The sequence below is a fragment of the Aulonocara sp. 'chitande type north' Nkhata Bay genome, linkage group LG23, assembly GCF_057382095.1.
Source record: "Aulonocara sp. 'chitande type north' Nkhata Bay isolate Kocher_YH1m ecotype deep benthic linkage group LG23, A_spYH_male_GT1.1, whole genome shotgun sequence".
In the NCBI taxonomy this organism is placed as follows: Eukaryota; Metazoa; Chordata; class Actinopteri; order Cichliformes; family Cichlidae; genus Aulonocara; species Aulonocara sp. 'chitande type north' Nkhata Bay.
Genome location: NC_141365.1, coordinates 9351838 through 9588834, shown reverse-complemented (window position 1 = coordinate 9588834; position 236997 = coordinate 9351838). Strand labels below are relative to the sequence as shown.

Sequence of the window (236997 nt, the reverse complement as noted above, 5' to 3'; positions counted from 1 at the left end):
GGCAGTTACTGAAACAATGACCTAACAGGCTTGCGTGGCAGTATCGGTACGGACTGTGCAGATGAAATTTGAAACCAAGCGCTCTAATTATTCTCCTCAGCCTTGAGTATGAAATTGAGTTCTTTGCAAGCCCCTGAAAAACATGATTAAGGGCTGAGATGATTGGGTTCAGCGTGATGACAGCTTGTCAGGGAGAAACAACTCTGCTAAGTGAATTAGCTGTAATTATTTCTAATGGCTGAAATGAGCAGGCGGCTTTGTAAACAGACTTGGAGGAAATTTTTCTAAAATGTGTTATCATTTGCGCTTTCATTCAATCAAAATATCTCTCTACATTTGTATGCTATCAGTTATATTTTCTGAAGATAATGAGCGCAGATAAAAAAATTTTTGCATCATAATAGTCAGGTTCTGCTGGTGGAACCAAATTAAAAAGTGCCTGTATGAGACTTGGATATATTTAGATAGTGGTCCTTTGGTGCTTAAAACCCACTTCAAAGCATTAATATGCAGAATGTCTTTCCAGAGATCGAGTGACACAAAAAGGTGAGGTGAGACAAAATCTCACAGGAGGGAATGAGTGGTAAATGCTCTGAAAGACATTCAAAATGTGAAAAGGATGTCTATTTAACAGGCTAGAAGTGTGTGCCAAATGCACTGGAGAAAATGGATGTGGACTGTGTTGCAACTCAGTAAACTCCATTTTATTAAGCAGTGATGTATGATCGCATTTCTTGGAAACGATGAAATGATTTGTGAAAGATCGCTATTGAGATGCATATTCAACAGGGAAATGAATTAAGGCTTGCAGGGACAACCTCGTTACTGTATCTCCATCATGATGGAGCATTACAATTTTAAAAATACTGGGAGTGCATGCAGAAAAGAAAAAAAATTAGTAATTCGAGGATTTAAAAATACTGGCGTATTCTTCAGACATGGATCAACAATCTTCACATGTGGGGTACATTCAAAGTCATGATCATTACACAAATCCCCATAATTTGTTTTAATGAAATGTGAACTGTACACATTTTATTTCGAGGCTTCTTAAACTAAATATAAAAATATACATTCCAGAGTTAAAGCAGTCATCTGAGACGTCATTTTGAAATCCCAGATGATATTTTATGACCTTGAATGAAAACTAAATTGCTAGAAACCATTTGTCTTCTAAGACACATCTCACATCTCTTTCTAAAAACGAGCTTTTCGTTGAATTCGACATCAAATACTGAACGTGTGCTTGAAAAAAGTTCTTCATTTTTCTTCTGAAATTCACTTTGTCTTCTTGCCTTTTGGCCTTTTGGTCTTTAGTCCTGATTTGTTGGCCTCATCCTGTGAACCAAGAGGGGAGGATTAGAGAAAGAATGATTGTGTTACATTAGCACTCTATTTAATGGTGCCAGAGCTTTTTCCGTGCTTAATATCTGAGTGCTTCTTTACAGCTCATGATAAACTCTTTTGCCTAAAACTCCCGCTGTGTTTGCAAATGTGCAAATTGCAATGTACTGATTGACATGCACCATGCTGTTTTAATGTATTCCTGTAATTGCATCAAACAAAACATTGCCATCCTAAGTACTTTTAGGAAACATCCTCTGCTAATTATTAGTCTGGCAATCCAGACTGCCAACTTGTAGAGAACTCTGGAACCTCTGTTACATAGTACAGGGTGAACAAATGTTCACTGAGTCTGTCTTGATGCATCAATTTTGTCTGAGTTTGTTTTTCATATTGGCGTAGAGCTTTATACAGCAGGAAATTGCTTTGATACCATTTTTAATAAGTGACTCATATACTGCAAAGTAACTGGCAGTGACCTGTTCCTCCTCAGGTGTGAGACTGATTCAGCTCTTTTTCCCCCTCTTTTTCTCATAAATCAAATCCTATCCAGGTATTCAGAGACTTTATGCAATTTTGGATTTAGCTTTTGCAAAACTGATCTCACTCACCTTACCAAAAATGATTTTCTCCCATTCGATATTGTCTCATTGGTTGTTGGGTAAGTATGCTGACTTTTGTAAAGGCTGTACACTGTTAAGAAGGAGCCCTGGGACACTGATTTCAGGGACTGACTGTTTCCTCCTCAAAGAATAAAAAGTTCCAGATTTCCACCAACATATCTTCATAGACGAAATTAAATAAGTGTGCCACAAGGGTTCGGGTCCTGTTTTTTAAATGTATTTTTTACATACACATCAACCCATCATTAAAGCTTGACTCAGGAAATTCTTAACAGTTATGAGTTTAAGGGACGTTATGAGGCTGTAGCTGAGAAGACCTCCTCGTTTTCTCTCTTTATTGCTTTCCGGTGTCCGGTGTACACACGGCACAGAAAATAACCGGCTACTCTGAGGTTAATGTGACATTTTTTTTAAATTCATCATGTCTTTGAGATGAATCTGACTTAAACAATCCATCCTACCGCCAAGGGGACATTTGTGAAATTTCTCCATATTTAGTGAAATATAGTGCTGTGCAAAAATCGGCCCTCATTTCTTTACATTTTGCTAGGAAAATGCAAAATGGGTACAGTGATTTAAACATGTACAAAATTTGTTGCCACTGATGTTCAGTCGAGTTCTTCTATAATTTGGTGAATCTCAGCTTTTTCTTCCTTTTTCCTAAGAATAATTTATGTCAGCCACCCTGTCGATGATGAGACCTCAGCAAAGCATCTCTCAGGCCCTGTGTCAAGCCTTTGCTGGATTTCTTCCTATTTCGTAATGGCTTTCAGCTACTGCTCATCTGATTTTAAAAAAATAAAAGAAAATAAAAATCTTTTTTTAGGCCTGCCACTTTTATCCTCCAGTTTTCTTCAATTTTCTGAGGACACACAGCACACCATGCCAAGTGATTCCCAAAGAATTATCAGGCTAACAGCTCTTTGGGAATCACTGTCTTTGTTAAATATGGCATTTGTTTTTATAGATTCAGTTAAAGAAACTGGAAAAATATGTGGTTTTGTGACAGGCTGCTAGCAACAAACCACCTAAAGATATCATTTAAAATTTTCTGTTATATGTAAACACTCTTTAAACTGGTGTCTCTTTTATGTTTGAACAAATCATAGGTAGGTGAAACTAAAAACAAATGGTCAAACTCAAAAGAAAACTTTCAAAAACCTCAGGAAAGCCTTAAAACTATTTACTTACAGAAAAGTCTGGCTTCAAAACATAAAGGAGGCTCAATACTTGTTCCCTCCTGGGGCAGATGGCGGGTTGACTGGACCAGCGCAGACATGCTGGAGGACCGGATGCACTGTCTACACCAGCTCTCGCTTACCTTTACCCGCCCCTGTTGCCTATCTTGTGTTTCTATGGTCTATTGACAATCATGTGCTTTTTGTGCTGGGGTATTTTTTCTGTTCTCAAACTGTTCTCCCATTAGGTGCTCAGTCTGAGTGGAGTTTTTTTTTTCTCCTCCTCTCACCTCATGTTATGTATTTTTGTTGTTTTTTCCTATCAGCCTACCTCTCTGACATGTCTTCCTAATGTGATGTTTGTGTAAAGTTTGGTCAGAAGGTTTCTTTGTAAGTGCGCAAGCGCCATTAGCATGCTGCCTGCTGCAACCTATAATTTCCTTCGGGATTAATAAAGTATTCTGATTCTGATTCTGATTGAATAATACTCAGGCACAGTGAAAAATAAGAATGTCATATATGAGCTCATGAGGTAATCACAAATTACACCTCAGTACGAGATATTGAGGAGGCTACAATGTTAAACTCAAGCTGATATTTTTTTTTTAATTCAATTTAAACAGAGCCAATTTTAAAAACAAGGATGAAACCTCCTTAAATGCATTCATGTCCCTCCCTTATATAGATGAGGGCTCCTCAAAGCTTTGGTAACTGAGTGTCAAGTTGGTGCTGCCTAATAGATACATTATTGGATTTAATGTATCTGTTTAGCAGCACAGTACAACCTGAACATAGATCATTATAATGACCTGGTGCTTAAGTTTCAGAGGGCACAGTTTGAAAGCAGCAGTGTATTACTAGTGTTAAAAAAATGTATGGTATGACATTACTTTCATGTCTCAAAGTGCAAGTGTTAATTTTAATTATATTTGCAATTGTCCGTTAAAATTGTTTTTTTAACTGTAAGTAAGATGACTTACATTTCGTCACACCAGCCAAATCTGGAAATATTAAAAAAAGCTTAGTATGTATGGACAAATTTCCCCAATGCTCCACTCCTGTGTCTTACTATAGAAATGGTCGAATGAAATACAGTACAAAGCGGTATAGTTTTCATGAATTCTGGCACTGGCCTGTGGGAGGACCCTTGTTCTAGATTTTTGTTAGGTTTGAATGACTTAAGTTATTTGAATGTCATAAAAAATAGTTTTGAGTCATACTTCACATGTTCTAAAAATAAAGTGTTTGTTTTCAATCCAATCTAATCATCTTAAATTCTTATGCAAAGTTTTAGTAGACTTCATGAAATGGAGTGATTCTGCAGAGGTGTTAAGTTCTCCTTCCACAGGCAGCAAATTCTAATAAGTTGGAATAAAATAAAGTGCTGAGTTTTACAGTGAGTTGATGGGGTTTGGAAGAAGGACAAACTTTTAAAAATGTAGGTTTGCAGTACCTTTAATCTATCTGTTGCAGCCACTCAAAGGTCAATCATGTATCAATGGAATAACTTTGGAGAACACAAAGGCGACTTCAAAGCAGACTGGACCTAACTTCAGGCCGGTGAAAGCGTGTTTGATCTCCAGAACATGTTGCAACCAGACACTTTGTAATAAACTGACGTCTCACTGTAACTATACTGTGTAACAGTACAACCCCAGCATTCTGACTCTGCTTTGGATGCCAGAAAGGCAAAACCTCGCCTGCAGTCAATCTCTTTGTTTCCAGATAATTGGAGGAACACTGGGTGGTAAGTCAATTAAACTACAAGAAACCAGGCGGTCTCCTGCATCAGAAAACTGGCAGCAAAGTCAAATTTGACTGATGATGTGTCAGCAGAAGATGACAGAGCAATGTGTAAAAGGCTCAGAGTGTGTCTCACCGTAGAGGCAGTGTATCCCTCCTCCACCAGGATGTTACGAGCACAGTTGTTGATGTGTTTGAAGCGATCGGGACCTAACAAAATGCCCCCGAACCACCTAGACACGACCACCATGACATTACGCACGTCCAGGATCTGTTGTGAGAAATAAACGTGTAAAATGAGCTGGCTGAAAGCTTTGATAGCTGTTTTCAAACTGCATCAGATATATTTTACACTATATTTGATTTATAATAAACAGATGAATCTTCATGAAATGCATCTGACTAAGCTTCCAGTCTAAAGCCAATAACCTATAAATCTAAAATGGATGTATTTGTGGTGTAATTTCTTAGAGTTAGACAGAGATTTATTTTACGTTCAATTTCGTGTGTTCAATATGTGGTTTAAGGACACAGTTAACTTACATTAGGACAGAAACAGAAGGGCTTGATGTTCAATTAATTCATTAAATCACATAATTGAAATATTCTACTTAAACACAAATGAAATAAAAACTACAATAAAACTAAATATCATCTCAAAAAACTGAAATAAGACAGTTTTCTAAGCAATAAAATACCATAACAACAGAAACGTTTAAAAGACCATTCAGAAAAAGTACAATAAATCAACTGTCTACATCTACATGAATGGCATTGCACCCTGCAATGAACATATGGATAATTATCACCCTGCTGTGCTGGAACGTTCAACTATAAAAAGCATTTTGGCACCTTTTACATGATTGCTTTGATTTTCCTGTCAAAAACTGTCAAGTCCAGCTGCAGCAGGTAGCTTTTTGCAGCGCTACCTGCCTTGAACCAGTACCAAACTGCAGACATGAATTTGGCAAATGTGTGAAGTACTTGGCAGCCAACGAGTGCATTGTTCCCCTCGGGATTTGCCATAAACTAAAACCCCATAAAAAAGAGTGAATATTAGCCTTATTCAGTAAGTTCAATATTTAATTGTTCTCTCTCTACCAGTCTAATAACAGTTTTATGTTTACAGTTTGTTTACAGTTTGTTTACAGTTTGTCATCTTGATACCTCCAGATGGAAAACGAAAAAAAAATGCTACAGCAGCTTTACAGGAGCAGCCAGAAACGTCAAAGGTGCACTCTCATATCTCTAAAGTTTGTTTGCAAATAAGATGTGCAATATAACAAATGTGTAAATATATAAAACAGGAAAAGCCTTAAGATTGTTTTTCTTTTTAATTGAGACTGTTTCCCCATGTTCCTCTTCAGGTTCTGCAACTCTTAAGTTTGAGCGCACAAAGATTAAATTGAGATTAATGAAATTCCCAGTATATGGCAAAAGGCATATTTTCCAAAACACCAGACTGTGGTCTTAAAATGAAGTGGAGAACTTTACTTTGCACTGCCACAAAAACCAATCTGTCATTTGAAGGGACTCATCCACATCTGACTGCCAGCTCTATCAATAAGATCCCACTTTTATTCATCGCCACACACTTCCACATTCACTGCGAGCGTGCACACATTTAAATGAGGAAATGGGAAGAAAGCCTTATGAAGAGGAATGAGATTAGAGGAAAATAGATTTGGGAAAAGCTCTTCATGTAAATTGCTCACTATGCTGAGAGTGTTGCGAGTAGGAGATTAATCACTGTGTTGCTCAGAAAGATGGAGGACAGCAGATCCAGTTACAGGTCAGACAGCTACAGGAATTTACCTGATTTCTTAAATCTGCTCTCATGCCCGCGAGTTAGAAAAGAAATCTATAAAAGGCTGATAGCTTGAATCAATCTGGTTTTAGGATTAAAAGCACTGATTTTCCTTTATCATTCTCCCCATTTACTATTAGGAATATTAGTGTCATGGTCCTGGGTCGTGCGACCCAGTGTTTTGTGTTTTAGCCTATTTTGATGTTTATTCTTTGTTTAGGGTCACTAAGGCAGTCCAGCCATTTGTACATATTACCCGTGTATTAAGTCTCCCTTGCCCTTCGTGTGTTTATGTCTGCGTGTCTTATATTGTCAAGTCCATGCTGTCGGTTATGTCATCTCCCCTGTACTACGTCTCCCCGGTTCATGTGTCTTGTCTAATCTCCATGTTTCCTGTTTTACTTTGAAAGTCTGTATTCACGGTCAGTGTATTCAGTTTCACTCCTTCTGTCCTGTCGTTAAGTTCATGTGTGTCAGCTGTGTTCCCATGTGTGGCCACTTCCCCTGATCATCCCTCATGTGTATTTAGTCTCTGTGTTTCATACAGTCTGTCTCGCGTCGTCTGTGTTACCACCTCCTGTGTTCTGTACCTCCAGCCATAGTCTTTCCTTAGTTTTGTCCAGTTTAGGTTTTCTGTTGAGTACTACACGTATGCTGCCCTCATTCTGTTTTTGTTCTTTTCATCAGCCATAATAAAAGGCTCGTTTTGTTGGAATCCACTCCTGCATCCTCGTTTGTGTTCGCACCTGGGTCCACCACACACCTTTCCGCACGGTCTGCGGAGGCAGACCGTGACAATTAGAAGCAGTGGGTGGCTTCCATGCAGCGCCTGGAGACTGACCTCTGATGTGAGCCAGTCGTTGGTCAAGGACACAGTGACAGCAAAATTAGCCTAGCGTTGTTTGGATGAAAGAAACCGAAGAGGAGCTTTAAAGCTGCCCCTGCGCTCGGCCAAGGCTCTAACTCAGAACCATTTTCCCTAACTGAAGAATGATCTTTTTTTCCACTCTAAAAAATATTTCCTCTGCAGCTTAGCTTTTACTTGCACCTCGTAATATCTAGCATCATAGTTAATGGATTGGTTCTTACCTAGTGCTTTTCTACTACGTGAGAAAGTCTCATTCACCTCCATTCATACATCACTTTGCATCAGATCAGCCTCCAGAGCCACATAGCACTTCTTTCCTCCCTTGTAAAATTGGATCTGTCACTATGAAGCACTCCTGTATCACTCACATTATTCTCTTGCTTATTTTCAATATAAATATATAGATTATTATATTGATTATAGCTACACTCTGTTGGTGTCAAGAAAGCTTTAGAATAGAAGAAATAAAGCTTAATGCGCTTCCTTGATAGCAAATATAGAACATATAATAACACAGATGCAGGTAAATTAGATTTTCTTTGAATTCTTTTAGCATTTAAAAGATAATTTAAAGCAAAGACTGGCTGAGCAAGTTTTTAAAGCGAACATATGAGCGCTTGATTCATCTGAATTCAGTGTAGCAGATCTCAGTTTCTGACATATCCACACCGATAATCCAATGCACCATTTCACAGTGATTTATCTCTCTAACAGGGCCACACTGGCAGCGGCGACTGCTGTCATCCTATGAATGAAAATGAACTTTGACACGAGTCATGGATTTCATCTGGAAAAGCTCTGACACGACGCAGCACCTAGGAGTAATGAGTAATGACACAACTACTACAAGTCACTGCTGAGCTTTGTGTTATAGGAAACTTTTTGTTTGGTCACAAACCTTTTACTGGCTTTCATTCAACGTTACAGGGAAACAAAAACTGTGTGGACAATAACACATTTTAGTGTGATGTGGGTGTGTGTGTGAATCATAGGGCCATCTGACAGTAAAACCCAGTGACAAGGGCTTCTTTGATATTTGAAATAAAAGGATTAATGACTGTGTGAAATTATTATAGTGGGACCATAGCTCCCAGTGGAGGAAACCTAAACACCATTTAAACATTAGAAGCGTGGTTTATACTACTGCAGCCACATCCCCACACAAAACAATCTCATTTCTGTTTTTCTCAGCAAGTACACTTCTCTGAATCGATGTTCGGCTCTGCCTTAGAGACCGGCAGCTTCAGTATTTCCACATCACATCATCTCAGTGTCTCAAAATCAACCCTGACAGGCTCAAAGAAATTCATTAGATAGCCTGTCTAATTTAAAAGAGACGCAGTTTTGACGCTCTGTTATGGACATTAGTCTGAATTTTATAAACGTCCTGAATTGATTTTCACTGGAGTTTTGAATACATATTCTTAAAGCTTTATGTGACACCGTCAGTAGATTACTTACTTAATCTATTAGAAGGGTTACTTTTCACAAAACTGAATTAATACTTCTTCCTCCCTATACAGTTGGCTGTGGTTTAAGGCCATAACTGGAAGGTCAGTGGTTCGATCCTGGGCTCCTCCATTCTGAATTTCAGTGTCCTGAATGCCAATGCCCTTGACACATTACTGTTTGTGTGTGTATGTGATAGGAGTACAGATTATACTTATATTAAACACTCACAGTATAAGGCACCTTTTTAATTTAGCTTTTACTTAGCGTTTATTTATTTTATGCTTATTTATTCTATCCTGTTATTCTATTATTAATTTAGACTTTACCTAATATTTATTGATTTTATTCTTATTCATTTTTTAATCTTCTTACTCTATTTATATTTATATTTATATTGTATCCTGTTCTTATTTATTTTATCATTTTACCCTGTATATATCCTATTGTGTCATATCTCCAGTGTTTCCTCAGAGGGCGCTCTCTGCACTGGGGCTGTGATCGACTGTGGCTGCTGGGTCTCTGGGGGTCCTCTCAGCCTGGCTGGGGGGCTCCTTGGCCTCCCTCCTGCTGTGTGCCCAGCCTGGAGGCTGCGGTCTGTGACCGGCTCCCGGTGCAGACGGCTCCCTGTTATAGTGTTTCCTCACTTGGCCCAGCCCAATTTTTACTCTTTAAGTGTGCTCGTGTGTGTGTGTGTGTGTGTGGGGGGGGGGGGGGGGGGGGATATGTGTGTATTCACATCATTTATGTTAATGAGAGTGTGGGGAGTGAGTTGGAGGGTGGGGTGGGCTGTTTTTAACTATGTAAAGCACTTTGTGCTACATTGTTTTTTGTATGAAAAGTGCTTTATAAATAAAGATTGATTGATTGATTGATTGATTGAGTGGTAGGACTGAAAAGGTGTTAGAAAAAGTGCTATTAAAAGTATAAATGAAGTCACTTCAATAAAAAATGGCAGGTGTGCTATAAGAAACTGCAACAGAATTTAAAATAAGGCCTAGCATTCAGTGTATAAACATTTTTATACCAACAAGAGAGACTAGCATGCTCAATAAGCTGTGACATTTCTATAATCCTTATTGTCCATTAAGCTGAAAGGCATTAAAAAAACATTATCATTAAAATTAGGAGCATCCTGTTTCAGAATGATGCTGACTTTGAGGATTCACGGCTATAATATATATGTCAGTATGTCCTAAAAGCTCTCTGACAAAGTACAAACAGTACTGTTTATGATGCTAACCTCCATTATACCTCAAAATGCCTTATAATATGAAAATAAAGCTCTCTGCTTTCAGGAGTGCCGGCTTACTTGCTGTTATGAGAAGCAGAAATAGATGTAGAACCTTCATTTATTAGGCTAATTTCACAGTTTAGGTTAAAGTCAAATATCCTGCGATGTTCCCAGTCTGCTAAGGAATCTACCATAATGCACTGACCAACTCGTTTACACATGCATTCACTGTTGATGGCTCTACTGCATGTCATTAACTAATCTTTCTGATGTGTGGTTTTTTTTCTGTTTGTTGATCACGGTCTCTCTGTGCTTCTCTTTGTTCTCTTCTCTTTCTCTCACCACCCAACTGGTCACTGCAGATGCCTTACCCACCTTCTGCCAGAGATCTCTGCCTGTTAAAAGGGAGTATTCTTTTTCTCCACACCAATTTAAAGTGCCACTCGTACTGGATCGCTGGATCAGTCAGCTTCTCCTAGCAAGGTTGTAGCATTGTCTACCTTACAATATAAGGTGTGTCGTGAAAATTAAGATTATGTTTTGGCACTATATAAATAAATCATAAAATACATTAAAATACCCTCAAACCACTTAATGACATCAAATCTGTCTTTAGTTTCAGAACACCTCACCCAAAAATGCCCCCATTGTTTACTGATACAGAGGATATAGGTTACAATACCAGGACCTTGGAACTGGAGAAGCCAAATGTAATTCGGCCGTGTTTTTTATTCATATTATTCGCACTTATGCCTTTCCCGCTGTGACATGTTATTATTTTCAACAAAAAGGCCTAATCTGCTTTGGTGGTGTGACATAAACTGTCAAAACTGTCACAACAGCTACCCTCATTAAGAGTAACTTATTTTGAATGCCAGTAAACACGAAAAAAGTGTCAAGTTTCCAATTTATGCTGCAAAATATGATATTAATAAGTGGTGGTTATCACCACTACCATACTATATGTCTACAAGTGCGTGCATTACGTGAAAAACATTTAGGTTGATATTGTGGGAGTGTGCCTTACTGATAACAATCTTAATTGCAAAATCACAGCAGTTTCCATATTAAACTGTAAATGGTAGCACGTAATTTCATCCATCAAGGGACTGGTGCTGGGTATTAGCTTCAGCTATATGCAAGGCTATGTAGATCGGACACAACTGTCAGTGTCCTTTAGAAATAAACTAAATTATGCATACTGTGAAAATAAACAGGGCAGAACAGACTCCAATTAAGCAATGCAAAAGCCAAAGGAAAGCTCAAGGCAGCCAGCAGATTTAACAATGTGGCTGCCGTTACTGGGCGGACGCTTTTGTGCATTCGGCTTTGGCTAACTGACTAGTTCTTTGGGGATTTTTACCTTTTTAACAAACATAACATGCAGTTTTGGTATGAAGCTGAAAGAGTTATCTGTTGGACCAAAGCCAGCATTTTTTTTTAATTAAATGATAACCTGCAGTAAATGGAGCAATCTCCCCCCCGCGGCTGTCTCGCCGTCATCTTCACAGTCCTGCAGGAAGCTGTGCTTGTCCTCGCAGTAAATCCTACAACAGACAGAATCACAACAGCTTGGTTTTAGGCGGGAGAGCATTAAGACGTTGTGGTTAGTGTGACACTTAAAGCCTCTTCACCGGAACATTTTTGTCAGTGGTCTAAATGTCACAATATCCTCCCCGTGAGTAATGACCACCCAGGCAGTGCACCAACGACGCAACATCGACCTCATTAGACGACACTTTAAAAAAAAAAAACACCACACATCTCACACACAGGCAATGCCTGAGAAAACACAAACACACACTGAGAAAGGCCACACACACATACACACATCTTTTCACATTATGCACAGTACTGTCAGAAGCCGTCATTTTCTCTGGTGCTTTTTTGACCTTTAATTGCAGCAATGAGCCCTTTGGGGAAGACAGATCAGCCTTGAATCTTTACTTATCTCATGCTCTTCTCCACTGTGGGCGTAAACACATACAGACATATATACTTTATTTATATTAGATCCATTATATATTAAACTAAATAATGTATATTAATTTAATTTATTAGATTGAACCCCCTTTATTAGATGTTTCCTGTAGTGTCCTTTTAATCACAACTGATTCATTTCACATTTCTATACCCACATCTGGGATGTCTCTTTTAAGTTGGACCCTCACTTGCCATCCAAAAGCTTGAATTTTATTCTTTTCCCATTGAAGCTGTTTGGGTAATTGCCTTTTTGAATCAGCCAACCTTTCATAAGCTGCCATTCAATTCTCAGAGAAAAATTTGGTTGATACAATTTTAAATTCAGTGATTGCAAGACGTGCAGGCCCTGAAATAGCAAAGCAGGTCCACGCTGTGGTACTCCGTCGTGATATTTTAGTTCAGATTAGTTTCAGCTGGTTTCCAGAATAGATTTTCCTGTTTCACTTTAGTTTTTATTGTTTGAAAATGTTTAATTTTACTGTAGTATTATCGTACGGATGCTATGTGTGAGGAGAATCAGTGAAGATATTACAATAAACACACAGAAGGATTTGAAAGCAGCTGGCTCACAGTCATGTAGATATCTCAGTCTTAATGAACACATTCATCGATCATTAATCAGGCAAGTTGTAGTAAAATTTTGCTACCCAGCTAACAAATATTTAAACTAAGGCTTTTCTAAGTTCACAAAGTCATTTCATTTAGTTTTTTTGATTTCGTTCTATTTGTCTGTCTCATCATAAGCTCATCATAAGCTTGTTGCTGAATTTCCCAACATTTTTGTGGTCTTCCTCTATTTAGAAAATTCTTATTCACTATTTTTCTTGCACAGATCTCTGAAGATGCTTTACTGTTACAATTGCTTTCTTTTACACCTCTTATAGGATTCCATATTGTGCTCCTGCTGTGATCAACTGCTAAGAAAAGCAGCAGTTTTTCATACTGTGGAATATAAAACTCACAGGGCATTAGAAATGCTTTCTCTATAATGTCACTTCTAAGGTTCAGGGAAATTCATGTTTAAGGCACGGTTTACATCACATCATCATTCTTTACATTTAGAGAAGGACAAGTCTACAAATCACACTCCCAATCTTATCTGATCTACTGGAACACTTGAGACTTTGCAGTCTTTAGCACGGTGGTTCATTATTTTTCCAACCCACACTCAAACAGTAACTGCTTGTCTGTTACTACTTCAGTGTGAATGTGTTTGTCTATAATTACAACTTAGATGAAGAGCAAACCACACATTTTGAATAATCAGTGTAGAAATCCAAGCATTACAAAGGGTTTATACATTTTTTTAGCAACTATATAAGCGATATGTGACATTACTAACCTGTATGCATAAATATTATGAGTGGCACTGGCAATCTTCTTGTTTTCGTACAGCTTCTCCAGGACCATTTTAACCTGTAACAAATAATGTGGGGAGTAATGAAATGTCACTCTCAGATGCATTTACACTGACTTTACTGCAGAAGCAAGGCATCTCCTTTTCAGCACTGTGTTAGCGGCAACCTGCTTTCATGCTAAAATCCTGATTGAAGGTATACTAAAACAGCAGTGATGTCCAAAAGAAGGTCAGACTAAAAATGATGCTGTATTTGTGCAGATGACAACTTGTCAAGTCAACATGCTGTCTAACACTGCTGACTAATGCACAAAGCAGCATTACTCAACTGTTTATGAAGCTAAATCACCTCATGTATTAATTAAACAGACACTGAAAGGCTCAAAATAAAACTGAGGCTTGACTACAGTGTGACAAAAATTGGTTTTAAATTCATGCCTCCCCTGCCTGTTCCATTTTTGTAGTGCTGTCACCGTCGTGTCACCTTCGAGTTAGTTACCAAATTTAGCCAGTTGGCTTCTGTGCTGGCAAAGGCTACAGCAACACTTCAAAAGTTACTCTAAAACAGTTAACACACTGTATGTAACAGACAGACGTAGCTTTCAGCTCTGAAAGATGATGGCATCGTGCCTTAAACCTGCACTCCCTTTAATGACCAGAAGGGGGCAAAGGGGGTCATTGCTTAAATAACCCATTTAATCGATGACCTCTGTAAATGCTGTCGGAATGAGTTAATCACTAGTCTCAAATCTTCTTAAATACAACATTTCAGACATCATGGTCCGCATTAGTCTAAAAATTTCAGATAAAGCAGGGTGTGTTTTAAGGAAGGGCTACCTTGAAAGTTACAGGCTGCCACCATATGAGTGTACAGTGTCCCTCAGTTACCCAGTCAAATCCACCGTCACTGGTCACATCCATTTCCATAACACCAAAATGCAAAGAGTGAAAGCAGCACAACAGGTTCACCAACGGGTGACTTCATTATGGATACTGTGGGTTGATTACTGATATATTCATATATATATATTTATACAGGTCAAATGACCCTAGAGGACACAACTGCAGATAATCACAGTATACAGAAACAGTAAATAAGTTCAGATTAGATTTGTGCAATAGTTACTGCAGACTGGGAACTCTGTTGACTCTGGGACTTCATTGGCTCTAGCACTTTATATTGTGTGCAAGTGGTTTTATGGAGTCCTTAATGTTTTTTAATATCATATTTTCTCATATGCACCAACCGGGAGTCTCACTCCTGAATGCAATGACAATGAAAGCCCTTTTATCTTATGCCATTTAGTACTGACCAATTTAGAAGAACAAAAAAATAGGCTATACTGAAGTTGAAAAAAACTAATTACGTGCCCAATTTGTTTTTCTTTATATCTATAAATGAAATCAGTCACTTCCAGATCAGTATATAAAATTATGGAAATGATGTCCAGCTCTTCGTCTATTTGGTTTATGTCCTCTAAAGAGGACAGCTGTCTGCGTAAATATTTTTATACAAATTGCAATTCACAGCAGGTGGAAGCTTTTAAGATAAGCTGGTATGTTACCAGAGACTCAGAGAGTGAGATTAGCATGCAGGAAGGAACCAGATGATGTTTCAGATATAAATTATCTTCCACTCATCAAGTATTTCTGTTGAATTTTGTATGAATTGTTGATTGCAGAGAGGATTCATCATTCATGAAAAAAACGAGGCACAAAATTCAAACTGTACACCGTTGGAGCTCCATCTTTTTATGCATATCATTTTTTATTATGCTCATTTCCATGCTGTACCTGTCTGGGAGTCACCACAGGCGCCAAATGGGGCTGGAAGGTACTGCGTCGGTCTGTGATCGGATTTCCATGTTTAATTGGAGGCAGCTCCTCATCTACAAGATAAAATATTATCCGTAATAAGACAGAGACTGATTTTGTCAGAAATGATGCCATCGTAGACTAAAATGTGCTTTTACCATTTGCCTGTTCCAGGAAGAGGTGCACATTTTCTGTATTCAGTCTGAGACTGCTGAGATCTGGAATGTCTTCATCATCATCAACATCCTTCTCAGCCGTCATGTTCACTTTTTCTGGTTCTTCCACTGAAGGAGGTAATATAAGAAATGTTATGTCATGTTAATAAGAAAGTTGATTTTTTTATGTCCCTGATGCCTGTAAAGGTCTTCACCGAGCTGTCTGTAGTCTCAGGGTGCCTGGCACTGAAATGACACCTACTGAGCAAATCATCCCCAAATTACCATTACATAACCTTAACATTGGCATGTGAATGCATGATAATGCTAATATAATCTTCAACCAGAATACTGTAAACGTGACTAAGTAAAGTGCCATCGATAAAACAGGAAGGATGTGACTGCAAATTAATTACAACACATCTGACAACATCTAATAAACAAGCCAATGTCGAGAGATCAAACACCAAAAGCCGATCTAAAGGTGCTGACATTAGAACCCTGTTGTTATGGAAACAAAGGTGTGCCATGTGTGAGGACGGCCTTCATCAGCTGATAATCTATGCACATATAGATCATGTCTTATACGCGGTCTTTCAACACAATCATAAATAAATGTTCCATAGCAGTTAATAAAATCTGCTCTTTGAAAAGTCTGCCAGCATTAATATTTAAGTATCCTCCAACAAAAGTTGGGATTTTAGAGAATAAGCTTTGTTACCTGTCTATATTTTTGTAAATCCCATGAAAATATCAAACCAGCGATGCATTAATAATAACCATGGCGAGCCAGATGGGTTGTTAAGCAAAATCAATTGGAAAGCCTTTGGAAAAGGGCATGCTCTTGTTAAAAATACCAGGAAAGATGTTTCTGTTCTTCCACACCAATCTGATTAATAAACCATAAGATGTATCTATAAGAAGCATGTAGCTTTTAGGCCTGAAACATGTACAAATGTACAAGTGCTTGAAACTTGTATTTATTATAAATGAGCTGTATGACGCATCACCTCTAATTGCAAAAAGAAGAAGTCAGGCAGCACAATAAAGCCCTCTTGGTCAGTTTTTCATAGATTCATTTGCCCGTTGCATCTGAATTTCAAACACCAAGGTGTCGGTGGCCAAAGCTGTCGTCCCAAGGTACAGTGGCCATGCCTTTCTTTTGTATACAGTCTATGCTTCAGACTCAGGTCATTCTCAAATGCACGACCATGTCATCTAGTGTAAGTGCAGCTGAATTCTCTGAGCACATGTGTGTTTTTCACACACTGTGAATTTTCCATTAGCGTGAGAGCACCTACATGTAAAAAAGCTGCAGTCCAAGGACTTTCAAGCATTAGCAGTCAGTGCAGGTAACGATGTCTCTTATAGGTTCTTTATTCTTCAGCACACAGAACTGACAAAATAAAAACCATTAGGCAGATATTTATGTAGTTAGACCCGTTATCACTCTATGATAATTAACTGTAAGCTGCACATGGAGATAAATATAGATTGTTGAATGATAATAAACTGAACTAATTACTTAAAGCATTAAAATACATATGTCTATGCTACAAATCATCACAATTAATTATTTCTAAGCCTAAATAGCCTTAAGACTAAAAACATTACAAGCTTATAATTATACATTTAAATTAATTTCAAAATTTGACTTGAAAATGTTCCTTCAGTTATTGATATAATGACCTACATCTTCCTGCAGTTATCCATTTAAAGAGGTTAGTGGTAGTAAAGTAGCTGCTCTTGTTCATTTTCTTTTACCACTCAGCTGATGCTAAACTCAGCAATGCCAAATAAGTCTGAACTTCTCTACTTTGTTTTTTTCCATCCACTAGTATTTATCTTAGAAGTTATTTTTAACTCAAAAAAATGACAGAACTCTGTGTGTTTGCTGGGCACTATATTCAGCTGTGGATTAGCACATTTTGTTTAGGTGTTCTTGAGTATTCTGTACGCATGAACTACTTAAAACAGACAGTGGAACATGTCACCAAGTGCGATAGTGTGACTCACTCTAGTATTTGTAAGAGTATATCAGCTACAATTCATTGCCTTGGAGAAAATATGCAAATGCAAAATTGTCATAAAAAGCACGTACCTTTAAAGGGAACTAAAAAAACAACCTTGTCAACAACAGGGGTCTGTGGCACAGAGGATTTGCTGCAGCAGGCTTGGCATACACAATACTTTTTAGTAGAATTAATCCATCGTTGCTTGTGTGTGTGTGTGTGTGTGTGTGTGTGTGTGTGTGTATGTGTGTGTGTGTGTGTGTGTGTGTGTGTCTTTTCCTAATAGGATTTGATAAAAAGGCAAATAAAGACTTTAATATGTGTGTTTGTGTGTGTAGTAGAAGTATATTTTTCAGGGAAATAAAAGCTAACAAATCTTAGAGGACCAGAATAAAGAGAAGAAATGGCAAAGTTGAGCTGCTCATGGATCTAGCATGTTTTACGCTAATAAAGGTTCACAATATTTATTCTATGCCTGCACACAGCACAAACAGGACAGAAGCACATACACAAAATTACAAATCATTAAAATGTTCTATATTTAGATGAATAAATTCTGTTTTTCTACCTTTTTTCCTCCTGTGCGATCTAATGAATCCAAACTTCATCATCAGAAACAATATTCTGTCTGTACTTTTCATGTCTTTTCTCATGTTTACCCACTTTTCATTTCCTTTTCTGTGAAGTGTACATCTTCAGACTCATCATCCCCCTCTTCCTCTTGCACACAATGTCCCTGTCTTTTGAATGAATGAGCTGTCAATCCCGCTCCTGAGCTGAAGTGCTGTGACCAGTTATACTTATTACCACATGAATTGCAGAAAGGGGAATTATGACACGCAACAATGGGGAGGACAGTTAATATTTTTCAAGCTTGTTGCTCAAAAGAGACCGTCTGCCTCAATAATAGATGCTGCTCAGCGCTAGATAATTGAGACAGACAAGAAAGCCCCCTTCTGAAAATCTGATTCGGTGTGACACTTGTAGAGAATCTTTAATTTGAGTACCTTTATGTCTTTTTACACTTCAAAAGACTCTGCCGGGGTAACCAAAGGTATTACACTGATATCGATCTCAATTCAGCGCAGTCACTCAGAGTCTTGAGGAGTTTTTAATGCCCCTACAGGCCTCATCTTATCACAGCTTTAGACCGCACTACAGTTGTCTTAGGAACGGAGGAGTGTTCTAACAAAAAAGAAGAAGCATCAAGTGGGTAAGTGGGTTCATCCAATAACTGACCTGCTGGTAATCAGTGGTCTAGATCCCGTCCAATGTGTGGATTATCGTGTAAACAAGTCCTTGGAAAGACTGAAACTGACATTTTTCTAAACCCACTGCCAAAAAGTTTGTCCAAAGAAAAGGTCAAATGAACTGCCTCATTGACTGTCACCCACTTGCTCTAACCCCACTATAAATAAATGCTTTGAGAGACTCATCCTTGTTCGCATTAAGGCAGCCATCCCTGCTGACCTCGACTCACGCCAGTTTGCATATCAAGAAAAATGATAAACATAGGATGCAGTCATCACAGCTCTCCACACAGCTCTTACACAGTTTGTGGGTTTCAACTCGGCTGTAAATATAGTTATCCATCACAAACTAGTTCACAAACCTAAGCTTAGGCTGTTAGTAGTGCATGTGTTCACTGGACATCCTGAGCACCCAGAATGTCAGGATGGATGATACTCTTATCCTGAACACTGGCACATCACAGGGGTGGGTTCTCAGCCCCCTCTTCTACTCGCTGTTCACTCCTGACTGCTCTCCCATTGACACATAAAATTTGATGATGATACCACCATCTGATATATGACTGTGATGAAAAAGCCTGCAGGGAGGAGGTCAGGCATCTCACACACTGATATTATCCCAATAATCTGGACTTAAACACAAGAAAAAATAGCAGGGAAATCAAAGTGGACTTCTGAAACACACTGATTACTCTGCCCTTTACCACACAAAGAAGAAATAGAGAGGTTAGCAAGCTTTAAGTTCCTTTATGTTTGCATCTCGGCCAACCTCACCGGGACCACAGACATCTCCCATCAGGTGGGGAAGGCCCAACAGAGGTTTTACTTCTTGGGGAAGTTAAAGCACGCTCACCTGACCTACTGTTGCACAGTGTGGTTCGTCAGCTGCATAGAAGAGAACAGAAAGGCTTTGCGACAGGTGGTGAGGGTGGCAGAATGTGTTATCGGTGCCACTCTACCCTCCCTCTGTGACACTGGTTGACTCCAAAGAAAAGCCTTTTGTTTTATAATGTACCACACCCAAACCAGACTTCACCTGTTCTTCCCTCTGCTCTATGGGAAGAGATTCAGATCAATCAGGACCAAAATCAGCACCTTAAAAAACACTATTTCTTATTCAGTAAGAATAGACTGTCCTCTAATATCTGGAAATTTAGTTTTAAGCATCTTACTCGTATCTCTTGCACCGTGCAGTGTTATTCTGTATGTGCTACCTCACTGTGTTTATCTTTATTTCTATTTATTTTATGTTTATACTGCAGGCTGTTTGTCTTTTGTTGTGAAAGAGCTTTAGAGCCGCTGAGTGGTTTTTCATTGTTTTGTGAACAATGACAATAAAGATCTATTCTATTCTATTCTGTTCTAATTTATCAGTCGCAGCCACCACTTGACAGATTAATAACACAGTGAGCTACTTTCAGCTACTTTCACTTATTCATGTGGTGGCTCCACATGTTTGATTTGGCAGTTTGTACCCTTCCTGACATGACTTTTCCTGTGAATGTGTAAACCACTACACTATGTAGACAACTAGTCAATGAGATAACACAAAAAAGCCAAGAAAAAAAAAGGAGTACAGTTCTGTCAAGGATAGATACATGCAAGTATAAAATAAGAAATTTAAGCTTAAAATGTGATATTTCAAAGTCAATTTATCCGACATGTCTCACCAAAAATAACCTACAAAACCCATATGCTGTAAAAAAGCAATAAATGATACAGCTTGTTTGGGTGAAGCAGCCCAGGAGGGTCATTTAACTCTATAATCCAGCACATGGAGTGTCGTTTTTACACCTTTAACTTCATCAGTTTGTATATAGAGACTGTTAAGCCTCAGTCCTTTAATATGTATTCAGGAATCACGTGCAAGTTTACAGGAGACAGTGCATACACACAGACTGTAAATAAAAGATTGACATAGCCGCTGTAATGCCACCGGTGGGTAAGGCCCTAATTACACCGTCCTACAGACTGGCAGGTGACCCCTGTCAACCAAATATTGGCCCCTGTCAACCAAAGCAATGACAAGGAGGCTTCTGGGGCAGCACCCTCTCATTTCCAGCAATAACTTGCCAACCAGTTAGAGAATGCACATTGCTCTCTGTAGTTGCCAGCAGGTCAAGAGGCTTGTGTGACTGAGGCCTTAGTGGTTATTTTACTTTGTTGTATTTTGCTTGTTTGTTTTTTTCTAACATATGTGAACACAGTTTAATGATATGTTAACTGGTGAGTTATTAGCTGAAGCTAAAGCATTCTCAAACTTGGGTGTCGCCGTCACCCGCTCACCCAGCAGGGTGACAACAATACCCCAGTGTTTTACAGCTAAGGGATACAAACGAAACCAAAACAACACATACTCACAGAAAGACACTATAAACTGAACAGCTGACTCCTTAGCATCTTTTAGTAAAACCAGACAAGAACGTGAAGAAACCCCTGTAACCTAAAGTGGCCACACCCTTAATTCTGCATAACTTAACATAGTTCCCATGGATGAATTATATAAAAACTAACCAAAGTGCATTCACTATCAAGGTGGAAATGATTTACTTTTTGAATAGAATAGAATAGAATAGAATAGAATAGAATAGAATTCAACTTTAACAACTTCAACAACTAATTTTTGTACCAGGGTGTAAATATAATTATTTTGAGAGTTTGAGACTAAAATGTCTACAGTTACAACTCTATGAATTCAACGAAGCACTTCTGGAGAGGTCAAGACTGAGGTGGTCTGTCAGGTCTTATTCCGAGTCATTAAAAATGGCCATAAAGTGGGACATCAAGTGGGAATTTCCTTTTTTCACACCTCACCTGTTTCTGAGTTCTGGGACTTCTCAACGAGGAAATCTCTAACTTTTTCTACCCACAGGTAGAGGATGCTCTCCCCCGCGTGCTCCCTATAAAAATGAAATATTTTTATGTGAGGGTGGGTGAAATAAGAGGCATGTAAACTACAGTGATATTAAATCATGGAAAACAATGACAATGAAAGCTTTTGATGTGGCTAATATCCCTCTACGGTATCTCTTCATGAAGTCAAAAATTATGAAAGGCACTCACACATAGATGTCTTCCAGGCTGTTTGCCAATTTGGCCCTCTCAGGGCCTCGCAACCACACTGCACTACAACAGCCGAGAACAAACACGGGGTTATTGAGTAGGAGTAGGAGTGGGCCGTTGAGTGGGATGCTGTTCTTTCAAATCATCAGAGCTCTTCCATATTAAATTTGAAAGGCAAATCAGACTTACTTGATCTGGTATATGGGCGGAGCTGCGCTTGGATAATCAGGTGGGAGAATTATCTGATCAATAAAGGGGGAAAAAAATCAGAACAGCATTACAAACAAAAATGCATGATGGACACTAATATGCAATTTTCTGCACCTGCAAACACGCCGTCAGTTTTGGCTCCTCCAAGTCGGCGGATATTTTAATGCAAAATATCCTGGATGCTTCATCAATCACACACCATTCATCACCATAGATAGAAGACAAAGCCTCAACCTCTTCAATCTAAGAGAGAACAAAGAACAACAAAGCAATTAGATTAATCATATCAGACTCGGTGGTGATTGTTTGGACCATGGATGCACAGAAAGCTTCACTCACTTTATTTAATCCGTGTGTAACTGACATTTAATTTGATTCACAGAGGTACTTCAAAAAAGCATTAATTACCCCTTGAGTAGAGGCAGTAAAGTGTTTAAATACCTGGGGTCAACCTTCCAAAGCAACAGATAGTGCACAAGAGAGGTGAAGCACAGAGTGCAGGCAGGGTGGAGTGGGTGGAGATGAGTGTGGTCTTGGTACTGACAAAAAGACAGGAGGCTGTGTCAGAGATGCTAGCTGAAGATGCCAAAATTAGAAATGAGTACATGAGCACCTCAGGTCAAACAGTTTGGAGCCAAACTAAGAGAGGAAAGGCTGAGGTGGTTTTCGACATGTGCAGAGGAGGGATAGTGCATATACTGGACAAAGGATGCTGCAGATGGAGCTGCCAGGCAGGAGAAAAGAGAAAGACCTCAGAGAAGGTTCAAGGATGTCGTGAATGAGGACATACAGAGAGTTCATTAATCACTGTGGTGGAACTTACCAAGTGAAAGGGGCAAAGATGAAGTGTATTTAATAAGAATATTCAAATTAATGTTTTTGTTTTTACACTCTTCTGGACTAACTTTGGAATAACCTTGGGACCTGGAGCAGCTCCTCAGCTTGGCCTCGGCCATAAATTAGCTGTTGCAGCTCTCATGCCACTCTGCGTACGTCAGTTTCTTTTTGACAGGCAAAGAAGACTTGAACATCAGAGGTGCAGAGCTGTATGTCTGAGATGATAATAGCAGGAGAATTCTTGATCATACATAGACAAGACTAAACCAAGGGTGAGCAGTTAATTTTTCCAAGGGGCAACATGGGAAATTGGGCTGTTGCAAAAAAGTTGAACTCAATTCACTTCAATGTTAATTTTTATCTCTTTGTAAATGCTACTGGTAAGAGTAAATATTACAATTAGGCCCTAATTGTGTACACTTGGGAAATTGAATTGGCCAGCCCGGCTGTAAACTGAGTCCTTAGAGCTGTTTTAAGAAGGCCATTGTCTCACTGGGATTACTTGTACTTAGATTGATCTCAATAATTAAAACTTATTGGCCTTTCTTAATATGAGCAGCTGTTATTGTAACAGTATCTACACTCAGCAGCCATTTTATTAGTTACACCTTGCTAGTTTCAAGCCCTTTGCTTTCATAACTGTGTTAAGTCTTTGGGAAATAGATTTAAACAAGGTGCTGGAAATATTCTTCAGAGATTTTAGTGTGTATTGACATGACAGCATCACACAGTTCCACCTGCACATCCAACCAACTCTCCTGTTCCAGCACATCATAAAGCATGTGGATACTATTGGATGAGATGTGGTGACTCTGAAGGCTATTTGATTTTGTGACGTTGTGAGGTTCAAGAAACCAGTTTGAGATGATTTGTGAAATGGTGCGTTATCCTGCTGAAAGCAGCTGTTAGAAGATGGGTACACTGTGGTCATAAAGGGGTTATAACATTTAAATGATGCTCAATTGGCACTAAGGGGCCCAAAGTGTGCCTAGTAAATCTCACTTACACCATTATACCACCACCACCCTGAACTGTGATATATGGCAGGAGGGATCCAGGCTTTTATTCTGACCCCACCAGCCGAATGTTGCAGGGTTGGTGTGTTGCACATTTAGAGATGTTCTTCTGCATTACTCGGTTTTAATGAGCGGTTATTTGAGTTACATTCCTATCAGCTGTAAGCAGCTTGGCCATTCACCTCTGACCTCTGGCATCACAAGGGACGTTCACACAGAGAGAACAGGATATTTTCTCATTTTTAGACCATCTTCTGTAAACCCTAGCAGTGGTTGTGTGAGAAAATCCCAGCAGATCAGCAGTTACTGAACTGCTCAGAGCAGACCATCTGGCACCAACAACCTTGCCACATTCAAAGTCACTCAAATCACCTTTTTTCCCCATTTTGATGCTCAGGTTGAACTTTAGCAAGTCATCTTGACCATGTCTAAATACCTAATTAAAATGAATTTCTGCCATGTGATTGGCTGATTAAATATTTGCGTTAAGTAGTCATTAAATAGGTGTACCTAATGAAATAAGACAAGTATCAATATGTCCCCTTAGAATATGTGAAGAAAAGCAATGGGACAAATCTGAGCTGTAAACTGAATGACAACACACACACACACACACACATTGTGAGATTACAGTTAGTGATCTCAAGACAGTATATGTCATTATTTTCTTTATGATTCCCAACTTAGATGCCAATGTTTACTTTCCCTGAATATAAAGACAGTGGGTACACAACTGTATAGCAACAAAAATTAAATTATGTATGCCTGCGATGGTGTTCACTTTTTTCCCTTTTTTTCTGCTGTTTTGACACTTTGCGTTGATGTGTGGCCTCTGTGCACCCTGCTGCACCTGCTGCGCTTCAAACATCACTTCCAAAAGTGTTAATGAATCCAGACACCTTGGGAACAACCTTCAGTATATGTGTGTGTCTGTGTATGTATGTTTATTCAAGTTTTTTATGTGCTGCTCATGTATATTCATTTTTATCTTAAATAACGCAGCAGGGCTTGTTCAACCTGTCAGCTCTACATCTACCGCATTTGGCTTACGTGCTCTCACCAGGCCAGTTGAAAATATTACAACAAACAAGACATTTCGCACAAACTGACAGGATTGCCTAACTTTTTCTGAGGATTAAAAAAGGAAGTACTTTGTGCTTACTTGAGTCTGAAGATCCTCATCATCCCCCGGAGTTATGATATCCGCCATTTATTCTTCTCATGACTAAGTGTCACCTATATTAAATGTGTTGATTATTCAGTAAACCACAAAACTCATAAGACACACGTACATGAGTTATGTGTTGACGCCCAGCTCTGAGAAACTACTTCCTGGTCAAAGCAGTTTGACTCGTCTATGCGTATTTTAACTTCCGGGTTTTGCATTGGAAACCAGGACAACAATAAAATCGTAAGAAGAAAGAACATAAAAAACCGAGAGCGTCTCAGTTTTATTTTAATTTAAGACAGCAGTTCATCAATTTTATTTATTTATTTGTTATTCATGCTCTTTATTTGCAATAACAGTCTTTTATTTTGAAAGGAGTGGGATTGGGCCAGGGCGAGTTCCGCTGCACGATAATCAGCTGATCTAAGTGTAAACAGTGCACGGAGGTTGTGTCATGTGCTGGGGGAAGAGACAGGGGCAGTGATAGTTTTCGGCTGTCGGTCAGCTGGACGATAAATGGGAAACGTATGAAGTGAAGAGCGACAGCGTGATGTGTTCCGCTGTGTTTGCGCTGCAGTGAGACAGCAGGAAGGGCTTAAAATATCACATGCAGCTTCACAGAGGGCCTGTGTGAGCAGCTCTGCCTGAAAACACTGGATTTTACCTTCACGGGACTGCATTAGTTTAAGTAGTAAGTGTGTGTGTGTGTGTTTCTGTGCGCGCGCTCGGTATTTATTCAGTCGCTGCTGTGTTTATTCTAATGACACATGAGGAATTTAGCTTGCAACTGAGACGATTTAAGTTGAGCAAGAAGTGAGGTTTGAGGGTAAAATACTACATCAAGTAAGGAAATAAAGGTTCAGGTAAATTCAGTCTAACTGTAGAAAATTGGTCATTGCGACTAATATGTTATCTTTATCAGTGGTTTCACAGTGTAGCTGCTCGACATGGAGACGGTCTTAACAAATTTTTGTACACTCAGGTATTTTATCCACACCGAGGGCCTCGTCTGAGGAGTTGTAAGATAAATGGAAGGGGTCATGAGATAATGAATGGGGGGGGGGGGGGGGGGGGGAGAGTCCTCCGCAAATGTGTGATCATTTGCCGACTTTTCTCCAAATTATTATTATTATTATTATTACTGTTCCAATAATTAATATTTTGGGTAAATAGTGGATGGGATTGGATTTTGTTCATCAAAAAGGTTTATTTGGAATCGCAAACAACTCCTAGACAGCCATAGGGACAATGCTTTTTAAGGGGTTGTAAGAAGAGGACAACTTTGGAAAAAAAATGTTGCATTTATTTCTTTAATGTAAAATCTTTCGAATAACTGTAAAAAGTAAATTGCCTGGTAAATGTAGTACTTTTGCGTGGAAGTGTAAAGTAACACTAAATGGAAATGTAAAATTAAATCCATATTAAACCTCATTATACACAAGTAAACATGCTTTCTTTGCACACTGAAACATAAGCCTTTAAAAAATATTTTATGATATGTTTATCTTATTAAAAGATTATAATCAGCCCTGGGTGTTACCGCAGCAAAAATAAACCTCAAATGAGAGAGTGGATTGAGCATTAGTGAAAGAAATTTTAAAAAGCTGATTGACTTAAAATGTTTCTGTTTGTTTTTTTTATTAAGAGACATCAAACCAGGCTTTGCAGGTTTTCTGATCAGGATTGGCAAATGATTGTTTTGTTTTTTTAAAACATGCTTTTCCTGAAATTGCAGTGTGCAGTTTGAGTCAGGTCACTTAACTGTTACTGTCACATGTTTTTCAATCCCAGGTAAACCTGTTTCATTGCTTCTTCAAACCACCCCGGTGCCCTGCCAACGTCATAATTGCACAGTCTGATTTGTCTTGTCCTGTCGATGTGATTCACGAATCCTTGCTCACAGCCACATGACATTTAAAAACATTGCTTAACTAAGCTTTTTGTCTATCTGTTTTTCTTTCCATACTGGGATTTAATTGCAGATACACTAGAATGTCATGTCATGTGGACTTTTTTTCAGAGAAAGGCAAGATGTGTTTCCTTCTTGTAAGGCTGGTCTGGTGACTGCTGCCTTTTGCAATAATTTGGATTTCCTTCTTCTCCCTTATTGTGTGACATAACAAACTCCTGTGACTTTTTCTTCACATGTCCTAAAGCAGGAGAAATGATGACTTATTAAGCAATATGAGCCAACCGCTGACTTTACACTTGTAGCTCAGTTTACTGTTGTCCCAATCACATGATATTGTATGGACTGTAACTTGCCTCAAGATGACTTCTATTATGAATCGGGTGAAATGAATTTAATTGAATGTCGCACGTATGTCATCAGGTCTTTTTATTGAATTTAGACACTACCCATTTTTTTAGCATTAGAAATTATAGGCAGGAATGGTCCAAATAATAATTTATTCCAGTTTCAATGCAATGATTTCAAAGTATATGCTATGATTAGCAATTCTCTTTAGTTCCTGGGTGTCTTTTAGGTGGATAGGTTTTCCTTGAAGCACAATTTTATTCACAAAAAAAATTAAAAAGCCTTAATGTCTTCATTCCTTTTCTTTTTCTTTTTTTTTGGGGGGGTTTTCTATGCAGGGGTCTATGGAGGAGCTGGAGCCAGAGGAGCAGTTCCTACGATATGCCCGGAATGGAGATCTGCCCGGGGTTCAAAGGCTCCTCCTGTCCAAGATAAGGGAAGAGATACAGCTCAATATCAATTGCAAAGGTCTGTGATTTGTGTATATCGAGAAAATATATGTGCCTGCTGTGGGCTGGTTTATTTCATTATGTCCTGTTTTTTTTTTCAGGAAAAAGTAAATCTAACCTGGGATGGACACCGCTTCACTTGGCCTGCTATTTTGGACACAAAGATGTAGTTGAGGAGTTGCTCAAGGTAATGTTTCTTTTCTTCAAAGCATGGAGATTTTGAGTAACTGCAGAGGTAACACATGTGTCATCACACCCTCCCCTCCAGGCAGGGGCAGATGTTAACTTGCCCAATAATATTGGAGATACGCCGCTGCACAAAGCTGCTTTCACAGGAAGAAAGGTATGTTAATGTGTCAGCAATTTTCATTTCAGATTTTGAGTCCTTTCATGCTTTGCATATCATTGACAGTAGTATTTATGCAAATATTTTATTCATCAATCAATCACATATTGATCAGGAGGTTGTCATGCTGCTGCTGCACTATGGTGCGTGTGCTACTGTCATCAATGGGACAGCACAGATTCCCAAAGACGTGACACAAAATGCAGAGATCAGAAGCATGCTGGAAGGTGAGCCAGATATTCTGTCAGCAAAGAGATGGAAATGTGTTAATTAATTTTTTTCATGCAAAATGCTTATATAGTACCTACATTTTCTTCTTTTAAATCCTGCCTTGTCACTGAAAACAGCGGCTGAGAGAACAGAGGAGAGAAAGCTGGAGGAGAAACTTTTGGATGCTGCACGGGAAGGAGACCTTTCAACGCTAACTCAGTTGGTAAGTACCAGATAACTGAAGCCTAACAATGTAGAAGTCTGAGTCTTATAGGGCTCCCCCTATAGCTGCAGATTCTGCAGCTATAGGGGGCGCCCTATAGTCTGCAGATTGTGTCCTCCCCACTATGTGATTCTGCGCCAGGCTCTTTATCATTATATAACTCTTAAAAATAGAAGTCTGAGTTTTACATTCTGTCCTGAAATAGTTTGGAATGTCTTTAGCTAATCCGGGCAAAGATCTTTGGGTATCATGGAAGTTTGGTAAAGGAATGTGTTTAAAATCAGTTCTAGCTTGTTAGCCCTGGTCTGAGGTCTGTAGACCCACCACAGACCTCAGTTTCACTAAAGCTTTTGGACAGATGAGGATAAATTCCTGTTCAGTAATGCCTAGAATATGATTCATAAATCCTCTGTAACATTGTGACACTCCTTAAACGGTGTACATTTTACTTTTATTTTATCATATTGTGAAAGCAAAACTCATAAACTGTTACAAATTAAAATATGCAGTAACATGATATATGAGGACAACTGCCATTAAATGACTTGACAACTATCATAATTATGTAATCATTGCAAATGTCTGAAAATTGATGACTTCAGCATTCAGTGGACATTTTCTGCAGTTCTCTCTTTATAATAATCTTTGAATTTAAAAAGCAACATTTGTTACTTTCAATCTACATATCAGTAATACGAGTTTATCACACTGGGGCTTGGAATCAGTGCGATGGCATTTCTAACAATTTAGCGAAACCAAAACATCAACATGTTTTAGACTATAACAAGACATTATATTTTGTTATTTAGACACGTTATTTCTTTATACGTTGTTTCCAGGCAGGCAGATTTTTTTAGCAATACTTCTCCAGTTTTTTTTCAAGATCTTTCAGATTTCTTGGACATTAGCTGCTTCGTCACTTCCAGTCCTCGTACGTGACAGTTTTCTGAGGAATTTTTTATTTTTCCTGTAAGCAACTGAACACACCTATAAATCATTCAAGCACAAAAAGACGTCTAACTGTGTTGTATCAGTGTATCAGATAGTTACAAAATAACAACCCAACAACAGACAACTTGACAACATTTAAACAGTGTCCTTTAGGCACTTTGTTACTACCTGCCTGTCACAAAAACCCATGATCTTCATAATGTGTAAAGTGTGTCTTTAAAATAAATGAGAAAACGGGTAAAAACAAATGTTGCAAGCTTAAAAAACAAATACAGCAGATTACCAGTATTTGAACATATGAAAGTAAGAAATAGGAGAAATCCCAGTCATGACCTGATGGATGATCGCAGAGATTCATTCATCTAATGATGGCGCCGCCATTGCGTGCAATAGGTCGGCAGCCTTATGAAATTATGAAATTTCCCATTGTGGGACTAATAAAGGTATATCAAATCAAATCAATCTTGAGCAGAACACAAACACAGAGGTGTTTTTCTGTATTAGATGTAATACTTTAAGTGCATTTGCCTAAATATACTTGTATTTTATAATGGTATGCTTCACTGAAGTAAATGGTGGCGTAATAAGTGAAGGTTAGTACAATAAAGCTAAAATGTTCCATTTTAGCAAGTAAGAGTACTTGTTAAACAGCCTGTTGGCACTCACACTGTAAGCAGATTAGCGTGATTACAGAGACTTTTTGTGCCTTAACTGACAGTTACACCCTAAAGTATCACACCGTGTTCACAAGACCATGTGAACACGGTGCCATCAGCTACGCCCTTTGAAATCCAATACTTCACAAAAGCCTGAAGTGAGAAACCACTGGACACAAATCAATATTTTCAATTGCAGTGTTCAGAAAAATAAAGGGAACAGTGGCAGTTCAGTTTTAGAGAGCCATTGCAGTCTTAACTATTCCAGCTCTCTGTGGCTGCATCAGAAATCTAAGGAGTCATGCTTCAGTTCTTAACAGAATAATAAGGAGCATCAGGGCACTTGGGTTCACACAGCACACCTGTTTCTGTCCTGTGTGTTTTCTGTAGCTCTGCAGGAAGAAGCCTCCAGACATCAACTGCACAGATCTGCTAGGTAACACTCCGTTGCACTGTGCAGCCTATCGAGGCCAGAGGCAGTGTGCCCTGAAGCTGCTCAAGGGTGGAGCCAACCCCAACTTCCAAAACAAGAATGGTATGATTCATCAGCCACAGCTGGCAACCATGAATAACTGGGAGATATTCAATAATTTTCCTTTTTGTCACAAATACCAGAAGCAACAATGAACTTATTGTCTTGCCAGGACTGTCTGCACAGCCAAACTTAAGAAATTAAAAGGAACTTGTCATGCTAATTTCCAGCTCCATTTTATGGTTCTTGGACTCTATTGGTCTCCAGTAGACTATTACATGGTTCAAAGTTTAGAATAATCTTTATTTGGCTTTTCTTGGTTTCTCTGCAGCCCATCTGTTCACTTAATGTCAGATACAATGCTTTTGAGCTTCCTGCGCCTTTCTTTTAAACCCGCTTTCTTCTGATTGGCTGTCCCTCAAAAACAGAAGGCCTGACAGAATGTGGGGGCGGGGCTCCTGTGCTCACAGCTAGAGCTGTGTGTCTGAGATGACCATGTTAGAAATATTCTCTCTCTCTGACATCATATAGAGCCAAATGTAGAAAAAAATGTGAGTGTTTAACAGGGATTGCATGTACATGCAATGACCTCATTGTATGAAACATTTGCTTTGTTTAATATGACCTTTCATCTTTGTAACAACATGTATGTAACAGAAAATAAGAAAATTTGCAGGTTTACTTTAAATGTTCTAAAATCTAACAAAGGACTCAGCTGGATAATGCCTTTTGCCCAAAGGTTCATTTGTTGCCTTAATTATTTCAACAGTTTCTAAGCTTTGGTTTTTGTTTATTTTTTTGTTTTGTTTATGAGCAGAAACCAGTCAGAGGCATAATTTTTATTACTACAGGGAGTGCAGAATTATTAGGCAAGTTATATTTTTGAGGAATAATTTTATTATTGAACAACAACCATGTTCTCAACGAACCCAAAAAACTCATTAATATCAAAGCTGAATGTTTTTGGAAGTAGTTTTTAGTTTGTTTTTAGTTTTAGCTATTTTAGGGGGATATCTGTGTGTGCAGGTGACTATTACTGTGCATAATTATTAGGCAACTTAACAAAAAACAAATATATACCCATTTCAATTATTTATTTTTACCAGTGACACCAATATAACATCTCCACATTCACAAATATACATTTCTGACATTCAAAAACACAACAAAAAACAAATCAGCGACCAATATAGCCACCTTTCTTTGCAAGGACACTCAAAAGCCTGCCATCCATGGATTCTGTCAGTGTTTTGATCTGTTCACCATCAACATTGCGTGCAGCAGCAACCACAGCCTCCCAGACACTGTTCAGAGAGGTGTACCGTTTTCCCTCCTTGTAAATCTCACATTTGATGATGGACCACAGGTTGTCAATGGGGTTCAGATCAGGTGAACAAGGAGGCCATGTCATTAGTTTTCTTCTTTTATACCCTTTCTTGCCAGCCACGCTGTGGAGTACTTGGACGCGTGTGATGGAGCATTGTCCTGCATGAAAATCATGTTTTTCTTGAAGGATGCAGACTTCTTCCTGTACCACTGCTTGAAGAAGGTGTCTTCCAGAAACTGGCAGTAGGACTGGGAGTTGAGCTTGACTCCATCCTCAACCCGAAAAGGCCCCACAAGCTCATCTTTGATGATACCAGCCCAAACCAGTACTCCACCTCCACCTTGCTGGCGTCTGAGTCGGACTGGAGCTCTCTGCCCTTTACCAATCCAGCCACGGGCCCATCCATCTGGCCCATCAAGACTCACTCTCATTTCATCAGTCCATAAAACCTTAGAAAAACCAGTCTTGAGATATTTCTTGGCCCAGTCTTGACGTTTCAGCTTGTGTGTCTTGTTCAGTGGTGGTCGTCTTTCAGCCTTTCTTACCTTGGCCATGTCTCTGAGTATTGCACACCTTGTGCTTTTGGGCACTCCAGTGATGTTGCAGCTCTGAAATATGGCCAAACTGGTGGCAAGTGGCATCTTGGCAGCTGCACGCTTGACTTTTCTCAGTTCATGGGCAGTTATTTTGCGCCTTGGTTTTTCCACACGCTTCTTGCGACCCTGTTGACTATTTTGAATGAAACGCTTGATTGTTCGATGATCACGCTTCAGAAGCTTTGCAATTTTGAGACTGCTGCATCCCTCTGCAAGATATCTCACTATTTTTGACTTTTCTGAGCCTGTCAAGTCCTTCTTTTGACCCATTTTGCCAAAGGAAAGGACGTTGCCTAATAATTATGCACACCTGATATAGGGTGTTGACGTCATTAGACCACACCCCTTCTCATTACAGAGATGCACATCACCTAATATGCTTAATTGGTAGTAGGCTTTCGAGCCTATACAGCTTGGAGTAAGACAACATGCATGAAGAGGATGATGTGGACAAAATGCTCATTTGCCTAATAATTCTGCACTCCCTGTATTATTTTGAATCAATCTGAAATCGTTTTGCTGCTGGAAATAACACGGTGACAAATACGTATGAATACACAGGTATAAAAAGTCCACCCAAAAATGATCTATGTACATGTGCAGTAAAAAAGGAAATCCTCAGGTCTGGCAGCCAAAGACAGGATAGGAAATGGAAACTATTGAGAATGCGTTTCAGCATGTTTCACAAGGTCTGTCTGAATTCTTTCACCCAAACAAAAATAGCAACCGCCTAGGCGGTTTCTCCAAAAATGTTCAAAGTTTAAAATTCTAATCAGTTTTGGCAATTGCAGCAGTTCTTCCTGTGACTCGAACATGATTATCGAGGCAAAAAATTTAGAAACTGTGATTGCATGAGAAGCACAAGCTGCTCGGATGTAAATGAGTCCTTGATATTTATAATTGCTGTCACCAGCATTTAAACATTCTTGAATCCTGCAGTATTTTTCTCCCTCTGTAAAAATGTGCTCTGTTGTGTTAAAGCTCCTCTTGTCTTGTATGTCCATAACTTGTAGGCCAAACAGTATTTGATCTGGCCAGTGATACAGCAATGAAGCAGATTCTTGAGGGCAACATTCATCGAGTGAGTATCCAGCTGATAGTTGCTGTCCTAATTAACTATTTGTTCTCTTCTGTTTTTTTATGTTTTATTTTTTTAAACTGATTCATCTTTGCTCTTTGTCTGCCTGGCAGGATATGACCCGACATGTCAAGAAGTATGAAGGACCTCTCTGGAAGGTAAAATATGGGAACTGGCTTTTTTGGTAGCTCTGAAAATCCAATCAGCGAACGAAAACGCACAATTAAAGAAAAGGAGTAAGGCATATATATCTCTTCCTTGCTAAAATACTCCTCACAGCATGTAGTTCAGTGGTTCTTAAACTTTGTTGGCACGTTTCTCTTAACACATTCACTGCCAGCCATTTTCAAATCAGGTAACTCCCCACTGCCAGGGTTTTTGAGCATTTCTACTCATTTTTGAAGAGCCACAGAAAACTGTGTGTTATGATCATATAAACGCTGAACCTACCAAAATGAAGAACAGACCCTCTTCTTTCATCCAAAAAAAAAAGCTTGTTTCTACCATTTTCCATTCTTTAGTAATCAGCTGTAGAAGAGAGGTGGGTTCCACCAAAAATGCCTGTTTTGACCAAAAAAAGGGAGAAAATGAGCTTTTTGTGAAAAATACATTTCAAGCAGAAAAGTGCCTTTGACACTAATATTTCTTGCTTTGTGACACCTCTAACATATAAAATAGTTTTTCACTTCTATAAAACAGAAATAACACTGCGAAAGGTTATGTTTTATCAAAACAATTTATTTACAAATATATGAAAAAATAAAATTCACTGACAAGCTGCCCGAGGTTGTATTCTGGCCCCTCCCATTGAAAAACGTAATTGACGTCTATAGACGTCAATGGCAGTGAATGAGTTAAGAAAAAAAACGTTCTCACCTCCTACCAAACAAATTTTTGTCAGTTAACAATAACAAAGCATCCAAGTTGAAAACTGGAGAAATAAAGGTCAACAAGATAGCATCAGCAAACTGTTGTTTGTTAATCTTCCCCAAATAAATTACATTAGTTCAACTTCATTTCAGTCTGTATTTTACCTCCGGTTGACCATCTCCCTGTCTGCACTGGCTCTAAGCCCCACCAGGGGGGCCTGCCCCACAGTTTGAGAGCCAAAACTCACTCCTGATTGCTTTTACAGTACCGATCATACTCAGTGTTTATATGCTTTTATTATAAAAATAACTTTGACATGTAGTCCAGAAATCTGTTTTTTTTTTTTGTCATTAAATTGAAATGAGCATTTAAAAATCCAGAACTCCAGAGGTGCGGTGTGTAACTACACCGTCAGCTCGCTGCTTCATCAAATGTCGTGACCGTGAACGCAGACAAAGATCACAGTAGCAGATACAGCAGGCTTTACAGAGATTGCGATTGTCAGCTGACAACTAAAGAATAATCTAAGTGTTAATCATTTTTTAGTTATGTCATAGTGGTAGGGAAGGAAATCAAGAACAGGCTGAATTTTGCAGAATTTTCCTGCATTCTTATCACTCCCTTTTATCATTGCTGGAATGTTTCCTGGCAGTTGTGCATTGTGAAACATTGACGTCAGGCTCATGGCAGTGTAATTTTGTGCACCTGACAATTATGCAAGTCCGACAGACACAGAGATGATAACACAGAAAATGTGTAGAGCGTTTTCCACACTGAAAAACCGATAAAGAATCAATAAGAGAATTGCTAAAGAGTCTTACGCCTCTGGGGTGGCAGTGATGCCTGCTTTTGAGTTAAGCAAAACAGACACAAGCATCAAATCATCAGTGATCAGTGTGAGCCAAACATTATTGTACTGGAGAAAAACACAGTTTGCATTCCACACCTCTGACTGGCTTCTGTTTCTGAGAAACAAAGTCAAAACATAAATTCTGTGAAACTGAAACTGAAATATTTAAAACTCAACCTTACAGGTTTTTTAAATTATCTGGAAGAATCCTGTGTTTAAGTTTATTAAACTTACATTGAACTTATTTATTGCTCATTTTGCTTTTAAGTTATATTCAATATACAATACCCAGACTAAATAAATAAATAAAAACTGCCTATGCAAACAGCTAAGAAACTTCCACTGCACAATTACTGTTGTGATTAATATGTTTCACCTGGTAAAATGTTATTTAACCCAATCTGATTCAGAGAATAGCATCTCATTTCTTAAACAACCATATCCTGCGTTCATGTGAACAAAGGTTACATTATTGCATCACACAAAGAAAACGTTTTAAAACTACAAAGAACTGCGTATCACATTATTAAAACCCAGAAGAAGAAATGCAGTCAAAACAAAATATTGAATGATCATGATCATGGATTAGTTTGAGTGCCTTACAGTGAAATCAATCATTTTCACGCATCGATTGATCGACACGGAATCCTGAGCTTAATATGGAACCTTTGGGATGTGCTGGTGAAGACATTAGGCACCGGTCCGACACTTCCATCACCAATCCAAGATCCCCAGATTGTTATGTTGCATCGCTGCAACGCTAAAAGAGCTCCAACAAAATGCTGTTTTGTGGCTTTACAGGTGCAAATGTGTGATTGTAGGATGCCCACACACACACTGCTGTTCAGACTTGTTGTTAACATTGGGACGGCAAAGAAATCTGTTTCACTTAGTGGATGAACTGAGGAGCCAAGATAAGATAAATAAGGATGATTTAAATGTGAATCGTGTGATTTAGTGGTTTGCAGCAATGAAAATATCAAGCTGGAGATGAATATAACAGGTCCACTTTGCTGAAATCTATTGTAATAAATAGTCTCTTTCAGCCACTAGTGAAATCAGAAAAGGCTAAAAAATATTTAATTGAAAAATTAGACTGCTGATTCTTCACTTGTGTGGCTTCCTGCAGAGCTCCAGATTTTTTGGATGGCGCTCTTACTGGGTCGTCCTTCAAGATGGTGTTATATCCTGGTACTCAAAACAGTAGGTGCATCCCTCATTTTGTCTGTGCTCCTTGAATCAGACGTGTGAAAAGGTCTTAGCTAGAGATAAATGGAAGTGCTGCACAGTTTTGATTAGAAAGGTGCTATAGATCAGCGGTCCCCAACCCCCGGGCCACGGACCGGCCCATGAGTCGTTTGGTACCGGGCTGCGAGAGTTTAGGCTCGGGTGTGAAATTCATCGTTTTTAGGGGTTTTAATGGTTTTTAACATTATTTTTTTTTGTCTGTTTTATCATTAACTCGGTTTCCCTCGGTCTTTTCCCGTGTGTTATGAATAAATCTTCTTTTTTGTTGTATTTATCCGCGACAAGGCCAGTCCGTGAAAATATTGTCAGATCATAAACCGGTTGGTGGTGCAAAAAAGATTGTGGACCGCTGCTATAGATGAGAGACAAATGAGTAAAGAAGAGGAGAATTATTTCCCGTATACCTTTCCTTCTATCATCTATCAACTGTTGAGATTCCAAGTGAAATGGAAAAGGCCTCAATCTGTTTTTCTTTCTTCTATGAAGGTCAGAAGCAGCTGCCGGTGAAAGAAGGCAAGGCTGTAAGTCCCTCACAAACGCTCACTGTTTGGTAAGCCAACATTCAACATTGCGTTCCCTTTTTTTTGACCCCTGTGCTGAATTTGTCTTCGTGTAGCTTCTGCTTTTCCACAAATGAAAGCTTCTGATGTTTCTCATTTCCAGATAAGAGCCAAAGATAACTGCTTTTTCACTCTCAAGTGCTTTGATGACAGTGTGCACCACTTTAAAGTATCACCTAAAAATGACCCAGAGGGAACAAGAAAAGTAAGTTTGGTTTCTCCTCGGGTTGTCATTTCAAACACTTTTTAAAAATTCCTGTTATCTCCTGACCTTCGTTTTCTGCAAAGTTTTTGCAATAGCTCTGAAATGGGGAAAAAGCTAAGTTGCAATCTTAACTAATAACCTAACTTACTACCTTTCCTTACACTGTAAATGTTCCACATGTGTGGAATCCATTGGTAGATGAATAAAGTTCTTCTCTTTACTGGGTTACCCCAGTGTTCTTTAAGTGCATTTAAACAAACAGAAATTTATTAACAGTTCTCTAATCATATGTTTTGAAATCTTGAAGTAAAATGTAATTTTTAGCTTTTCTCAGGCTTTATGCAAAAGTGTAAAATCTCAAATGCACCCCAAGCTCATTAATTAACTCTTTGTTTGTTTAGTCATTATAACAACCCAGGTGTGAGAATTTGCATCATTACATTGAGTTATTCACAGGATTATTACTTGACTTTTGTAGTTGTTATGCGAGCTGTTCAGATGCTAAGACGTTGTCGCTCTAGATGAGAAATCGTTGTCTACTTTGTCTCTTGCATTGCTATGAATTATGTATCAGCGTAAGTAGCTGATAAAGAATGTAATTAAAAGTCCCGGCCATTATGTAAAATATACTACTAAAATTTGAAATGCAAGCTGTGTTCTAAAAGAAAATTTTGGCAATTTGGGAAAACAGTCGTTAGCTGGAAATAAGTACAAGTTTGTTTGTTTTTAATATATATAACAAATCACAGTAAAATTTGTCAGCTAGTAAATTTTAGAGGCAGATTATATATTTTATGACCTTTACAGAGAGAGCCTGGCTAGCTTATTTTCATCTTCTCTCCTGATGCTCCTCTAAAAAGAAATAATAATAATAATAAACATGTTTCCTATAGTATTTCAAAAACACATAAAGGTCAAGATCAGTCAAATAACTAAGTAAGCTTTTTGGTTTTTCTGTCCTTTGTTTGTCTTTCTTTAAGGCATGGGTTGATACATTGGAGGAGCACGCAGCTTACAGCACATACTACTGCTCCCAAGAGCAAGGGAGCGAAGAGGAGGAATACGAAGAAGTGATGTCACTTGGAGAGCTAACAAGTTCACTACAGGTGGCTGCAAACAGAAAGCGAGCCTAATTAGCATGTTGGCTTAACGACCCATAGTGTTTTCTGTGAACTAGTCCACCCACCCCGTGCTACTTTTTGTTGATCTGCAGTCTTCTCCCATCTCTCTAAATCACCAGGTTGCAGATGTCAGCCAGAAAAATCTGGAGAAGGAGGTCGCAGCGCTCCTGTCCATGCTGAAGAATGAAGAGCTGTCAGAAAGTAAAGCCTTTTATTTCACTTTTCTTTGTTATGTAATATACAGTACGTAGACGAGGAGAAACACACTTACACAGGAGGTGAAATGAAAACCTTTTGATTTAAAATTACAAGAGTCTTCAAACAGATTTAAATGCACAGTAATGTCTGAAAGACTGTTAATTAAGACGCAGCCATCTGGCACTGTCATTAGAGGTTTCTGCAGTGTGCTTGCTCTTTATACATGTTCTAAGAGCGTTTAAAAAAACAAACAAACTGTAATAGCTCAAAGTTGTGACTTTTCCATTGCATTCATTACTTTATGTGTTTTATCCCCTCAGAATTTCCATCAACAATACTGCAAAAGATGCAAGAAATATGTGAATTATCCAGCGAAACCACTTCCAATCTCAACATTTGTCTCAGCCTCTTCTCCAGACAGGAAGGGGTGAGTGTGACCTTCCAAAGACAAATTTAAACTTTTATTTGAGAGCCTAGTGACTGTGACTATGTTTTTCAGCTGATTATCAGCATTTTAGTCACCATTAACTGAAGACGGTTATTATCTAAGTTTACTTGGATCATAGAAAGGAGATAAATGAGATTACAGTGACATTTTAAATAACTTGATATCTGTAAGTGTTATATTGAGACTGTTGGGGCTCAGTAAGATGATGTATATCTTTGGGATGTAAAAAGAAATTATCCTACACAAAAAGATGCTGGAAAAATTCACTCTAACAAAAGCAGCTCAGCGGACTGAGTGGAAGTGATTATATGCTTACACATGGGGTTTTTTTCTTTGTTTTTGATTCAATGGATTTGATTAAAATGGAAGGATTCGGGGGCTAGAATACACCCCCTCATGAAAACAGGTAGATTATACCGCTTATAGCAACCTCAATTTTGCAACAATCTAGAAGAGAATGCAATAATCATTTAAAACCTGCAATTGATTCAAAATACCGTAAAGACAATGAAAGCATAACACATGTTGAATAGGAGAAGGGTTTTTTTTGTTTTTTTTGTTTTTTTTGTTTTGTTTTTATGAAATATGCTAATTTATGAACTTCTAGCAACACATTTCAAAGTGATTTGGGAGGGGCGGCATATGAAACACTGGAAAAGTTGTATTAAAAGCAACAACAACAAAGAAGAAAACACCTGAAAGAACTTCTCACAGCTAATTAGGTTAAATGGCAAAAGGTCAGTGCATGACTGGTATAAAAGAAAAGCTTTACAGCAAGGATGAGTCTTTCAGCAATAAATGTGGGGAGGGATTCGCCATTCTGCAAAAGTCCAAGCAACACGTTGACCTATAAAGCTCATTTATGTATGCATATTTTTTATTACTCTTGAACCACATTAAAGTAGCTTTGCATGACTGACCGTTCAAAAGCTGTTTTAAACAGCTGTTCTATCTTCATAAACACATTTTTGTTATGCCAACTTTCTTCTCATTAGCTGTTCCTCACAAACAAAAGATTTGAACAGCAGTTGGGTGGATGTCCTCTGCTCCAAATTAGGGGTTATGCTGTTGAATTGGCAATATTGGCGATATACACTTTCTTTAAATTATGTAGAGCAAAGAAAAAAAGGAACAGAGTGTTTGAAACAAATTTTGCCTTCCTGATGATGTAAAACTTGTTTTTTATATTAGTATCGACCCTACAAAGATTGGGGGATTTCAGCCTCTGTGCTTCATAATATTTTTAAAGATTCAGAGAAAAATTTAAAATCTCTGTACGCCAGGGACAAGGCTGAAAGCAGATTCGAAACGGCTGTGATCGTCAGGCTCTCAGGCAGCACATTTGAATTTTGTTGCTGTTGGGCTCAGAACAATTACAAAAACACTGTCAGGTGGGGACGGTTTGTTTACACATCAATAAATTAATGAATATTTGATCCTCTTCGAACGAGATCAGAAAAAAACAACAAGAAAAAAACTTTTTCCATTAAAGCAGTGGTTCCAAACTTTTTTGCTGGGCCCCCCTTTGTTTTACAAGAAAACTGTTACACCCCCCCCCCCCCCCCCCCCCACACACACACACACACACACATTTTGTTTTCAAACTCCATTGCAGTTTATTTCAAACCTCAAACATTTAGTAAACAATTAAGCAAATACAAGTAAACTGCAATAAATTACAGGCAGCAATAAAATACACTAACTCTTTTACGCTGCGTCCACACCTACACGGGTATTTTTGAAAACGCAGCTGTTTCTATGCGTTTGGACCTTTCGTCCACACGTAAACGGCGTTTCGAATCACCGAAAACGGAGAATGATGCTAGCAGTGTCCAAGGGTTCGTTCTTTGTTTTTGCTTTTTGTTTTGTTTTTCATACCGCGGGCCCCACACTTTGGGAACCTCTGCTTTAGACATTATGGGTGTTTGTTTTTTTTTTGTGTTTGTTACTTGGTATTTAGATTTTTTTTTTATGAGTTTCTATTTTTGTCTTTCTAGGCACTAACCTTTCAAAGTTATTGCAGAGCCAAAATATATTACTTTAAAATATGTATTATATATGTACGTAAGTAAAATTTTATTTGTATAGCACCTTTCAAGATAAAACATAAAAACAGAAATCAACCAAAAGCAAGTTTTAAAAGATGAGTTTTTAGCTGTTTTTTTTTTTAAGTGAAACCACTGAGTCCACAGATCTCAGGCTCAAAGGAAGGGAGTTCCAGAGTCTGGGGGCCACAGTTACAAACGCTCTATTGCCTTTTGTTTTCAGTCTCATATGTTGGACGACCAGCAAGCCCTGGTCACATGACCTCAGGGACCTGCTGGGGATGTAAGAATGTAAAATATCTCTGATATAGGTTGGTGCTTGTCCATGCAGAGCCCTGAATGTCAAAGTCAAAATCTTGAAGTGGATTCTGAATTTATTTATAAATTGTTTGACCTAAGTAACATGTGGTTCTGATTGGGTATTATGGGGTGTGGTTATGTCGCCAATCACAGGTGATTTAAGATAGAGACCGCCTTGTGTTTCATTATCTGAAGAGTGAGTGTGCTCGAAATGTCACCCTCTACTAAGATGTAATAAGATAATTTGAAGTACTGAAGCGTGTGAGCTGATGATCACTTTTATTGTGCTCTACCTGAACACAATTACAAGGAAAACCTAGTAGCTTTTTAAGATAATTTATAGAACAAATAAATATATATCCATGTGTAGAGTGTATATATATAGCACTCTTAGCCTCAGATGCTAGTCTTGCAGATGTGGTGGGGTTTTTTTTTTTTTTTTGCACTATATCCATTTAAATACATTCTTTATATATTTGAAAGTAATTGAATTCCATTTTGTTACATTTATGCAACTTCTCATCTTTCTCAGATTAAAATAAGTTTGTAAAACATGTAACACAATTCATAATCTGCTCTTTAGTGCACGAGGCTTCGCCAGCTGATGTGGATTTTTTTTTTTTTTTTTTTGAGTTGTGAAACGTTATGAATGAATTGCAGACTTGCATAGAGTAATTCAGTTGAAACTAAACTGAAGGCATCAGGTTGTAAAATTGGATTAGGAGCGCAAAGACGAGCAGGGTGTTCAGCCAAGTTATTACACTGGCGTAAAGCCCGGTTGTATTCAGGGTCAAACATAAGCCAAAGCAGTAGACTGATAATTTCTCAGTAAGGGGATATACTGCCACAGAATATTTTGGTTCAGTGAAACTGATATTGTCAATCAAATGTAAAATTGTGTGTGGTTAAAAAAACAGGACTAGAATGTCTCATTTTCTATGCACGATTAAACTAGAAGAAATGGTTTTAAACATATTTGGTCTTAAACCAAATATTTAACGGGCTGATAATGGCATTGTGAGAAGGACAAAAGTCAAAGGAGTCACCAAAGTAAGTAGAAGTCATGAATGGATTGCAATGACACTGCTATAATATTCTGGGTAAAAGAAATGGATTGCCAGCCTCATATTGCCATCCCTATATCCATGCTGTGTGCATGGCTCAAACTTTTATTACATAAATCAGCAGCCAGTTAATACAATATAAACAGTGCGGCACAGTCATTTGCAGTACATGTCTTTAATGCAAATACTAATAATTCTCAGTGTTTATTTAACAGTCGAACTCTGTAATCTGTGTGGGTATGTGTGCAAGTTCTTCAGTGGAAGCAAGAGGGTTTTGGCTGTGATTTTAGAACTGGCAGCGAAACAATGAATGATGTAAACACAGATATATGTGGATACAGCAGAGACGGGGCCGATGTGTTTATAGATAATTCCGATTTAATCTGGTTTTTGATGCAGAAGAAAAACCACTATTCATTGATGATGCATATAATTTACAACATGTCAACGACTGCATTTCTGATTACTATCGTAATGTGAAAGTGCCATCTTTTTTCTTTTTTTTGTGCAGTAAAACACTGAATCTGTAAAAGTGAGAGTGTTAAGTTGCATCCTGTCACGGTTTTAATTTGCAGCACTTTCTGAATCAGATTTGTGTTTGAATGTTCCACCAGAATAAGAATTTGTCCCTCTTTTGATTGTGAAAAATGATGTCTCGTAGTGCTGCTGCTTTTGATGCACTGCTGTGATAAATGTACACTTGAGATGCTGGCTATGTAAATCAAGGCATGTTTACCTTCACATCAATGCATAGATTCAACCCTTTTATGCATGACATTCCCACTGCTGCTCATTTTCTGCAGCACATGAAAAGACCAGACAAAACCAAACCCTGAATATAATCATTAGATGATGGAGAAAAAAACCCTCTCTTCAGTCACAATGTGTATGTCCTTTTTTTCCCCCTTTTTTATATAGACTCCGTCTCTTCACAAATGCTCAGTAACACAACTTCAATCATTTCTGTGGGGATCTTTAAGAAGAAGACAGCAGCTGATGAAGCTGGGGCTGCCAGGAACAGTTTGAATGTTCTGAGTTTAACAGCCAGTCCAGTGCATTCAGTCTTTACATGTGGGCCGGGCCTCGATCGCTCAGCTGCACAGCCTTTTGAACTGCAATCTGCAGAGGCAGAGCACATGATAAAAGACTCACAGAATCTCAGAACTCACCATGAATAGGCCTAGTCTCAATAGGGATAATTCAAACTATACAGTATAGCTCCGTCTGTAAATGATGGTTCGCCGGCTAAATGAAGAAGTTGGGCCTATGCTTACTCCCCCTGCAAAGGAAATATACTGACTCACTTCCAGGCCCTGCAGCCCTTCTTTGTATTTAAACACCACCTGTGGAGGGGTCAGCAGGAGGAATTTCCTCTCTAAGTTCATAATTGTGCAGAGATGTCAAGTGATCTGCACTCTGTCATCATACAGCACTTCCACCCCACTTCATTTAGCTTTCTCTTCTCTTGTGGATGATCATTTATAATCATTTCTCCCTCTTCTGTTACTTTGACAATCCAAAGTAAACCCCTGCCTCATCAGTGGACTTTAATTTTGCATTTGCACAATGTCAGCCTTTCCGTGGAAATAGTGAAGTAAAAGTGAGCACACCTTCATATTATCAGCACTAATGTTTTGTGTAAAAGGAAGGTTTAGCTAATGGTTTATATCGGAGTCCATTATCCGTCATTTGATTCCCTCTCTTCTACGGGACTCGTGTTCTCTGGCAGGCTATTTGAGACGGCAGCATCAAGGCTGCTGGCCTCCATTACAGATAAACATGGCTCAACCCTCTCAGCTCCATCTCTGTCTCTCTCGCCATGGGTCTGATAATGAGAGGACAGAACAGAGGGGGGATCAGTCAGTCAACATGGTGTTTACTTGCAGACCTGCTGCCATCAAAGCCTGTCTCATAGTCATGCACATTTGTCCTCTGTTTTTAATGAGACTTTGAATAAAATTTTGGTAGCCTGGAGAACGCTTGGCCATCTTTTGCTCGTGGTTATCGAGTGCAGAGGATAGAATTCATGATGGTTTCTGTTTCTGAGAGTGATTAGCGTGTTTCCTTTTGTCTGTGTGTGTTTGTGTGTGGTGAGCTCAGGTGCGCAGTCTGAAATTGGAGCAGGAGGTGGAGAAGAATAAGATCCTCTCTGAGGCACTGCAGACTCTCGCCACAGAGCACCACGAACTTGAGCAATCCGTCGTCAAGGGATCTTCACCACGGAGTGCCCTCAGCGAGGATGAGTTCCACGACGCCGTTTCTGGTGAGTTGACAGGTTATTAAACACGCAGGAGACTTTGTGGCAAGCTCCTACTCACGCTCAATGCTCTTTCATCCACCTATAGGACACTGGAGTACTTTTTCCTGTCAGTGAATGCTTTCGGTATGTTTGCCGCTCCTCGAGCCCCAAGTGGTTCTGTTGAAAATGAATATGCTGTGAAAAAGTCCTGCATGTTCTACAAACATAAAAAATATATACCAGTAATGCTTGCTAAGATTAAAAAAAAAAAAAAAAAAAAATCTACAAAAGAGAAAATTTCGGACTTGGTGGTGTTTTCGGTTGTTTTGAATTTATTCAAACTTTTTTTTAAAATTTCATTTGTTTGATTTTCCTGATGAGTTATCTAACCAGCTTTCATAGATAAAAGGGAGTCATGGCTGAAGAAAATGAAATAATAACAGAGCTGCATGGGACATTTGCACTGATTGTTGTGGAGCATGACTGAATGTTTTTTGTGAATAATGGTTTAGGGTTTTTTTTTTTTGTCTTTTTTTTGTAGCACAATCAAAGTGTTAGCATAAAATTAGTTTAAAAAAAAAGAAAGCATCCAAACAAGAAAAAAATGAATAATTGTATGTTTTGTATACTAATAACACAAAAGTGACAGAATTACACTTTGTTTTTTGGTTACTCCCTTAACAGTGGTTGTTGAGTAATCAGTGTATAATTTGTTCTTTTCAACTGAGAATAAAAAATCAGAAAATGATAAATGCGGCACAGAGAAAAATCAAATAATGCAGTGTTTTTCCTTTTCGTCTTTTTATTTTGAATGCAAAACTGGGAAACAAATATCCGAGTCACAGATCTGATTTGATTTTATATACTTCATCAGGAAGTAACTAACTTCTTTGTATCGCACACTTTACCGGGCAGCTACGAGTAAACAAGTCGCTGCCTAAATAAATATCTAATCAGTCAATCACATGGCAGCAATTCAATGCATTTAGGTGTGTAGACATGGTTGAGATGACCTGCTGAAGTTCTAACTGAGCATGAGAACGGGGAAGAAAGATGATTTAAGTGACTTTGAATGTGTTGATCTGAGTATTTCAGAAATGGCTGTTATACTGGGATTTTACTACACAACCATATCTAGGATTTAGAAAGAATGGTCAGAAAAAGAGAAAATGTGGTAGCGAAAATGCCTTGTTGGTACTAGGGGCGACAGTAACTCAAAGAATGAATTGTTACAACCAAGATACGCAGAAGAATGTCTCTAAATGCAAAATACTGTGAACCTTGTAGAAGATGGGTTATGGCAGTTTGGGCTTGGCACACTTTTGGCTCCTTAGCACCATTTGAACATCGCTTAAATACTATAGCTTATGCCGAGCATTGTTACTGACCATGTCCACCCTTTCTGCTTCTAGCAGGCTGATGCAACATGTCAGAAACCATTCACATGATCTCTTGAACATGACAATGACGTTAATGAGCCCAAATGGCCTTCATAGCCACTAGATCTCAATCCAATAGAGCACTTTTGGGATGTGATGGATAGGGAGATGCATATCATAGATATGCAGCTGACAAATCTGCAGCCCCCATGTGATGAAGTTATGTCAGCTGTCAGTGCTTTAGATCATTCACAGCAAATTTAAGCTGCTAATGATGCGTTTTGCAATTCTAATTTTCCAAACTGCATCTAAATTATAAGATAGAGCGCTTGTTAGACTTTTATTTATCTGTTCTTTCGTAAGTTGATAGCTTTCCTTTTCGTAGGTTGTGAAAGTCACTTTTTTTAGCATTCTTATATATTTCACTTGATGCTCACGTTTTCATTACTTCAATTACTGAGACAAGGAAGCGAATGACTTCTCAATCACACAAAGCTGTTTTGTGAAATCAGATTTGGTCCTTGATCAGCTTTTTAAATTTCTATTTGATGCATTCAACCAAAAGTCATTCATATTTTTTGTGCTGTGTATCTGTTGCAAAAATGAATACTTCCAACTCGTAGTACATCTTTTTTTTTTTTTTCAAAATTTTGGACGCTGAGCTTATAAATTTAGTTTTGGAAAACAATATAAATTTTACAACAATATATCCGTATCAATTAAATTTGTCTTTGGTGTTTTGTAATCAAACTCACGGCAACACTGTTCTCAAATGTACAGGCACATTCATAATGCCCATAAATGGTTTTTTTTTTAATGGTGGGTGTTTTACATCGATCGGTCAGCTTACAGTAATGGGAAGGAAACTATACTGTCCTTTTAACATTTGATAAACAAAAAGTATTTCTTAATTTTGAGATAATACACAATTTTCTGTGCCTTCTAATTGACAAACTATCTAATAGCAATACTTTTTTCTAGATACTCAGAGGATATTCAGTTGAACAGTAATCCTGCAGTGACTCCTCTACATGTGTTTGTCTCCACCAGACTCAGAATCTGAGCTTTCCCTGAGCGGCTTTGAGACGGTAGCCAGCCAATCCTGTGAGGAAGACGAGGACGAGGACGAAGGCTCTGTCATGTTAAGCAGCACTTGCAGCAGCCCCGCCAGCACGCTGGAGCAGGATCACCATGGTGACAAGGCTGAGACTCAACCCAATGGGATAACAAAGCATAGGTCAGCTCTGCAATACGCCATCACAGTTTCTTAAATGGACTGTTGACCTCTGGTTCTTTTAATCTCACATCCAAAGATGAACAAGCCCATCAAAGTCACTGCCCTTTCATACAACATAGCAGCCTAATATTGTTGAATTTTTAATTCTTTAATTCAAATTTGTTATTAGTGTCAGATATGTGTAACAGCATATTAGGTTAAAAAAAAAAAGAAAGAAAAAATTTAGGGTGGCCTAGGCAATGGGTCATATTCTCAGAAAATTGATTCTGAGGTTCTGATTGTACGATAGATTACAAATGCACTTAATGCCTAATTTGACCATTTAGTAGAAGAACTGACTGCAAATTTATAGAGTTATCAGAGACTCCATTAGCTAACACATGAAAGTATTTTATTAAGCTGTCCTTCCACTTTCTTAAACACTTGTCCAGTTCAGGGAATATTTAGTCAACTGTGTAATTTAAAGACTAAAGAGCTGATGCTGATCTAATAAAAACATACCCGAGGGAAACCACTAACATATGTTCAGTCTGTCAGGAATTGGAGAATTTTTTATTTTATTTTAAAGCAACACTTATTTTTAAGTTAAGAGAACCTAATTCTTCTTGAGATTGTGAAGGTTTATGAAAATTGATTTAACAGCTGGTTTAAAAAAATCTGTGTTTTGACCAAGAAATTCAAGTGCCAACCTGTAATTGAACAGAAAGTAAGGATAAAGTAGTAGGACTGGTATTTTTCTTACTTGAAGATCCTCATACTATGAATTCTGAGTCTCTTTAACATAATCTTAAAGAGATTATTTCTTCCCAATAAGCTTTAAGCTAGTTTTGAGGCATGCTTGAAAAACTTAGAGGAAGTTGAAATTGCACATCATGAGCATTCTGGAATGTCCGCTCTACTGTCAAACGGATGTTCCACTCCAGAATAAAACCTTTTCCAGTGCCCGTTCTTATGAAGTGGAACTTTGTGGAATGCCTGCATGGTTCTGTTCTAAGACCAACAATCTCTTGCAGATATATTATGCATATATTATTATATTATTATTATCAGATGCCTACTGTATAAAGTGTCATTTCTATGCTGATGATGCAAACATTTATGTATCATCACAGAAGGCTGAAGAGTTTTTCAGTGATCTGTTTTTAGTTTGCAAAATATTAAATATAATTTAAAGTAAAATATTTACTTGTATCTTATTGAAAATCAGTCAGTACTGATGAGAAGGGACTAAATAAGACAATAGATAAGTGAATACATAAAGTAATTTATGTATGTATAATAATTTTGTATAGCTTGGTGTTGTCTAGGATTCCAAATTAGAATCCCAGTCAGACTTTGGGAAATATTTTTCATTTTGTATGTTTGAGTGGAGGTAACCAAAATAAGACTAAATATAACCATTAATAAAAAAAAAATAAACCATTATGCATTTCAAAAGATATATAATTTATTCAGCTCTGAGAATTTGATACATTTCTTGTTCATAAAATCTTTTTTTAAATCTGTGAAGGGCCTTACCCACATAAAATAAAACTTTAAAAATGGGCCACTACAATTAAAATCAGTTTTATTTTATTTACTAGTACCAGTTCAGAACCATGTTCACCTCAAAACAGTTTACATTATAATGTAAAGACCCTCCAATATTAGAAACAAACCCTAACACTCACATGACCCACAATAAGCATGTACTTGGCGAAAGTAGGAAGGAAAATCTCCCTTTAAACAGGAAAAAATCTCCAGCAGAAAGAGGGAGGGGCAGCCACCTGGGACCAGTTAGAGGTAAGGGAAGAGAAACAACACTATGGGAGAGAGGGCCAGAGTTTAATGATTACTAATGATTAAATGGAGTACAGGTGTATAAACACTCACAGAGTGAAAAGAAAGCAGTAAAGAAGAAACAATACATCACATGAAGACTCTGCAGTCTAAGCCTACTGCAGCATAACTAAGAGAGGGTTCAGGGTCATCTGATCCAGCCGTATCTATGTGCTTTATTAACAAAGAAAGCTTTAAGCCTAATCTTTAAACTAGAGAGCGTGTCTGTCTCTCACATGTAGACAAGCTAGTGTAAATAAGCAAAATCTAAACTATTGCTGCCATCACATATAACGACATTCACTGACTTTAAAGTTCTATATTTGTACAACACTATGGTTTAAACTAAAGCAAATATTTCATCACTTAAATCAGTTTTTAATGCATGCAATGTCTTGGGGGGGTTGTTTGTTTGTTTGTTTATTTGTTTTTGTTTTCAGTCTTTATGTCCAGTCTTTATCATTTTTGTTATAATTACTGTTTGCGTGGTTGTTTGTCTGTCTCAGTTTATAGATGGTCTTTATGTTTATATTAGAGTGCTGTATCTTTAAAAGCCTAAGGTATAACAGTCAGTTGCACTTTCATTTAAATGTAACAGTGTTTACATGTATCACTCCTGTCAAATGAATTAAATTTCTTTTATTTAAACATTGTAAATTTATTTTAAAAATTTAAATTCAAATATTTTCAAGAACACGGTGAATGTATTTTAGTCACTGCTTCACATTACAAGGATGGATCAACCTCATCGTACCACCGATGTCACCACTTGGTTGGATTAAAAGCTTATTTAGTTGATGTAACTGAAAAGCAACGAAAATTTGGCCGGGATGATATTTTTTGTTCATTAGGAACTACAAAGCAAGTAGTAAAGAAGCAAAGATGTTCTTGGTAACATTATTGATATGGTTGCACTTCCTCCCATTTGAGTTTATGTGACATTGTTAATGGCGTAAGGGGTGTGATCACGTTAATCCAACGTTGCTAAGCAAAACAATGTGGTTTTCTGATAAAAAGCAAAAATAAATCAATTTAAAAAGTGTCTTCACAAAAGTATAAAAGTTTTTCTCTGAGAAATTTGAGGGTTTTTTTCTTAAATGTATCACTCTCATTTAATCTTTACTACTACCACTATAATCTATAATCTTTTTTCCATAAGCCTATTTTCATCAAATCTATATTGTTGTTAGACCTATGCAGTGTTAGATATTTAATAACCCACTCGAACAGTCCTTTTTTTTTTTTTCTCAGTGATCTTTTTAACTTCTTGAGGTGTTTCCACTTCACCGTGTGAATAATTTAGAGTCATGGGCAGCCTGGTAAAGGCACAAGAAGGAGTTGTAGTATAGAAAGGACTCCGCTCTCTGTTGGAGCCGTTAAATATTGATAAGGTCACAGTGTAATGCAATAATCAGTTTGCAGTATGATCCCTTGTTGGCTGATCCCTCGGGCAGCTGGGGAGTGCGGTTCACATTATTTGGGTGATTTTTTAAATGTCATCATTACGCTAACGCCTCAGTTTTTACATTTTATTTTTGTACTTTAAACGAATCTCCAGCCTGCACACCTTATTAGACAGTTTGAGACAGACAGGACATAAGTGCTGCTGGTGGATGATTCCTGCTAACCACCTTTGCTGCTGGTATTGTCTGTCTGGGCTTTGTTCCAGTGTGTCACATAATACATTAGGCTATTGTTGACTATATTCACTTGATGTGATGCTTGCAGCAGGTATTGTATGTCTGGCACATTTACTCCAGTGGAATATTTTTAGTGCATTAGAACAAAATGAAAGCATCACATACACTTTTTAGAAGTACTGTAATTTTGTCATTTTAGGACAAGCTTACCGGCGCCAATGTTTTCGAGAAATGACTTCAGCATTTGGAGTATTCTGAGGAACTGCATTGGAATGGTGAGAATGGTTTTCTAGAGTTTTTTTTATTGCCCATCCATTATGATGACGAGGATCATTCCACCCACTGCTTTGGTATTTATGGTCTTGTCATGCAAAATAGCCTTGTGCAGGTGCAGACAACACTTAGTTACACTTGTGGTGACTCTTTTTCCGATAGTTTGCCAGTAAGTTGATTTATGTCCTGATACTAGCAAAAACAAATACATTTTTTTAGCCTAAGCTGCATTAGTGCACACTAAACTTAAATTGACTGTATTATAAATCTGCAGCTCTGAACCAACCCTTAGGTTTAGTTTCCAAGCACCGCAGAAAGCAGCTGTGGAAAAAAACACAATGTACACTATTTTCTCAGCACTAAAGAGAAGAAGAAGAAAGCTAGACAACTGGTGGTGACAATAGTTGAGCGTTTAGCTACTTAAATTCCAAATAGAGGCCAGAAGAGCTAATGGAGAATGACTCTATATTTATCAAGTAGCCAAACATATAATTCCAAACCCTTTTTTATAAAAAAAAAATATGACATCTGTGTAACTAACCTACTCCTAGCAGAACTTGGGAGATCAAGCAAAAAAAATCACATATTCTGAAAGTCTCAGGTTAAGTGTCAGGGTATTCATGAATCATGATGACTTTCATCTCACAAGGTCACTCTTCTATTTGAAGAATTTTCTGAAGCTTTTTCTTTTATTACCAGCAAATACAGCAATAAATACTCACCTTAATGCGGTAGATACTTTGGTCCAGAGCAACGTAAATGCTTGTATGTACCAAACGACCAAACACTGATCCTTTTTAACACTCAGCAGCTCGATGCACTGCCATGTCAAAAGACCTTATTTGCTCTTTGTAATGAAACCTTGTCCTTCAATTCTCCTTGATGTCCCTTTCAGGAGCTCTCCAAGATTACAATGCCAGTGATTTTCAACGAGCCGCTTAGCTTCCTGCAGCGTCTCACAGAGTACATGGAGCACACGTACCTCATTCACCAGGCCAACGCATCTTCAGATTCTATTGAGAGAATGAAGGTAGTTCATAGGTTTTCTACTTAAACTGCCCACAGGCACAGCTTAACAATTTTTTGCTTCTAGTTTAGTTTCTCTGATTTGGTGTGTGTTTTTTATCTACTGTGGCAGTGTGTGGCTGCGTTTGCAGTGTCCGCTGTGGCCTCCCAGTGGGAGCGAACAGGTAAACCATTCAACCCTCTACTGGGAGAAACCTATGAACTAGTCAGGTAAGTGAGCTGGTCCAGATCATGTCTAAACCTGACTGTATGAAAAATTCTGAGCAATATCTTTGCAATTAAACATTTTGAAGTACCCAGTCTTTAGTGTAGGATATTAATTATGATGATAATTAACAAAATACACTCACTGGATACTATATTAGGTGCATATTGCGAATAGCAGATCAGATCCCACTTTAACTTCAGATTATTTATGTTCAAAAAGACAGCTTGCGATAATTTGAGCTTTGTGATAGGGTCGTTACCCATTTTCTGCTTCCAGGAGAGTATACTGTGGTCATAAAGAGCTAGAATTAGTAAGCAACAATACTCAGGTAGGCTGTGGAGTTTAAACATTGTTCAAAGTGTGCCAAAAAAATATCTGCCACACCATTACACCAGCACTAGCAGCCTGAATTGCTGATACAATGCAGGATGAATCCATTCTTTTGTGTTGTTTACACGAAATTCTGACCCTACTATCCAAATGTCACAGCAGAGATGGAAACTCATCAGACCAAACAATATTTTTCCATTCATGTATTGTCCAATTTTGGCTGTGGGAATTTTAAACTTAGTTGGCAGGAGTGGTACCTGGTGTGGTCTTTTGCTGTTGTAACCCATTTGCTTCAATGTTCGACATGTTGTGCATTCAGAGAGCTAACGCTAACTGGATGTTTTCTCTGTTTTGGGCCAAAAAAATCCCAGTAGATGAGCAGTTTCTGCGACACAGTCAGACAGTCCCATCTGACACCCACGATCATGCCATGTTGAAGTTCAGCAGGTCACGTGCGCCTAAATGCACAAAGTTGCTTCAGTGTGATTGACTGATTACATATTTGTGCTAACAAGTGGTTGAGCAGGTGTGCCTAATAAAGTGGCCACTGAGTGTATTTTATCTAGCAACAAGTTCTTAAATTCTGCTGTGCAGCTTACCAAACATACACAGCTGTCTTCAAATGCCTCCATTCATCATAGCTGTGTCCCTGGTTATTTCAGGGAGGATCTGGGCTTCAGGCTCATCTCAGAGCAGGTGAGCCATCACCCTCCGGTCAGCGCCTTCCATGCTGAGGGCTTGAAGCAGGACTTTGTTTTTCATGGCTCTATTTATCCCAAACTCAAGTTCTGGGGCAAGAGTGTGGAAGCTGAGCCGAAAGGCACAATCACACTGGAGCTGCCCAAGTAAGAGCTGCTAGCTGTTTTTAAAAAGGAAATATTACCTGTATCAATATTTATCCTTTTACCAATTCGCCTATCGCCTTTTCTATTACCATTTTGAAAGTGCACATTGTGCCAAACTGTTTTGGTTTTTTTCCCTCCAGGCACAATGAAGCCTACACATGGACAAATCCCACATGTTGTGTTCACAATATCATTGTTGGTCAGCTGTGGATTGAACAGTATGGAAATGTGGAGGTGGTCAACCACAGGTAAGAGGATCAGCATGTAAAATGCTTGTACATAAAGTACTTGTTGAGAATTATTGAAGCATTAAAATGTCTTAATTAAAATAAGGCAAAGAAATAAAGGGAAATGTGATTCACAGTGTTATACTGTCTGCATTTGCATTTTAAACATGTTTTAATGTGCGATAATCAAATAGGAAGCAGCCTTTGGTCTTTATTACATTATTTCATGAAAAACAAAATGAAACCATTGTTATCACTGGCACATGCAGTAAAGTTAAATTGAAACAATGCTTAGCCAACCAAACAAAAGAACTGTGTTTTATGTTGTATTGTTAAGAGCAGTCTGACGTTTGTGTTACAAGATTTAAAATGCTGTCATTAACTTTCATGGGAATTTATAACAGAGGTTTTTCTTTCTTAGATAAAGGCAAGTAAAGAAAATAAAGTGGCCTCAAGCCATGATGTTTCACATCAAACACTTCTTTCATTAGCCAGCTAAGCTACGCTACTTAATAACGTGTTCCTTTTATTCATGCTTCCATTATAACACAATGCATGCAGCCATGAAAAGGAACACGTAGCACTGACCTAATATCTAAGTATCATGTGTTTCAAATTACGGCTAAAGAAAAAGTGTGATACAACTGATAAAATATTTTGGGGAAGCGTTGCTCTTGAAGAAAACAGACAGAGCAAATGAGGAAGTCTTGTGTGACTCATCCTGTTTCTCTTTTCACTTAGAACTGGTGAAAGGTGCTACTTGAACTTCAAACCATGTGGCCTTTTTGGAAAAGAGCTACACAAAGTTGAAGGATATATTCTGGATAAAAGGTAGAGCAAGATGTTCAGAGATGTAAATAATGAGCCGTCTTTGCAGAGAAGACTGATTTCAGTCTTGAATGTTGAATAAAATAGTGATGTGAGAGTGGGAGAAAATGCCTTCTCTTTAACCTTTAAGTCTGAATCTACATCACACATTGAAACATACCATAGGACACTGTGAAACATTAGTTTTCTTCCATATTACATGGAATGACAGTGAGTGTCAGATAGCTTATTTATCTGCCTATACTATCAATTTTTCCCTCATCCACCCCTCCCCATATGTTTGGGTGGATATGTCTGAATAAGCAGCGTTTTTTTAAAGGTGCTTCATTTGTAAATTAGGATCTACAAAATGTAGTATCAACCTATTTTAAAATTGAATCATTGTGCAAATAATCACTTAACAATTCATATGGTTAATAACTCATTGCAGTGTTAATTGCCTTTTTGACAAAATAAAAGTCAAAATACTCGAGTGTGGGAGAGGCGGTTAAAATCAGCAAACGGTAAAAACAAAAACGGGGGCAGTTCGATTAAAGATGGAGGATAAGCAAATCCAGTGAGTCATCGTAAACATAACTAGTGTGCATGATCACAAGAGCCAGACCAGATTTATATGCTGATAAATAATGTGCAGCAATAACAGATGCTAACAAGCAAGAAGATGGGAAGAGCTTGTGTTTTTTCTTGTTGTTTTTTATCTCAACGTGATGTCCAGGCCAAAAACTAGATTTTTGGTTTCATTCAAAACATTACATTTCCAGAAGTCTCCCACTCGCAAAAGTGTTGTGTGGGTTTTTTCTCTCTTTTTTTGAGCTTTTGTTATGTTGACACTAAAAACAGAATGGGGGAAAAAAATCATTACAACTGAAATCATTACTAGTGTTTGTGCCTCGGGACATTCGTGTGTGTTTGTGTGGTTATGGTTAAGGTTAGAGTACGTATTCACGAAATTACAACAACTCCTCTGAAGTCTGTGTGTGTTTGACAGCAAAAAGAAGCTGTGTGCTCTCTATGGGAAGTGGACAGAGTGCCTCTATGTTGTTGACCCATCTGCCTTTGAAGCACACAAGAAAAACAACAAAAAAGGGGCAGAGGACAAGAAGGGCAGCAATGCGGTATGAATTACTGAACACTGTGGAATCCCTTCACTTTACTGTTGTGATGTTTGCATGAGTAATATCATCCAGTGGTAAAAATGGCAAGCGACCGAGATCATTAGTGTTCATATTTAACACGTTCTGTAATGATGCATCTTGGCTGGAGCTCATCTGTCTGTTCAGCATTATTTGTGTTTGTCGTGCTGTTCAGGGTTGCGCTGAGGATCAGGAGGAGGTTCCTTCACCACCTGCAGACACTGTGGAGGTGGTTCCTGGCAGCCAGCTGCTGTGGAAAATAGCACCCAGACCAGCTAACTCTGTCCAGGTCCTGCTGATTAATGCACCATTAGATCTTTATTGGGTACTCTTAGAAGAAATCCAATGTTTTAACGTACAAACGCAATCTTTAATTGCAGATGTACAACTTCACATGCTTTGCGATGCAGCTGAATGAGTTGCATAAGGAGATGGAGGGAGTCATCCCTCAGACTGACTGCAGGCTCAGACCGGACATACGAGCCATGGAGAACGGTGACATCGGTAATGATTGGTGGTACTTAACCTAAACTGAAACTGGGGGTAAATTTTCATTTGCTTCCTCAAAAAATGTCAAATATTTTGATAGATCTCGCCAGCGAGGAGAAGAAGCGACTCGAGGAAAAACAGCGAGCTGCTCGGAAAAACCGCTCCAAAGCGGATGAAGAGTGGAAGGCGAGGTGAGACTGTTCTTCTTTCTTTATACTTTGACGCAGTAAACATGAAACCATGCAGGACTGACTAATTCCAGGCAATATTAAACCATCAGCCTTTGTTAGTGCAGATAAAATACCATTGCCTTTCTATTACCTCATATGAAGTTTTCATGGCGTATGAATGAATTAACAGTTCTTATCTATATGGTGTCATACTTTGTGTGCTGAAAAAGCTCAAGTTGTATCTCCATTTTATCTTCACTTGTCTTTTTTTTCTGCTGCATCCTCGCTTTGACGTTAAGAAGCCCTGCCCTTGGCCCGAGGTTAGAGCTGTTCGCTGTTCGCATCCGAAATGTTTGATGTGATCACGTGACCTTAACACATCTGAGTCTCTAAATTATCTACCACTGTGTGTATTTTCTATCCAGATATGATAGAGACAAATTTAATAAATCCGCTTTTCCTTCCACCAGCATGGCAGCTCCTCTTAATGGCACCAAATGCAATTACTCAATCACCCCATCTTCCCTCCGAATCATACATTTCTTTCTCACTTTCTCTTGTTTGTATTCAGTTTTGGCTCGCCCTGCTGGGATCTATGAATGCTGATATTTCTGTGATGTGTTTTTTAGGTGGTTTCAACAGGGGCAAAATCCCCACACCAGTTCCCAGGACTGGCTCTTCTGTGGTGGATACTGGAACAGGGCCTACAGCCAGATGCCGGACATTTATTAAAGGACTTTCTCTGCACAAAGCATGAACTGTTTTTATTGGAAAATTACAAGACCAAGCAATATGAAAAAAGTGTACTTAAACAGTGTGGCCTTAATCTACTTTATGGAGGTGAAGCTGTGCAGGAAATGTTTGACAGTATAGCATTTGCATTGACTTAAAGAGGTTTTTCTTTAAAATGGACTTTTAGCACAGTGGATAGGGTTTGTGATTTTTACTGTCCACCTGTCTTCTTTTAAATATTCATAATAGTGTTTTGTCTCCAGTTGTATATCTGTATATACTTTCCATAAATCCAGCCGTCAGTGACCTCATGTTATTTACATTCGCTCTGGACTCGCATTGCACTCGAAAACCCACTACTCGTCTAATGTGGATTGTGATTATTTTCTCCTGTATTTTGCTTTGTGAAGGAAAAAAGATTACAGAACAAAACCCACTGTAAATTTTCTGTATTAGTCTCAACCTTATAAAGATACATTAAGAACTGACTAATATGATTTTTTTATTATTTGTGTTTATTTTTTTCTGACTGCTGAAGACATAGATTGATATAAACCATGAGCAAAGCCTCAGTGATGGCAGTTTGGCCACTGTGATTGCGTTTTGAGCCAGAATATCCATATTTAGACATGAGGGCGAAGTCATGCAAGCTTATTGAGCAACTGACTGAGCACAGAAAAGAGACTAACATTAAAAAAAACAAAAAGAAAATAATTTTACTCAGCAAAAATTAAGATTTTGGGGGGGATGGGCCACAAATACAGTGCAGTCCAGTTCAGTGCTTCAACTTGAGCAGAGATGAAGCTTTCTACAGTGATGGTCCACAGCCACCTGTAAATAAAGTGAACACACACATCTAATGCTAGGCCTCAACAGAATCTGAATAGATGGATATTTAATAAATCGTGCCCCCATACGGTTACTTTAAGGGGAAACTAGAAAGTGCATTTTCTGAAGAAACTGCAGTGTGAATGCTTGAATCTGAATGTATGCATTGAAATGAATTAATTGCTGAATTTTAAGTTAAAAATGTTGAACGAGATGAAAAATACAGAAATTTGCACATGAAAACAAAAAAGCTGAACTGCTAAAAGCTGACAATCACACAGAGAAGAAGTTGGAAAAAAGCTGAAAATGTTTAAAATGTAAATTAGAAAAAGATGAGTAATGAGAAAAGAAAATTTAGAGTCAGACTTTTTCTATGCTTAAGTGCTTTCTATCTAAGATTCACACACATTCATACTCTGATGGATGCGGGCTAACGCCAAGGATCAAACTGCAATCTTCCAATTAGCAGATGACCTGCTCAACCTCCTGACCTACAGCCACCCCATAAACCATAGCAATTTGATGACATCCAGCAACTTTAAGGGGCAAAATAACCACTGACAACGCAAACTGGGTGGGTCCCAATACTAGAACTGTACTATACTAATTCACAATGAACTGTTATTTGTTAAAAGTCATCTGTTGCCTATATAATAATCTATTTGTAACCCTAATTGATTAGTCATTTAATGCAGCCCGCTTGAATGTGTAGTAATTTACATATTGCACATTTAGAATAATTTATGACTATTTCTTAGACATTTAAAATATTCTGTCACTCATTTAATGACCTCTATGAGTCACTTCTAATTAGCCAACCATTTAAAGTAAAGTTTCACATGCATATTGATGAACTGCAAATATATCAGAATATACTTACATTTATATTTATATCTGTTACACATTATTGTAATTGACTGCAGTGTTTAGTATCATTTAAAATAATCTGCTGTACATTTATTGTTATTACTTTTTATGACATCTCACTTATTTTAAACGTAGAGCAGATTATTAGACATTTAAAGTGATCTTATTCATATTTTTCGTAATAAAAGTATAACTACACTATAAATAATAACTATATATTTTCTTCTGTACTTAGTTACCCACTCTCTATGTGTGTGAACTGTATAGTAATATCAAAGGGCAAAAATAAAAATAAACAAAAAAGACAAACTTCATTTCATATGACTTGAGCAGCTTTACAGTGCACTTGAATTACAGGGCAGAATACAGTCTTCAAGCCTGTGTGTGCTAACTACCACTACTGCTACAGACAGAAAATAAAAAGCAATTTGTGGGGGGAAATCCATCCATGTCATTCACTTGAACCTTGACACCTTCAAGTTCTTGGTAATGTTTTGCTGCCATCACCAGCTGAGAGTAAATGTGAACTAACACCTCGCATTACATGAAGGGAAGCACTCCATCTATTGGTCAAACGTAGGGCAGACTTAAGGCTATTAGTATGAGTAAGGTGCGTGTGTATGTAATATTTACCTTAATTTTAAACACGGGAATGAACTGATGCTGTTTCTTATGGATCCTGTCTGTTCCTATACTGATTAATAAGGTTTTGTGTTAATGTGAAGCGACTGATATTGCGACAGATAAATATATCAGATGTTTAAAATTCATTCATCTATTTTCTCCAGTGTATGGAAGTCAGGGTCATGGTAATGCCGGAGCTTATCACAAGTGTCATTGGGTGAGAGGTGTGTTGCACTGTGGACAGATCACAGAGCTAACGCAGATAGATAAACATCCATTCACACTCACGCCTGCAGCCAATTTAGAATGACCAATTAACATAACATGGATGCCTTTGGAATGTGTGAGGAAGACAAAGTACCTGGTGAGAACCCACACAGACATGGGGAGAGCATGCACACTCCATGGGGAACAGCCACAGAGTCTCGGGATTCAAACGCAAGACCTTGCTGCGAGGCAGGGTGATTAGCGCAGCTAATAGATGGGATTGGGGTGGATTTGTTTAAAATCCACTGCTAAATTTATGGCAAATTTTGCTGTTGTGCTCTTAGATGGTGTTGTGGCTGCATTGAACTGAGTCTCTATCAGTTTTCTCACCTTATCGGTGTTCTGTGGGGAAATAAAAGTAGACCGTAACAGGTTTTCAGCTTCAGGGCGACTATTTTAATATCAATGCGTCTGGAACAGTGTAGGGAGAGTAGAAAATAAGCTTGCAGGTGATTTACAACTCGCTATCATGAGTTTGGCGTCATTGCTTTGTAATGAGCAAATATCAGGAAAACATTCCTGTGGTGGAAAAAAGGAACTGAAGCTTAGAGAAATACAATTCCGTTAGATTGGAAAAATTGTTGCTTGATTTCAGCCTAACTAGGTTTACTATTCCCATCCCTGTTTGTAATGATGTATTTCATTAGTTTGCGGGGCATCTGTTGATGCTCACTGGACCGACCACTCTGGAGGCTTTCGCAAATGCAACCGGCTTTCCATTAAGCTTCACATTTCGCAAGCAGCCCACAAAAGGTGAAGGCACAGGGGCTCCATTTTGATTTGTTGTCCCTAATTCAGGAAAGGAAAAAGCACAAAGAGATTCTGATCAGATTATACGACAAAAAGCTGAAACTCTCTGAAAGATATAATGCCCAGCGGTTCATGGATTTACCCCCAATGTGAAGCGATTCCAGGGCCGTTGAATATGACGTGGATTTGGGGCCTGCTTTCTCCTTGGACACGGAGTCAACCACTAGTTGGAATGCGTTCCTTTTTTTGGAGACTGAGAAACAACAATAACAGAAGAATTTTAAAAGCACAACTATCAACATGTGACTCACGTTCTTGAATGTTTTTAATACACGATGTCCTACCTGTAACCTCGTGAAATTTTCCATCACAGAGGCTTTTACGAGGTGTTACTGAGACACTAACAGCTCCATTACCATCATTTGCTTTGACGCCCACCTGGTAAAACATAACATATTTTGTCATCTCATGCAGCTTTTCTTTTGAATTGCTGCCCAATTAGCTGTCACAAGAGCGAGAGGTTTTACCTTGTTTTCCATTAAGAACACATTAAGGCTGGTCTTATCACTTTGAACGTGGAAGAGAAGACCCGTGAGGTGTTGAGGGCGCAGCTTGAAGGACAACAAAAAGTGCGAGCCAACGGTGAAGTAGTTATCTAGAATAGAAATGTTCTTTATGAGTGTGCGGATGATTGAAACACATCAGCAGCATCAAGATTTTTGAAATACAAGGCCAAACCTAAGACGATGTGACCGCCACCAAAGTATGTCCCTTCCTCTGCAAGCCCATGAAAGCACGGTAAGGCTTTGTGGCTCACCTCAGCTGCACCAACAAATACATCATTCATTTTGAATTCCCTTATACAGCTGATAACACTGTCTGTGGGGATGTTGTGTCCCTGATAAAGGACAGGAAGAGAAAAGAGAAGCCGGTCAGTGTGCAAACAAAAAGATGTGGGAAAATATTTGCCATAGCTTGAGTCTGATACAGACTTTAGTGTTTTTGCTTTTTGTACCAGCTCCCAGATACACAGGGTTGTGCAGGTCTAAAGATGATCCCTCATTGTTTGGTAAGCGGCCATCAGTCACACGGATCCCATCAACCAGAAGATGAAAAGTGCTGTTCTCCACGCTGAATTGAACCTGCGCACACGCAAACAAACTCAGCCATCCACAGAATATAACTTCACCATCACTGTGATATGATTGTGATATGACACACAGATATGAGAAAAGAATTACTGCATTTTTTCCCCTGCATATTAAGAGTTATGTCCTGATTGTTTATGATAAAAGTGATTTAGAAATTAGTTGTTCCTCCTGCTTTCCATTTATGCTCCAACAAACTTTCAAAAATCAGTTCCATTATGTAATTGCCCACTATGTCATTATTTTTTTTAATGTATTTTATATATTTTGTATATATATTTCTTGTTAGCGGTGTTTGAATTCCCATTGGAAGCTTTCTGATATCAGTAATTTTCTTTTCTGCACCATTTAAATCCTTAACGCTTCATTTTGGCACTGCCCGTTGTTTAGGGAAATAAATACATTTACTTTTTGAGAAGAATAACATATATATTTTCTCTGCCTGTGAGACACTTGGGAACAACAAAAAACAAATTGGTTTTTGTTGTTGTTAATTTTGTCATCCAATCAAAGCTTAATTGGTGCTGCTGTAAAGGTTATATTTGTTTGCTCTAATGAAAGATACCTGCTGCCCAGCTGCCAACAGTAGTAATATTAATTATTGTTTTTCTTTATTATTATTTTTTTATTATTTATTTTGTTTATTCTTTTAGTTTTGGTTACCTTTTTTTGTTCCATTGATCTCCTCTTTAGAGATATCGTCTCCTCCCTCATGTTTCTTAGTGTTTGCCTTTTTCCTGTGTTTCTTTTGCTTCTTTGTTCAATCCGATTAGTCTGACTTGCATTTTGCTGGTTTTCTAGTTTTCTAGTTTTATCCTACTGCTGATAAAATCTATGTGAGATAAGCAACCGAAATTCCCATATATCTGCAACTGTTCCTTTGAAATCAGGAGTCCAATGTTTAGAGCTTTGCTGCTTTTATCACTTAATATTTGTAATGAGACTTGGTTACAAACTCTATGCCAGTTGCCATCATTGCTCTTCTCCTTGTGCTGGATGATTCTGTTTTGACCAAGTGACATCTTGATCTTGCCGTTGGCCATGTACAGAGCCAGGAGGGGGACGGCTCCTCTTCCTGCGACATGGAGGATGAGCCCTTTGGACGATTTGGTATTGATATCAAGAGAGAAGTGAGGCCTGAGACACATGAGAACAAGAACAAAGTCCCTTTAAATGTTTATGAATGAATTCACAGCTGGATGAAGGTTTGACGAGGCACTCTAAAGGTTACCAAACCAAACCAGTCATGGAAAATGCCATTATAATTTTCAGGTTTTAGTATTTTACCTATAATTAAGGTTTTCTTGTGGGAGGTTGTAACTGACCCAGCTGTCTTTCTCATAGAGTTGGTATGCTCTCTGGGGTCTACATTGACTGCCAGCTGGAGTCGTAATCTGACACGCAGCAGAAAAATGACTGCTGTTACTATGTCATTATCCAGCAATAGGGGAGCTGAAAAAAATAATAGTTTGATGTGCTTACAAGGTTGTGCGTCTGGGGCCTTTTCATTGTAGAGTGCGGTGGGGGAGGCTGACTGCACTGACCAAAGATAATGTCTCCAGTTTGCGATAATGAGCTTAGATCAGCAGGTAAAATACTCGGCCTGTGTGAAATGAGGAGATTTTGTTTCATCAAAATTGAATCGTGTTATTGTAATAAACAGATATATATTGTGAGATATATTATAAAGCAACTGAAAGAATGTATAACAAACCTGCTTGTATAAAGATTAGCAATGCAGCCTTTGAATTTTCCTCTTTGCATGCTGATTTGGTCTGAATGTGCCGGACTCACATTTACATTGTCAATGCTAAGCAGCAGCCTGAGAAAATCACGACAACATTAGCGACGTGCTGATTTTAAATTTTAATTGCAATAAAATCCAGGTATCAGCAAAAAGCTGACAGATCTTACCCTGATGGCTTCCCCACTGCAGACACGTAATGCCAGACTCCATCATTATACCTTTCATTTGACCTCAGGGTATAATTAAAACTATAAAAAACCACAAAGCCATCGTCCAGGGACAACTGGAGATTGTGGACAGGTTTGGAGCCCTGCAGTGAGAGTACTACTAAAGTCATCTTGATATTTTCCTTTTGATTTTCTTTTAAATCAAAAAGTGTGGCACACGAGATTTACCTGAGAGCCGCTCTTCAGAACAACGCCCCGCTTGCCTGTGCTCCTGAAGCCTAACGAGACTCTCACTGGCTGTTCGTCCCAGGCAAACAGAGAATCGACAGAAAGAGCCGAATTCAATGTAGCTGCACGAACACCCTATACACAAGCCAGAAACACACTAGTATTAGACCCCTGTGTCTACAGGCTATTCATTTAGTGTTTTAAAGCTAGACAGAGATTGACTTTTGAAATAGGAAATGTCACATTTTTCCACCTACAAATGAAAAGTTAACTTTTTAAGTAATAAAGCGCACTATTGTTGAAGTTGAATACACTACTATATCCTTAATGAGTAACCACTGGCAACTAATTTAAGCCCGTGACAGTTATATTATTTTAATATGAATATAAGAAACAAACTGCTGCTACAGTCTTTTTTCCCCTGTTATTTCCAGGTAGGTGTGATAGCTAATATTGGCCACATCATGCTACTGACTTCATGATTATTCTTCACAATAACGATTGGTTCATCATGGTTCATGGATTTGTTAAGTGAGGGGTGTCTCTGACTGGAAAACTGAGATAAGGGGTTTGTCAATCACAAGGTACCTTGCCGTGAAGCGCCTCAATTAAACATCTATTTTACACTTAATGGTGCCATAATTTTCAAAAAGAACACGCTGCTATGTTACATAAGACACAAAGTTAATAAGGCAACAATTTGATGGGGTACTGAGATCTAAAAGTGAGAAGTAAGTACATTTGTACGAGCAGGTACAAACACACTAACGAGGAGTTTTCCTCCTGCTGTGCATTAGAAACTAGGCACATTCGAAGCACCGCTGCACAGGCATCAATTCTCATACTTAGATACTTAATTGGGCCATAATTTTAAAAAGGAACACTCTGCGTTATTATATAAGACACAAAGTTATCAAAACAACAAGTTCTTGAAGAGCTAAAATGAAGTGAGAAGTAGGTACAATTTCTCATAAACTTTTTAAAAGTCTGACTAAGGAGAATTACCCCCCTGCTGTGCATTAGAAACCAGGCAGGTGCCGTGCACTTCTGCACTGGCTTCACTACTCAGACTCTGCGGTTAAGTCCATCTTTTATTTAAAAAAAAAAAAAAAGTTTCAAAAAGTCTATCCTCTGATCATCTGAGAGAAATTTTAATGCAGATTTGTAAATGGTAAATGGCCTGTATTTATATAGCGCTTTTACTAGTCCCTAAGGACCCCAAAGCGCTTTACATATCCAGTCATCCACCCATTCACACACACATTCACACACTGGTGATGGCAAGCTACATTGTAGCCACAGCCACCCTGGGGCGCACTGACAGAGGCGAGGCTGCCGGACACTGGCACCACCGGGCCCTCTGACCACCACCAGTAGGCAACGGGTGAAGTGTCTTGCCCAAGGACACAACGACCGAGGCGTCTCGGTCCGAGCCCCGGACCGAGACTTACCAGTGAGGAGACTGGACATCCACTGCTGACACCTATTGTCCTGTTGTACTCGACAATCTCAGCATCTGCTTTCAGGTTATCCACGCATCCCCTGAGCGGTGCAGCTGTGATGTTGTGTCTGAGATTCAAAGGCAGACAGGCTCATAGAAAAGGTCAGTTTGATTAGCTGATACTGTTTTCTTCTAGACTACTCAACACACACATTGGCACTGGCATTTATATGTCATATAGTAATGGTCATGAGAGTGGTTTGATTTTTTTGTAAGTCTTTCAGTAGGGAATTATTTGTTTCCCTCCCAGAGGAAGCTGAGTTTGACATGATTTTAAAAGCATCGTGTGTTGCATTACCTCTCTCTGAGCTCTGCTGGAAGACCCCCAATGTAATAACTGATGTAGTCTGTTTGAATGTGATCTGTGGAGACCGTATTTTGCCCATAGTACACAATTAATTTATCTGCAATGGCAATTGCAAACTGCGTGTCCTGAAACAGGAAGCATATGCTTAGAAAGGCATGAATTTAACAAAAAGACTTTCAAGTTTTTTAAAGTAACTAATTGTATTGTTGTTCTTACAAACAGAGACACTCTTTCAGCACTCCGAAGTCTAATCTCTCTGTCAGCTTGTTGACCTTGTAGCACAAGGAAGCCTCTCTCCACAAACACACAGAAAAAGGACTCCTAAAACAGAAGAAACACATGAATTTTAAATCTTTTTTTGTTTGTTTTTTTGTTAAACATGCAGTTATATAAGTGCTTCAAGCATCTATTCAAAAATTAAAATCCTACGTTGTTTCCAATGTAGAATAACAAGGCATTTGTTTCTCGGCTGTTTGTGTGAAATCTGAACAGTCGCCTCTTTTTCCAGTCAGGATCCTTTATGAACGCCATGCGGTAACCTCTTCCTTCATAATAATCAGACACCTCTTCCTGTGCAATCCTAAACACATAATTTAATCATTATTTGACCTTTTCTAGTCAACACAATGTCCGACCTTTATTTTTAATTTTTTGTTTTATGCTTACTTCACAGTGTGCTGTTTTGCATCCATATTGACAGCATGTTTGAAGTTAAAAAGGCAGACAGGATTATCATTCAGGTAGGAGAGTTTTATGGCTCCTCTGTACTTGGGGTAACGCAGCTCCACTGGAGGCTATGAGAACAAAAGAGGACTGAAAATTGGACTGAAAAAGTGAACATGTCATTTACTAATGCAAATGATTTTGTTGAGTACACTCCTGTTCTCTAGGGCTCAGAAGCTCTAAGCTATTTTTCATTAACCCATTCCCACAAAAGGATGATGACAGACTGTGATAGGGACTTTGTATTTCAACTTCTTCACAAAAAGTACCTTTCTCACTAAATTGTTCAATTTCAGTCTCTGAATAAGACTGTTGTATGTCATTCATGCAGTCTATGGAACCCTATTTCCACAAAACAAATATTGTCATATATACTATAAAACAGTGATATAATATATAAAATCAAATCCATATCAAAATTGGGAGATCATGGCTTCCATCAAAACACTTCTTTCAGCATCAAATAAATTCCAAATAGTTTTCAAAGAAAACTTAGAAAATCATGCAATACGTTGAGTTACCCCATGAGTCAAAATCTTGACAATAAACAATACAATAAACCTTTTTCCGTACTTTTTTCTTTACTTCTTCCACCCATCAAGTCAACTGAAGCTGTGTGTGCTGGAAACTAGTTTTTATATGTTAGCTTTTCCTTTATTTAAAACCCATTATCTTTGGCTAAACAAATGAAAGACACAGTGTCTAAACTTTCTGTGTGCTTGCTTGTGTGTTATACAAAAGTTATCATTGCTATTGCAACGTTTACAATTTTACACAAGCTTATTAAATGAGTTTGAATTGGCTTTGAGTCGTCTTTCAACTCTCTACCCCTTTAAACACTATAAATTTGCAGGCAGGATGAAATGAAAGCAGAGACTTATTACAGTGAAGTAATCGGGATAGCCCCCCACGTAGAAAACGACACTGCCTGGATCCAAGTCGAAGACGCCTGTCATTGTGTTTGGGAGGTTACGTTTAGGAGGGAGACTGACACGCTCCTTTGACGTGAAGTTCTTTGTGACGTTCACTTCAGCGTCCTGGTAAACCCTGCAGGAATTGTTGGCACGAAGATAAGAAACATGTTGGTGACATCATGTAAACTTTCAGCTAGCAAATCCATGTTCATTTTAAAATACACTTCTACCATATGTACTCAGTACCTGTGGAAGATAACTCTGTCAACGGCTGAGGAGTTCACGCTTCCGAGTGTTATTTGGCTGGTTTCTATCTCATGAACCACTCCACCCAACTTATAGACACAAACCAACACAGCGTTTCTGATAGCCATTCCAATGTAGTCTCCAGAAGCCTAGAAATGTAATAAAAGAAACCTAAGGTATATTAAAGAAAAAAACAAAAAACTACATCATGCTTCCTGTGTAGGCCGGTATGCACGCTCACATTCTTGCTGCCCAGGTAGAAAACGAACAGGTTGGCATCTCTGTGTTCATCCTGGTGTCGTTTTCGTCTCACATCAGACTTAGCCGGGATTTTGTGATGCCGATTGAGGAGAAGATCGACAGCTGTAAACGCTTTAATGTCCTCAAGGTCTCTTGGAGGGTGAAGCTCAATGTGGCTCTTTCCATTGAAAGTGGTGCCAAGAGAGAGCTGTGACAAGAGACGGTAGAAATTGTGTGTGTCACAAAAACAGATGATCTATGTGTTTTTAAAAAAATAAACTATTGTATTCATACATTTATTATTTTATTTTTACAACTTAGGGGTAATGGAAACAAGGTTGCACTACTTTGAGTTCTATTTTTGCTCCACCAACTCAAGCAGAATTTCTGGGGTTTTTGGGTATTTCCAATGTGAATGTTTGCATCAGAGTTACTAAATGAAGCAGCTTCCCACATGTAAATAATTGTAATGTCACCATCCAAGTAGTAATTCTAGCTGGTAAAGTCTGTTTATTTCTGAAAGGTCAGACTCAGCAAAAAAAAAAATGTAACCAAGTATATTAGCTTTTTGACTCAGCACCAGCATTTAAGGCCGTATTGTGTTCAGCAGATTATCTAAAACTTCCTGAGAGCAGTCGCATGTAGCTGACCGTGTAACCTGGTTGATCCTCCAGACAACAGATGTCAGTCTGGGCTGTGCAAAAATTTAGTTTCCCATAGCTGGCAGCCTTGTTACTCCTGATCAGAGGGGAAAATACTTTCAGCTTTGTCTATGAATCAAGCCAAAATACAATCCAGCTATCATGCTCTGTCCTCCTTTCACCAAAAACAAGGGAAATACTGAAGATAATCTCTGCACACTCCAAGGCCAAATGAATTCTCTTTGGATAGTGCTTACATAGCACTTAATATATAATGTGTTAATTTGAAACAGCCTTAAGCAATATATTAGTACTTTTGAGAGTTTATAATGACTCTTCTATATTGTCAATGCTGATCACTCATCTGTTCTTATATTACTTGATCTTACTGTTGCATTTGATACAGTGAATCATGAAATATTAATTTCCTATCTTCAGCAGTGTAGTGATATCAATGGCACTGCTCCAAACTGATTAAAGTCATATCTGATTAACGGTTCTTTTTCCAGTAGGATTTGTTCTAAAGCGTCCACTTTGACCCGTGGAGTACCACAGGGGTCGATTAAAGGCCCTATTCTGTCTCAGGCTTCATACCTTAATGTCATGTAAAGAAACCTGGTGTAAATTGTGATTCCTCTCTGAAATTAAAGACAGATTAAATCTGTCACTATAGCTAGCTCCTTTTAATAATGAAAGTCAAACCTCTTGTTTAGTTTATTAACCTTTAATAACCTTTCATCATATTATTATATTTTCCTAATTGTTGTATCGATTGTTGTGCAGCACTTTTGTCAGGGTCTGCTGTGCTTTAATGTGTGAAATAAATGAACGTCCCTTGACTTGAAAAGTAAATTGCAAACATAATAAAATATCTGTCTCGGTAATAGCAGGTAACACTTTACATTAACAATCATTAAAAAATTGTAAATATCTTGTAATTAGATCAAAAGTTTGTATTATTGTTTTTGCTCGTATTGTTAATACTCCTGTTTGAGTTACTTCCTGTTTTATTGAATAATATTTTCTTTGTGATCGTTAATAACATCCTGCTTCCCTCTATTTTCTGTGCCACTTTTATTCAACTAGTTAATCACTCGCCCCAGCATATGTACCACCTGTTGTTCATTTTTCTGTTGCCACATGGTCTTTTAATGTCTTGGAGTCAAGCATTTAATTTAGTGCAATTTTTTGTGACATGATTTTATTTATTTATTTATTTTATTCATTTTTATTATTTTAAAGTTTTTTTGAGAAGTGTGGATTTTTTTAATTAGTTTTTTTATTTCACTTTTGTGTATTTGTTTGGCCTTTCTGAGTTATTTGATTTTCTTGTATTGCATTTATTAATGAAAGCAATGCAATACTGTGAATTTTTACATTTTAGCAGTGCTAATTTCTCTTGAAAACTTGAAGATACCTGCAAAGAACCATGAAGCTGAGGAAAACTGCAGACACAGCCGACAGCTTCATAAGGTTCAGTCTGCAAGCTACACATTTCATATGCACACTGTACTGTCATACACTGTGAGGCTGTTCCAGCTTTAAATCAAATCTGACAAGTCAATTAAGAAATTAATAGGAAAGATGAAATTAAAAAGAAAATGTTACCCTATTAACAAAGTTTCTTGTCTCCTCTATTATGTCCTTGATTCTCTGGATGCTTTCTGTCATGTTTGGGTGAGGTGACATCCTCCTACCAAGAGCCTTGACTTCTGCGAGCTTGTCACTCATCACAGGGAATGCTTTGTTGAAGCTTTTTACTTAAGCGGATAAAATAACAACACATAAAACCTTTAAATGACTGTATTTTAATTGCAAGAATATGTTTAAGGAATTTAAACACTTACCAGCCTGGTCTGCATCTGTCAACATGTCATTTATATTCACACTGATATTGGTTAAAGTTATTCTTCCCACTTCCTCGCTGATATTTCTCAGTCTCTCTTTCACACTGCTGACTGTAGCGTTAGCATCAGAAGCAGCAGTTTTCACAGACACTATCAGTGCCGCTGTGTCATCTGAAATACAAAAGAAAAACTATCATATGCAGATACAATAACTAATTTTACGTTTATTTTCTGATCTGCATCAATTCCAAGTGCTCTACAAACCTCTTTTGATCTCTTTGAGTTTGTCACCGATGGATGAGGTGTCGATTCTCAGTGATCTTCTTTTTTTCTTTTGTTTATTTACACGATTCCTGTGAGCATTTACTGTACGTGACACCGCTGTTCAAAAGAAATTAGAACACCTTTTCATTTTGCACATTCAAACTCAATATATTTGTCTTGATACTTGTTTTGTTTTTACATACTTTTAAGGTGACTTTGAGTGTCTCTGGTTTCCCTCCATAGATAACTTGAGTTATCTTTCAGCTGTTCAGACCTGCTGATCAGACCTCCCTTCTTCACATCCTAATTTATCATTCAAATATTGCATTAATATTTTCTATAAACACGTAGATTTTTTAATAACTCTTACTAACAGCACTGAAGTTACCTTTAAGGTTTGATCAGCAGCCCTTTTGGACTCCTTTGCTGCCTTCTCAGCCATTTCTACTGCCTTAATGATGCTGTCATAGGCCCCTATACCCAGGAGGCTGACCAGTGAAGTGCTGTTAGTAGCGGTATGAAGCGCTCTGTAACAAAATCCAAGATGGTCTATTATGTTAAACAAGAAACGGGGCCCAAGCTAATCTAAATCTGCCTTGCTTCTTTATTTGTTCTTGGGATTCACACTCACTGTTGTAATTCTGTCACCACTCTTTTGAGCTCCTTTGCATGCTCCTCTGCCTGGGCTATAGCTTCCACCTCTGCTATTTTTAAACTGTTGTTTAACTGCTGAAAGTGTTCCAGCTTGGCACCATCCAACTGAGCTGCTCGCTTCTCAAATTCCTGCAATTTAAACAGTAAACTTTAATGCAAAGTCCAATACTTTTGAGAAGTTATAAAAAGCTGCTTATTACTTTTTTAACTTCCTTAAGTATCGACAAATTGTCAGTAATGTTCTTTAGCAGATCTTTAGTCATTTCAGTCCCAGGATGGAGAGTGCTTTGTTCTTTATCCAGCTGAGCTTTAAGATGCTGGAAAAAGAAGAAAGATAAAACAGTGTGTCATCAGAAATGTATGACATGGCCAATGAGAGCTTTATTTCCCATTACCTGCAGCTCCTGTAGGGCAGTACGACTCTTGAGGTTAAGACCCCTTGCTCTGTCAACTCTGTCCTCTGCATCCAACAGCAGCTCGCCCAACTCTCTCACAGCAGAATGTGAGGCCATGAGAGAGTCTCCACTCTGAAGCAGGATGAGTTGTTTCATTTCTGCAGCAGCTATCATGTCGTTGCTGATGAGTTCTAACACTGAAGAGAGTATGCAAAATTTAGATATCAGAGTTATTTGATATTGGCCACAGAATGTCTTCTAACTCTAATTTTGACAATTATATTTTCATTAATTATGAAATTATTAATCTGCAGTTGTGTTTCTGAAATGGTTTGGCTGATTGTTCATGTCCTCTGTTCTGTTTAAAGATCTGAGACGCATTCCTGCCACTACAGTTAGGTCCATATATATTTGGACACTGACACAAGGTTTTATCATTTACTGAAACATATTCCAATCATAGTTACATCATGGACTTGGACATTATCTGTAGACTCAGCTTTCATTTGAGGGTATCCACATTCAAATCAGATGAAGGTGTGGGCAGTTTCTTCATACTGTCATTATCAATTAAACAGAGAAAAGACCTGGACTTAATTTGAGGTGTGGTGCTTGAATTTGGAAGATTTTCCTGTGAAGATGCGGTCAGAGGAGCTCTCCATATCTTTTTGTTCAACCTACTGAACGAAAGCCAAAGGCCTGCACTTCAACTGCATCTGAGTTGTTTTGTTGGAAATCATTGTTGTAAAGTACAGAACTAAAATTGGAAAAAAGTTGTCTCTGTCCAAATATTTATGGAGCTAACTGTATATCTGCCACATATTTGTGTTTGCTCTGGTTCAATAAACGGTGAGAGCCTGGGTCACATACACTATGGGAGTCAAAACTATCTCCACATCCAGACTATTTGATTTGCACACACAGATTAATCTTGCTGCCAGTCAGTCAAGAGTGGAGGATTAAAGTGAGAATCACCCCAAATATGGAAGTATAGGTCAAACCAAGGAAGTATACTGGGCCTGATGTTTTCATGAGAATAATTCTGCTATCTGGGCATAGATGGATGTATCGACCCATTCGGTATAAAGGTACATGCTGGCTACTTAGCCTAGCATAAATACCGTAAACAAGAGGAAGAAGAGAACATCTGTAGTGTGTAAAGTAGTCACCTTTTTAGTTATTGGTGGGTATTTGTTCCTATTTCCATTTGATTTCAGCAGATATGCTGCAGTTTCATTTTTAGCAAACGGACATGCCAGTTGGTTATTTCTTAAAATGTCAATTAAATCTTTATACAGTCATTTTTATATAAAAACATTAGTGAATTCTCAACTGGTGAAAGGGGGTTGGTCTTTGTGGAATAATTTAACATGAAACACAATGTTTGTATTTAAAATACTAAATGCCAATGTGTCCATTTTCAGCCCCACTCTCTCTCCTCATAAGCATACTGTAATCTCTATGCTCAAGGAAAAAAGATCTCTAACATTTATGTGCCTTCTCCTGCTCGCTTCCTGCTTTGTCCCTCTGAGCAGTGCAGCCTCTCTTTCTCATTTCCTGCATGATGCGCTGAGCTTCTTCCATCATCCTGCCTTTGTCCTTTTCAGAGAGAGAAACTGAATCTTCAGGTTTCGCCTCAGTTAGCTGCTTTATCAGATCTGACAAGAGGAGAGACAGTGCTGTTAAATGATATAAATGGTAAAAATGGCCTGTATTTATATAGCGCTTTACTAGTCCCTAAGGACCCCAAAGCGCTTTACACATCCAGTCATCCACCCATTCACGCACACATTCACACACTGGTGATGGCAAGCTACATTGTAGCCACAGCCACCCTGGGGCGCACTGACAGAGGCGAGGCTGCCGGACACTGGCGCCACCGGGCCCTCTGACCACCACCAGTAGGCAACGGGTGAAGTGTCTTGCCCAAGGACACAACGACCGAGACTGTCCAAGCCGGGGCTCGAACTGGCAACCTTCCGATTACAAGGCGAACTCCCAACTCTTGAGCCCGATGCCCACTTTGACATAACAGGTAATTCGGTTTCCTTAACAAGTGTCACAAAGTCTTTGGCAGGAGAGGCAGGAAAGGTCTGCTTGTACCTGATATCACTGAGCAGAAATTATTAAAGTTAGGAACACTCCAACTTCACGCTGATAAGACCACATATATTTTCATATTTCAGAGATGTACCTTGTATTGGTGTGAGAAGACCTCCTGTTTTAAATAGATCTTCTGCCTTTAACTTCGTTTCATTTGCAGACTCCAAGGTCTTCTTCAAATATGATGTAATGTCAAGGTTCTGGTAAAATTTTGGAAAATATTTAAATATATTTAATAATAAGCCAACATAAAGAGCTGGGAAAGCTCCCTGTGGGTTCTCTGTCTTTCATTCTATTTGGCTATCCTCTACTATTCTAATATGAGTTTGCATTTACAATTAAAAAGGAAAAATTATCAGTCTCTTGGATGAGTTACATTTTGATTAGCATGGGAAAATTCACTCCAGGTACCTCATCACTCAGTTGAGACAAGTCATATCTGTCAGCAGCCACATCTGCTTCCAGCTGTTCAACCTTTGGATCCAGGAGTCTCACAGCAGTACTGTGCCTCCCCATCTGTACCTAAGAAACATTAGATAAGAAGTACTTTGAACTTGGATAAATGTTGCTGCATGATCTGAAATAGCAAATATTCTCAAGGGCAGTGTATTTTCTCAGAAAAACACCTATTCCCTGTGTGAATCGCTACCTTTGCTTCAGATATGTTAGCCTCCAGGTTGTTCAGAGTAGATCGTGATACAGGACTATGACTGATGTTCTGCAGCTGCTGCTTCAGCCAAACCAGATCATCATCCATCTTCTCCGAGTCCACCAGCAAAGTGTAAGTACAGCTGTCACACTCTGCTGGTAAAGGCAAGATGAAATGTAGTGAGTCTTAGTTTTATAGGTCAAAACACGACTGCAAGATGAACTTTCAACACAGACTCACCATGACAGTGATCCCCACAGTTACTATTACCAGATGTGATGCACTCTGTTGAAAGGAAAAAATAGTAAAGTTGGATCTCATCACATGAAGGCCACTTTAGCTTTCATATTAGCCCATGTATGCAAATCCATATATGGAGATACAGGCTACAAAAATATACAGTAAGTATAAGTAAGTTGTAGGAAATCAAACAAACAACAAACAACCAAAAATACATAAATAAATAAATAAATACAATTTCATTTAAAATGTATATATACAATAATATTAATTTTATGCCTTAAATAACTAAAATTACATCAAGAACATGTAATTAAATTAGATGCTGAGGAGCATGCCCGAGAAATATGAGAAGAATTGAAAGCAGACCTTCATTAAAGCAAAATAAATTGCAACCAGACACTCTGTACCCATGGAGGTCATGTTTAGTCTCTCACAGCTCAATGACTACAGACACCGTCCTTCAGCAATGTTTTCACTCTATGTTACTGAGTGGTGATTTCCTCAGCTGTATTTGTAGACTATACATTACAGATGCATTGCAAAGTGAACCTGGAGAAAACATCGGTGCACTTCTGGCACAAAGGGATTGAGATCTTTTTTTTCTCAATGAGTAATTATCTATTTATTCATTACTTATTATGTATTTCTTTATTGCATAAATAGTCACCTCCAGTCAGAGAATCACACATGTTCAAACCATTCTTCTTGCAGTTGCAGGGCTTGCACATGCCCCCATGCACCATGGGATTGCCATAATAACCAAATGCACATCTTAAAAGGGGGAAAAAACACGAGAAAAGTAAATAAGTTTGAGGGTTGGGGCGTTTGCTGCAAAGATGAAGATGCAAATGATGTACGGTTACCTCTCACATCTGACTCCACTGTAACCATGTTTACACAAACATTCCACCACTCCTGAGCCAACATCGAGGCAGGCCAGTGCAAAACTAAAACAAAGAGTGAAGGTCTTCATATTCACGCAAAACAAGGAAAAGGAAAGCTGTGCAGGAAGAGTAGGACATAAACAGATACTGACTTGTTCTCTGTAAAGGGACATGGACAGGCACGACAGGTTCTGTTCACTGGATCTTCAAAATAACCCTCCTTGCAACGTTCACAGCGATTTCCTGCAGTGTCGAACTGACATTTCTAGAGGCCAGTTAGATCAAACAAAAGAAAAGGAACATGGTTTCCATCTGGCCCAGCAGCGTGACTACAAATGCTACAACACTGACATCTGCTACAATATTGTTTCTCAGCAGCAGAGACATCACTTGTATCTGAGTAATTATTGTCTTTTTGTGTGTGCATGTGTGAGTCAGCACCCACCACACAGTTCCCTGTACGCTCATCACCCTCATCGGAGAGCCCATTGCAGCTGCATGGCACACACTGGCCCCTGTTCGGTCCGGCCCACTCTCTGTAGAAGCCAGAGCTGCACTTCTGTAATGACACAGCGAGATGAACAGTCGACTATGGGGCGATTAACATAATGGAAAACTCCAGGGGTGCTTGACCTACTTTAAAGTAATGCATTACCACAAATCAATCATTATACAAGGTGTAAATGCAGTTCTTGCTGTAGTATTTGCTGTAAAGTGCACTGTAAGAAAAAGTCCTAATATAAAAGTATTTTACAGTTTTGATCTGTTCTTCTAGAATATCATTAAATTTACATAAATAGACTGTGATTTCACATTTCAAATGTAAATTAATGTAAAATCACTGTAATGTAATAAAACATAATTTCCTTGTTTTGTAAATGTATTTGTCTGTACATATGCATATTTAGATTGTTAAAATACATTCACAAATGCATCATGATTGCACAAATATTTGTCCGTTATGTGAAGGATTGAACTGTTAAATTCAAATGTAATGCTATGGAAAAATATATAACATGATTCCTATAAACTTTGTTTACATCAAATAATTATTACTATTATTGCTATTTAGGGTGATCGTGGCTCAAGAGTTGGCAGTTTGCCTTGTAATCAGAAGGTTGCCAGTTCGAGCCCCGGCTCGGACACTTTCGGTCGTTGTGTCCTTGTTAAAGACACTTCACCTACTGGTGAGGGGCCGATGGTGCGATATGGCAGCCTCGCCTCTGTCCCAGGGCATGCAATGCATTATTATTTAAACCAACTGTTAACTGTATATTTCTGTACATTTAAGTATTATTATTCATATTGCCACATTCATTGACCTTGTTTATAGGTAATTTCATTGTTTGATCACGTTAAAATGCTCCTAATTTAATGTTTAAAAGCACATGAAAAAGGCAAAATCCCATGTAAAATTAGGGCAACAAACTGTATTGTCATTACTGAAAATAACCATATTTTTATGGGAAAGTTATTTTCTGTTATTTCATGGTATTATTTTGGCGCCCCAGCTGCCGGAATATTACTGTTTTTCTAGGATTTTTTTTTTTTAACAGTGTGGTGTGCGACATAGAGATACGTATTGAAGAGCATGTGCATGTTGGAAATGAGTCTGCTCCAGGTTATTATATATCCAAGTAAAGGTCTGGTGAGCTTAGGATATCTGGCACGTAAAAAAACTCATGTCTGATAGTGACTGCACAAGAGTTAATAGTAGCTTTATATGCTCAGATCACAAAAACCGAGTCACTAAGATTTCTTGACCTTGTTTTCTCTCACTGCACATAATGTAATAACAAACAGTAGTATAGAAAATAAGAAGGAAAAACACAGTGAGTAACAGATAAGCCAAAAAGCAGCTGCATTACCTGAGTGGCAGCACCTGCTGTCTGGTTGCTGAAGGAAGGATCACAGAACGTTTTCCTGCTGTGCTGCTTCTGACGGATCTGAGTGCGTCTGTCATGCCAACACTTTGGATATTTCTGAGCAGAGGGACAACTTGGAGCAAAGCAGAGCAAAAACAAAGGCGCTGCAATGCAAAGCCAAGAAGCAGCCCACTGCATTTTAAGTCTTTCAATGAGCCCTGTGAGTGTATTAAAAAAATCCTCCCTGCTAGGAGGGAGCTTCGACTGAACCTTGGAGCTTTTTGTGCGAGAGAGTTGCAGAAAAGCTGGATTGTATAAGTGACTGAGAGTGTAACTATATGTGTGACTTAAGATCAAAGTTCAGTGAGGTGTGGTTGCACACGAAGGAAGACGCAGTGTGTGAAATAAGTGACAAATGAATCTAGAAGAAATCACAACTTTTGAACTCATATGGAATATAGTTTATTAAAGCAAACAGGAGTACCAAAAATATCAAACAGAAACAAAAAAAACCACAGATGTAAAAGCTTTATTTGCACTCACTTTTAAAATAACCATTACATTTGTTCTGTTTGCTCACAGATTCTTGTTGAGGCCAGGCTCAGTTTTTTCTTTTTAGATTTTCAATTTTTTCTCATTTCAACCTAACAAAAATAACGAAAAGTTGCAGTCTGGCAATGAAAGTTACAAATCAACTGTGACTAATATTGCTTACACAGGGTACCCTGATTTGCTTTATATGGTCTAATCTACAAAATCTATATGTTAGTGTGTATAAGGTAGCCCTTTAATCCATGAGGAAAGTGTTTATTGAGGTTACAGAACACAGGAGCCGAGGACCATTTTCCTACTGACTTCTGTACAATTTTGAGTTCTTTTTTAAACCAGAAGAGTCGCCCCCTTCTGGCTGTTAGAAAGAATGGAGATTTTAGTTACTTTCACTCTGAATTCACTTTTCAGACTAAGAAACTACATCTATGTTTAACACAAAGTCTATGAATGAAGGTCACACAAAAAGGAGGGCAACAAAAACAAAACAAAATCCAGTATATGATGATATGTTGAGGGTGGGGGCATTACTGCACAGGGCAAAGGCTCCACTAATTTTGGACAACATCTAAAGGTTTTGGAGCAATATCGCCATCTAGAGGATGTCTGTTTCAGGTAAGACTTTGACAAACTACATTTTGCACATAATGCAACAGCAAGAGTTCAAATCTAAACTGGTCTGCTTCCAGTTTAGTCCTATCAGCCAGTGAAAATATCAAAGGCGGCTCTAATCTTTTGAGTTGCTGAAGGTGACCCTGGTATTAATCACACATTTATTTTAGTTATTTTATTATATTTTTTTTATTTACCTCACAAAGATGTCCCTGAGAGAAGCGACATGTTCATTATTAAAAGTTTTCAACTTTTCATAAACATTTACTAAACTGTCAGAAAGGTGATTTGGGCTGTATGAGCACTGACTGTTGATTTGTGGAGATGAGGTCCAATGGAAGAGCGTAGCCGTGAGACTGCCACATCTTATTAAATCATAGAATAGGGTACAAGGCGTAGCTGGCGAGGCCACAAGTGTTTTGGCCATTCCGGACGATTCGCATAAAGCCGCCTTCACCCCAGCCAGTTCCCCAACTATTGGAGAAAAAAAAAAGACATTTTTAGGTGAAGAAAAGTGGAGGTTTTGGTCAGATGCTATCTTTTTCTTTGAACAATATTGAACAAACCTGTTCTTGATGATCCAGTAGTCTTGGCCTTCTTGTGAGCCATAGCCGACCAGCAGCACTGCATGATTCAGATTATTGGGGTTGCAGTTGGGCTCGTCATATATTCCTGCAAAGGAAACATGAACCTACTTAACTGATTTTTGGAAATTTGTGGGAAGCAAAAACAAACTGATAACACAACAGTGACATAGAATAACCCTTAACTCAGAGAAGGAAAATTCTTAGTGACCAGTTGTTAGGGAACATTACTTGTGGTATTTCTTACTTTTTACATGGTGGCTTCTTATACATAAAATGCACAAATTTTTAAAAAATGAGGTCCTGTGAATGTAAGCTTTTTGCTTGGGGAAGTTTTTTTTATTCTGTGAAGAAGAGGATATCCTCGGTATGGCACAAAGCTTGGATTGTGAAAACTGATGAGCAACCCACATGCTCTTCACATTTTATGTTTGTGAGGTGTAGGCAACTCAGAATAAAGTTAACCTAAAGGGAATGTGGTTTTTAAGGGGGAGGCACTTAAATTGCACTTTTTAAAGGCAATTTATGAACCAGAGCACCAGTATAAGAGAAATGAAGCTCATCTTGAACCATCAATCATGCAGAGTTACTCAATTAGACTCCAAAAATAAAAAACATGAAGCTGAAACTTACCATAATAAGTCCTGTTTAGCATTTAGTTCAATCTCCAACAACTCCTAATGGGAATTTCTGGGTCTTTAGTTACTAAAAGCTTTGTTGTGTCCCCAAGATAGTTGCTAACTTTGTTTGTCTGCTCACTGTTGCTGAGTATCCGATGGGATTATCAAAGCTTTTTTGCTGAAAAAAATAGCTGCCATACAATGAGAACAAAAACAACTAACAACAACAAAGTTGCACTTTGTCACTCTTGTCATATGTGGCTTAATGTGGCTTTGTTAATCTAAAAATTCTCATTATAGCAGCTCTGAGTTTAAAAAGTCCTCTTCTTATCAAAATCGACTTAAGATAACATAACTGTTATTTTTAAGGCAGTTAACCTGAGCTGTAGAACAGGAAGCTTGCATGATCTGCATCAATAGCAACTGTTATTGGTCCAATAGTTGCCAGAGCATCAGCCATAGCTTGCTCATCTCCCCTGGGAATGAACCTGTAGTCCCTGATGTGAGCAACTGCAAGCCTGCTGTCGTAGAAACAGGGCTGAGTGTCCTGTTAAGAGAAATAAATGTTAACCACAGCATGTCCGCAGAATTATTTACTTTTTTATGATGTAGGATAAGACAGCAGAGTCCTACCACTGAGGTGTATGGGTAGGTGTTTGAAGACTCCAGCCCGTTGCTGACCACATAGTCATAAGCATTGGCCATCCAGGCACCACTGCACCCATAGGTACCAAAGGATTTAGAACAATCCACTAAGTTTTGTTCGCTCAAGGATATCAGCTGACCTGTCTTTTTGTACAGCTGTGCCTCTATAGCTCCCGTAGTGCTGAAGGCCCAGCATGACCCACAAAAGCCCTGCAAAGAACATTTAAAACAAAGATCTGATTGTGATTCAGTCTGAATATACCCACTCATGTGATGGAGGGACAGTCTTACCTGATCTTTAACCTCAGTCACAAAACCCATGTTTCTGTAGTCAACAGCATAGCCATCTAAATGCCTTGCATTGTTACGCAGTCTTCGAGCTGAGACTTCTTTCCCTCTCTTTACAAACTGAGCATTCATCTTGGCACCTTGCAAAACCCGGTATTCTTGTTGTGTCTGCAAATGTAAAACAATTTTTGTTCACAGTATCACAGTATTCACAGTTTGTTACAGCAATTAATCAGACAATTCTTTTTTTTTAAGGTCTTTGTGGAAAATAGTAGGTACATTTAGGAGCTGGTTAACTCTGGTTAAGTTCTTTGTTGAAACAAAACACTTCTACTCTACTACTAAATTCTACTAGAACAAAACAATACTCCTTACTAGGTCTCCATATCTATTCATAGCCATACTGAATGACTTCATCCCCATGAGAAACCTTCGGTTGTTGTCTTCAATCAACTGCTTATTCTCCTCCCAGATGGCTCTCCTTTCCATGTCATCCTGATGGTTAACACAGGAAAAGCACACGCAAGAAAAACTCGAATAAATTAGAGAACATGTGGACTTTTCGTTAGAGAACATTTGCACTTATTGTTGTTGTGAGGATTTTAGATGTGGAGGCTGTCTCACTGATTCATCATAGCTTATGCCATATCTGCTTTTCCAGATCTCCCACTCAGTCGGGGCCTCCTCATCTGAGTCTGCCAGCACGTGCTGCAGGCCACTTAGCAGGACGGACAGCAGAGCAGCTTTCAGCAGAAAGCTGGCCTGCTGGACTAGAAGGACCAGAGCATTGCACAGTTGCATTGTGTATATGTATAATTCATCATATTTCATCATATCATGTTGAAAGGATGGCCTCATGAGCCCTCTGACTGCAACTGTATTATCAATCAAAAGAAAAATGGAAATCTAGTCAATATAAAAAGTGTTCTCTGAGCTTATGTTAGCTTAGGTTAGTTTCTTTAAAAATCAACAGTGAAAATAGACTTAAGGGATTTTATAGAACAAACCAACATATAAAAGAGACATATAACATTATATAAGATTAGTTGTTCTTTTGATATTAAACAAAAAGCTCTGGTCAGCTTACCTTCATGCATGTGAGTCTGTTTTGGTCCCATATTCTGAGAGCAACTCTGAACAGTGACACCGAAACAGACCTGCCTTATAAAGCTTGTCAGTAAGTACATGTTACTACTATACTTTAAGTTAATCCCTAAATCAACACTCATGACAGCAGCTGAGAAGGACATTAGTCAACAAAAATAAGATGCTTATCATGCTCCTCCTTGGCCATAGTGCTGTAATCATTTAGAGACAGCTAAAGCAGCAGTTGTGTAAATCCCTCAAATACTGGTTTATAATTGAGCACAACAACCGTCACATAACTGTGCAAAACAAACTGTGAAAGGGGAACTTTATCTAAATAAAAGTGCCAGTGAACTGATGTAAGAAAGCTGAGGGTAACATTTCTGCATTCAAGAGTGCATACAATAAACAGTAGTTAAAACTTAACCAAAAGCACAGAGCTTGCAGGCATACAGATCCGTTGTGTAAGCAGGATTTCACTGCCATATTCGGCTTCATTTTAAGTCATTCATACTCGGTATAATAGTTTATTTTAGCAAAGTTCTGCTACACAAATTTGTATTCTGTTTAGACATTTTGGATCTTTGTTCTGAGAAGATGAGGGATTTATCCTTTCTTTCTTAGAAATGTGAACTAAGGATAACCACAGCAGACTTTTGCTCTCTGAAATAATTTAGGACTAAAACACAAACAGAAAGTTTCAGAGAAAAATCCCCAAGATCAATACAAGGGCTTAACAGAGAGGGATTTCTTTTTCAGTTGCTCCAAATCTTTGCTTACTTGTTCAAAGTTTTAACGTTTTAAACACGAACCACATTATTAATTATTTATTATTATTATTATTATTAATAATAATAATAATTATAGTTTATTTCATTTATTTAGACTTTAAGATTAGATCCTTGGTTTAATTTTTAACAATGATCTCCTTATATGTATGTCAATAGTGGAGTAAAAGGCGAAGTTTTTTTTTTTTCAGAAATGTAGATTACAGTGAAGTATAGTAAAACACAAATGCTTTAAAATTAGTCTTAAGTGCAGTATTGAGTAAATGTAGGTTGCTTAATAGCCATGGCTTCACGCCATAAATCTATATTTATATACAGTTCATCAGTGTGAGCAGCAGCGCCCTCTGCTGGCCCACGGTGTTGCTCCCTCGCAGGACACACTGCAGAGGATGAGCTCAGCTGATTTTGTGCCTCCCCGTTATTATGTCCGCGATCGGGCGCCGCCAACACCCAAAGTCAGTGCGGCAAAACAGGCGAGTGGCGCTCAACATCTCGTCTAATGAATGAGTGCGCAGGAAGAAGTATGAGTCACGAATGAGGTCTGCAGGATGTCTTTCAAGGTAAACCAGCTTTCTCCGTCCATCATTCTGTGCACGCAGCCTGAGAGGGCCGCAATAAGGTAATTGATCGCACCCGCTTCCTCTTGAAGTGCAGACTTGTTTATTTGGGGGTTATTGAACGATCTGCTATGTTTCACTATGAGCCCGGTGAGGTAGCACTTGCTCTGACATTTGAATGGCTGCTTACTGGCCTGGGCGATCATAGAGTCCAACTCGGTGTGTGTGCATCCGGATTTGCTGATGTAATAGCATGTCAAACGGCCCATGGTACTAGCGTGCACGTGAATGTGCGTGCACAAGTATGTCCACATACCTTTTATTACCGGTACTGAGAGGAAACAAATCATTTTACGCACATTTTGGACATGTCCCCCTCTTCTGAGGACAAAAAGCAAGTCCCCATTATTCATGAGTAACTTGTTAAATTTTATGGTAAAGACTTAAAGTTAGCACAAACTTTAAACCCTAACTTTGGTTGAGATGTGATGTGATGTCATAAATATGATTATTAATCTCTTGGCACACTTTATTGATGACTCACCTGTCATTCATATTCAGGTGCATCACAACACTGAACAGTAACACCTGGATGCACTCTGCTGTCCTTACTGTCTGCTCTCAGCATTCCTAATGCTCTAATGGTAACTTTCAGGTCAGTTTTTGTGTTGTTGTGTGTATTTATCCTCCAGAAGGAAACACCCCTGGCTAATGCTGTGTTTTGGGCAGCGAGGAAGGGGAACTTGGCTCTGCTTCAACTGCTACTCAACAGCGGGCGAGTGGACGCAGACTGCAGAGACAGTGTATGGACACTGCATGCTGTGGCTGCTCAGATGCACACTTTAACCATATTCCACCTGTGGTAGGGACACAGAAAGCTTCAAGCCTTACCTGTGGGGTTCATGTAGTGCATGTGTGTACCATCACAATTCCTCATCCATTAATTGTTTTCTCTCTCTCTCTCTTTGTCCTATAAACAGTTGAAAGTTTTGCATGTTAAGCCAGAAATATGCAGAATTCTGTGGTTTCATCCCTGCCATCACTACACTGTTTACCAGGTCATTGCAACAAAACAAATATGCTCATTAATGTTTCTTTCCAGTATGGAACAACAGCGCTGATGGTGGCATCATACAGCGGCCATTATGACTGTGTTAAAGAGCTTATCATGCAAGGGGCTGATATCAACTACCAAAGAGAGGTATGCTGGGGAAATGAAACCCAATGAATTAACTAAATACTCTTACAGACTCCAAAACATAAAGTGTTGGTAAAGGTGTTTTTACATTGTCAGAATTAGGCAAATACAATATTAGTGAATGAACTTGACAGATGTTGACTGTCCAGGCTTTAAATTTAGATGTGTTGACAGATGGATTTATCTTATTTCAATGGAAGCATACTCATGCTAGCTTTACCCCCTTTGTCCAGCCTTTGTGCTGAGCTAAGGAAACTCACTGTCTGCTACCGCCGGTGAATTTAGAAGGTCACTACAACCTGCTGGCACATAGCTCCTGAAAACCCACTAATTGTTGTTTTTACACTTTCCAGTTTTCCAGACATGGATTAGAAATTCGTCCAGACCAAAAGAAAAATATTGAAGTTTTAAATTGAATAAAGTTTTTAGTCTAGGACTAGACTTCCGCCATGTCTGGAACACTGTGCCTTTAACTGTTAATTACTGAGCAAAGGTGTGCATATGTGGATTGTTCTGCTGGAAGACCCAGGCTAGCTTTACTCCCTTTGTCCAGCAGTTGTGCTACGCTAAGCCAGTACTGCATCATCTGGTAAATAATGTCTTAAGATCTTGTATTATGTAAATTCATGTGCTTTAAATTTGTTTATACACCCTCTGGCCACTTGATTAGTTACACCTTAGTAGTTCTGGGTTGGACCCCCTTTTGCCTTGGAAAACGTTCCTAAGAGATTTTGCTCTCTATTGGCATGACAGCGTTCAAGTCGCTCCAGATATGACATCCGTGATACAAATATCCAGTTCTACCACATCCCGAAGGTGCTTTATTGGATTGGGATCCTGTGACTCAACTAGAGGTTGTTTGAGGAAAAAGGCAGAAATTGATCCATGCTGTTGTTGTTCGTACTAAATTCTAACTCTACATTCTGAAAGTTACAGCAGACTGTTGTCCTATTTTGGTGAGCCTATGTGAATTGTTGCCTCAATTACCTGTTCATAGCTGATAGGCCACAGCAGCGGGTGCTAGTTCTATCTGCTTAAAAGTTAAGGTTTTGTGTTCAGAGATGCACAACATGTTTATGCAACCTTTGCATACCCTGAACGCCTTAGTTGTAACAAGTGATTATTTGAGCTACAGTTGCCTTGGTTTCAGCCCAAAGCAATCTGGCCATTTAATCTGACCTCTGACATCAAGAAAGCAATTCTTGTTGATGTCAGAGGTCTTGCTGCTTGCTCTTTTTTTTGGGACCATTCTCTGTAAACCCTAGAGATGACTGTGCCAGAAAATCTCAGGAAATCTGCAGGTTTTTTTTTAAATACTTGCACAAAGTAACTTAAATTGACTTTCTTGATTTGAACTTCAACAGGTCTACGTGCCTAAAAAGATTGAGTTGCTGCCATGTAATTGGCTGATTCAATATTTTTGTCAATAAGCAGTTGAACAACAAAGAGGCCAGGGAGTGTAGTCTATCAATTTAGTATCTTTTGGATGTGTTTATACGCGGATTTCTCTCACCTACAGGCAGTAGGTCACCAAGGTAGTTTTCTTCCTTTTTCCAACCGTTCTTATGCTAACCGGCTGGTGTTTCACTGGGAAGCGACAGCAAGTTGCTGCTATAGGTTTGGTGCATATAGTCCTCATTAACTCTCTGCCCTACACTTTGGTTATATTTCAACCTTTGTGCTAAGTTCTTTTTCTGTTTTTTTCCCCGCCAAATAAAACTTTCTATAATGTTAGTTTTATGCTTGAGTAGAATCTTATTTGTAAGAAAACAGGGCCATATGTGCAGCAAAATTCCCCCAATTGGACACTTATTTATTCTATTCCTCATGTCAGATATTCATGAAAGGTTATATTGTGTACACCATTAGGGTAAAGTTGAGGTAAACAGCGGTGTCTTTTTTTTTAAACTTTCCAGACAGGTTCTACCGCTTTGTTCTTCTCCTCCCAGCAAGGACACCATGAAGTTGTAAAGCTCCTCTTTGAATTCGGTGCCTCCACTGAATTCCAGACAAAGGTATGCAACAGGGTGCAATGATGTGTATCATGGCCTTTAGAATACTGGGTGTGAAGGAGAATGCTGCAGTGCTATCATCAGACTTCAGAATGTGGAGATAAAGAGACAGCGATGCACAAACAGTGCTGCTGTGACTTTAAAGATATTTTTGTTGTTGCCGAACACTTTAGTCATTCTTGTGCATCCATATGTGTTTATGTGGCAGGATGGTGGCACAGCTCTCACTGTCGCATCTCAGTACGGTCACTCCAAAGTGGTGGACATCCTGCTGAAAAATGGAGCCAATGTTCACGACCAGCTGAACGTGAGGCTCTTTGCATTTACGTCTGCAGCCTCTCGCTCTCAGTACGCCGTCACTGTCCTGTCTGTTAAGTCTATTTGTCTGTCAGAAACACAATGGTTAGCTGCACACATTGTCCCAGCAACTGGAATCTAGCCTCTCAGGTTTCTGCAGACTGCTGAGTCAGACATGAATCATACTGGGCAGGATAACTGTGTGTTTCCTTGGTGCCATGGAAAAACAACCTGCTTACACAAAAATGTGCTTATAAATAGTACTGATGGAATCTTGTTTTAGTGATGTAGTCTATGCCTAATTGGAAGATTTTCCAAGCAGATTTCGAAAATCTAGTGTGAGGTAATTCTTGTTTTGCAGGATGGTGCCACCCCTCTTTTCCTTGCTGCCCAAGAGGGTCATGTGACTGTGATTCGTCAGTTGCTGTCATCCGGTGCCAAGGTCAACCAAGCAAGGGAGGTAATGTCCTCGCCAAACTCTGCCTCTTTAAAACAGAGCTCTAAACATGTTGTCACCTACTCCTGCTAATTGTCCCTCAATACCTACAACCCCCCTCTTCATCAATTCCCTCCTCCAGGATGGCACTGCCCCCCTGTGGATGTCAGCCCAAATGGGTCACAGTGAGGTGGTGAAGGTGCTGCTCTTACGTGGTGCTGATCGGGATGCTGACAGACAAGTACATTGATCTTTTAGGATTAATAAAGTACATCAAAGTGTACATAAAGGGATTTTTACTATTGATTCCTGCCATTCTGGAGTGTGGAAAGTGTGACATTACATAAGACTAGGAGGCTGCGATCTGTCTTTATAGAAACATTTCACCATAAAAGGTTTTTGATTTGTAATTATATGGACATATAGATTGAATTTGCAACTGTATGCAGATACTTACACTTATATTTAACATTTCAAAGTTGGATGAGAGATTATCTGTTGGTGGGAAACGTGATATAGTCAAAGGCTTTTAAGGATGTGAGTAACTGAAAATGGACTCGTGATTTTTGTGATAATTTTAACAATTGTATGCTTTTTTTTGTGTCTTTCAAGGATGGATCAACAGCGCTGTTCAAAGCAGCGCTGAAAGGCCACAATGGCGTCATTGAGGAACTCCTCAAATTTTCTCCATCACTTGGCCTTCTTAAGGTAAAACATGCTGCTGTAGATGTCTGTTTTGGGAAATAGCTATGGTTAAGGCACAACTTGTCAAGCTCTCAAGCTTTTCTTCAACACCAAAAAAATAGTCTGGCACAAACACAGTGTGTTCTTTTACAAACTTAAACATATAGAACAAATTGTTTTATCAGCAATGTTTAGTGGGCTTGTAGATAGATTTTGCATGTTTTGTAGGATGGATGTTACCCGCTTAGAGAAAGTCAAGATAGTGATTTCCTCTTTGTAAAGATTTGAAGATTTGACATCAGTAGAAGCACAGAGAGTAACTTAAAAATATTTGCAAACTATTGATCCAAAGAAACAACATCCCTGGGCAGGTAAAGCTGTGTTTTCATTCCCAGGGATTGCAGATGGAAAATGGCTAATAGCTAAATCTAATACAATATACAACAGTGATATAATTTTTTTTATACATGGACACTAATAATAAAAAGGTTTAAAAAAAAACAACAACACTGATATCTTTATGTAGCAATGAGTAACTTGTATGTACAGCACATGACAGTACTGTTGGAATGTAATCAGTAAAAAGGAAATCAAATAAAAATAATAATAACAATAAAAATCACTGTCTAGGAAAAAATGAATAAGCCTATAGTGTCAAACCAAAATAACAGTGCTAAATTTTATACCTAGATAAAAAATTATTTTTACATTTCCAACTGCTCATAAACAGAACAAAAGAGGATCTAAAAAAAGCTGAACTATCAAATAAATACTATTAAAAACATATTACTAGTAGTGTCAGACAATCCCAAAAATACCACCCACATCACGAGTAGCTCAGTGCTCAAATAGCAAGGAACACTGGTTCAGAGGCTCTATATCCAGCTCCACTAACAATCAGATGAATTTCCTCCGTGGGCAGCCGGGCAGTCAGAGTGGGTCATGGCTGACAGGCCTGAAACATGGTTACAGAGACAGCTCTCTTCCATCATCGTTATATTCATCATCGTTTACTTGTATAGCACTTTACGAACACACCAGGCAGACCAAAGTGCTGAACAACACAGATCAAAACAACAACCAAATTAAAAATACCATAAAATCATTACATACAATAAAATAAATAAGAAGGTGTCAGTTTCCTACAGAGTTAAAAGCCAGGGAATAAAAATAGGTTTTCAATTTGGACTTAAAGACCTGCACTGATGACGCTAAAAGACAAAAAGACACAAAAAGAAAGTCAGTGGACCTGCCATCCCCATTTCCGTTTTTTGTGTTAAACTACATTATCTGGCTGCTGGCTCTTTCTTTTTATTTAGTGTCCCAATATTAGAGCTGTTAATCAATCTTGTAATCTAATGCTGAACAAGAAAAGGAAGATGCATGCTTGTGAAATACCAGATACTATTAAAGGAAAAGTAATAATATTAAAGAAGGGTAGTTCATATTTGTGTCTTGTCTACAGAATGGCTATACTGCCCTTCATGCTGCTGTTATGAGTGGAAATCTTCAATCTGTTCTGCTGCTACTTGGAGCAAATGCTGACCCAACGCTACTCAATAAGGTGGGATAGCAGACAAACAGCAGACAAACAGCAGACAACCTAAGTATATAATCTCATTAGATATTATAATCAAAGTGTTTCCCATGTATCTTTTGCAGAATAGTGAACTCCCTGCAGATCTGACAAAGAATGATCGCATCCTTAAGGTTTTACGTCCAAAAATCCTGAATGGACACAGCTGATAATGGCACAGGTTCCTGCCTTCACGCCTGTCTGTGTAAGGAGGGGGAAAGAAAACAAGTGTCCAATCCACCCAATTACAACATGTACTGTACACGGTGCTTGCTTTTGGTTGAAATTAAGCTGTCGTATGCCGAACAAACCTGGACAAAGTATAGCGCAACACAAAAAACATTTGTCTTCCATGTGCATCATCCCCTACTGGTCTCCTGTTTATTTGTGTTTATCCCAAGTGTTGTCAGATTTCTATATATTTTGCACTCTTTATTTGCCTTTTTAATAAATGTAATAAAGTGTAATTTTATTTATTAATGCAGGAGTATCTGTGTGGATGTGTAATATTTTTTTGAATTACATTTTATTTGCGGTTGGAAAATGAGCAGTCATGATAAAATAAGGATCAGATATTACGTACACATTTTAATAATACAATGGTATGCTAGTTATGTGACGAATACCCACTAGAGGTCACTATTATCCCTATTAACAGACACCTGTAGCTCACCTGTGCTGTGATTTAATTACATTAATTCCGTTTTTTCCCTCAAAAACGTTAAAGCGGTTATGAACGTACACGTTTATATGGTAAGTTCTATTAATTAAAATAACTTTCAAATGTACGGATGAAACACGAGAAATTACAGCCGCTGTTAAGCCACTTTATGTCACGTGACCATCGCGGAAGTGACTGGAGCTCTTGTTGATGCGGAAGAGAGACACTTGGGATGTTTGGCTTCTAAAGTTGTTCGACAGTAAACCATATGTGATAGATAATAGAGAAAAAGAAGAAGTGAGCGAGTTTACGGTTTTATTTAAAGTCAAATACTAAACTTTGACCGACAGAAAACCATCTAATGGCGGGCGGTAATTTACAGGTAAGTGGCAGACATTTACTAACAATGATTACATAAGACTGCCCAAATCAAAGAGATGTTAACTCGGCTTTTAATAAACTCAGCCTTTTATTAAATAAGCAACTAGGGATTTTATATTGTATGAATGTCTAATTTAGAGACTAACAATAAGCCAACTTGAATGTATTTAGCCATAAATTCAATTATAAGTAATGGAAAAAAATGGCACTACTGCGTAAGGAGTGTAAATCACTACTAATGCTTCATAGATGAAGAAACTCTAACAATATTTAGTTGGGGCTTTATTGTCCCATAGTGAAACATATTTTCTAGCTGTTTTCCCTTTTCCAGTGATGAAAAGTAGGAAAGTAAAGAACTAAATTACTTTATTTACATAAAAGTTAGCTTTTTGCTACTTTGTTTCTGTCTCAGGGAATTTAAATGGGCAGAGTTGTACTTTTTACAATTAGAAAACAATGTATAACTTAAACTGTACAGGTAATTGTTGCTATGGATAGCAAAAACAACAAAAACAAAACTTGGCTCATTGTTTAAGCTGTCCATGAACTGTTAGCAAGTCACTGAAGTAGCTTTAATATCCCCCAAATTACCCAGTATTTCACAAACAGAACAAATATGATGTACAAGGAGGCCTGAATGTGTATAACATTTATGTAATCATTTTCTTGGTTTCTTGTTTTTTGGCCCTGAGGTGTTTCTAGTAAGACCCCACCCATTGGATGGAACAGCCTAGACTGAATTATCAATATAGAATAATTATGTCTAATTTTAAAATGCTGCATATGTAATCACAGGACACCACAATTTAGAATTTTAATTTATGGTGTTAGTAATACTTTTGAATACTATCTTTTTAAAGTGTATTTTATAAGTTTAAAATGGTAAATGGCCTGTATTTGTATAGCGCTTTTCTAGTCCCTAAGGACCCCAAAGCGCTTTACACATTCAGTCATTCACCCATTCACACACACATTCACGCACTGGTGATGGCAAGCTACATTGTAGCCACAGCCACCCTGGGGCACACTGACAGAGGCGAGGCTGCCAGACACTGGCGCCACCAGGCCCTCTGACCACCACTAGTAGGCAACAGGTGAAGTGTCTTGCCCAAGGACACAACGACTGAGGCTGTTGGAGCCAGGGCTCGAACCAGCAACCTTCCGATTACAAGACAAACTGCCAACTCTTCTCCACGATCGCCCCACCATGCTAAACAACTTACCTGCATATATGACCAAACAAGAAGCACAAACAAGAACCAAAAAAATTCATATAAGTTCTATAAATGTGCAATAAATCCTTCTGTTTCATCTTGTTTGTTTTCAGAAAGCCATAGATTTGGCCAGCAAGGCCGCAGAGGAAGACAAGGCCAAAAACTATGAAGAGGCCCTCAGATGTTATCAGCACGCAGTGCAATACTTCCTTCATGTTGTGAAGTGTGAGAAACTTGTACCACTGTTAGATTTGTACATCCTTTTTGCTGTTTTAAACTCCACTTCGGTTCCGCATGAATGATCTAAGTCAGTTTTTGCGTTGCAGATGAGGCCCAAGGCGATCGGGCGAAGCAGAGCATCAGGGCAAAGTGTGCTGACTACCTGGACAGAGCTGAGCAACTGAAGCAATATCTGAAGAAGAAAGAGAACGCTCCTCCAGCCAAACCCGTCAAAGAGTCTGGTGACAAAGGGTAGGAGCAATCAATAAATCTGAGTCCATTTCACAATGTTTGTTGCTTTGTTTACAGTTTAGACTTTGTTCTGCAGGCTGGGTAATTTCCTGAAAGGAAAGCTAAATGTAATTTGGTCTGAATAATGGACAAAGTTGAGAGTTATTGTTAGTTGCCTTGAAATTCCATGTGCAATTTTTTTAACGGACTGAGACAGAGATCAGTTTAAATGTGTACAAATATATATCCATTTATTTATTAAATTTAAAGTTAGATCTGTGACAGATATTTTAAAATGTTTTTGCGTCATTGTAAATTCAGCGGACTTTCTTTGAGTCTTAAACTTTACTCTCACAATCGTTCGCTCAGAAGCACATTGCTCAATCTGCATCCACTTTGCGGATTTAATCAATAAAAACAAGCAAAGTTATTGGAACAGTTGTTCAACAGTAAATACTTATGTATAACACTTAACGCGTAAATAAACCATTTTAATGAATCACTTTCCAGTCAGCAGATGCATTTAATGAACATTTAATGCAGCTGAAGCAGGAACATCTGTAAACCAGCCTGTATTTATCTATAAATGGATGAGTAAGTCCCATTTAATGAGGTGTCAACAGCGTTTTTATACTGCATGAAAAATGTTTCATTCAGTTCATTAAACCTTTCCATTCAGCTGAAGGCAGCAGAACATGTATGTTAATGAATTTGAAGCCTCTGAATTTTTATTTATTATTTATCTGTTGAAGTGTTGCTCTGATAATTTGCATGACGACCCACTTACCTTTACAGTTGTTAAATCACCTGCAGATGTCAGCCGGTTGCTATAACTTAATCACACTCACTTGTATACACATCAGCCAGGTTGTTCTACCAGTTATGCTTTATTATTGAAATGCATTACATATAAACACTTTTACATAACATTTTAACCACTGAAATACAGAGTTATTACTTGATGTGCTCGGTTCCATCTGGTTTATAACACGACTTACCAAAGAAATGTCTTTTCATCATCTGCAGCATTGCTGTGTGATTAGCTCAGTCTTATAAAAAAAATAGGTCTAAGGATGGGATTTTCTTAATTTCCAATTGCTCTGATCTCTATTTAACTTCAGCAGCTTTAATTTAGTGGGTTTAACAAAAATACTGCATAATACTTTGAGGAATTAAAGCATTTTGTAATACAACTCAAAAGTAGTTGAATTAAATAATTGAAACTAAAATGTTCATTTCTAATACTTGGTTGAAAACCCTTTTCTGGCAAATACAGCCTGAAGTCTTGAACTCGTGGACATCACCAGATGCTGGGTTTCCTCCTTTTTAATACTCTGCCCAGACTTTACTGCACTGATTTCAGTTGCTGTTTGTGAGCCTTTCTGTTCAAAGTTTAGTCTACAACAAGTGAAATGCATGTTTGTTTTGGTTAAGATCAGGTCACTGACTTGGCCATTCAAGATTATTACACATCTTTGCTTTAGTAAACGCCTGGGTTTGGCTGTAAGTCAGTGTCCAAATATATATGGACCTAACTAGGGCTGTTCGATATAACGATATATATCGGATGATGATATAAAAACGTCTATCGTTTCGTGGTGTCGCAAAATAAACTGTTTACAGCAATATTTTTTCATCGTTTTGATGATCACTGTAGTGGCCATATTAATTTCTTAAAGTTCTCTCTTTTTCTTACATTTAATATAACCACAGCGCCTGTTTTTATGCGTTGTCGTTAGCAACAACGACGGTAACACCATCGCGTGTCCACTTGTTTATGTTTCACATAAACCTTTCACAATAAAGCTCAAGATCCTGTTGAGACTTTTCAAAATAAACTGAATCGCATGAAAGAGCAGATTATTTACGGATGAGAAGTAAAAAAGAGCCGCCAGGCGCTAAAAAATAAACCTTAGACTCAAACGTTAGAACAGGCTTTTCCCCGCAGCATGCTGTGTAATAAATACTCACAAAGAAAACGGCGGCCGTTACAACTTGTGTCTAAAAATGTATCGTTTCATGCATCTGTTAAAACACTCGACTCCAGCTACATGACGCGCAGCTGGAAACACTTCCCGCAAGACGAGCTGCCCGAGATTCACAGAATTTACAGAAAATGTTACATTTGTGTGATTTATATCGTTATCGGGACGAATTCTATCGTCCCGATAACGGTATAAAGATTTTGGTCATATCGCACAGCCCTAGACCTAACTGTATTATTCTTTAAATCTTTGTCATAATTTCCCCAGAAGTGTCTAACTCTGTGACTGTTGCTGTAAAATTGTTATGAAAGTGTAAGTGACATAGTGTCACTATCTAAACATGTTTTTCTTGTTGAATTTTGGTTTACTGTATGGCTCTGCCTTTGTTGGTAAAGTGTGCCACCTGGTGTTCTGATTTAGAAGTCACACATAAGAGAACCATTAGTCAGTAGTTTGTAAAGAAAGGATGATTCCCGAATTTAGGTGGATCTGTACAGCTTTTTATTTTTACAATTAATTTGTAATATTCTTTACTAAGTTTGTTTTTATTCTTACTCCCATGGGTTCTACAGTTGTTCTACAGAAGTGTTCTGTCTTCTTCTTGCCCTATGCTTATAACCCCCTGACCTCCACCTCTCCCCACCACCACCTTTTAGGAATGAAAGTGATGAAGGTGAAGACCAAGAAAAAAAGAAGTTCCAAAATCAACTGTCAGGTGCATATCACTGACATACAATTTCTTGAAAAGCCAAATGTGTTGGTATTTCTGAACCTCATTTATTTTATAGGTGCCATTGTTATGGAAAAGCCAAACATAAAGTGGGACGATGTAGCTGGACTCGAAGGAGCCAAAGAAGCCCTTAAAGAAGCTGTTATCCTGCCAATCAAATTCCCACATCTGTTTACAGGCAGGGATTTTTTTTTTTTTTTTTTTTTTGTGAAAAAGTTTTGTGAAAGTGAAGTTTTTCGTTTCCTTGTTTTTTTAAAGACTGAAACTTCTTTTGTAGGCAAGAGAACACCGTGGCGGGGGATCCTTTTGTTTGGGCCTCCAGGAACAGGAAAGTCCTACTTGGCCAAAGCCGTGGCCACAGAAGCTAACAATTCCACCTTCTTCTCAATCTCATCCTCCGATCTTGTGTCTAAGTGGCTAGGAGAAAGTGAAAAGTGAGGCCCAAGTTCTTTACCTAGGGGCAAAATTAAGACTATGACAAAGTTACTGTTAAGAAAAATGAATCTATTTTTTCCACTTCTGTCTGTCTTTAGGTTGGTGAAGAACTTGTTCTCTTTAGCCAGAGAACACAAACCATCGATCATTTTCATTGATGAGATCGACTCCCTCTGTGGCTCCAGGAGCGAGAATGAGAGTGAAGCAGCTCGCAGAATCAAGACGGAGTTCCTCGTTCAGATGCAGGGTGAGAAAGAAGATACTTACAGATTTGAACCAACAGCTGGAAAGACGATACGAAGTGTCATGAACTATGGCTCATAGTTCAGTTATTCATGACAACTGATTGTTTTAAGCATTTATTTGTCTAAAAATCATCTGTAAGCGCCCGCAGCCCAGTGTCACCTATTTTTTCTTTATTTTGTTGCAACAAAATCACAAAAACCTGAAAATATTTAGTGCTCAGTTGACTAATTGTGCAACTCTTTTCTCCTGTCAGGTGTTGGTAATGATAATGACGGAATCCTTGTCCTGGGTGCAACTAATATACCATGGTCGCTGGACTCAGCTATCAGGAGAAGGTCAGATCCACTTGTTTCTATACAAATGATCCCTACCTTTTTATCTATGAAAAGCGCTATATAAATACATTTTACTTACTTTTACTTACCTAATCACCTCTTATATTACCTAGTACTGTTCATCAGTGTTTTTGGGCTAACAACCAGGATTTAAGAGGTTTAATGCTCGTTTATGTCTCAGGTTTGAAAAGCGAATCTACATTCCTCTGCCGGAGGAACATGCCCGCTCCTCCATGTTCAAACTGCATCTGGGCTCCACCCCCAATAACCTGACAGAGGCGGATTTCGTGACTCTGGGCAAAAAGACAGATGGCTACTCCGGAGCTGACATCAGTATAATTGTCAGGGACGCCCTGATGCAGCCAGTCAGGAAGGTTCAGACAGCCACGCACTTCAAAAGGGTAAAACCACAGTAACCGTTGCTTGACATGCTCTTTTTGTCATATTTCTAAATGCAAGAAAACCTGGTTCAGGGATCCAGTGGAAGTATATTATTCCAAAATCAAACTAACTGTCATACTTGAAATTCATACACCTGACAAGGTGCTTATCTCATCTTTACATACAACTGTACTCAAAGAATTTAAAAACGCACCACTACATTTCTTTGCAAATGCACTGGTGTAGTTTGTGTTATATGCAAATCAGCACTCATATATTGCTTGTCATTACCTTTTAACTTAATCAGTGATAAAAACAACCTGGAAAAAAGACCAAAAAAATGTCCAAATTTGATATATCACTATATATTGTGTGTAATATAACTACAGGTTACAAAAAAAGGCAATCCATAATTAGTGTACCCCCCGTCTGCACTGACTTTGGCTGTAATATGCCTCCTCATGGTCAGGTGTCATCCTGTGGGATGGCAGCTTACTCTTCAGTCACTGTTGCGCTGAGTTGCTGCTGAGTCCACGTAGGAGGATTACACTGTTTTACTCTGTTACTAAAATGACTCCACTGGTTTTCTGTGGAGTTGAACTTGTCTGGTGGTTCACCCTGCCTCCAGCATTCCAGTGGGAAGATCCCAGTCAGATTGTACCAGTCGTGGCATTCTTACAGATGTAATTTTCTCCAAAGCCGTAGTGCCTTTTTATAGGCTTGGGTGTATTTGACAGAGGAGTGGTCATTTGGGATTAGCTGGTTAAAGGCATTGTGACTTCTTCCCCAAATTTGTGTTTTGAGACACATAGCTGCTCACAATAAACAGTCAGGCATGTACTTTAATTGTATACATATCAAGTTTATGCCTATAACTTGTGTTGTTATGTCTGCAACTTTTCTTGAAGCTCATCCTTTGGGCAGGAGTCTTTCTTGTAACTCCAAAATAAACTTCTATCCACTTCCACTTATCCTTATAGCTGTTGGAGACTATCCCAGCTCATAATAAATTTATCAATCTAAAATATAAATTCAACCAGAGGGAGGCAGCACTGTGTGGTGTTTCTTTTTATAATTTTTTATTCCTGTCCTTATGCCCATACTAATTCAGGTTCGAGGGTCAACATGGAACAATCCTGGCGTTGTGGTCGATGACCTGCTGACTCCGTGCTCACCTGGAGAGCCCAACTCCATTGAAATGACATGGATGGAGGTCCCTGGAGAGAAACTTCTAGAGCCAGTTGTATCCATGGTAAGAAAAGGGCTCTTTCATCAGTTGATATTCGGAAAACCACACCCACTGGATAGAAAATAATCCAGCCCAGCAAAATGTAACCGAGAGCTGAAAGGTTAACAAAGTCATATTTGGTGGCTAAAAATGTTTGATTTTTCTAAAATGTATCTCGAATGAGTGACTAAACATTTCTCTCACTGAAACCAGATGAACAGAGTCTGCTTTCTGGAAGAAAAAAAACATAGTCTGTTTTGTACATTTTTGTAATGTTATAGAGAGGAGTCTAAGCAGTTAGCATGGATACTGTTACCCATCATTTTCAATGCTTTACATTGAAATGAAATTAACATTTGCATATTTGACTTGCCAGTGACACAGTGTTTGCTGGTTGGATCCTGCTGATTGTCAGGATTCTGCTTGCATCATACATTATTATTGCTCAGAGAAAAAAATCTTCAGTTACAGGTTATTGTGTTCTTTGCCCTCTTGTTAGTTGTTGGTCACATAACAGCAGCTTACTGGCATTTAACAGTGTTTTGCTTATGGATGAAATTGACCAGAAGGCACCATCAAAGTCAGTGAACAATTATGAAATGTTTTTTTTTTTTTCCTTCATTGTGGTTAACAATGAATTCCAATCTGTCTCTGTCAGTTCTCTCTCTGTGTTATTGACAAACCCAGTGACTGTAATCTATTCTGACCTACCTAATGTTCTCTATACAGGCTGACATGCTGAGGTCACAAAGCAACACCAAGCCTACGGTGAACGAGCAGGACTTGGAGAAGCTGAAGAAGTTTACTGAAGATTTTGGTCAAGAAGGCTAATAATATCTTTGTACTCAAAAATAGGACTGTACTTAACAACTATCTTTACTCTCAGTTATGCTTCAGATCATTTGATTCGCCTTTTCAACTGCTGTGTCAAAAATGGTGGAAAATGTCACAGGTTTAATGGACCAGAGGTTGCAGCAAATCAGTCTTACAGCTGACAAAAAAACATTTATCCTTTTGTCACAATCATAGATCTTTTTTTTTTTTTTTTTAAATCAACCAACCAGTTGAGGAATCGCCTCTTTCAGCCACATTAACCTATCGATCCACCGAGGCTTGTGTTTACGTTATTTTTTTAAGGGTTTTTCTTATTATATTTCAAACGGAAGCGTTTTTTTTTTCTGAAACTGCATCACTGTTAGAAAAGTATGTGCAAAGGCTACAGTGGGTAGATCCTGGCATCTTTCCATCACTACATACTTTATGTAGTCTAAGGCAGATTTTAATACTTTGATTAACAGAACTGGTGTTGTGGTTGACATTTAACAGGAATTTATGCAATGAAGTCTGTGAACACTGGCAATCTTTTTTTCACTACATACAAATCATTAATGGCATCCAAAAGGATCTTCTGGGATTTAAACTGATGTAGAGAAAATGAAAGAATTTCTTAATTCTGATATGCCGTTGCACATTTTCTTTCAGCCTTCTCCTGTTAGATTACTGACACTTTACTGTGTTCTAGTTATGTTCTGACTTATTTATAAATGATTATGCTCTAGCTGTGTTGCCTTTGGGTTTTAAATGTATTTAAGAATTTCCTTTGGGTTTACAGGGGTTACATTAATAAAAAAAAAGGTCAACTTGTACTTTTCTTGTATTCTACTGGATATGTTCTGTGAACAGAAGTCTCAGGGCTAAATAAAGGAATTAAAACATTAACTTTGTAAATATGTTTATTTGTTAAAATACATCTCTTAGTTAACTATCATATTTCTATATTTCTAATGCAGTGTAAATCACAATTTAATTTCCTTATATGATAAGTGAATATTAATTTCACAGCAACAAACAAATTAAGACTTGTAGAAAAAATTACATCAATAAGCTGCTTGCAAAACATTTCTTATACATCTCTTAATTCAGTGTCAGTAGTGATGAAAAAATCTGTTTGAAATGTAGACCAAAATGTTTTCTATTGAGCAGAAGTTTGGATTTTAAAAGCGGTCATAATTTATATGCTGAGAAAAAAAGGGTCCTAGCCAAGTGAAATGTCTCAAGAGATTTACCTGCTAAGGGTTTTTTAAGTCCATGGAGATTTAAAAAAACACTTTAAATGAAAGGTATGACTGAAAAGCTGCCAATGAAAAAAACATAAACCAAGAACTTATAAATCTCAAGGAGTGATGTCCCATTTCACTTCATGTAAATGCCAGGGTTACAATATAACAGACTATATAATCAAACCAATGTTCATCAAACGGGTCCCTCAGAAAACTATGCTCACCTGAAGCTAGCTCCACCACTAATTACCTCAGGAGTCAAAGATACGATGCAAATTCACAATCAAAACAACAAAACATTAAAATAGAAAAACATACAGTAAACGGAAATAAACACAAAAAAAACATCTGTGCACCGTGAAGTGGAAGCAAATTGACAGGAGAGAACCTGAAATGTGCATGAAAGGAGTAGTGTCTTTTCTGTCATTTTGACAACTTTGAAAATTAAGTAATGCTTATATTACATTATGTTTTTTGGTTAAGAATATTCATATTCAGATAACACAAAGATGTTGGTAAACAGCAACATAGACTGTATTTGAAAGTGCTGAGTATACATGGTGAGTAATTCACTGCACATCACAATTATGCGTCAGATAGATGTAGCCCATCAGACACGTTTCATTCTAACTCACGTGATGATACAGAGAGGAGGCCATATAAATACAGGGGGAGGGAGTCACTGGCTGCTAGAAGTACATTAGTTCTGACGCTAGAATACAGAGAAGAGAGAGCCGAGTGCTAAACCGGTTGCCGCTCCAGCGAGCATGCCCAAAGCCACATCGCCTCCGTCGTCACGCTGTCGCTCCCGAATGATGACATGGTTCACTCCAGGAGCAACGTACCCACCTACAAAACACAAGTTTTATAATAGTAAGTTCATACAATTTAAACTCTGTTAAACTATTCTACTTTTTCACTTTATCCTCTGGTCACAAATAAGAACATCTAGATGGGTTTTTGTGACCCATTTGTTTAAGAATGAATTTAAAGTCCATGATACATTTTTATCTAAGTACCTGAAAAACTAATAAAGATTTTAGACTAAGCTGCATGTTTTTCTATTTGTTAATGAGCAAATGTTCTTATAGTAACTAAGATGGTATGTAATACTCTTGTTAAGCATCAGGATGACAGCACTGGTAATTACTGTGTCAGAAATCCCATTCTATGCACCATTTCCTCAGTATGGGAATCTCAGAAGTATGTTGACAACCACTAAGTTCAGTCACGTTCTGAAATGAGCCAGTTACGGATAAACAAATATTAGGCCTTTCAAAGTGGAAAGATTTTACTTTTATACTGAAGACTTCTTTTATAAGGATCAAATCCAGCCACTTTACTGCATTATGGATATGCATATTGTGAAGATGTCCGCTTGTCGACAATCAAATTTAGGTCAGAGTTTAGTTAGTCCGCAATTTTGTTGTACATCTACAGTGACAATAATGGGCTATTCTATTCTATTCTAGCTACCAGGATTCCTATAAACTAGTGGTGGGCAATGTCCAGCTGTTTACCTTGGTATTGATAAGGATAAGCAACTGTGTAGGGCTGCCCATCAGCAGAGTATACGACCTGTGTGACCTGTGGGGGCGGTGCAGTGTAGTCTCCATATGGGCCTGGGGCATAAACCTGGCAAAAAAAATTACATTTAACAAAGTGACACAAAGGATGTTACTGTATTAATAAACCCTTTGTATTAGATGGCTTATAGAAGAAAGACTGGATTTGTTGGTTTTTGTTTTGTTTTACATTAATCACTGAGTTGATTTTCACTTGAGATAGTCATGCTAAACCACAGACAAATGTTGTAAGTAGCACTATTTTCATAAAAGACTTTAGACCTGAAAAAGTAATTTTATTCAGTTATGAACATGAAAAGAGATGTATTAATACTGTTTTTCACCGGTTGGGGAGGATATTCCGAGTAGGGGGGAGGAGCAGATGCAATCACCTCCTGTGCAAAGCCGATCTGAGGAGCAGTGACCACCTAAAAGTATCAAATAACAAAAATCAGCAACTGAAGCTTGCCAACACCAAAAAAACTCAAGCACATAACATTAAGATAAGTGAAAACAATAAAAAAAAAATCCAGTTTTCCTCCCAGGAGGACAGTTCTTCTGCTGTGCTCAAGTCACTCTTAGTTCAGCTTTATTCAGAGCTTATTCAGGTAATGTGACAGAAAATGACAGACCGTCAGTTACAACAACACTAACTTTAAATAACGTATAAAAATCTCACCATATTAACTCTGGCATCTTGAAGTGCCATTGTCCATGCCCTGCAACAAAAGCAGACATTATGTCATCTTGAGTTAAAAATGTCTGTTCTAATTACCTGTACTCAAATACATCTAACTAATTTTATGACTTGGTGTGTATGTGCAGTCTTACAGAGCATCATCTGCACTGTCTGCACACAGGCTGATGACCCGTCCATCTCTGCACACTATCTGGAACAAGGCATCACACGTCTTTCCCTCCGGTGGGTTCAGCTCTAAAAATGCAAGTGGGGTGGTGAAACATTTAAAATTAGTGCAAAGAGGTGGGTAATAATAGCATAGGGATCAGCCGCATGAGATCAACATTAAGCGTAAGACATGTACCCTGACATCCAGCGGAGTTGCGGATGTTAATGCAGTTGACCCTCATGTGGATGTCGTCCTCCATGTCGCGCCGTTGTTGATCGTTGTAGAACACAAGTCGTCCGTCAGCCCATAAGTCAAACCAGTTTCTTTTCCATCGACGCAGTATGGTACCTCACATAGTAAAGGTAGTTTGTTTATTTTTAATGTGACATCATCTTAACCATCTGAGTATCTGACATATTTATGGCTATATTGCTTTCTTATAGATGGGTGACAAATGAAAAGAAAAAAAGACCCCTCTTTACTGGAGTAATGAAATATCATTCTTCCAACAAATATTCTGCGATTAGGTTGAGATCCAAAGTCTCCTGTGTTATCATTTTCATATCTCATCACTACTATCAGGCTAAAAATGTTTCATTGTAGGATACAGGTCATCTAAACCACACAATTGCCCCCACTTACAGCATAAACACTAATAGATCCATTACTGTGGAGGTCAAGCATTCATGTTTTTCCTTTAATGTGTCTGGATACTCACTTTGTCGATGAAGCCAGCCACTCTTTACCATAGCCATCTTGGAAGTAACACCTACAGAATAAAATGTAAACACATTAGAGCGCATCTGTTATTACTGAGACACTAGGAGCATATGACTGGGTGTCGCATGTCCAACACAAACCTCGTGACTGTTAGCACTATTAGCAAGTTCACAAATCTATTTTCAGAAACATAAGCTTATATAAGATAAGATAGGATAGGTTACAATAACAGCTCAAGGTAATATGGCCACATGGCCAGAAATATTAACACCATGTTTAGTTACTCTGTAGTCCCCCCATGCTTAGTTAGACAATGTTTAGGACATGACATTGGTGGAAGCCAGATAACTGACAGTTCTCCTGCTTTAACCAATGTTTAGGCTATTTACTTAGATGTCATCCTGGTTTTAAGTCAGACTAGGCCAGTTGTGAGTAGGTCGTCCTCATGTTTAATAACTGCTATGCCACCCATAGCAACCCTGTTATAATGTGGATTTTATATGATATAAGTTATTTGATATGTAGGTTATCGCTAACCGTTAGCGGCTTTTTAATATAAACACGTCGCCATTACAAAGCTGACCTATCGGTTAACCGTGTTTATAATACGCTAAAACACCACAACTTGTCGTTTTACCCGTACTTGTAAACGCATTGGATAAATTAGTTACCTACTTGATTTCTTGTATGCTTTTTGGGGGGAGAGTGATATCAAGCTTTTCGTGGAGAAACAGCAAACACGGAAGTGAGATGCAAAAAAAATAAAAAGAAGAAGACTCCTTCCACGGAGAGGAAAAACCCTGACCGCTAAACTTAGCTGACACTGTTACTGTCCACAACGGAGGCCTTAAGCCACGCCCACAGAGCATCTTCACGAATGTTCAGTCTTTCCGCGAGAGGGAGGTTTTTGTTTTGGATGACGTAACCTATCAGCTGACAGTGGTGGAAAGTGCTAGCAAACGGAGCGAGGGCGCGCTTGTTGAAGTTCGTTTCTAACGTTTGGTAATCACATGGCCGACGGCGAGGCTTGTGTTAATATTCCTCATGTTTATTAAACATGATTCCATTAGGAGTGTGTGTGTGTAACGAATTTGCCTGTTGGTTTCTTCATGTCTTGTCTAATGTTTTCATGTGTGTGCGCATGCACGGGTTTGTTGGTATGGGTATATATGTATGTGTATATGTATGTATATGTATGTATGTATGTATGTATATATATATATGTATATATATATATATATATATATATATATATATATATATATATATATATATATATATATATGTGTGTGTGTGTGTGTGTATGTGTGTGTATGTATGTGTATATATATATATATATATATATATATATATATATATATATATATATATATATATATATTATATATATAAAAAATATATATAAAATTGTAGGTTGTGTATCCTTCAGGTGTTAATAGGGTTATTGAAAATGTGTATATGTGCGTATGTGTGTATATACGTAGGTATGGATAGATAGAAACATATATGTGTATATATTAAAAAAAAAAAAAATTACACATAACATATAATGTAATTACAAGGAGGTATTTCTGTAGTCTATTGATACTAGATAGTGGAAAAGGGGTGGGATTAAATAAGCTTATGCTTCTTCCTGCTCCTTTTTGAACATGGACGTTATTTGGAGTTGTGGTTGCTCGTTTTCCTTTTGTTTGCTTTGTTCATTTGTCTCTTTTAATTCTATTTTTTTATATACTTTTTCAACATGTTCAAAATAAAGATTCAATCAATCAATCAATACATTTGGTTAATTATGCATTAAATTGGCATAGAACGCGTATAAACTAGTATAAACACAGTAGCTGAGGAGATTGGGAGCAAAGTTACGTGTTCGTAATACTTGAGTAAATGAATAGTACTTAGAAACTTTTTTTTATTACATGTGAGGTACCAAACTTAAAAAGTTGTGCCCTGTCCTCCAGCACGCATGTTCGGAGTGAAGGCACGCTTGGGGTAAACTGTCACTTCCTGTGTTTTTGTGAGCCTCGCTTCATTTAATTCGGCGAAGCCTGTGACTGCAGACAAACTCGCATTACGCCAAGCCAACTGACCAACGGGCGACCCAGGGTTACAAAACAAACCCAACCTCTCTGGCCAACAGTTTGAGGAGCTAACGAGGGTAACGCAGAAGCTAAACAGCTAATTCGAAATGGCGACTGCAATATACTTGGAACATTACCTTGACAGTAAGTATCCAGAATGTGGTAAATTTCTGTCAACAGATAGAAAATGCAACTTTTAAAGGTTTAATTTATTATACATTTTTGGACGGCGGTTTCAATGCAGTGCGTTTGCAACTAACAAGCTGTTAGGTCATTAGCCCGCCAGCTAACTGGTTAGCATTACCTTAGGAGTGATAAAGGTGGGGTAGGTAAGATCTTAATGTGTCTTGTCAGATTCAGTCAAAGGGGAATGTAATAATTAACTGTTCTCACATATTTAGGAAAACTGACTATAGGTTACAACCGTTTCTGATTCATGCGCTAGCAATGTTGGAGCAGCCTGTAGCTACGCAACTAGCATTAGTTATATAAGGGCATTTAGAGATAAATTGTTATATTAACAGTCTTTATATTTAAGCTAGGTTCATTTTAGTCACAGTTTGTGTTTTTATATAGGAAATAATTTACAACCTGTTGGTTGCCGCGTTTCCCGTAACAGTTTACGCGCCTGGGCGGGGTGTTTGAAGTGTGTCACATGGCATACAGAGTGTATTTACTTGACAGTTGTTGTTATAATGAGCCCTTAATAATGTCTGCTTTTGGGACAAATGTAATACATGTGAAGCGTTATTTTGTACAGACAGATTGTTACACGACAACATTCTGCAATTCATGCACACGTGAGTGTATGGTTGTGATGGTATTTGTGTTGTGTTTAATGTGCAGATTTGACCTCAAGTATTTTAAATGTTGTATGAAATGTTATATAAGTATAATGACAAAAGTAATTTTAGCCTTTAGCATTAAAGGTGAAGAAGAGAAAGCAGGCAGGATGGAGTGGGCAGAGACAAGTGTCAGGGCAGATTTGTGACAGAAGGATAGCAGGAAGACTGAAAGGGTTGAGTAGGTGGTAGTGAACGCTAACAAAAAGATTATGATTTGCATTGGGAGTGACCAGGTTGGACAGAATTAAACTCATAAAGAGAGGAAGTAGAACAAGAAGGGCTTCAGTGTAAAGCTTAATGATTTCTAAGTTGTAATTAATGTCATAATAACCTCTGCTCTTTACTTCTTATTTATATTTCTTTGATTTTAAAGCATTCAGTTGAGTTTGTGCATTTGCCTTTTTAAAAGGCATTACAGCACAGGTTATAATTAATTAAGTGTGATGATTATGTTCAGAAAATGTAATTGGAATGAACTGTTAGGCATTAATATTGTCTAATCTTTTCTTTAGGTATTGAAAACTTGCCATGTGAGCTACAAAGGAACTTCACTTTGATGCGGGACCTGGACAACAGAACTGAAGGTGATCATTTAATCTCTTAACATTACAGTCAATAAAACGCTCTGTGGACTTATACAAAATAAACAAATGGCTCTGACAGTATAATCTGTGATACCTGAAAACCCAGTTTAGCCAGGCTCCTTATGTATTAGGTTGTGCCACTTACCAGTAGTCTTAGACAAACAGTTGTCAATAGTTTACATCCACTCACTTTCGACCCTTTGTGACTAGAGAAAATCCAAAATATATTCAAACTTGTGCATCCAAGTCTTGTTTGATAAGGGTATTAAAGATTTATGCGATGCAGTCATTCCACCCTGGAATAAGAACAGTTCAAGGAAATCATTTAAAGGAAATTATTAATTCATAGCAAGAGATACGAACTCTATATATACATTAAGGTTAAAGGCATATTAAGTTGGCAGATTCTAATTTCAGTATAATATACAGAAATGAACAGGATTATTAAATTATTAGATTTTGCTATGGGGTTCAGAGCTCTTGTGGGAAAGTGACCTACAAACCAATCAGATAACAGTATTCCTTGTTGCTGTGGTAAATCTTTTCCCACCTTAATGTATATCAATGTTACAAACATTAGGTTGCAACATATTGATATGTTAGATTTGCATGAAAACAAATAATTTATTCAATACAAAATAATTGATTTTTTTTTAAAAATAGTTTATATTTTTTTATATTTTTTAAATATCAAAATTTAAACTTAAATGAATAAAACATTTGACCCTGTTTTAGCTCTATGCAAACTTACCATGGCATTCATGCCTACAATAACTGTATGAAAATTTCTGACCATAACTGTAAATAGGAAGCTTACATGTAATATTTTATCACTAGTTTTATTCAGCACTTTAATAATCATGTTGTTGTGCAGAAAAGAAAGGAGAGATCGACAAACTGGCTGAGGAGTACATCGCAAATGTCAAGAATCTAGCTTCTGAGCAGAGAGTTGAACACCTGCAAAAGATCCAGAATGCCTACAGCAAGTGCAAAGAGTTCAGTGATGACAAAGTCCAGCTCGCAATGCAGACATATGAAATGGTTAGTCCGAAACAATGTGTCTCCTGTCACTGTCCAGATTCTAATGTCATATTATTTTTGTTTTTTGTCCCTGTTTATCAGATTTACATCATCAATGTGTACATGTACTCAGATTTAAATATGCACAATATCTTTCTACCGTAGGTGGACAAACATATCCGCAGGCTGGATGCAGATCTGGCACGGTTTGAGAATGAACTCAAGGAGAAACTAGAAGTGAGCTATGACAGTACAGAGGGCAGAGGTTTGAAAAGTAAGCTGAGTGACTGCACGCCTTTGATCATAAACGCAACAAAAGACAAGAGTTTTAAGTGTGTAATAATGTAAAATTTTTTCCCAGAAAATGATGTGCGGGGGCTGAGAGAGAAGCGTGGATCCAGGGGAAGAGGAAGGAAAGGTTCAGATGAAGATTCTCCCAGAAAGAAAAAGATGAAAAACAGGTAAGTTTGAACCAGTGCTTCAATCAAACTCAAGTTTACTGGATAATTGGCTCATGTTTATATTTAGTTCTAACCATGCTCTGTATGTTGGTCTTTTAGCCCAGACTTGAGTGACGCTCTCCTGCCTATGCAGCCATCAGACGTGTTGGACATGCCGGTCGATCCAAATGAACCTACATACTGCCTGTGTCATCAGGTGTCATATGGAGAAATGATAGGATGTGATAACCCAGATGTAGGTTTTCACTTATAATTTCTTCTTAAGCTTTATTGTAAGAACCTTTTTGACTGAGCAAGTTTAGGTTTAATTTTTAAATTGACATTTTTCTTTGTTATTCTTGGTTTTAGTGCCCCATTGAGTGGTTTCACTTTGCTTGTGTTGATCTCGCCACAAAACCCAAAGGAAAATGGTACGTTTTTGAGTAGTAACAGTGTTATTCTCTTTGTCTGTGATGAGAATATAGTTATTCATGGAATCTTACGCTTTTTCTTTCTGCAGCAAATTAACATATTCCCCTCCTTTTACTCTGTCAGGTTTTGTCCGAGATGCACCCAGGACAGGAAGAAAAAATGAGTTTTCATATTTCCAGAAGTGCTTCTCTAACATCTGTACTTTGGGTAGAGTTTCGTAATGTCATAAATATATAAAATATTTTAGTTCGTACAGCGCACCATATAAATGGTGGATCATAAAGCTTTCTTTAAAGGCCTAATCCGGAGTTGGAGTATATCTATACTTGTTGCTTTACTATGTCCGTGTTATTGGATTTCAAGATGCCTGTCTTTGTCCAGTAGCTCTAAAATGACTAGTTTACCTATGTATTGTTTGTCTAATCTGGGTAAATCTGGGTAATCTTCTGGGTGTAGTTTTCACAAATTGTCATTCAGAAAGTTGTTCCTCTTAAGTCATTTGCTTTGTGTGTATGTGTGTGTGTGCGCGCGTGTGCATGTGTAAAGACTAACTCAAAAACCCGGATTGTGTCTTAAGCATACTTGAAATGTCAGTTTTATAAATGACTTTTTAAAATAAATTAACAGCCTGCTGAGAATTTACAATTCAGATGCCCTAATCCATGTGTAAATGGTGATGGGAAAAGGAATTGTCAGTTTTTTTGTTACTACCTCCTTAGGGAATACATCGGCACTGCAAAAATGACTGCAATTGATAACAATGTAAAAAACTGTTTTGATTAGCTTAAACCAAACTAGCAAAGCAATGTAAAGTCATTCTGTATTGCATTTTAACAAAAACCTGCGACATCTTTGAATGTATTGTGGTACTTATGGTCAGTCAGTCAGTCAGTGTCTATTGTCAACTGAATGAGGTATTTAAGCACTTTGAATGACATTTTCCCCTTACAAGGTTTGATAATGCAGGCTTAGTTTTATGTTATAGTTTATCTCTTTTAAAACTTTGCCATAGAACATCATGTCAGACCATATATATGGAAGTGTATATATATATTTTGTATGATATAAAACTATTTTGTGCACACATTTTTTTCCCCCAAAGATATATTTGTTGTATTGCTTACTTCCTGGTGTACACTCAGATTTTATTTAATAGGATTTTAGAATCTTCATATTCAACTGTGAATATCACTCATCTAGGTGTAAGCCACAAATAAAAGAACCAAAGTCTTTGTATTTTGTAAAATTCAGTATTTTATAACAAATAAAGATTCACTATTATCCATGCATGATTTTGTTTACTGCAGCTTAAAATGGAATTAATGTTTGTTATCAGGTTGTTCTCAAACATTGTTTGGTTTTGTTTCCCCTGATTTAGAAATCTTCCTCTAAACTCTGCCTGTTTCATTCCATGAATGAAGTCTAGGTGTTGCTGGAGGCCTGTTCCCAAAAGCAAGTTGTTAAAATGGAGTTTATTAACCCTGACCTGAGGGAAACTCTTAACAAACTTAAACTATGGGTTAGTTAGTTGGGTAACAGTATTTCAGGTGCAGTAATTTGCCTTAACATGGGTGCTTTGTCATCAGTGTTAGAGACTGCAGTCACTGGATGTCATAAATTTAATATCTGTCTTTTGGTTGTCACAAAGGCTACGTTCACACTGCAGGCGAAAGCGCATCAAATCCAACTTTTTTTGACCCTATGTGACCCATATCCGATTATGGTATGACAGTGTAAACAGCACAAATCTGATATTTTCACATCCGATCTGGGTCACTTTCATATGTGGTACTGAATCCGATACATATCTGATGTTTTAGAAAGCGACTGCTGTTTGAATGGTCATGTCGCATTAAATCAGTCTTTTACGTCACTGACACAAGACAGATGCCAATTATCAGCGCCCGAGAAGATTTTACAGATAAATGCTATGGTACACAGACACCAAATCATAGCTCTAGTTTCCCTTGATTAACAGGCTTTGGTCTTTGCTTGCCATTAACGGAGGTTCAAGGTGGTTTTTTGTTTGATTAAAGGCATAGTATTTCTACTATATTGACATTTATTGAAGCATTGCCATCTACATCAGTTGGGTTGTATGTTCCTGCAGTCTCACTATAGATTTACAATCTACATTCTTAATTAAAACATTGGTAAAAAGAGAGTTTCAAAATCCATCATCTGATTCATCATCCCAGCTGCACTTTTCTAAGGTGGTCTTAGTGAAATCAACTTCAAAGTCGTAAACAAAGTCAGGATCATCTTTGCGTCTCCGGTTTTTCTCAAACAGTTCGTCCATTTGGCCTTTCTTGCGTGCCAGGTCCTCATCGTCCAGTTTGTTCAGGTCTTCGTCAGGGTCCAGACAGAACGAGGAGAGGCTGTGCTCCAGACTGAAGCCCTGCATGTGATCGCGCAGGATAATGTGAAGCTTCTCAAGCTGGCTTTGAGAGACACCCTCCAGGTAGTCCCTGTGCCGAGGGTTGTTCTTCAGCCTTTCAGCAGCCATGCTGTAGTCTGGAAGAGACAGCATGAGGTAATAGGTTGGTTGTAGTCCTGCCCAGTTACTTTGTGGCAATCTACAAGAACAAACTAAGCTACATACATATGTTAATGCAGTGTGCATTCATGACTCCAGCTCTGATCACAGCAACTATGTCTCAAAAAATGGGCTAACAAGAAAACAAAACAAAAACAGGAAGGAAAAAACGCAGTACGATAAAGGTAGATTTCCATGTATTACATATTAGTTATTTATTATTAACATTCACTAGCAATGACCTTAGTTAAACAAAGTAAGATGCTCCTATTTTAGTCAAAAATAGGAGCCTGAGGCTCAACAGCTTGCAGGTAATCTACCTGCTGCTATCCACAAGATATAGAAATTAAAACTTCAGGGGCTCATGACTCTGACAGGTTTGTTAGATTTACTAGAGTATCATATAATTATTAATATACAGCAAACGAGGCTAAAATAATATTCTCACACTGATTCTAGCTATTTCTATTCTTATATCTAGCAACATGTGACATGGAGCAAAGAGAACGAGTCCCAACGTGTCCGTGGTGCCTTACCGGAGTATTTGGAGAAATTTCGCACAGGTATTATTCTTTTTCGCACCTTTTTGGTTTCCGTGTGCTCATAAATTAAAACTATGGATGGAGGGCTGAACTGCACCCCGCAGCGCTTTGCCGCAAAACGCATCCTGTACTTCTATTACAACAAACAAACTTAACTCAATCCGACCATCAATTTAAACATGTTTAAAACAGAAACATCCCAGCCATAATTGTTGCTACTAGCGCACAGTATGAATAAAAAAATTGAGCAGCGGCTTCAGGGATGATTACGCGTTGCCAGGTTGCCAGCAGAGCCTTCACGTAAAGACGCTTCTGTCTGTTGGGATGCCTGACGTTAAATTTCGGATTTAAAAAAATAATATAAAATCATTTAACTTTCACGTATCATCATTATTCATTTTATTCCTGAAAACTACTTTCTATGTCTATAAATGTTACTAAATGTTTCCTTAAAAGCTTGTGTTTTTCAATCTCTACACAGGCACATTTGCAGGCTCCTTGAAACTACAAAAGGGGCCTTCAAAAATCCTCTTCCGTAAACACTTAAAAGAAGCGCTTAAGCGGTAGTAGCTGTGCTTGAGTTAAATAAACACGCCTCAGCGTTGGCCATTATATTTTTTAATGTATTTTAAACTGTTCTATGTTGTTTCTGCGTTGAGCTTATTCTCGAAATGTCTCTGTTTGGGCGAAAAGGGTACGTGAACTAGGTTTTACGTGAAAACTCGATAGTCATTCAATAAGCTCTCATTATTATTGATTGAAGGTCATTTAAATTAAGTTGTTGGGTTTTTTTGTTTTTGTTTGTTTGTGGGTTGTTGGGGTTTTTTTTGGGGGGGGGGGTTAAAGTTTGAAGGAAGCAATAGTATTTTTACAGTAGACAAAAAAGTTCTGTAAATATACCCCTGTATGGATAACATGACTTAAATAATCTAGCACAGTTTGAAAAACAAATGCACCTTGTTCAAATTCAAAAAGCTTTTACCTGATCAGTGTAACCTGCTAATTTGTGCAGATGAGATTCAGAACCACTGTGATCTTCTGAGGCAGTGGCTTGCGCCCTCATCAGTGAGAGTGGAGCTCAACAAAAAGGGTTTCCACAGGTATTCGGTTGTTTGTTTTTTCAAAAGAAAGCTGTTCTGCCTTTGGGGATGCTTGTCAGGAAAACCAATGATATTTTCTAATATGTTTTAGGGAGGTGACAACTACAGTTGAGTTCAGATCCAAAGAGCTCAGTAGTGTCAAAGTTTTGCTGATTCATAGATGGCCCAGAGATGTCTATGTTGATCCATATCAACTTGCATCCCTTAGTGATCAAAATAATTGGAAGGTAAGATGCCGAGCAACTAGATATAGCATAACACAGTGTAAAATTCTACTACAAACCACAGTCATGTACAAAACATGTGTATAGTATATATATATTTTTTATTTAATTATTTCTGTGTTAAACTTTGTAAGATATTACTAGATTCAGCCATTGACCTTGAGGTTCCTGCTCACAAAGCTTCAGGATTTGTCACCTATGTGTATCCTTTCTCCACTGGACCAACTTCCAAGTTATTCAAAGTAACAATTCCAATACATGGTCGCTACCACAAGCCCTCGTTTGATGGAAAAATGTTGAAATCTGTTGACATAGAAGTTCCAGAGCTGCTGCTGCGGTCAGAAAAATGTAAGTGGATTCATTTCATTTTATAGCAATTTCTGACACTGTGTAAATCTATACAGACGGAAAACAATGTTAACCAAATGTGATATTTAAAATACAATTTTGTGTCATAATGTTTAATGAAACAAATTAACTAAATACATTAAATCAACCTTACTGTTCACAATACAATTTTACCTGACTGCATAATTAAACTAAATGATGTGGGAGCGTAAAAACCTAAATCTGTATCTGTTTTCTATGAAAGTGGAGTGTCAATTAATATTACCAAATTATTTCACTTTTGTGGTTGTGGATACAACAGTCATAGGTTACATACATATAATAAGTTTAGTGATCAAAACTTTATAGTGTGAAAACAAAAACGTGACTTAAAGCCTTTTCACGTTGGCTTTCTGAAACACTTTCTTCTAAAACTATTTCTCTTATCCAGGCGCACAGCTCAGCAGCTTAGAGCCTCACACAGTTGTGGATGCACCATGCACTGCCAGCAATTCAAGCACTTGTTCTTGGGTTAAAGTCAAGCCTCAGCAGGTGATTGTGAACAATATTTCAACAAATCTTGAGTGAAAAGGTGATAAAAAAAAAAAACAACAAAACTCAATTATTCGCTTGTTTCCCTTTTGCCTTATAGGATCTCAATCCAGTGAGTTTCCAGCTCCCAGTGGGTGATGGGTCTTTGGTGGCACACGTATGCGGAGGGACTCTTCTTGTCACAATGATCTGCTGTGTGGCACTGTCCAAATACATGTGGAAACATCAAGTCATTTAAATAGCTAAAATTGTACTGGCATTATTTATTTTTTTATCAAACTGACAAGGAAGAGGCACTTTCAGTGTTGTCATCTTATCTGCAGAAATGCTGCAAGCAGAGAACAGGACTAATTGAGATGGGAAAGAATACTGAGATATTGCTGAAACAACAGATAAATGCTGAAAGATATCAGAATTTATCTTTTTCCATTCCAGCTAATGTAACTATGTTTATCTTCGTGAATCCTGCAACCTGTGCAAGCATTTTTCCTGCTATGACCTCATTTTGGGAGGATCATGATTCTTTATCTGTTCAGTTTAGCGCACCTAATTAAGGAACATGTTTTTATCAATTAATTTGTTCAGTTTTGGGCTATTTGGTTGTGATTTTCATTTATTTTTGACTGTAAAATGGGCTATTATAATAACACAATTATAAAACTGGAGTCTACAGTAGTATAATCTGTATTTTAACACTGAATAAAATGTATATAGTTCAGATTGCTATAAATACAATATAACAACAATGTTATCAGTATTCTTTTCTTGTGGCAGTTTAAAGAATGCCATGATGAGGTAAAGGTCATATCCATTTGAGACAGAGTACCAGGTGTCATCCTGTGCCAACGTTTGGATGTTTGATTTATGAGTGACAAACTGTGCTGCCGTGCATGCTGTCAGGAAAAACTAAGTTTTTTATTCTTTCAGCTTATGTCTTGTCTTATTACATCTGTTATCCAATTTTGGTCTCCTACAAGGCTCCATTTGTAGTTGTATGTTCTTGACCCTGTTGGGTAGTGCATGTGGCACTACACAACATGGAACATGGAAACGCCTTCAAACAATGCAGTCAATGAAGAGCCAGTCCAATATTTTTCTTGTTTTGCAGAGAAAATGCTTAGGGTAATTTAGAAATTGTATAATCACATAGTTTGTTAAAAAGAATTAAGTCTGCAACATATTATGCATCACCAATGAGCAAAGAGAGGCGCATAGTCACACAGTGTCAACACAGTAGAAGTGTTTTTTGAAGTCACCCTCTGTAAAATTTAACTAGAACTTTCACCACCAGGTGCAGCATTTTACTAGAAATACTTCATGTAAGTATCAGCTCCTGCACAGCAAATTCAAAAGTGTTAAATTTTTTGGTGTTAATAGTCTCCTTGCAAAAGTAGAGTTAATTTTACTCTAAGTAGAGTCACATTCTTTTAATGTAACTCTGAGGTGTAAAATGATAGTAGTTAAAATCGAGTGTTAAAAATGAGTGTTTCGCTGTCAAATCTGGAGGTGTTAAAATGGAAACATTAACTCTTGACCTCTTAACTCTGAACTCCTAGAGGGGCTATGACACCAACAGAGTAAATTCACAGACTCCGCCCCCAGCACGGCTCCAATCGAAGCTGAAGTGAAGCCGTTTCAGAACATTTTGCTCTACATATTTGAGTTGTTTGCCATGCTTGGTAAGTCATTTTTTCAAAGATTGTTTCAATTGTTATTAGCTTTTACTTCTGTGGCTCTTTGGAGTTGAGACAAAGCTGTGTGAAAGGCATTAGCCATGTTGCTCGCTGATAGCATAATATTCTGTTTTAGCTAGCTGAAAGGTATTGTTTGCAGGCAAATACCACAGCCTTGAAAAAAAGCTTGCATGTGAATTTTCAGTCAAATCTTTGGTCAAATACACCTAAAACAATGTCTAGAATGTGAAATGTTGGTATAATGGTGCTACTTGAAGCCTGAAAACGATCGCCCATAAAAAACAAACAAACGAGCAAACAGCAGTAGCAGACGTCCTGACTGGATTCTACGTTAGCATAGATCCCTCCAGAGTTTTGTGCACACGGTTTAGGTAAAAATGAAAAAGGTTGAGGTTTTACATTTAGTTCAGTATTACCTGTTGCCTGTGTCCTTGTCTTTTGGGAAAATACTTTACACAAGTAATGGCTCAAAGAGGATTCCTTTTTTTTTTTTTTACTGTGCTGCAATTGTTTACTGGATTATTTGTGCCATTAATTAATGTCAACTAATTTTTATTCGATCTCCGCACAGGATATGCTTGTGAAGATGGAATATGGGGGAGAGCAGAAGTGCGTTGAAGTTCCACAAAGTGATGAATGAAGGACATGCATATTGTATTGAAGAAATAAGTGATGAGAATGCTGTTATTTGCATTTACCATGTCAGACCTTTTGATAAACAAAATTCTAATGAAAGTGAGAACATGTATACTGTTACATCTTTCAGAAAATGTTTTGAAATTGTGGTGCACAGTTCAGAATAAATGTTTTTCAACAACCATTGCATCTTTTTAGTAAATGTTTATTTCCAAAAGAAATTTCTAGAAGATCAGAACAGTAAAATTCCCACTTTTTAGAATGAATTAGAAGATAACTCTTACGTAGTTAAACTAAAATACTCTTTGAGAGTTAATATATAAACTCTTAACACCAAGTGTTAAATGATCAACTCCAGACAGATTTGGTGTTTAACACTAAATCAGAGTTAACGTACCAACTCTCCAAAAAGAGTTAAAGTAACACTCTCTGGTGTGGACCCATATAGACACTTTAATAGTGTTGAAATCAAATCCGACAGTGTTAATTTGGACATGCTGGATTTGCTGTGTGTGTAGTAAGAAAATGTACCTGAGATCCCCCAGTAAAGATCTGGATATGCTCTCTACCTGAGAGGATCACAACTGTCTTTTGTCTAAATCACATATCAGTAAGAGCACACGCACTGCAAATAGCATCTGCTTCATAGCTATTTTTGACTGGGAAAATTAGCACCAACAGCTTTTATCATACCAGTAATATACTCAGCATCCTCATTAACTCCTCCTCTTGTTTTACTTGATTTCCCTCTGGGAGGTGATGCTGCTGCTGATAACGGTTACTTTCCAGGTGCTTCCTCTGCTTCTCCATATTTCCTCTTCCTCTCATGTTGACTTTCTACACCATCTTGTGGAACAAACTGTTAATACAGAATAGTACGATCTAGCCCTATTTTAACTTCAGTTGATAACTATATGCACAAAATATAGACATTTTTGTTGTAAAGTCAGTTTTATCTGTTGGAGTTGGTGGAAACGAGTGTCAAGGGTGATTTGTGACTGAAGGATAGCAGTAGAGTGAAAGTGAAGGTTTACATGATGGTAGAGAGACCTGAGACGAGATGGCACTGATAAAAAGTCAGGAGGCCAAGCTGGCGGTAGCGGAGCTGAACATGTTTAGATTGTCATTAGAAGGGACCAGGAAGTGCACAGTCAGAAATTGAGGAGGATGTTGGGATAGGGTGAGATGGAGGCAGATGACCCACTGTGGCGACCCCTAAAGGAAGCAGGGGAAAGAAGATGAAGAACCTTATAAGTTCTAACTAGTTTATGTTCTAAGTAGTTTATGAACTATACTGCAGGAAAACTAATAAGTAGTTAACCCATCATCTTCCTTTTTCAATATAACTAATATATTATATGTCTATATTGTTTTTCCTCTCTCAAAATAGGCCTTTGTTGTTGTTATAAAAATTTTGCCCTCATTTGGAATGAGTCTTTGTTACTTAACATAAGTCTGTACATTTTTCTGTCGTTTCTCACAGCTTGAGAAACAATGATGCGTGTATAGAAAGTAAATTTGCTAGTATGTTATTTGCTTTTTTTCATTTACGCCATAAAAATCTGAGTAAAATTAGGCTTTCAAAATTAGGCCATTTAAAATTTCTTAAGGCAGGAAAATAAACAAACGTTACATTAATGTCAGATTAGTGAGAGAAACCTGCCACACTTCATTTATAATTTACAAAATAATTGCTCTGCAGCTGGAAAATTACGTCTGTAAATGCTGAACTACATTACCTTAAACGTCCACTTTAATAGGTTTCAGCATGTTTCACATTTTTATTATTCTTAATGCTTAAAAACGTGTTATTGGAGCTCCGGGTATGATCTGTGTGGTTTTGCACACGGGCTCTGATTTTTCTTTTCTTTCTTTTTTTCTTCTTTGCTTCAGATAGCTGACTGTCTTCGCCATGTAGTTAATGTGTTGTCTTGTGTGGTTAGCGTGTAGTGTCAGAACAATGAGGCGACTGCTGTCTTCAGGTAGAAAAAGGAGTGATACACCTCCTGCTGTCAGACCTGCAGATATCAGGCTGTGATGTTCTCCTTTATAGTGGACAGAAATATTTGGAGTGGCACAAATAATTTGTGTGGCATCTTATTGAATGCAGAACAGCTGATTGTTCTGTAAATAGTTTGAAATGGTTATTTAAAAAATCAAGGTAAAAGGTAAATGGATGCAAATAACTTTGTTGTTTGCAAAACTTGTGCATAGGATTTTAAAATTGACAATTTATATTTGCATTTAAAATTATGAAATATGATTCATTAAACAAGTTTGTGGTTGTTACAGTAAAAAATATAACTTTTTTCTACTCTGATTTTATGTTTTTTGTCTGATTTTAGATCAATTGTGTTAATACAGCATGTCAAAATGAAAACATAACTGTAAATTCAGACACGTGAGGTTGTGCTGAAAAGGATGATACCAAACAAGGCAAAGTAAATAGTTTTTAAAGGTAAAATGTAGAGGGAAAATCAAAAGTAGTTAAAAATGGCCAATTATACCCTGGACCCCAGAGGGTTAAACGTTTTTTTTAAAGTAACACAATAGTTACTTTTCAAGTAATTAATTACTTTTAGAATATTGTAACTCAGTTACTAACTTGAAGAAGTAACTAGTAACTATAATTAATTACTTTTCAAAGTAACTTGCCCAACACTGGTTTTCACACACCATTCATTTGAAACATTTTATTGAACAGGCCAGGGCTGGGTCGGTAGTTCCGCTTCCCCTTCGCCATAGCGGAATTATCCAAGGGCCGAAAAGATAGAAGAAAAGTTGCACTGTAAATAGTTGGAATAACCTTTGTACTAAGTTATTTATACGCCGGCTGTACCACCGGGGAGCCCTTGTTACGGGGGAATAACTTTTAAAGGATATACAGACGTTTTGCACACCGTCGAGGATCGTTCTGGACTGAAGTTCCAATCAAGTTTAACTGGTGTGGATTCTCCGGTAAGCTTCTCTGCTCCTGCGTCGCCTTCTTTAGCTAAATAAAGCTCATTTGTGCGGAATAGTTTGTGAATTGGTATGTTTAGTGATTTCTAAAGCACCGCTTAACAGTGTTATTTTTGGCGGATCATGGGGAGGAACCTTCAAGCTTGGTTGTCAAGTTAGCGTTAGCTGAAAGCTCTATTTAAGGCTTGCAGTCGCTGTTATAGCTTGCTAATGTTAGCTTCTGGCTAGCACACTTGTTGGCCAAGTAGTTATCCTAGCGTTAGCCCGCTAGCCGCCCCTGTTGTTACTCTCTTGAAGGGCATTTTGAGTAGACATTACAGTAGGAACACCGTTATATGGAAATATGTGGGTCATTCATGAGGTTGTGCTCGTACTTTATAAACCTTAAAATGAAGAAAGTAGGTGCAAGCTTTTCATTTTTGTGCACTAGATAAGGAGCAACTTCGTTCTTTGATTGTCATCTGGGCTCCTCTTCCACCTTTCAGATGTTAGAATACGAACTGATTATTCGAGTTAGTCTGCTGTGTATCATGCTTATGTTTATTCTTGGGTACCCCTGTCGACTCTATGCGCAGTTAACTTTGTAAAGTTGGTGCAGCAGGTCTCTGCAGCAGCTTTTTCACAAGTACAGAGAAAGTGTGATGTCTCTGAAAACATGTCAAGCTTTGTGTAGGCTTTTCTGTCTGCTCAGGGTTCTTACGAAACATTACACCTTCCAATGTTCCTACTTATTGAACCTCTGTAGCAAATTTAACTTATTATTTTATTATAGAGGGTGCTTGCTTTCTTGTCACTACACCCTGTTGTATTTCTAGCTTTATTACAGCGTAGTTATACTCTTTCATATATCTGTTTTTTATCCAGGTACTTCTTGGTGTTTTCTTTCTCCTGCAGTGCATGAACACACTAGTGTCTCATGCTGATGTGAGCGCCGCCTTCCTCCCTCACCACTTACTATCCTCACACGCTGTATTCCTGTCCCGGTTAGCCCTCTGAGGCTTGTAACCACCTCCTGGCCATGTGTGATAACGGAGATCCTGAGGATAAACCCCCTGCCCCTCCGGTCAGGATGAGCAGCACTATCTTCAGCACTGGCTCTGGCAAAGACTCACTTTCGGCCAACCACAGCTCTAAACCGCTGCCTTCTGTGCCTGAGGAGAGGAAGCGCAATAAGATCATCTCAATCTTCTCTGGGGCTGAAAAAAGTGAGATAAAAAGATTAAAAGTTTGGCCTAAAATAAGTTCAAGTCTAGTGTTTGTAGCGAGTGTTGTCCTGGTCAATTTGGATAAAGGTTCATTTAATTTCAGGTGGTAGGAAGAAAGATCGAGACAAAGAGCGACCAGAAATCTCACCGCCTTCAGATTTTGAACATACCATACATGTTGGGTTTGACGCTGTAACAGGGGAGTTCACGGTGAGTTCGCTGTTTGGTTATTTTCATTTTTCACTCACTAAACTCTGCTCTCTTGTTACCAAAGCACAGCATGTCCTTTAGATTAGAGCTTACATTATTGGACACATTTTCCTTTCTGTTTTTAATACATAGGGTATGCCAGAGCAATGGGCTCGACTACTCCAGACGTCAAACATTACCAAGTCAGAGCAGAAGAAAAACCCACAGGCTGTGCTTGATGTCCTTAAGTTCTATGACTCTACAGGCAACGGTCGTCAGAAGTACCTCAGCTTCTCATCCTCTGGTGAGAATGTTATGTTTTTGGTACCCTATTTAGGGGTAAACTGATCAGTGAGTGTCACAGCTTAATGACACTCAGACTTTAAGTTTTAAATTGACTATACCTCCATGGTTACTAAAAACACACTTTTTTTAAATTCACAGAAAAAGACACATTCACAGTAGGGCCTCAGTCTGTAAGTATCTTGGGACTTTTAAAAGGTATTTTTTTATGTATTTGTTTTGTCTAATACATGTTAACAAAATCTGCTGTGACTTTATACAAGGCTGCCAAAAAAGGCACTGAACCCTCATCTCCAAACATCAAAGACATAGATGATGATGACGATGATGAAGCGCCTCCACCAGTTGTGGCACCAAGACCAGAACACACAAAGAGTGTAAGTCACCTGCCAGATGTTGGCCTTACTGCGTAACGATTATTATCAGAATTCATTATAAGATATTTTTATTTCAACTTCTAATTCTAATGATTTTGTTTTTCCTTTTTTAAATAACAATTTAAAAATAATCTTAATCTTTGGCTAATGTTTGTTGTATTTTGCAGGTATATACTCGCTCTGTCATCGACCCCATCCCTGCTCCAAGCACGTGTCCGGACGGAGATGTGGCCTCCAAGGCTGCAGACAGGCAAAAAAGGAAGGGCAAGATGTCAGACGAAGAGATCATGGACAAACTGAGTAAATTTTTCTTACTTCATCATTAGTCTCGCATAAATACAGTAGACATAATTCATTTTTCCTGTCACTTCCATTTGCCATTTTCTTTTAACACGTTTTAAATGTGGTTTACAGGAACCATAGTCAGTATTGGGGATCCCAAGAAGAAGTACACCCGATATGAAAAGATTGGCCAGGGGTGAGTTACTTTTTATATTACAGTTTTAATTGTTTATGTTATAAAACAGGCAGTTGATTTTCAATCTTTATTGTCCAGACCTAAGTAAATATTTACAGCGAATAGCCTTTTTGATATCAGATTGTAGGGCTTGATCAATATTATCCATTTGCATATACATAACATTTCGAATGACTGAAATGCAAAATAAGAAAGTGAGGAAGCGATAGGCAAAACACACTTGGTCCACGTTAGTAGTGCTGATACTGAATAGTTTATTCGTCAGAGGCCGCTCTACAAGTTTCCTCTTGGGAGCAAGTGTTTGGAATGCCACAAGCAACGTAAAGGAGTAATTCACATCTGCTTGTAGCTGTATGAACAAGTTTGTTTTTAAAATGGACTGTTATATTATCTTGGCAGGGACTGATACATTAACTAATAAATAACAATGAAAGTTTGTTTGCTGTATCTGAAAGAAACGGTATCAGTTGATATGCGATATGAGATTTTTAAATCACCAGAGATTGGTATTGTTTAGTCTCTTGTAGATACTCACAATAGGAGGAGCTGAGTTTTAAACTGGTGAAGTTATTTACTGGCAAATTTTGCCAGGAGGGCGGTCTTGTCTGTAACAGTTTCACCATTTCTAGTTTGACAAGTTCTTTTTTTCTGTTGTGAAAAGGCCCTGGAGCAATGTTACCATGAGAAAAAATAGTAGTAGACTAATAACTTTCATTATTAATAGCAGATGTGTCATATTATTAATGTTGATTAATATGTTTAATGTTTTAAAATCCCTTGTTTCTCCAGAGCAGGATTTTTAAAAGCTTTTTCCAGAAGGTGTTATAAAAACAAAACAGTATAGCAGTTTGACTCTGTTTTTACTTCTGATCATCCCACCCAAAAACAAAGTGAAATTTCACAACCAGCTTTTAGGTCGGAGAATCTTCAGCATCGGGTTTCATGTCAAAGTTTAGTTTATAAGATTGACAAGTTATTTATAAGTTACACATGAATACTTGTTTTTCTCAGGTAGTACATTCCTAATCAAGATGTGATTCCTCTCAACTCATACAAACATAAATTCTCTTCAGTATTACTGACCTTAAGTAAAACATTTAGTGAGTAAAAATGCATTTGAAGAATAATTGTGAGTATATAGTTTCTTAGAATATGTGTTGAAGTAAATAAATAATCTTCCTCTTTTTACAGGGCATCAGGAACAGTATTCACAGCCATTGATGTATCCACAGGACAGGAGGTAAAGACTAAATCAGTAATGGACTAGGTGGTGTCAAAAAAAGAAAAATAATATGGATCATAGCAAGCGGGGCTGAGTGACAAGCTAAAGCCATTTTTGAAAGGATTGGACTGCACCTTTTGTTTATTTTTTATTATTCGCTTATAAAAATGATTGTGAGGCAGCTGGTAGTTACTAAAAAGATTATTTGGGTGGTAATACGTAGGTGCACAGTTTTAGTTTATAGTGAGCAGATGAACACTGAACATGTTGTAGCTAGAAAGAGCTTTTAGGGAGTTTTACTAGAGAGATAACATGGTGAAGGTGTTCAGGTGGTACATTTGAGACGTTGCTGTGGAGTGAAGTTTGTAATGATCTGGGTTGCCAGGAATTTTGTAAGTGTTGTGAGTAGTTGGCTGTGTAGCCAGAATAACAGGGAGACCCATCCAAACAACTTTAAAGTGAGAACTGCAGTGCATTGGGTCTCCATCAATGCACCTGACAAGTAGATCTGATGAACGATGTACTTTATTTATCCCCAGAAATGATAAATTATTGTGTCATAGTAGCCACAAATATGAAAAACAATCTAGCTCAATAAAAAAACAAAGTTTTATTATTTTAATTGTAGCCAACAAAAAATGAAGAAGTTGAATTAAGTTAAACTGAGCAAGAGCTATCTGTTATGCAACAAGAAGTATCTAAAGTCCAGCATCTGCACCAACCACTAAATCCACTAAACTGCTTAGAAACTCATTTTATCTCTTAAAGGCATATGCGTATGTGTTTTTTTACTTTGTCTTTCATAGGTTACTGTGTGACGCTTTACATTAGGAGGAAACATTTTTGAATGTTAAACCTAGAGTGAACTAAAGGTCATATATGTTTTTTCACACTGCCAGGTCGCCATTAAACAGATCAACTTACAAAAGCAGCCGAAGAAGGAGCTGATCATCAACGAGATTCTAGTGATGAAGGAGCTCAAGAACCCAAACATTGTCAACTTTTTAGACAGGTGAGAGTGAACGTAAACCTACAGCCTGGCAGGTTTTTAAACTTTTTTACAGTACTTTTTGTCTGATTGTTCACATGCGTTTGTTTTATGTGCCAGTTTCCTGATGGGGGAGGAGTTATTTGTGGTGATGGAATATCTTGCTGGTGGCTCGCTGACAGATGTAGTTACAGAGACCTGCATGGATGAGGCCCAGATAGCTGCTGTCTGCCGAGAGGTACGTTACATTTTGCAGTCCTGTAAAACAAACTGACCCCCACTTTATGTAAAAGGTATAATAAAAAACGCCATCTTTCCCTCTCTCAATTCTTTTTTTCACCCAGTGTTTACAAGCATTGGATTTCCTACACGCAAATCAGGTCATCCACAGAGACATCAAAAGTGACAATGTGCTGCTTGGGATGGATGGTTCTGTCAAGCTGAGTGAGTCCTGTGCTGTAATTATGATAAATATTGCATTGTTAAATCCTTCCGGTGTAAATTGTTTCACTCTTCTTCATGTCTTCGACAGCCGATTTTGGCTTTTGCGCCCAGATCACTCCAGAGCAGAGCAAACGCAGCACCATGGTAGGCACGCCTTACTGGATGGCTCCTGAAGTGGTGACCAGAAAGGCTTATGGGCCTAAAGTAGATATTTGGTCACTGGGTATTATGGCCATTGAGATGGTTGAAGGAGAACCTCCCTACCTGAATGAGAATCCACTACGAGTGAGTGCAGAACACTTTCACACATTTTAGTTTAGACACCTTTAATATAGTGTAGAGCAGCGTAGGGAAATATATACCATTTTTAAATGAAATGTTTCCAATTTATTCATCTGTACAGTGTCTACAAGGTCACAGTAAATCACTTAAAACTGAATCGGTGATTTGTGTCTGTCGGACTTTTGGTGTAGTTAGAAAATAACTGTGGGCCATAGACTCCCATGATTCAACAGAAAAGCAGGATAAACACTTGCCTTTGTTTATTTTTAACGTTTTCTGATTTTACACCCTGCTCCTTTTTACCACTATAATGAACTTTATTACCCTATATTTCACACTTTGCTTTTTCTGACTTTGTCGCTCTTGGTCTGTTTACTTTATAAGTGACAAGCTTCACTTCTTGTGTGGAATGTGCTCATGTGGATTGGAATATCCCCAGGCAAATATAGAAAGTTGTGCAGCATTAACTTTTGTAGTACATTTCCCTCTCAGCCAGTTTGACTTGATTCATTTCCTTTAAGTGTGTTGTTTCCCAAAACTCTGCTTTTAAAGTTTTTGTTTGTTTGTCTCTTCCCCTTTGGCAGGCATTATACCTAATTGCTACAAATGGCACACCTGAGCTTCAGAATCCTGAGAAGCTGTCTCCAATTTTCAGAGATTTTCTAAACCTGTGCCTGGAAATGGATGTAGAGAAAAGAGGCAGTGGCAAAGAGCTCCTGCAGGTTACAAACGATTCCAGTTATTGGCTACTCTTTGAACTCTTCAGTGTTTTACTATATTTGTGTTTCAGGCCAGTAATATTCTCTTTTCACATCCACATCTTTTTCAGCATCCATTTTTGAAGCTGGCGAAACCCCTCTCCAGTCTCACACCTCTCATCTTGGCAGCCAAGGAGGCCATGAAGAGCAATCGTTAGCTGATGAAAGTAGCTATCCTGCCTTCCCATGCTGTGCACAGATATGTGCCAACTATTTAGATTTTGTGCCAGACAATAGGCTGAGAGTGGTGTGCCACTCTTGATGCACCAGCCTTATAAGCCCTGACAAACCTCACTGTGAAGAAGACCAAAAATCTAGAGCACAACCCCACCGCTGTCCATATGAACTCTATTCATTCTCAGATGTCAGAAGACAAGTCAAACTCAAGTGCGTAGTATCAGAGTCGGGCATAGTTAATTTTGTACATCAACTCTTCTGGTGATAAGTTAGGGCTAGGCTTGTATTTAACTTGGAATGAAGAAGATGCCTAGTTCTACTTAGTTTTTTTTAATCAACTGCCTTAAACAAATGCAAAATGTTGCCTAATGTATTGTTGATTGTCTCAGTGTCTCTCTTCCCGTGATTTTTACTACCTTTGTAATTGATCTTTTCAGCTTGTTGGTGTCTTAGTTATTTTGATACTTGAATTTTATGTTTGTCCCCCTTCTTGTCACATATTGTCTCATTCAGTGAACACTTGTGCTATTTCCACATCCACCCATTGTTTAAGGACATTTCTTTTATTGGTTTTATAGGAAAGATTTCAGTGGAGTCATCATCATGAACATGTGTTGTGATTATGTCGTTCTACATTTGTTACACACAACAGAGCTACTGTACCTGTTCTTCCCCTGTATCTTTATAGTCTCCTGATACCAGAGGCGCACCTTACAGGTAAATTAAAATGTTAGATTGACAGGGTTTCTACTTTCTTCTCTGTTGTTATTAAAAATGAGTATTGTATGTTGAACTTTGTCCTTTGTGTTCGTGTTGACTAAACAAATGCTCTTGTTTTTCCATGTGTATATTGTGTACTTAACTAGTTTGAAAAACGTGACCATATGATACTGGTTGGATACAAAGGCTGGTAAAGACAATTTGTTAACGGTTTCTCTTCTGGACAACTAACAACTTTGTCTGCACACTCAAATAAATTCAACTGTTTTTACTTTTGTGATTTGGATGTGAATGTGATTGATGTGTAAAGAGATCATCCGTTACTTCTTAAACCACACAAAGTCAAAGTAGTATAGAACAAGAATTACAAGCCCTGCAATTAATTGGTTGTAGAATCAATGAATAATTTCTCTGTGATATCGTTTGATGTAAGATAAGATAAGATAAGATAAGATAGAACTTTATTAATCCCTCGGGTGGGTTCCTCTGGGAAATTCGATTTCCAAAAAAGCACAGCACCGACAGAAGTTACAGAGTTATACACACACACATATATATAAATACAGAGACAATATAAATAAAATATACGAAGGGGATAAATAGAATAAATAGGAATAAAAATAAAAATACAAGTGAATTGCACATTTCAAGTATTGAGTCTATTGCACCGTTGACTATTTACAAAAGTATTGCACAAGGTATTGTACAGTGAGGTGAAGAGGCACTACAGCTTAGTTGTTCCCTCCTTTGTCCTCCTGTTTCCCCTCCCTCTCCCCTCCAGAGAGGAGTTAAACAGTCTGATGGCGTGTGGGACAAAGGAGTTTTTAAGTCTGTTAGTTCTTGTCTTTGGGAGAAGCAACCTGTCACTGAACAGACTCTTCTGGTTGTTAATGGCCGTGTGCAGAGGATGCCTGGCATTGTCCATAATGTCCATCAGTTTCTTTAATGTCCTTTTCTCTGCCACTGTCACCAGAGTGTCCAGCTTCATGCCGACCACAGAGCTAGCCCTCCTGATCAGTTTCTCCAGCCTGGATGAGTCCTTCTTTGCTGTGCTGCTCCCCCAGCACACCACAGCATAGAAAAGTACTCCAGCAACCACTGACTGGTAAAACATCCTCAGGAGCTTCCTGCAGATGTTAAAAGACCTCAGCCTCCTGAGGAAGTACAGTCGGCTTTGGGCTTTTTTATACAGGTGCTCTGTGTTGCATGACCAGTCCAGTTTATTGTCCACCCACAGCCCGAGGTACTTGTACTTGTTGACCACCTCCACCTCCTCCCCCTCTATCTGAACCGGCAGTGGACCTGCTCTAGACCTCCCGAAGTCCACAACCAGTTCCTTAGTCTTTGAGGTGTTGAGTTGCAGGTGGTTTGTGTGACTCCATGCGACAAAGTTCCTCACCAGACTTCTGTACTCCTCTTCCTGATCATCCCAGATACACCCCATGATGGCCGTGTCATCTGCAAACTTCTGAATGTGGCATAATTCAGAGTTGTAGCAGAAGTCAGAGGTGTACAGGGTGAAGAGAAGAGGGGACAGCACAGTTCCCTGTGGTGCTCCTGTGCTGCTGACCACTGTGTCAGACGTGATGTCCTTCAGCCTGACGTACTGTGGTCTGTCGGTGAGGTAGTCGGAGATCCAAGCCACCAGGCAGGGGTCCACCTCCATCCTGTTCAGTTTTTCCTGAAGCATACAGGGCCGGATGGTATTAAAGGCACTGGAAAAGTCAAGAAACAGTATCCTGACCGTGCCTTTTCCCCCATCCAGGTGTGAGTGGGCTCTGTGTAGGAGGTACAGGATGGCATCCTCCACTCCGACACCCGCCTTGTATGCAAACTGTAGTGGGTCCTGGGCATGTTGTACCTGTGGTCGGAGGAGGTTGAGGAAGAGCCGCTCTAGAGTCTTCATAAGATGTGACGTCAGTGCCACCGGTCGGAAGTCATTCAGCTCATTGGGCCGGTTCTTTTTGGGGACCGGGACGATGCAGGATGTCTTCCATAGGGCGGGCACTCTCCCCAGTCGCAGACTGAGGTTGAAGACTCGTTGTAGACTCGTTGATGTTGATATAACTAAACTACAAAGATACAAGATGCTTGTCGGGTCTTTGAATGGTTGTAGACAGTTAATTCCTAATCGGATGATTTTGTATTTTTGATTTTCCGAGGTGTAAATCACGTTGTGTGCCTTTATTTTGAAGGATTAACCCGGAAGTATATCAGTTGTAGCTACTTGCAGAGGGTCATACTGCTGTGGTTAGAAGTAATCCGCTGTTACTATTAGGGCTAATTTGTTATCTGACTTTGGTTGTAATGGCGCTCCACTTGAAAGACAAAGAAGCTTACCAGAGACTGAACTACCTTTACCAGGTTGGAGAAAGTTTTAGTTAATTATCGTCACGATGCTTCCAGCTACAGTCACATGCTACATAAATGCTAGCATGCTCTCTGTTTTGAATGTGGTCGCTCAGCTGGTTTCTTACGTTTTGTCCACAGGCTGCACATTGTGTTTTAGCTCAAAATCCGGAAAATGTGGAGCTGGCTCGTTTCTACTGCTTCTCACAGAAGACGATTGCAAAGCGTCTCGTTCTCAGACAGTAAGTTGAGATGATAATCACGTGTACTTAAATACTGATTTTTAACAAATCCCGTTGATCACATTGTCTGGGGAGCAAAAGAGTAATGCAGGATATTTCGGCGTGCCACAGAGCTCCCTTTAGATCAAGTATTGAACTACTGAGATGAAAATGTCACAGTTAAAAAAACAAAACAAAACACAAGTTATTGAAATAGTGTTAAATATACGATACCGTACGAACTACACAAGCACACATAAGGACCAGAGATCGTTTAGTGGGCCCTGTGCTCACAGACCAGCAGCTCAGTTGGCATTTGTCTGGAACATCTGCCACGTTTACCCTGCTGTATTCACAAATGAGAGCAGTCTCACACTGACAATGTGTGGACAAGTGTTATGATGTTAATGTGTAGCTGTGTGAAGATTCACATATATTTACATGAAACTGGTCTAGGAGCTGATGGACAGTAGTAAAATCAGAATGTACTTAAAGATGGACTAACATTTTAATCTTTCAATATATGTAGAGATCCATCGGTGAAGAGGACATTGTGCAAGAGGTGCTGCTCTTTGCTCATTCCAGGTGTAACTGCTACAACAAGACAAAAACGTAAGCCCCTATTATCTTTCAATCCCTACTTAATGTAGGCTGTCACTTTCTTGTTTCAGAAATGGTTGATAATGAATAAATATTAAAAATGTACTTATTTATTTATTTAAACTGAATTTCTTTAATAAGGAAAAAACAGCAAGACTCGTTTTACCGTGATGAGATGTCTCAGTTGTGGACAGAGGAAGACCTTACTGAATAATCCAGATTACTGTTTATGGGCAGACCGAGCCGAGGCTCAGCTGGAGCAGCAAAAGCAGAAAGGTGACAAACTTAAAACTTATATTTAAGACGAAACATACCCTAACACAATATGGCTTATATAAGCATGCTGCCAAATTCAGTAATTAAGAAATTCATGTTTGCTTGCACGGGACTTTTATGACAAAAAATTTGTGCTGATTGTTTTTTCTTTCTTTCATACAGATTCAATCACTTCTGCTAAAAATCAGCCAAAAGACACAAAGAATGACGGGTCACAGACATCAAAACTCAGTTCTGCTCCAGGTGCTACCAGCACGTAGCAGCCATGGCTCTGCTCTATTTGCTTAAGGAAGTCAGATTGAATTTTGACATGAAATTATGCCAAACTTTTTTTTAGAGAATTTGGCTATATTCCATTCAACACAGTGCAAATGGCTTGTAACTGAAAAACTAAAAGGACCAAAAATGGTCCCAGGGCCTAAGAGGGGTTAACATACAAAGGACTGTTCTTAATAAAAGCTAATATATAGTTTTGTTGTGTCACATCCACCCACAGACTAGAGAAGGTTTTTTTTTTTTAAATGTTATTTAAATGAAATTACTTCTTTTCATTTTATTGACAGCTTGTTTGTTTGTTTTTTTACTTTTCTGATTACAAAGGGGGGGGGGGTTGTTTTGTTTTTTATGCTAACACTCTAACATTGCTAATTTTTTTTTCATATGTATCTTGTAAATTGTTTTTTTTTTGTTTTTGTTTTTTTCAAATAAAAACTTATGTCATGATTAAAAAAGAAACAGAGGACAAAATTTGAAGATTTTCTTTCTTTCTTTATTTTTGATAAATTGTTAAATAAAAACGTCTCTTTACAGCTGAGCACTTGGTAAGTAAAGATTTGCATTTCTGCTTTGTCTTGGGCACTCTGAAACGTGTCTTCTGGGAGTATAGCAGATTTTTGGCAAAGATTCTGGGAATATGGCCCATGTACAGGAGAACAGCCAAAGTCATACCTAGAAATCAAATGTTTATTTTATGTATTGTGTTAATTTTTTAAGACCTGAAAGGACATGCACATTTAATCAGTTTACCTGTGAGAGAGCCCAGCCAGTAAACCACTGCATACTCTGCAAAGGTATATCCAGAACAGTGGAAGGTGAGTCCATATGCCAGTGATGGATTCATGTAAGCTGAGGTATAACCTTTGGCTGAAGAAAAGAATAGGAAAATACAGTTTTCGTTAAATTTCCAGCTTTAAGTCCTCTGAACTTTCAAAGTAAAAAAAAAAAATGCAAATAATGGATCCCAAAAAGCAGAAGGTAAAACGTTTAAATAAAAGGAAAGGAAAAGGAAAGCCAGTTATTCCCAGGCTTACCTGAATGGGACAGGAATGTTAGGAGGACAGCAATCAGCGGCACTCGGATCAGAGCAGATCGGCAGCATAGGTTTAAGTGGATGATGTGCAAGACGAGGGCACAGGCAAACTCGGTAAAAAATCCCTGAAGCACAGAAACCAGCAGAGATGTGCTGCACTCACTGATCATCAGGTTTTTGATCATGTGCATGTCTGTCAGCTCCAGGCTCCAGTAGTATTTGGCTGCAAGAAGGCCTAGGTGAGCCCCAATAAACTGGGCAGCAACATCAAGCAGTGTGGTTACGGTGGTGGCCTCAAGCTTCATGAATTTCTGCACAGCCAGGCTGGGATTCCCTGATGCATCACCACAGATTATACCGTGTGTGAGCAATACCACAAACAGTATGGTTAAAGTCACATCAGGGCCCAAACCCCCGGCCCACTCGCCCACCTCCACGATGGTCTGCACCTCCAGCCAACATGCCACCAGCATAAAAGAAGATGTAAACTCTGAGATGAAGCTGAACCGTGGCCGTTTTTTAAGGAGAAATCGAACTGAGACTACAAAAGTCACAGCAGCCACAAAGTATCCGAGAGACGCATTCAGTCCAGACATGGCTCATGCGAGATGTCCCCTTCTGTGTTTTGAAGAAAATGAAATTAGTGAGGGGCTGAATTTACCACTGTACTCGCTGTTTGACAACGTGGCACATGCACAGACACAATTCTTATCAGAGACACGTCAGGGTTTTTATCCCGCAACCACCTGCCAAAATACACAAGGGCTTTTTCAAGGTAAGGTCACGAAGCTGGCCTTTATTCAGTGATCATTTATTATCATCATTTTGTAAAAGCTCAGGTTAAAATGACTCCCCACTCTGTCTAGAAGAAATAAATATACTGTGAATTTCTTGATACTGAAAGTCTTGGGGGGTTTCTTGTTTTTGTTTTTTTATTTTTAGATAAAATTAATATATGAGGATTATACAGCTTGGAGTCTGTATAGTAAATTGAAGCATGTATTGGAGATAGTTATAATTTTTAACACTGAATCAGTGTAGACCTTTTTCCCTGAGGGACTCAAGCTACTGTGAGCTATTGCACAGAAAATACATTTTTGCAAGCAGGTTACCATAAAACCCAGATTTCATCTCCCCAGCTACCTCCTCCATCTCACCTTGGTGAATACTGAGGTGTTCCCAGGCCAGCCAAGAGATGTAATCTCTCTGTGGCAAGGGTGTACACCCTGGGGCGTCCTTCCGTTTGGACATGCCTAGAACACCTCGCCCAGGAGGCATCCTGATTAGATGCCTGTCCACCTCGGACGATCTGATTTCCTCGTGTCAGCATTGTTCCCACATCATCATAATTAATGTTGTTCCAGGTTCAACATTGCAAGTGACCAATCACCTTCTTAAACCGCCGCCTGTCCGCCGAATTTGAAGTCAATTTAGGATACTTTCCTTTAATAAACGGTAAGCATTATACATATGTTCCTCACTTGGCTTGCTGTTTGTTTGCTAGCGATAGGCTACTTGACGACAGCATTAGCTAACCAGTGTTCTCTAGACCAGCGTTCCCCAACTTTTTGGGTGTTTCGTGGCCCGGGGGTTGGGTCAGGCAAAATTGCAGTAGCTTCCCTGATCATTTTACAAACATAAGTGAAGAGAATCTGGACTAAAAGGCCTAGACTTATGGTTGTGTGCTGAATCTATGAATCAAACTATCACCTGGAAACATAATTAACTGGTCCATAGCTGTGAAACTGGACATGAGTTCTTGATTCTATGGAGATTAACAGTAATCCAGAAATTTACAAATTTGTCCTGGTACATCGCGTAAATGTTGTCCCTGAGACATCGCGTAAATGTTGTCCCTGGGACATCGCGTAAATGTTGTCCCTGGGACATCGCGTAAATGTTGTCCCTGAAAGGAATGACGTCACAAGAAGGCGATTGGTCACTTGCAATGTTGAACCTGGAACAACATTAATTATGATGATGTGGGAACAATGCTGACACGAGGAAATCAGATCGTCCAACCACCTCAGCTGTAGGAGCCATTCATATGACCCCTATGGAAAAGAAAACATCAGATGGAAAGAGCACCTGGTGGTTACACCTTAGCCCATGGGGGTGCACATACACACACTTTTTATATGTCTATACATATATAAATAAATGTAGTATGTATGTCCTAAGACGGCAACATGATGACGAGTAATGCTACAAGAACTCTACCACATACATAGCAGATATAAATGGCAAAGGACAGAAGTTCAAGACATTCCTGATCATAGGACAGATATGAGGCAGCAATAAAACTCTTAATCTTATCTGCACATATCTTAACATTTCCCTCGTGTGCGTTAATGCTTTATTTCAAGCCTTTATAATCTACAACCCTCAAAATATAGGAAAGAAAATTAGGTTTAAAATACAACCTGTTAATTAAAGTGACAGAAAACTGTTAATAATCTTTAACAAGAGTCAAAAATATAAAACACAATTCAAGACAATCCATCCAACAATTAATGAGATATTACAGCCAGGCATTTTTTCTTAAAACTAGACTGAAAGAAAACAAAAATTATCTGCTTTGAATCAAATTCACCTTCACCAGTTTTGTGTAAATCTGTGTGAACTCTAGCTAACCAAACTCATTATCCAGAAGACTTTTAATATCCATTTATGTTTGGGATAAAAGCATCACGTTTTTTAATCGTCCCAATAGCCGTGGCCTCAATGCTCCTGCAAACTAATCAGGAATAGCCCAAGGAAGAAAAGTAAACCCCCATCAACAAAGGCCCATCTTGACAACCTATTCCTTTTCTCCAAGGATCAACAAGTTATTGTTGTCTGACAAATTTCAGCTTATTACTTCATCATGATGAAGGCAATAAGCTGAAAATATGTTAGTCAAACAATAAAGTTATGACATTTCCTACACATGTTGCTGTAGCTTTAACCTCTGAACGTGCACCTTGGAAGTAGGTGAGGTGAGCATATTTCGGCACAGGGGACCCTCAGAGCTCTGTTGTCTCCAGAACATACTTGTTCCTGTCATGTGCTGTGTTTAATGACTGAAAACAGCCCACTGAAGGAACAATGGGCTGGGAGGTCAGTTCCTTCATCATGATTATATGCAAATTCTCATGACTGTTGATCAACAACAGTCATTATGCAAATGTACTGTTTAGAAGACCGGGGAAACCTGTAGTCACCAGAAACTGAAGAAGTCACTTGGATGAGTGACGAAATGTTTCTCCCACTGAAAACGCTACGTCCAGATGTACAGAATCAACTTTTGGAGATACATTTTATACTGCTGCTGCATGTGATCATAGTGTGAAATACGATTCATGCAATTAATTGCATGGGTTACTTATAACTTTATATCTGTATATGTAAAACCACAAATCTAAAACTTGTGTGAAAAATCTTGGTGCAACAATAAAAGAGGGCTTTAGTTTCACTAACTATATTTGTGCTGTAACTAAATCAGCCTTTTGGGATCTTAGTAATTTGGCTAAACTGGGATATTTTTATCTGGAGAAGCTCATTCATGCCTGTTTTTCTGTAGACTGTTGCAATGATCTTTTCCTTGGCCTCCCATATCACTCCAATTGTCGTCTCCCTGCATTGGCTTCCAGTAAAATACAGAATTAAATTTAAAATATTACAGATTGTTTATACATCTTTGAATGATTTTGGCCCTAAATATAAATCTATAGTGTTTAATGTATACAAACCTAGTAGATCTCAAGGTCTGCAAGATCTGGTTACCTAGCAGTTCACATATGTACATTTCTGTTTTTTAAATGTATTTTTATTATAATTCTTCCAAACAACCCATTGCCCTGTAGGAGGCAATGCCTAGTTATAGCCTTCGTAGTTGCCACCATAAACATTTTCAATAAATATCTATTGCATTTGGGCATTTTGGAACCAGCTACCCATTGCGGTCACATCGTCTCCAACCCTAGCTATTTTGTAAAGAGCACAGCTTTAGATTCACGGTTGCTTTTAACTAACAGTGTAGCTATGCCATCGCCCTTGTTTTAATTTTTGTTGTTTTTATTGTTATTGCCGTTATTATCTTTTATCTTGGATTTTGAATTTATCTTGACTAGCTGTGGTGTTTGAAATGTGGTGAATAAATAACTTATCTCGCCTAACCCCCAATTACATGTAATAAAGAACAACAACAAAAACCTTCTAATTTGTGATTGGACTAATCGCATCACATGTCAGGTTAAAAACCGGGAAGTGCCGACCTGCCTGTAAATCAGATGTGTTTGTGAAAGCTGGGGGGATAATAAAGCTGCAGGAAAGATCAAATATCCGTCCGATTCTTGCTTTAAGTTTAATGCTCCATGTCAAAAGAAAGTAGAATGCAAAAAATAAGCTAAGCCTGGCTGGTGATTTCATTCGCAGTGCTAGATTTGTACAAACAAACAAACAAACAAACAAACAAAAACAAAAAAACTCGTTCATTTCATGGTTAAATTTCGTGGTTAAATTTGTTGCGCGTAATGTGATGCTCAGACTTGGGGCGGAAGTTGTGAAACGTGTGTGTGTGTGTGTGTGTAGGTGGGTGAGCCTACAGTGAAGAAGTGATGGGCAGGGGAAGAGCCGACTCTCAGAGAGGAATGAGAACTTGTCGGGGATGGCGGACAAACCTCCGACGCTGGTCGTGAAGCTGTTTGCCGCCGGGTTTTACGGTCTCAGCTCGTTCCTGATCGTCGTGGTGAACAAGAGTGTCCTCACTAACTACAGGTAACGGCATAGCGGTAACGCCTGTAACGGTTACGGTCGATAAGCTGTTTCCATGCTAGCTAACCTAGCTTGTGGAAGTTGTGCAGGCTGAGCAGAGCAGGCAACACCACGGTGCTGATTAGCCTAACGGCAACTTTTATCCAGTGATGGTAATCTTGTGGTTCACACTGCAGGGAGCCTCTCTTTCTGTTGCCTGTGTTGGGCAACATTTTAACCCTTGAGTGTTAAGTACGAGGTTAGCTTACTAACTACAGTGTGCTGAACTTCTAAAGCATTAAAATTTACTGGAGTTTCATCTACTTTTTCAGGTTCCCGTCGTCGATATGTGTCGGAATAGGACAAGTACGTGATACGTGTAACTTCTTCTTTTACGTTAACCAAGCTGACACCACACCTTAAAACCAGGCAGGTATCGACACTGATTTCTTCATGAATCTCTGTGCAGATGTTAGCCACCGTGATTGTGCTGTGGGTGGGCAAGGCTGCAAGGGTGATCAGCTTCCCAGACTGCGATGAGACCATACCTCGCAAGGTGAGATATTCTAAATGAAGAGTACCAGTCATTTATTACTAGTTTCCAGAGGTCCATATGCAGTCTGTTCATCTCTTAATAAACAGTCCAAATATCAAATGCAGAGGCCTAACATGTATAATTTGGCCAATATAAGCAACTATTTTCCCATTAATAGCATATCAGTATTGACATATATTAAAAAAAAGAAAACAGATTCATTAGAAATAGTTTAGCAGTGTCTGCAGTACCTGAAGTGACTGTGGTTTAGAAAGTATACAGAGTTATTATCTTTTAATTGGAAAGGTATAAATGTTTTTGGGCTAAATATTGAACCCCAAATTGTGTGACACATTAAGCACTGTACACATAGAGTAAGTGGCTTGTAACCTCAAAGCATTTATGCATTAAGTCAAGCTGTGTCTAACTAGATTTTGAAATATATTGCTGAAAACTAGCATACTCTATATGCATTAGATATATTAGCCTTTATTTTTTTCTTCACCCTTTGAAAAATGGCATTGCCCCCCCCCCAGAAACTGGAATAGGTCAGGTTTATGGTGATCGCTGCCTGTCCATCAGAAAATTCATTTAACCATGCTGGAGCTGTTCCTACTTAACAAAACCTCCCTATCCTTTTTTTCCTTTTTTTTTCCTAGACATTTCCTCTACCTCTCCTGTATGTGGGAAATCAAATCACTGGTTTATTTGGAACCAAAAGGCTAAAGTAAGCTCCACATTTTGTAAAAATTCACACAGTTAAAAACTATTTGGCTATTAATGTTGATGTTTTTCGTTTAATGGATTTTCTGTCACCGTTTACGCCCTGGTGCACCAGTCTGCCCATGTTTACAGTCCTCAGGAGGTTCTCGATCTTATTCACTATGCTGGCCGAGGGATTTCTGCTCAAGTAAGATCCCACACAACAGATAACCTACTTTTCTTCGCCATTTACTGGTCCTTTTTTTGTTCGGTTCCAGTTCTAAGTGGTCATATTGAATTTCTTTACTGTATTTAATTTGTGGCAGGAAGAAATTCTCCAGACCAGTTCAGCTGACAGTGTTTACAATGATCCTTGGGGCATTTATAGCCGCGAGGTAAGTTCTACTAAATCCAGGTGTGCTGGCTGTTAACCAAGATTTACCTTCACTACAAAGAGGTGCTTTGTCGGGATATAGGTCCAAGTTTAGTTGCCATTATCTTCAAGGAAGTTGTAAAGGAGCCCTGCCTAAATGCAGCTTAACTACAGCTTAAATGTTAGCCAACTGAACACATTATTTATTTTCTTGACACTTTCGATTGCCCTTTCTTCTTTCTGATCCTAGTGCTGACTTATCATTTGACCTGCAAGGCTACATGTTCATTCTCCTGAACGACATCCTGACTGCAGCCAACGGAGCCTATGTAAAGCAAAAATTAGACGCAAAGGTATGTGATGGCAGCATCTGATGAATAGTGACCATTGTTGGGTGGGAGCTGTATTTGGCATTGAGCTGATTACGTGTGAATGTAGAGAACTCGAACTGTCCTTCAGTATCTTGCTCAAAAGAACTTGGCGTGTGGAAATACATTGAGTCAGTTCTTTTTACTCCCACTAATTTGATTAGATTAAGAGAAAATATTTGTGATTCATTGTTTTGGTAAAATATCATTGTGCTTAACTAAACATTTTTTTTTTTAGATTAGTCTTCAGATCTGTTTGGACTGACTCCGAAATGTCTTGTTTAAGCTCGTTCAAGTCATATTTAATGTCACAAGGGCAAACTGAACTACTCAGTTCTCACGTTTCTGCAAGGGCCGATCCAAATTTAGTGTATGACGCCTATGGAGCGCCATCTCCTAGGACTGAGCTCCAACTACGAGAGGGGTGTGTATGAGTGAGGGGGTGAAGCCGATGAAGCCATGTGAAACAGAGCATACACAAGAAGTCTTAGGTGGTGCCATGCATGACATCTGTATGCTACTTAGTGAGGAATGCACTGAAAGACCTGTGAATAGCACTCTGTTCTGGCTCTGCATATTACTTGTGTTTTCCTGTTGCTCCCTTCCCACCTGCTTTTCTACCCTTTTCATTTTTTCAGGAGTTGGGGAAATATGGATTATTGTACTACAATGCATTATTTATGATAATTCCCACTCTGCTGTTGGCTCATGTGACTGGAGATATGCAGAAGGTGAGGAGTTAGCATTTATTATTCTACTTCTACTACTTTAACACTATATTTGTTAAATTAATGCTTTTTTTTTTTTTTACCAGAGCTGTTATGATTTCAGTACCGACCGGTTATTGCTTGGTTTAATTCTGCATTTAAGTGAGCGAACATATGTCTAAGCATGGGTGTGTGCCGTAAATATGAGCTGTCTTTTCATTTGGTCAGTGTTGGCAGACATTCTGGGTTGCCCAGCTGGGGCCCAGCAGCCAGAAAGGCACAAAGATGCTATTATGCACCTAGCAGAGTTATTACAGCAGCATCAAGTACTTCCCTTGACTGAGCAACCACCATGGATATAAACTAAAACGCCTCAGTTTTTAGGCTGCTCACTTTCTTTAAGTGAATGCGTGACATTACACATCAAAAACCACTAATGTAATATTTTACTTTACTAATCAAACGTGTTTCAATCGTTTTTTTCTTTGCTTTTAATGCTGACACAAATATAATGTTTAATGTATTTGTTAGTTGTCAGTTTGTTTCCCATACTCTGCTTCTCCTTTCAGGCAGTGGAATATGAGGGCTGGTCGGATGCATTGTTCCTCACCCAGTTCACCCTGTCGTGTGTCATGGGGTAAGTTACAGGCTTGAGATTAAATGTGGCATGCGTGAATTCACTATCAGTGCAACATCTGGATGATGGCAAATTTCTGTGATTTGCTCTTAGATCGGTATTGCAGTCTCAGTTCTGTCTTGCAGCTTGTCTACAATGTTGCATTAACATTTTGAAATCCAATTTCAGGCTCCAATAAACGTTGAGTGATTTACAACATGATTACTTATTTATTTTTCCTAGGTTTATTCTGATGTATTCTACTGTGCTGTGTACACAGTACAACTCAGCATTAACAACTACTATCGTGGGTTGTATTAAGGTGAGCTGCGTGCTTGAGGGAACTGTTGAATACAAAACAATGCAAAATGCTCAGGTTTGTTAATGTTTTCTCCATTTTTACAGAATGTCCTGGTGACATACATTGGAATGGTACTCAGTGGAGACTACATTTTCTCATGGACTAACTTCTTAGGTTTGAACATAAGGTAAACAGATCTCATGTTTCTCCTGAATCTGAGGGTTAAATAATGTCACCCCCTCCTCTCTGATACCCTGGCATAGACCTTCCCCTAGGGGAGTGAGAACTCAGGACCCGTGTAGTTGGAGCATATTCTCTGGTAGTAGTAGAATGCAAGTATATCCAAGTTCAAGTTCAACTTTATTGTCACTTCAACCATATACAGTTTAAAAATACACAGTGAGGCGAAACAACGTTCCTCCAGGAACCAAGGTGCTACAAGACAAGTTAGTGCAAAAAAAAAAAATATATATATATATATATATATATATAAAACACCCAGCACGCCCCTGCGGGCGGTTTATCCTTCAAGCTCGGGTCCTCTACCAGAGGCCTGGGAGCTTGAGGGTCCTGCGCAGTATCTTAGCTGTTCCCAGGACTGCGCTCTTCTGGACAGAGATTTCCGATGTTGTTCCCGGGATCTGCTGGAGCCACTCGCCTAGCTTGGGAGTCACCGCACCTAGTGCTCCGATTACCACGGGGACCACCGTTACCTTCACCCTCCACATCCTCTCGAGCTCTTCTCTGAGCCCTTGGTATTTCTCCAGCTTCTCGTGTTCCTTCTTCCTGATATTGCTGTCATTCGGAACCGCTACATCGATCACTACGGCCGCCTTCTTCTGTTTGTCTACCACCACTATGTCCGGTTGGTTAGCCACCACCATTTTGTCCGTCTGTATCTGGAAGTCCCACAGGATCTTAGCTCGGTCATTCTCCACCACCCTTGGGGGCATCTCCCATTTTGACCTCGGGACTTCCAGGTTATACTCGGCACAGATGTTCCTGTACACTATGCCGGCCACTTGGTTATGGCGTTCCATGTATGCCTTGCCTGCTAGCATCTTGCACCCTGCTGTTATGTGCTGGATTGTCTCTGGGGCATCTTTACACAGCCTGCACCTGGGGTCTTGCCTGGTGTGATAGACCCCAGCCTCTATGGATCTTGTGCTCAGAGCTTGTTCTTGTGCTGCCATGATTAGTGCCTCTGTGCTGTCTTTCAGTCCAGCTTTGTCCAGCCACTGGTAGGATTTCTGGATATCAGCCACCTCCTCTATCTGCCGGTGGTACATACCGTGCAGGGGCCTGTCCTTCCATGATGGTTCCTCGTCTCCCTCCTCTTTCTTGGGTTTCTGCTGCCTGAGGTATTCACTGAGCACTCGGTCAGTTGGGGCCATCTTCCCAATGTATTCTTGGATGTTCCTTGTCTCATCCTGGACTGTGGTGCTGACACTCACCAGTCCCCGGCCCCCTTCCTTCCGCTTATCGTACAGCCTCAGGGTGCTGGACTTGGGGTGAAACCCTCCATGCATGGTAAGGAGCTTTCTTGTCTTTATGTCAGTGGTTTCTATCTCCTCCTTTGGCCAGCTTATTACCCCAGCAGGGTATCTGATCACGGGCAGGGCATACGTGTTGATGGCCCGGATCTTGTTCTTACCATTCAGCTGACTCCTCAGGACTTGCCTGACCCTCTGCAGGTACTTGGTGGTTGCAGCCTTTCTAGCGGCCTCTTCATGGTTCCCATTCGCCTGCGGGATCCCCAGGTACTTGTAACTGTCCTCTATGTCTGCAATGTTGCCTTCTGGTAGTTCAATCCCCTCAGTTCTGACTACCTTCCCTCTCTTTGTTACCATCCGACTACACTTCTCCAGTCCGAACGACATTCCAATGTCATTGCTGTATAGCCTGGTAGTGTGGATCAGTGAATCGATGTCTCGTTCACTCTTGGCATACAGCTTGATGTCATCCATGTACAGGAGGTGGCTGACAACTGCTCCGTTCCGTAGTCGGTATCCGTAGCCAGTCTTGTTAATGATCTCACTGAGGGGGTTCAGGCCTATGCAGAACAGCAGTGGGGACAGAGCATCTCCTTGGTAGATCCCGCACTTGATGGTAACTTGTGCTATGGGCTTGGAGTTGGCCTCTAGTGTTGTACGCCACATCCCCATTGAGTTCCTGATGAAGGCTCTTAGGGTCCCATTGATCTTGTACAATTCTAGGCATTCCAGTATCCAGCTGTGGGGCATTGAGTCATAGGCCTTCTTGTAATCAATCCAGGCAGTGCACAGGTTGGTCAGTCTGGTCTTGCAGTCTCGGCTGATTGTTCTGTCTACCAGTAGCTGGTGTTTTGCACCTCTGGTATTCTTGCCAATTCCTTTCTGTGTCCCGCTCATGTATTGACCCATGTGCCTGTTCATCTTAGCCGATATGATACCTGACAGGAGCTTCCATGTAGTACTGAGGCAGGTTATTGGTCGGTAGTTGGAGGGGACCGGTCCCTTCTTGGGGTCCTTGGGGATCAGGACCGTCCGGCCTTCAGTTAGCCATTCCGGGTGTCTTTCGTTAACTAGCAGCTGGTTCATTTGTGCTGCCAGACGCTCGTGGAGTGCAGTCAGCTTCTTCAGCCAGTAGGTGTGAACCATGTCGGGCCCTGGTGCTGTCCAACTCTTCATACTGGAGACCCTTTCTTGGATATCTGCCACTGTGATGGTTACTGGACCCTGCCCTCAGATCCTCTAGCCACTGAGCATTGCCGTTATGGGTTGCATCCTTCTCCCATATGCTCTTCCAGTATTGTTCTGTCTCCAGCCTTGGTGGTGCTGTTCTCTTATTGTTCCCTTGCCACTGAGAGTACACCTTTGCTGGTTCTGTGGAGAACAGCTGGTTTATTCTCCTGCCTTCTATCTCTCTGGTGTACCTCCTCAAGCGGCTGGCCAAGGCTGTGAGTCTTTGCTTGGCAGTTTCCAAGGCCTCAGGTATGGACAGCTTGCTGTATTTCTTAGGCACCTTATTTGTCGCACCTTTCTGCAACTCCGTTAGTTGGCTAACCTCCCTCCGTGCTACTTTGATCTTGCCCTCTAGCCTCCTTCTCCATGGAGGGTACTGCCCCTTGTGGCTATTCAACTTGTAGCCAAGCATCTCACTGATCACTGCTGCCGTATTGTAGATCAGCTTGTTAGTGTCGGTAACCGTGGTTGTAGGTATTGTCCGTAGTGCTGCATTAACATCATCTAGCAGACCTTCTGAGGGTACTTCACGTAATCTTGGTAACCGGCTACGGGGGATCCAGGTTTCAAGCTTGGCCATGATCCTATTTTTCAGGTCAGTTCCTCTCGCACTCAACGATCCTTCTCCTATCGCACTTGGGGCTATGTACCCAATCTCGGGTGGGGGTGATGATATCTCCCCCCTGACCTGGCGTCCTGACTCCTCCTTGCCGTAGCATTTGTGTTGTACCTCGTCAATCTCTAGCTGTGAGAGCAGTCCCTTCTTTCGAATGTTGGAACACTGAGCTACTAGTTGTTTCGCCGTCATTGTGGATGTTGGGTATCGAAGAATCCATAGGTCCCTCATCCTATTCATGTAGCCCCTTCCGCCGGGGTTACTTGCGTAGTAGCATTCCAACAACGCCCTGTTTTCGTCCAGTAGCCCACTTTTCGTCAGGGTGCCCTGGTTCCTCAACACCTGACGCGGACCTTGTTGATCCGGGCGACGTCCGAGCCGGCATGCCTTCATATTTATCTGTCTCGCTCATGTCTGCGGTAGGCTTGCTTAGCATAGGGGGTCTAGCCTTAGGACCCTTACTGGATACAGACGCCCCAGGCAGGAATTGAACTTGCGATCCTCTGTTCCAAAGGCGTGTAGTTTAACCACTACGCTATCCAGCTGCATTTATTTATATTTTTTTTATTTATATATATATATATATATATATATATATATACACACACACATATATATATATATATATATATATATATATATATATATATATATATATATATATATATATATATATATATATATATATATACACACACACACATATATATATATATATATATATATATATATATATATATATATATATACACACACACACACATATATATATATATATATATATATATATATATATATATATATATATATATATATATATATATATATATATATATATATATATATACACACACACATATATATATATATATATATATATATATATATATATATATATATATATATATATATATATATATATATACACACATATATATATATATATATATGTAATCTGATCTGGGACACTTCCAAAGTGGAACAAAGTCCAGCTCTTCTGTAAGAAACTGGTTACAGATCCCAACTATATGTAATCAGTATCTCAACCCCATACACCACAAGCGTCACCAGAGAAGTTACAGTCCATGTATTGCTAGCTAGTCCTAGAAACTGAGGATTGGGCCACTGCCCCTCTGTGAATTGCCACCTTAATGTGGCAGAGGGGTTTGTGTTTTCCAAATATCCCAGAAACTATGTTGTGAATGGCAATCTTCCCCTGGTTGGGTCTCCTAAAGGAAACTTGGAGTGGTTCAGAAAACCAATATGAGCCAAAAGATCAATGGACCAGCTTATCCTGCCTGGGACTTGGTTTCCAGGGTCCCACCATGGAACTGGGAATGGCCCACAGGGGCCTGAACAGACTTAGCCTGAAGTAGTTACAAGTCTGCCCTCCTGTGATCCCACCACCTACAGGAGGGGCTGTAGGGGTTCAGTTTTATGCAGATTGGGCAGTGGTGCACAAAATGTTACTTCTGTTGAAGTATGAAAAATCTGATACAGAATCAGAAATGAAACAGTCTGATTAAATATAGCATGATGAGCACTAGCATGATAATTCTTGTTTCTCAGTTTAAATACAAACTGTTCTCAGCATCTGTTCTTCTGGTGGGAAAATAAAAAGTTTCTGTTAACACAGATAATATTGTATTCCAGCCCTGCGGGAATTCAGATGTGTCAGCTGGATCTTATTTCTAGTTCTACAACTTTGATGTGCTGTAGCATGTTGTTTTGATACAACATTTTCATGTCACCTCTCTCAATTTTGTTGCAGTATTGCTGGCAGCCTGGTGTACTCGTACATCACTCTTACAGAGGAACAGTCCAGCAAAGCAAATGAAAACACCAAGCTGGATATCAAGGGCAAGGTGGTTGTATGACAGACACTGGATTGTTTTTTTGTTTTTTTTATTCTTATGCTGATGAACAAAAAAAACTCTATTTTTTAGTAAAAGTGTAATTTATGGAGTATTTTGGCAGTAAAGGCATGGGATTGGTGGGAACAGTGTTTCAGACACTTCCGCAGTGTGTTTTTGTGGAAATGGAGCAGTACCATTGCCATGCCTCTCTGCTGCTACCATGGTGACGAAACCCTCCCAAGTGTTTGTAGGTTGATTTTTAGATAAGCTTCTTTGTTGTTTTTTTTTTTTATGTTGTATTTTGATACTGTTCTTGTGAGCTTTGAGAATAAGGGAGCATTAGGTGAAAAATATTTATACAAACATTTGATATTTAGACAGAACATTTAAAGTTAAATGTTGAGATTATGGAACACAGGCGCGATCAGCTGGTTTTACACATTGGTGTGTACTTATGAGTCAATGGGAATATTAAGGAAGTTATTTAAAAAGGCACAATCCTTGTTCTTGCCTTTCAGTTTTGCTGTTTACAAGGAATGTAACTATAGATGCCTTTCTGAGCACAGTGAGATGCACTGACACTGTCATTTTCCGTTTAACTCTTTGTCTCCATACTTTATTTTATTTTTTGCGCAAACACTGTCACACGCTTGTTAAAGACACACGTAACGACACTGACCGGACCTCATCCTTCAAAACAACTAAAGCGGATGGGCAGCAGGCCATCAGTTCTCATCAAGGATTGTGGCTTTAAATAGTATCGCCTTCTTTTTTGGGGTGATAATTTGAGATGACAGTTTACATTTTGCTCCTTCAGTATTAGAGAAAGTTTGTTGTGGACTCTTAAAGCTGTAACTGGTTCTCTCTATGCAGAATTAACAAACAGTATATATGGTTTGTTATTTGTACAAGGGGATCATTCGTTTGTGTTTTTTGACAAAATGTGATCGCACTTTTAACTGAGGTAGCATCTGCAGAAGAGTGACTAACAGCCACGCCTCCTGTTACAGTCATTGAGATTAATGTATGTTCCTGAAATTTGTTTCAGGGTTTTTATTGTTGTTGTTGTTTTTTTAAGTACTATGAGAGGAACTCTTTTTTTCCCCCTTCTTTTTTCAATTATCAGGTACAAGTGTCTGCTTTTAAAAAAAACAAAACATAAATATCATCAGTTTATATTTATTACTTTTTTTTTTTAGACTTATTAATTTGTAGGTGGAGTGGCTAGTGAATTGTAGATGCTGATCACATCTCAAACACAGTACCCATGATCTTGTAGCTGGAACACAATGTATTTTTTACATTAAAAACTCTTGACTTAATGCAGTGGTTGTTTGCATTGCTGTAATGTCATTCCAGCATCTAACAGAATGTTCAGAGTACACACTTGAGTGTTTTGTAGGATTGCGTGGTAAGATAGCATTTATGCTGAGTAAATGTTCAAAGTTATGATGAGTTACTTTACAGTCTTTGTACTTTTCAGACTTTGTTACTCCCTGGTGGGGAAAGTGCCACATTGATTACAGCAATGCAGGATGAAAAGACTAAATATCTGCCAGTTTACCTCACAGGTTGATAAGTTATCCTCCAAGGCTAAGTCCAGCTTCTCTAGTTCAGCTCCAACCAGAGACTCTTAGCTGTGTGCCTTTTTATGACACACCATAAAAATGTTAGCCAAACTGATGTTTTTTAACATCTGCATCATTAGCATTCCCTGTTTAGCCAGATTTTGTGTTTCTAAAGTAAAAACATTTTCTAGTTTCACAGAAACTATCAAAAACAAGTTTAAAAACGTTGATGCTCACTCCAAGTAAATTCAGCGCGGCTCTATAACTGACTGTTTAAATATTACGTTTCCAGCTCTTCACAAACTACAGTAGCATGATGGCGCCCCCTTCTGCAACACCTTTAATAAAATGCTGTTGGCCCACTTTTAAAGTTTTATACTAGATAATGTGCACTGAGATCTACTCTAAAACACTGTTTTCTCAGGAACGATTTAGCATTTTAAAGGCATAAATGTAGAGTTTAGTACGCACTAAGCTTAACAAAAGGGCTTCTACCTTAATTATTTTCTAATTTGCCACCACTAGGAGGCAGCAAATGCTGTAGAAAGCAAGATTTTGTTTTTCAGTTACCATCAAAGCCCTCACAAATCCCACTATTAACTCCTCTTAATGACCAGACAGTACAGAAGTATGAGTTGGCACTCTATGGAAGCATGTGGTTGGTACAAGTCTGTAAACCAGTGCTGCTCAATCCAAATATGCAAAGACTCCCAGAGTCAGTAATTTCAAAGTCGTTTCAGTCATACTTCAATCTAGTGCATGAAGCACAGAAGCAGGCATTAAGGATATATTCTCTCACGGATATAAAAGGCCAAGAGGAGAAAAACGATCTAACACAGCAGCTGAGCTGTTATGAATTACTTTTTAATAAGTATATTCACTGTTACATTGGCAAACTACAAGAAGTCTGATGGGCAGTACCACACAAGATCACCACAGCTAAGAAGAGGGCCTTGTGTGCTGCTGAATGTGGAATCTGCCAAAGGACCTCCCTTACCTAAAATCAAATGTATTTCCAGCACAAAGAACATCTTAATCAACCCAAAGAGCCTAGAAGAGAGCATATTTCTCCAATATTCAATTCATAGTTGAGGCTGGATCAGGTGACACTGAAACCTCCCTCAGTCATAGGCTGAGGCTCTGCTCTCTCCAGTGTGTTTTTAGCCTCCCCCCCAGCCAGTTGCACCAGTTGGTTGCAACTACCTGAGTCTGGTTCTGTCTGAGGTTTCTTCCTGTTAAGAGTTTTTTTTTTTTCCCCTCTTGAAGCTACTCCTATATAAATAAAATAAAAGTGAGTTGAATGGAAAACATCTTACATTGTGTGCAACATATTAGTGTACAACTTTGGAGGGATAAAAGATAGATAAAAGAAAAAAACCAGCAAGCTTTGGTTGAGGCATGAAATTTATAGAAAATAATTTGAATACAAAAAGTCACATGCTGAAACATCATGGATACAAACCCACTACCATTAACAACTCATGACCTTCTCTGACCTTGCAGGTCATAACTTAAATGAGTACAACTAAACCCATTACCTCAAACTTAAACTGTCATAAATATCCACAAATTAATGTAAAAGGTAACCTAAACTAAATACTCATACCACATTTAAATTGATATACAATATACACATTAAAAATCGGCTGAACTTACAGACAGCAGTGTCCTGTCTTACATGTGCAGCTATCAAATGTTGCATTGCTTTGTTTTTGTTTGTTTTTTTAAAAGTCCCACAAATGGGCACATAAAAAGGCACCTTCGTCAGTCCAGTCTGAACAAAACAGCAGTTTTAACATCCACACTATGCTGTAAATTCTCAATTATGGAAGTGCTGGTGTTAACGGCAGTTTTACATAGACATGTGCTACAAACAGAAGAAAGATGAAACACATTGATGCATTTCAACCAGGCAGGTACAAAAAGGAGCGACCGTCACTGGCAGGAAGGGATTTAACATTTCAATGTGCAAAGACACAGCTTAAAAGAAATGAGCACAGATCCTCAGTGTTCAGAGTGTGAAACAAAGACTTCAGAGATATTCAAACTATGACTAAAACAGCCTGATAAAACTGTAGTGGAAAAACACAACTTAAATATAAATTGATTTCACTTCAAGCCTACATAATTTTCCCCATAAAGAGAGTGCATAAACACCCTAATGTACAACAAACTGAGGTTTTATAAAATAAAGCACAAGGAATTCAAGATACAGACCAAACAATACTTTAAATCTTCACCATTATATACAAAATAATATTCTCCTTTTAGACAAAATGCAAGGTTCAAATTTTTACAGAGGCCATGCTTGGATATTAAGTGAAAACATCAAATGCAGAGATTCATTCAGGTCTTCAGACATTTGCTTACGGGTCTGAGTCTGAATGTATTATGATGTAATAATTATGTAAAGTGTTAGAGCTGCTGATTATAACCACAAGTAGGCAGAACCCTTGCTGGCAAATTAATACAGACCTGCCTGAGCTACAAGTCTAGATGTACTAGAACCATAGTAGTGTGTGCCGTGTGTACTAGCAAGTCTCCTGCCATATCGGATAGAAGAAAAGGGGTCAAATGAGTGTCTGCTCAACCAGCATCACCTGTGGTAAGTGCCAGTACAAGTGCCTTTCACACTGAACACATGATATCAAGTAATGTAGGATGCAACACCTTGTAGGATGTTTATCGGCCAAGGGAAATTCAAGAGGTAATGGAAACGTTACTGCACATGTATTAATGTACGTCTTTCAGTTTCATTGTGACATTCTGGGGGCACTATTATTATTACTATTACAGACATTTAGCCTAAGTAGACCCACATCAACTCAGCAAATTCCAATACTTTCAACCACATCAAAAAACATGTCCCCACACTATTTTCTGGATCAATGCATCACTAGACAGCAGATCACTACAACCATCAAAGCTGTTAAACAAAAATAGTTATTTAATGCCATTTGTCACCACTGATTTACACTGATCAACAGAACAATTATCTCAGCAGGAGATCAAGGGTCTACCTGTTAGACGACTCTCACAACTAGACTGACCTGCTGTACGGCAGAATAGTCTTCCTCCCTCGCCTCAATAAATACAAACGAGCTGTTTACAGTTTAACTAATGCACAGCACAGCTAAAAGCAGCGCCGAATGCATACCACAGTAAAAGTGTTTTTTCATCTCAACAGGAGCTAGGAGAACTAAAGATAGTACAACCTTGCACTCTGAAGCATGAAGCACACACGCACACCCACACAATCTTAAAGCAATTTAAAGGGAAGCTAAACAAACCTGTGACACTACCCTAAATATGGGATAAAAACTCCACCCAACCAGAAAGAGTGGGAGTGAGCAGAATTGGAGCAGTTTCCCTAACTAAAGGGGCCCTTTTGTTGCATACTTATAAAAATATCAAGTGGATTGGGTTGTTTTCTGATGTGGCCTCTTCTGTATTGCTACAACAAAGCTTAAAAAAAATCCACTGGCTCGATGTTACTATTAAGGCAACTGTTGTAGTGAAAGGAAATCTACAGGCTGCCGACACCGTGAACGCAAACTAGGTGAAAGTTGAGGCATTCCACACTGCACTCACTGACTCACCTCTCCACAAGCCTTATGAGAGAAACAAGGCAGTGTCCTTTCATTACTCCCAAAGGCGCTAGGCAGAGGTGGGACCAAGTCATTGTTTTGCAAGTCTCAAGTAAGTCTCAAGTCTTTATCCTCAAGTCTCAAGTCAAGTCTCAAGTAATGTCAGGCAAGTCAGAGTCGAGTCTCAAGTCACTGGTGTAAAAGTCCGAGTCAAGTCACAAGTCTGAAACTTTGAATTTCAAGTCCTTTCGAGTCTTTAAAAAAAACAAAACGAAAAAATAATGTTGCAGTTATGCTAAATGTAAATATTAGACCATGTAATTTTAAAATCTGTGTTTTTCTCAACACATGACAAAATAGTGAACTTAGAAAATATACACAAATTGTGAAATTGCACCTCTTTAAAATGCAGCTCAATTAAACCTAGCTCCAAGAATAATTTTCACCGACAGTTCTGAGATAAGCTGCATGTTATTCTTGGATGCGGTTGTAGGACCGGCTTTAAAATCGCATGACAAAAATATCATACACATTAAAAAAAAACTGTATCACCAACGTAGCCTGGACAACATTTGCTAGTTAGATGAAGTCAGCTATCTCATCTTAGCATATTTATATGCATATTTATAATCATACGGTTCTTGGAGTGAGTGCATACACTCATGAAGTTTAGTAACTTCAGGTCACTGCAACAAGCCCAGGTACAGTTTACCGACGGATGGGTGCAGGACCTTGAAACGCACCGTGTAGAACATAGGTGTCAAACTCTGGCCCGCGGGCCAAATTTGGCCCGCAGCCTAATTACATTTGGCCCGCGAAGCCATACCAAATTACTATCAGAGCTGGCCTACTGGTATTATACAGCTAATATATATATTGTTTAGTATTAAGCTTTGCTTGTTCCATATTCAGTTTTTCAGCAAAACGTGTTTGAGTCCATAAGAAAAGATTCATTCAATAAATATTAACGTTAGCCCGCGACTTTGTTCCAGTTTTGAAATTTGGCCCACTGTGTATTTGAGTTTGACACCCCTGGTGTAGAACGAAAGACCATCGTACGTATCATAAGTTTACCAGTCTCACAAATCGTCGTCATAAATACACATTCCTTAACCGTTTATTAATAGGACCTTTGAGCTCAACGGTAATTAATTAGTAGTGGAAATAATTTCTGGTACCCATCACAGAAATGTAGCAGTGACAACAATATTGTATGCTGTAATCGTACTGGGCAATTAGTGATACAAAAAACCTGTTTTATCCTGTGAATAAAAGTATATGTTTTTGTCAATGTACCATAATAACAGAAGCGAAACGCAATATTGTGTCAGGACAATTCACTATTTATGCACAATAAACAAAGGAGCATAGCGCGACAATTTCTGTTCAGCGCCAGACTTGCTTGTAACCTATATCACTAATTATGTTATGAAAATGACGTATTAACTACAACAGCAGACTGACCTTCGTGTAAATGCTTGGAGCAGACTAACCTATGAGCTGGAGTGTTCTGGGACGTTATATTTGATCTTTGAATGGCTGCAATCCAGGCCATCCGTCGCGTCTTTGTTACTTCGGAAACATGGCTCGAACAATTTCTCTTCAACGACGTAATCCGATAACAACCGATCTCTTTACCCGTCGGCTTCCCGTGGCTGTCATGCGACCGGCTATTGCAGTTAATAATACAACGGCTTCTTGACATTTTTGTGTTTCTTTTTATCGCTGTATAACTGATTTCAATTGAAAGCCTGCGTGCGCTAGTACCGCTTGCCACGAGTTCCCAGAATCCTTTGCGGTTCTACCCGTGAATGACGTCACATTTTCAATCTCTATATAATATGCATGTTAAATTTTATATTTGGGGTAAAATATCAAGTCTTTTCAAGTAAACCGGTTCAAGTCCAATTCAAGTCCCAAGTCATTGGTGTAAAAGTCCAAGTCAAGTCACAAGTCTTAGAACATTTTTTCAAGTCAAGTCTAAAGTCATAAAATTAATGACTCGAGTCTGACTCGAGTCCAAGTCATGTGACTCGAGTCCACACCTCTGGCGCTAGGAGGGGCAACTAGGCTTACCTGACATTTCATTGCACACTTTACAGAGGAAGACAATATGAATTAAATATATAAGTTATAGGTTCAATTAAAAAATGAAGTGTTTGTCGATTTGTAAGGGACTGATTTAAAGGTTCCAACAGTCCTGATGTGTCAGCTTTATAGTGCAACAAGGTTCTCGGCCATGTAACATAGGCTGTAGAAGTTACAGCCAATGCAGCAGAGGTTGCACAGAGAGGACAGCAGTCTGTAGAGCCAAAGGCGGCTGCTGAGGTGTCTGTATTTGACATCCGTCTCACATAGTTTAGCGTAAGCTTCACGGTTGGATGACAGCCCGATATCCTGACCCAGTCCGCATGCCTGCTCAATAAGATGCATGTCAGCCATAATCTCTGATGTCATTTGGCCAAACCACTGAGCATTGACGGCCGAAACCGTCACGGACACAAAGAAGATGAAGATCTGGTGGCAAAAGCAGAGAAAAAGATTTAGGAAATGTTTCAAAATGAGTGTCATGCAATGTAATGATATGATAAAACAAAACATACCTGAAAGGCTTCTTTGTCATCCAACATGTCACTTGGGTGATACACAGCATAGATAGTGAGGTTAAAGAAAGCACAGGCTGAACCGAGGTGGAGATAGAACGGGACCAGACGACTCTGAATAAAGCCGTACGTGTGTCTGTTCAGGTGGTTGTTCATCACAAAACCTGAGCAGAATCGAGGACATTAACTCCACAGGCAAAATCAATACTATTTTATTTAAAGAAAAAAAAAAAAAAGTTTTTTTATTATCTCACAGCAGTAACAACAAAGTCTGAAATCAAGTTTCATCTCAAAATTATAATTATATAATATAGATACAGGAATAGATTTACATGAAGAGTTTTTAGTGGCACTGACATAATATGACCACAGTTATACTAAAGAAAAGAAACATACTGCAGCGTTAAAGCTAACAGGAAGGTCAGGTCACAAGTTTGTGAAGGGCATTCCTCCATAAGCAAGGAATGTACACACCTTATAATAACAAATTCAATATGTGTAAACTTTGCAAGCTACAAAAAGCCAGGTGCAACCAATGTATTGCACTTTAAAAGCATTGTATGCTTGATGATTCTGAAACTAAAAGTGTGTCACAAACATCCACGGTATTGTTTTGTCCTCATCTTTCTGTCCCATGATATGCATGTGGTGGTGTTAATGAGTAATCTGGTGAAAGCAATCATGTTTAGAGACTGTAAAGTTACCAAGTGAAATTCAAATATGTCAGAATAGTGGCACTAATTTCTTTTAGTCATGGCCAAGTGATGGGCCTGTAAGAACCAAAACCTAAAAACCGAAGTATGACATAAATTGGGGTTTTGCAGAACTGTTACAACCCCCCCTGCCCCCGGACATACTGAACACACACTCTGATCCAATTGTGTCACATTCAGGATGGCTGAGACTACACTGATACCAGGGTTTTTTCTCCAGTTTTCACTAGAAAAAAATCTGTGCTTCAGTAATGATTATAAACTAAACAGGTATCTCTTTATTGACCACTTGTACTTCCTATCATTCTCTTATCCTGTATTTGTGTGCATGTTTATACCCACCTGAAACGAACGTGACCCAAATCTGCATCCCCCAATAAGTGGAGATCAGAATCAGCTGCAGTAGCTTCACAGTGAAGGTGGGCTCTTGGTCAGTGGGCATGCTTTCTCCACGGCCTCCCTCTCCTCTAGGATCAAGTGTGCAAAACAGGTAATGCTTTTTCTCCCACCACCTGGGGTTTTCCTCTTTTTCCCCCCTGAATGGAGGACTAGCAGGAGTACTCAGCTGCAAACATGCAAAATCAAAGTGCCATTAGCTACAAATGTTGGCTTTAAATGCCGAATTATCAGCAAATTATTTGCTACTGTGGCAAATCTTCCACAGTAGCAATAAACTTTTGACACAGCTTTACAAACAAAGCTTATCGATCTTTCCAAATAACAATACATGCAATAAACGATTTTAGAAACTTTCCTGTTAGGTTGCGGAAACTAATATATTTTCAAAATTAATAAAATTACGAAAATCGTACTAAATACAGTAAACCGACAACAGATACATCTTATTTAATACGTAGTTTATTTTAAGGAGCTGCAGAGGCGGTGTCTAATGTGTTGGGCATGAAAATATTCAGTTAATCTGGAACACCTCTGTTGCACATAAAACTACACAGGGAACTTCAGCTACAACTCAGAAGTGCTGTGATAATTTTTCACTCGAAGGTGGTTCGATAGCTTTAAGTTTTAACGAGTCGTGTGGCTTCTACAAATCGTCAAAGTCACCTTTACAATAATAAGTCACGGCTAACGAAAATTGCTGGGTAGCTGTAGTAACAAAACTACACTGACTGACAGCTAACAGGTAGCTAAGGTTAACTGTGTGACTCACTTTATAAAACGTTTACTGAATAGCTAACTGAGAGCTTTATAATGATAAAAGAAAGAAGACTTAATGCTATAAACAATGTGAAGAACCTACCTGTGCTGGCAAAAGACTGCGGGCGCCTTGCTGCAGTTCACTTTATAGTAAACTTACCAAACCGGCTGGCAGCTACTATCGCTGTCTGTAGAAAGGGCGGACCCGCGAAGATGTCCCCTGGAAAAACTTCCCGTGTAGTCTTAACAGCAGATACTCGTTCCCCCTCAACGGGTAAAAGTTTCCATACACTCTGCAGTAAGAAAAAAATAAATTAAAAAAATTAATTGTGGTAACTAGGATGACTTTGGAAAATAGCCCACTCCTCGTGTCCCTCTAGAAGTAAAACGATGTAATTTAATAGCTCATGACACTAGTTTTAAAGCATGATCTTCAAAATTAGCAAACCACAAATTTACAGACCACATAGGAATGTAGGATTGGATATTCTGCAGACACAGTCGGTGACCCCCAACTGTCTAAGTATGTGGTGAGTTCATTAATCTACCTCTGCATGTCTTCTTTTGTATACTTTGCAGTTGAAGGCAGATATTTTACTGCGGCTACATTTATCTATGATGTGGTTTAAATTGTCTCGTTTATCTTGTGTAGCCTGTAATTGTATTGGAATGCCTCTTGCAGTATTATCTTTAATGTAATCAGGTCTTACTTTGCATTTCAGTATAATCTCTGTTTCGATTATCAGCTTTACATGCTCTGCCCTCTGGTGACAGTAAGCAGCTACAGCATGTAGATGGTAGTCTGTAAAGTTGTGCATAGGTTTGGGTAAATGGTAAATGGCCTGTATTTGTATAGCGCTTTACTAGTCCCTAAGGACCCCAAAGCGCTTTACACATCCAGTCATTCACCCATTCACACACTGGTGATGGTAAGCTACATTGTAGCCACAGCCACCCTGGGGCGCACTGACAGAGGCGAGGCTGCCGGACACTGGCGCCACCGGGCCCTCTGACCACCACCAGTAGGCAACGGGTGAAGTGTCTTGCCCAAGGACACAACGACCGAGACTGTCAAAGCCGGGGCTCAAACCGGCAACCTTCCGATTACAAGGCGAACTTCCAACTCTTGAGCCACGATCAGTTCACAACCACAGGAGCAGTTCACAACCACACCTGTTCTTTTGAGTCTTTTCCTCAAGGAGAGGAACGGGACGTATTTTGGACACTCATTAAAGTAAACATTCCAGCCTCAATGTTAAATAAAAACAACAATGCCTCCTCAAACTCACTGTACAGACTTTTACCAGAATGACAAAACTAAATATGTTTCTGTTGTATTTTTATTTAATGTATTTATTTCAGATAGTATTTTTTCACACGTAGTTTTAATTCCTAGTATAGTTTCAGTTGATTATAATAACCTTGTTAAAAACTAGTTATAAAATGGGTGGCTATAATTTATCTGACATTTCAAATAATGTGAAATAACTGATGGGAAAAAGGCATGGCAATGAGCTTTATTGTAGGAAAAGTTATAATTACATGTTATACACACCTGGAAATATAGTATAACCATACACTGATATCAAAATAAGTTACAATATATACTTTTTAAAACTGAAAAACAGGAACCATGTATTATACATGTCTTCAAAGTGTATGGCACTTAGGGGAACAATAAGACAAAATTGCCAAACAGGGAGAAGTTGCATAATATGTGCAGTATTAAACAGTTTGAAGATGAACTAAGCATTGCATTTTCATATGAAGGCAAAAAAGTCATAAAAAACCCTTCATAATAAAATGCTTCTGCTTCTTTGTCACACTGATAAAAATGTCCCCACAGGCTGGTTTCCAAAATAAGTATTTCAGTGTGATTAGTCCCACTTTAGAAAATTTTGAGCTCTCTTTTTTTCCTAGAAACATTCAAAATGTAGCAGCTTTCACGAAAGCGTGAGCTGCCGACAGAAGCTTCGTGTATCTGCGACACGGGGCTGAATTCAGGCACCAGGTGATGGGAGATAGGGGTCAATGTCGGGCAGATTTACAGATTTTGTCATAGACTTCTGGAAAGGCTTCTTTACAACCTAATTCATCTCTCAATTTGTGGTACAACTGTCCATCAAACATCTCCCAGAACTCCTCTCGTTCCATGTAGACATCTGCATACAACATCTGGAATCTACATGCCAACGAAACAGCAAAAGCAGTGTGAATTAAAGCAAAATATTTCATATCACTTTTGTTTCAGATGCTTCAATTTGTTTGCTTAATTTGAGACTCACCCATGAACATCTCTGACAAACTTCTCCAGCTGGCTTGTTGACGATTTAGCTTCAAAATGTTTGACTTTAGGTTCCCCATAAGCCCCGATATCTACATACAGCTCCTCCTCTTGACCTTTGGGGTGAACCATCCCTCTGCCTGGTGGCAGCAGGAATGGACACAGCCACAGTGGGTACACCTAAAACAACACAAACAATTTCAATATTAAAGCACAAGTACCTCATACATAAACTAAGTGCCCGGCACACTGATCCATATCCATATCCACATCTTACTTCAATGTCCTTGTGGAAGCGTGTGATGGCATCCTGCAGATGTTTCATGGGTACCAGCATGTCCTGGAGCACGTGGTGCTGCTCATAGAGACGTCTGATGGTTTCTCCCTGGGTGAGCTTCAGCAGCGAGATCTTGGGAGGCACCATCCAGCCGAAAAGCCAGCGGAACACGGGGTTGTTGCCAAACGGAATAATATCCTGCAGAAAAGGCACAAATGTACGCAGAGATACTAAAACGTCCCTCTGTAATAGAGTGCTGACTCTTTTTTTTTTTTTTTTTAAAGTGGAGAATTCCCTGTACTTGATTTTCATGATTCAATGTCTGATTTTAAAATCACAGATCACATCCTTTTTTTTCTGTTTATATATTTTTAAAATTTAAAATTCAAAAGAAACAGAACATGTAGACACACAAACATACGTAAAAATAAAAGAAAATCAGGTTTTAAAAAACTCTTCTTTCTTGAAAGTTTTCTTTCTATCACAGTGAGAATTTTAATTAAATATGACAGTCCTGAAAATACAGTATACCACGACTCTGCTATCAAAATAAGTTACAATATATAAAAACAGGATTTTAGGTGATAGGTTTGTAGCTTGAACCCATCCGCTGGAACGTTGAAGACAATATAATTACACTGCAAAGCAAGACACAAGTAGGCAAAGTTCTTCATGTTACTCATGCATGAGGGAGTCCTGCCTGGAGCCAAGTGTCGTTCCACCACTCGACCTCCGTCAGACTCTCAGCCAGGTTCCCCATAGCACTCCTTTTATTGTGGTTACATGAATATGCATAGGGTCATTAACATATAACATCTTACATAGGTATACATGTAAACAAAGAATAGTGTGTGTGTGTGTGTGTGTGTGTGTGTGTGTGTGTGTGTGGTCAAAGTGTGACCCCATAAACGACTTCCTTAACCTGCTGGTCTGGAAAATCCAACAGTTCATCTAAACAAAAAGCACTTAGACTAGAACAGACGTAGCTACGTTAATCCTACCATAAAACAATAAAACAAGGTACGACCTCTCCATGCTCCTAGGATGTAGGTGTGCATTCCAGTGTGGAATACACACCAAGCCTTTGCAGCCTGCTAAAGATCACAGTCCTATCATTACACAATTGATTATACACCTCTAAGCATATATGGTTAAATATTTCTAAGCATAAATGACAATCAACAATACAAAACCTAACATTAGGATTCTTCTTATTAATCACAGTCTGTAGCCCAAAATTAGAAGTAAAAAGTAATTGCTTTGAAACTGTAAGCTGCACAGAGAACTGATTCATAATCACAGACCAGGGTTAGAATAGCAAGCTGTGACCAGATGTACTAGGATATTGTGATAACTGTTGACCCTACATTTGACATATTATTGATTCTGACATATACTGATCAAGCATAACATTATGACAACTGTTTGTGATGGCTAGACGACTGAGTCAGAGCATCTCCAAATCTGTGTATCTATCAGAAGTGCTCCAAGGAAGCGACAGGGTCATGGGCCGCCAAGAATCACTGTCACTGATGCATGTGGGGATCGAAGGCCTGCTCATGTGGTCTGATCAAACAGACAAGCTGTAGCTCAAACTGCCCAAAAAATTTAATGGTGGTTCTGATGGATGGCCAGATGTGTGTGCATCTCTTATCTGATGAATACCTGGCAGCAGAATGTGGTATAGGGAAAAGGGAAGCCGGCAGAGGCTGTGGGCATTGTTCTCCTGGGAAACCCTGGATCCTGCCATCCATGCGGATGTTACTTTGACAGGTACCAACCTACCTAAGCAATGTTGCAGAGCATTTACAGCCTTTCATAGAAACAGTATTCCCTGCTGGCTGTGATATCTTTCAGCAGGATAATGCGTCCTGCCATAAAACAAAAATGGTTTAGGAATGGTTTGAGAAGCACAACAAAAACTTTGAGTTGTTGACTTGGCCCCCAGATTTCCCAGATCCAATCAAGCATCTGTGGGACAAGCAAATCCTGGACAATTAAATGCAATCCATGGAGGCCCCACCTCACAACTTTCAGGATTAAGGATCTGTTGCTAACATCTTGGTGCCACAGTACACATTAGGGGTCCAGAGGAGTCCATGTCTCGACTGGGCGACCAAATATTAGGCAGGTGGTTATAATGTTGTGCCTGATCAGTGTGTCAAATAGCATGGTAGCATCAGTACTGGCTTTAGTCTTCTTACTTTCCACCGGAGGGCAGTGTTAACCTACCAATCACGGTCTGACGCCACCATGTCCAACAACAAAAACGATTCCTATCACAGATTGTCAGTTAGCGATTTAATCAAATCATCATTAAGCCCTGTTTCTGCCTGCTTTTCCCTGCACTGTCAACAAACACAAAATCCTTTGGAAAACAGAGCATCCAAAAGCCCAGAGGTGACTCAACTAAATCTGTCAAACCAATACAATGCATAATTCATCACACCATTTACTGTTACAGAAACAAAGGATGCCAAGCCCTCCTCACTAATGGCTAATGGTGTGTGAGGGTGAGGGATAGGGATAGAGAGACAGAAAGAGACAAAGAGCATGCATTAGAGCCTACTAAAGAGAAGTAAGACAGCAAATTGGTAAGATGATGACAAGCTAAAATGTGACAGATTTATGCACCCCCTCAATATAATCCTAAAGCAGATAAAATCTGTTGTGTGTGAGTACCTGAAGCTCCCAGAAGATACTGCGTGTGTGTCTGTGATAGTAGTGTCTCAGAGGGATGTACTCAACTCCAACGCAGTCTTTCTTCAGGTAGCCCTCCACGTGTTTAAAGAACCAGGGTTTAAAGTGCAGGCCGATTCTGTTAATCTGATGTTGAAGAGGAAACGGGAAGGTTAATATGATAAAACAAATGAAAACAAATCGCAAGCACAGTCAAAGATGCCTTACCTTGTCAGGCTCTGCGTGGTCAGTCATGGTTCCTGTCATGATAACAGCACTATCCAGACTATACTGGAGTCCCTCAACAAATGTGTTCTGCTTGTTCGCAGAAGCTTCGGTGAAGCGTTTACAGATGTTCTCAAGCCCTCTGACTGGCTCATAGTGCAGTTTCACCCAAGGCTTAGCTGGGACTATTTTAATCTCAGCGGCAACCAAGAAGCCCAGAGTGCCACAGGACCACGGGACGGCGTGGAATAGATCCGTGTTCTCCTCCTTTATGAAGAAGAAAATTTTTTTCAAAAGTGTGTGGCCCTCTTCTGAATATGACGGTGAAGAGCCAGGCTTTCTGAGATTAGGCTATTTGTCTCAGTTTTTCTCACATACTTCACAGTAGCGACCAGTTTATCTTCTCACAAAGATCACGCTGTCTGCTTTTGGGGTGAAAAATCATAACATGCAAGTGTGACAAACCAGAAACGGGGCTTGGAACACAGTGTATTTGTCTTTGATGAACCACATTACTGTGTTTAGTTATTTTATTTTACCAGCAAACAGTTGTCATCTTTTGATTCTACATTATAGAACAACGTCTGATAAATAGCCTATTTTTAGCTCGAGAGCGTTAGAGGGAATTACGCAGGAATTTTTACTCAATTCTTGCCCATTTCTGGTAAACAGAAGGACTTAAAATAGATAATATTAACTAGAATAGACTAAACAGAGACAAAAATGATAATCATAACATCAGTGACATAGTAGCTCACCCCAATTCAGAGGTTACTGAAATGTATGAAGTACAGAAAGAAAACTATAGTTTGTGTTGTTATTGGTTGGCTGTATTACACAAACTAATGAGAATACAAATCTATTGTCAATGAGGCTCAGAATCATATCCAGGACAAATGAATTTCCTTTAGCTAAAATCTAGGACTACTAGCGATTGTTATGAAAAATGTAAAACTGCCTGTAAAATGACCAATGTGACACTGATCTTAAGCACAATTGGGATGAAGACTCATCAGGGGTGGGCAATTAATTTTCCCAAGTGGCCACATGAAAAACTAGGCTTGCTGCAGAGGGCAAAACCATCAAACTTATAAAGAGATGAAGTTATTATTTAGCAGAACTGAGTTCAGCTTAAGCTGGGATAGGCTCCAGCACCCTCCTATGCGACCCTGCTAAGGATACGTGGAAGAGAATGGAAGAAACAGTCGTAGTTTCTCATGTGGCCTATTAGGAAAATTAATAGCCCACCCTTGCATTAGGTGATCAGTGTGCACAAGTTTCACTTGATCATAACTTGAGGAGGAGTACTGATTTGTGAACTGTGCAGAAACAGATTAGCTCACTGGTCCTTTGACCAGGTGAGCTAAGAAGGAGAAATGTTTCTATCCACTGAAACTGAGGGTAAAAGTTTCCATAGTTATTTTTCATGGTGGAATTTTAGTGCTTTCTTGCTAATGAACCTTCTACCATGAATTAAAACCATGCTAATATAGTGAACACCAGATACTCCATCTGAGCAAAGCTGATTTCACTGCCTATGGATATTTCTTCAAATATAAAAGCAGAGACAGCGTAATTGAAATCATAATTTTGTTATCTCAAAAAGCAGAGATAATTTAGTAACGCATGAGTGCAAGGATGGCATACTAACCCACAAAACTCTCTTTAGAATACAAGCTCCTGGACTCAGACATATATCATCTATCTACTTAACACAAAATCAATACTCACCTCTGTGCAGCGTACTAAACTGCCATCAGCTAGAACCAGTTCATAGGCAACACAGATGTGCTGAAACAGCCCATAAATATGGGATGACGACTCTATGCCGGTACCCATCACTAGCCCACCTGAGAGAGGACAGAGAATCATAAACGTCCTTTACTAATTCAATTTCTACCCGGGTGAGTACAACACCAGGCGGACACATGAGCAGACAGGAACATCTGCCTGCTGTGAGTGTGCGCGCGTGTGTGGACATGAGGATAAATGAATGTACTGCAGCCTGATTGGAAAACATTAGACTGTTGATGCGTTGTTTATAACATCAGGAAATCCATTATGAAACCCAATCCAGGGGTGTTTCCAACACTGCAGCCATTTCCTCCCAGTTTCGTCTTTTGAGCTACAACATCAGTCCTCTAATGCGATTAGAAAAGTCGTTGAGGCTCTAAACAGGATGCAGTGACTGACAGAGGAAATGCAGGATTTACATCAGTGAAATCAGTGTCGACATCATCGGTACATCTCTCTATTTGCAGAAACCACAGAAGGTGCCGATCCATGATTCCAATGAAAATAAAGCACAACGTACCCACAGTGAGGTCATCCAGCTCTGGCAGCACTGGCAATGTCCAGCCGATGGAATTGAGGAGAGCGGTGACTTGACCCATGTTTGCCAGCGGTTCAACTCTAACCACCTAAAAAACAAATATATTTTTAAGTAACAATCCACCAGCAGGTTCTCCTGCTTCCATCTCACCCTCCTTTGTCACACCAACCCCTCTGCATGTCATTCTTCACTACAGCTTCCTCTTTTGCTTCTGCCTGCCAACTCTATATTCAACACTATCCCTCCTCAAACACATGTCCAAATCATGTTGCCTCTCTATCTTTGTCTCAAAAGATAGATCCTCACAATTTACGTGGAACTCGTGCCTGCATGAAAGTATTGAGCCAAATAATTAGACAATCTGCCTTGCAGAAATAAACACTTTCTGTGAATGTAAGAAATGGCCTCAGTCTATCCATCCATGTACAAACTGTTTGATTCCAACACTGTCTGGACTATTTGGACTGCATGGACTACATGGACATTTATAAACTGCTCAGTCTACCTTAAAGACTAAGGGTTAAGGACGATCAATAATTTTCAGTCGCTGGTCGAGAATAGTTTTCCACTTTTAATTAGGTCTTCAATTTCTCTCAAAGTTTTAACACTTAACATTAATGTCTGGTTAAGATATTGCAATAATTCACTCAACTTTTATCTGATTGGCTCATTGTTGCTGAGTTTTATAAATAAACAGACAAAATCAATCAAATAGCTGCCATTCACATCATAAAACAAGACGTGGTAAATTAACATAGCCATTCTTTTCCCTACAGATAGAAAGTTTTTATTATTGCGGTAATATGTTTTAATGATAGATGTCAAAGTGCAGTTTTTTAAAATAATACCTCTATTGTATTTTCATTACTATCTGACTTACTATCTGGGGAACTTGACAGAACTGAGCCCAGGTTGATGCTGTTTCATCAGTTACAAATATTTCTGGTTGAGTTCACAGATACGAAACACTTGGAGTTGAGTTTGTTGCCCCCTCATACCTGCCTCTTTGTGTCCACCTCTAGAATGTCCATCATGTTGATCATAATGTTCTTGTGGGTTTTCTTGTACTTGCCCACTCTGAGAGACACGGTGAGCCAGCCGGGGCGACCTGTACACATGTAGGTCTTAGTGCCCTCCTTTCTCCAGTCGCGCACCTGAAATGTCACATATGGAGATGTCATGGTTGGTATCCATTAGGTGACAATGTATATGAGAGGACATTTTTCCTAAGATAGTTTTCCTGTATATGAAAGCCTGCATGACATGGGGATAAGCAAAATCCTTTTAGTGATACAGCTGTTGAGTGATCAGTTAATAAGTTTAAGTTATTGAATAACTGATTCCCTTTAAATGAGTCTAATTAGTTGAGGTGAAGCCACACCACTGTTTAACTTTACAAAGCTGCTTGTAATCCACAGAATATACACACACAGTACATGTTATCCCATCTGAATCAAAAGCAGCCTGTTAAAGTTTTCACAAGCATGACTCACTGCAAACAACACATGAAACTTTATGATCACTAACTATTTGACTGTAATTGTTATTGATCATTAAATATCACGGTGGCCCAAATTAAAAGGGACGACTCTGCAACATGAATGAAACATTGAGATGTAATAGAAATGAAGCTGCGTGCCTTATTAGTTTAGTAATGATGGATTGCATTTATATAGTAATGACTGAAAAGGACAGTGCAGCTCTGACACCTGTTCACGCGGACACGCTCACCTGTCTCTGGATGTCTCGCACGCGCTGGTCGTGCAGTTTGGGCGCAGAACACATCTTGAAAATGAGCCACGCTCTCGCATAGTAATACGCATCAAATATAACGGAGAGCGGCAGCAGGAACAAGCACACAAATATCCACCTCTGGTGAACTATCACGTAATCTAGACCTTTGACTTTGATCCACAGCAGGAACAAAACCACCAAACCTCCTAAATACAACAGTGGAACCATCGTGTCCGGGCAGATCGGCACTCACTCTCCTCTCTTTCCAAACTAAAGATATCCGCTTCACTTCTCAGCTGGGGAAGTAGCGCTTTGGTGAACTCTGTATTGATTATCCCAACCCTCAAAACTCGATTTCTGATCACCCCTTCGCTGGGATAGGTGAGCAGGCAAGTAGGCAAGCCCCTCCCCTGCTTAACATTGATTGGGCGATAATACCAAAGGGGCGGAACCTGTCATGTAAGCTTTAAGTTAACTGGTCCACTAAGTGACTGAAGGGAATGCCAGAAAAGTAGCCTTTTTGTTGTTTACCCAATCACGGAGCACGCAGGCTGTCACACCATGCACCCTGTCCTCAAGACTGTGTTACAACACTGTATTTACACAGTATCACAGGTTGGACCCTGTAGTTTAATGCGGACACTTTAAGTTTAAATTAACTTCTGTAGTTTCTTGCAGAAGCAGGCTTTGTCATAATCAGTGCATGAATGCACTCCCAACATGTCCATGGCTGTAGGTCAGTTACATGCATTGTTTTCCCCATCTTTTATAAAGTAACTGGTCCATTTGATACATGTTCATTTATAGTGTGCGCATGTAAATCAGTGGATAGTAATAAATCTAAGTGCGCCTACCCCCTTTGGTGCAGATTAGCTGTTGAAAGGAGAGACATTAATGATCCTTTCTGGTCGAATCAAAGCAGCCTACCTTTCCACAGTATTGGCATCATTAGGTTAAATGTCTGGAGTTTGTGTTTACTACTAATAGCAAAATTAAAAAGCTAAAATTGTCACAATTACACCTTTTAAAATAAAAGCTGACCTATATCTGAATACATTTTCACAAGCATGCGCTTAGCCAGCTATGAGGCCACCAAGGTTCACAGTGTGGTCTTTTTTAAATTCATTTTTTTAAATTTTATTTTGGAGTTTAAAATAAAAATTGAAGCCAAATGAAAGTAGACACTCAGTTTCAGATTATTTTTGGCATTTAGATTGGACATCCCTTTTTTTGGTCCTCTCAGCCATACAGCTGTGTCTGTGAGCTCACAAGCCCCACACACTTGCTGTTCGAACTTTCTGTCTCTGAGGGGCAATAGGTGGTGGACTTGATATGGCAGACTTGAAGATGTTAAGGCTTTTTTCTACAGTGGTCAAGATGGACAGATTAGAAATGACATCGAGCCAGCTCAGGTTCCAGCGGTTTGGAGACAAAGTTAGAGAAGAAAAGCTGAGATGGTTTGGACATGTGCAGAGGACAGATAGACTCGACAAAGGATGTAAAAGATGGAGCTACCAGCCATGAAGAGACGAGGAAGACCACAGAGAAAATGTAGTGAAGGAGGACAATCCACAAGATTGTGTGACATAAGACGATGTGAGGGATAGGGTTAGATGGAGGCAGATGATCTGCAGTGGGGATTTAAAAGGAGCAGAGAAAAGAAGAAGGGGAAGGAGCTTAACAGCCAACTTTTAGACAGACTATGACTAAATCTATCATCACGTTAAGTTTTAGGATGCATTGGTGCAAATGACTGGGATGTCTTCATAAAGGCAAATCAAGTAGCTTCTATTGTCATTTCTGATCTGAGCGCCCTAACCTCATCTGAACCTCATCTGCTCCTGACAAATACCTCCTACAATATAATACCAGATTGACAGGTCTCAGTCCATAACAACAACCTAAAGGTCCAGGTGAAAATGGCTTGTTTATATCAGACGTCAAAGGACTATGGCCAGACTGCTTCAAGTTGATAGTCAGGCAACAATAACTCAAATTACCACTCGTTACAACAATGATATGCAGCAGAGCATCTCTGAATGCACTTTACATCCACATCGAACCTTAAAGCAGATGGACTGCAGTATAAGACCACACCAGGTGCCACTCCTGTCAGCTAAGAATGGTAAATTGAGGCTGCAATTCAGGTACACCAAAACTGCATTACATAAGTTTAGAAAGATGCTGCCTGCTCTAATGAGTCTTGATTTCTGCTGCTTTCATTCAGATGGTATGGTGAGAATTTGGCATAAATGACATAAAAGCATGAATCCATGCAGCATTGTATCATTGTTTTGGGCTGGAGGTAATGGTTTAATGATTAGGGCATTATCTTGAGCCCCTTAGTATAAACTGAGCATCATCTGTACACCACAGCCTGTCTGAGTATTGTTGCCATCCTTTAATGGCCACAGTGTCCCCATCCTCTGATGGCTACTTCCAGCAGGATAACATATCATGTAACAAATCCCAAGTCATTTCAAAAATGATTTCTGGAACACAACAATAAGTTCAGTCTCGTCAAGTGGCCTCCACTGTCACCAGATCTCAATCCAATAGAGCACTTTTGGGATGTGGTGGAACAGGAGATTCCCATCATGGATGTGCAGCCAACAAATCTGGAGCAGCTGTGCGATGCTGTCATGTCAACATCGGTTAAAATCTCTGGAATGTTTCCAGCACCTTTGCCATAAAGAACTAAATTTACTCTTAAAGCAAAAGGGGGTCAAACATGGTGCCAGCAAGGTGTACTTAATAATGTGTCCATTATTAAGTTTACATTGGTCAGTAATTAACCCTGTAACAAATTCAGTAGGTGTTTTTCATCAAACTATGTGGTAAGCAAAAATGGAAAATCCTCTTCCAAGTAATTTTTTTTAAAAGGAAGCATCCTTTATATGTCACTCTAACTTGTTCACGATCTGCTGCTGTGATGTGGATTGTTTCATAATGTGGAAAACATATTATTGTTACAGGATATAGGACTGAACTTGTGTCTATTTTACATCAGTACGTCCATTTATGTTTAGAGAAGTGGTTTTGGCACTCTCTCTCTCTCCCTCTTACTCTCTTTCTCTCTGAAACACACACACACACACACACACACACACACACACACACACACACACACACACACACACACACACACACACACACACAGGGCTAAAGTGGTACCCTTCAGCCTTCAGACACATTAGACAGAGGGAGGGTGGGGCGCCAGTAAAGATTTCTTAATGGGCTCGGCCGCTCTCTCGTCCATCTGCCTTGATGATAAACACACAGCTACTCAACATTAGCTTGATGCGCCTCAAAGCAGTCGACATTTTATTTCTCTTTATTTTTCAACAAACTGTCACTTTTAGGACTTTTCCGCTGCTGGAGACCAACAAAGCAAGAACCAACACACATGGTGAATGATCAGGAGTATTTTATCAGTAATGGAGATGGAAATGACGGGATCAAAAGAGTAAAAATTAGGAGGAATTCCATGTCACAGGATTTCTGGAACTGTGGAGTAAATTTTTTGGATGCCTGGTCAGTGTCAGAGCGCATGGGGAACACACTTTGTGAGTCTGTTTATGTGTGAGTGACACTAACCAGCCGGTCACAGCCACACAGTAACCTCTGAAACAGTTAACAGTCCTGGAGAAGGATGCCTTCCCTGCATCATGGAGCAATCTTCACCGGAGCCTTCCTCATTGTGACTGGGGGGTCCACAGCCTTCCTGACTTCATCCCAGAGTCGCCTGCAGGCTTTCTCCCTCTGCTGTGTGGTGCTGGGGGTGGTCATGCTCATCCTTGGGTTATTTTGGGCTATGAACAGCAAAAGTGCTGCTAATTACAACCACAGCGAGTACGACCAAGAGTGCCCGCATTATTCGTACGAATACACCAACTACCCCGGCCAAGCCTACTTCACTTCCCCAGGGAATCGGTTCCCAGAGTCCCAGTCAGTGTTTCTGCCCAGGTGGGTGAAAGAAAAATAAGCTCAGTTCGTATTATTAGATCTGCTTTTGTTGATCTTGTTACCATAAACTAGAAATTATGAGTCCAACTATTCATAGCAGGTTTTCTAAACAAACAAAGAAATGAAAAAAGACATTTATTTAATCCAAAGAGTAGATCTTATCGTGAGACAGTTATCTACACGGCTAATGTCTGCTTTGTCTTGTTGTCCACTTCCCAGTCATCCATGTCCTTTTTGGACAGAGGCATCCTTCTATACAATTAAATGTCAAAGAGGCTTAAATACAATGACAGTACATTGTCGTCTATTCTAGACACACCCTTTTTGTACTGTTTTTTAATTTTATTTTAGCCAAAAAGCACAAACAAGGTCGAATAAATCTAAAGAGAAAGAAATGACATCTTTCACACTGATGACTGTGAACAACCTTGCAAAATACCCGATTACTTTAACACCATAAAGACAAGATAGAAAATGGTCTAAATAAAGTGACTACAAATTAAAAGAAACAGACTATTTGTTCTCAGGCTCTTTAGATGAGAAGACTCAGACTCCAGACTGGTGTCTGTAGCTAAAGGTACATTTAGAACCAGGAGATTAATTCAATTCAATTCAATTCAATTCAATTCAATTCAATTCAATTCAATTCAATTCAATTCTATGCTATTCTATTAGATTTATATAGCCCCACTTCACAACACACTCTCCTCAAGGTGCTTTATAGTGTAAGGTACAGACTTAACAAGAACACCCTACTGCCTGTTATAAAGACTATACATGTTGGTTACAGCTATGCTGACTCATGACTTGGCTGTGTATAAATATAATGGGTTTTTCCACTGAGAATTGCACAGATAATTTCCTTACAATGCAGTGTTTTTGGTGGGAAAACCCGAATCCTCTGATTCATTTGTGTGTTATTTCCTCATTTTCCAGCCACCTAAAAGGTGCAGAACAAGCACACCTGGCAACAGTGACACACTGTTGCAGGACAGTGTTCCCTTAGTCCTAGACCTAAGGCTTGCATTGGTCTCCAACTTCCCAGATATAGATGCATTTAAGCATCCAAAGGATGGGCCAGAAGAAGCACTAAAAACCCAACCCATAATTATCAGGTTGCAAATGATCCACTACCCCAGTGCCAGACACCACAAAACATCCCAAGAGAAACTGTGTTCGAACTGAGGTGGGCCTATGGAGAACGTGCTTTTTCAATCCACCAGGGGATAAAGGAAGTAGCTTTACTGACTGATTAGTATAAGTACTTGTTTGCACTCTGATAAATGAACACGGAAGTCACAGTTAATGATGTTGGGCAACTCAAGGCAATTGTCTGTTTATTAAGATTTAATCCTACATCAAGTAAAGCTCTACAATTAACCTGACAGAGAAATGTGTCTTGAAGGGGGTTGGTTGATGCAAAGTGTGTGCAAAATGTGCTACCTGCAGACTAACAGTTTCCCCGTTTATGTCTTTATGATGAACTAAGTGTCTAAGTTTACATTTATACATCAGAAATGACAATATTCTGATCTTAGATGTCTCTCTCCAAGTATGAATACTCGTGTTGTGCAAAGCTTCAAATATTGCTTTATTTTAGAAAGTTATGCTATTTCTTTAATCAAGCATGCCTCAGGAATAAGCACCTTAGTGATCCAAAGGCAGCCAACCTGCTGCTGCTGTTTGATTAGAGGCGGTTAGTGAAATAAACATGTGCAAGACTCAAGGCTACAGAGGTGACTAAAAAGCTTTTCATCACTTTAAACATGTCAATGTGACAATTAGGCCTCTGTTTGGCAGGAAGCAGCACTAGAGACAGTCTTGCATATCATCTCTACAACCCCTGATACCTCAGAATTCGGTAATACATATCAGTTTATGGTTACATGTGAATGATCTCACACGATGTCTTACTTTCTCTGAATGTAGGACGATGGAGCGCCACAGGCATGCTGCTCGAGGTGAAGATTTCGACTACCCCCCAATGATTATGGAATCTGGTGGTTTCAGTCCAACTCCTCATCCTCCTCCATGGCTGGGACCCCCACCTCCATATGAGGTTGCCATCAAGACAACATGTAGCTCCACACACCTGCGGCGTGCATACTCAGACACACACCTGGCATCAGAGCCCTTGTTTGGACAGTCAAGGGAGATCAGCTTTGAGGTGTGATGACTGGGGATCCTGCTCAGACTATGCTGTAGTTTTCTTTTCATAGTAACAAACTTTTTCACTCACTTGAAGCATGGGTCTTTCTTGGTCTTAGCATGCTTTCTGCAAGTTTCCTGTAATTTAAATTATGCAATGATGCTAAGGTTAAATGCATTGAGAGTATATATAAAAGGGGCTGAAGGGATGCCACACACTGGTTTGCAAAGTCCCATTTTGAAGCCTCAACTTTAGCACAACGAGCACAAATAATTTGCTTAAAATGCTCCAAAAGGCACAAAACCTCATAGAGAGATTTAGATCAATGGAGTGACTTGAATTATCAGAGCTGAAGCCAAACACCAAAGCGCCATCTGCTCACCCCCACCTGCAATAATAATTACAACTTTAAGCCTTAACATGTACAGTTGATAAAAGGCGAGATTTAGAGATGAAGATCAAAACCGTCTGCTCTACCACGATGAAAACATTTACTTTTTCCTCTCATGTTCTCATATTTCATCAACAAGCATTTCAACATGGGGACCCCTCAGGTTTGGAGCCAGCCTTATGTAGTCTTTAAAGGAACTTCCATGTGGCTTCATTTTTCAACCCATGGTGTTGCCACTTGGTTAAATTTCTATCCATCATTGGAGGCTGGAGCTTATTTCAGTGGTCTTGGGACAAGAGGTGGGGCTAACACAAAGAAACATTAAGCTAAGATGCTTTCATAGTCTTTGGACTGTGGGAGGAAACCGGAGTACCAGGAGAAAACTCACAAAGGGAGGCACATGAAAAACATGCACACTCCACACAGAAAGGCACCAGCTAGATTCAAAACCAGGACCTTGTTGCTGCAAAGTAAAATCTGAATAACAGCACCATTGTGCTGGTCTTGGTTAAATGCATAAGATACCAAATTCATCTTTATTTGACCAAATTAAAGCTTTTTAAACTAACACTGATATATTTATACACAAGAAATTCAATGCCAGGTCCTGTGGATGTGATGCAGGCAGTCACCCATCTATGCCTGGACTACCTAAATGTCTGGATCTTTTGCTGAGGAATTGCTCTCCATTCCTGGATGAGTGCAGTCTGCAGCTGCACAGTCGTCCATGGTTGTGGCTGCCTCTGTTCAACATGTTCACCCAATAGTGCCAATATTGCATTTTGTTGAGTCAAAATGTACACAAAAGTCATGGTTTTATGAGAGGCTACATGTTAGTTTAAATTCCAGCCTTTATGCTAAGCTTTCCCACACCAGAAACATTAAGCGCCATGGAGACTTAATGAAAAAGAAAACCTACAAAGTACTGGGAATGCTGTATTCATCATTTCTTTAAATTTCTGTTTAACTGATCTGGACAACTGGATAATCCTCCTCTGTGGGATGGGGATTGTGGCTTTCAAACAATGCAGATGTTCTCTGGGAATAGCAATCCTTCAGTTCATGTGCCACACATGTACTCATCAGCTCGGTGAGGGCAGGGGAACGATGACTCATCTAACCATATGAGTTTTTCCACTGCTTGATAGACCACTGCAGCTCACTGGCAATGCTGCATGAGTTTCAAGGGTTACAAAATGACCTATTGTGCCCTCACAGTTGCTGTCATTAGTAGGATCCCTTTGTGCGTTCGCATTTTTAAAACATTTTAACATGACTACTGTTGTTGTAATACAGTGCAACATGGAAATCAACTATTAGAGGCCTTAAACATATTTCTCTTTAAGCATGTGACATTCAGGTGCTGTCTGAAATCTACAACTTTAAAGATTTGAGGAATGGATCAACCCCAAATGCCTTTATATGCTTTTAGTTTTTTAAATAGAATAAAAATTGAGCAAGGAAGTTAGGGAAAGGAGACTTTGAGCAAGAAAGACTTTTCAGAACAGTTCAAACTCGGAAGCAGAAAAGTACCCTTCTGTGTTTATAACATATCAATCAAAGATAGTAAACTAGACAAAACTATGGTGTTAATCATGATTATGTTTGTGTCTTTTGTCTCTCCAAGTTCGTTTTCATTCTATCGTAAAATAAAAAAATAAAAAAAAAAGCCCTGGATTTTTTTTCTGTTCTTGGTCATCTGCCGCGTATCAGACTGCTCGTCATTTATTCTTCACAGTTTATTATATTATAAACTACAGTGACATATGAGCACCTCTCAAACGGAACATGAGTCACAGGATCATGGTTGTCTCCCCGTGTAGCTTGGAACTGTTTGTTTAGCTCTGAATATGCATGTATCTGCTATGCGCTTGGAAAAGGCAACTCAAGAGAGAACTGTGCATTGATTTCAGTCTCTGTGAGAGTGTGATTTCAACTTTGTTTAATAAAAACAAAAAAGCTGACAGTCTCAGATGTTTGATTGTCTCATTAACCAGGAAAGATGACAGGATTTAAGGCTGTACTGCCACACTGCCGTGTAATAACTGAAAATAAAGCATTTAGCATTTTTTGGCAAGTATAAGCGTGTTTCCAAAATACTGCATTTATAAATGCAATTTGCAGACTTTTTTGTGTGATTGATACATTTGATAGAGAACAGATCAGAAAAAATAGCAGCAGACGAGCATATAAATGTATGTTGATGTGTTGTCTGATGGGGTTTCACTAAAACTATCAAAATGAATGTTTTTAATCTTTTAATCAGGAAACAGTGTTATCAGCCTGAAACACACTGGCTTCCCCAAAATGCCCTGTTTACATCACAGCATACTGGCTGAGAGCCACTGGTCTAACTTTCAATAAATCTTAATGCAGCTTGATGTTGCTGAGCTTTCAGCTGAGACCACTATCAATACCAGTGATTGCTTAGAGCAACCTTTACTCACACAGTGCTGCATCATTTGGCTCTCACCGTTTCTGTTGCACTGAGACTTCCATTTAATCTGTTTGGAATCAAAGTTCAGTCACCCAACTGATTTATTCAGGGAATTTAATTATGACCCTAACCATTTATAAATAATAATACAAAAAAGAAGAAGAAAGAAAAATAAAAACAAACTTTTATTACAGGCTTGCAGGGGCCCCTCTTGCCATCATCCTGGGTAGTCTGACCTACCTACTTTCTCCCCATATCATTAAAGCCCCTGTTTCCAGGCATCAAGTAGGCCAAATTGGTCTACTTGGGCGGGTAGTTTCTGGCCCCTGGACTGCATGTTTGACACCCTTGTTTAAGACTTGTGCTTTAGGTAACAAGTTAGATCAAAGATAATGATCAGTAATGGAGCGATTACTAACGCAGTCGTGCGTCACGGAGCTGCATTTTCAGTTTTTTCCGAATCAATCATTAATAATAAGCCAGTCGTTTCCTCCACTATCAGCCTGTATTTCATTTGTAGGCTGTGATCATCCTGCTCCCCACCAGGCGCTTCTTCAGCTCGGCTTAATAGCCTACCCTATATATCTTGCTTTACGCAGAGTTTATCGCCCCGTGTATAAGAGAGGGCTATAACTGTCTCTCTCTCTCTCTCTGTGCAAACAGCTTTACCAAACATAGGCTAAGTGACAATGTTCAGACCCAGTGGACGCCCTGCCCTCCATTCCTCGTCACCGAAACCCTTCCTAGTGAGGAGGGAAAAAACACACTTCCTCACAGCGCACGTCCCTGCTGCTGCTGCTGCTGTTGCTGGGGCCAGATGAAAGCCACACAGTATTCTTCAAGCATGCGACATCAGCTGCTATCCAACAGATTTTCGGTATCGTAATCGTTCCCCTCCAAAAAACAAAAACGGATATGCTTCTTCCGGGAGGGAATAAAGCAGAGACGCAGAGGAGCACATCATGAGAGAGGCGCCGCGGATTCTCAGGATATACGGACTGAACCGGACGGACTGCTTTCCCCACATTTTATTCACAGATCGGGAAACAGGCACACGTGTTAAAGTTGATGGCAAGGAGAAGAGTGATGGTCACACTTTCAGTCCACGCATTAGCTGAACATCTTCTCACCGCGACTTCCTATCAGGTAGAGAGGGGATCGATGTTTATCACAACGAGAACGCACGAGAGATCATTTACATGTTGCACGCAATCCGGTTTTTCCTCTTCAAGTCGCTTTCATTTTGTAATGTTGCATCTGTGTAGTTTCTCTTTTGTAGTCTTGCATCTTAGCCTTTTTGTTTCTCTCCCCTCAGACAGGTTGTGGTTGAGGTGAAGGTACAGCTGTAGCTGGAAGAAGTAAACACCTTAACGCAGAAGCTCTGGAGATGTCGGTCCACCATGGCACGCTGCTTTGTCTGGGCGTGCTGATGATGACTGCTGGGGCGGTCATGGCCCTTGGTGGAGGGGTCCAGCCGCCAGGCCTGCTCTTTGGACTTGGGCTGCTCCTGGGATTGGGGGGCATAGGTCTGCTGGTCAGTGGACTCTGCATGGCCATGAAGAATCTTCAGATTGCTGTGCCTGGACACTTTCTGCTGCACCCACGGACAGGCACACGCTTCAGCCCACAGCAGGCTCTGGCAATACAAAGGTACCTACAGAGCTGAAAGAGACAGAAGCTCACAGTCGTTTGGACACAGATGTTCTTTTGTGGTGTTGTAATATTTTTTTTCTTTCTTTTTTAAAAAGGTACTTTAATTTAGCAATACACACAAACAAACAAACCAACAACCCCCCCCCCCCCCCCCCCCCCGCCCCCCCAGAAAAAACCCCCCAAACAAACAAAGATACTACGCTCTAACAATAACATAATGGCACAGTGAAGCCCGCAGATCTGCTCGGTCTGGGGGAGCTCCCCTCCACCTCTTTACAGGTCCCATGTCGTTAGGTTTTTACTACTGTCCACTCAGCACTTTACAGTCCATCCCTGATCATATTCGGAAGGGTATTTCCAGTCTCTTTTATAAACTACCTTTAAAAAAACAAAACAAAACAAAAAAAAAAGTGTGAGGGATATCCTGGAGCAGTGGTTTTCAATACAAGTTCCATTTGTGATGATAAATTAGAAATAAGGACAGCAAAGAACACAAGACATGCTTTTGTTTGTCGAGTGTAAAATATTTGATATTTCTAACGAAGATTAAAAAACATGGCAACTTGTGACAGCATCATAAGTCAACAATACTAGAAATCTACAGTTGTAGCAGCTCAGTAAGGCTGTGCTGAGTGTCAACGTCAGCATGCAAACATGCTCATCATGCTTTTAGTCAGCAGGTATGTGTAACATGTTGACCATCTTAAATAACAGTGCTGTCATTAGTTTTTGCAGGAACTTGATAAGCCAGAGTTGGGCAAATGATTCAGCTCTGCTGATAACGAGAAGCGTGTGTGTATCAATTTATGTGCTAATCTGTCCAGTCTTTGTCGAGATTTTTATCTCAGAACCACAAATGGGCCTAATGATGGCACTAAAGGGGATTCGGTGGATTGTAAAAACTTTGCTAAAAGGGAGCAACATTATCTCAGGAAAGAGAAAAACTCTCTTTTTCTGTAATCCTGTCGCTATTCAGACTTCCCTTTCTCTGTTGCTGGTGACAAATGAGCACACTTCCAAACAATACACAAACACACCATCCAAGTGTCTTTTTGTTGAACAGATCTCTTTGTGTTAGTTTTAGTGTGCAGTCTGACATGCCAAGAACTGGAAAGCAACAGATTCTCTGATTATGTGCTGATTGTAGAAGTAGGTCATGGAGAAAACAGCAAACATGTAAATGTGGAGAAATGACTCCCCTTGGCACTGTCTGCAGTAATCTATGATAGCTTGCAAATTTAAACAAGATACAGTCTGGTCTTTGTCTGTGGAAGAGAGATGACAAGAGCAGAGTTTTCATCATCAGGGCCTTTTCTCCCCCCAGACACTGACAAAACTCAGACTGATAAGTATTTCTAAACGCAAAGTAACGCTTCATTGTGACAGCGTACTGTCTGAGGGATTAAAGAATTCGGGGTTCTACGTGCAGTAATGTTATCTACATAATGTGTTTCCCAAAAGGAAGCGAACACCTGTAGTTGAAACACATTGCTGGAAAAGCAGTGAGATAAGAAGCAGCTGTGGAGTGTGAAAGTGTGAAAGGAGATCAAATGTAACCCACTAAAAGCATTTGAAGTGAAAAGTGAAGTAAGAGTCGACCACAGAGCTTTCAATTAATTTATTTTTGATAACTTCTCATTGGCTCTCTTTCTCCATGTATTTAGGAGATTGGACAGAATACGTCGCGAGATGTCGGCGGACACTGTCAACAGGTCACCAGAGCCTGAACCCACCATGCCGTCCACCCCTCCGCCGTGGACCATGGAGCCGCCTCCATCCTACGACGCAGTGATGAAAAGCCAGGAGCGCAATGAACAGCTTTAAGCTCAGGTGGACATGCTAAATTCATGTCAGTGCCTTTTGTGTCCGCGGTTCTCCACAAGGACTTTGAAAGAACAGCCGGTGCTATCAGTGAACTCGTTGCAGCGGGACGTTTAGGTGCCTTAGCACAGACACGCTGATCCCAAACATAAGACAAAAAACAGCGACAGACTGCAGCTGGTTAACAACTTAATATTTTTACAGACTGGGCCCCAGTTTGGCCTTTTTGTCTAATAACTATGTGTGTTCTGACTGATTGTGAAAGAAATTGAAATGATTACTACAACTGCTTTTACTCTTTGTACTAAGGGGGGGGGGGGGGCTTTCTTGAGACCAACATGTTGTAGGCTCAACTTTTACAACCAAGTTCATGGATGGATTTTATTGGCCTGCATGAATTTATGTGACCTACTACTGTGGCTGCATGGCACTCTTCTCCACACGTAATAACTTTCTTTTCCCCCCCTTCTCACGGCTGCACAGCTCCTCTTTGTATCTGTAGAATATTCCAAAGCAAAGTGCCTTACCAAACAGCAGCAGAACCTTAACAGGGAAGTGTTGTTCATCACTCAGCTTTGTTTATACTGTTGTGATTTCACTATAAATGTGAGTGAATTATTAGCCACGAGGCTCCCTGCGAGTGGTGTTGCACTTATAAATGAGAGATTGTTTATTTTAAAAAGAAATTAATGCCAGAAAGGCAAAGAATGTAAATGTCTACATATTTAAAATCATTTCTAATCCAAGCAAACATAAATGTAGACTCAACTCTGTTCCCAAGCAGAGCTGTGAGACTCATTTTGCCAGCAGCTTGAGGCAAGGTGACTTACCAGGTACAAGTACACACCTGCAATTGTATACCCGACCTGGGCAGGCTGTCTGCAGGCTGTAATAAGCAGCAGAGTGGAACTCTAACTGAGTTTTCTCCACCCTCACCTTCAAGCCCTGAAACTGTACCAGACAGAATTTTTCCTTTCTGCGTGACAGGTGCCTCGCTTTGAGACAAGGCAGCAGTGCGATGGTAGAGGGGAAACCATATCGTTATGGACTGATAGTGGCCGGCCTGTGTGTCTTGGCAGTTGGCCTCTTCATCATGATGCAGGAGCGGCCACATGTTTTTGCTACTTTGTGCGTTCTGGGTGTCACTATGGTGTGCGCTGGGACTGTGTGGAGCCTCTGCCAGTGCTATCCTAAGGTATATGCTATGTGTGTGTTTAGTGGATAGAGAGACAGGAAATATGTGATTGTTGCCAAGAAGAAATAGATTTGGTAATGGAGATTGTGTGTTTATTAGGTCATTGTGGCTCATGAAATTCAGGAAAAAAGCCTAGAAAATATCATGGGTCCTGTGGCTGAAGATGAAAGGTATGCTCCCTAACACACACACATACACACACGCTCACTTTGTATCCTAATGGGCCACAGACAAGTGGGTGTTGACTGAGGCCTTAATGATTCCCTTTGGTCTGTCAGAGTAGCTCAGAATGCTAAGTGCCCATCGAGTAGTGGGTGAACATGGCGACAGCAGCGGTGTGTGTGGGCAGGCTGGTGCTATGGGTCTGCACTAAATCACTGTAGATATTCATTTTATTATTGTCCTGTTTGCTTAATGGAGAGAGGTTAGGAAAAGTGGAACAGAGGGAAAGGAAGAGCCACTAGACAAAAGGTTGGGACTGAAAGGGGCAGATTAGTTGGAAACTAGGGCTGAAAACCATTAATTCTGAAAAAAATCCTTGAGCCTCATTTATTCCAGCTGCAGTCAAAAAAAGAGGTTGTACTGTGCAACTCCTGCATGAGTGTTTGCAATTACAAGAGAGTTCTGCAGCCAGATAGAGACATGCATGCTCAGCGAAACCCTGTCTCTGATGCACCAAAAAAAAGTAAGAAAATGAGGACAAAATACTGGAACCAGACTTCTATTTCTGTACCCCCACCCACCCAACCCCCACCCCTTCTGATTTAATTTTAGACACACTGAGGTTCTGCCAGGTTTCTGTGGCCATAAGCTGAGCAGCGTCAGACTTCTCCCAGAGACCCTGAAGAGTCAGTGTCATAGCTGTCCCACTCTGCATCTGGTCTGAGGGAGGGACAACACTACCAGAGGACTCCTCCAGGGTACCACACTGCTCTCAGGATAGTGAGGAGTCCCCTCGATGAATTTTTATACTTCCTTTCTGCATCGCTCACACATCTTGCTGTTTGAATGTGCCTTTCTTTTGTTTTCTTTTTACATCTAATGGAAGCAACTGACCATGTATCAGCGGTTTTGCACCACTTGTCATTGTGAAATGCTTAATAAAGCTAATTAAGTGTTATATAGTATTTCCAGAAGATGGCACTGTTTACTGTATGAAAGTATGTCTGTGTGTCTGTTAGACAGAGTGCAGCACTGGATTTATACGGTGTACAATAATTCATTTAAGACATTTTGGCCCCTCAGTGAACTTGTGCTCTTTTATAGCTGGATAAGCTATAAGCCTGCGTGATGTGACAAATCTCCATGTGTTTCTTTTCAAAACGCTTATCTACACTGCCTGTTGAGACATTACTGCCACCAACTGTTGAAGAACAAAGTGAAACTGGTAGCAGGAATTTGTAGAGTTCTGCATGTCTCTCTTTGTGGATACGCTGTTTGCATAGCAAAACGGGCGTTATTACCAGTCTATTACCAGTAATAACAGAATAATTCCACAATGCAAGAATTTATGATGTATAGCAGAGAGGTTAGATATTTTTGTAGCTTCTCTGTTGCTGTAAAATCAAAATGTACATTTCATCATTCTACTTTGGTGTTTCTGGTGTGAAATTCCTCGGGCTCAGTCCAAACCAACCTCAGTGACACAATCAAGCGGGTAGCTTTGTCGAATTTGGGCTCCTCCAGAGCCCCAGAGGGTATTATGTAACAGTTTCCTGAGTTCAAAGAGAAAAGGGATCATGCTTTGAAAAAATGTTTTTTCAAAAAACATATAACTCGTCGTAATAATTATTACTTTTCTTATTCTTTTTAAATGAAAGTGTATGAAACTGCTAACAGTTTTGAGTGCTTAAAGTTAAAAACGCGTACAGTATGTCAGAGTAAAATAGAGACGCACGCGTTTTGCGTCGCATTCTGCAGTCCTGCGCACGTATTAAATAAAAAACAAACAAACAGTAAAGATAATAAAACAACATAGATAACCTATGAAAAATAAACGTAGCCTCCCTGTGAGTGCGCAATCACGGAGAATGAGTTTACGCGTACTTAGACTTTCAATCACAGCTCATACTGTTCACTATAAGTGCGCGTGCTAAAACGACATCAACAAATCAACTTGAACTGAGAGGAAGTGTTCTCTCAGATTGACATGCAATAATTACAGGGTGGTTTGGGGGGGCATGAAACATGACTCCTCCACAGTAAGAGGTGTTTTAAACGGAGGACAATCATTCGATACAAAAGAGGTGGCGTGAGCCATGGAAACGTCACCAGTCCCCGCCTTAAGTTATAAGAATCAATTGTTGGATCCCCCCCCCCCCCCCCCCCCCCAAAAAAAAAAAAATCAGAATAGATTGTTGGAGGCGTTATCTTAACTGCCAGACACAGAGGGCACGCGGCTGTTGGAGACTTATCATCAGGATAAGTCAGACTGAAATAAAAAATAAAAACATCAGTGGTGTAATTTAATAGCTCTCTTTATCATTTTACTGGGGACAGTTCAAGAGGTGTGAAGAATGCGTTGCACCTCAGCCTGGATTGGCTGGGCTTTATGTTTGTGCGCATCTCTGGCCGTGCGTGCAAAGGACTACACCGAGGACGACGGGATGATCCTGGACCTGGTCGGCGAGGACAGGACTGATCCTGAAACCGGAACCGACCCGGCAGCCGAGTTCATCAGGTGCAACAAGGTAATGGCATAGTGATTGCGTCAAAGGCATTAAATGCGCATTAAATGCGCATCTTCAGTCATCAGCACCTGTCATTATTCCAAAAACGGGTAAAATATTTGGTCAAATATTTCAACAAACAATCTTTGCTGATGTACCTGACAAGCTGCCAGTTTGAGATACAGATTCGTTAAAATGTGCGCTCACATGCTGGGAGATAATACTTATTCATGTGTTATTGTGAAAACAGCGCAATACACACAATATAGATATATATATAAATCCAACTTATTGCACGCATGCTACATTTCTCCTGTGCACGTGGACATGAAGATCACATGTGCGCTGCATTATTTTTACTGTCCAGGTAGCCTGGCGCATTCCCGGACAGTACATAGTTGTATTGCGTCAGGGGACGCACGAGTCTCAACTCCAGAGGACCATCAGGAGGCTGCGAAGTAAAGCAGCCAGGAGAGGATACCTGGTGGAGATCCTGCAGACCTACTCAGGAGCACTGCGTGGCTTTCTGGTCAAACTGAGTAGTGACGTCCTTCACCTGGTAATTGCGTCACTTCACTGGATGTGTTCGGAAAAAGTGTGATTTAAACCTTTAAGGCAAAAGGGGGAACACAGGGAAATAGATGTCAAATCATAGCAGATCCATTTTCTAAAGGTTAAGACATTCCGAACGGGACATCCTAAGAGCTTATAGGTGGAAGGCAGATCTAAGAAAGCAGCTATAGTCTTGAATAACACTGTTACATTGTAACATTGTATACTGGCACAAGACGAGTTAATGGCAGAAAAGATTGGAGTAATATGGATTTTCTGACTGCAGCTTTTTGCAGAGGTCTGTGCAGTCTGTGTATATTTGACCTACTTGACCAAAATAAAGTGAGAATACGGGAGTCTGGAATGAATGATAGACAAAGTGTACTACTTTCGGTTAAATATTGGCGGCGTTTTCAGGATTATTTATTTCGATTATTTATTTATTATATATTTTATAAAATGGACCGAGAATGATGAGAGGTGTGTGTGTATTTATGTGTTTTTTATTTTAAAATCTGTAAAATTATAAGTAAGTATAGATTTAAAGTAAAAGAACTCCTCACCCGCCTTTAGAATGTTAACAAAGAGGTTTTGTGGAGCATTTGAAATCATTCAGCTGTTGGAGTTGAACAAAAATAATCAGAAACTTTGCTGAAAAACACACAGAAAACGTGAATTAGTTGAACTCTGTATAGTATGAGTGCTGGTGGTAATTTTAGACAGAGTTTCTTGACAGTTGAGAGGTTGTAGACCCACCTTTGGTATCTGCGCATTCTTGAATTATGTCAAAAAATAAAAATACACAAATAAAACGTGAAACAGTGAAACAGACTTCAAAGAAGAATGGTCAGCTTTACCCCCACCTGATTTAACAATCAACTTCCTGTTAATCATTCCTTACCACCCACAGTTAAGTTTGATTGTGTTCCTGTCAGGTGGCGAAGCTCCCTCACGTGCACTACATAGAGGAGGACTCATCCATCTTTGCTCAGAGCGCCCCCTGGAACCTGCAGAGGTTACTGCACCCTTACGGTGGTTTCTCCGAAAATGGAACATACAGACCTCCAAGTGAGTTTGTCTCTGTCCATGACTTATCTGTATTTTTCGTCAAAATATAGGAAACCACGTGCGCTCTTAAGCAATGTAACTACCGAGGCAAACAAAACATTTTGCATTAAGAGTTTCAGGAGTCATTGGGGCGGTTGGAGTAATATACAACTACCCCAATGTTTCTATTGTAAACAGCTCAAGAACAGCAGAAAACACGACTTTTCTTATTTCATTTTCCACATTTATGACAACAGGAACATTTATTCTACAGCAGCATATTCAGCAGTATCATCTCTCTTATTATATCAAGCTGTAAACAACAAGGAATTCCTGTCTTTGTGCAATAAGCCTGATATTGAAAGGTGCCTCTCAGTTTAATTTCTATGAAGTCACCCGACGGTCACCATCACCATGGCAACCTTTAATTGCAGCCGCTTCAGAAGAACTAATTACATGCTAATATCTGTGTTGTGTTAGTTCAATTCAAGCTAAGCTTAAATACAGTTAAGTCCATAACTTGCTGGGCCAAGACACCATTTTTGTAGTTTTGCCTTTGTGCACCGCCACAGTGGACTAGCATTCAAATTAGCATTATCTGTTAGGGAAGTAAATCCATTTTTTATATACAGATACATTTTCAGAGGCTCAATAATAATTGGAAAATGGACTGACAGTTTCATGGCCAGGTGAGGCCTGTTCCTTGGTATTTCACATGAAGTAGTATATAATATCTGTGGTTGAACCAGGGTGTTGAACTTGCATTTGGTAACTATCTACTAGAAGTCTCAATGCCAATGCAAGAAACATTAATTTGTATAAATTTACTAGCCCTTAGACTGTGATGGACAGGAGCTCAAAGAACCAGGTCTTTCTTTCTCATCTTCCCAAACATTTGTCACTGGAACTAAATGCTTATGGGGCTTTAAAAATGATCTTTTTTCCATTTAAATGACATCTGAGCCATTTGTGCAGTTTAGCTGTCAGATATCCATCAAGCAGTGCAGCTTTCCAACAGCAACCACACTGAGATTTCTCCCCTCAGAAATTGCATTTTCTAATTACATGTCAAATTCACCATCTGTCCTCTGCAGATGATGGAGGGAGGACGCAGGTGTATCTGATGGATGGCAGTGTGCAGAGTTCTCACAGAGAGGTTGAAGGACGGGTACTCATCACAGACTTCAATAACGCCCCTGAAGAGGATGGAGTCAGAGTTCACAGACAGGTTAAACACATGCACGCACAAATGAAACATTTCAATTCAACAGCACTTATGTATTTGCAATTGCAGCTCAATAACATTCTAAATCCTCGTTCCACTACAGGCCAGTCAGTGTGACAGTCATGGTACACACGTGGCAGGTATTGTGAGTGGATCAGATTCAGGTGTTGCTCGAGGGGCTGCTGTTAACCTAGTGCGTGTGCTCAACTGTCAGGGTAAAGGGACCGTCTCAGGAGCTCTGGCAGGTAAGACAGAAACTGTTGAACTGTACTTTGTACTAAAGACTACCAGAGCCAAGCAAAAACTCTTGAGTTTCTTTCTCTTGGGTCATGGTGACACAGCTTGTGGATGGCATGAAAAATATTTCAGTTTTATCAAAACATTGTCTTCCAAAGGACATCTTCTGACTATGACTCTGGCCCTTTCCCTCTAGATATACATGGGGAGTGTCATAACTGAGTTATTGCAAGAACATGAGTGGGTCATATGTTTAATATTTTGGCTGTTGACTGGTTCTTTGTGGGCACAGGTAGTGCAACCATCATCTACAGTGTACAGAATTCTAATCTACATTATGAGCGCCATGTTTCACTCTTACAGCAACTTTGATTTAAAGCTGCAGGTAGAAAAAAACGCCCATATTTGTAGAAAAAAATAAAATTAAAAAAAGACCCCAACTGCAGCAGTTCTTCAGTCTCTGTTCACCAGACAGAAGAACCAGACTTTTCTCTTCTTCTTCTAAAACCTGAGAAGTTCAGGTCAGACTGCTTGTGTTAAAATATAAATAATTATGGGTAGTATGAATCCCTAGGAGACCAATGATCCCTAACCATGCAGCTATAAACTCTTAGTCTGGTTTTAAAGACTTTTAGAACACACTTTCATTTCATTAACTGTATTGAAAGAGAAAAGGAAGATGACCACAGTGTAAAACTTCCAATTTTTCTTGAGTGTATGAGGTTTTAGATTGTCCCTTTCCCCTTTCTGTCAGGAATGGAATACATTCGAGCCACTTTACTGGCCCGCCCAGTGGATGCAGTAGTCGTGTTGCTTCCTTTTGCCGGTGGCCTCAGCCGTTCATTAAACACAGCCTGTCGAGACATGGTGGCTAACAGCGCTGTGGTCATCGCCGCAGCAGGCAACTACAGAGATGATGCCTGTCTCTACTCACCTGCTTCAGAGCCTGAGGTAATTTAACACTGAAAATGCAATCACATTCTGGCCCACCTACACGCGACCCTCACCTTTACCTCCTTTCATGTGTGTGTGTGTGTGTGTGTGTGTATAGGTCATCACAGTGGGGGCAGTTAACTCAATGGACCAGCTCATGTCACAGGGAGCAGGTGGTACCAACTTCGGCCGCTGCGTTGATTTGTTTGCACCCGGCGACGACATCATTAGTGCCAGTAGTGACTGCAGCACTTGCTTCACCTCCCGCAGTGGAACCTCACAGGCTGCTGCACACGCTGCAGGTACGCAAACACACACACGCGCGCACGCAAAAGCAATCTGTGTATGCTGTTGGTATATCAATCATTCTTTTATTACAGACTCAATGATCCTTACAAAAAAAATCACATAAACACTAGAAAAAATATAATTGCATATTATAGATCATTGCAGGGAAAGCAGCTGTAGCAGTGTCTCCACACCTGGGATTGGTTGCATGTTGTAATACATCTTATATTTGATAATCCCGCAATGATTTTCAGAGGCATTAAGCCTGCAGATAAATTTATGCATGAGATTTCTGAAAACAACTTTAAAAGTACTGACTTGTGCATCCACAAATATTTCACTTGCGCTGACAAATCAAGGTTTTCTCTCTAATGATCACTCAGAAGACTTTCACTAGTTAGCATACAAGTATGCAGTGTACAGATGTGTACAGCTTGCTTTAAATAGAGATATCTTCACTAAGGTTGCATAAGAAAGGTTGTGCATAAATCATTTTTGCACATCAGTATCGTTACCATTTGTCACAGCACAATTACTTCATAATTTGTTTTTATCTGTGTAGGTGTCGTAGCAGTGATCCTGTCGTCCAGTCAGATTGCATCACCAGTGCACGTCCTCCATATGATGTTGCATTACTCCATCAGCAACACTATCGACTTCCTATCTCTGTCCGAAAGCCATCGGCTCACTACACCAAACCTGGTAGCAGCCATGCCTCCGGTTATTAAAACGTCACCAAGTTAGTGACTCACATTCCTTTATCACACACAGACTTATAGTATCTATATGTGGTTCACATATGCGTTCCTATTTCTACAAGCAGATGGGGAGCTACTGTGTCGGTCAGTGTGGTCAGAGAGGTCAGGAGTCGCGAGCACCGACAGGGTCATCAGCCGCTGTCGTCAAGGGGAGGAAATGATGGGCTGCAGCAGTTATGCTCCTGAAGGCGTCCGTGTGGGGGAAACCATCACTGTTAGTTCAGTTACATCAGCCATAATATCAACAATAACTTCACTCTAAAGTCTATAAGTCTACGGACAAACCCTCACCCCCTGTGTTTACAGATGAACAGCGGACACATGGAGTGTATTGCCCATAATGGTCCAGCAGGTAAAGGTGTGTATGCTGTGGCCCGCTGTTGTGTGATAAGCGGTCTGCAGTGCCAGGTCCATGCTAGTCCTGAGCAAGGACAAGCTGCTCAGTGCGTCGGCCCCCAGCACCACCTGACCGGTGAGTCACGTGTACAAGCTGCAGGAGTTTGAATGAGGCAGTCAGTCTGACATTTTAGGAGAAGCTCTTACTTGTTTTCTTGCTAAGAGTTAGAAGAGAAAATAAATGACACCATCATGTGTGTCTATAAACCAGAAGTTCAACTATCAGCTCATAATTTTGCAAAAATATTACCGTAAAAAAATCAAAGGGGTAATATATTAAATATTTACACTCACAGGACACTTTATTAGGTACACCTTGCTAGTACTGGGTTGATCTCTTTTTTTTTTTTTAACCTTGCTTTAGTTCTTTATGGCATAGACATAGATAGAATAAGGTGCTGGAAACATTCCTCAGAGATTTTGGACCATATTAACATGACAGCATCGCACTGTTGCTGCAGGTTTGCCGGCTGCACATGTATGATGCAAATCTCCTGATCCACCATATCCCACATGTGCTGGATGGTCATTTGAGTACATTGAAGTCATTGTCTAAGAAACCATTCTGAGATGATGTGAGCTTTGTGACATGGTGCGTTATCCATAAAGGGATAGACTTGGTCAGCAATAGTGCTAAGGTAGGCTTTTTCTGACCACTCTGCATATATCCAAGAGATTGTTATGTGTATTTCAGCAGTTTGTCAAGTACTCAGACCAGCCACTCTAGCACAAACGGCATTCAAAATCCCTTAAATCACCTTCCTTCCCCATTCGGATGCCCTGATGCTCAGTTTGAGTTATTTGCCAATCAAAGCTAACTTTATTTATAAGGCACTTTAAAAACAGTGAGCACTGACCAAGTGCTGAACATAAACTAAAAAGAATAAAAATATAAACACTAAAAAAACAAAAAAAACAAATGAAATGACAGTAACAATAAAGAACACCAACATCAGAAAGACAATAAAATTAACATTCTATTCTGGGTCTATGTGATTAGCTGATTTGCATTAATTAGCAGTTGATGAGGTGTAGTTAAAGACTATTAATTTGGACTTAATCTTCCATTTAACAAGTCCTATCTATTTTTCATGAACACGTGTACAGATTACATAAAAATATAGCTGGTGCAGAGCTGTTGTTTTTTTTAAATTTTATTTTATTTTGAATATTTGTATTAATTTAATTTCAACTAGTTTTCAGTGTGTTAGGAGTCTTAGTTTGAAGTTAAGCAGGTTGTCTCAACTACGATGTGATTAGTGATATGATCATGACCATTTGTACCTAATATAGTGGACAGACAGTGAATAGGGCTCTTCAGATTTTATTTTATCCATACCAACAATAAAAAAAAAAAATTATAAAATAAATACTAATACAAATCTAATACTGTTAGATCAAGGAAACAATGTTCCAGAAAGCATCTGGGAAAATGTGGAGGAAAAAATTATTTATTTAATATCTTTTTGTTTTAAATTAGTAATCAGAGATCATGGTTTAATAGCTGGCAGAATGAATACAGCTCTTTGAACACTGTTGATATTGCTTATGATAAGTTTAGCCAAGAGACTCCTCCCTCCAGCTTCACACTAAGAGATATAGGAAGTGGGATGAAATGTCAGCCCCCTTTAAAAACAAAAACAAAGTCTATTAATTTAAATTTAGTTGCTGTCGATGTACTGAAGCGATGCACCTCAGGTATATAATCTGTATTTTTTAGTCAAAGTCAGGCTGCTGCATTTAGAATATCTTAGCCAGGTATGCTTGTTCCCATGGTAATCACCCTGAAAGGAAAATGTAACCCTAGCCAGCACAATTGCCAGCTACTCCACGAGTGTGTGATAGAAAAAGCAGCTTTTCAAATGTCATTAGAGCACTTAAATTACTTTACATTACATTTCTCATTGGTTGCCTCCATAGTGGTCTCTCTGAGGAGGATCAGTTAATGCTTGGCAACAGCGCCTCTAAAGTTCTTTGCTCCTTCGTTGTGTTTAAAGATTCAGCTGATTCTTCTCTAGGGTGTACATCGATGTCCACAGCTGAGATCTCATCTGATTCGCATCCACGTCACAGCCAGGGGAAGCGCTGCACGGTGAAAGAGGGGGTCACATCACACGCGATATGCTGCCATGCTCCATCTCTCGAGTGCAACCTGTTGGAAAACATATCAGCTGACAAAGATCAGGTGAAATAAAATAAAAAAATCACAGTAAAAACATTGAGAATCAGCTACTGGAAGTTACCTCAGAAGTTATTGTCTTCCTTCAGGTTGAGGTTTCCTGTCCTTCCGGCTGGACTCTGACAGACTGCAGTTTCGTCTCTCGAGGCTCTGCTATCTTGGGGCCAGTTGCCAAGGGAAACAGTTGCCATGTCTATGGTGTCACGGGAGTGGATGGAGCAGCGGGTGCTGCCGTCTGCTGTCGTGTCGCACCACCAGAGCAGCAAGCTGCAACACCTCACTGATCCGGTTTCACCTCACTTTGGTTTCTAACATCGTTGAAACAGCTTTGACGTTGCCATTTTTTGTCTTTGGTCAGTTTTAAACCCCCTTACACTTTTCTGAGAAACCTCAACATCCTTAATATTCACTTAAAGCACTTCTGTAAAGCTGTTTGTGTGTGTTTTAGTTTTAGGATTACGCCAGATTATGCTCCAGTGCACATATTATATGTGACTTGACAACCTGTAAGCTATTTTTGTATCTTTTTACAAAACAGTTATAATAAAAAGAGCTTTCACAAACATACGGTTTGGATAATAGTGTAGTATTTACCGGGTATACCATCCGCATGCTGTTTAGAAGTTAATAAACTGAACAAATGAAATCAAAATGTTAAGCTCTGGTGTCAGCCATGTGTGTTTTAGAGTGGAAAAACATGATGATGTGCACCACAGGTTGTCACAGTTAGCATGTGTTATGTATGCACTGATTTCCTGACATTCCTCAGTCTTGTGCAGCACAGCTGCAGGTAATCAGCCTGCTTGATTAACAAGTCAGGTACCTTTTGCTCATTTTGTGAAACAGTAGGTGGAAACAAAATGAGGTAAATGGCTAATAGTAGGGACACCAGTTAAACAAATTTCATGTCTACCCAGAGTGTTATTGTGACAGTGGCTTTTATGGCTCCACAGTTAGAGACTTAGTTCTGATACACAGGTGGGTGACGTCAGTGTGAACAAGAGCAAAAGGAAGCATATAAACCACTGTCAGCTAGCTTGCGCCAATCAGCTAGCTGTCTGATTGGCACAAGACAGCATTCTATCCGACTGAACCTATATGACCAAAGACTGATAAAAAATAAAAACAAAGTTTACCCAGAATACAGTAAATGAAGCTAGTGCTGAATTCATGTGTGTAATTCTGTTAGCAGGATGCAGAGTAGGTACAAATTAAAGATTTAAGCTATTCTGATTTAGAATCAGCATTCTCAAAGATTCAGTTGGTGTTTGTTTCTTATGTCATTTTTTGTAACCATTTAACTAGTGACCTGATCCATCAGCTGTAATGGTCAAACTTAGAAGCCTGAGCCTTCTATGAGTTCTAAAACATAAAAGAAACTGCTCTTGTTTTGGATTATTTGGTCTGCTGTAACCTGTAAATGGTTCCCAAATGGTGTGCCTCAAGGCAAGTTCAGGCCTGCTAAAAAATGAGCTGTTTATTGCAATTTACACAAATGGGCACCAAAAGTTTCAAAACCCATGCTGTAAACAAATTAAATTATCTGTTGTGCACTGTCTCTGATGCATAAATTGATATCAGTATCAACATTGGGGCCACAGGTAATGTTTTTAAGGTGCTGTAGACTGTATATAAAAGATGGATGTAGGTTCCAGGACTAAAAAAGTATGTGTGGATTTGTGTGCATCTAGTTGCAAAGAGAAGTCCAGTTTAATAGAATGAGAAAGTGGTCCTTAGCTTGTTTGCCTAGTAAAAGCTTTCCTGATGAATTTAAGACCTTAGCGTGTAGATTCAAGCCTTGCTGAAGACAAGCTGGTGTTCATTTAGTGAATTATAGTTCCTATTCGTGTCTACAAAGATAATACATTGAAATGTGGCCTCCAAGTTTGTCATTATCTTGTTTTAAAAGAGCTAAGATGGTGAAAATGCTCAGTTTGAAGCTTCACAAAACAACTGGCGATGTCACAGAGGTTACGCCTTTTATATACAGTCTACGGTTGTATCATGGGACAGTATATAGAAATGCATAAAGACAATATTTGCAAAAGGTTGTGCATTCCAGTTTATTTTATATCAAATTTCCCCTTAATCAAACTCTGATGTACAAATTAAAACTGAGTCTTAACATGCATTACAGAGTCTTGCGATGTCAGAAGTGAAGTTTCAAAATTGAATGACAGTAAAAACCCGTATAGATGCCAATCCCTAACCTCGCACCTACCCATCCCTCCCTGCATCCCAGGATTAAAACAAGATTGTTTTGAAGTTGTTGTTTTTTTCTTTTTTTCTATTTTTAAGTATTTGTGGTGATGTAGCAGAGGGCCAAACCAACAAAACTCTTGGCTGAATGCAACTCATGTTGCCATGGTCATGTAATCACTTGGCACAGACTGCATGCAGCTCCTTCAGATCGCCCATAACCAGCCACTGTGAAGGGGCGTGTGTTTGTGACATTAATGATACCAAATTACACAGCAAACAACATGGGGAGGGGGTGGGGGCTGATTTTGTTTTTTTTCCATCACGCAGAAAAGACAAACCTCACCATCACTTACTGCCACACATGCAAACGTGCTGGAGAGCACGATGTGACATTCACATCTAATGAGAGGAAATGGGGTGGAGGAGCATGGAAGGGCTAAAGCAGTGTCTTTCCTCTTCTCGGATGCAGAGGAGCCAGCGGATTGATCGCACGTTGATTCAAACAGAAAATCATTTTGCATGGTAGCTTCCTAGGTCCTTACATTGTAAACATTGACCTGTTAAAGCTGAGAGCTAATCTGCTAAGCAAGTTTAGGCTCATGTCTTAAAACATGTTAGTGAAAGCGTGACTTCATTAAAACTACCTAGCATGAATTATCTACAAAGTGTCTCTGTCTGAGTGCAGAGTGAAGAGAAGCAGCATTTTACCATCATCAGAACCCTGTCGTGTTGCCTAAACCCTGTGTTACTGGGTAAAACTTCCACGCCCACCTCCCCATTCACACACAGAGTCAACAGTTACATTCCTACAGTCCTTTGTCACAACACACAGAGGAAATTCCCTGTAGTAGTTTCAAGAATAATGCAAAGGAAGAAGCCCTGTTGCCCTTCTACATGACCACAGGAGACACTTGGTTTAGCGTCACGGGTGGAGCAGATGAGGACGTACCTCATCGGAGATGTGACGAGACAGTGTCCGAGGGGAGACGGGAGGGAGATCGGGAGGTTAAGGCACTTCAAGTCTCCCGATGATGGGGGCAGGGATGATGGTAACATGGGTGTTGCTCTCCAGTAAAAACTAGAGCTACATTTGGGTTTAGCTCCTCTGTGTGTGTTTCCAAAGGTTGACAAAAGCAAAAGGCAAAGCAAAATGTGAACTCCATCGGAAAAAAAAGAAACCTGATAAAGCAGAGGTAACAGTGAGGTGAAGAGGACCTGTTCTCTGTCTTTGTGAGCGAAGTGAATGAGTGACACACGCCTGCATGTTTTTCAGAAGTTCTAGTTTTTGTATGCATGTGTGTGTGTAACCTTGGCACCTAAAAATAAAAACCTGCTCCTGAGCTCCCCTTCAGGCAGCACTGATGGCCCACCACAACTGATCTGCGCTCTTCCAGATCAGCTTTTTCCTGCATAAGGCTCGAGTCCCTAATCCTCTGCAGTAATTCAATTCATCCAGATTCAAAGAAAAGTGGCATTGAAAATAAAACAAAGCGACAAAAAGAATAAAATCCAGAACACGAGGCCGCTTGTCAGCAAGGAGGAGGAGTGGAGGGAGAGTATTGACCATGGCACTGCTTGTTTCAGATATGCTGAGGGTCTGGAACCGTCATACAACAGGACCAGCCCCCTACTGCATCCCGATGGCTACACTGTGGTGGCCGAGGGTCAAAGGTCAAGTCACAGGCAGACTGGCTTGCCATCAGGGCTCTCATGTGTTGCATAAGTGGCACTGCAAATATAAGTTGTTAAAAGCAAAAGAAGACGAGGCTCTAGAGGAACTGACCAGTGCTGCTGTACATCACAACAGAATGGGTTGGACTATAAAGTGCATACTTAAACCCACCCTCCCTCCCGAGTGCTCATATGTGGAGGTGTTCCTGTCTGTAAGTTCCTCTAGAGCAGCTAAATGTGACCTCCCGCAATTTGCATGGCTGTGAGAGAAGAGCACAGGACACTTTAAAATATTATCTTACACTGGAAATAACATCTATGGAACAAAATCTTTACAATATGAATATGTAGATAAATTGGCAAACATGAGCAGAAAATTGTTAAAACACAACCCAAACCCATCCTCCACCTTGCTGTCATTCTGAGTGAATGAATGAATAAAAGGATAAACTGAAGTCATCCATGATTGTGGAAGGTTATTTGCACTTCCCACCCTAATCAACTCTGCTGCCCTTTATGATAATGCATCTCCATCATCGCCTTGGCTCATGTGAAAGGAAGTAATTCATGATTTATTCATAGCTCCTTCGTTGCCTTAGCGACCGAGACAAATGTTCTGATTGGCTTGCTGTGGAGTCCTAAATGTCCTGACCAATCAGAGGCAAAGTGCAGCCTTTTCGAATGGCTTCCCGGAGCTGCCTCTCCTTTGGAGGGATCCCACTGGTAGGACGACCTAGGGGTCCACGTCTTCTAGATCGCTCTTAGAATCACCGAGCATCATGGGAGACTCTGACCCCTGTGGTAGAATAGAGGGAAGTTGGATTAAAAAAAAAAGTTGAATTATCCATCTGTTAGGCAGAGCCAGGAGGATTATAATTTCTATTCAACACACCGATTGTCTATAATGTTTTTATGTGAGCACAAGTGACAATCTGGGGCTGTGTGGGCTTCCTGACAGCCCCAGCGGGAGTTGGAGAAGAATGAAACAGCTTCAAATCCACCTCTAATAATAACCGTGGGCGGTAACAAACTGCCTTTATAGGTTTTGACAGAAGCCAATGAGATGATCCATTTTTGCTCTATTCTTCTCTTTCGGGCTTATGTGAGCTGAGCGGGAACTGCTTTAAAACCATGAGTCATTTGAGAGCTCCACTGTTCTAAGCTGCTCGTTTGGATGTAGCTGAGAGATACCTGTCGGAGACTGCGGTCAGCGTTTTCATTCGCCGGGCTGCCGTCAGAACCATTACTGCTACCAGACTGCTCTTTCTCATTTAACAATGCTGTAGCATAGGCCAAGGTATCCTGCAGAGTGTGACACACACACACACACACACACACACACACACACACACACACACACACACACACACACACACACAGGGAAAATAAACAGTATGAGTGACTGTGAGTGTAATAGGAGAACTGGAGGTCGTTGATATACGGTATTTTTGTGTGTGCGTGTATTTACCTGTGCAGAAATTGTGCGCTGGAAGGTTTTATTGGTGGATGTCTCATTTGAGACGTTGCTCTGTGGAGTCCAGTAATGTTCTGTCATCTGAAGGCAGAGAGAGTCACTGTGAGCATACAGCATAATTTACAGTTCTTCATAAGTGCCATAGTGGTTAAGCCAAGTGTCTCCTAAACAGGGGGCACTGTAAAGACTCTCGTTTAGCTCCAGTAATATGAAAATTAATGACGGAACAAAACAATTAATATACTGAGTGAGCTGTGAACAAAACTGTATACAGAAAGAAACAATAATGATAATAAATATGACTTAAAAGAGTTTTAAGTTCAGTTCGGAAAAACAGTTCAGTTACCTAAAGTTCGCTGTAATGAATAGAAAATAGTAACTGTATAGTCTGCATACAACAATGCTGTTTTTATGTTAGTTTATTGTTTATCTATTACTTAAATACTTTGGTGTAGTACGAATGGCCATGGGGGAGGTCTTTGTAAGTAGTAAAAGCGGTAAAACTTATGAAAACACAGTTAAAAGTCCAAAGTCGATCCTCCCCTTCACATTTTCCAATGCAGTCCAGTGGGCTGATTTGCTGAGCTGATTCTGGCCCTCGGACCTTATGTTTGGCACCAAGTGGTAACTAATATCAAGGCAAACTTTACTAAACTATCATTTAGCTAAATGAAAAAAAGTTCTAAAAATAAAAATAAAAATTTATGCCGTGCTAAACTGAGTTCAGATTTAAACTAATGTTTGAAAGGCTGATTAGTTTTTAACAACACAGTGTGTCCGAATTCACCTGTAAGAACTTGGAGGTTATGTTGGATTAAATAATAAGAAGGGAATGGGAAACACTGAGGTTTGGGCTTAAAGGCACTGGGGATTTTTTTTTGGCTGCTGTCCTCCATCCTTCTCACTTCTACTGTCAATTACAAAAGCCAAAAATGCCTCACACTAATGTGATGTACACTATATGGATAAACGTACTGGGCCACCTACAGAAACTGGTTGCCCATGGAAACCCAGGCTATGAAGCTCCCAGCCCACAGTTACTGAGCTGATGTTCATGGCAGAGGAGGTTTGGAAATCTGCAGTTACTGAATCATCAAGTGTTGGCATCTCTTAAGCACTATGCAACTCCTCTTAGTAACCTTATGTGATCTTCCATTTCATGGCTGAGTTGTTGTGGTTCTGAAACATTTTCTTCTTTCCCAAATGTTTAGAAATGTTGGGTGCAATGGGACTGAAAACATGTCACTTTAAAGATTAAGAGGTGTGGCCCTGTACTTTTGTTCATGTAGTGTAGGTCAGCGGTCCCCAATCCCCGGTCCTCAGACCGGTACCGGTCCGTGAGTCGTTTGGTACTGGGCCACAAGAGTTGAGGCTCAGGTGTGAAATGTATGGTTTTCAGGGTTTTTATCGGTTTTCAGCGTTATTTTGTTATCGTTTTTATCATTAACTCTGTTTTCCTGGGTCTTTTCACGTGTGTTATGAATAAATCTTCTTTTTTTCGGTAACGGTACTAGTTTGATCTTGTTGTATTTATCCGCGACACCTGAAAGGCCGGTCTGTGAAAATATTGTCGGGCATAAACCGGTCCGTGGCGCAAAAAAGGTTGGGGACCGCTGGTGTAGGTGGTCCTACAGTATTTCTTAGGCTTGCCTTTTTCTGGAGCCACTGCACCGCCCAACTCCAGGTACCAGACAAGTCCTTGAAGTAGTCCTTAGCTTGAGGACACCTGGAGAGTGGGAGGGATGAAAGCAGGGTCAGAATTATGTTGGTAGGTTAATCTGCTAATACTACTACTATTACAGTTGATAATAGTTCACACTGGGGGAAAAAAAACAACAAAAAAACCCCACATAACAACCAAATATTTTTCTGCCCAAGTCTGATCCCTAAACCGCATGTACTCACTTTTGAGCTAATGTGACCAGGAACTTAACACACTGGTAGCAGCGCCTGCTGTCCACATTGTTGCTCTGCTGCATCAAAGCTATGGAGAAAACACATTATGAGCTACAAGGATTTGTACACTGTTGTCAATAGGAAAAAACAAAACAACAGACATACCTAATAGACCTTTCTCTGACTCAAAAGCATACTTGAGTCTCTGGGATTGCAGAGGGTCTTCCACTACCTGTGGAAAAGATTTAAATGAAGTTAGGAAATGTGAGACGTCATAGTGACCACGCAACATGAAAGATCAACAGAGGAAGGGTCACTGAAGGATGTTACTCACTAGAAGCTCCTGCAGCATCAGAAAAATGTTCTTCAGTTCATGAGGTGGAGCTGTCTCCAGCTGTGTCTGTGAAGAGTACAAAACAATTTAGTGCATACTGACTGTGGAGTAAATGTGGTTGAGCTGCTTTTCAGAGATTCTTACTTTGAGTAACTGCAGAACTCCCAGAGAGAAGGGCTCATTACAGAACGAGCTGTAGGTCACCATCTCTATCAGGAGAGACAGTGCGCCTGATAACTCGCGCATTGCAAACATCACCTGTTGGGTATTTACAATTGACAAAATTGTCAATCAAAGAGCTTCTGAGTCTTTTCTATTTAATAATGAAGAAGTAAAACATTGAACTGATGGTTTTTATCTTACCTCTAGAAGGTAAGGCTGTCCTTCTGGAGTAAAGAGTGAGGCAAGGATGTCCGCATGGAGAGGGAGAAGAGGGGTGGAGGACAGGACACTACTCAGGCGCAGCTTAAGCCCTCCGGGAGCTACGTGAGGAACAACAGGTGATAAACAAACAATCACAATAAGACTCAGGCTGTGTCAGTAGGTGCACATTTGTAGTAGTGTGAGAAACAAATTTAGGTGCATCACCCTGTGTGCGCTGGGGGCTGAGGTCAGAGTGCAGAGTGATCAGGGCCAGAGTGCTGTGCAGGTGAAGAAACTCCCGAGCCTGAGCTGGACTCCACCTTCGGTTCTGTAAAAACACAAAGTAAAACCTCTCTGCCTTTCTTTGGAGGTTTTTTCTACGTATACCCAACTGAGAAGTGCCCTCAATACAGACCCAGAACTCGCTTGAGAGATTATATACCTCATTTTACCTGGGAATGACTTGGGATCTCTCTAAACTGTTACTATTGAGAAGGATGTCTGGAATACCTGCTTAACCTGTTACCACTGCAACTCAGTGTTGGATAAGCAAAAAACTTACACTTTGTTTCCTGAGTGTAATTCAGTGAGTGGAAAAGTTGAGTTAAAGTGAAAACATTAAGAATGACAAACATATGAAACACGCAGTGTGTATTATGTAAACTGTACCTGGTTGTTCTGCCTATTGGGGCCCAACAGAAAGATGAGCATCCGGCGATACGCCGAGTGTTTCAACAACAACTGACAAGGACCGCAACCCTGAGAGAGGGAGGGAGAGAGTGAACGAAAAATAGAGAACACTCAGGAAATCAAACAGTCATTAAATTTAATGGCTTGTACTTAAACACTCAATTTTGAAGAATTACCCTCTGAGCGAAGTTGCTGAAGAGGTTGAAATACTGCGCACAGTTCTTCACATTCTCAGGAACATCTTTGTCCAGTAAGGAGAGCAGAGCATCTGTTAAACTGTCTAGTCCTGGATCTCCAAACTGAAGTGCACTCTCCAGAGTCTTTTCGAGGATGGATGCAACCACCACCCTCACCTCTCTTACACTGCACTCCAACAGACAAACCCTAAGGAAATGTCAAAACCATCAATATCAGCACTCCAGTGAAGGGAAATAAACCTCTAAGGCAGGAACTTCAATTAACATGTCTAATGTCTTATCATAAGACACTCAGTATCTTATGATAAAATCTGAAAGGACAGACAAGTCTGCAACACTGTTCATGTGGGAAATTTCTTTGTTGTACTTTGTTTAACAGTTCTGGCTGCTTTGGCCTTGAGGCACATAGTTAAGTGTGACAATCTGTACCTCTGTTCTACGGGGAGGGGTGTGGTATGTAAAGGCAGCTGTGGTGTACTGTTGCCCAAAACATCCGATGTTCGACAACCAATCCTGTCTGAGGATCATATGATCACCCCATGCTTAAACATCAAGTAGTGTAAGACAACACCTTTCTCCCAAACACACGCTTTGGGAAACTATCCCGTGGTTCTAAATGTTTACATTCCAGAGAAGGACTTGCTTTTTTTTAGCCAATCAGCATTAAGTCAGTGAGCACCAAGCACACAAGTGTTTAATATCTCTACTGTCAGTAAAGATGCAACTGTAAGTATGCTCCAAGACTTTTGCAGTTATACTGATGAAGTGTGCAAATATAATAAATTATATAGCATTAAAACACTCCAGAGATAATGTGTGTGGGCATTATATATTTAGTAAAGCTTTAGGCGTTGTAGGAAAAATAATCAAAGCGGAATTATTTGGCCCTGGTCAGAGAGTTGAATGTGCATTGATTAGAATGAGGGCGCAATGCTTGGAGCCGCCAAGTCTAAAGTATCGCATATCACTAGGACAGCTACAAAAATGCTGTACTGATCAAACCTAGGTCAAGCTTCTGCAAAAGCAGTCCTACAAACATGGATTATGGTAAATGGTAAATGGCCTGTATTTATATAGCGCTTTACTAGTCCCTAAGGACCCCAAAGCGCTTTACATATCCAGTCATCCACCCATTCACGCAGACATTCACACACTGGTGATGGCAAGCTACATTGTAGCCACAGCCACCCTGGGGCGCACTGACAGAGGCGAGGCTGCCGGACACTGGCGCCACCGGGCCCTCTGACCACCATCAGTAGGCAACAGGTGAAGTGTCTTGCCCAAGGACACAACGACCGAGACTGTCCAAGCCGGGGCTCGAACCGGCAACCTTCCGATTACAAGGCGAACTCCCAACATCCACACCTGATGCAGACATAACTGTACCCTGTCATTTCCACTTTCAAGCAGCAGCAATATAGTATCGCTATCTAAACAATGTAGAAAATTGTTTCAATATTTCATATTAGTCATGAGAAATATAATGTGACAACAGCCCTGTGGGTTAATTAGTTGGCAGGAATGTACTAACTTGACGATTTCGCGGCCCTCTGGTCCCACCAGGTACTGCACCATCCACTGGCATGCCTCACTGCTCTTAGACAGCAACACCTCCACTGTCGCCATCCACTCCTCTGTGTCCACCCTGCAAGAGACACACAAATACAGATATAATGTTGCTCCTCATGAAGGTGCTCAAACTTAACACATGTGGATGCATGCAAGTGAAATCACCTGAGTTTCTTTTTGGTGTGCAAGTAGGTGTGGAACAGAAAGTGAACAGCCAGCTGAAGACTCTCTTTGGCCATTGGCTGGTAGCCTGGATGCTTCAGTTTTGTCTGCAAAAGGAACACAGCTTTTTAAAACATCACTGATTATCATACTGCATGTTATTTTATGTATATAAACACTATGGTATTGCATTATAGCATATATAATAGTAATATTGCAATGGCTGTGGGTTCCATTCTGCATCAGCACTCACAATATTTAAATAATTATCATTCATGTATGTCAGAGTATCTCTCTCTAATGGCAGAATGCGATCTGTCATTAAAGGTGAACAGTACTCTGATTCCTATAAGGAAGTGCAGTTACTGTAAAATGCTGACCTGCAATAAAAGCATTGCCTCAGAAAAGCAAAATACACACTGTTTTTTCAGTTGTGTAAACACAGACCAAAGGTGAAATCCAATATTTTACTTGCATCTACTTCAAGTACCAGAGAAAAACAAACTGCTGAATATGTGGAAGAAAACTTTTATCTAACTTGTTTTATGTCTTTTGATTACAATCGTCAAATACATGAAGCTTAAAGTGTTGTGTATCTTCAGTCTGTGTTTATGTATAATTAGACAAGCCAACAGAGAAACATACTGCATTGACTGAAGCCAGGGAAAGGGTGAAGTTGAAGTAGTCGCTGTTGTAGACATCTCTGTTTCTCATGAACTTCAGATTCTCATCTCTCACAATCTGCACAAACACACAAACAAAGCGGTGAGACAACTATGAATATTTAAAGCAATTCTCTCTCTAATATAACTCGTGTTTAGCTCATGTAAAGGCAGATTTTGCTTTACCTGATAGATGCTGACGGGCATTTTCTCTACAAACAGGCCCTTCTTCTCTCCCTTGCGGACCAGACGGGTGAGGAGAGTGAGACGGTCATTGTTGGCTCTTGGGGGGCGTGGAGAGGACTGTGGGGAAACATCAGGAGAAGATGGAGCAGACCTGGGAATAAAGAGACAACATAGATGGTTCATAATAGTTAATGCACTGGAGCCGTTCCCAACTGCTGTTCTTCTGACAGTGTTCATATACAAATATGACTCGCATCATGTGATTAACATCCGTGATGTTTCATTAAAGTTTCTGTATAATGCATATAAATGAAGTCTTTGTAAATAAGTCTTTAACTGTCAGCATCAAATCTATCACCTACTGCCTGCGGTGACATTTTGCTGACTGTTGCACATGGATGTATGAAAAGATGACAGATGCATTTTCAACAGTCCAATGAGAATGTTTACAAGGTGACTGTGGTACATATGGAAATTTGACTCACAGTGAAAGGTCCTCAGCTTCCTGTCTCATGATGCTGACTCTGCTCTTTTTGGGCAGAACAGGCGAATTCTGGTCGCTGATCTTCTGATAAAACAGCATGTAGGCATTCCAGTATCTCCTCCGCACGTCAGGGTAAGGGTTGGCTGAGCATACATCAAAGTTATTTAAGATTTTGTACTTGTGTGTACTGCTAATCCACATAAAGTAAAGTAATGTCAGCAACTTACACTGGTCATAAACCTTGGGACGATACTCCCCACCGAAGCACTCGTACTCCAAAGTTTCGTCATTCATATCGAACTCTTCTACCACGTTGTCATTGAACTTGTACCACCGACCACGCGCACCACCGCTATTAGTAAACAAAGATGGATGACAAAAAAGGATTTTGAGAAGATAAAGGAGAAAGAGAGACATACTGGAAACTCTATGAAGTTTAAATAATAACCTAATGCAAAAACTTAAAAAGCTTACAAGCAAAAAAACAGGATCTTCACTCATGTATGTACCCAGCACTATATGGACAGCACACCAGATTAACCTACTGGCAGATCACAGTATTCGCTTGCATCTATCCAGCTCATCTGCTAAGTTTTTATGTCACTGTTCTTGGCTTTAAACCCACACAGATCCCTACCTGACATAAACAATAAGTGACTAAAAAACAGCTTCAGAATGTGTCTGATTTCCTGGAAAGTAAGCATCATCCTGAGAACAGAATTTCTTAAGCATGGAAAGGAACAAGAAAATGAGTGAGAGCAGGGTGCCAAATACAAGCTTCTGTGGGCTCTTTACATTCCACTTCTCCAGTAAGCACGACTGCCTTCCAGAGCCAGACATCTGGAGATGCTTACAAACTAATCCAGGAGCCCATACAAAATCTGATACTGCATTCATATGCAAGACCCAAGGAGGTCTTCTAAATTCTGCCTGGAAAACTAAAGCAACCAATTAATGTATTCCACCAATTGCTGGTTAGGTACTCCTTATGTAAAGTAGCAAAGAGAAGGAAAAATACAATTAGGAAAAGCACATAGCTCTGCCATTAGAAAACGATTCCTGTGAAATGAGGTAAGACTGACTACAGTGTCTCTTACCGTCTATCTTTAATAAAAGAGTAGTAGTGGCCAGCATGCGCCTGACCACTGTGGACAACAACTCCCACAAGCTCATAGTTCTCAGAAATTGTGACTTTTTTCCTGGGTGACCCTCCTGAGGTCCCGTCGCCTCTCCCCTCGCCTCCCTCTCCGCTGCAGTCTTGACGAGCCATTCCAGATACAGTGTAGGGCTCCATGTTGAGCACCCAGGGGAACTGTGAAACAATGGAAACAACCTTAATCCCAATCACATTTACATTAAAGTTAAGGAGGCTGTAACAATATTAGGAAATGTGATTTATTAGGTACAAGTGTTTGATCTTCATACCCTAATCTGCTCATCATATTTGATAGACCGTCCGCTTTCCCAGTCGAAGCCAAAGCGCATAAGGTGAATACAGAGAACACTGGGCAGGGATTTGATACATGTCCTCTTCACTGTGGTCCTCTGTACAAACACACACACTAACACTTATAAGCACATATGATGTCAGTGCTGTATAAAAGCATGAAGGGGAGTGTACAGACCTTCTCTTTGCATTTCTCACAGTAGTAGGCATTGCTGCCCTCTAGCACCTCTCCTCGGACAAACTGGTCTAATGAGATCTCTAAACTCTGACAAGAGGTCACTCCAAGGTTCAGTGCCATGAATGTTTCCTCACGCTCATATCTGTGCAAAGGATGTTTGTGAGTCAAATTTCATGCATAAAGAAAAAGATTTGGTAAATTCTACACAGTAAAAACCTGTGGCTCACCGGTGAGGACAGTCTTTACAGATCTTCTGGTCAGAGAAAATTCCCTGGAATGTGTTTTTGAAGATCTGCTCTCGACCCATTTTCTGGTGGAAAAAGTTTGTCATTGACAAATTAAAGTTTCTAATCAAGTGACGACAGTGTTTCTTTAGTGTGTGAGTTATACCTTGAGATGTTCGTCAAGCTGATCCACCAGGCTAGTGAAAAACTCATAGGCATCCTGCTGTTCTCTTACATATAGCTCTTTGTTCCACATCTTGAAGATCTGCAACAGAAATATTATGCATGTTTATACAGTTACATATCTATTGATAAACTGAGTTTTGTCACTTTAGTTAATGACACTCAGTTGTGTCACTATCCAAGATAACAAACTCTATATGTGTTACACAGACTTTATAGACATAATGATTACAGACAGCACAACATGGTCCATCATTAGGACTTATTAAAACCCCCCACATAATTTTACATGATAAAAAAAAAATACAAGAAACAGCGATGAACTCCAAGATTGTGCAGAACCTCTTGCAAATTAAAAATAGAACTTTGTCTCTGGTTTCTAAATGATTTAACAGTGAACAGACTTTTACCTTCCAGAAGTTCTCAGGTACATAATACTGGAGTTTGCTCTCCATCAGATGGCCAAATAGAGACTGAACCTGATAGAAAACACTCTCTTCAGGCTGGTCTGTGTCATCTTCAATGGACAGGAAAGCCTAAAACAAAAAAACATGGTATTGTAGTCACAGATACTGGTGTTACTGCTAAGTATCACATAATGTATGGAAAAAAAAATTAAGTAAACAGTTCATTGAAAGTGTACCTCTGGGAGGCCGGGCTGCATGTAAAGCTGCTGGAACACAGCATTCATATAACAAGTGGCTCCACCGTTCTTCAACCCAACAAAACCTGAGACTGAACGGCTCTCTACAGGGGGTAGATACTAAAGGAAAGGAAGAAAGAGTTACTTTCACACCAAAAGCACTGTCAGACTACATGCAACACCAAACATGATTACAATTAATTCTATTTTAACCGGTGTCTTACATCAAACTCCTTGCAGAGCGAAGGATCTGACTGGTGGTGCATGGACAGCAGCTCTCTGGTGATGAGCTGTAGGTTTGAAAGAGAGCTGTCTGCCAGCATTACCAGCACCTCATAGGCTGCCAATCTGCTGCTGGCTGTGCTGCACCTAATCACACACAGAGAAATGATTAAATACCGCTATCAGGAATACTACAAAACACACAATGTTGTTTGCAAAATGGAGGGATTTACCCATTACTTAAAAAAAAAAACAAAACAAGCAAACAAAAAAAGCAGATCCCTTTTATATGAAATCACAAAATGATTCTCAAAATCACATCTTAAAAAATGAAAAGTTGGATTAGAACAGAGAAAAAATGAAACTAATTGGAAGGAAAGGAATACATACTTTGGGTGGAAATCATGGCTGGGGGCCGGGGAAGTTGTAGGGTTGGAGCTGTTGATAATGATGCGTGAGGCTCGAAACAGGAAGTCATCGAGCAACTGCTGGATGAGAGATGGACCTGGACAAAAAGTTACAACATTACATAACAGCTGTGTCCTAAATAAAATAGAATATACATTGGATAGGTGTGGATATGCATGTATACTCAGTGTTTGCTCACCAAGATGTTCTTTCTCATTGCCACAGAGAGACAACAAGGTCTTGATGAGTCTGAGGTGCCCTGCTAGGAGGATGTTATCTGCCTCGCTGGTCTCCATCTCAGAGCTCCAGCTAGGCTCAAAATTGTCAAGCCAAGAGATCTCGTCCTCCAGCATGGTGGCTGCGCTCACTTTTAACACCTCCATCTCTGACGCTTGAGGAGGTGAGGCATGCAGCGAAGCGGGAGGAAGGAAAGGAGGGATAGAAAAAGAAAGGAGCAGAAAGCAAATGTGTGATTCACTGGCCTTTAGTTGGTGAAAAAGCAGTCTGTAAGGTCTGCATTACAACAGAGCCTCAATCAGGGACAAAACTTCATATTTAGGAATGTGTAACTGTGGCTTACTAGTTAGGTCGTCCAAAAGCTGGCATCTTAGATCAAAGTATTCAGTGCACTGGGACAGCAATCTGAAAACAAAAACCAACACTAACTCATGATGTCTGCATATGTTTTAGGGATTTTGCACCTTGTGCTTTATTGATTAGATACCTTTGGTTGACCCCCCTCATGACAGATGTGGGGCTCCATAACGGGAGCTGAGCAGTCAGGATAACTGAAAGGAGGAACAAGTTAGGTTTTTGGACTTCAGGGAAGGCTGATGTGTCAGTTTGGCTCAAAGTGTACAGTTGATCACAAGCCACACGGCGGATCTGAGAGAAGAAGAAACATAGAAAAGATAAGTAAATATAATATAATGTTTGAAATACATTTCTTCTGTTATTTGCTGAGTGTGTTATTTACCTCTCCGCTGGGAGATCCGAGCAGAATATCAATAATAAAATCATTGACAGAGGGCAGGTTGTAAAAAGAAGCTGGAGAAAGAAACCAAACACAAGATTTAGAGCCTGTTGGACACAGTACAGAATATCTCATTACAATACACAGTAAAAGTGAGACTGTGATCTTGTAGTGTTGTCTGTACGCCTGCAGGAGTCTTACACAGCTGCTGACAGCGTAACTGCAAACAGGTAACCAGCAGAGACAAAGCCTCGCGAGCGATGATGGCATCTTTGATGGAGACACTCTGCTGTCTGACACATATCCCTGCATGCAATGCTGTTGGTGTGGTCTCGCCCTCGCTACTGGAGCTGCAGTTACTCCCTGCAAAACACAAATACATTTACTTTCAATTCTTTAGGTTTAGTTTCAGTAAAATATTTTGAGCGTGACCTATTAATAACCAACAGTCAGCATTAGTCATAAATTAAAAATGAAGTTGTACAAGCCACATCCACTGACTGAAAAACATGTAGCTAACACCATAAGTTATCTACTTGGTAGACATACAGAGACAAACAGACAAAATGTGTAATGATTGTTTTTTCTTTGTCTCACCAGTGCTGCTGACTCTAGTGCGTACTCCCTGGGGCAGAAGAGAGCCATGCGTCTCTCTGATTGGCTGTGGGCTACCGACTAGATCTAATCGACCTGCTGCAGCCGCCCAGGTCAGACGCATAAAACAGGCCACTGTGGAAGTGAAGTCCCCCACTTCCATGGTCTATAAAAGAAACAGCAGCAGATAGAGCATCTGGAGTACTTTACATTTACTGGACACCAAATTTATCCTAGAAATAACCTCAAAATTGAAATTATTTCTACCATACCTGAATAGCGACACGTGCAGCAGGTATGATTTCTTCAACTCTTATGGATGATCGCTCAGACAAAGACATCTGTCTGTAGGAGGACTTCTCTGGAGTGCCACATAGAGAGAGCTGTCGCCCTGCTCGCCCAGCATTACGAAACGGCCGAGATGATAGCGCATCGCCATCCCTGATGACATCATCGTCCAGTACAGCAGGCATGCTTTGACCAACCAGAAGGAACCTGCAAACAAAGCCCATTCAGTTAGAAGTTTGGCATAGTATGTGATGATTATATAAACCTTGTATGTTTGTGACATGTATTGCACCTGGCCAACTGAAGACAGATTGAGTAGACCCCTTGTCTGGTCTCATAGTCCACTTCTGATGGGATGGAGTCTCTCTGCATAACATTTACCACCAGACTGCAGAGGTGACAAACAGAAACACAATACTCAAGACTAAAAATAAAAAGATGCCATAAGGCATTTTGGATAGAAGCATATGCCATGTGGAATATATGTACTGGTGTATAATGTAGCTTGACAACTATGCTGACACCTCCTACAGTGGCTCAAAGCAAACAAAGAACAGCAATTGTTTTAAAGGTCTGTTGTTTGTGGTGCTACCTGAGGCCTCCTGCTTTCAGGAAATTCTCACAGAAGGATTTGCTGCTTGTTTTGGCCATCTCATCATCAGATGTGGGCATGAGTTTTGAACTCAACACCTAACAAAGACATAGGAGAGAAAAAGGAAAAGAGATGAAAACTGATGTCATGCAGCTTAGTCAACTTTAAAACAGGGAATTTTGCATTTATATACGTATTTGGGGTTTTACGTTTAAATATACCTCAAGGTTGTATAGCACTCTGAATGTGGACATGCCAGGGGCTGAAGATCTAAAAAGGGACTCCAAGATGGAAGCAGCACTGGGCTGATGTTGCTGCTTGGAGGACATAGAAGGAGAACGAGAGCCTGCACCCTGGCCGAGGGTGAAGAGCGTTTTCTAGAGAAAAGATACACAAAAGATAGAAAATAACTCCCTCAGACAACGGATAAGGCAAAGAAATGCACACAAGAGAAATTTGTTTAGACTTATAATAAACCCTCCTCCAAAAGCAGAAAATTAAAAATTTCAGAGGTTTATCGTTCTGCATTAAGCACTGTTAATAAGAAAAGAGTTCAAGTAACCTGATGGCTCCAGACGCTGGATTCTTTGGGAACAAAGTTGTCAAGTGCATCCTGTACTTCAGGATCTGTTGGAATGAGCAGCAGCAACTTCCTCACACGCAGAGTGATCCTGGAAAGTACAAGAAATATCCAAATACATAAAAAGGGTTATTAACTGCCTTTGGTCTTAATACATGAATTATGAAATAGTAGTGACTTAAATATTAATTACCAATCACTTTTTACCCAGCTAAACATGCATGCAAGAGTCTCTGTCTATGTTTTTATGCATTTTTGTATCTACACAAATTGCTTCAAAATGAGGTGATGTAAATAGCTAAATAGCATCTTCTGTTGTCATATGGAAGAAATATTACCTTACCTGGACTCATCAAGGTTTGCTAGCTGGTAAAGCATCTCAAACACATTACAGACCAAAGCCATCACAACTCCAGGCAGAGACTTCTCCTAGAGACACAGAAATGTACGCACTTTGCATTAGAACCAGCGGAAAGTTTAATGGATGCACAATTTGCAGTTCTAACCATGTCTATGATGGTACCTGCTCTAGGGCATAAGCAGAGTTGAAGACAGCAGAGCTGGAACTGCTGGAGGCAGAGGCTGAGGACTCGGAGCTGCCAGAGGGAGTGCCAGTGCCTGAGCTCTTCACAGTTAAACTCTGCTCATCGCTAAAGCCAAGCTGAGACAGCAGCTTATGGTCTCGATTCATGGTCAACTAATACACGTTGGAGGTGCAGTAAAAGGACAATGTGAGAGAAAAAAACAAAACAAAATTAATTTTGTTCAAGGACACACAACAGGATAGTGGACGACCTTCCCCAGACAGGCACTGCACTGAATCATCAACACTTACCACACTATCATTGGCAAAGATTTGGACATTATCCACCGGACAGCTCAAGTGCTCAGATATCTTCCACCGGATACTTCCTACTGTTTCATTACTGTGAGTCTGTACAACAGACAGACGAGTAAAATTAGCCATTTCCTCTGAAGACCTGAACTGTGCACAAAAGGGCAGAAGTTTATAATACCTCTAAGGTAAAAGTGTCTTTGGTTGACTCGTAGGTGATGTGAAGAGTGACAGGGTGTCCATTGAAAGAGGCCCCGTGAGGTAGAATAGTGCGAGGAACTGAGTACATATCCTACACAGAAATACACAAAAACATGAGGTTAAAAAAACCCATTATAGCATAATCATTTTTATTTACACGTGTAATGAAACCTTGGAGACAGAGTGCACAGCTTACCTCTATAGTGATGACATAGCGCTCAGCCAACAGCAGCAGTCTTTCAATTATCACCAGCTTAGTGGATCTGGAGGTGGAAATTCACAGAAGCGTCTCAACAATAACAAGCATATTTATACTCAAAACATTTTATCCATCACTAACATGCAAGATAAATTATATAAACACAAATGTATTTTAATAGGTTTAGTAACTATGTTCTTACCCAAACCCCCCTCTGTACCTGGATGGTGATTGTACAGATGTGGCCACAGTCGGCATGGCCGTGGCTGTCAGCATCTTGGTTGCTTTAGTAACAGCATGTGTCAAAGTAGGCCCACCCAGTGCCGAACTGGCTGCCTAAAAGAAGAACAAGAAATGTGCTGCTGGATCCCACTTTCTGTGAAATGGCACAATCATGCTAGTAACATATTCAACAGCTTACCTCTAGTCGTTTGTAGCAATCAGCAATGAACTTCTTGTGCAAAGACACAGAATCCTGTGAGGAGGAAGATTTATTTCTGCGTGTGATTTCTTTGTTTCAAAAACAGCCACAAAGCAGTAATTCAATTTTTATTATTGGAATACTTCTGATCATTTCTCATCAAAGTGAGGAGTGAAAACAATAGGCAGTCTGCAGCATCTTAAAAGGAAAATTCTTCCCAGGATAAAATATGCATATTCCCTCTGGTCCGTGTAACTTATCCACCTAAATTGTTCTGCTTTGAGTTTTCCAGTTTTGGATAGAGGGAAAAGAGATGACTGCCTTGTCTAGAATATAAAGGAACCAGAGAGCACATCCTTTTGGGGATTCAAAGTAATAGGTTCATTAGAAAGGAATTAATTCCAACACCAAACTGCTCACAATAAAGGTAATGACTTTTTTTGGGATCATGTAAAGAGACATTGCTGCTGATTTTAATGTGAACTGTCCTGTTAAATGACACTTCCACTCTCTTTAGAAGCAGTGCTAAAATTAAGAGGCCAGAGCAATAAATGCAAAAATATACTCAAACCTTCTTCATCTTGGGATTGAGGTTGGTGTAGCTATATGTAATAATCAGTTGGATTGCTTCATTGGCTATTTCTTCATCAGGGGTCTCCATGGCGATGCGCCAGATAAAGTCCATCCCTGCCAAGTCAATGCGCTCCACACACTGAAATCAAAGCACATAATACTTTAAATCTAAATGTCAACCAAGATGTATTTCAGTATTCTTTTCCTTTGCACGCTGAATGGTTCACTGTGTACTAAGGATCAAAAGAGAGAAAATGAAAGCTGACCAGCTGAGTTCCTTGGCGTTTTAGTCGATGATCACAAAGGTTGACATTCTCAAAGAAGGTCTTAAAAAGATTAAAACCTGAAACACATACAAAACATGTTAAATACATATTTATAATCCACTGCTGTGGGTCAATAATGTATCACCATAGAGTATCTCTCACCATTCATGGTGATTTCATAGGGTTCCAGTTTTAAGATCTTCTCCTTGAAGAGTTGCTGCTGAACATCACTCTCAAGGTCATGTTGCCCTTTTGTGAACCACTCAAAACACATCTGCACACACAGAAACACACTGTGTTAATCTCAGTTACAGTGAATTTTAGAGACAAATGAGATGGACTGGCTTGAGTTCTACCAAACTGAGCCTAACACAAAGACTAAATGAATGATCTGTTAAAGGCTGGAGGTAGTTAAACATTTGATTCTAACCACTTGTGCCCAGAATGATCTCATACTATTGGAAAGGGCAGAAACCTGCCTCCAGTTCTTTCTGTCCTTTTGTTGTTTTTTTTGTTCTCATACAAAGAAGCACTTGATAAAGCTAAACTTTACTGGATGATACATTGAGAAACCTAAACAGAATGGATGTCACTTTCTTGCCAGCTTGCTCTGTATTTAAAACTTGTATGAACATTCCTTTTATTGTGCTTTAAAAGGAAGAGGTAAAGTTTGTGCATTCCTCCAGATCAGTTATCCAGAGAAAGGAGGCTGCAATGATAAACAAATGGCCAAAGGCAAGGTTTCATTTGCAATGACTGTTTTTATACCTCACGGTCAAGTTCACAAACATCCGGCCCTGACACCAGGCACTCCCACAGCTCCTTGGCTCTGTTCCAGACCAGGTAGAGGCTAGCTTCCTGGAGAAAGAAGGCCAGGAAGCGCAGGTGGCTGTCCAGATACTAAAGACATATTGAAAGAGAAATGTGTTATCTTGTAACACTATCAATATGTAACATTATGTTCTTCAGGTGTAAACCTCATTCCAGCTAAGGGAAACTTGCATATTACCCACATTAATTTCTAATTATGCAATTAATCAAAATATCCAGCAATACAGCTCCCAGGAGGAGCAGAAGGCTATTACGTTTTAGTCAGTGTACTCAGGTCATTTACACATTTTATTTGATTTTTAAATACATTTATTTAGTTGTAACCTGGGGGGGCAAACAGAGGAGACAGGAACTATGGAAAATATGCATCCAGCAGATATTTTACTTATGAAGCTATAGTCACTAGTCAAATCCCTTAATAATGGTTTTGGTCATTAGCAGTAGAAAAGATGTTGAGGTTTTTATCTTATTTTTTAAAATATTTTTCCTTTATCTATTATACATTTACAAATCTTACTCAGCAGCATTTAATATCTGGGTATCAAAGTGTGTAAATATTTTAACTTAACTCTTGTGCAGCCTATATTCAACAATGTAATTTCAACACTATCAAAATCATCCTCAGTAATAAATATTCACACATTTCCCTGCATGAAGCTAACAGTAACCTGAGTGTTCATTACTGTGGTGGATCACAGGATGATAAATGACTGTTTACTGATCAGTCTCTTATGTGTCGCTGTATATAGATTTTCTTTATTTAAACAGTAAATGTTAAGTTACTGCAGCCTGACATTTGCCTTTATATTCAAAGAGTCACACTGTTATAAGGCAGGCACATGTTCTTATTATACATTAAACTGATCTGAGGATGAAACCACATTGCTGTGTTTGTTTTTACAATGATGACAGTTTGATCACGAAAAACGTCCTGGGTTAAAAAAAAAAGTTGGAGTATCTAACCTGGATTTTGAGGTTTGTAAATATTCAAATTTCTGTGAATCACTGTGATAAAAGAGAGCAGCTTCAAGCCCAGCAGGATGGGATATATCAGAGAGGAACTCTGGGTTTGATCAAGAAAAGCTCTCAGGGATGTCTCACTGACATCACTTTTTGATGTCAGTGAGAGCGAATATCCCTAATATGGCCATCTCACGCACACAGCTCTAGCTGTGAGAATGTAAACTGTTCCCACATGCTGTTTAAATCTTTTGTTTGTGAGGGAGCTAAAACAGCCTGTTTTAGACAATGGTTGAATTAGCATGACCCAGTGTGAAATGAATGAGGATTATTTTGAAATATGAGTCATGCATTGCTAATCTAGTAGCGAGTCCATGGATTCTATAGGGTTGGAAATGAGCATTATAGGTCACCTTTAAATTAAAAAGACAGACATACCTCCTGGTAGGTGTATCGTCCATCTACCAGGGTTGAGCCTGAGAGGCCGCTGTTACCAGCAGCTGTCACGGCAAGTCGATGGCAGCATACAAGGGATCCTGTGATTAGTTTGACAATCTCAAAATTCTTCTTCAAGTCTTGGATGATGCTCTGTTGGGAGACAGAGGGAATGTTAACTTAAACACAACGTAGAGCAGATTATTCAGGTGTGCATTTATATATGTTTTTATGTGTCACCTTGTCTTGTTTCTGGTATGTCTGCTTGATGAATGAACGGGTTATCTCATGCAGCTGACGGAGAGCAGGAACAACCCAGACCGCCTGTGGACTGCTCTGCTGTGAAGCCTGTTGAGATAAATAGATACACATGCGTGCATATCAGATGATGATATTTACTAAATCACAAAGCAAACACAGACGCTTGTTACAAAAATAGAGGTCAGCGATGATCTTTATGAATCACTTTTAATTTTATGTAACTGTTTTGTCATCGTAGACTTACTATTTTTGTAATTAAGGGCGTTGTTAAAACAAGAAGGGAAAAAGGAAAATCAGAGCCAGAGATTTAAACCACGGAAGATCAAATCTGCCACTTTTAACCCTCATCCTAGTGTTTCAGGTTTGCTTTTTGTTTTTTTAAATGACGTTGATAATGATTTAAAATCTGTTTCCTGTCTCTGCTTTGATGAACACTTTTTAAAAAATACAAATATTTTGGAGTCATGAGGGATTTCAGTCAAAAGTACCCATTTGCACCTATGCAGGAACTACTTATCTCAGGTAATGGTTGCCATGGGTCCTAAATTAATTTACCTAGCCACCAAGCGGAACTCTGTTAGTCATTTTAAAGAACAAGAATGGCATTGCTGCATTCATTGTCTGTATGGGGAAACTTCCCACACTGAAAGTTTTCAGAACGTTAGCAACATCGCCAAATCTGCTTGAAACAGCTGGGGAATGCTCTGGTTATGTTACTGCTATATTGCAAACACCAGTTGATTTGAGCAAGAATGAGTCTCCTGGGAGTTAAGAAACCTCTACTGCTGATGTGCCTGTCCAACACTGTGCTGGAAGAATCTACTTGAAAAAGGTGTTACTTTGCTCCCGAAACACAGACAGGAAGCTAGCAACTTTTTGTTCCTCCTTTTACATGCCAGCACGCGCTGATGATGACGCAAACTGTATGCTATAACTGCCTATAGTAAGGGTTTAGCTTTAGGTTTTGTGTTGCCAGCAATAAGTCAGTCTCTCTCATTGGGTGCTGATCCCTTCCAGAGCTGCTCTTTGTTACCAGTTCTGTTCATATTTATGCATCAAATCTGATGCCGAGTGTGAATTAGTTGGGACGCCGACTCCTTCTTGGGCACAAACTGCTGCCCCAAGTGGAGGACTTTCAATATCTTGGGGTTTGTTCACAAGAGAGAGGAGACTGGAAAAGGAGATTGGCAGACATATTGGTGGGGTCTTGGCAGTGAAGTGGATGCTATGCCGATCTGTTGTGGTGAAAAGAGAGCTGAGAGTGAAAGCAAAAGTACAGCTATGTTCACAAGCTCTGGGTAGTACGGTAAATGAAAGAATAAGATCACAGATGCAAGCAGTGGAAATCAGTTTCTTCTGAAGAGGATTCGTACTCAGCCTCAGAAACAGAGCAAGGAGCTTGGTCATTGAGAAAAGGTAAGAGTAGAACCCCCTCCTAGGTGATGTGTTTTGAGCACATAATGGAGACTTTGGGGAAGACCCAGAATGCATTGGAGAAATTATTTCAATTATTTTATATTGGGATCAAAATAGATCCAGCAGCTTTCGTCATATAACTACAATACAATTGATGTTTACTTAAAATTACTGAAAACTAAGGAATATCAGAATCAATTAAGCTTTTGAGTATTTAGTGTGGATTGGGCGATAAAATGCAATTTTACAAAAATCTAATAATGATCTACTTTTTAGATGACATAGGACACATAACTAATAATGCTTTGAGCAGAAAAAAATATTGCTAGTATTATAATCTTGCTATTGTGACTGGTAGTCACAATAGCAATTAATGATCCTTGCTGCCCCCAAGGACCCCAGGTCTATGTATGTCAAATATGCTGGTAGGATGAGGGTTAATGTGAAAGGCCAAATATCAAACAAAAGCCTCACTTGGGTATCCATGGTTCTGATTAGAGTCCTCGCATGAGTAAAAAATTTCCACCAAAGCTAACCAGTCATCCAGCAGATAAATCACTCATTTATTTCCACAAGCGTTCACCCAAGACAAGACCAACACCACTGTGTAATCATTAGCGAGTGCCAAAGCCCTCTTAGTGAGGCAAGCAGAAGATTAACATACACCTGGTCAAACAACCTCATGTTGCAATCATCTGTGAAATTATCAACCTGAGACCAACGAAACCCCTTTGTGGTCAAACCCCCTCCTCCACGATTGGATGCCAGGACTGAAGCAGCAAGATTGGATACACACCAGTCAGTGGAAATATAAATCATAATGGATACCTCTTTTAATTTGGCCAGTGAGTTAGATTTCTTCTTGCCCCAAGTGCCAATAAGAAATGAGCTATGAGTCTCGTTGCCTTTACTGTCTTCCTGAGTGAAGTTCTAGAGACATACATATCATTTGAAGTGGGAGATTTGTACACAAATAACAAGCAGGATTTCCAAGGATGACACACATATTTTCTTCCATGTGTGGCAACAGTCAGTCCAGCAGTCATTTTAAAATATGGTTATTGTATATAATTTCAAAATAGGAAAAGCATACATGCAACTGATATATCATGCCAATTTCCATTTCTTGTACTGTGGCTCAGTTTGTCCACTGTCAGTTTTAGTTCCCTTCCCCCTCCCTTAAAGCCTATTTTCTTCTTATTAACTGTCATACGAAATTAACAAAAGAATAAACAGAGAAACAAAAAGGAAAAAGATCTGAATAGCAGGTGGGTGAAGCTGCTGAGAAGACCATATTAAATATATCACAAAGATTTCAAAGTAGAATAAAAATATCAGAAATTGAGCATTTAAGACAGAATCCTGAGGCTCACCAGGACTATTGAACATATGCCACGTTTAGTATGAGCATCTGCGTGTGTCCTCTCTAGGGTGAACCAGTTTGTCATGTTGGACAGCCAGGATGTGCAGTACCAATTTACTGACACAGTTATTAATGACATATAAAGTACACATTTAGAAAAGGCAAGATGAAGCATAAATTCCTCACATACTTGCAGTTTATAACGTTATCTACCACATTTTCCACACTTTGAGAGTAGTTTACTTAACAGTTCAGTCACACCACTGTTTCACAATATAGTCATTAACTGACTGTATCAGCAAATCAACTAATTATAAAACCTGCATTTACAGATACCCACAGAGGGTGCTACAGATGCAGACAATGACAAAAATATAAACTAATAAAAAAAGTTTAAAAATAAATTATTCTAGATAGATGGGTACTTGTTTAAAAAGAAAGACTCCCTTCATTACAGTGGGGTACACTGTATTGCAAGAGTTTGACAAACTTATAAGGGAATGCTAACATGCAGTAAAACTGTTACTGAAGGCAGAAAAAGACCTAGATATCTAGTAGATCTGTCTAGTGTTTCATTAAAACTGCTGAGCTGCAGTTTTAAGATTCGTGACAAATGCTCCCAGTTTTTTCTTTGTGTGTGTACAAAATAAACAACACCTTTAAAGCACCGGCTCAGTGAAATGCTAAACCCCAACAAGAGCCCAAGTAAACAAAGAAAATACTATACTTTGTCTGTCTCACCTTCTTAATGTCTTCAATGCATTTAATAATGTAACTGCGTTTCACCAACTCCTTAACAGCGTAGGCATCGCTCAGAATCCCCAGGTGCTCCTCCAGGGCCTGCTGAACTAGACTGGTAGGCAAGGTGGGGAGGTGAGCCAGTTCCCACAGCACCTCTAGCACCTGGACAGATACACACACAAGGACAAGGTTGACTCAAGGGAACATCCTTATATCAAAACCTTTCACAATATCTTTACCTGTTTTTTCTCCAATTACTTTTGAATGAGCCTACCTTTGACAAAAAGACATTTACACAGCATACCTTTCCTGTTGTGGTTTCAGAGCGAGCTTCTCTGCCTATCCTCCCGATCAGGCTGAGCAGCTTTTGCCTTACACGGTCACTCTCAACTTCCCAGCTCTAAATATCATGCAAACATGTTAACATAAATATCACGCACACATGTAGAAATCTCTTCAAATATAACCTATTTTATCAAAATGTCAGAGAGTGAGCGCTGACCTTTTGTATGAGAACGAAGAGGTGAGTGAGCTGGTCAAAGCTGAACTTCACAGCAGCAGCAGCAATTATTGTATGAATATTTTCTATTACAGTTGATGATTGACCCGCCTGAGATGGTCACACACAAAAAGAAATCAATACATCCACTGAGCTGACAGGTATTTGTCACATACTTACAGATATGCACATATAAAAGCACTCAGTGCAGTTTACTGATTTTCTTTAAGAGTTATAAATAGATAAAACCGATCAGAATGAATAATAAATATGTAATAACACATGCAGTTGAGATATAAATGGTTCTTACCTGTATTCTCCAGATCTTGGAGAGTTCATCTAGTGACAGTTTACTCCCCAGCAGCTCAATGATTCCCTTAATCCTCTCACAGTACTGAGCTTGATCAATGTTACCTGGAACAAAAAGAATGAATCAGCCAAAGTTAAACTGAAATCTTAATTTCCCGATTTCTCAGTTTAAATTTATGTCAGTGGTGACTACGTTTAACTATGTCTGTGTGTTTTGCCAAGCACTCATCAAAACTCTAGTAAGTTATGTTTTAACAAACATCGTTACCTTCCAGTGCTATTGACAGGACAGAGTTCTCTACAAGCCAGTCCAGCAGTTTATCTGTGTCAATGGCGTTTTTCACAGACTTTGAAACCGTGCTCTCTTCTATTAACTTTGTCACCTGAGAGACAAGCATACAAAAATAGTCTGACATGAGCTCAGAAATGGAAGCACTCAGAAAGAAATACTTTAAAATCTTCTTTTTGAGCTGACCTCTTTGAGGGAGTTCATCTTAGTGGAGAAGTGGGGTGTTTTGAGCATACGTAGAAGCGTATCCAGCCGGAGATCATCTACCACAGTAACCAACTCCCTCTGGAACCTCATACACAATAGCTTGATGGCTGACAGCAGGTCCGGGATGCTCACCAGACGCTAGGGTTGAATAACATTTGACTGAGTCATAAAATTCTTGTGAAGTTTCAATAAAAGAACCATTTCCACACTAATTTAGTTTCCTGAACTCAAGATGAGCAGTGTTTGCACTTACCATAGTCTTCTAAGACAGTTTATTCATACTATATGATCTAGCAGGTGCCAACAAAAGTCACCAGTCCCATATTCATTCTGAACTCAAATTTACTGGGTAGCACAACTAAGAGGGCAGTGAACACATTCATCTCTGTCCTCTTTTTCTTAAAATTATGAGGAGGTATAAATCACTACCTTATCTTTAAGGTCCTTCTCCTCCAGGTTTTGTACATATGTGATCATCTTGTGGATGACTGGATCCAGCATAGGCTAGGAAAAACAATATGAAACTGTGTTGATCCCTGTGGGGTAAATGGACCACTGGAGCAGCAAAACAGTAAGAGGATACAGCAAATAAAAATAGAATATAAATCAGAATGGGGTAGAAGTGTCATGTAATAAACACAAGCGATGATTTTATCACTGGAACAAAACTACGGAGCCACAGACAAACAATGTATATACACATATATATTACTGGCAGAGGAAAAAAAAGCAATTACAGGCCAGATTCTACAACTGTGTGTCCATGTGTGTACATACCTGTACTGCTATTTTTAAGAGGACCATTTTTAACATTAGATGTTAAAAGTGTATGTAACACCCTGTCACATATTATGCACTGCAGCCTTGAACTTCTCTACCACCCAGCAGAGATCCATGTGAGAACATAAATATCAGCACAGTCAGATTAGACATTAGCAGGTTTTTAACCCGGCAGCTTCCTGGTACAAAGTCTCTGTGACTTTGAAGTGCAAATAGAAGGAAAACTAGATTTACCAGCAATCATAATGCCCACCAGTGAGTGTATGCTGCCTTGATCCAGTTAGCTCCTTTGCTTAAAACACAGTAGTTTGAATGTGTCTGAACTTGATAATATCCTTCTGGGTGCTACATGTGAGAGCTGTGCATAAGTATCCCAACCCAAGTGTCTGACACTAATCGAAATCAGCTTAGGACACATAGGCCAGTCCTCACTTTATCCTACAAGGGGCCATTAAAGGGCTAAGACATTGTTTTAAGGTAGAAATGTATAGTGAGCATCATTTAGTGTGTGTGTCAGGGAGAGTAGATAAGGTAGCTCACCTGGACAAGACTGGAGTTAAGGTATTCAGCACAAACTCCGAGGGGTTGGACTAGAGCAGATACATACTGCATGGACAGATGAAAAAAAGTATAAACAAGTCAAGAAAGAAAGGAAAGGGAGGAAAATAATTTATCAGCACCAGCTTTGATTGTCTTAAGAATAATTCACTGACTCTGAAGCATTGCTAAAACTCACTAACAGATGTGTGCAAGACTTTTTATGGCATCACAACATCACTCCTCCTGATGTAAAATGTGTAGGGTAGAGATCAACCTGCATTTAAACACATGAGTGCATGTGAGCGAGAGGGAGTGACTGTTAACACATGCGTGGATGAGTATCGAATACCAGAGCCCAGCTGTCATTTGTCATTCACTGCTAAATCAAGAGAGGCTAATGAAAGCTTCCTGTGTTCCTGTCAGTTTTTTGACTATCCTCCATCTCTGCCTTCTGCAAGTATCTCCCTCTCCTCCACCTTCCAACTCTACCCTTCCACCCTACATGCCTTCCTGCTCAAAGCACACAAATGAATGTGTCACCCTTGGTAGTAAATAGAGAAGTGAGCACTACTCGTTTTTTTTTTTACTTTCACTTTTACCATCATCCAATGTGCCTCTAGTGTGTTAGGGATCTAACGGCTTACACACTCTGCTGAGCTCCCACTGCAACTGCAGAGTGCAACTGTGGTGTGCAATGAGTCTTTGCCTTATTAAAATGCTAATGGTTAGAGGGTGTGTGTGTGTGTGTGTGTGTGTGTGTGTGTATGCACGCGCACTGAATTAATGGCCATGCGCTGCTGAGGTTCCGGCCAGGTTCCCAGAAGGAAGCATCAGTACAAGGATGCCTCAGAACACATAAAACAACAGAGCATTTCAACCATCACACAGTAGGAGGATGCAGGACTGTGTTTGTGTTTAAGTGAATATTACAAAGAGTGAAAGAAAGAGAGAGAGACATTCAGCGCTGTGCAGCTGAGAGCACTGAGTTCAAACATGATGACCTTTCGCCTGCATAGACTGTCTCAAAGTACTCTGTCAGTCTTAAGAAATGCCCGGAAAAAGATGATAAGAAGACGTAAAAACAATAGTTCTTACAGCTATCTCAATTTCCTCAGTGTTGAGTTTCGTCTGGATGGCAGTGAATCCTCCCAGCTCTCCAAACTTGACAAAAATTACAGAGAGAAAGGAAACATGAGGCAAAACTGATATAACTCTGGTATATATTTATGGAGACAATATCTAAGTGGTGGTTTATTACTCACTCGATTCACCAAATCAACCAGCCAACCATGGGGCTCCTGAAACAGATCACTATGATTTAAGTAAATGCTTTCAGCAATGACACTGAAAATTCTCATGAGACATACACATTAAGTTTTCAAGCAGCTGCTGTGTGTCAGCCACCCATGGTCTCTTGACCCTCTGCGGCTCAGTTATGCAACACTGAAGAATTGGTCTGTCTGAACCTTGAACATGACTATACACCATAAACAAATTCTTTAACATGTAAACATATATAAATACTTGCCAATGCATCTGGATTAACTGCCACACATACAGCACAATACTACAATGCTACAGTACAATCTTATAATGCTTCACAGACAAATTGGTCTTACTTTCTGATAGGCGTTGCTTGGAGAGACGGCAAACATGTTAGCCTCGTCTCCAAAAACTTCAGCCCAATTTCTCTGACAGGCCTTCATCCGGTTCTTAAAATGGTACTCGTTGTCAGGATTAAGGGCCTGCGTGTAAGAAGAATTACACATCATAAATATTTATTTTTATTTCCCCTCATACGTATGAAATAAATTAGCTTTTTTTTTTTTAGTAAAGCTGAACAAAACCCAAAATAAATGGAATGACACTGAACCACAGTGGTTAATAACATTTTGAATAAGGTGATTATAAAAAGAAAAAAGACAGTAAATGAGATACATAAGCATCGTAACAGGAAGGTTTTCTATCATTTTAGGAAAACATTACTAAGTGAGACGACGCACCATGGTCAACACTCCCATCAGGTTTACAGGTACAGGGTCCTGCTTCACCCTCTCTGCAACCAGTTCCACCAGCAACATGAGCATGTTGTAGATTCCCTCATGAATCTCTGTGCCCCATTTGTGTACGGCACTGCTGGTCAGTAGCTGGTGATAATGAACAAGGCATGTAGAAAGGAAGTAAGTCAGTTATGCTAAATATTCAAAGAGGCACCTTGACTTCAGTTTCTCTTTTGCTTACCTTTTTAAAGGCCTCTGGCATGCAACGATCCATAAAGCGCTTGCAATTCTCATCAGCGTCAGCAAGACCTGACAGGGAAGGAGAAGTTGGATTCACACATCTAAACTTGGAGAATTTTTGGCTGTCAGATTAGTTACATATTGAGTCATGCGACACAAGTGGCCGAAATAACAACATGTGAAAAACACCCGATGGTCCAAACAAAACACGCCACCCACATAATAACGCAAATGTAGTTTACTGCAGACCTTAAAAACAACATTTTCATCACCTCCACACACGCAGTCTTACCATGTCGAGCAAGGCAGGAGGAGGCAATGAGACACTTGCCCAGGGACTCCTCTCTCTTGTAAGGTATGGACCAGTGGTCAGTAAAGACTCGACTTTCCAGTTCATACAGGTTGGTGGTGGGAAACTCCATGCTTCCCCCAGAGCAGTTCCCATTCTCATCATTGCTCCTCTGTAACACACAAACACAACAAAATTGTGACATAAAGCAGAGGGTGACTGCATTTCATACGGCTCATCCCATTGTTTTATAATGACACTGCAAATGTCCTCTGTGTGATGCTAGGATAATACAAATGGCCTCTGGCGATGATAAAGTCAGACAGGATGATGCCTGAGTCTTCTCCTCTCTCTGGGAGAGGAGCGATAGCAGTCATTTGGAAAGTGTGTCCTCTCCTCTATGATCTGCCCTTCATCTCTGTAATATTTTTATCTTTCTATTTCCTCCCAAGAAGCTTTCAGAACAAATTAAGGCAGGTGCTTGTTAGTAAGTCCTTTGGCAGCAATTAAGTCTAAAGAGTGGTGATGTGTAAGTCAGGGTGTGAGAGCTAGACAGTCAAGTTCAATGAATACCCTGCCAAATGACATGACACTGTCTTGTTAGCTGTATGATGGCGTCATGCCTGAGCAGGTAATAAAGAGAGAGCTAAAATTCAACTCATTTAGAGTCAAGTTTTATACCATCTGTAGTTATGATTCACAGAGCAGAATTAAGGCTCAGCTGGAATAAGAAGACAGAAGAAGGCAGTGGCAGTGAAGCCTAGGAGTCTATGTGGTAAAAGCAAAAACAGTTAAAGGGTTAGTAAATTATTTATGCCATAAACTTGCTTACATATTCATGAGGTCAAGTGTATATTTATGATTAACCTTCACAGCCTCTTCCTCTCAAACAGTGCTGCCCAGCCAATTCATTCAACATTTAAGGATGGCGCAAACTAGGTGCAGATGTTAAAGTAATAACTGAACCTAGAGCTGGGCGATATGAGATTTTTTCATATCACGATATGTTTTTTTCATTTCAGGCGATAACGATATCTATCACGATATAAGCCAAATAACTATATTTGTAAGATTTAAATGTGCCGTTGCTCACAAGTAAAATGTGAAATAATCAGCAGCTTGTTTTGATTTAAATATTTATTTCCTATAATAAGTTCAACAGGGTAGATGTACTTAAGGAACATGAGACTTTTTCAGATAAATAAAGGCAAATATTGCAAACTACACAAAAGGCAGCCGCTAAAGCGTTTAAGTTTCAAAATAGAACAAACAAAACAGACTAAATTGTCAATTCCACTTAGAAACAAAATATTAATTGTAAAAATAAATCTTAGTTTGTGTTACAGAAGAACAGACAAAACTGACTAACCTTTGTCAATATCAAATAAACTGAGAACTAAAAGGGAATTCTCAATCTCTCCTTGTTGTATAGCTTAGCTTTTCAAACAGTTTTAACAGTTACTTTAGTCTGACAAAAGCCGAATGACGAATTAGCGCTTCCAGTCAGAGACTGAGGCTACGTCCACACGTGCACGGGTATTTTTGAAAACGGAGATTTTCCGTTTTCGTTTTAAAAAATAATCCCGTCCACACATAAAGGCAGAAATGAAGGAAAACGCTGCTATGAACATGCCAAAGCAGCAGGTGGCGCTAGATTCCTAACCGTACCGAAATGTTGGCCAATCAGAAGTCTAGAAGCCTCGGTGGGAAAAAGTAAACAAAGCTGGGGCATAGAAGAAGAACCGAGTCGTATGTGTGGACGGACAGTAACTGTGTGTATATGTAAGCATTTAAACACTGCAGAGAGTAGAATTAACAGTATTGTAGAAATTCTTTTCACCGAAACAATAACGTGGCGCACAGTGTGATGCATGCACCAGTTTATTGTATTTCCAGACTTGCTTTCGGCACAATTTACAGTGCACGCTACTCTGTTTTTTGTCAGACTTGAAATAGCCGAAATACCTTCACACAACGGAACTCCTATGGCTCTTCCGTTCGACAATCTCTCCGGCATTGAAACCATCATCTGTTTTCTCTTCGGTCACGCTCGGTTGATTTTTCTAGTCGGCACACTCATTTCCTCCATTACGCGCTGGCTCCATTACCCGCTGGCTGCTTCCCAAACAAACACACGTGCGGCTTGGCACTTGTGCTGTACGTAACAAGTCACGCGACGTGACGCTGCGGCTGTGATTGGTTCGGCGCTGCGCTACTTAGTTTGGATTGGCTAAACTTTTTTTATTTTTATTTTTTTTTTATTTTAAGAGGACAAGAGCGGCGAGGTCTATCGCGATAGCTTAATTTCTCTATCGAGTAAAAGTTATATCGCGATACATATCGTTATCGTTCTATCGCCCAGCTCTAACTGAACCATTTAATAAAGCTTGACCTGCTGTGTTACATTGGAAATTATGTTAAACTACAACTGCGCACTAGGATTCAACTTCCACTACATTATGACTGTAACAAACTATTAGAGACCATTGCTCATGTGGAAGCTGCACAGTATAAATATTAATTAGCGGTACAGTTAAATATAGTTATATACATATTAACATAAACAGTGGTCAGTGCATTCAGTACATGACTGTCCTGCATATCAATGTATATGAGAAAATATTATTAATCAATCACAGAGAGGAGAAGAGGAGGCAAAGGGAAAGATAAAGCATAAAGGATAAAGGAGGAGCATCATATTTCATCTCTTCCCTTTCTTAGAAAATTAAATACGACAGATAGATGAGAGGAAGAAAAGCTGGAGAAAGACTAAACTAATACAGATCTTTGGAAACACCCCAATGAAAGAGCACAACTGGCAGAATTACCTAACCACAAGTCAATGCCCTGTTTCAAAGAAGTACAATATAGGGAAAACCACAAATCACCATGAAACATGCACTAGGCTCCAATACTTTCAATGCTTCCAGACTTAAGGGCTTTAGAGGGAAAAGGCTGAAAAGCACTGCATGCGTGTGGCTGGCCTGGACAATGAGGTAACTCAGTGCCACTGTTACTATGCACCCGCAATCCTCCTGGGATCCTCTGCAAAAACTGCAACGTGTTTGTGTGTGTCAGGGACACTGCAGGGCTATATTTAGGAGCATGACATGAGGCCAAAGACCTATGACAGCCTTCATGAACATTAATACAAGAAACAAGGGAAGAGAAGAGGGCAAATACAGCACTTTCCAACTTTGGATTATTCTCTATAACTTTATAATTTTTGTAGGAATGAGTGAGATTTATTTCTCTGTAGTATATCAAATACGCCACACACACACGCACAGACACATTTATATAGCAATTACAATAAATGCTCAACTAGTAAATAGTAGCAAATATGTTTGGTTGGAAAAAGATTCAAATTGTACTTCTAACTTTTTCTGGCAGATGAACAAACAGGGGGAAAATGGGATTAAATAACAGGAGTTACTTGGTGGTAAATTAATCTGTAACAACATCATTATTAGAATGTTTTTAAACATAGGCTTCTTATTGACCTGTGGGTGTGCTCTATTTTCTGCACACTGTGAATGCCAAGTGTTGTTTATATTACACTTACTAAAACAGCCTGTAATAAACCACCACCGTGATAACGGGGTAGAAGAAAAAGCAGGTGTAAACAGGAACAGGTCAGTAGTTTATGTGTACTTATTCTATTGACCCACAATCACAGCATCTCACTACAATCAAAGGGACACAACAGGTGGCTATCAAGTCTGAATCAATAACCTCACAAATTGAAGGACTGGTCACTTTCAATAGCCTTAAGTTTTTGCAAATCTATAAAAGCAATGGGTTTGAGGTTAGGTTTGTGTTTAAGGTGTTCAAGGTGTCAGGTGAATCATATGTAGATGGGCATCTGCGGTTTACTGTAATAGCACATAAACGCCGTAAATTAGGACAAAGTGTTAAGACCTGTAGGTAGGTAAATTACTGTGAAAGAACTAGTGACTGGTATTTTTCAATCAACTGCAACCCTTCTCATACACGCAAATATGTAAGAATTATCAATGAATGACACAAAAATAGATACTCATATGATGACAACTGACATTATGAATAGAAAAATAATCAAAATGGCCACGTATGCTTAAAAATGAAATTGCGAAACCGCTCTAAGCCCGGTTCGAGTGGACTGCAATTCCTACAGGAGCGGAGCAGTCTGATAACCATCCAGCTAACGTTAGCTAACACATGCAAAGCAGACATAAGAGATCAAACTGTCTGCCTGCAGGCTGACTGGCTGATAGAGCTGTTTACCTGTTACCAGAGGTCCCAGCTGAAATCTCTAACTGCAATCCCCCAGAGTGATGCCTCTGTGCTCCTAACCTTGGTCCCCTTACTGGCGCGTTTAACTCTAAACTAACGTTAGCTAGCCTGCTACAAGCTAACCGCGTTAGCTTTTATGTTCAAAATAGGCTTTCAGCGCAATTTTTAAAGGAACGAAGCTTATCAATCACAGGCAACTCTCTTGCCCTCTCCATTAGTATCGAACAGAATTTCACCTCCTGCTCTGACAGTTCGCGTTAGGTGCATGTAGCACTGAAGATGCTAAGGTTAGCCAGTTAAATGGGCGAGCCCACTCTTTCTTGCAAGCGGCAATTAGCCCGGTTTCCTCCCCTCGCTGCTTCAATTCATGGTTGCTAAAACTACAGGTTTCTCTTACCTCACTATCCACTACGTCGTGGTATGCTGGAGGAGGGTCAAACCCTCCTGTGCCAGTCCGCCCGCTGTTTTCCCCCTCTCCACTCGAGCCCAAGCCGGGGTTAGGCCCACTCTCCATCGGTTCATATCCATACCCGAGTCCGGGGCTTTCGTTCGTCAAGAGCGCCACTGCCTCGTTGATGTCATTCTTAGCCAGCCGGAGCGCTTTTCGTATCACGTCGGGGTCTGGGAAGCCCATACAGAGGAGCGTCGTTATGTGCTGCTCCTCTTCGGTCTCCATTTTTGGGGTGTCTCTGTCTAGCAGACTAGTAGTAACGGGGTTTTCGGCACAGCCCTGTAGCTGTGCACGCCGCCATGTTTACAGTCCGCTGCTACTAGCCTGTCACGATTTGCTTCGCTCACAACAGCGCCGACACAGGTGTTACGGCGACTTCTGCCTGCCAAGCGCTGCATGCTTCTCGCGGGAGCGCGCAGAGGGAAACGAAAATCATTTTATTTTGACGCAAGGCCCAATTTCATATGTAACTATTGCTTAATAATTTATTTTTAAAAATCCCAGCTGTCCCCCTTTCCTTTCACTTAAGTTTAAGTGCATTCTGGAAACGTTCACATTTCATAAACAGTCCATTTATTAAACTGATGAACAACAGCCTGAGATGTCATTTAAATGGGCTCAATGCAGTTTTGAACACTACTTAAAGAAGTCCTGACCCTTTTCTTTCCAATTTTGAACAATAATTTTTCACATTCACCTGGTCTTACAAAAAAATGACGTACTGTAGTAAAGAAAGGAAACCCATCAGTGGGATGGGTTACTTTAGTTGTGGCATGGTAAGTAAAATTATATATATATATATATATATATATATATATATATATATATATATATATATATATATATAGAGAGAGAGAGAGAGAGAGATATGTGTGTGTGTGTGTGTGTGTGTGTGTGTGTGTGTGTGTGTGTGTGTGTGTGTGTGTGTGTGTGTAGTAAAAAGTTCAAAACTCCTTTTTGCGATGTTTACATTCCCAAGCCATGCAGTAGGCCAGTTCGGGCACTTTCCTCGTCCCCTGGCCACACATTTGACATCCATTCTCAAACTGTTTAACAATAGTGTCATTTTCACTGCTGGTGTAATTATAATGTATGGCCGTCTATTTTGATTAGAAAGTAAAATAAAAATGAAAAAAGACGTTCTTTTTTTTCTAGAAAAATGAGCATTGCAACAAAATTTGAGAAACCACAGAAATATTATAAAGTATTAACAATCTTAAAATTTTGACCTACCGTGGTTATTTTCACAAATAAAACTTTTCTTCGATTAAATTTGGTGTAACCTTCTTAGGGATCAAAACACTTGGTTATAATCATGGGACGAAACATGATAAAAGGGCTATATGTAAGTTTTAAAATGGTGGCAGCTGAAGGAACAGATAATTAATTGTGAGGATCAGTTCAGATCAGACATCAGCTCATACCACCAGCACCTTACTCTGAGAATGGTTTAATTAGAAAAACCCAAGCCCAGGTTAGTTTTCTTTTGTTTTGTTCAGCAAAATGCTTTCAGACATTAACTTAGACTTAGACTTAACCTTCTTAACTGAACATTAACACGTGAGCAATGAATGTTTGAAGATATTGCAGTTTATAATAAATTGCTGTAGTTTATAAAAATGTATAATAATTTAGTTTTGTTAAATAAATAAAATAAATATTTTTTCAGGCATAAGTGCCTGATAAACCATGTTATTTAAAAGTCCAACTTTTTTTTTTACATTTATATTAAAGCTACAGAGGATACCCTTTAAATACCGAAGAGCCGTTTACTAATGAAGGGCGTGGCTTTGCCATAGAGCGCGAGAATGGGAGCGGCGGCTGTTGGTGGCGGGCGTGCGTCACGTGAACGCTCGGCTCATGTGACAGGGGAAAATCAAAACAGGAACAAAATGGCAGCAACTGGAGACGAAGCCGCTGCCATGGACAGCATATCCAGGGCACCATCGACTCATTCGGCGACTCTGAATCCGACCGCAAGTGATAGCGGTCAAGCAGAGGGCCCGGGGGATGCAGCGGAAAGCCTCGCAGCCGCTCCGAAAAAACACGGCACAAACAGTGAGTCCTGGTTTCTTTGCACTTCCCTAGCTAATGCTAATATAGCATACAGTAATCCAATTATTTAGTTTTCTATTTGTGGGACTTACATTGTCTGCTCTACATGGCATCCTTCTTATTTGTGTAATGTGATTGTATTTTGCGTTATTTCATTTATATTGTGGCCACATTTAAGTTTGCAACTGGATTTAAAAGCTGCGCTGTGTTAATGCTGCTGCATTGTTTTCAGGTGATGGTGGTGTGGAGACAGCAGAGGAGGCTGTGGAGCCTGCAGAGCCCGATATAAACGAGTTGTGCACCGATATGTTTGAAAAGATGGCCATCTTCTTGCAAGGAGAACTAACAGGTCTTATTTTTTGAATATTGGAAACACTCGCATTTTCTTTTCAAAGAATGAAACAGTTATATTCTTAAATGTCAAAGCCATAGGGCCAGTTGCTGATGTTCTTTGCTACTCGTATTCATTCTTACCCATTTTTCTCTAAATGTTCTCCCAATCTCCTTAGGCACTTGTGAGGATTACCGTCTATTGGAGAACATGAACAAGATTACTAGCTTGAAGTATATGGAAATGAAAGACATTAGCATTAACATCAGTCGTAACCTACAGGATCTTAACAACAAGTGTGAGTACAAAAAACTAAAAAAAACTAGCCCCATAATTTTCATCTGTTACTGGAACTTGTAATATAAGAAGACTTGTCTGGTGTGCATGTTTTCTTTAGATGCAAGTTTACAGCCCTACTTGGACCAAATAAACCAGATTGAGGAGCAAGTATCTGCACTTGAACAAGCTGCTTACAAATTGGATGCATACTCCAAGAAACTGGGTAAGACAGTTAATGACAGAGGTGTAAAAGTGTTTGTTCTGCACAGAGGACAGGATATCTTTTGACACAACATAACTGAATCAGAGTCAAGGATGTTCTAAAAAGCACATCTTAGGTTAATTAAAATCAACAGCTGAAAGCAAAACACATTTGGGGCAGTGTTATCCATTCTTTACTATTATAATTTTTAGATTTCACTGGTGGCTCTACATTTTTTATCTTTAAATGTAAAGTTACTTTAGGAAAGTAACTTTGTCATTGTTTGTTTTGATTTCACAGTACCATCTTTCTTTGTTTTAATTTGCTATGCCTAGTGAACATTATTTTTTTGTTGTGTCTTTGAGAGCACAGTCAAGGTGACAGTGTAGGCTCTTTCTGTATCTGTTGGCTGTTGAGGTTATTATTTATGGTAAAGTCAGCACAATCGTGTTGGCAGCTTCCATGCCAATAGATGGCGCTGTGTCACCACAAACAATTCCTGACCTAAATATTGTAATGTTAAGGTCAAACATTATTTGATTGTTCAGTTATAGTGCAATGTATTTTTATTACAGTAGAGTGAGAAGTCATCCCTTTCTTTATCTTTATAGAGGCCAGGTTTAAAAAACTGGAGAAGCGATGAGGGGGAAGAGGCGGTAGACTGAGAGCTATGGTGCCTTCCCTTTCACCCTGCCTTGCATTCTGTTTTCCCTGCCAGTGGAGCCAGGACCTGCAGGGAGGATGTGAACTGAGACTGAAACAACAAACAGTCAGAGACACTTTGACACGTAGAAAATACCAAGGAGGAAGCAGCTGAATGCACATGAGTTAGTAATCCAGTGTTTGACTTAGATTTGACTCCAATATCACGCAGCCAAGGTATACAACGTATACCCAAATCCTTTTGCAGATTTTTTTTTTTTTCTTTTTCCCCTTTGTAGAATAAAAACTCTAAATAGACGGGCTATAATAACTGCGAGATGGAGGATATATTTATTACTAATCAGATAGAAATTCAATGGAGTATTCAACAGCAATGTTATACACAATTTACATGGCAAAGCATGGTCACAGATGTGTTTTAAGAATGTGTTGGAATCCCAGTCTCCTTCCTTGGAAATTGTCTGATTACTGAGCCCTGAAAATTTCATTTGGTAGTTCTGATTTAAAATGAATGGTATAAAAAACCTTTTACACATTCACTAAAGACTTCAAGATGTTTACCAATGATGAAGCTATTGTATAGAGGGCAGTTGATAATGATGACACTTTGACCATGGAGTTTGAAATCTGGAGTTTAAAGGCATTTAATATGACTGGCTTTTTTTTTTTTTTTTTTTTGGAATAAATTATGATCTGCATATCATTGCTTGATTGATAATACTTTCCTTACAACGGTACTTATTATTTTGCTTTATAAACATGTACATGAGGTGTGTATGTTTTGGGTGTTTTTGTTTGTTTTAAAGCTAATGTAAATGTAATGACGAGGGGAAGGGAGAGGAGAGGTCCTCTTCAAACTGGTGGAGAGCAGCTTAATAAAAAAAAAAAAAAAAAAGTGATGGTAGCCAAGGAATACAAAACTCAAGTGTAGCAGTTTATTTTATTTTTTACAATAAATAAATGTGGAAAAAACAAGCTAAAGTCCAACTATATATTATATGGTTGCAACAGTCTTGAAACAAATGCTCTAGTAGCAGCCATCGGAAACCAGTCACCTGTTCTGTCTCAGGACCCAGTAAAAAGGCCTTCACCTACTGGTGTTGGCCAGAGGGGCCGATGGCGAGATATGGCAGCCTCGCTTCTGTCAGTCTGCCCCAGGGCAGCTGTGGCTACAACTGTAGCTTGCCTCCACCAGTGTGTGAATGTGGAATTGTACAGCACTTTGAGGGCCCCGAAAAGCGCTATATAAAATGCAATCCATTATTATTATTCAAGGGTAGAGCTCCTTGGCATACATCTGTACTATCGATCCTGTTGGTCCCCTTCCTCTGCTGAAGCTCTGCTGTCTTCTTCTTTGTGCCTCATATGCACCTGCTCTCTTGACTGTCCTCACCTCCCATCTTTTATGCAGAGTGTGCACTGTTGATACTTTGTTTAATTAGGAAGATGTGAGAAGAAAGTAGAAACATTTCAAAACAAAAGCATGCAAAATATGAAGGCTATAAAACATTAAATCTTTCACCTCATGACATAAACAGTGAAAACAGGTTCTCAGATGAAATTTGTATTGACAGCAGATGGCGGACTTGTACCATGATAATGCTCTAAACTAGTACATTGTTGACAAATTAGATATAGTAAACTGTAATTCTGGAAAAACTGACCCACTCCTGAAGGAGGTTTGAGTCACAAACTTCTCAAATGAACTCTGGGAAAACCAAGACCAACAGAGGGAAATGGATGACACACACTTGATAATTCAAAGGAAAGGATGAATGCGTGACTGAAGATGTGTGTGATGCCCTCTGCCTCCTTTGTTTCCTCCTTTAAATTAGCTCTCCCAGAGCCGAACAGAGCCATGTTTGCCATAGGCAACAGATTATCCAAACTGATAGAACCTCCCTCTGTGTGTTGTTTCATGCACACATATTCATGCGTGTGTGTGTTTGTATAAGGGCTAATCTAAAACAGGTCTCTGTCATTAGTCCAGTTGAGGCCCTGGCGCAGAGGGAGCCCATTATTCAAACTGTAATGTTATTTACTGTTGCACTGTGATCCTTCCATCTCTCCCTTTCCCTGCCTTTATCCAGGACCCTGGGGCATAAATTCACCTCCCCTCCCAAAGGCTCTCAAATCAGGTCTATTAGATGATTGAGAGTTGTTTTCTGAAGGCTAAATGTGAGTGCCAACAGGCAGTCAAGCATAGAAAAGAACATACAAATCACGAACCTTATAATATTAAGTTTGTAAAAATATTGTAAAAGCTGGCTGTGCTATAACATCATAATTTGGGTATCACATGTTCTGTGCTAAATGTGTGGATTTAAGACTGGACAGACATAGCATACAGAAAAAAAAGAATTCATGTAATGTGGTCAAGCATATACCCTAGGCGTGACTCAACCATCCCCATCCATTTTCTTCTGCTTATCCATGGGGATAGCATCGTGGGGCTGGAGGTAATCCCAGCTGTCACAGGGCAAGAGGGAGAGAACACCCTGGACAGGTTGCCAGGCTGCCATAGGGTTAACACAGAGAGATAGATAGCCAGTCACGCTTACAGCCAATTTAGACTCATCAATAAACCTAACCACACTACCTGCATGTCTTTGAACTATGGAAGGAAGCCACAGAACATACAAAACTCCACCCAGCAGCTTCTTGCTTTGAGGCAACATTGCTAATATCAACCAGTTAATTAAAATGCAAAGGAATTAAGGAACAATTATATCACATTTATATTTTCCAAAAAAAAAGAGCTGTTATTCCAAGGTGTTGCCTTAGGAAGCAGTAAAACAAAAATATCTGACAATATTTGGAAAATGGTAAGAATAAATGGGTGAATGTGTAAGAGCCTCATACTTGTAATAACTACATTTCAAATTCTTCTCATCTTTGTGGACACACAAATACGCATCCATGCAATGCATTTAGTGCAATCAAACTAAATGTATGTGCAATGTAACTTGTGCGAGATGTTGGTCAGTATAATAAAGGATAAGCTTATAATAATCCATTTACATGATGACTTACACTGTTAGTTGCAGAGTTAAATGACTGCATTGATAATGCCCCCGCATTATATCATTCTGCTAAATATAACGCTACAGCCAACGAATGGTTAGCTTATCATAAAGAATAACATGAAAGAGAAAAAGGAAGCCTGGCTTGTCCAAAGTTTGCAACATTTGCCTGTAAGCACTCACAATATAACACTCATTAGATAACAAGATCAGACTATTATGAATTGAGACTTGAGGAGATTAGTGCACCTGAGTAGCAGCCTTGCATTTATCCAAATATTACAGAACAAGTGTCTGTTTCTAAACCTTTTTTCAAAAATCAGTAAAATGTCTTTTATTTTTTTCATCCCACCTTTAGAAGTGCATATTGTGTTACATATCGTAGGTTACTTCAGGCAGGCCATAAAACCGCATTCAGTCAGCTAATCTCATTGCCTGCATAAATATGATCACAGTTCAGCTGATACCCTTATACTCGTCCAATTTGCAAATCTCTCATAATGACTTCCAGCACATCCTGGGTAGTGTAGCTGAGTGTCAAGCGACAGAGATGACATTTAGCACCTTCCAGTGTGAGGCCATAGCTCTCGGCCGGAAAAAGTTGAGATGCCTCTGGGTTGCTCAGGGGTTGCGGCTCCAAATAGACAAGTTAAAGTATCTTGGGGTCTTGTTTCACAAGTGAAAGTAAAATGGAGTGGGAGATCGACATTTGGATTAGTGCATAGTCTGCAGTGATATAGATGCTGCGCTGATCTGTTATAAAGAAGAGCTAATCATGAATGCACAGCTGGTGATTTACTGATAATAGCAATAAGATCCCAGATAAAAGCAGCACCAATGAGCTTCCCCCACAAAAGTCTGGGCTCAGCCGCAGAGACAGTATGAGGCGTTGGGTGTTCAAGAGGCGCTCGAGACCTAAGAGCTGCCTGGGCTGTCCTTAGGTGAGGTATTTCGGGGGGAAGAACCAAGGGCAGAGCAGATATGCTTGAGTGATTATAGCTGGCTTGGTAATGGTTTAGATGGAAGGATGGATGATTGAATTGCATTCTAGTCAGAACACAGTGGCTGCACAACTGCAAGCCACTTTGCAACCCATCTTACTTTTAGCTTCTTTTTTTCATGATGTCATCATCTGTCTTCTTTTTTGGTCTTGCTACTCACTGTATGCCTGTGGTGGGGGATGAGGCTTTTAGGACTGCAAGGTTCTAGAACAGAACCATGCAACCAGGTAAACATTATTGCAGATGGAGATAACAATCTTCTTTTGATTATAGTGAATAATAGTGGGGGTTTTTTTTAATACAGAGCCAGGTTTGCTCTTTCCCCTACTTCCATTCTTTATGTAAAGCTGAACTGATACTGGTTATAGCTTCATATTCATTGTAAATACTTGTCAGTAATATAAATCTTCTCATCTAACTATCAGCATTATATTTTATCAAATGTCAAACTCATCATTTAATTGCTGATTTTAGACATGAAATTATCTTGACACTCATTGCTGTTTGCGTTAGGTGACCCTCTTATATTTACAGTGTTACTCAATAACTCAGTCATGTGTTTTGATCAGGATTTTACTCCATACAGGTCCAGAGTGAGTATCTTTTACTACATGCTGTGATGGGCTAACTCATACTTTATTCGATTATTGTAACAGCAAAACGCATGCTTTTAATTTTTTTCACAAGAAAACATCTCTTTTCATTCTCCTTCTCTTTTGTGATTCCCATCCACAATGTAAATGCCGATTCCCAGAGTTGTAATACACCACAGACAGCAGGGGACATGGTGCAGACAATGAGTCCTCAAAAAATATGCTCTAAAATTGATCTTGCAAACCTCACAGCTTTTCCAGCATGCAGGGCTAAAACAATGCATTACAGATGTCTTAATATATGCAACCTATATATCAATAGAAAAGAAACATAGAAGGATTTTTGATTGAATTGCATATTAGTAAGATTTAATCCATTTAAAATATTGGTTACACAATACTGGAATTGTTCAAATTCATATCTTCTGAAACGATATGGCCTCAATCTGAAAGATCTCAAGAAATTCCCAGAAATGTGCCTGAGAAAGCATCAAACATATGTCCATCATCAGCTGAAGCAAAGGCGCTGTTTTCTCCAAGAGGAGATTGGGCAAGTTAACAATAACAGGGCAGGATGCCACACCACAGTGTTGTGTAACTGACAAGCAAGCACAAAGTTTGGGAAATGTTGCCTGTGTTCATGAATGAGAGTGAACAAGGACACTCAGAAAGTCATTTTCAAACCACATTTGCTCTTTGTTTTTAGGCCTTGCTCAAAGTTAGCATTCGGCTTAATTGGGCAGTGTCAACAAATTTACTAGTATTGAGAAATTTAACTTTATCCCTTTGGCTTTTGCTTACTTTCACACGCACACTCTGATGAGATAAACAGCCCCCCATAACTGCACTGCAAGGCGTTTAAATACCCTTCTATGCTGCTGTAAAGCAGACCCTTTAAAGTCAGCCAGCTAGCTGAAGATAAAGAGTTTTATGTTAACATTCATTTCAAAAAATCCAACAGATCTGGGAGGTATTTGGGTGCAAATACAAGCCACATGTGAGATGTGAGGGACTGAGTCAAACTTCAAAAACTTTCTACCAAAAGGGCATGAAAAGCCACATGAGGTCAACGTTTGGCATTGCAATCATTCACCTACTTCTGCTGCTCACACCTTTGTCATATAATGTGCACATGTGAGAATGCAAAGGGAAAAAAAACACACAAAACCTACACATGTCACATCTGACCTCACTAAAATTCAACTCCAAAAGCCAGTGTCTGTCAGGTATGTAGTTCTTGGAAACACACCAACCAATGCTAGACAAATGCAATCCATTCTGATTAGACCAAAAATGTCCACGCTATCCTTCCATTATTGCAAATCTAAAATGACACCAGATGCGACTGTTGCACAAAAACATAGCTGCAACGTTGTTTTGAATGTGAGGCAAAACCCAGCTGTTCTCAGTAGGTAGGAGACTCATGTTGTCAGAATCTGTTTCTGGCGTCAGATCACGCATTGCTCCTGGCAGCATTGAAAGGAGGACCGAGAGAATCTTTTCCCTGCAGGGCGTCATAACTAACACCACCTGAGGACAGTTTGATTTAATCCTGCTCAAAATGTGATGTTAGTTCAGTCCTGGTGCACTGACGTTATTTGTGTTCCTGTTTTGACTTTCTATGAAGAGTCTTCCTTTCATGCTCACTGTGTTCAACACCATGTCTAAATTGATTGAGCGCCTTTAAAGCACCGCTCAAACTCTTTGGCAGCACAGTGTTTTTCTGTCATTTTCTGCCATTTGCACAAAGCCCACACAGTCATAGCAGGGTGGCATTTGATACACAAAACATGTCAATCCTTTGTATTATGACATTATACATTCTTATCACAATCTTTGCACCCTGTAAAAGAATTTGAAACAATTTCATTCACCACTAGAAAAGCACATACAATTCCACAGACTGGTATTTTGTACCAACTATGGGTCAAATGACTACATATAATCTAAAATAGTGTTAATCAGAGTGATTAATCTACAAATAATTATGCCCTAATTCAGTTCCTCTAAGCTCTGTGGACCCTTATGATTCACCTCCATGCTGTTTTGGTGCAGCCTTACCATTCCCACCTTCTTAATTTTTAGCTGGACAATTTGTAGGAAAGACTTACTGCCCATTTGTGTTTAGCATCAGGTGACAGACAACGGTTCAGTAAGAAACATCAATATAAAATTGAAAGGGTTTAGACAGGAAACTGTTTATTAACACGTCTCAATTTTACAATTATGTCATTATTGTTCTTTTTTTATCTAAAAAGTGACTTGGGGTTCTAACTTACTGTAAATCTCAAAATGTCAGTTTGTGCTTGTTGTTATAGCCTTTGCATCATTATATTGACTGAGACATCTAAGACCACTGTGGTTGAGTAATAAAGGGGGTTTATGGCAGACAGTGGCTTTCTTTAACAAGTCTCATCCTGTTTATCCAAATTACAACGTCAATAGTTCACAGTGTAAAGGTTTCTCCAAAAGGGCTTTTGTGTGTGCGTGTTTTGCTTTCAGCATGTGTGCATTAGCTCATCCAAATGAGTAATAAGTGTCCAAAAGCCATAAAAGGACATTGTTGACTCATCTTGTTAGTGGAGTGCTACAGGCTGTCCCAAAATGAGACATTTGGAACCAGAAAATAACTTCCACGCAAAGACCTGCTGCTCTTTCTGTCCAGCACAGGCACATAATAAAACGTATCCATTACAGTATAAGCAGGACTTATTTTGCACATACTTAATCTACATCAACCTTTGTGCAACCGTTAATCAGATTTGATCTGATCTGACCCAGTTTCCCAGCTCTCAAATTAAATGGGTAACAAATCGCATACATACCACAGTGCGAAGTGACTGCAGAGAGGCCAAAGCAGAAAACCGTCTTTGTGCCATACATATACTTCAGAAAGAGCTTTAGCTCGTACAACTGTGAAATTAATATTTTTTTCTATGTTTCCTCATCAATATCACTGATGTGTGGCATCCCATTCAGGGTCGTGGCTGTGAGCTTCGTAATCATGCTCCATCAATTCTGTCCAAGGCCAGCTGGTTGTCATTCAGTCAAAATCTTCAAAAGGTAAATTTCAGTCCAGCATTTAGAGTGTTAAGAGAGTTTCCTTCAAGTTATTAATGACTTGAAAAAGATATAACTCCCTGGATTATATGAATCATGGTTACTTCAATGAAATTGCCTTATTTTGTTTTTATTTTGTTTTGTCATGCAATATTATACCATCATTTCTGATCATTCTCTTCATCCATTTTTTTCTGTTTATTATTGTTATCTTCTGGCCTTCAGATCTGAGATTATTCACAGAATTTAAGGTCAAGGCTTAAGAGACCCAGTTACTCCTGCTATTTTCATTGAATTTCACAATTGCATAGATAAGTGGCTGGCACACTGGCAGACTGTTTATCAGTGTTGCTTCACTGCAAGAAGCTGCCCGGCTCTTGAGCGTGATGCTCTCCCTGTGCCAGCATGGGCTTGCTTGTGCACACCAGCTTCTTCCTACAGTTCAAAGAAATACATGTTAGGTCAACCGGTGATATAATACTGAGGTAGACAAAGTGTTTGTAGGGTATGGAATGAAGCACTGTATGAAGGTATGGTTAAAAGGGGACTCTGAGTATTCAGTAAGACTAGAAACAACAATATATAAATCCAAGTAGACTATATTAACAGGCTTAAAATCAAAGGTGGTTCGGTCGCCATTGTCTCTCCACTTTATTAAGTACTGGTTCCAGATAGTTGAAAATCATGTTAAAATCTTCTTTGTTTTTCATCAAACATCCCTTCAAATATCAAAATATTTCCTGGTATGCAGAGCTTATTTTTCTCTCCTTTCAAAAAAAAGAAAAAAAGAAGATTTATTTACATCCGAGAAACCAAGACAGTGACCAAGGACAAAAAATTTTTCTGTTTTGTGTTAACTATGAGTGCATGCAAGCAGTGTGTGAGATAAATTCAACAGAACAATGAATTAGACATGCTTTTATTTCCCGTTTCTTATGAGGAACATGAGCAGTAACTGAGAGAGAAGGCCGGTGGACAAAGTGTACAAAAACACAGAGGCTGTGACGAGAGGCCTTTTGAAATATATACTTTAAGGTAAAAAAAAAATCAAATAATTAAGCAGTTAAATCAGATCTTACCCTTGTTATTATTTTTACCAGAACATAATTTGTTTAAATTATATGCATCAGTCATCTGAAACTACACTGATCACTCATCTCTCACCACTCTGTGTGAATTAGCTTTGGCCATTTGTCCATGCTAAGTGCACCAACAGAGCAGAGTTAAAGGTATCAGGCTGCAATAATATTTACCTTAATTTCTCAGAGAACAAAAAACATAACTGTACCTGGCTCAGCTGGGCTACCTGGTCAGTTCTGCTGTGTGTGTAGTTCTGTAGCAGGTGGTGCTAGAAGAAGAAGAAAGTGTGTACATTATTGTACTTTATTGAGCCCCGTGGGGAAATTGCTCTCTGCATTTAACCCATTCACTCAGTGAAGCAGTGGGCAGCCATTGGGCGCCCGGGGAGCAGTGTGTAGGGACGGTACCTTGCTCAGGGGTACCTCAGGGTAGCTGTTAAGGGGAATCGAACCCCCGACCTGCCGATCATGGGGCAACCACTCTACCTACTGAGCTATCCCTGCCCCCCATCCCTGCCCTACAGTAACTGTGCTAAGGTCATGGTGGAGTCGATACTAGTCTGCCAAAAAAATCAGGTGGTTTCTTCTTGGTCTGCCTCTCCCACTTTCCTAATGGATTTTAAATAGTTTTGAGACATCATGTGACACAAAACAATCAGCCTGTGTGTGAGTACTGTCTCCTTTAAATCGTCAGTGTCATAACAGCTCTAATCTAAATATCATCGCTAATCTGTGTTTAACAGACTGACATAAAAATAACAGATATAGCTGGTAATACGTGATATTCAAACAAGGCCTCTTCTAGGGAAGAGTCACAGCAATCTTACCATCATCAAGTTACTCCAGTTATTTAAGAGGCTTTGTTTAACATGTCACATGGCAGTATAATGTGACTGTGTTTTTGAAGTGTGGTTTCTTGGTTCCTTTGTTTATTGCCCCCAAATCCCCATTATCCTATCAGAGACTGCGAGTACATGGGGAAACTGCTCACCACGTTCAGTTAGGAAGAGTTAGGCCTTACATCTGGATCTGTGATACTATTAGCTTTGAGCATTTGTGAGGCTGTGCAACAACCAACACGTTTCATCCTGAAGCAGTTAAATCGGCCTTTGCAAATCACATGTAACTAAATCTCCTTATTTACCCCCATCTAGAATCTAGCTTACCACAAGTTATTATTACGATAACAGACAATAACCGCCTAAACTTCGATATATAC

General features: G+C 39.4%; 21 protein-coding genes and 1 long non-coding RNA gene across 33 annotated transcripts; 12 read left to right on the top strand and 10 right to left on the bottom strand.

Moving 5' to 3' along the window:
* Window positions 1-994: 994 nt before the first annotated feature.
* impact (impact RWD domain protein) lies at window positions 995-25295 on the bottom strand. The gene is made up of 11 exons (XM_086283325.1): window positions 25107-25295; window positions 22206-22334; window positions 22071-22123; window positions 21882-21944; window positions 21633-21718; window positions 15560-15685; window positions 15381-15475; window positions 13572-13645; window positions 11703-11793; window positions 5025-5159; window positions 995-1338 (listed from the first exon to the last, which is right to left on the bottom strand). Exons 1-11 carry the CDS (start codon window positions 25152-25154, stop codon window positions 1279-1281), a joined length of 960 nt encoding a protein of 319 aa, XP_086139451.1. The 5' UTR covers window positions 25155-25295; the 3' UTR covers window positions 995-1278.
* A 74-nt stretch (window positions 25296-25369) lies between these two features.
* Window positions 25370-57648, top strand: osbpl1a (oxysterol binding protein-like 1A). Of its 3 annotated transcripts, none has more exons than XM_086281587.1 (29): window positions 25370-25803; window positions 27708-27837; window positions 27920-28005; window positions 28087-28161; window positions 28280-28391; window positions 28512-28597; window positions 30595-30739; window positions 33613-33680; window positions 33791-33835; window positions 36527-36600; window positions 37132-37195; window positions 37309-37410; window positions 38391-38516; window positions 38651-38732; window positions 39050-39156; window positions 44687-44849; window positions 47255-47441; window positions 51099-51174; window positions 52068-52202; window positions 52311-52408; window positions 53399-53581; window positions 53722-53829; window positions 54550-54639; window positions 55625-55751; window positions 55945-56058; window positions 56150-56273; window positions 56359-56449; window positions 56731-56748; window positions 57058-57648. In XM_086281587.1, exons 2-29 carry the CDS (start codon window positions 27714-27716, stop codon window positions 57158-57160), a joined length of 2913 nt encoding a protein of 970 aa, XP_086137713.1. In that variant the 5' UTR covers window positions 25370-25803; window positions 27708-27713; the 3' UTR covers window positions 57161-57648. The 3 variants fall into 3 exon arrangements, with proteins under 3 accessions (XP_086137713.1, XP_086137712.1, XP_086137714.1); XM_086281586.1 differs by having other exon boundaries at window positions 56728-56748; XM_086281588.1 differs by lacking the exon at window positions 56731-56748 and having other exon boundaries at window positions 25371-25803.
* Window positions 56981-77507, bottom strand: lama3 (laminin, alpha 3). Of its 2 annotated transcripts, XM_086281584.1 has the most exons (38): window positions 77266-77507; window positions 75843-75956; window positions 75550-75662; window positions 75377-75460; window positions 75181-75284; window positions 74511-74555; window positions 74271-74425; window positions 74033-74143; window positions 73713-73821; window positions 73006-73176; window positions 71519-71715; window positions 71324-71440; window positions 71101-71252; window positions 70858-70996; window positions 70673-70772; window positions 70470-70586; window positions 70206-70376; window positions 69967-70118; window positions 67719-67925; window positions 67478-67626; window positions 67202-67364; window positions 66261-66388; window positions 66024-66174; window positions 65811-65915; window positions 65586-65719; window positions 65238-65355; window positions 63787-63921; window positions 63559-63701; window positions 63359-63466; window positions 63127-63247; window positions 62932-63038; window positions 62601-62781; window positions 61489-61638; window positions 61235-61394; window positions 61024-61151; window positions 60841-60934; window positions 60639-60749; window positions 56981-60535 (listed from the first exon to the last, which is right to left on the bottom strand). In XM_086281584.1, the coding sequence occupies exons 1-38, from the start codon at window positions 77458-77460 to the stop codon at window positions 60390-60392; spliced, it is 5085 nt and encodes a 1694-aa protein (XP_086137710.1). In that variant the 5' UTR covers window positions 77461-77507; the 3' UTR covers window positions 56981-60389. The 2 variants fall into 2 exon arrangements, with proteins under 2 accessions (XP_086137710.1, XP_086137711.1); XM_086281585.1 differs by lacking the exon at window positions 71324-71440.
* A 199-nt stretch (window positions 77508-77706) lies between these two features.
* On the bottom strand, window positions 77707-81747 carry cts12 (cathepsin 12). The gene is made up of 8 exons (XM_086282595.1): window positions 81648-81747; window positions 81185-81330; window positions 80936-81055; window positions 80564-80728; window positions 80261-80482; window positions 80006-80174; window positions 78990-79095; window positions 77707-78897 (listed from the first exon to the last, which is right to left on the bottom strand). Exons 1-8 carry the CDS (start codon window positions 81745-81747, stop codon window positions 78798-78800), a joined length of 1128 nt encoding a protein of 375 aa, XP_086138721.1. The 3' UTR covers window positions 77707-78797.
* A 1026-nt stretch (window positions 81748-82773) lies between these two features.
* On the top strand, window positions 82774-89678 carry ankrd29 (ankyrin repeat domain 29). 5 transcript variants are annotated; one of them, XM_086283770.1, is made up of 10 exons: window positions 82775-83053; window positions 83684-83792; window positions 84094-84192; window positions 86106-86204; window positions 86410-86508; window positions 86860-86958; window positions 87077-87175; window positions 87547-87642; window positions 89084-89182; window positions 89281-89678. In XM_086283770.1, the coding sequence occupies exons 1-10, from the start codon at window positions 82983-82985 to the stop codon at window positions 89362-89364; spliced, it is 954 nt and encodes a 317-aa protein (XP_086139896.1). In that variant the 5' UTR covers window positions 82775-82982; the 3' UTR covers window positions 89365-89678. The 5 variants fall into 5 exon arrangements, with proteins under 5 accessions (XP_086139899.1, XP_086139896.1, XP_086139897.1 ...); XM_086283771.1 differs by having other exon boundaries at window positions 82777-82994; window positions 83684-83794; XM_086283774.1 differs by having other exon boundaries at window positions 82973-82994; window positions 83684-83853.
* A 384-nt stretch (window positions 89679-90062) lies between these two features.
* LOC147301198 (vacuolar protein sorting-associated protein 4B-like) lies at window positions 90063-98959 on the top strand. The gene is made up of 11 exons (XM_086282690.1): window positions 90063-90237; window positions 91564-91675; window positions 91777-91921; window positions 94542-94600; window positions 94674-94793; window positions 94893-95049; window positions 95149-95297; window positions 95550-95631; window positions 95813-96032; window positions 97124-97264; window positions 97970-98959. The coding sequence occupies exons 1-11, from the start codon at window positions 90217-90219 to the stop codon at window positions 98069-98071; spliced, it is 1308 nt and encodes a 435-aa protein (XP_086138816.1). The 5' UTR covers window positions 90063-90216; the 3' UTR covers window positions 98072-98959.
* Window positions 98957-103323, bottom strand: plekhb2 (pleckstrin homology domain containing B2). 2 transcript variants are annotated; one of them, XM_086282692.1, is made up of 8 exons: window positions 103105-103323; window positions 102432-102482; window positions 101909-102061; window positions 101697-101799; window positions 101545-101584; window positions 101210-101293; window positions 100821-100935; window positions 98957-100149 (listed from the first exon to the last, which is right to left on the bottom strand). In XM_086282692.1, exons 2-8 carry the CDS (start codon window positions 102466-102468, stop codon window positions 100013-100015), a joined length of 669 nt encoding a protein of 222 aa, XP_086138818.1. In that variant the 5' UTR covers window positions 102469-102482; window positions 103105-103323; the 3' UTR covers window positions 98957-100012. The 2 variants fall into 2 exon arrangements, with proteins under 2 accessions (XP_086138818.1, XP_086138817.1); XM_086282691.1 differs by having other exon boundaries at window positions 98958-100149; window positions 103109-103321.
* Window positions 103324-104375: 1052 nt separating this feature from the next.
* ing5a (inhibitor of growth family, member 5a) lies at window positions 104376-109122 on the top strand. Its single transcript, XM_086283339.1, has 8 exons — window positions 104376-104658; window positions 105872-105943; window positions 106818-106984; window positions 107129-107237; window positions 107325-107424; window positions 107524-107659; window positions 107773-107834; window positions 107959-109122. The coding sequence occupies exons 1-8, from the start codon at window positions 104622-104624 to the stop codon at window positions 107996-107998; spliced, it is 723 nt and encodes a 240-aa protein (XP_086139465.1). The 5' UTR covers window positions 104376-104621; the 3' UTR covers window positions 107999-109122.
* A 755-nt stretch (window positions 109123-109877) lies between these two features.
* cep19 (centrosomal protein 19) lies at window positions 109878-111207 on the bottom strand. Its single transcript, XM_086283340.1, has 2 exons — window positions 110908-111207; window positions 109878-110349 (listed from the first exon to the last, which is right to left on the bottom strand). Exons 1-2 carry the CDS (start codon window positions 111035-111037, stop codon window positions 110003-110005), a joined length of 477 nt encoding a protein of 158 aa, XP_086139466.1. The 5' UTR covers window positions 111038-111207; the 3' UTR covers window positions 109878-110002.
* On the top strand, window positions 111157-113862 carry pigx (phosphatidylinositol glycan anchor biosynthesis, class X). Its single transcript, XM_086283338.1, has 6 exons — window positions 111157-111607; window positions 111926-112013; window positions 112105-112240; window positions 112372-112585; window positions 113016-113116; window positions 113217-113862. The coding sequence occupies exons 1-6, from the start codon at window positions 111535-111537 to the stop codon at window positions 113352-113354; spliced, it is 750 nt and encodes a 249-aa protein (XP_086139464.1). The 5' UTR covers window positions 111157-111534; the 3' UTR covers window positions 113355-113862.
* A 4161-nt stretch (window positions 113863-118023) lies between these two features.
* pak2b (p21 protein (Cdc42/Rac)-activated kinase 2b) lies at window positions 118024-125830 on the top strand. 2 transcript variants are annotated; one of them, XM_086283336.1, is made up of 15 exons: window positions 118024-118404; window positions 119302-119612; window positions 119716-119822; window positions 119955-120105; window positions 120246-120277; window positions 120368-120481; window positions 120649-120781; window positions 120896-120959; window positions 122151-122199; window positions 123081-123193; window positions 123290-123407; window positions 123514-123613; window positions 123702-123898; window positions 124480-124617; window positions 124725-125830. In XM_086283336.1, the coding sequence occupies exons 2-15, from the start codon at window positions 119426-119428 to the stop codon at window positions 124809-124811; spliced, it is 1590 nt and encodes a 529-aa protein (XP_086139462.1). In that variant the 5' UTR covers window positions 118024-118404; window positions 119302-119425; the 3' UTR covers window positions 124812-125830. The 2 variants fall into 2 exon arrangements, with proteins under 2 accessions (XP_086139462.1, XP_086139461.1); XM_086283335.1 differs by having other exon boundaries at window positions 119272-119612.
* A 1746-nt stretch (window positions 125831-127576) lies between these two features.
* Window positions 127577-129869, top strand: rpp21 (ribonuclease P subunit p21). The gene is made up of 5 exons (XM_086283341.1): window positions 127577-127914; window positions 128041-128141; window positions 128650-128732; window positions 128862-128996; window positions 129159-129869. Exons 1-5 carry the CDS (start codon window positions 127858-127860, stop codon window positions 129254-129256), a joined length of 474 nt encoding a protein of 157 aa, XP_086139467.1. The 5' UTR covers window positions 127577-127857; the 3' UTR covers window positions 129257-129869.
* Window positions 129721-131014, bottom strand: aqp12 (aquaporin 12). The gene is made up of 3 exons (XM_086283337.1): window positions 130307-131014; window positions 130023-130139; window positions 129721-129944 (listed from the first exon to the last, which is right to left on the bottom strand). The coding sequence occupies exons 1-3, from the start codon at window positions 130899-130901 to the stop codon at window positions 129766-129768; spliced, it is 891 nt and encodes a 296-aa protein (XP_086139463.1). The 5' UTR covers window positions 130902-131014; the 3' UTR covers window positions 129721-129765.
* Window positions 131015-134645: 3631 nt separating this feature from the next.
* Window positions 134646-145158, top strand: slc35d1a (solute carrier family 35 member D1a). The gene is made up of 12 exons (XM_086283162.1): window positions 134646-135063; window positions 135372-135405; window positions 135509-135595; window positions 136234-136301; window positions 136413-136484; window positions 136603-136671; window positions 136900-137002; window positions 137656-137748; window positions 138294-138361; window positions 138584-138662; window positions 138746-138828; window positions 143752-145158. The coding sequence occupies exons 1-12, from the start codon at window positions 134954-134956 to the stop codon at window positions 143855-143857; spliced, it is 972 nt and encodes a 323-aa protein (XP_086139288.1). The 5' UTR covers window positions 134646-134953; the 3' UTR covers window positions 143858-145158.
* A 2629-nt stretch (window positions 145159-147787) lies between these two features.
* Window positions 147788-153676, bottom strand: LOC147301189 (transmembrane protein 205). Its single transcript, XM_086283383.1, has 4 exons — window positions 153566-153676; window positions 152650-152872; window positions 151595-151758; window positions 147788-151508 (listed from the first exon to the last, which is right to left on the bottom strand). The coding sequence occupies exons 2-4, from the start codon at window positions 152747-152749 to the stop codon at window positions 151206-151208; spliced, it is 567 nt and encodes a 188-aa protein (XP_086139509.1). The 5' UTR covers window positions 152750-152872; window positions 153566-153676; the 3' UTR covers window positions 147788-151205.
* A 1288-nt stretch (window positions 153677-154964) lies between these two features.
* Window positions 154965-163354, bottom strand: dhcr24 (24-dehydrocholesterol reductase). The gene is made up of 9 exons (XM_086283425.1): window positions 162991-163354; window positions 162258-162413; window positions 161242-161347; window positions 160659-160777; window positions 158931-159194; window positions 158706-158849; window positions 156024-156221; window positions 155748-155926; window positions 154965-155644 (listed from the first exon to the last, which is right to left on the bottom strand). Exons 1-9 carry the CDS (start codon window positions 163219-163221, stop codon window positions 155491-155493), a joined length of 1551 nt encoding a protein of 516 aa, XP_086139551.1. The 5' UTR covers window positions 163222-163354; the 3' UTR covers window positions 154965-155490.
* Window positions 163355-166272: 2918 nt separating this feature from the next.
* LOC147301187 (uncharacterized) lies at window positions 166273-171311 on the top strand. Its single transcript, XM_086283298.1, has 2 exons — window positions 166273-166959; window positions 168889-171311. Exons 1-2 carry the CDS (start codon window positions 166646-166648, stop codon window positions 169130-169132), a joined length of 558 nt encoding a protein of 185 aa, XP_086139424.1. The 5' UTR covers window positions 166273-166645; the 3' UTR covers window positions 169133-171311.
* A 1387-nt stretch (window positions 171312-172698) lies between these two features.
* On the top strand, window positions 172699-176430 carry LOC147301186 (uncharacterized). Its single transcript, XM_086284030.1, has 3 exons — window positions 172699-173082; window positions 173252-173586; window positions 175254-176430. Exons 2-3 carry the CDS (start codon window positions 173324-173326, stop codon window positions 175411-175413), a joined length of 423 nt encoding a protein of 140 aa, XP_086140156.1. The 5' UTR covers window positions 172699-173082; window positions 173252-173323; the 3' UTR covers window positions 175414-176430.
* A 2577-nt stretch (window positions 176431-179007) lies between these two features.
* On the top strand, window positions 179008-189290 carry pcsk9 (proprotein convertase subtilisin/kexin type 9). The gene is made up of 12 exons (XM_086281670.1): window positions 179008-179295; window positions 179642-179833; window positions 180762-180894; window positions 181968-182101; window positions 182202-182343; window positions 183090-183286; window positions 183387-183570; window positions 184119-184295; window positions 184380-184528; window positions 184621-184786; window positions 186729-186895; window positions 186979-189290. Exons 1-12 carry the CDS (start codon window positions 179122-179124, stop codon window positions 187171-187173), a joined length of 2010 nt encoding a protein of 669 aa, XP_086137796.1. The 5' UTR covers window positions 179008-179121; the 3' UTR covers window positions 187174-189290.
* Window positions 186066-186995, bottom strand: LOC147301185 (uncharacterized). Its single transcript, XR_015127073.1, has 2 exons — window positions 186954-186995; window positions 186066-186862 (listed from the first exon to the last, which is right to left on the bottom strand). It is a non-coding gene; the product is annotated as an uncharacterized LOC147301185 (long non-coding RNA).
* usp24 (ubiquitin specific peptidase 24) lies at window positions 188928-223828 on the bottom strand. Of its 3 annotated transcripts, none has more exons than XM_086281667.1 (67): window positions 223439-223828; window positions 218770-218938; window positions 218479-218546; window positions 218241-218384; window positions 217857-217982; window positions 217500-217535; window positions 217333-217398; window positions 216238-216303; window positions 215347-215421; window positions 214897-215055; window positions 214690-214804; window positions 214423-214526; window positions 214116-214223; window positions 213918-214013; window positions 213614-213775; window positions 212338-212439; window positions 210073-210180; window positions 209836-209985; window positions 208375-208506; window positions 207769-207880; window positions 207607-207683; window positions 207339-207479; window positions 206768-206821; window positions 206549-206682; window positions 206344-206410; window positions 206128-206238; window positions 205947-206045; window positions 205635-205808; window positions 205455-205540; window positions 205094-205202; window positions 204753-204908; window positions 204532-204629; window positions 204232-204327; window positions 203924-204146; window positions 203655-203817; window positions 203259-203420; window positions 203061-203131; window positions 202809-202969; window positions 202665-202726; window positions 202284-202475; window positions 202067-202181; window positions 201679-201823; window positions 201455-201574; window positions 201222-201347; window positions 200795-200893; window positions 200632-200714; window positions 200405-200546; window positions 200205-200324; window positions 199877-200091; window positions 199007-199131; window positions 198781-198922; window positions 198296-198446; window positions 198093-198188; window positions 197451-197554; window positions 197248-197361; window positions 195696-195903; window positions 195499-195588; window positions 195055-195157; window positions 194830-194948; window positions 194611-194724; window positions 194467-194532; window positions 194298-194364; window positions 194142-194220; window positions 193887-193962; window positions 192231-192317; window positions 191954-192064; window positions 188928-191558 (listed from the first exon to the last, which is right to left on the bottom strand). In XM_086281667.1, the coding sequence occupies exons 1-67, from the start codon at window positions 223715-223717 to the stop codon at window positions 191496-191498; spliced, it is 7893 nt and encodes a 2630-aa protein (XP_086137793.1). In that variant the 5' UTR covers window positions 223718-223828; the 3' UTR covers window positions 188928-191495. The 3 variants fall into 3 exon arrangements, with proteins under 3 accessions (XP_086137793.1, XP_086137794.1, XP_086137795.1); XM_086281668.1 differs by having other exon boundaries at window positions 206567-206682; XM_086281669.1 differs by lacking the exon at window positions 212338-212439 and having other exon boundaries at window positions 223439-223827.
* A 1458-nt stretch (window positions 223829-225286) lies between these two features.
* Window positions 225287-227725, top strand: bloc1s2 (biogenesis of lysosomal organelles complex-1, subunit 2). The gene is made up of 5 exons (XM_086282610.1): window positions 225287-225550; window positions 225780-225896; window positions 226057-226176; window positions 226276-226380; window positions 226971-227725. Exons 1-5 carry the CDS (start codon window positions 225301-225303, stop codon window positions 227000-227002), a joined length of 624 nt encoding a protein of 207 aa, XP_086138736.1. The 5' UTR covers window positions 225287-225300; the 3' UTR covers window positions 227003-227725.
* The last annotated feature ends 9272 nt before the right edge of the window (window positions 227726-236997 follow it).

Excerpts from the sequence above, each read along its gene's own strand:
- dhcr24 (XM_086283425.1), bottom strand. The coding sequence starts at position 163,221 with ATGGTTCCACTGTTGTATTTAGGAGGTTTGGTGGTTTTGTTCCTGCTG. Across the intron at positions 156,222-158,705 it reads GTATCTTCTGGGAGCTTCAG|GATATTATTCCGTTTGGCAA; the intron begins GTACTCACACAC and ends CCTTTTCTGCAG. Across the intron at positions 155,645-155,747 it reads TTTGTCAGAGATGTTCATGG|ATTCCAGATGTTGTATGCAG; the intron begins GTGAGTCTCAAA and ends GTTGGCATGTAG.
- LOC147301187 (XM_086283298.1), top strand. The coding sequence starts at position 166,646 with ATGCCTTCCCTGCATCATGGAGCAATCTTCACCGGAGCCTTCCTCATT. Across the intron at positions 166,960-168,888 it reads CAGTCAGTGTTTCTGCCCAG|GACGATGGAGCGCCACAGGC; the intron begins GTGGGTGAAAGA and ends CTCTGAATGTAG.
- ing5a (XM_086283339.1), top strand. The coding sequence starts at position 104,622 with ATGGCGACTGCAATATACTTGGAACATTACCTTGACA. Across the intron at positions 105,944-106,817 it reads CCTGGACAACAGAACTGAAG|AAAAGAAAGGAGAGATCGAC; the intron begins GTGATCATTTAA and ends GTTGTTGTGCAG. Across the intron at positions 106,985-107,128 it reads CAATGCAGACATATGAAATG|GTGGACAAACATATCCGCAG; the intron begins GTTAGTCCGAAA and ends TTTCTACCGTAG.
- pigx (XM_086283338.1), top strand. The coding sequence starts at position 111,535 with ATGTATTTTAAACTGTTCTATGTTGTTTCTGCGTTGAGCTTATTCTCG. Across the intron at positions 112,014-112,104 it reads AACAAAAAGGGTTTCCACAG|GGAGGTGACAACTACAGTTG; the intron begins GTATTCGGTTGT and ends AATATGTTTTAG. Across the intron at positions 112,241-112,371 it reads GTGATCAAAATAATTGGAAG|ATATTACTAGATTCAGCCAT; the intron begins GTAAGATGCCGA and ends AAACTTTGTAAG.
- aqp12 (XM_086283337.1), bottom strand. The coding sequence starts at position 130,901 with ATGTCTGGACTGAATGCGTCTCTCGGATACTTTGTGGCTGCTGTGACT. Across the intron at positions 130,140-130,306 it reads AACATTCCTGTCCCATTCAG|CCAAAGGTTATACCTCAGCT; the intron begins GTAAGCCTGGGA and ends TCTTTTCTTCAG. Across the intron at positions 129,945-130,022 it reads CTGGCTGGGCTCTCTCACAG|GTATGACTTTGGCTGTTCTC; the intron begins GTAAACTGATTA and ends TTTGATTTCTAG.
- LOC147301189 (XM_086283383.1), bottom strand. The coding sequence starts at position 152,749 with ATGCCCACTGACCAAGAGCCCACCTTCACTGTGAAGCTACTGCAGCTG. Across the intron at positions 151,759-152,649 it reads TTGGGTCACGTTCGTTTCAG|GTTTTGTGATGAACAACCAC; the intron begins GTGGGTATAAAC and ends GATTCTGCTCAG. Across the intron at positions 151,509-151,594 it reads ATGACAAAGAAGCCTTTCAG|ATCTTCATCTTCTTTGTGTC; the intron begins GTATGTTTTGTT and ends TTTTGCCACCAG.
- LOC147301198 (XM_086282690.1), top strand. The coding sequence starts at position 90,217 with ATGGCGGGCGGTAATTTACAG. Across the intron at positions 90,238-91,563 it reads TGGCGGGCGGTAATTTACAG|AAAGCCATAGATTTGGCCAG; the intron begins GTAAGTGGCAGA and ends GTTTGTTTTCAG. Across the intron at positions 96,033-97,123 it reads CAGCCACGCACTTCAAAAGG|GTTCGAGGGTCAACATGGAA; the intron begins GTAAAACCACAG and ends ATACTAATTCAG.
- pak2b (XM_086283336.1), top strand. The coding sequence starts at position 119,426 with ATGTGTGATAACGGAGATCCTGAGGATAAACCCCCTGCCCCTCCGGTC. Across the intron at positions 119,613-119,715 it reads CTTCTCTGGGGCTGAAAAAA|GTGGTAGGAAGAAAGATCGA; the intron begins GTGAGATAAAAA and ends ATTTAATTTCAG. Across the intron at positions 123,614-123,701 it reads GGATGGTTCTGTCAAGCTGA|CCGATTTTGGCTTTTGCGCC; the intron begins GTGAGTCCTGTG and ends TGTCTTCGACAG.
- cep19 (XM_086283340.1), bottom strand. The coding sequence starts at position 111,037 with ATGCGTTTTGCGGCAAAGCGCTGCGGGGTGCAGTTCAGCCCTCCATCC. Across the intron at positions 110,350-110,907 it reads AAATTTCTCCAAATACTCCG|ACTACAGCATGGCTGCTGAA; the intron begins GTAAGGCACCAC and ends TGTCTCTTCCAG.
- bloc1s2 (XM_086282610.1), top strand. The coding sequence starts at position 225,301 with ATGGGAGCGGCGGCTGTTGGTGGCGGGCGTGCGTCACGTGAACGCTCG. Across the intron at positions 225,897-226,056 it reads CTTGCAAGGAGAACTAACAG|GCACTTGTGAGGATTACCGT; the intron begins GTCTTATTTTTT and ends CAATCTCCTTAG. Across the intron at positions 226,177-226,275 it reads ACAGGATCTTAACAACAAGT|ATGCAAGTTTACAGCCCTAC; the intron begins GTGAGTACAAAA and ends TGTTTTCTTTAG.
- LOC147301186 (XM_086284030.1), top strand. The coding sequence starts at position 173,324 with ATGTCGGTCCACCATGGCACGCTGCTTTGTCTGGGCGTGCTGATGATG. Across the intron at positions 173,587-175,253 it reads CAGGCTCTGGCAATACAAAG|GAGATTGGACAGAATACGTC; the intron begins GTACCTACAGAG and ends CCATGTATTTAG.
- cts12 (XM_086282595.1), bottom strand. The coding sequence starts at position 81,747 with ATGTACTTACTGACAAGCTTTATAAGGCAGGTCTGTTTCGGTGTCACT. Across the intron at positions 80,729-80,935 it reads TGAATAGATATGGAGACCTA|ACACAACAAGAATACCGGGT; the intron begins GTAAGGAGTATT and ends TTACATTTGCAG. Across the intron at positions 78,898-78,989 it reads TACTGGATCATCAAGAACAG|TTGGGGAACTGGCTGGGGTG; the intron begins GTTTGTTCAATA and ends TTTCTCCAATAG.
- usp24 (XM_086281667.1), bottom strand. The coding sequence starts at position 223,717 with ATGGAGACCGAAGAGGAGCAGCACATAACGACGCTCCTCTGTATGGGC. Across the intron at positions 203,818-203,923 it reads CTGCACGTGTCGCTATTCAG|ACCATGGAAGTGGGGGACTT; the intron begins GTATGGTAGAAA and ends TTTCTTTTATAG. Across the intron at positions 200,325-200,404 it reads GTGAGAAATGCAAAGAGAAG|AGGACCACAGTGAAGAGGAC; the intron begins GTCTGTACACTC and ends GTGTTTGTACAG.
- impact (XM_086283325.1), bottom strand. The coding sequence starts at position 25,154 with ATGGCGGATATCATAACTCCGGGGGATGATGAGGATCTTCAGACTCAA. Across the intron at positions 22,124-22,205 it reads AACTGACGGCGTGTTTGCAG|ATAATTCTCCCACCTGATTA; the intron begins GTGCAGAAAATT and ends TTTATTGATCAG. Across the intron at positions 11,794-13,571 it reads CATAATATTTATGCATACAG|GATTTACTGCGAGGACAAGC; the intron begins GTTAGTAATGTC and ends TGTCTGTTGTAG.
- rpp21 (XM_086283341.1), top strand. The coding sequence starts at position 127,858 with ATGGCGCTCCACTTGAAAGACAAAGAAGCTTACCAGAGACTGAACTAC. Across the intron at positions 127,915-128,040 it reads GACTGAACTACCTTTACCAG|GCTGCACATTGTGTTTTAGC; the intron begins GTTGGAGAAAGT and ends TTTTGTCCACAG. Across the intron at positions 128,733-128,861 it reads TGCTACAACAAGACAAAAAC|GAAAAAACAGCAAGACTCGT; the intron begins GTAAGCCCCTAT and ends TTCTTTAATAAG.
- pcsk9 (XM_086281670.1), top strand. The coding sequence starts at position 179,122 with ATGCGTTGCACCTCAGCCTGGATTGGCTGGGCTTTATGTTTGTGCGCA. Across the intron at positions 179,296-179,641 it reads AGTTCATCAGGTGCAACAAG|GTAGCCTGGCGCATTCCCGG; the intron begins GTAATGGCATAG and ends TTTACTGTCCAG. Across the intron at positions 180,895-181,967 it reads TGGAACATACAGACCTCCAA|ATGATGGAGGGAGGACGCAG; the intron begins GTGAGTTTGTCT and ends TGTCCTCTGCAG.
- slc35d1a (XM_086283162.1), top strand. The coding sequence starts at position 134,954 with ATGGCGGACAAACCTCCGACGCTGGTCGTGAAGCTGTTTGCCGCCGGG. Across the intron at positions 135,596-136,233 it reads ATGAGACCATACCTCGCAAG|ACATTTCCTCTACCTCTCCT; the intron begins GTGAGATATTCT and ends TTTTTTTCCTAG. Across the intron at positions 138,362-138,583 it reads ACCCTGTCGTGTGTCATGGG|GTTTATTCTGATGTATTCTA; the intron begins GTAAGTTACAGG and ends TATTTTTCCTAG.
- osbpl1a (XM_086281586.1), top strand. The coding sequence starts at position 27,714 with ATGGAGGAGCTGGAGCCAGAGGAGCAGTTCCTACGATATGCCCGGAAT. Across the intron at positions 28,392-28,511 it reads GATCAGAAGCATGCTGGAAG|CGGCTGAGAGAACAGAGGAG; the intron begins GTGAGCCAGATA and ends CACTGAAAACAG. Across the intron at positions 33,681-33,790 it reads TTGAGGGCAACATTCATCGA|GATATGACCCGACATGTCAA; the intron begins GTGAGTATCCAG and ends TCTGCCTGGCAG.
- lama3 (XM_086281584.1), bottom strand. The coding sequence starts at position 77,460 with ATGCAGTGGGCTGCTTCTTGGCTTTGCATTGCAGCGCCTTTGTTTTTG. Across the intron at positions 75,285-75,376 it reads AGTGGAGTCAGATGTGAGAG|ATGTGCATTTGGTTATTATG; the intron begins GTAACCGTACAT and ends CCCCCTTTTAAG. Across the intron at positions 63,039-63,126 it reads GGCCCCAGACGCACAACCTT|ATTACGACTCCAGCTGGCAG; the intron begins GTAAGCACATCA and ends GCTGCGTGTCAG.
- ankrd29 (XM_086283770.1), top strand. The coding sequence starts at position 82,983 with ATGTCTTTCAAGGTAAACCAGCTTTCTCCGTCCATCATTCTGTGCACG. Across the intron at positions 86,959-87,076 it reads AGGTCAACCAAGCAAGGGAG|GATGGCACTGCCCCCCTGTG; the intron begins GTAATGTCCTCG and ends TCCCTCCTCCAG. Across the intron at positions 89,183-89,280 it reads ACCCAACGCTACTCAATAAG|AATAGTGAACTCCCTGCAGA; the intron begins GTGGGATAGCAG and ends TATCTTTTGCAG.
- plekhb2 (XM_086282692.1), bottom strand. The coding sequence starts at position 102,468 with ATGGCTATGGTAAAGAGTGGCTGGCTTCATCGACAAA. Across the intron at positions 101,800-101,908 it reads CAACTCCGCTGGATGTCAGG|AGCTGAACCCACCGGAGGGA; the intron begins GTACATGTCTTA and ends TTGCATTTTTAG. Across the intron at positions 100,150-100,820 it reads TTATCCTTATCAATACCAAG|GTGGGTACGTTGCTCCTGGA; the intron begins GTAAACAGCTGG and ends TGTGTTTTGTAG.